The sequence below is a fragment of the Phyllobates terribilis genome, unplaced genomic scaffold (genome assembly GCF_046119375.1).
Source record: "Phyllobates terribilis strain yellow unplaced genomic scaffold, ASM4611937v1 Scaffold_11__3_contigs__length_659146591, whole genome shotgun sequence".
Lineage (NCBI taxonomy): Eukaryota > Metazoa > Chordata > Amphibia > Anura > Dendrobatidae > Phyllobates > Phyllobates terribilis.
In genome coordinates this window covers 382,693,936-382,982,293 of record NW_027362771.1, presented here as the reverse complement: position 1 = coordinate 382,982,293, position 288,358 = coordinate 382,693,936, and the positions used below count along the sequence as shown (strand labels likewise).

General features: G+C 46.9%; 1 protein-coding gene across 3 annotated transcripts; it reads left to right on the top strand.

The window, feature by feature from the left end:
- The first annotated feature begins 125,735 nt into the window (after positions 1-125,735).
- On the top strand, positions 125,736-285,643 carry AQP9 (aquaporin 9). 3 transcript variants are annotated; one of them, XM_073652975.1, is made up of 10 exons: positions 125,833-125,973; positions 189,205-189,331; positions 210,163-210,196; positions 216,863-216,962; positions 217,622-217,754; positions 218,244-218,277; positions 274,554-274,691; positions 280,419-280,537; positions 282,421-282,638; positions 283,506-285,643. In XM_073652975.1, the coding sequence occupies exons 2-10, from the start codon at positions 189,245-189,247 to the stop codon at positions 283,678-283,680; spliced, it is 1,038 nt and encodes a 345-aa protein (XP_073509076.1). In that variant the 5' UTR covers positions 125,833-125,973; positions 189,205-189,244; the 3' UTR covers positions 283,681-285,643. The 3 variants fall into 3 exon arrangements, with proteins under 3 accessions (XP_073509074.1, XP_073509077.1, XP_073509076.1); XM_073652973.1 differs by lacking the exon at positions 216,863-216,962 and having other exon boundaries at positions 125,736-125,973; positions 283,506-285,641; XM_073652976.1 differs by lacking the exons at positions 210,163-210,196; positions 216,863-216,962; positions 217,622-217,754; positions 218,244-218,277 and having other exon boundaries at positions 125,743-125,973; positions 283,506-285,638.
- The last annotated feature ends 2,715 nt before the right edge of the window (positions 285,644-288,358 follow it).

The following is a 288,358-nucleotide window of genomic DNA, read 5'->3' as shown; positions in this document are numbered from 1 at the left end:
AGCAACCACGTGTGTAATGTGAGCCACGCTTGTGCAATGTGTATGCCAGTATCCGCGCTTGTGCAATGTGTATTTTGAAGCTGTGCTTGTGAATTGTTCATCGGCGATCTGAGTCTTGACAAGCGGCTACCTGCATGTGTGCAGTGAAGCTGTGTTTAGTTCCCAGCTTCACTGACTGTGTGCGCATGCACTCCCAATTGTGTGCACTGCTCGTAGACTGTGGTGCGCAGTGCCACCAGCGTTGGCATACACACTGTGCAAGCATGGTCCACAATACAGAGTGCGCAAGCGCGGAATTTGAATGCGAATATTCATGTGACGTTGCCACAAACCCGGGGGCATATTTCAAATTGAGTGGGCGGCGACAAGTGTGACTGAATGCAGTGAAGAACACCCTTATGACTCTATGAGCAAGTAAGATTTAAGTATATAAAGTGTTTTTTGCAAATGATTATAGCGCCAATCTTTATGAAAAAAGCATGTTAGTGATGCAGATTACATCACTAACAATAACCTGGAGACAGTTTACATGCTCCAAATGCCATCCCTTTAAGGGATGGCAAACTTTGCAATGACCAGGACCAGGGCCGTATTTGCTACTTGGCCCTGGAGAGCCAGTGCCTAGGTCCAGCACCCTGCAAGTGCTCCTGAGAGCGAGAAAATTATTTTTGTTTACATCCCCCGACCCTGTTTCTTGGCCCACATGTGTGACACATCTCCTGTATTACAAGTAAATTCAGAGCATGTTTATGTCCCAATTTAACTTTTCATACAGAATGTGGTCATGATAAGGGATGAGCGGACCTGTGCATGTTCGAGTTCGTCAAGTTCGACCAAACTTTAGTTCAAAGTTCGATTTTGGTATCAGAACTCTACCCAAACTTGAAACCGAATCCGAACCCCATAGAAGTCAATGGGTACCCAAACTTTGGTGCTATAAAAGTGCTGTAAAATGGTCGTAGTAAGGGCTAGGGGGCTGCCAAAGGGAGCAGAGTACCCAGACAGAGGCTGTTTTCGGAGCTCTCGCTCTCTCTAAAATGGACTTCCGTGAGAAGTCCATGTTCAGAGTTCAGGTACGAACCCCGAACTTACAGTTCGGGGTTCGCTCATCCCTAGTCATGATTCATTTTTTGGTCACGAGTATATTAAAAAACATGTTTTGTTTTTTTAAATTGCGGCAAAGTGATTTATTTTTATCAGGATCATGGTAGCACTGTGTGAACACGCCATTAGGCATTTATCTAGGTTTTCTTGGCCAGATGCCTACAGTGTTTTATCCTTTCAGTCCCAAAGGAGCTGCAGAGTGTAGAAAACCAATGTACTGCAGGATTATTACTCCCAATGTTAACTTTCTTTGGGAAGAGGTCATAGACAGAGAGGTCAGAGTGGGAATTATAGTTCTACATTCTTATACTTATATTACTTAAATTACATTAACTTGTGGCTCTGCAAGCACTAATGTCAGTTGCACCCGCCAATATTGTTTTGGACATTAATTCCATTTGTCTCCTCAAAACTGAAGAGAGAACGGAAATGTCAAAGTGCTGGAGTGAATGTAGCCTTACTGGTAAAGACTAGTGACAAACAATGCTGCAGCACTAATGGGTGAGGAATATTTGTCGTCATCTTGCTTTTCCACAAACAAATGACTAATGTTGCTCCTGATTTTTGACTATTTGACAGTAAAGAATATATTAAGGATTTACACTATGTTTCAGTAAAATAACAGGAAGAATATCACTGCATGCAAACCTATGAATACTATTTTTCCTATCAAAATTATGGAATCTGAGAGTCCTCATTATAACTCAGTGAGGTCAATTGGATTCTGATGGAATTTGTAGTACAAATGATTTGCATTGCTATCCAGGAACTGATACCTTGCTGCAAGTGTGAATGTGCTATACTTAGCTATACATCATGGCCGAACATGTTGGCACCCTTGAAATTGTTCCAGAAAATAAAGTATTTCTCCCAGAAAATACTTGCAGTTACACATGTTTTGTTATAAACATGTTTATTTCCTTTGTGTGTATTGGAACAGCACAAAAAATACAGAAAGAAATGCAAATTGGACATAATTTCACACAAAATCCCCAAAATGGGCCAGACAAATTGTTGGCACCCTCAGCTTAATATTTGGTTGCACACCCTTTGGAATAAATAACTGCAATCAATCGCTTTCTATAACCATCAACAAGCTTCTAATACCCCTCAACTGGAATTTTGGACCACTCTTGTTTTGCAAACTGCTCCAGGTCTCATATTTGAATGGTGCCTTTACCCAACAGCAATTTTAAGATGTCTCCACAGGTGTTCAATGGGATTTACATCTGAACTCATTGCTGGTCAGTGCACTTCAGAACTCTCCAGTGCTTTGTTTCCATCCATTTCTGGGTGCTTCTTGAAGTATGTTTGGGGTTAGTGTCCTGCTGGAAGACCCATGACCTAGGATGCAAACCCAGCTTTCTGGAATTGGGCACTGCATTTCGACCCAAAATCCTTTGGCAATCTTCAGATTTTAATAATGCCTTACACACAGACAAGGCACCCAATGCCAAAGGCAAAAAAAAAACCAAAACATATTTGAACCTCTACCATATTTGAGTATAGGTACTGTGTTCTTTTCTTTGTAGGCCTCATTCTGTTTTTAGTAAACAGTAGAATATTATGCATTACCAAAAAGCTATATCTTGGTTTCATCTGTCCACAAGATCCTTTCCCAGAAGGATTTTGGCTTCCTCCCATACATTTTGGCAAACTGAAGCCTAGCTGTTTTATGTCTGTTTCAGCAGTGAGGTCCTTCTGGATCTCCTACCATAGCGTTTCATTTCATTCAAATGTCGATGGATAGTTTGTGCTGACACTGATGCACCCTGAGTCTGCTGGACAGCTTGAATTTCTTTGGAATTTTTCTCGGATGTCCACATCCATGGAGATTATCTACAATGCCATTCATTGTAAACTTCCTGATTATGTTGCGTACCGTGGACAAAGGAACATCAAGATCTCTGAAGATGGACTTGTAACCTTGAGGTTGTTGATATTTCTCATCAATTTTGGTTCTCAAGTCCTCAGACAGTTTTCCTTTCCTCTTTTTGTTCTCCATGCTTAGTGTGGCACACACAGACACAAAATGCAAAGATTGAGTAAACTTCTACCCTTTTTATCTGGTTTCAGGTGTGGTTTTCCTATTACCCATAACTGTTATTTGTCACAGGTGAGTTTGAACGAATATCACATCTTTGATACAAAAGTTTTTTACCCACAATTTTGGAAAGGTGCCAACAATTTTGGACGGCCCATTTTGGGAGTTTTGTGTGAAATTATGTCTAATTTGTATTTTTTTTAAATCAATTTTTTGTGTTGTTCCAATGCACACAAACGAAATAAACATGTGTATAACAAAATGTGTGTAATTGCAATAATTTTCTGTTAGAAATACTTCATTTCCTGGAACAATTTCAAAGGAGCTGTGAAGATCTGGGGTTGTGGGTTGTATTAATCACCTAGGCAGGTTAACGATACAATTCATTTTATTTCTTCCATCCACGGTATTACAGCAACTCCAGGTAGATGGCCACAATGAGATACTCCCAGTCCACAAGATCCCAACCCGGGATCAGTAACACCACTGCCCCCATACCAGGCCAACTTTTGGTTGAGCCACAGCTTTTGTATCTCACGCTGGTAAAGTCTTCAGTCACAGCCTATGCTCTTCCAGACAACTGGTGCCAAAACCGTAGCATGTGTATCCAGCTCCAGCTGGCAACAACACCCCCATTACCTCGTCAGTGTCCTAAATACTATGAGTATGATGAGCAAGGGGGACGAGTTTGATGAGGGGAGGGGCTGGGGAGAGCTCAGAGAAGCAGCGTGCTTGCAATCTTTTTTTTTTCATCCTAACTTTATGTGTGCAAATTGCGGCTAGCCAATCAGGGAGCAGGAACCATCCACAATATCCAGACACAAGGGCTTGTGCCATTGGCATCTAAAATCACATGTACCTCTCTACAAAAAGAGCAGGCATGTTGTTTTAGCGCCATTTTGTCAGTATAACATCACAGAGAGGATTCTCCTGATGCTGCTCCTGGATACATTAGAGATTTTAGCTAGTTAGCTAGGCGGTTGCTTCTAAGTCAGATAGTTTAGGTAGCTAGTGTCCTGTGTGGCTGTAAAATCAACCTTCAAGCAGATTTTTTTTCTTGTGCCACTAGTGAGGTCCAGACAAAGACAGCAGGGCACATTTCATAAAAGTCTGGGGCACATTTCATAAAAGTCTGTTGTACAGTGCTTCTATTGTACTCATGCATGAGTACACCTTTAAAAATCTATTTTTTTCAGTTGCTAACATGATACAGCAAGCCATAGGCCACCTTGTCATTTTGTGGTGGTGAAGGCTCATGCAGAGTAAACAAAAATATTTTTTTCTGTGACTAACGTGATGCAGCACGCCATAGCCTACCTTGTCATTTTGTGGCGGTGAAATTCAGCTGTATGCAGAGCTCATACAGAGTAAATAAATAGATTTTTTTCTGTGACTAACGTGATACAGCAGGCTAGATCTAAGTTTAAAATTTCTTGGAGCATATATTCCATTGTATACAGGCCTCATCCACAGTAAAAAAAACAAAAAACTTTCTTCTGTTACTAATGTGATACAGTAGGGGAGATCTCAGTTTGAAATAGTTAGGAACATATCTTCTATGTTAAACAGGCCTCATCCACACTAAAAAAATACTTTCTTCTCTTACTAATGTGATACAGTAAGGTAGATCTCAGTTTGAAATTGTTTGGAGCATATATTCTATGTTATACAGGCCTCATCCACAATAAAAAAAAATATTTCTTCTGTAAGTAACGTCGAACAGCAGGCCAGATGTTATTTTAAAATTTTTGGGTGCTGATATTGTTCTCCACACAGCGATACACATGACAAAATCAAAATAGTTTTTCTTACTACCGTGGTATATGAAGGGGTCTACATTTCATCTTTTACTTCTTTGGGGCTGATAGTGTTCTCCATACAGGGGTACACATTAGTGATGAGAGAGCACTAAATATGCTTAAGTGGTTCAGCAGTTTCTCAAAACCTACCCAGATCTGATAGAGTTGCTTGTGAAAGCATGCCGCGTGTATGCCCATTTCAGAAAGACAGCTTCCATCACCCTGGCAGTGCTTTAGCAGCGTTTGCAGCTTCCAGCTCACCGACTGGTTTGCGATGTCACCACACGTTGGAAATCATTGTTGCTCATGTTGGGAAGGATTTGTGAGCAGCAGAAGGCAGTTGTTGGGTACCAGCTTCAACACGCCAGTTGGAATTCAAGTCAGCCTCTGCACATAAGAGCTGATGAGTGGGCATGGATGTCAGACATCTGTGCCATCCTCCAAAACTTTGAGCACTCCATCAAGATGGTGAGCGGTGATGAAGCCATAATTAGCGTCACCATCCCGCTTCTCTGTCTGCTGACATGCTCGCTGCTCACAATTAAAGAGGAGGCATTGCAGGCAGAGCAAGGAGCTATACAGGGTGATGGTTCATAGTCCAGCCTCATCTCATCTCAAGGCAGATTGGGTGTTAATGAGGAGGAGGAGGATGAGGAGAACATGGACAGTCATCCTCTTGGTGAGAACAGGGAAGTCTTGGCTGTCTTGGAAGTCTTAATACCCCTCTTTCAGTCTGTGTGAAATCTGTATGAGTTTCACTTAATGATGACCTTCAGTGGCCTAAACCATGGTTTGCTTATGCACGTTATTTGTCAAAATGCATTGCAGATCAGGCCATTGTCCAACTCTAATAGTACACTTAGGAACATCCACATCCAAATGGGAATATGTCATAAAGACACATGAGTCAATATGAACAACCCAACAGTAATTAATAAATTGTAAAATAAATAACAGTGGCGCTGGTAGGTGGTCAATTAGGCCTGCAGCAAATTAGAACAAGAGCCACTACTTGTCCAAAGGAGCCAAAATGGTACCAATAGTAAAGTATTATAGAAATTAATTTGCGCTCCACTAAAGGACAATAGTCAAGGGGATTAAGAAAAAGGCAGTTTATTAAAATCAGTATAAATATAATAAAACATAGATTAGGTCAATAGTCAAAAACAGGGTCAGTGTGGATTTAGGGTCCTAGTAGAGGTCCAAGAATACCAGTGGTGGATGGCTGCCACTAAGGAAGGGAAGGAGAAAAGATGTTTTAGTGAGGAAATATCTAAAACAAGGTATCCTTATTAGAGATGAGCGGTGTTCGACTAGAACTGTTCGCCAATCTCAAATTCGAGCTGTTTTGGGCGGTGTTCGAGTTGTTCGACGAACCCGAACGATTTGCAAAAAATTCGGCTGTTCGAGGTTATGTTCGATAACTGTTCGTGCGCCAAAAGCGTGTCCTGCATGTCTGGCGCTATTTAGAGCACCAATCATGCAGGGATTGTCTGCCACTCACTGTAATGCCACAGCCATGGTGGTTGTGGCATTACAGTGATTGCCCAAATCGATGGGAACAGTGCCAACAGTGAAACATGAAAAGCCGGCAATTCATCAGCGGCATACACCGGTACCCGACAATTTAGAACCGAAAGAATAGAGCTTCACACATAGATTAGATAGATAGAAACATGTCAGTCACACATATAAGAAGCACAGTGACAGTGTTGCTTACTGTACTTGTCATTTAGTGTAAAGGATTTATCAAAAAAAATAATAGTGTTTTCATGCACCGTCTCTTTAAAAAAGCCGGCCGGCAATTCAGCAGCGGTACCCGACAATTTATAACAGACAGAATAGAGCTTCACACATAGATTAGATAGATAGAAACATGTCAGTCACATATATATGAAGTACAGTGACAGTGTTGATTACTGTACTTGTCATTTAGTGTAAAGGATTTATTAAAAAAAATAATAGTGTTTTCATGCACCGTCTCTTTAAAAAAGCCAGCCGGCAATTCAGCATCTGTACCCAACAATTTAGAATAGAAGGAATAGAGAATCACACATAGATTAGGTAGATAGAAACATGTCAGTTACATATATATGAAGTACAGTGACAGTGTTGCTTACTGTACTTGTCATTTAGTATAAAGGATTTATTAAAAAAAATAATAGTGTTTTCATGCACTGTCTCTTTAAAAAAGCCGGCCGGCAATTCAGCATCTGTACCCGACAATTTAGAATAGAAGGAATAGAGAATCACACATAGATTAGATAGATAGAAACAGGTCAGTCACATATATATGAAGTACAGTGACAGTGTTGCTTACTGTACTTGTCATTTAGTGTAAAGGATTTATTAAAAAAAAATAATAGTGTTTTCATGCACCGTCTCTTTAAAAAAGCCGGCCGGCAATTCAGCATCTGTACCCGACAATTTAGAATAGAAGGAATAGAGAATCACACATAGATTAGATAGATAGAAACATGTCAGTCACATATATATGAAGTACAGTGACAGTGTTGCTTACTGTACTTGTCATTTAGTGTAAAGGATTTATTTAAAAAAATAATAGTGTTTTCATGCACCGTCTCTTTAAAAAAGCCGGCCGGCAATTCAGCATCTGTACCCGACAATTTAGAATAGAAGGAATAGAGAATCACACATAGATTAGATAGATAGAAACATGTCAGTCACATATATATGAAGTACAGTGACAGTGTTGATTACTGTACTTGTCATTTAGTGTTAAAATAAAGGATTTATTTAAAAAAAAATTGGCATGGGGATCCCCATAATTTTAGGCTCTAGCGGAGGTTAACCAGACGGCTGGGGCAGATGTTTGAAGCCTGGGAAGGGGGTAATACCCACGGAGCTTCCCAGGCTACTAATATCAGCCCCCAGCGGAATACCTAGCCTTTGCTAGCTATTAAAATGGGGGACCCCCCAAAAAAATGACGTGGGGACCCCCCTATTTTAATAGCTAGCAAAGGCTAGGCAGACAGCTGGGGGCTGATATTAATAGCCCAGGAAGGGTTCCATGAATATTGGCCCCCTCCCAGGCTAGAAACACCAGCCGTCAGCCGCCCCAGAAATGGCGCATCCTTAGGATGCGCCAATTCTGGCACTTAGCCTCGCTCTTCCCACTGCCCTGTAGCGGTGGCAGCGGGGTAATAGGGTTGGGGTTGATGTCAGCTTATAATGCCAGCTGACATCAAGCCCAGGTTAGTAATGGAGAGGCGTCTATAAGACACCCCCATTACTAACCCCATAGTCAAAGTTAAAAGAAAACACAAACACTCAGAATAAAGTCCTTTAATTGAAATAAAGACACATTCCTTTATTGTTCTAAATTAAACCATACTTACCGTCACGCCCATTCCAGCTGAAGCCAACGATCTCCTGCAATAAAAGAAAAATAATAAAGCAACCTCATCCTTACCTTTCCATGGTTCCCACGACAGCTTCAGCTCTGCTACATCGAGATGACGTGCATGAGGTGAGCTGAGATCATTGGACATGAATGAGCTCACCTCATGCACGTCACTGACAGCGTGGGAAAATTCTCCTGCACTCAGCGCTTCAGCGTGAGAATTTTCCCACGCTGTCAGTGACGTGCATGAGGTGAGCTCATTCATGTCCAATGAACTCAGCTGACCTCATGTACGTCACTGACAGCGTGGGAGAATTTTCACGCTGAAGTGCTCAGTGCAGGAGAATTCTCCCACGCTGTCAGTGACGTGCATGAGGTGCGTCGAGTTCATTGGACATGAACTTGTCTCATCTTTATGCCGTCACAGCGAGACACTGAGGAGCGCAAGCATGCCTGCGCTTCTCAGTGTCCGCGGGATGACAGGCTGGATGGCAGCGTTCTGCAGGTCCAGCCTGTCATCTCGATGTAGCAGAGCTGAAGCTGTCGTGGGAACCATGGAAAGGTAAGGATGAGGTTGCTTAATTATTTTACTTTTATTGCAGAAGACATTGGCTTCAGCTGGAATGGGCGTGACGGTAAGTATGGTTTAATTTAGAACAATAAAGAATTGTGTGTTTATTTCAATTAAAGGACTTTATTCTTGGTGTTGTGTTTTTTTAAATACTTTACTAGAAATTCATGGTGGTCATGTCTAATATTGGCGTGACCCCATGAATTTCGGGCTTAGGGCCAGCTGATAATGCCAAGCTGGCCTTAACCCCTTTATTACCCAGTGAGCCACCGCACCAGGGCCCTGGATGAGTTGGGTACAGCGCCAGAAGATGGCGCTTCTATGAACGCGCCATTTTCTGGGGCGGCTGCGGACTGCAATTTGCAGCGGGTGGGGCCCAGAAAGCTTGGGCCTCCCTGCGCTGCGGATTCCAGCTCCCAGCTGCCTAGTTGTACCTGGCTGGGCACAAAAATAGGGCGAAGCCCCACGCATTTTTTTTTTAAATTATTTCATGAAATTCATGGAATAATTAAGAAAAAAAGTGCTTCCCTATATTGTTGTGTCCAACCAGGTACAAATAGGCAGCTGGTGGTTGGGGGCAGCCCGTCCCTGCCTGCTGTACCTGGCTGGACACAAATATAGTGCGAAGCCCCACATCAATTTTTTTTTAATTATTTCATGAAATAATTTTTTTAAAAAAGGGCTTCCCTATGTTGTTGTGTCTGGCCAGGTACAAATAGGCAGCTGGTGGTTGGGGGCAGCCCGTTCCTGCCTGCTGTACCTGACTGGACACAAATATAGGGCGAAGCCCCACGTCAATTTTTTTTAAATTATTTCAGGAAATTCATGAAATAATGAAAAAAAAATTGATGTGGGGCTTCGCCCTATATTTGTGTCCAGTCAGGTACAGCAGGCAGGAACGGGCTGCTCCCAACCACCAGCTGCCTATTTGTACCTAGCCGGACACAACAATATAGGGAAGCCCTTTTTTTCTTAATTATTCCATGAATTTCATGAATTTAAAAAAAAAATACGTGGAGCTTCGCCCTATTTTTGTGTCCAGCCAGGTACAACTAGGCAGCTGGGGGCTGGAATCTGCAGCGCAGGGAGGCCCAAGCTTTCTGGGCCCCACCCGCTGCAAATTGCAGTCCGAAGCCGCCCCGGAAAATGGCGCGTTCATAGAAGCGCCATCTTCTGGCGCTGTACCCAACTCATCCAGGGCCCTGGTGCGGTGGCTCACTGGGTAATAAAGGGGTTAAGGCCAGCTTGGCATTATCAGCTGGCCCTAAGCCCGAAATTCATGGGGTCACGCCAATATTAGACATGACCACCATGAATTTCTAGTAAAGTATTTAAAAAAAACACAACACCCAGAAAAAAGTCCTTTAATTGAAATAAACACACAATTCTTTATTGTTCTAAATTAAACCATACTTACCATCACGCCCATTCCAGCTGAAGCCAATGATCTCCTGCAATAAAAGTAAAATAATAAAGCAACATCATTCTTACCTTTCCATGGCTCCCACGACAGCTTCAGCTCTGCTACATCGAGATGACAGGCTGGACCGCAGCAGAACGCTGCCATCCAGCCTGTCATCCCGCAGACACTGAGAAGCGCAGGCTTGCTTGCGCTACTCAGTGTCTGGCTGTGACGGCATCCAGATGAGCCGAGGTCATGTCCAATGAACTCGGCGCACCTCATGCACGTCACTGACAGCGTGGGAAAATTCTCACGCTGAAGCGCTGAGTGCAGGAGAATTTTCCCACGCTGTCAGTGACCTACATGAGGTGAGCCGAGTTCATTGTCGGCTCATCTGGATGCCGTCACAGTCAGACACTGAGGAGCGCAAGCATGCCTGCGCTTCTCAGTGTCTGCGGGATGACAGGCTGGATGGCAGCGTTCTGCAGGTCCAGCCTGTCATCTCGATGTAGCAGAGCTGAAGCTGTCCTGGGAACCATGGAAAGGTAAGGATGAGGTTGCTTTATTATTTTTCTTTTATTGCAGGAGATCATTGGCTTCAGCTGGAATGAGCGTGATGGTAAGTATGGTTTAATTTAGAACAATAAAGAATTGTGTCTTTATTTCAATTAAAGGACTTTATTCTGGGTGTTTGTGTTTTTTTTTTAACTTTGACTATGGGGTTATTAATGGGCGTGTCTTATAGACGCCTCTCCATTACTAACCTGGGCTTGATGTCAGCTGGCTTTATAAGCTGACATCAACCCCAACCCTATTACCCCCTGCCACCGCACCAGGGCAGCGTGGAAGAGCGAGGCTAAGTGCCAGAATTGGCGCATCCTATGGATGCGCCATTTCTGGGGCGGCTGACGGCTGGTGTTTCTAGCCTGGGAGGGGGCCAATATTCATGGCTCCCTTCCTGGGCTATTAATATCAGCCCCCAGCTGTCTGCCTAGCCTTTGCTAGCTATTAAATTAGGGGGGACCCCACGTCATTTTTTTGGGGGGGGTCCTCCATTTTAATAGCTAGTAAAGGCTAGGTATTCAGCTGGGGGCTGATATTAGTAGCCTCCGTGGGTATTACCCCCTTCCCAGGCTTCAAACATCTGCCCCAGCTGTCTGCTTAACCTCCGCTAGAGACTAAAATTACGGGGAACCCCACGCCAATTTCTTTTAATAATAAATCCTTTATTTTAATACTAAATGACAAGTACAGTAACCAACACTATCACTGTACTTATTATATATGTGACTGACATGTTTCTATCTATCTAATCTATGTGTGAAGCTCTATTCTGTCTGTTATAAATTGTCGGGTACAGATGCTGAATTGCCGGCCGGCTTTTTTAAAGAGACGGTGCATGAAAACACTATTATTTTTTTTGATAAATCCTTTACACTAAATGACAATTACAGTAAGCAACACTGTCACTGTACTTCATATATATGTGGCTGACATGTTTCTATCTATCTAATCTATGTGTGATTCTCTATTCCTTCTATTCTAAATTGTCGGGTACAGATGCTGAATTGCCAGCCGGCTTTTTTAAAGAGACGGTGCATGAAAACACTATTATTTTTTTTAATAAATCCTTTGCAGTAAATGACAAGTACAGTAAGCAACACTGTCACAGTACTTCATATATATGTGACTGACATGTTTCTATCTATCTAATCTATGTGTGAAGCTCTATTCTGTCTGTTATAAATTGTCGGGTACCGCTGCTGAATTGCCGGCCGGCTTTTTTAAAGAGACGGTGCATGAAAACACTATTATATTTTTTAATAAATCCTTTACACTAAATGACAAGTACAGTAAGCAACACTGTCACTGTACTTCATATATATGTGACTGACATGTTTCTATCTATCTAATCTATGTGTAATGCTCTATTCCTTCATGTCTAAATTGTCGGGTACCGGTGTATGCCGCTGCTGAATTGCCGGCCGGCTTTTTTAAAGAAAGCGTCTTCTGAGCAGTTTGTGAGCTTTTGGACACCTTTGAAGGTGTTTTCTATGTGTTCCTATGTGTTTTTGTTTGCCTGCCATTGGTTTTAACGGTGTTCGACGGTGTTCTAAGGTGTTCGACGAACAGTTCGACGAACAGTTCCTTGAACATCCCGGTGTTCGACGAACCGAACCGAACCTGAACACTACGGGGGTGGCTCAACACTAATCCTTATAGGTTAACTTATAGGTTTGAGGACCAGCAGTGATTACCTGGAGGTTGGATAGTTCAATAGAGGCACACATGTAGCTGGGTCCACTGAGGCTTGTGGAGAGGGGCTAATAAAAAAAGGGGGTAATAGATATAAGAATTAGATATTAGTTATTAATAAAAAAGTAATTAAAAGTGTTTAAAAATATTTACCAATATCCTGAATATGCTTGTTGTGGCCAGCAGGTGGAACAAGTTAGTAGTGGTTCCTGCTGAGAACCTGGGTGATTATGAATGACAAATTAATGCAAGGGTGAAGTTGGAGAGCGGTGACCTAATCCAGCTTATGGTTATTGGGGCCAGGAGGGGGGTTACCTGTTGGAGAGAGGTCGGAGTCAATTTGCACTGGAGGGCTAGGCTGTGGAGAGTTGTGTTGGAATTACACCCAGGTAATTTAGGGAGAAGAGGATAACGCTCCTGGGATGGAGCTGAATAGTAAAGGGCTGCGGAATGCTGTGCCCAGCGGTCACCACGGTGATCCTATCTGGGTAAAAAGAGGACAGTTTAATAAAATAGTAATGCCTGGTAAAACAAATAGTGAGGGACAAGTAGGGATTACCTTTATATAGTAGGGTGATGTGTCAGATTCAGCGCAGTAAGACTGTGTAATAGGGCACCCAGAGGGGGGCGCAGCTGGTCTGATTAGACTGTGCTGCGGCTGTGCTGCGGGAGGCTTGTGTCTTGAGGCCACTGGCAGAGGTCCAGAAGGTGCGGCTTACCTCTTTGACGTTGAACTGGATGTGCCGAGTAGTTAGAGCAGGCGATGAATATGGAGGATAGAGCACGGAGGAGCAGAGTCCTGGCCGGTGACTCGTGCTCTATACCTTGCGTAGCGGTATTAGGCAGGGAAACATGAGGCTGACATACCTGTTTATGGAGGGTAATGGAGGGTTCCTCCTGTGATCCCTCCATTACCCTCCATAAACAGGTATGTCAGTCTCATGATTCCCTGCCTAATACCGTGTATATTAACTGTCTAATTATATACCAATATAATTGACACTCGGTACCCACTCAATATTTACAACAGCAGCAATTGTACCTTTACTATAGTTATGTAGATATATGAATCATTTTTTCTCTTCATATAAAAAATGGATTTTCTATGCTGGGGTACCTTTGGGCTTTAACATACCTACGTATCTCTTTTGGGTTTGTAATATACTCTTTTTTGCAACTGTTATATCCACTGTGATATTATCTTTTATAATGTTGTATTTACATTTTTGATATGGTGGGCTCTCACGTGTTTGTAGCACCACTTTGACCATTTTTCAATAAAGGTCCTCTTATATTTATGTTGGTTTATGTCTCTTACATTTTGGACTGGACATTCGGTGGTTCTCCTATCTCCATTGTCCGACTCTGTAGTCATGGTGTAAAGATGTTTGTGTGTCGAAGCACCGTCGAGAAGTGTGACCTGATGTTGAACAGGCTGCCATTGCTTATGGAACAAGATGCAATAGAGGACTTCCTGGGAGAAATGACAGCCGGAGTAGATACGGTTTCCCTCTATGCCAGTCCTTTCACCGACGTAAAGAATATGGGTGAGGTGAAATACAACTCTCACCAAAAAGCAGTGTCAGAATGAAGAACATTGGGTCCACCAGAGGAATTGATTATGAGGGCTCACCTTTTTCACTCACTCAAGAGTCCCAGAGCAGCTGCAAGGTTTGCACTATGAACTCTCCTGAAGGAGAAGCCATTGTCTACCGGATGATTCTCCTGTTCTCTGGTGGGCCCGTCCAACCCTGCTGAGAAGCAGCCCTGGCTAAGAAAAGTCTGTGTGAAGGTTCCCGGACACTCTGCTGGAGCTAGTCCACAGTTAAAAATCAGCCATAATCTATAAGACTTAAGATCTGCAATCTGGCACCTTGGCAAAGCCCCGTGTGAGATCACGTGCCTAAGCCCTCGCTGGCCCTGGACTAAACCTGGCTAGTGCGCAGGTCAGCGACACTAGTCTCACTACTACAATAGGACAATATAAGGAAGGTAAGACAAACAATGGGAAGATAACAACATAAAATACAAATCTCTCCAACAGAAAACTTCACTGCTGCAATAGAAATGAACACCAAAGCTTCTCCAGAAACTGTGCTCCTTCAAAGAGATCAGCATAGAATGAACTATAACTGGCGGTCAGCTGATTGATCATGTGGCTATTTAAAGGGAGGTGGGAGTGGCACCATCCAACATCAGCTGACCATTAACAAAAGGCTGCCAGCAAGAGACTAACATTAACCCTCGCTGGACCAAAAGGAAAAAACTAAATTTATATTACAGCATAACCAGTACTGCCACAAATCTCCAATTTATTTGTGACAACCAGCAAGCTGAGAAGATGGTGGCCTCTATCATCATGAAGGAGTTTGCTCATTGTCTAAGAGACCAGCCACTGCTGCTGTCTACCTTGTGAACATTGTGTTGAAGCTTGCAAGGATTAAGAGGTTACATAATTAGCGAGTCTGGTTTTTATACTAAAGATCCTGTTGTGTTTTTATAGTTTTAAGTGAGCACACAGAGACCATGGTTTCTGCAGCAGCTCATCCAAGCCGGGATAGTGGCTGAGAAATTGCTGTACCATCAGATTGAGAATGCGAGCCATGCAAGGCACGTGTGAGGTTGCCCCAGCATAGGGCCGCCTCCAGGTTTGCACCATTATCGTACATGACCTTCCCTTGCTCCAGGTTCAGTGGAGACATCCATTGCTCAAACTCGGCATTGATAGATGTCCACAACTCTTGATCAGTTTGACTGCGATATCCAAGGCAAATTAATTGAAACACTGCCTGACTGTAGTGAGCCCTGGCTGCGCAGTACAGAGGTGGGTGGGATTCTATCTGCACTGTTGGAACATGTGTCTTATTAAGGCAGAGGTTGAGGGCGCAGGTGGAGGCCCTAGAGGAGGTGGAGGAGGCAGAAGCACTGGAGGAAGTGTTAGATACAGAGGTTTTCCCTGCAAGCTTTGGGGATGCCAAGACTTGGTGTCTAGTGGTTTTAGTTTTCCATCCCCTGGTGTATAGTAGTAGTCTATTAGTTTAGTTTTCCATGTTCTGGTGTGTATTTGTTTCATTCTCCAACCCTAGCTGTTCAGTAGTTTAGTTCTCCAACCCCTGTTGTCTAGTAGTTTTGTTCTCCATCTTCTGGTGGTTAGTGGTTTAGTTCTCCATCCCCAAGCACCCAGCAAGCCTTGGGGGTTCCAAGACTTGTGGAGCAGCCCATTCCCTGCCTGCCACCACATCCACCAGAGTCACCCATTGCCCAGTCAACGAAATGCAATGCCCCTGACCTTGCTTGCTTGTCCAGGTGTCAGTGGTGAAATGCTTAGAGAAGTAATGGCGACTGGGCAACTGGTACTGGGGGACTGCGACAGCCATCAGCTGTCAGAAAAACGTCTGTATCCACCAGGCGGAAAGGCAGCATTTCCGTGTCCGACAGATTGCAGATGGTGAAGTTCAAGCTCTTTGCTTTGGCATGTGTAAGAGGAAACAATCTTTTACGTGACCACAACTTTGGGATTGAGGGCTAGCTGCTGTGCTGAGAGAGAGTGGAGTAGGGTGAACACGACAAGTTGCTGGACTGTGAGAGAGGTGCAGATGGAGATGTTACGGTGGATTGAGAAAGATGAGGTGTGCTCAGTGTCTGAGATTATAGATGAGCAAATGTTTCAATATTCGATTCGGATTACGATCGACGAAATTGCAATATTCGCCGATTTATTCGTCGAATGATCGTTGAATGTTACCGAATGCCATAGGACTCAATGGGGGGACAAAAAAAATGCATACACAACATCTTAAAACAGGCCCAAAAACTGCCAAAACACATCAAATTAGGGGTAGACACCTGGAAAGTGCCATCAATTGCCCCAGAGTACAAATACTATAATTATTATTACTATTTCAGCGACATTTATTCCGTGGTGCTTTACAGTGGAAAAAGAGTCACCGCAGGTGACTCCTCGACTGGTACAAGAGGAGAGAGGACCCTGCCCACGAGGGCGCACAAACAATCTACAAGGGATGGGTGAGGATACAGTAGGTCAGGGTACAGCTAGTCGTGCAGAGGTATGCTGGAGCAAGGGTTACCACAGATTGTACGCTTGTCACAAGAAGTGGGTCTTCAGCTTCCTTTTCAAGGTTTGCATGGTAAGTGAGAGTCTGATGTGTTGGGGTACAGAGTTACACAGTAGCGGAGATGCACGGGACAAATCTTGAATGCGATCGTGACAAGAAGAGATAAGAGGGAAGTAGAGAAGGAGATCTTGGAAGGATGGGAAGTTGTGTGCAGGTAACTAGTACAGGGAGACTAGGTCACACATGTATGGAGGAGACAAGTTTTCGATGGCTTTGTTTGCCAAAGTTAGGCTTTTCAACTGGAGTCTCTGGGCAATGGGGAGCCAGCACAGAGATTGACAGAGGGGAGAAGCCTGGGAATAGCGGGGTGACAGGTGGATTAATCGGCCAGCACAGTTTAGGATAGATTGGAGGGGTGTGAGAGTGATAGAAGGGTGGCCACAGGGCATGAGCTTGTAGTGGTCGAGGTGGGAGATGATGAGGGTGTGCACTGGTGTTTTTCTACATTCATGGTTGAGGAATGTGCGGATCTCTGAGATACTTTGGAGTTGGAATCAGCAGCAAGTGCAAAGGGCTTGGATCTGACGTTTGAAGGACAGATCAGAGTCAAGCTTGCGGGACTGGGGAAAGTGGGCAGCCATTCACTTTGATAGATAGGTCAGTTGGGGGGGGGTGGAAGAGATGGTGGAAAGATGATGCATTCTATTTTATCCATGTTAATTTTTACAAATCTAGCAGAGAAGAAAGATGAAATTGCGGACACACATTTTGGGATTCTGGTTAGTAAGGAGGTAATATCAGGTCCAGAGAGGTAGATCTGTGTGTCTCATCAGCATAGAGGTGATACTGAAAGTCGTGAGACCGTGAGTTGTCCCAGGCCAAAGGTATAGATGGAGAAGAGCCTGGGCCCTACAACTGAACCTTAGCGGATACCGACACATAGGGGGTGAGATGAGGAGGTAGTGTGTGAGTGGGAGACACTGAATGTCCTGTCAGTTAGGTATGAAAAGATCCAAGACAGGGCCAAGTCTGTGATGCCGAGAGATGAGAGTCTGTAGTAAGAGGGTATGGTCTACTGTGTTGAAGGCAGATGACAGGTCTAAGAGGAGGAAGACAGAGTAGTCTGGCTTGGATATAGCAGTTAATAGGTCATTGGTGACTTTAGTCGGGCAGTTTCAGTGGAATGGTGAGGTCGGAAGCCTGATTTGTAAGCGGCCAAAGAGGGAGCAAGAGGAGAGGTGGGAGGACAGTTCAAAATAGACATATTGATCCAGTAGTTTGAAGGCATAGGGGAGAAGTGAGATGGGGCAATAGCTAAACATAGGATGGGTCAAAGGAGGGATTTTGGAGGATGGGTGTGATCGAGGTATGTTTGAATCTTGATGGGAAGATGCCAGTTGTTAGTGACAGGTAGAAGAGGAGGGTTAGGCTTGGGATGAAGACTGTGGTACGGTTTTGAATGAGGTGGGATGGTATTAATTCAAGTTCACAGGTGGTGAGATGTGATTTGGAGAGTAAAGATGATCTTCCGTGATGGCAGAGAAGCTGGTTTTGGAGGAGGAGAGTTGAGTCATTATGAGAAGGGGCTGTTGCCCTATATTGTCAATCTTCTGCTTGAAGAATGAGGCTAAGTCTTCAGCTGAGATGAGAGGAGAGGAGAGGGAGGGGGAGCCGGTGGACAGAGGAGGGACTTGAAAGTACTGAGTAGCTGTTTAGGGTTGGGAGACATGTATGATATGAGAAATGAGTAGGTTTGTTTTGCTGCAGTGAGCAATTGTGCAGCATTTTGAAAACTTCTGTTACTGGACTCCACTCCCTTTCTTTGGCAGTTGCACAGTGGTACGCTTTGTAGATGAGGGGCAAGAAGAATAGTGCTCCAGTAGATGACAAGCACTGCATCAAGTGGCCTCTGCTCCTCTTCCTCCACCTTAACATCACATACAGTACAGTCCTCAGAGGTGCCACCCCAATTACCCTTGTTTTCACCCATGTCACAACTCTCCAACCAGCCAACTGATTATGGGGAAGCACAGATGGGTGAGTCTGCAGAGCTGTTCACACATTCTATTCTGGGGCATCAGAGGTCTGATCCAAAGCTTCACAGACTCAAAAGGGGGAAAACGTGTAGCGATGCCCAGATTTTTTTTCAGGTGATCCGGGCCCAGACGAAGTAGGGTCCGAGAAGAATCCAAACCCTCGTCTCCAGACATTAACCCCTGGGGGTGGGCGTGGATGGGTTGGAGAAATAAATAAATAAATAACTACACACCAGAACATAAGAACTAAACTAATATACAACAGGGGTTGGAGAACTAAACTTCTAAACAGCTAAGGTTGGAGAATGAAACAAATACACACCAGAACATGGAGAACTAAACTAATAGAAAACAGGGGTTGAAGAACTAAACTGCTAAACAGCTAAGGTTGGAGAATGAAACAAATACACACCAGAACATGGAGAACTAAACTAATAGAAAACGGGGGTTGGAGAATTAAACTACTGAACAGCTAAGGTTGGAGAATGAAACAAATACACACCAGAACATGGAGAACTAAACTAATTAAAAGCAGGGGTTGTAGAATTAACTACTAAACAGCTAAGGTTGTAAAATGAAACAAATACAAACCAGAACTTGGAGAACTAAACTAATAGACAACAGGAGTTGGAAAACTAAACTACTGAACAGTTAGGGTTGGAGAACTAAACTACTATACACCAGGGGATGGAGAACTAAACCACTAGTTGGAATCCCCAAGGCTTGCAGGACAAACCTCTGTATCTAATACTTCCTCCAGTGCTTCTGCATCTTCCACCTCCCCTAGGGCCTCCACCTGCACCCTCAGCCTCTGCCTTACTGAGACACACGTTCCAACAGTGCAGAGAGAATCCCCCCCACCTCCGTACTGCGCAGCCAGGTCTCACCGCAATCAGGTAGTGTTAAAATTAATATGCCTTGGAGATCGCAGACATACAGCTGAAGATTTGTGGACAGCTCTCCAGGCCGAGTTTGAGCAATGACTGTCTCCACTGAACCTGAAGCAAGGGAAGGCCGTGTGAGATAACGGTGCAAACCTGGTGGCGGCCCTACGCTGGGGCAACCTCAGACACGTACCTTGCATGGCTCGCATTCTCAACCTGATGGTACAGCAATTTCTCCGCCACTATCCCGGCTTGGATGCGCTGCTGCAGAAACCACGGTCTCTGCATGCTCACTTAAAACTATAAAAATGAGCAGGATCTTTAGTATAAAAGCCAGACTACTAGAGCAAACTCCTTCATGATTATAGAGGCCACTATCTCCTTAGCTTGCTGGTACTTTTCTGTGGGAATGAGCTTGTCTCCAACCAGCCAGGATGAGCAAACATTAGTTTCTCACAAAGAAGCTGAAGACGCTGAGTGGCAGTAGGTGCAAGTTTCTCCAGCATGACCTGTTTGTTATTGTTAGATATCAGAGGCAGAACATAACTGGGCTTTGCCAAGGTGCCATATTGCGTCTTAAGTCTTATAGACCCTGCACTTACATTCTACAGGATGGTGGGGATGGAGACAGTAGGTCGTGGAGTTGCATTAGCTTCGGTGGTGTTGAGGTGAGCTGGCAGCGAGGCAATGACAGGCTGTAGGCTGTCTTGAAGAGATGGGTTTTCAGGTTGTGTCTGAAGGATCCGAATGTGGTGGCTAATCGGATGTGTTGAGGCACAGAATTCCAGAGGATGGGGGATATTTGGTAGAAGTATTGGAGGTGATTGGGTGAGGAACTAATAAGTGTGAAAAGAAGGAGGTCTTGGGAGGACCGGAATTATGGAAGGAATATATCGGGAAATTAGTTCAGAGATGTACGGAGAAGAAAGGTTATGGATGGCTTTGTACGTCAGTGTTAGTTGTTTGAACTGGATACACTGGGCAATTGGGATCCAGCGAAGGGATCTTATAGATTGCAATCTTATGGACTGCTGTAGCCAGTCCACAGTAAAAAAGCAGCCATATAGTGTCCGGGAACCTTTCCACACACTTTTCTTAGCCAGGGATGCTTCTCAGCAGGGTTGGACTGGCCCACCAGAGTACCGGAGAATCCGCCGCTGAGCCCTGACTTCTCCATCAGGAGACTTCGTGGTGCAAACCTTTCAGGTTGTGATGATGATGAGGCCATCCATCTCCTTAGTTTTCTGTTACTTGGAATGAAAGCGCAAGTATGCAGCCAGCCACCCACCCACCTACAGGCTGCAATACTAAACTGCCACATTTCTGGACAGCTGCTTGCACTTGAAATGTTACCTTTTAGGCTCATGGAGGCAGAAGCTTTTCACAACCTCATGCTGGCGGCAGCCGTGTCTCCATTCTCGGTTCCCAGCCACCACTATTTCTCCCGGTGTCGTCCCCGCCGCCCACAAGCACGGGTCCCAGAACATTACCCATGCCCTCCCCAGTGCACTTAGTGGGGACCACCTGACCACAAACACGTGGACCAGTGAATGTGGCCAGGGACAGTACATCTCACTGGAGCCAGGCCTCAGCAAAAATGAAGCCATAGAGTGTCCTGGAACCTTCCCACAGAATTTTCTTCACCAGGCCTGCTTCTCAGCAGGGTTGGATTGGCCCAGCAGAGAACTGGAGACTCCTCCACTGGGCCCTGGCTTCTCCTTCAGGAGAGTTCATAGTGCTGAGGTCGTGATGATGATAGAGGTTGTGATGATGAAAGAGGCCACCATCTCTTTAGGTTGCTGCTGGTACTTTTCTATGGGGATCAGCTTGGCTCCAACCAGCCTGGCATATTTCCAGTGAACTATGGCACAACGCCATGGTATTGGCAGTGCCCCCAGTAACAGTAGCAAAGCCATCCACAATTTCCTTCTCAGGAATTTTATTTGGTAGACTGAGTGGCTGCCCAAATACATTAGTTTCTCAGAAAGAAGCTGAAGATAATGAGTGGCAGTAGGTGCAAGTTACTCCAGCATGTTTGATATCAGAGGGAGAACAGAGAGGGCTGCACAGTGGCTCAGTGGTTAGCACTGGAGTCTTGCAGCGCTGGGGTCCAGGGTTCAAATCCCACCAACGAGAACATCTGCATGGATTTTGTATGCTCTCCTCGTGTTTGCATGGGTTTCCTCCTAAGTAAAAAAGCAGCCATAGAGTGTCCAGAAACCTTCCCACACACTTTTCTTAGCCAGGGCTGCTTCTCAGCAGAGTTGAACAAGCCCATCAGAGAACCAGAGAACGGATCAGAGTTGGACAAGCCCATCAGAGAACCGGAGAACAGAGAATCCTCCGGTGGGCCCTGGCTTCTCCATCAGGAGAGTTTATAGAGCAAACATTTCAGGTTGTAATGATGATGAGGCCATCTCCTTTCTGTTACTTGGAATGCAAGCGCAAGTATGCAGCCAACCACCCACCCACAAGACGCAATACTAAACTGCCAAATTTCTGGACAGCTGCTTGCACTTGAAATGTTGCCTTTTAGGCTCGTGGAGGCAGAAGCTTTTCACAACCTCATGGAGGCCGGGTGTCCATACTTGGTCCCCAGCCGCCACTATTTCTCCCGGTGTCGTCCCCGCCTTCTACAAGCACGGGTCCCAGAACATTACCCGTGCCCTCCCCAGTGCACTTAGTGGGAAGGACCACCTAACCACAAACACATGGACAAGTGAATGTGGCCAGGGATGGTACAGAGCCAATCCACAGTTAAAAAAAAACAGCCAATGAGTGTCCGGGAACCTTTCCACACACTTTTCTTAGCCAGGGATGCTTCTCGGCAGGGTTGGACGGGCCCCACAGGGAACCGGAGAATCCTCAGGTGGGCCCTGGCTTCTCCTTCAGGAGAGTTCAAACCTTGTAGCTGCTATGGGCCTCTTTAGTGGGGGAGAAAGGTGGTCCCTCAGAATCAAATTCTCTGGTGGGCCCAATTCTTCAGTCTGACACTGCTTCTCGGTGAGAGTTGTATTTCACAATCCAGCATATTCTTTAGCTCAGTGAAAGGACTGTCATAGAGGGAAACCGTATCTACTCCGGCTGTCATTTCTCCCAGGAAGTCCTCTAATGCAGCTTGTAGCATAAGCAATGGCAGCCCGTCCAACATCAGCTCACACTTCTCGGTGGTGCTTAGTCACTGACAAAGATCTTTCTTTACGCCTTGAATTTTATGACTACAGAGTTGGACAATGGCCTGATCTGCAATGAGTTTTGAGAAATAACGTGCATAAGCAAAGTCACGGTTTAGGCCACTGAAGGTCATTAAGCGAAACTCATGCAGCTTTCCCACATACTGAAAGAGGGGTATTAAGACTTCCAAGACAGCCAAGACTTCCCTGTCCTCCCCAACAGGACGACTGTCCATGTTCTCTTCCTCATCCTCCTCCTCTTCACTATCACCCAATCCGCATTGAGATTACATGAGGCTGGACTGCATAGTTCCTTGCTCCGCCTGCAATGCCTCCTCTTTAAGTGTGAGCACCGAGCGTTTTTAGAAGACAGAGAAGTGGGATTGTGACGCTAATTATGGCGTCATCGCTGTTCACCATCATGGTGGAGTCCTCAAAGTTTTAGAGGAAGGCACAGATGTCTGACATTCATGCCCACTCATCAGTTCTTATGTGCGGAAGCTGACCTGAATGCCGATGGGCATGTTGAAGCTGGTATTCAACAACTGCCTTCTGCTGCTCACAAATCTTTCCCAACATCTGCAACGTTGATTTACAACATGTGGTGACATCCCACAACAGTCGGTGAGCAGGATGCTGCATATGCTGCTGAAGCACTGCCAGGGTGGTGGAAGCTATAGCTGACTTTCTGAAATGGGCACACACATGTTGTACTTTCACAAGAAGCACTGGCAGATCTGGGTAGCTTTTGAGAAACCGCTGAACCACTAAGTTGAGCACATTTAGTGCTCTCTCATTACTAATGTGAACCCCTGTATGGAGAAAAATATCGCACCGAAAAATTAAAAGATGAAATATAGCGCCATTTACAGTTAGGTCCATATATATTTGGACAGAGACAACATTTTTCTAATTTTGGTTATAGACATTACCACAATGAATTTTAAACTAAACAATTCAGATGCAGTTGAAGTTCAGACTTTCAGCTTTCATTTGTGGGTATCCACATTAAAATTGGATGAAGGGTTTAGGAGTTTCAGCTCCTTAACATGTGGCACCCTGTTTTTAAAGGGACCAAAAGTAATTGGACAATTGACTCCAAGGTTATTTCATGGACAGGTGTGGGCAATCCCTTCGTTATGTTATTCTCAATTAAGCAGATAAAAGGCCTGGAGTTGATTTGAGGTGTGGTGCTTGCATTTGGAAGGTTTTGCTGTGAAGTAAACATGCGGTCAAAGGAGCTCTCCATGCAGGTGAAACAAGCCATCCTTAAGCTGCAAAAACAGAAAAAACCCATCCGAGAAATTGCTACAATATTAGGAGTGGCAAAATCTACAGTTTGGTACATCATGAGAAAGAAAGAAAGCACTGGTGAACTCATCAATGCAAAAAGACCTGGGCGCCCACAGAAGACAACAGTCGTGGATGATCGCAGAATAATCTCCATGGTGAAGAGAAACCCCTTCACAACAGCCAACCAAGTGAACAACACTCTCCAGGAGGTAGGCGTATCAATATCCAAATCTACCATAAAGAGAAGACTGCATGAAAGTAAATACAGAGGGTTGAATGCACGGTGCAAGCCACTCATAAGCATCAAGAATAAAAAGGCTAGACTGGACTTTGCTAAAAAAAACATCTAAAAAAGCCAGCACAGTTCTGGATGAACATTCTTTGGACAGATGAAACCAAGATCAACCTCTACCAGAATAATGGAAAGAGAAAAGTATGGCGAAGGCGTGGTACAGCTCATGATCCAAAGCATACCACATCATCTGTAAAACACGGAGGAGGCAGTGTGATGGCTTGGGTATGCATGGCTGCCAGTGGCACTGGGTCACTAGTGTTTATTGATGATGTGACACAGGACAAAAGCAGCCGAATTAATTCTGATGTATTCAGAGTCATACTGTGTGCTCAGATCCAGCCAAATGCAGCCAAACTGATTGGTCATTGTTTCATACTACAGATGGACAATGACCCAAAACATAAAGCCAAAGCAACCCAGGAGTTTATTAAAGCAAAGAAGTGGAATATTCTTGAATGGCCAAGTCAGTCACCTGATCTCAAGCCAATTGACCATGCATTTCACTTGTTAAAGACTAAACTTCAGACAGAAAGGCCCACAAACAAACAGCAACTGAAAACCACCACAGTGAAGGCCTGGCAGAGCAACAAAAAGGAGGAAACACAGCGTCTGGTGATGTCCATGAGTTCAAGACTTCAGGCAGTTATTGCCAACAAAGGGTTTTCAACCAAGTACTAGAAATGAACATTTTATTTACAATTATTTAATCTGTCCAATTACTTTTGGTCCCTTTAAAAACAGGGTGGCACATGTTAAGGAGCTGAAACTCCTAAACCCTTCATCCAATTTTAATGTGGATACCCACAAATGAAAGCTGAAAGTCTGAACTTCAACTGCATCTGAATTGTTTTGTTTAAAATTCACTGTGGTAATGTCTAGAACCAAAATTAGAAAAATGTTGTCTCTGTCCAAATATATATGGACCTAACTGTATATACCACGGTACTAAGAAAAACAATTTTGATTAGATCTTGTGTACCCCTGTGACCAAAATATCTGCATTAAAGAATTAATTTCACTAGAGAAGAACTAGTATAATGGTGACCGACAACTCTTCCACTACAGCCAAACCCAATAGACGGAGACCCAATCAGGATTCTCCAAATTTCCAAAAATTAGTGGCAGACACCAGCAAAGTGGCATCAATTTCAACAGAGTAGAAGTTGTTTAATGGAGACAGAAACCTCTTCCAGTACAGCCAGCCAAACCCAATAGATGGAAACCCAATCAGGATTCCCCACATTTCTAAAAATTTGTGGCAGACACCAGCAAAGTGGCATCAATTTCAGTACAGTAGAAATTGTAGAATTAGGAACGACACGTCTTCCCCTAAAGCCAACCCAGTACATGGAGACTCAATCAGAAGTGTTTACATTTCCCTGAAATAGGGCCTAACACCACCAAAGTGGCATCAATTTCACTAGAATTTAAGTAGCATAATGGGGATCAACACCGCTTCCACTACAGCCAACCCAGCAGATGGAGACACAATCAGAAATGTTCACATTTAAAAAAATTAGGGCCTAAGACCACCATTTCCGTGGCCTACAGATTGGAGATGGTGGGGTTCAACCTCTTAGCTTTGTCATGTATAGGAGTAAACAATCTTTTACGTGCCCACAACTGCGGGACATAGGGCTAACTGCAGTGCTGAGGGAGGGTGGACTATGGTGAAACGAACAAACTGCTAGACCGTGAGTGAGGTTCAGGCGGAGATGTTACGGTGGATTGAGAAACATGTGGTGTACTCAGTGAAACAAACACAACAGTCATGTCAGCTTCTGTTACAGCTGACGGACTCTCACTCAGCCTGACTGGAGCGAGTATACAACCGTAGATTCTGCAGTCGGAGACCTGCGTGTCAATACTTTGCACGGTAACAGAGGAGGAGAAAGAAGCAGCAGATGCGTTTGAATGGGTGTGTGATGGTTGTTTATTGAAAACCAATTTTGAGTTAATCATGTTTGCGTACCCCTTTGTGGAGAACAATATCTGCACCAAATAATTAATTTCACTACAGTATAACTATACAAATAGATGGAGAACAAAACCTCTTCCGCTACGAAAAACCCAGGAGATGGAGACCTAACCAGGAGTGTTCATATTTTCCTAAATTATGGCCTAACACCAACAAAGTGGCATCAATTTAACTAGAGTAGAAGTAGTTTAATGGAGACAGAAACCTCTTCCACTACAGCCAAACCCAATAGATGGAGACCCAGTCAGGATTCTCCCATTTCCAAAAATTAGTGGCAGACACCAGCAAAGTGGCATCAATTTCACCAGAGTAGAAGTAGTTTAATGGAGACAGAAACCTGATCCACTATAGCCAAACCCAATAGATGGAGACCCAATCAGGATTCTTCACATTTCCAAAAATTCGTGGCAGACATCAGCAAAGTGGCATCAATTTCAGTACAGTAGAAATTGTAGAATTAGGAAGCAAAACCTCTTCCACTACAGCCAACCCAGCAGATGGAGACTCAATCAGGAGTGCACCATCCTCTCCAGTCGTTCACCATGTGTCAGTCTTGTACTCTGTTGTGTAGGTACATGAGCTGGTCTAAAAAATGTGTGAAAGGACTCACAGAAATTGCTTCTGCCACTTACACTACTGCTGCTGCTAATATTTTGGCGTTGATGAATTGAAGTGCCGGAGGCTGGAAGTGTAGAGCTGCGATGAACTCTGTGTGCCACACTGCTGGCTTGGGGAAAACCTATGTTAAGGTTGTGCAAAAGCGTGTTTCGATACTCCGGCATTTGCGGGTCCATTTCCAGGGCGGAAGCATCTGGCAAAATTTACTCTTATAACGTGGATCAAACAGAGTGGCAACCCAGTAGTCAGCACTATTTTGAATCATAACTATACGGGGATCATGTTGCAGATAGTGCAGCAAGAACGCACTCATATGTCGGCCTCTTTCCTGAGGTTCAAGCCCACGCTGTGTTGGTGGCTGGGTAATTCTTATGCTTGTTTCCTCCATCCCCTCCCGCCAAACACGAACAGAGAGGGGGTGATTATCCTCTTCATGTTCTGACTGCTGCTCGCCCATCACCTCTTCCTCTTCCATTTGTTCCTCACCTTCACTGACACCTTCACTAACAGTTTTTCTGGTATCGCCAGGGAACATGGCCGGTTTTTATATAGGGAGGACATGTGATTTTGGCAGCCAATTGCAGAAGCCCTTGTGTCTGGGACACTGTGGATGCTTCCTGCGCTCTGTTTGGCTAGCCGCGGTTTCCTGACTTAAAGTTACTGCCTACAGGAAAAAAAAAGGGCGCCGCTGATCTGACCTGTTCTGAGCTATCACTAGCCCCCCACTCATCTGCCACGTCTCACCACTCATCATACACAAGCACTATGCTATCAAAACTGCAAAAAACGCTATAGTTGCCCCACAATCACATAACCACGGAAATTCACCAAACGGTACAGATTTTCACAAATGTAATAAATTTTGCTCGTCTTTCCGATCACGAATCCGAATGTGCCACATTCGTGTCGAACTTAAGTTTGGAGATCGGATTTCGAACATATTCGCTCATCACTATCTGAGATCAGTCAAAAACAGCAGGCATGTCCACTTCTGTAACAGCTGATGGGCTCTCACTCCCCCCGACTGTAGCGGGTAAACAAGTGGAGGTTCTGTGGCCGGAGACCTATGTGACAACATTTGTCATGGTGACGGAGGAGGAAGAAGCAGAAGATGCGGTTGATGGGGCAGCCAGTGGATGGTGAGGCCTGCTAGTCTGCATTTTAGGACAGTGAGATTCCCAGATTAATGCAAATCTATCACGCATGTGCCAATTCATGCCATGTAGTAGTCAAATTATTGCATTTTTTTACTCTGTCCTTTTTAACAAAGGGGCTGAGGATGCAGTCCTTGTCATGGTTGCATAACTTTGTGTCTGTGCAGGAAGCTGCAACATAGCCTCCTCCTGTTCCTCCACCTCCTCTGCTTATCTACTCAGCTGCATGCCTCTGGGCTCACACCAAGTGGGATCTACAACCTCATCATCATCATCTCTATTCTCCTACTCCTTGCCCTGAGAGTCACCCTCTTCCTCTTCTTGCTCTGACCGCACAAGTACAGTCTGCATGCGCCTCAAGTATCTGAGTCTCACAAGGATCACCTCCACCCCCAGGGCTTAACGTCTGGTGACGAGGATTTGGATTCTGCTCGGACCCTATTTCATCTGGTCCAGGATCAACTGAAAAAATTTTTGGACATTGCTGCACATGCCGTCCCCCTCTTGAGTCTGTGAAGCTTTTGATCAGACCCCTGATGCCCCGCAATAGAATGTATGAACAGCTCTGCAGACTCTCCCATCTGTGGTTCCCCACAGTCAGTTGGGAGGTTGGAGAGTTGTGACGCGAGGGAAAACAAGGGTAATTTTGGTGCCACCTCTTAGGACTGTACTGTATGTGATGTTAACATGGAGGAAGAGGAGCACTTGATGCAGCGCTTGTGATCTACTGGAGCACATGTTCTTTCTGGCTCTCATCTACAAAGTGTACCACTGTCTCAGCGTCACAGACTTGGCCCTATCTTGGATCTCTTCATATCTGACCGATTGGACATTCAGTGTCTCTCACTCACACACTACCTCCTCATCTCGCCCCCTATGTGTCGGTGTCCCTGCTGCTCTTCTCTATCTACACCTCAGGCCTGGGACAACTCATAGAGTCTCACGGCTTTCAGTATCACCTCCATGCTGATGACACATAGATCTACCGCTCTGGACCTGATATTACCTCCTTACTAACCAGAATCCCACAATGTGTGTCCCCAATTTCATCTTTCTTCTCTGCTAGATTTGTAAAACTTAACATGCATAAAACAGAATGCATCATCTTTCCACCATCTCATTCATCCCCCCAACTGACCTATCCATTAAAGTCAATGGCTGCCCACTCTCCCCAGTCCAGCAAGCTTGACTCTGATATGTCCTTCAAACGTCAGATCCAAACCCTTTGCACTTGCTGCTGACTCCAACTCCAAAATATCTCCGAGATCCGCACATTCCTCAACCATAAATGTACAAAAACACCAGTGTACACTCTCATAATCTCCCGCCTCGACTGCTGCAAGCTTCGGCTCTGTGGCCACCCTTCTACCACTCTTTTACCCTTCCAATCTATCCTAAACTGTGCTGGCTGACTAATCCACCTGTAACCGCGTTATTCACTAGCTTCTCTCCTCTGTCTGCCTCCCTGTGCTGACTCCCCATTGCCCAGAGACTCCAGTTGAAAAGATTAACTTTGGCATACCAAGCCATCCGAAACCTGTCTCCTCCATCCATCTGTGACCTAGTCTCCCTGTTCTTACCTGCGTGCAATCTCCCATCCTTACAAGATCTCCTGCTCTGCTTCCCTTTTATCTGTTCTTGCCACAATCGCATACAAGATTTGTCCCGTGCATTTCCCTTACTGTGGAACTCTCTACCCCAACACATCAGACTCTCGCTTACAATGGAAACCGTCAAAAGGAAGCTGAAGACCCACTTCTTCTGACAAGCATAAAATGTGAAGTAACCCTCGCTCCACCATACTGCTGTACGACCAGCTGTACCCTCATCTACTGTATCCTCACCCATCCCCACTCTGCCCTTAACATTTTTAAATTTGAACACTCCTGGTTGAGTCTCCATATGCTGGGTTGGCTGTAGTGGTAGAGCTGTCGGTCCCCATTATAATATTTATACTCTAGTGAAATCATTGCCACTTTGGTGGTGTCAGCCTCTAATTTTTGGAAATGTGGAGACTCCTAGTCGGGTCTCCATCTGCTGGGTTGGATTTAGTGGAAGAGGTGTCAGTCCCCATTATACTAGTTCTACTCTACTGAAATGAATGCCACTTCGGTGGTGTCAGCCCCTAATTTAGGGAAATGAGAACACTCATGATTTCTCGATTGGGTCTCCCATCTGCTGGGTTGGCTGTAGTAGAAGAGGTGTCGGTCCTAATTATACTATTTCTACTCTGGTGAAATTGATGCCACTTTGGTGGTGTCATCCTTTAATTTTTGGAAATGTGAACACTCCTGATTGGGTCTCCTTCTGCTGGGCTGGCTACAGTGGAAGAGGTGTCGGTCCTCATTCTAACATTTCTACTCTGGTGAAATTGATGCCACTGTGGTGGTGTCATCCTTTAATTTTTGGAAATGTGGAGACTCCTGGTTGGGTCGCCTTCATGTGTGTTGCCTGTAGCAGTAAGCCTCTGAGATTGGCAGGCCTCCACTTACTTTCAGTCAACTGTGTTACTATCCTTAAATTTTTGTACCAATACTAATCTATGAAACTGATTTTTCTGCCATCTGAGTGTGGCAGGTGGAGCTTTTGCATGTAGTAGGGTGTAGACCGAGTACCGAGGGGGTCTCTCACAGAGCACAGCGGACCAAGGACAAAGAATACTAGAGTCAATTTGTTGGGGTAACACCTTTTTACTAAAGACTGGAACTGGGTTGCCCCGGCAATGCAAATAAGGAACAACAATAAGCAGCTCCACCATCTCTCTCCTCTCTAGCTCCTCTTTTTGCTGACTCACACCAACAAGTTCACCAAAAAGTTCCTGTCTTTTGCAGGCAACAGGGACCTCTGGTGGCCGGAGGCTGATAAAGCAGCAATGTCCACACATCTCACTCTTACATGCCACCCCACTAGAGGTTGGCGTCCTCTACACAACCTCCCAGATGAAGTCGTCTTGCGCATAGCGTTGTGAGGGAATACCCGCGGTAGTCCGAGTGGTCCTTCACAGGACTGGGGCTGCCGACTCCCCTGATGCACTAATGCTGGGGGCAGTCACAGGTTGAGCAGGGGTAGTCATCTTTTCTTGCATGTTGTCTCTGGGGGGAACCACAGGCTGAGAAACAGTCTCTCTGGAGGACATTATTACAACAGCAGGGACCCCCATTTGCAAGTGAGCGGAAGCGACCCACCCATCAGCATCCATGAGCGGGCCCACCTCCCTTGGCTCATGTTCAGGAGTCACAACCTCCCCAAACTAACACCATCGTAACATGTTGCAATAGAGATTTCTCGTAGGCCCTCCAGTTCCCACCGGTTCCACCTCATACACAGGGATATCGACGCCTACTCTCCTTTTTACCACATATGGCACCACCTCCCACCGATCATCCAACTTTTCAGACTGTTGTTTTACTGGAACCAGCACTCTTTCCCCTGGGGCAAACACTTCCTGCTGTACCGGTCTCGGGTCATGATGGGTCACCTGTCTCAACCGCTCACCCACCACCCTGTGTACCGTTCTCAGGAGCTGTCGATGCTCCTGGGCCCAGGCGGTAGTAGACCGATGAGGGTCCGCCATGAGATCAGGCATGTGTATGACACGCCCCTGGGGCAATGGGGTACTCGGCAGCCGGGCCTATGGATGCTGGGGAGGGGTATGTCACAGTGGCTGGCCCGGTCCGTGGTCCAGGGCGGTCAACCAAAAAGGGGATTGTAACTTGGACAGAAAATAGAAATAAAATAAATAGCTCGTGACGCCACCTGCGGTACCTGGTAAGGATTACCAGCGCAGCTGCAGACCTCCGGGGGGATGATGGGATGGCAGCTGAGGTGTTTCTGCTCCCCACAGAAGGAGCGGACCCCCGGAGAAATGTGGAGTTTGATGGTGGTGATGCTGGGACTTGTAGTGCAGGCGGATGGCGCAGCAGGAGTAACTAACAGAGACAGGGGATTTGCTTCAATACCTTTACTGGTGGGGATGTCAGGTATGGTCCAGGGTACTCAGTAGGATGGGTGCACTTCAGGACTTCTCCCCAGTGAGCGGGTATAAGGTCTCCTGGTCCGTGGCCAGCCTGCAACTGGGCCTAGCTTATGTGTCGTGTAGAGATGAGCGTTGTTCGACTCGAACTGTTCGCCAATCTCAAATTCGAGCTGTTTTGGGCGGTGTTCGAGCCGTTCGGCGAACACGAACGATTTGAAAAAAATTCAGCTGTTCGAGGTTATGTTCGATAACTGTTCGTGCACCAAAATCATCACTGGATTTTTTCTCAGTAATGATGAAAACTAATGTTAATACGCATTTTGAGTGTACAGCGGGGCGGGGGGAGGGGCAGGGGTTGAATCTCTGCAGGAATAATGAAGCTCTCCATTTTTTTTTCTCTTTCCCGCATTTACAGTGGGGAGGTGCAATCTGTCAGCCTATCAGCAGCGCACACACGGAGCGAAGTGCTTTTTTTCACACAAGCAAGGGCATGTGTCATTGGCAGTGTATGTCACATGTCATTGCCCTATAAGACCCAGCCATTTTCCCCGTCGCCACCATTTTCTCACTGCTGCAGCTGCGTGTTAGACGGCACCGCTGTTGCTGTGTGCGCTATACCTTGTTAATTTCAAGCCAATTTTCACACAAATCTACAGATAGCTTGGGAGTAGGGAATAGTTGTGATTGCAGTCCTTTTAAGGACTAGGTTACAGCATTTCCTACGACTTTTATCAGGCAGGTCTGTGCTCTTAAATAGATAGGTTGGGAGTAAAGACTAATTGAAATTGCAGTCCTTTTCAGGACTAAGTTACATCAGTTCCTATCAGTTTTTGCCAGGCAGGTCTGTGCCAGTGCTGTGCAAGTTGTTTTCACAGCATTTGGCTAAATCTAGCAAAGCTAATCCTTTTTGGCCTATTGCAGAGTGTGTTAGTCAGTGGAGTAGCCTATCTGTGTTGCAAGCTACACCACTTGTGTATAGAATACCAATTTTTTTACTGCACCTAGTGAAGTAAAACCTTTTGGGCATAGCATCATTCTATTAGTCCATCTATACTGACCTCCATCAGGTTGCAAATTGAATAGAATTTTTTTCTGCATCTAGCTCTGAAAAAATATTTGGGCTTCTAGCAGTGTGTGGGACTTGTTCTATTAGTCCATCTATACTGACCTCCATCAGGTTGCAAATTGAATAGAATTTTTTTCTGCATCTAGCTCTGAAAAAATATTTGGGCTTCTAGCAGTGTGTGGGACTTGGTCTATTAGTCCATCTATACTGACCTCCATCAGGTTGCAAATTGAATATAATTTTTTTCTGCATCTAGCTCTGAAAAAATATTTGGGCTTCTACCAGTGTGTGGGACTTGTTCTAATAGTCCATCTATACTGACCTCCATCAGGTTGCAAATTGAATATAATTTTTTTCTGCATCTAGCTCTGAAAAAATATTTGGGCTTCTAGCAGTGTGTGGGACTTGGTCTATTAGTCCATCTATACTGACCTCCATCAGGTTGCAAATAGTTTTGGCCTAATACCACAGTTTGGCCACTCAGCTCTGCTCTGTTCCCATCCATTGTTTTTTTGTGCAAACAACTCCAGAGTTGTGAATTAGTTAACCACCAAAATGAGTGGAAAAAGGCCTGCTGCTGGTGGAAAGGGGAATAGGCGTGTTGGGAAGGGGAAAAAAGGTTGTGTCCGTGGGGTAGGTGTTAAAGCAACAGTAACATCTGCAGAAGAAGGACCATCTTCCAGCCAAACTAAAATGTCTACTTCTTTTAGTGGACAATGTGATAAGATCCCTTTCTTACGGCCACACCAATCGCTACAAATTCCAGATGAGGCACAAAAACAGCAGGTGCTTCAACGGATATCAAGTGCTCCTTTAAGTGGGCTCTTCTCCACATCAACTTCAACATCACAAATAGTCCAGTCCTCAGAGGTGTCACCCCAATCGCACTTGCTTCCTCACAGCTCCCAAATCTCCAGCTGCCCGTCTGAGTATGAGGTAGAACAGATGGTTGAGTCTGCAGAGCTGTTTACTCATACTATAGCCTGGGAATCAGAGGTCGGCTCCAGCGCTTCTGTGAATCCAGACGAGGAAATGATCTGCACTGATGCCCAGAATCTTTATGAGTCGGAACCAGGACCAGACGCAGAAGGTTCTGACCATAATGTAGACCCTCATTCCCAAACTGTAACTCCTGTTGGTGGAGACAATGAGGAAGACGATGATGAGACTCAAATACCTGATTGGAGCGACAACTTTAGTTTTTTGTCAGGGCAGGAACAGGTTGGCTCTGAGGACGACAGGTGTGATAACACACAGGGTGATGATGATGAGGTTTGAGATCCCACTTACTGTCAACCCACAGTCAGCCAAGCGATGAGGTCAGAAGAGGAGGTGGAGGAGAATGCTAGTGACGACGTGGTCAGGTTGCGCCTTACTGGACAGAGACGTAGTACTGGAAGCACGTCAACAACTGCATCCTCAAACACAACTCTGCCTCTCACCACAAGTCGTGGTAGCTCTTCAGGTCGCATGGGTGCTAAGCCTTGCATAGCCTGGGCATTTTTTCAGATCGATAAAGATGACCCAACTCGTGTTATCTGTAACATTTGTCAGCAAAAGCTAAGTAGAGGCCAAAAAATACATAGTTTGAGTACTTCATGCATGAACCGGCACATGGACATGAAGCATAAGTTGCAGTGGGAAGCTCACTGTGCTACAATGCGGCCTAGCCGGCCGGGCCAACCACCGTCTGCCACATCTTGTGCTTCTGCGGCCTCTTCATCCTCTGTGACTGGGGGGACAGCAGTCACACCTGTTTTGGGACGCAGACCTGCCACCTCTTTATCCGCAACAGCCAGCGTGATTGGCAGGTCATCATTTTCTTTGGAGGTGGTAACATCAGCTGGTCTTGAGCGCTGTCCGACATCGATAGCACCACCTTTGGATCAAGGCAACCTAACATGTCCGCCTGCATCTTCCTCACTGACCGGCAGTTTGCCGGGGACACCCTTATCAACCCCGTCTAAGCACAACAGCCAGCCCTTGGTCCCTCAGATGTGGACAAGTAAAAGACCATTTCCTCCTAGCCATGAGAAAGCTAAGAGGTTGAATTTCATCATCTGCAAGCTCTTGGCTACAGAAATGCTGCCTTTCCGCCTGGTGGACACAGAGGATTTTCGAGACCTTATGTCCATCGCAGTGCCCCAGTACCAGATGCCCAGTAGGCACTACTTCTCAAAGAAAGGTGTGCCTGCGCTCCACCAGCATGTCGCACACAACATCACTGCTTCTTTGAGAAACTCTGTGTGTGACAGGGTGCATTTCACCACAGACACTTGGACGAGTAGGCATGGACAGGGGCGTTACATGTCGCTGACTGGGCACTGGGTAACTATGGTGACAGCAGGACAAGGGGCTGCTGTCCAAGTCTTGCCATCCCCACGAGTTGTGCGTCAATCCTCTTTATCTCAAAGTTCCTCCACTGCTTCTGCCTCCTCAACCTCCTCTCGGTCCTCCACCTGCACCCAAAGCCTGTCTGGTCATGCCACAAGCTTTCTAACTGCGCAGAAGGGATCCTGCACACCTCCTTACTATGCTGGCAGTAGGGCTCAACGTCATCAGGCGGTTTTTACTTTGAAATGTCTGGGAAATGTGAGTCACACAGCTGAGGAGTTGTTGTCAGCTCTGGAGAACCAATTTCATGAATGGTTGTCTCCGCTGGACCTGAAACCAGGGAAGGCCGTGTGCGACAATGCTGCAAACCTGGGTGCGGCCCTTCGCCGGGGAAATGTCACACACGTGCCTTGTATGGCTCACGTGTTGAACCTGGTTGTCCAGCAATTTTTAGCCCACTATCCCAGACTAGATGGCCTTCTGCAGAGGGCACGGTCACTGTGTGCTCACTTCCGCCGTTCACATCCCGCAGCTCAGCGACTTAGATCTCTACAGAAGTCATTGGGCCTGCCACTTCACCGGCTAAAATGCGATGTGCCTACCCGGTGGAATTCAACTCTGCACATGTTGCAGCGACTGTGGCAGCACCGACAAGCCCTGGTGCAATACGTTCTGACGTATAGCCTGGGCCAACGAGATCCAGAGGTGGGGCAAATCACGCTGGAGGAGTGGTCTCAGATCAGGGACCTATGCACCCTTCTGCACAGTTTTGAAATGGCGACGAAGATGTTTAGTGCTGACGATGCCATTATCAGCATGACTTTTCCGGTGATTTACATGCTGGAGCACATGTTAAACAGAATTCGGAGTCAGGTGGTGGCACAAGAGGAGGTGGAGGAAGTAGAGGAGGAGGAGTTGTATGCGGAAGGGCTAACATCTGCAAGGTCCAGACGGTCGGCAGCACCAAGGCGGCAGGCATGTGAGGGTGGGGGAGATGGTTTTACCAGGGCGCATGGTAGCAGCCAAACTAGTGAGGAAGGTGCAGGAGCCCAGGAAGAAGTGGAGGACGAACTGATGGAAGACTCATCAGATGAGGGAGACCTTGATCACATTTCTGTTGTGCGAGGTTGGGGGGAGAGGACAGAGGAAGGAAGCATGATTGTTACCTCGCCACCAACACAACAGGGACTTGGTGCTCCTGGATGCGCAAGACACATGAGTGCCTTCTTGCTGCACTACCTGCAACATGACCCTGAAATTGTGAGAATTAGAAATAATCCTGACTACTGGGTTGCCACACTGTTAGATCCCCGGTACAAAAGTAAATTTGCAGAAATTATTCCTGCCATAGAAAGGGATGCACGCATGCAGGAGTATCAGCAGAGACTGTTGCAGAATCTTACATGTGCTTTTCCACAAAACACCAGTGGTGCACGTAGTGAATCTCACAGTTCCAACTTGCCAACCGTGGGACCGTCGAGTGTTCAGCACTCAAACCGTAACAGAAACACAGTATCTGCTGGTAACATCAATTTTGCGGAATCATTTCACCACTTTTTTAGCTCATCCTTTGCAAGGCCACAGGAGACAAGAAGTCTGGCACATAGTCAACGCCTAGAGACGATGGTACAGGAGTATCTCCAAGTAAACATTGAAGCCATGACTGTGTCACTGGACCCTTGCTCTTTTTGGGCTTCCAATCTGGATAAATGGCCGGAGCTAGCCACTTACGCCTTGGAGATCTTGTCATGACCCGCAGCCAGCGTTCTGTCTGAACGTGTGTTCAGCACTGCTGGTGGTGTGCTGACAGATAAGCGCACGCGGCTCTCCACTGATAATGTAGACAGACTCACGTTCATAAAGATGAACAAATCATGGATCCGAAATTACTTTTCTACCCCTGTGTCATCCTGGGGAGAGTAAAAGCTTGATGATTGGTTAAAATCACCTCACCAACCGTTTTAAGCTTTCAAATTACTAATCATGTTTATCTGTATCTTGGCTGGAAAATAATTTGGGCTTTGTAGCAGTGTGCAGTACTGATTCTATTAGGCCATCTATACTAAGCTCCACCAGATTTAAAATTACTAATCATGTTTATCTGTATATTGGCTGGAAAATAATTTGGGCTTTGTAGCAGTGTGCAGTACTGATTCTATTAGGCCATCTATACTAAGCTCCACCAGATTTAAAATTAATAATAATTTTTAGCTGCATCTAGCCCGGAAAATAATTTTGGGGCTCCGAGATGCGCAAGACACATAAGTGCCTTCTTGCTGCACTACCTGCAGCATGACCCTCAGATTGTCAGAATTCGAAGTAATCCTGACTACTGGGTTGCCACACTCTTAGATCCCCCACACTCTTCGATCAACCTTTTCATTTTAATAAAGACCAAAAAAATGGTCATTTTTGAAATTGTAAGCATTAGCAGGTTATTAGAAACTGAAATCAAACAGTTTTCAGCTCAAAACTTTATTTTAGGTGATGTTACATTTGCACATAGGACCCCTTGTGCGAAAGGAGCTTCTGAACTCTCTCGTCCATTGAATTTGTCAGATTTTGGATGGTTTCTGCTTCAATTGTTTTGCATGAGGACAGAATACCCTCCCAGAACTGTTGCTTAGATGTGAACTGCCTCCCGCCATCATAGACACTCCTTTTGATGATGCTCCAGAGGTTGTGAATGGGGTAGAGGTCAGGGGAGCATGGGGGTCACACCATAAGTTTGTCCCCTTTTATGCCCATATCAGCCAGAGATGCAGATGTGTTATGTGCAGCATGAGACGGTGCATTATCATGCATGAAAATGATCTTGCTGTGGAATACACAGTTCTTCTTCTTGAACCATGGCAGGAAGTGCTGTTTGAGAAACTCCACATACATTATGGAGTTCATCTTTACCCCTTCAGGGATACTAAAGGGGCCGACAATCTTTCTCCGCATGATTCCAGCCCAAAACATTACTCCACCTCCTCCTTGTTGGCGCTGTAGCCGTGTTTGCGTGGGGTGTCCATCAACCAGCCATCTGTTAGAACCTTGCTCTTAGGTTTTTTCCTTTGCTGGTCACATGACCTTGTTGGCCTATTTAATCCTGCTCCGCCCTTCTGGCTTTGCTGGACTTCATTGTATAACTACTTTCTAGCTAGCCTGTGTTCTGTATCTAACTCTGTTAGTTTGCTTGGTCTACGAACCTCTGTGTTCTTTATATTTTGTTTGTTCGTCTGTCTGCTACTATTTCTGTTAGGAGGTGTCCCATTTTCCTCCCAGTCCTTAGTACTTGTAGGGATTCCTTCCCCACATCTATAGGTCTCCGTACAGACTAGCTTAGGACTTTAGCAGGTCTGATCGCAGGATCAGGTCCCCTGTTACATCGTAGGGATTAAGCTGAGTTCTATCGTAGGGACAGATCTCCTCTCTTTCCTTACCTCTGGTAGCAGAACATAACAGTAAGTCCAGCCTGCAAATTCTCTAAGGAAAGATTTTTCTGTTCCATCATGGTGTCGGTTCAGGATTTGGCTCATCGCCTGCAGGGACTCTCTCTGGAGGTGGCCGAGCTCCGTCAGCACGTGAGTAACTGTCCTGGAGCACATTTCTTGGAGCCTAAGGTATGTTTGCCGGATTTATCTTTTGGTGAACACCGAGAATTTTTTTCATTTAAAAATGCTTGCTTATTGTATTTTCGTTTGAGACCCAAGTCCTCTGGGGATGAATCCCAGCGCATAGAGTTCATTTGTCGTTCTCGTCCGGATATCATCCTGAATCTAATGGCCAGACAGAAAGGAAAAACCAGGATGTTGAGCAGTTCTTGCGTTGTTTTGTGGCAGACAATCAAGAGGGGTGGTCTGAGTTTCTGCCACTTGCTGAATTTGCTCTGAACAATCATACATCTTCTTCTGCTGGTTGTTCGCCTTTTTTTTGTTGTTCTGGGAGACATCTGTCGTTTGGGTCGTTCTCCAAGTTGGGATCTGCCGTGCCTGAGGAGGAGAATTTTTCCGGTGATTTGGAGAGAGTTTGGACGGATGTGCGTGGTAATCTTCAGGAGGCCAACAGAAAATCTAAAGACTACTTTGATAGGAAACGACAGGAGGTTTTGTTCGCTGTTGGTGACATGGTTTGGTTGTCCTCTAGGAATCTGCGGTTGAGGATTCCTTCTAAGAAATTGGGTTCCAAGTTTGTAGGGCCCTTTAAGGTGCTTCAGGTTGTCAACCAATCTGCTGTTAGGTTGGAGGTTCCTACCTCCTGGAGAATTAATCCGGTATTTCATGTCTCTCTGTTGAAAAAAGCTGTTGTATCGGATTGTGACGCCTCTGCCTCTGTTCCTCCGGTGGTGGAGGACGGGGAATATGAAATTTCTCACATCCTTAACTCTAGACGGTATAGAGGTAGTTTGCAGTATCTTGTGGCCTGGAAAGGTTTCGGACCCGAGGATAACTCTTGGGTGAGGTTGGATGATGTTTCCGCGTCCAGACTTATCAGAGCGTTTCACAGGAGATTTCCTGATAAGCCTGGTCCTAGGGGATCCGGAGGATCCTCTTAGAAGGGGGGGTACTGTTAGAACCTTGCTCTTAGGTTTTTTCCTTTGCTGGTCACATGACCTTGTTGGCCTATTTAATCCTGCTCCGCCCTTCTGGCTTTGCTGGACTTCATTGTATAACTACTTTCTAGCTAGCCTGTGTTCTGTATCTAACTCTGTTAGTTTGCTTGGTCTACGGACCTCTGTGTTCTTTATATTTTGTTTGTTCGTCTGTCTGCTACTATTTCTGTTAGGAGGTGTCCCATTTTCCTCCCAGTCCTTAGTACTTGTAGGGATTCCTTCCCCACATCTATAGGTCTCCGTACAGACTAGCTTAGGACTTTAGCAGGTCTGATCGCAGGATCAGGTCCCCTGTTACATCGTAGGGATTAAGCTGAGTTCTATCGTAGGGACAGATCTCCTCTCTTTCCTTAGCTCTGGTAGCAGAACATAACACCATCCTCCACTCCATCCATCTGGACCATCAAGCGTTGCACGGCACTCATCCGTGAACAAAACAGTTTTGAAATCAGTCTTCATGTAATGTTTGGCCCACTGGAGCAATTTCTGTTTGTGTGCAGTGGATAGAGGAGGTCGACAGGATGGCGTACGCACAGCTGCAAACCTCTGAAGGACCCTGCATCTTGTTGTTCGGGGGACGTTGGAGGCACCAGCAGCTTCAAAACCTTGTCTGCTGCTATGACAAGGCTTTTTTGCCGCTGCTCTTTTAACCTGACGTAATTGCCTGTAGGAAAGAGTCCTCAATTTGCCATTATCAGCACGTACACGTGTGTACTGTGAATCAGCTACATACTTCTTGATTGCCAAGACACTTCATCCTGATCATCGCACAATGTTGATTGTAGTCATGCCTTGACCTAAACACTCCACAATTTGTTGCTTCTCAGCAGCCGACACATCCTTTTTCTTTCCCATTTTGGCAGAAAATGTAGGCTGCTTAATAATGTGGGACAGCCTTCTTAAGTAGTCTTGCCTTTCATTGGACACACCTGCCAAACTAATTAGCACAGGTGTCTGCAATTGCTTACAGTGATATAAAGAGCCCTGACACACATCACCATCAATGAGTTTTACTGACAAACAAAAAAATTCTTCCCTTATCACTCCTAAACACTTTTTGCATAATAATTTGGAACCCAGTGTACATGTGCTTTTCCACAAAACACCAGTGGTTCACGTAGTGAATCTTACAGTTCTAACTTGCCAACCGTGGTCTGTATGGAGTTGTTCAATAAAGGGCCCAAAATTAAGATAACATAGACGGGAGAGGTCTCTATGAATAGGAATTCCTAAGTATTTGATACCCTGTGAGGGCCAGGCAAAGGGAAAGTTGGACTGGATGGAATCCTGTATGGATTTGGGGAGGGAGACATGGAGGGCCTCAGACTTCTCTGCATTGATTTTAAAATTTGACCATGTAACAAAGTGATCTATTTCAGCCATAACAGCAGGGATGGATATATGTGATTGAGTGATATATACTAGGACATCATCAGCAAATAGAGAGCACTTGTACTCGGTGCCTCCCACCTCAATCCACCTAATATTGGAGTTATGGCGAATTGATGAGAGCAGGTGCTCCGTCACAAGGATGTATAAGAGAGGGGACAGAGGACATCCCTGCCTTGTCCCATTGGTGATTATGAAAGGTGATGAAAATGATCTGACGCTCCCCCTGGGCCTTGGGACACCCGGAGCCGGACCCTTTTTGGTGGATGCTGGTGGTTGTAGTCTCCGTGGTGCGACCCGGTACCGTGGCTCAGGGCGGTCAAACCAGTGGCGGAACTATTTATGTGGTTTTGATGTTTAAATGTCCAACTACGCCACCCGTGGATTGCGGTCAGAGTGAACCGCCGCTGCAGGGCAGACCGCTGAGGCTGGTGTTGTGGGTGCAGCAGAGCGTAGCATAACTCCCCACGGGAGGAGTATAGCCTCAGGGCAGTGTATGCGGAGGATGGGGGTGATGGTGCAGGGCAGCAGCAGTAACGACACGGAGTCAGTGATGCAGTCCATGGCCTTTACTCACAGTTCTTATTATCCAGACCACTTCTGCAGGTAACGGCTGCCCACTTCGTACTGTGCTCACCAGGTGAGGGGCTCAGACAACTCCCAGATAACTTTGGAGCGCTTCACAGGACCCCCTTTGTGTGTCCTTTGTCTGGCCTTTCTTACCAACCCTTCTGTCCGGCTGCCTCGGACCTCCTCTTGGTAAACTTGGCGCCAGTTTCCCTGACCCTATGTGGTGCCTTCCTAGCGGGTGTAGCGAGGGGCTGCGCCACATAAAATGTCACAGCCTCCGGTTTCTAGCTGAGGGTCATTTCCCGCCTCCACTAGTTTCGGGGACCGGTCTCCCCCTTTGGCCTGACCCCTCCACGCAGGTGGATTCGGGCGTGCGGTGGCGACTCGCCCGTCCACACCCCTGGGATCCCTTCGTTCCTCGTTCCTGGAGCCTTCTCCACTCCTCTTCCTTCCTTCTCCCTCTTCCAGGCCTGGGCCTCTGTTACTAGGCCCGCCTCCGGAGCAGAGCTCATGCAGAGCCCCTGCTCCCTGTCACTTCTGCTCAGACTTCTCTGCACTGAACTAAGATGGTGCCCACCTTTTATACTCCCTTCTCAATGCACCCAGGAACTGCTTCCTCCCTGCTCCTGCACTACAGGGTTCCCCTTCCTCAGTGTTCCCTCCCCCCACTCCAGCCAGGGACAGGGACTGTCGTGCCCATCTCAGGGGCATATTGGTTGCGCTGCCCCACGGCAATGTGGTGTAATGCATGCAGGTGTCGGATACTGATCCACACTCCATCCTTACCTGAGAGTGAGATATCACACCTCTGGGTGAGGTGCAATACCTCTGTAGCAACCGAGCCCTCAGGGTGCTACAGTTCCATTTATCTTCAGCCTAGGTGACGTATTGCGATACAGGGCCGTGATTTTGGCTATAAAAGGGTCCCCTAGACCCCTACCCAAAGCTTTTTAAGAGAATAATATATGGCGTGCCAGGAGACTCTATGGAATGCTTTCTCAGCATCCAACGAGAGTATCTAATTACAAATTTTTAACTGCATCTAGCCCAGGAAATACTTTGTGCCTAGTAGCAGTGTCTGCTAGTCAGCCGATTATCCCGGCTGTTAAGCAAGCTTCGCCACCTGTAGTTTGGACACTTAATTTTTTCAAAGGAAATGCTTCGGGACCACGGGATACTCAGTGAAGAGCATCAGGAGGCACCCCAAGGCATAGGGGCTGGGACTGGCGGTAGGATGCCTTGCGGTGGACAGCCGAGCTCGATCCTTATAAAAGCTATTTAACTGCAGCAGCTTTAGTGGACGCTACTGGAGCTGGAATTACGCGGCTGCTGGCATGAGACTTGCCCTTCAATAGATCTTTGTAAAAGGATTTAAAGTGTATTCATTCAAATTAGAGAGACAATTTAAATTATAAAGCTTAGAGCTGCCTCCACCACAGGGGGGCTCGCTCGACCCACCAGCGAACAGGCACCAGTATTGGGAGAGGGGAGCTGGCCGTCAGGGTCCAACGTGGCTCTGGCACAAACCCGGCGACATGGAGGTGGCACGGGCAGGAACGGACTAGCCATGTCGGCTTCTCACTTTTTGGATTTTAGAAGGGCATGACATGCCTATATCTGTGTCTCCCCCTCCTTTTACTCCTCCACCTCTTTTCTTTTCGCATGACTATATGTACTTGTCACTTTTCCATGTGTTAGTTATGTCTTCTGAGCAGTTTGTCAGCTTTTGGACATCTTTGAAGGTGTTTTCTATGTGTTTCTATGTGTTTTTGTTTGCCTGCCATTGGTTTTAACGGTGTTCGACGAACAGTTCGACGAACAGTTCGGCGAACACACGGGTGTTCGAGAACCGAACCGAACTCGAACACTACGGGGGTGGCTCAACACTAGTGTAGTGCTGTTCCTTCACCTGTCGCTCGGTAGTAGGACCTTCTGCTGGCAACCACTCTCCCTGGTAACGCTGGGGCCTTCGTGGTTCCTGGTCCTGTAATGGGTCTAGCTTCAGGTCAGTCAGGGACTTGTAGTCCTCCTGGGATGCCGGTGATCCCTACTGGGTATAAAGGAACCATGTAGGCGCGGACCCGGTGTCCAGTTTGTATATCGGGGTGAGCCTATGATGCTCCTCCCCCTCAACTCCTCTCTCCTTTCTCCTCTTGCCTTTGGCCACACTTGGGGCCGTCAGTACTCAACTCGTGCTGTAGGTCTTGGCTCGCCTAAGCACAGCAGCCAGCGTGCTGCGTCTTCGCTGCTCTCAGCGTCAGCACGCTCTCAGACTCTCTCTGTCTGACTACTCACAACTAACTGACTAACCCCCACCCTAAGATCGCTTCCCATTATATACTTCCTACAATGGTGCTCCCCTACTCTACATCCTCCACCCACACCCTCTGGTTCCCCCTCTCTTTGGTTCCCCCCACTCCAGCCAGGGACAGGGCTCAGCAGGAAACACAGTGCATCTTGCCCTTCCAGCCGGCCTGAAGTAGTGTAGTGTTGAATACGGGTGTTGGGGTTCCGGGCAGCACTCCCTCCTTACCTGAGAGAAGGAGACATCACACCTCTGGGTGAGGTGCAGTACCTCTGTGGCGACTGAACCCTCAGGGGCACCACACTCCCCCCTGGTAAAACAGCACGTCCGCGGGCTGGAACTGAGCAAAAACACGGTATTTTAGACATGCAAAATTTTTAGAATGCATTCACTTAGAAGATTATAAAACTGTTTCTTCCCTTTATGGGAGGCACATTTCTTGAACGTTACAGATTAACATTATTACAAACAGTATAAAACTTTTCATATGAATATACATTTTGTCAAGCATCCTGCAGTAAGGTCTGGTTTGCCATTATACTGGGGAAGCCATTTCGCTCCAGGGATATACGGCAGGGCCATGGGTATCAAGGGAGTCACGACCTCTGCTGGTGGGGCGGCCGCTCTGGCCTGTGCAGCGCCGGGCGCAAGTTGGGCATCAGGAGCGTTAACCGGTGCTCCGGCGGCTTGCTGGTCGTCGGCCATGGTTGCGCCCCCCTAGTAAACCGTAGCCTACCTTCTTTACTTGGATTGGGTAGGCCGCAGCTCTGCAGGCGACGGTCTCCTTCCAAGACCCTGCATCTCCCTCGCGGCTGACGTCAGAGCGTGCGCTTGACAACAGTCTCCTTCTAGGACCTGACGCTTCCTGGTTCAGCGTCAAGGCGCGAGGTGGGGCTTGGGCTTCGCGCGCTTCCAGTGGTTACGCCTCTCCGATTCCCACGGTTACGCCCCTCTTCTTCCCGCGCGGCGACAGGAAAATGGCAGATAATGGCGGGAAACCTTGGAAATGACGGGAAATCTTCACCACAGTAAGTGTTACAATCTTTTAAGGCGCACAGTAACCGGTGGCAATGGGCACGGAATCCTGTTTTTTGCAACGGGCACGAAATCCTGTTCGTGACGCCAGAAGTTGACGCGCCCCCGGGGCAATGGGGTACTCGGCAGCCGGGCCTATGGATGCTGGGGAGGTATGTCACAGTGGCTGGCCCGGTCCGTGGCCCAGGGCGGTCAACCAAAAAGGGGATTGTAACTTGGACAGAAAATAGAAATAAAATAAATAGTTTGTGACGCCACCTGTGGTACCTGGTAAGGATTACCAGCACTGCTGCAGACCTCCGGGGGGATGATGGGATGGCAGCTGAGGTGTTTCTGCTTCCCACAGGTGGAGCGGGCCCCTGGGGCAGTGTGGATTTTGATGGTGGTGATGCTGGGTCTTGTAGTGCAGGCGGATGGCGCAGCAGGAGTAACTGACAGAGACAGGGGATTCGCTTCAATACCTTTACTGGTGCGGATGTCAGGTACGGTCCAGGGTACTCAGTAGGATGGGTGCACTTCAGGACTAGTGTTGAGCCACCCCCGTAGTGTTCGAGTTCGGTTCGGTTCGTCGAACACCCGTGTGTTCGCCGAACTGTTCGTCGAACTGTTCGTCGAACACCTTCGAACACCGTTAAAACCAATGGCAGGCAAACAAAAACACATAGAAACACATAGAAAACACCTTCAAAGGTGTCCAAAAGCTGACAAACTGCTCAGAAGACACAACTAACACATGGAAAAGTGACAAGTACATATAGTCATGCGAAAAGAAAAGAGGCGGAGGAGTAAAAGGAGGGGGAGACACAGATATAGGCATGTCATGCCCTTCTAAAATCCAAAAAGTGAGAAGCCGACACGTTCAGTCCGCTCCTGCCCGTGCCACCTCCGTGTCGCTGGGTTTGTGCCAGAGCCGCGGTGAACCCTGACGGCCAGCCCCCCTCTCCCAATACTGGTGCCTGTCCGCTGGTGGATCGAGCGAGCCCCCCTGTGGTGGAGGCAGCTCTAAGCTTTTTAATTTAAATTGTCTCTCTAATTTGAATAAATACACTTTAAATCCATTTACAAGGATCTATTGGAGGGCAAGTCTCATGCCAGCAGCCGCGTAATTCCAGCTCCAGTAGCGTCCACTAAAGCTGCTGCAGTTAAAAAGCTTTTATAAGGATCGAGCTCAGCTGTCCACCGCAAGGCATCCTACTGCCAGTCCGAGCCCCTATGCCTTGGGGTGCCTCCTGATGCTCTTCACTGAGTATCCCGTGGTCCCGAAGCATTTCCTTTGAAAAAATGAAGTGTCCAAACTACAGGTGGTGTAGCTTGCTTAACAGCCGGGATAATCCGCTGACTAGCAGACCCTGCTACTAGGCACAAAGTATTTCCTGGGCTAGATGCAGTTAAAAATTTGTAATTAGATACTCTCGTTGGATGCTGAGAAAGCATTCCATAGAGTCTCCTGGCACGCCATATATGATTCTCTTAAAAAGCTTGGGGTAGGGGTCTAGGGGACCCTTTTATAGGCAAAATCACGGCCCTGTATCGCAATACGTCACCTAGGCTGAAGATAAATGGAACTGTAGCACCCTGAGGGCTCGGTTGCTACAGAGGTATTGCACCTCACCCAGAGGTGTGATATCTCTCTCTCAGGTAAGGATGTAGTGTGGATCAGGACCCGACACCTGCATGCATTACACCACATTGCCGTGGGGCAGGGCGACCAATATGCCCCTGAGATGGGCACGACAGTCCCTGTCCCTGGCTGGAGTGGGGGGAGGGAACACTGAGGAAGGGGAACCCTGTAGTGCAGGAGCAGGGAGGAAGCAGTTCCTGGGTGCATTGAGAAGGGAGTATAAAAGGTGGGCACCATCTTAGTTCAGTGCAGAGAAGTCTGAGCAGAAGTGGCAGGGAGCAGGGGCTCTGCATGAGCTCTGCTCCGGAGGCGGGCCTAGTAACAGAGGCCCAGGCCTGGAAGAGGGAGAAGGAAGGAAGCGGAGCGGAGAAGGCTCCAGGAATGAGGAACGAAGGGATCTCAGGGGTGCGGACGGGCGAGTCGCCACCGCACGCCCGAATCCACCTGCGTGGAGGGGTCAGGCCAAAGGGGGAGACCGGTCCCCGAAACTAGTGGAGGCAGGAAACGACCCTCAGCTAGAAACAGGAGGCTGTGACATTTTATGTGGCGCAGCCCCTCGCTACACCCGCTAGGAAGGCACCACATAGGGTCAGGGAAACTGGCGCCAAGTTTACCAAGAGGAGGCCCGAGGCAGCCGGACAGAAGGGTTGGTAAGAAAGGCCAGACAAAGGACACACAAAGGGGGTCCTGTGAAGCACTCCAAAGTTATCTGGGAGTTGTCTGAGCCCCTCACCTGGTGAGCACAGTATGACGTGGGCAGCCGTTACCTGCAGACGTGGTCTGGATAATAAGAACTGTGAGTAAAGGCCCTGGACTGCATCACTGACTCCGTGTCATTACTGCTGCTGCCCTGCACCATCACCCCCATCCTCCGCATACACTGCCCTGAGGCTATACTCCTTCCGTGGGGAGTTATGCTACGCTGTGCTGCACCCACAACACCAGCCTCAGCGGTCTGCCCTGGAACGGCGGTTCACTCTGACCGCAATCCACGGGTGGCGTAGTCGGACATTTAAACATCAAAACCACATAAATAGTTCCGCCACTGGTTTGACCGCCCTGAGCCACGGAATCGGGTTGCCGCCACGGAGACTACAACCACCAGCATCCACCAAAAACGGTCCGGCTCTGGATGTCCCAAGGCCCAGGGGGCGCGTCAGAACATTTTCATCACCTTTCACAATCACCAATGGGACAAGGCAGGGATGTTCTCTGTCCCCTCTCTTATACATCCTAGTGACGGAGCACCTGCTCTCATCAATTCGCCATAACCCCAATATTAGGTGGATTGAGGTGGGAGGCACCGAGTACAAGTGCTCTCTATTTGCTGATGATGTCCTAGTATATATCACTCAATCACATATATCCATCCATGCTGTTATGGCTGAAATAGATCACTTTGTTACATGGTCAAATTTTAAAATCAATGCAGCGAAGTCTGAGGCCCTCGATGTCTCCCTCCCCAAATCCATATAGGATTCCATCCAGTCCAACTTTCCCTTTGCCTGGCCCTCACAGGGTATCAAATACTTAGGAATTCCTATTCATAGAGACCTCTCCCATCTATGTTATCTTAATTTTGGGCCCTTTATTGAACAACTCCATACAGACCACGGTTGGCAAGTTAGAACTGTAAGATTCACTACGTGAACCACTGGTGTTTTGTGGAAAAGCACATGTACACTGTGTTCCAAATTATTATGCAAAAAGTGTTTAGGAGTGATAAGGGAAGAATTTGTTTGTTTGTCAGTTAAACTCATTGATGGTGATGTGTGTCAGGGCTCTTTATATCACTGTAAGCAATTGCAGACACCTGTGCTAATTAGTTTGGCAGGTGTGTCCAATGAAAGGCAAGACTACTTAAGAAGGCTGTCTCACATTATTAAGCAGCCTACATTTTCTGCCAAAATGGGAAAGAAAAAGGATGTGTCGGCTGCTGAGAAGCAACAAATTGTGGAGTGTTTAGGTCAAGGCATGACTACAATCAACATTGTGCGATGATCAGGATGAAGTGTCTTGGCAATCAAGAAGTTTATAGCTGATTCACAGTACACACGTGTGCGTGCTGATAAGGGCAAATTGAGGACTCTTTCCTACAGGCAATTACGTCAGGTTGAAAGAGCAGCGGCAAAAAAGCCTTGTCATAGCAGCAGACAAGTTTTTGAAGCTGCTTGTGCCTCCAACGTCCCCCGAACAACAAGATGCAGGGTCCTTCAGAGGTTTGCAGCTGTGCATACGCCATCCTGTCGACCTCCTCTATCCACTTCACACAAGCAGAAACGGCTCCAGTGGGCCAAACATTACATGAAGACTGATTTCAAAACTGTTTTGTTCACGGATGAGTGCCGTGCAGCGCTCGATGGTCCAGATGGATGGAGTGGAGGATGGCTGGTTGATGGACACCCCACGCAAACACGGCTACAGCGCCAACAAGGAGGAGGTGGAGTAATGTTTTGGGCTGGAATCATGGGGAGAGAGATTGTCGGCCCCTTTAGGATCCCTGAAGGCGCTAAAGATGAACTCCATAATGTATGTGGATTTTCTCAAACAGCACTTCCTGCCATGGTTCAAGAAGAAGAACAGTGTATTTCACAGCAAGATCATTTTTCTGCATGATAATGCACCATCTCATGCTGCACATAAAACATCTGCATCTCTGGCTGATATGGGCATAAAAGGGGACAAACTTATAGTGTGACCCCCATGCTCCCCTGACCTCTACCCCATTCAGAACCTTTGGAGCATCATTAAAAGGAGTGTCTATGATGGCGGGAGGCAGTTCACATCTAAGCAACAGCTCTGGGAGGGTATTCTGTCCTCATGCAAAACAATTGAAGCAGAAACCATCCAAAACCTGACAAATTCAATGGACGAGAGACTTCAGAAGCTCCTTTCGAACAAGGGGTCCTATGTGAAAATGTAACATCACCTAGAATAAAGTTTTGAGTTGAAAACTGTTTGATTTCAGTTTCTAACAACCTGCTAATGCTTATAATTTCAAAAATGACCATTTTTTTGGTCTTTATTAAAATGAAAAGGTTGATCGAAAAGTTTGGGGGATCTAAGAGTGTGGCAACCCAGTAGTCATGATTACTTCGAATTCTGACAATATGAGGGTCATGCTGCAGGTAGTGCAGCAAGAAGGCACTTATGTGTCTTGCGCATCTCGGAGCCCCAAAATTATTTTCCGGGCTAGATGCAGCTAAAAATTATTATTAATTTTAAATCTGGTGAAGCTTTAGTATAGATGGCCTAATAGGATCAGTGCTGCACACTGCTACAAAGCCCAAATTATTTTCCAGTCAAGATACAGATAAACATGATTAGTAATTTTAAATCTGGTGGAGCTTATTATAGATGGCCTAATAGAATCAGTGCTGCACACTGCTACAAAGCCCAAATTATTTTCCAGCCAAGATACAGATAAACATGATTAGTAATTTGAAAGCTTAAAACGGTTGGTAGGGTGATTTTAACCAATCATCAAGCTTTTACTCTCCCCAGGATGACACAGGGGTAGAAAAGTCGTTTCGGATCCATGATTTGTTCATCTTTATGAACGTGAGTCTGTCTACATTATCAGTGGAGAGCCGCGTGCGCTTATCTGTCAGCACACCACCAGCAGCGCTGAACACACGTTCAGACAGAACGCTGGCTGCGGGGCATGACAAGATCTCCAAGGCGTAAGTGGCTAGCTCCGGCCATTTATCCAGATTGGAAGCCCAAAAAGAGCAAGGGTCCAGTGACACAGTCGTGGCTTCAATGTTTACTTGGAGATACTCCTGTACCATCGTCTCTAGGCGTTGACTATGTGTCAGACTTCTTGTCTCCTGTGGCCTTGCAAAGGATGGGCTAAAAAAGTGGTGAAATGATTCCGCAAAATTGATGTTACCAGCAGATACTGTGGTTCTGTTACGGTTTGAGTGCTGAACACTTGACGGTCCCACGGTTGGCTCGTTGGAACTGTGAGATTCACTACGTGCACTACTGGTATTTTGTGGAAAAGCACATGTAAGATTCTGCAACAGTCTCTGCTGATACTCCTGCATGCGTGCATCCCTTTCTATGGCAGGAATAATTTCTGCAAATTTACTTTTGTACCGGGGATCTAACAGTGTGGCAACCCAGTAGTCAGGATTATTTCTAATTCTCACAATTCGAGGGCCATGTTGCAGGTAGTGCAGCAAGAAGGCACTCATGTGTGTTGCGCATCCAGGAGCACCAAGTCCCTGTTGTGTTGGTGGCGAGGTAACAATCATGCTTCCTTCCTCTGTCCTCTCCCCCCAACCTCGCACAACAGAAATGTGATCAAGGTCTCCCTCATCTGATGAGTCTTCCATCAGTGCGTCCTCCACTTCTTCCTGGGCTCCTGCACCTTCCTCACTAGTTTGGCTGCTACCATGCGCCCTGGTAAAACCATCTCCCCCACCCTCACATGCCTGCCGCCTTGGTGCTGCCGACCGTCTGGACCTTGCAGATGTTAGCCCTTCCGCATACAACTCCTCCTCCTCTACTTCCTCCACCTCCTCTTGTGCCACCACCTGACTCCGAATTCTGTTTAACATGTGCTCCAGCATGTAAATCACCGGAATAGTCATGCTGATAATGGCATCGTCAGCACTAAACATATTCGTCGCCATTTCAAAACTGTGCAGAAGGGTGCATAGGTCCCTGATCTGAGACCACTCCTCCAGCGTGATTTGCCCCACCTCTGGATCTCATTGGCCCAGGCTATACGTCAGAACGTATTGCACCAGGGCTTGTCGGTGCTGCCACAGTCGCTGCAACATGTGCAGAGTTGAATTCCACCGGGTAGGCACATCGCATTTTAGCCGGTGAAGTGGCAGGCCCAACGACTTCTGTAGAGATGTAAGTCGCTGAGCTGCGGGATGCGAACGGCGAAAGTGAGCACACAGCGACCGTGCCCTCTGCAGAAGGCCATCTAGTCTGGGATAGTGGGCTAAAAATTGCTGGACAACCAGGTTCAACACGTGAGCCATACAAGGCACGTGTGTGACATTGCCCCGGCGAAGGGCCGCACCCAGGTTTGCAGCATTGTCGCACACGGCCTTCCCTGGTTTCAGGTCCAGTGGAGACAACCATTCATGAAATTGGTTCTCCAGAGCTGACCACAACTCCTCAGCTGTGTGACTCACATTTCCCAGACATTTCAATGTAAAAACCGCCTGATGACGTTGAGCCCTACTGCCAGCATAGTAAGGAGGTGTGCAGGATCCCTTCTGCGCAGTTAGAAAGCTTGTGGCATGACCAGACAGGCTTTGGGTGCAGGTGGAAGACCGAGAGGAGGTTGAGGAGGCAGAAGCAGTGGAGGAACTTTGACATAAAGAGGATTGACGCACAACTCGTGGGGACGGCAAGACTTGGACAGCAGCCCCTTGTCCTGCTGTCACCATAGTTACCCAGTGCCCAGTCAGCGACATGTAACGCCCCTGTCCATGCCTACTCGTCCAAGTGTCTGTGGTGAAATGCACCCTGTCACACACAGAGTTTCTCAAAGAAGCGGTGATGTTGTGTGCGACATGCTGGTGGAGCGCAGGCACACCTTTCTTTGAGAAGTAGTGCCGACTGGGCATCTGGTACTGGGGCACTGCGACGGACATAAGGTCTCGAAAATCATCTGTGTCCACCAGGCGGAAAGGCAGCATTTCTGTAGCCAAGAACTTGCAGATGGTGAAATTCAACCTCTTAGCTTTCTCATGGCTAGGAGGAAATGGTCTTTTACTTGTCCACATCTGAGGGACCGAGGGCTGGCTATTGTGCTTAGACGGGGTTGATAAGGGTGTCCCCGGCAAACTGCCGGTCTGTGAGGAAGATGCAGGCGGACATGTTAGGTTGCCTTGATCCAAAGGTGGTGCTATCGATGTCGGACAGCGCTCAACACCAGCTGGTGTTACCACCTCCAAAGAAAATGATGACCTGCCAATCACGCTGGCTGTTGCGGGTAAAGAGGTGGCAGGTCTGCGCCCCAAAGCAGGTGTGACTGCTGTCCCCCCCAGTCACAGAGGATGAAGAGGCCGCGGATGCACAAGATATGGCAGACGGTGGTTGGCCCGGCCGGCTAGGCCGCATTGTAGCACACTGAGCTTCCCACTGCAACTTATGCTTCATGTCCATGTGCCGGTTCATGCATGAAGTACTCAAACTATGTATTTTTTGGCCTCTACTTAGCTTTTGCTGACAAATGTTACAGATAACACGAGTTGGGTCATCTTTATCGATCTGAAAAAATGCCCAGGCTATGCAAGGCTTAGCACCCATGCGACCTGAAGAGCCACCACGACTTGTGGTGAGAGGCAGAGTTGTGTTTGAGGATGCAGTTGTTGACGTGCTTCCAGTACTACGTCTCTGTCCAGGAAGGCGCAACGTGACCTCGTCGTCACTAGCATCTTCCTCCACCTCCTCTGCTGACCTCATCTCTTGGCTGACTGTGGGTTGACAGTAAGTGGGATCTCCAACCTCATCATCATCACCCTGTGCGTTATCACACCCGTCTCCCTCAGAGCCAACCTGTTCCTGCCCTGACAAAAAACTAAAGTTGTCGCTCCAATCAGGTATTTGAGTCTTATCATCGTCTTCCTCATTGTCTCCACCAACAGGAGTTACAGTTTGGGAATGAGGGTCTACATTATGGTCAGAACCTTCTGCGTCTGGTCCTGGATCCGACTCATAAAGATTCTGGGCATCAGTGCAGATCATTTCCTCGTCTGGATTCACAGAAGCGCTGGAGTCGACCTCTGATTCCCAGGCTATAGTATGAGTAAACAGCTCTGCAGACTCAACCATCTGTTCTACCTCATACTCAGACGGGCAGCTGGAGATTTGGGAGCTGTGAGGAAGCAAGTGCGATTGGGGTGACACCTTTGAGGACTGGAGTATTTGTGATGTTGAAGTTGATGTGGAGGAGAGCCCACTTAAAGGAGCACTTGATATCCGTTGAAGCACCTGCTGTTTTTGTGCCTCATCTGGAATTTGTAGCGATTGGCGTGGCCGTAAGAAAGGGATCTTATCACATTGTCCGCTAAAAGAAGTAGACATTTTAGTTTGGCTGGAAGATGGTCTTTCTTCTGCAGATGTTACTGTTGCTTTAATACCTACCCCACGGACACAACCTTTTTTCCCCTTCCCAACACGCCTATTCCCCTTTCCACCAGCAGCAGGCCTTTTTCCACTCATTTTGGTGGTTAACTAATTAACAACTCTGGAGTTGTTTGCACAAAAAAACAATGGATGGGAACCGAGCAGAGCTGAGTGGCCAAACTGTGGTATTAGGCCAAAACTATTGGCTGGGTTAGATGCAGAAAAAAATTATATTCAATTTGCAACCTGATGGAGGTCAGTATAGATGGACTAATAGAGAAAGTCCCACACACTGCTAGAAGGCCAAATATTTTTTCAGAGCTAGATGCAGAAAAAAATATATTCAGTTTGCAACCTGATGGAGGTCTGTATAGATGGATTAATAGAACAAGTCCCACACACAGCTAGAAGCCCAAAATTTTTTCAGAGGTAGATGCAGAAAAAAATATATTCAGTTTGCAACCTGATGGAGGTCTGTATAGATGGATTAATAGAACAAGTCCCACACACAGCTAGAAGCCCAATATTTTTTCAGAGGTAGATGCAGAAAAAAATATATTCAGTTTGCAACCTGATGGAGGTCTGTATAGATGGATTAACAGAACAAGTCCCACACACAGCTAGAAGCCCAATATTTTTTAAGAGGTAGATGCAGAAAAAAATATATTCAGTTTGCAACCTGATGGAGGTCAGTATAGATGGACTAATACAACAAGTCCCACACACAGCTAGAAGCCCAATATTTTTTCAGAGGTAGATGCAGAAAAAAATATATTCAGTTTGCAACCAGATGGAGGTCTGTATAGATGGATTAATAGAACAAGTCCCACACACAGCTAGAAGCCCAATATTTTTTCAGAGGTAGATGAAGAAAAAAATATATGCAGTTTGCAACCTGATGGAGGTCAATATAGATGGACTAATACAACAAGTCCCACACACAGCTAGAAGCCCAATATTTTTTCAGAGCTAGATGCAGAAAAAAATTATATTCAATTTGCAACCTGATGGAGGTCAGTATAGATGGACTAATAGAATGATGCTATGCCCAAAAGATTTTACTTCACTAGGTGCAGTAAAAAAATTGGTATTCTATACACAGGTGGTATATCTTGCAACACAGATAGGCTACTCCACTGACTAACACACTCTGCAATAGGCCAAAAAGTATTAGCTTTGCTAGATTCAGCCAAATGCTGTGAAAAAAACTTGCACAGCACTGGCACAGACCTGCCTGGCAAAAACTGATAGGAACTGATGTAACCTAGTCCTGAAAAGGACTCCAATTACAATTAGTCTTTACTCCCACAATCTATCTATTTAAGAGCACAAACCTGCCTGATAAAAGTCGTAGGAAATGCTGTAACCTAGTCCTTAAAAGGACTGCAATCACAACTATTCCCTACTCCCAAGCTATCTGTAGATTTGTGCGAAAATTGGCTTGAAATTAACAAGGTATAGCGCACACAGCAACAGCGGTGCCGTCTAACACGCAGCTGCAGCAGTGAGAAAATGGTGGCGACGGGGAAAATGGCTTGGTCTTATAGGGCAAGGACATGTGACATACACTGCCAATGACACATGCCCTTGCTTGTGTGAAAAAAAGCACTTCGCTCCGTGTGTGCGCTGCTGATAGGCTGACAGATTGCACCTCCCCACTGTAAATGCGGGAAAGAGAAAAAAAAAATGGAGATCTTCATTGTTCCTGCAGAGATCCATCCCCTGCCCCTCCCCCCACCCCACTGTACACTCAAACTGCGTATTAACATTAATTTTCATCATTACTGAGAAAAAATCCAGTTATGATTTTGGTGCACGAACAGTTATCGAACATAACCTCGAACAGCCGAATTTTTCTCAAATTGTTCGTGTTCGCCGAACGGCTCGAACACCGCCCAAAACAGCTCGAATTTGAGATTGGCGAACAGTTCGAGTAGAACAACGCTCATCTCTATTCAGGACTTCTCCCCAGTGAGCGGGTATAAGGCCTCCTGGTCGATGTCTGCCTCTCTGTATGCTCCTGGCCGGCCTGCAACTGGGCCTAGCTTATGTGTCATGCTGTTCCTTCACCTGTCGCTCGGTAGTACGACCTTCTGCTGGCAACCACTCTCCCTGGTAATGCTGGGGCTTTCATGGTTCCTGGTCCTGTAATGGGTCTAGCTTCAGGTCGGCCAGGGACTTGTAGTCCTCCTGGGTTGCCGGTGATCCCTACTGGGTATAAAGGAAGCCTGTAGGCGCGGACCTGGTGTCCGGTTTGTATATCGGGGTGAGCCTATGATGCTCCTCTGCCCCCTCAACTCCTCTCTCCTTTCTCCTCTTGCCTTCGGCCACACTCGGGGCCCTCAGAACTCAACTCGTGCTGTAGGCCTTGGCTCGCCTAAGCACAGCAGTCAGCGTGCGGCGTCTTCGCTGCTCTCAGCGTCAACACGCTCTCAGACTCTCTCTGTCTGACTACTCACAACTAACTGACTAACCCCCACCCTAAGATGGCTTCCCTTTATATACTTCCTACAATGGTGCTCCCCTACTCTACATCCTCCACCCACACCCTCTACTGGTTCCCCCTCTCTTTGGTTCCCCCCACTCCAGCCAGGGACAGGGCTCAGCAGTTAACACAGTGCATCTTGCCCTTCCAGCTGGCCTGGAGTAGTGTAGTGTTGAATGCGGGTGTTGGGGTTCCGGGCAGCACTCCCTCCTTACCTGAGAGAAGGAGACACCACACCTCTGGGTGAGGTGCGGTACCTCTGTGGTGACTGAACCCTCAGGGGCGCCACATGTAGATCTTCAATCTTCCTGCCTGCCCTCCCGAACATCAGCATGTGGGACGAGTACCCTGTTGTGTTGTGGACCCGATTGTTATAGACCCACATCAGTTCTGATAAGTACTCAGGCCAGCGCGCTTTTTTATAATACTCCAGGATCCGCAGCATTTGCAGCAGGGTGCGGTTAAAACGTTCACATGCTCCGTTGCCTTGCAGATTATAGGAAGTCGTCCTTGATTGTTCAATACCATAAAGGCGATAAAGTTCTTTCATTAAGGCGCCCTGGAAGCACGCTCCCTGATCGGAATGAATCCGCTGGGGACACCCGAACACCTGGATGAAGTGGCGACATGCTGCCTCAGCGGCTGATTGTGCGGTCTGGTCTCTGGTAGGTACCGCCACTGCATATTTAGTGAAATGATCCGTCATCACTAAACAATACGAGTGTCCGGAACTGGAGTACCCTATTTGTACATAGTCTATCACGAGTAACTCCAACGGAGCGGACGTACAGATGGTCTGGACGGGAGCTTGCTCTTCCAGACTTTTGCTCAGCCGACTCGCACGGCATTTTCGACACGCCTCAACTACCATCTTCTCTAGTTCTGGGCAATATACCATTCTCTGTAGCCACTTGTACGTCTTCTCGCTCCCGAAATGAGCCCCTCTCTCATGGGCCTCTTGAGCGGCAACTGAACCCAACGCCATGGGAATCACCACCTGTTGACGGTGCTACAACTCTGAGAGTAGGTAAATCTGACGACATAAGAGACCTAGCACCATCTTCAGCTTATCCCATTGACGCAGCAGTTTTTCACCTTCCGGGAACAATCTCTCCCACTCCTCTGGCCTGGGTCATATATTCCCTTTGACCCAGAGTTTCACGCATGTTATATCTCTGTTCTCATCTTGGGCATGCTCCCAATCTGCAGTAGTTTTCCAGAGCACTGTAGGAATTCCGGAGGCCACCCCACTTGAATGTACCACGTTCCGGAAGGGGGGCATTCGGCCCAGGTCAGGCGTCTCGGTGTCCTCCAGTTCATCATCGATATTCCCCGCTGGTGGCTCCATCGGAACATGATATAGTGCGTCTGCGTTTCCATTTTCCCTTCCTGATCGGAACTTTATTAGGTAATTGAACTTAGTCAGCCGTGCCATCCACCTCTGCTCCTGTGCCCCCAGTTTGCCATTCTTCAGGTGGGCCAGTGGATTATTATCCGTCATGACCATCACTTCAGCCCCCGTCAAGTACTCCGCAAATCGTTCGGTCATCGCCCAAACCAAAGGCAGCAGTTCTAGCCTGAAAGAACTATAATTCGCGGGGTTACGCTCCGTCTCTCTTAGGGAACGGCTTCCATATGCGATCACTCTCTCCCGGCCATCTTGTAGCTGCGACAACACTTCTCCCTAACCATGCAGGCTCCCTTCCGTGTAAAGCAGGAACACAGCATCAAATTGGGCGTAGGCCAAGATCGGTGCACTGGTTAGAGCTTCTTTCACCTCCTCAAATGCCTTCTGTTGCTGAGAAATCCACTGAATGGGGCGATTCTTGGGTTCTCGCGTTGGGCCTCTCAGGAGTTCATTCAAGGGCCCAACTATGTGAGCGAACTTGGGGACGAACTGTCGGTAGTATCCCGCTAGTCCCAAAAAGGCTCTCACCTCTCGCAATGTCCTCGGCTGAGGCCACTTCTGGACAGCCTCAACCTTACTGACAGCTGGTCGTACTCCTTCGGGAGCCACCACATGACCCTGGTATTCGATACGGTCTTGAAACATTTTTGAGGCTTTATCTTCAACCCATGGTCACGAAGTCGCTGAAGGACTTGCCAAAGCTTCTGAACATGATCGTCAAACGATGTCCCAAACACCACCACATCGTCCAAGTAGACCAACATTGACTGAAAGTTGAGGTAGCTCAAGAAATGTTCCATTAGTTGCTGAAAGGTACCCAGCCCATTGGAGACACCAAACGGCATCCTGTTAAATTCATAGAGTCCCATGGGTAGGATGAACGCCGTCTTCGCCTTGTCTTTCACAGCCATTAGGACTTGCCAGTATCCGCTGGCCAAGTCGAGGGTCGAGAAGTACTTAGCTCGACTCATAGCGATTCTTCAATCCGGGGAAGAGGGTAGGCATCCCGTACAGTGTGAGCATTCAATTTTCTATAGTCAACACAGAATCGAAGGAACCCATCCTTTTTACGTACTAAGACCACGGGCGCTACCCATGGATTTTGGCTCTCTCATATAACCTCATTGTCCAGCATGTTGGCTACCATGTTCTTTACTTCTTGATATTTCTTCGGAGGGATCTGCCGATAACATTGCTGAATTGGGGCATGTCCCCGGTTGAAATCTCATGCACAATGGTAGAGGAACACCAAAAATCTTTGCCATGGCGGGAATTCCCATAGGGTCTCTTCCAGGAGCCTCTTTTGAGCAAGAGTCAGGGTCCTCCTATCCACTCCCATCCGATCCATCATGATTAGGCCGTTTCACTCAGCAGTCGGGTCTTCCTTCCTGGTTAACTTAACAGCATAAGTCCAGACAGACCTCCTATCAGGCCAGAGTTAAAACCCTGTTCTTTGGAGTATCTCTCCATCAGGCACATAGACTTCAGCCAGTAAAGTACCGCCAGGTATAGTAACTTCGCTGTCCAGCACGTTAATGAAACGGAAAGGCACGCAGCCATCTCTCACCGTCGCTAGTGCACGGGCCACCAAAGTCTTCGCCTGGGATGACTCATCAAACATTGGGTCAATCAGTACTTCCAGACCTTTCAGCCTAAGCGAGGTTCCTACAGGCAACATCAGAAGTTGTTCTCTGTTCGGTGCGATCACCACCGGTGCACGGAAGGGAACCCTGATGAGACCTACTGGTTGGCCAGACGGGGCACTTCTCTGAAAGCCACAACTTCTCACCATCTGCTGAAGGACCCTCTGGGTTGGTCAGTAAGCTGTAGCGCGTTTCCAGTATCGCAGTCCTTCCTTAGCGAACAGACGGTGATCCAGATCTCATAATACGTTCATCCCCAAGGTTAAGTCCATTCCTCACCTAGGGGGATGATTGACCAGGACCACTCCTTTTGTACCGATGTCTTGGCCGCATAGCATCACTCTCATCCACACAATTCCCTTCACAAGCAATTGTCCATTGTTGGCTGCTGTAAGTCAAATAATGCTGCCGTCTTCAAGCTCCATCATATGACCAAAATGATTCTCAAAGACCTCAAAGGGCATGATGGTGCATTCAGACCCGGTGTCCACCAGACACCTTACTTTCCGTCCTTCAAAATCAGCCTCTAACACTGGACTGCAGGAATACAAGTCACATTCCCCACATGAAGGACTTGGTTGATTGGGGGCCGCTGCAAGACACCCAGCTACTGCTGCGGTTGGTAGATTAACGCTGGAGCCACCACATCTGAGTCGGTCCCGGCATCGCAGTCTCTGGCAAGATGACCATATTGTTGACAACTCCAAAAGAGGGACCCCCTGGATCCTCAAGCACCAGGAGCACTCTCTTGGTTCCGCCTCCACGGCCAAGTCGGGACAGACGGAGGAGCTAGGGAGGGTGGGGTCATCCGTTGGGGTCACACAGATCTTGCCCTCATCTGGGACACCTCTAGTCGAGGATCCTTTAATTCTGTGCACAGAGCCTGCACCACGCTCTTCAAGGTATCCGGGTCTTCGGATCCTGTTCGGCCTTGCATTACCTGCGCGCTATTTACGACTTTCTCGGTCACGGGCATGGACTCTTCTTCTCTTTCTATTGCGGCGAGGTGGATCTGGTAGAAGGTCATATTGGCCGTTGTCCCGTAAGAATTTATTGGCTAACCCAGAAACGAACTGATCCCGCAACGGCCTGTCCACTTCCTGGAAAGCTCCCATGGCTTCAGGGTCCCGCTGTTGAATTTCATTCAGCGTTTCTTGCAAAGCATTGGGGTATTGTATTAGAGCCTCATCCTCACGCTGCGGCCGATTAAAATAAGAACTTCACAGATGTCTCACTGTGACACCCCTGTACCTGTGGGATCCCTCCAGCAGTGCAAGTATCTTATCTAAGGTGTCTCGTTCAGACTCTGGCCTGACCATTACTGTCCCCCTGGCGTCACCCTCTAGTGCATTCAATGCTATCTCTGCTCGCAACCCCGGGATCAAATTGCACATTTTAATCACACTCCGCACCCTTTCTGTCCAATCTTGCAACAACATATTTTGTAATAGCCGGGGATATCCCGCCGAAGCTAAAACAGCGGGTGGTGGATTCAGTACCTCGGCCGGGGCCACCGCTGCTACGGTGTCGTCTCCCTCCATGTCCTTGTCCAAGGCAACGCTGTGTCCTGCCTGCCGACTACGCCAAGTTGAAGACCGAGTACCGAGGGGGTCTCTCACAGAGCACAGTGGACCAAGGACAAAGGATACTAGAGTCAATTTGTTGGAGTAACACCTTTTTACTAAAGATTGGAACTGGGTTCCCCCGGCAATGCAAATAAGGAACAACAATAAATCTCACACACACCTAGCTCAATATAGCTAGGACCCTTGCGCTACACAACCGGCAGGCCCAGGATGTACTAAGAACAGAACTATAATTTGCCTACCCAGTGGTTCTGCCTAATGCAGTAACCGAGCGTTACCCAGAGGAATGATGTAAACAGATGGGTGCACAAGGCGGCCCGTATAGTGGTGTAGCGCAAGAGATAACAAACTTAACCAATCTCTATGTTTACAATACAGTTATACTAACTATACACCATCTCACCACAGGGGGGGAGTCTCTCACTAAGGTTTGCCCAAGACCTGCCTACAACCAATGTCTTTGAGAACTGGTGTTTGGCGCCAAACTATTCCTGCTATTTACATGTACCAATAGGATCCTATGGTGATATCTGAGCTCAGATCTTATCGGCCGGTAACTGCTCTCTGATGTAGCTGGAGTCTGAGGAGAGGGTCCTGCACTTGTCACAGGAGCGCGTTTTCAGTCTGTAAGGCTAGCAGAGGGTCCTTCATATCTCTCAGATGCCCGGGGGAGGAATCCAGCATCCAATAACAGTTGTCTCTTCAAGGTAGCTCCTTCTCTCTGTCCAGTCACAGGAAAAGCTTCTCCTTCAGGCAAAGTTCTATCATGATCTCTGCATGCTGCACACACCATCTCTCTCCTCTCTAGCTCCTCTTTTTGCTGACTTACACCAACAAGTTCACCAAAAAATTCCATTCTTTTAGAGGCAGCAGGGACCTTTGGTGGCCGGAGGCTGATAAAGTGGCAATGTCCACACAGCTCACTCTTACAAGGGCTCCCAGCACAGCAGACCTACACTGATCTCTCACCCACCTCGTCTTAATTTGAAGTTCAATTCAAAGCTGTAAATGCTGGTCCAGACCCTGATACCTCATGCATGGCCCATGGCTGATTGCTGCTGTGCCATTATAAAATTTGTGCTGTCGGTAAATTGAGGCCATTTTCATGGTGTCTGCCCCTAATTTGATCTGTATTTACAGCTTTTGGGCCTGTTTGAAGGTGTTGTGTATGCGTTTGGTTTTGTCTCCCATTGAATCCAATGACGTTCGTCTATGTTCGGCGAATATTTGACAAATAAATCATCGTATGTTGCAAAATCGACAATCGTAATCCGAACCGAATATTGAAATATTTGCTCATCTCTACTAAATACCCCAAGCCACCGCCCAGAATTGAGTCCAGCCCTGGGGAAACAACCCCCCCCAAAAGCTAAATGTGCATTGGTGTAGGCATTTTCCTCAGGCCGAGTCCCTCACCTGGGACTGCATGTGAGACCCCGTGTGGTGACAGCTCCACTGGGTCTTCTATCCTTATCCACATAATGGGACTAATAACTGGGAGAACAATGGCTTAATTGAGGCCCCTGAAACACTAACGAAAGTAATGAAATGATTGCTTTACCTGACTGCCAATCTCGTGTCTGGTTGTCTGGCCTTATGTATACATAAGATTCAGCCCACACGACTTCCTCTGCTTACTTTCACTAAATGGAAACATCGATTCCTGAGGCTGAACACTTTCCAGGAGATTTGTGCATCTTAAACTGACGAGCAAGCAAATCTCTAATAAAACACAATAATAAGATTGACGTAGCCGGTGCTTCATGGCAGCAAAAGTCCGGATCCCTTAGAGCATCGGACTCCGCTCTAAGTTTATTGGTTCAATAACCTCACAGGTGCTAACTAGTGTTGAGCGAGCACTAAAATGCTCGGGTGCTCGACCCGAGCAACGAGCCCAATGTTAGTCTATGGGAGACTAGAGCATTTTTGCGGTGGCACCCCCGGCAGTCTTTTAAAGCCTAACAAGTGCCCAAAACGATAGTGACAGTGCTCAAATGACATAAGGACAGCATGGGGATCGCCCCAGGAAGCATTTCTGACCCCCAGATCACTGCTGTCAACAACGTGGTCAGAGGTATTAAGCCACTTTTACGGGCTCACAATAAAACGTTCAAAAACGAAAGTGAAACTTTTTTCCTGTGAAATATGTTAAGGAACACCCTTTCCAGGGAAAAGACTTGTGCATAAGTAAAAATAAATGACCAAAAACAAAAATACTCCTCCACACCTTGGGCTATGTTCACAAGTAGCATTTTTTATGCGTTTTTGCACTTTTGTATTGCTTTCAACTATGACAAATGCATTTACCGGGAAATGTCATTTTAACATTTTACAACCTTATCTGGCCATGTGCTGTGTGACACATGCATAAAGTGCTGAAAAGACATGGGAACAGCATGGGGAAGACCCCTGGAAGCATCTCTGACTCCCAGGTCACTGTCTAAAAGTGTGCCCATCATAAGTGATCCTTGCCGCATCAGAAGATGCAGACTTGCAACTATCCCCATGCAAGTTCTAGTCCCAGGGCAGTGTTCAATTGTACCTCCCCATTCCTTGCAATACAAGCGCAAGTATGCAGCCTGCCACCCACCCACCCCCAGGCTGCAATACCATACTGCTTGCTTGCTTGAACTTGAAATTGGGCCTTTTAGGCATGTGGAGGCGGAATCTGGCCACCACGTCATGGCTGTGTTGGCGGCCTGGAATCCATACTCAGTCCCCAGCCGCTCGGCGGCCGGGTGTCCATACTCGGTCCCCAGCCGCCCTGCGGTCGGGTGTCCACACACGGTCCCCAGCCGCCTGGGGGCAGCCGGGTATCCATAAACGGTCCCCAGCCGCCCCTATTTCTCCTTGGAACATCCCCCCACACACTTTTCTTAGCCCGGCCTGCTTTAGGCAGCATTGGACGAGCCCACCAGAGAACCAGACTCCTCCGGTGGGCCCTGACTTCTTCATCGGTGGAGTTGAGAGTGCCAAGGTGAGGAGCATGATGATGATGACAGAAGTTATCATCTGCTATGTTTTCTTTTAATGCAAGTGTAAGTGTGCAGCCTGCCACCCACCCACCCCCAGACAGCAATTCCATACTGCTAGCTTGCACTTGAAATGGGGCATTTTAGTTTGGAAGAGGCCGAAGCTGGCCACTACCTCATGGCTGCTTCGGCAGCGAGGTATCCATACTCAGTCCCCAGCCGCCCCTATTTGTCCTGGTGTGCCTTATACATAAGATTAAGCATGCATACCAAAACATTACCTGTGCCCTCCCCAGTACATTTAGTGGGAAGGAGAGCCTATTCCGCTGTAGCGTGTGCATGCCAAACCCCTGTTCATGGTACATGCGAAGATGCCTCCCACCTTGCACCTGTCGTTGCAGACTTGCAACTATCCCCATTCAAGTCCTTGTCCCAGGGCAGTGTTCAATTGTACCTCTCCCATTCCTTGCAATGCAAGCGCAAGTATGCAGCCTGCCACCCACCCACCCCCAGGCTGCAATACCATACTGCTTGCTTGCTTGCACTTTAAATTGGGCCTTTTAGGCATGTGGAGGCGGAATCTGGCCACCACGCCATGGCTGTGTCGGCGGCCTGGTATCCATACTCAGTCCCCAGCCGCCTGGTGGCCGGGTGTCCCCGCTTGCTCCCCAGCCTCCAGGGGGTGGCCGGGTGGCCATACTCGGTCCCCAGCCACCCCTATTTGTCCCCGTAACCTTTCCCACACTTTTCTTAGCCTGGCCTGCTTTAGGGCAGCATTGGCCGAGCCCACCGGACTATCAGACTCCTCCTGTGGGCCCTGGCTTCTCCATCAGGGGAGTTGAGAGTGCCAAGGTGAGGAGCATGATGAGGATGATAGAAGTTAGCATCTGTTTTGTTTTGTTGTAATGCAAGCGCATGTATGTAGTAGTGGCTAGGCCTGAGGTGGTCAGCGTTTTGGCGCATATCCTACCTCCTCCAAGGATTGCTGGATGTTTTCCTGCTACTATCCAAGTTCTATGACTCCCGTTAAAACAAAGCTTCAGGTGATAAATGATGGATGAGGTAGTGGCAAAGGAGAAAGAGCAGGAGGAACAGGGACCATTCACATCAATATCAGGCCAGTCAACCAGATATGTCTTGTAGGATATGTTTCTGTAACAAAAGGAGTGGTTCGGCTACACAGTTATAGGGCATACAGTGAGTGCAATGCCTACCAAAAATTTTGAGGCACTCCAATGCCCCTTGGAAATGACATGGAGGTCAGAGGGCGTTAACTAAACCTTTTTTTCCATTTATAGCAACTGGGTCTCCTGTGCACTGTTGGCCTAAGCAGTGAATGGAAGGCTTTCCAAAAATTATGAGGAACTGCAATGCCCCTTACAAGAGCCATGTGTGGCACCCCAGGGGTCTGGTCACCACAGTAATAGAGATATTACGTCGGAGAGCAAGTGGGAAGTTTACTAGTCAGGATCCCTTAAACATGCAACATCCTCCTGCCCCAGTCCTGGGAGGGGAGAATTCTGCCCTTATAAACTGGATCTGGGGTGGGGTTGAGTGAGTCAGAGAACAGAGAACAGTCAGAGTCAGAGTGAGAGCAAGGGAAAGTAACAGCAAGGAGCTCTGTAGGAGCTAGGAGCTAAAGACCAGGGGCTGGAAGCTGAGCAGAGCTCGCCCTGGCAGAAGACAATAGGAAACGGACACAGGAGTCCGAGGCTGTGAGGACTTATATATCCAGCAGCAGAAACCAGCCGGCAGGGGATTTCAGGTCCTCTGGCCATAGAAGCCCGGAGGCTCAGTCACAAGCAAGGGACCAGCACCGCCGTCGTGGAGCGGAGGCTAACAGAAGGCCCCAAGTCACCAGCTATACGGGTGAGCACTACACGGTACACTCAGGGACGTGGGCTACTTCTACCCGCTTACAGCAAGGTAGCCAGGAAGAGTGCAGACAGACGGGGAGGCCTACAACTCCACCTGGCCAGGAGAACTCCTGCTTGCTCACAGACTGACCAGGCCTCTTATGCTAGCCAGTACTCCCGGGAGGGTCTACCTTATAATCATCAGTAAAGACCCTGAACTGCACTGCAAAGACTCTGAGTCGTTCCTGCTGCGCTCGTGCACCATCACCCCCATCATCCACACTCACTGCCCTGAGGCTATACTCCTCCCGTGGGGAGTTATCCCATTCTCTGCTGCGCACACAACACCAGCCTCAGCGGTCTGCCTCGCAGCGGTGGTACTCCCTGACCGCAATCCACGGGTGGCGCAGTCGGACAATTAACCTCAAAACCTAAGAAAGACTGCCACTGGTTTGACCAGCCTGAGCCACGGGACCGGGTCACCGCCACGGAGACAACAGACCCCAGAGACCCGTCACCGGGTATCCCACACACGTGTACACTCGGCCCAGGGGGCGCGTCACATGCAGTACAGCATATTACAAACATAAGTCCCATTATTGGGGAGTGGGTCTCCCATAGTATTTGCTTATGCCTTGCAAGCAAAAGCTGCCAAAAATTAGGACGGAGCAACTTGTAATGCCCCTTACAAGAGCCATGCAGTACAGCATATTACAAACATAAGTCCCATTATTGGGGAGTGGGTCTCCCATAGTATTTGCTTATGCCTTGCAAGCAAAAGCTGCCAAAAATTAGGACGGAGCAACTTGCAGTGCCCCTTACAAGAGCCATGCAGTACAGCATATTACAAACATAAGTCCCATTATTGGGGAGTGGGTCTCCCATAGTATTTGCTTATGCTTTCCAAGCAAAAGCTGCCAAAAATTAGGACAGAGCAACTTGCAATGCCCCTTACAAGAGCCATGCAGTACAGCATATTACAAACATAAATCCCATTATTGGGGAGTGGGTGTCCCATAGTATTAGCTTATGCCTTGCAAGAAAAAGCTGCCAAAAATTAGGACGGAGCAACTTGCAATGCCCCTTACAAGAGCCATGCAGTACAGCATATTACAAACATAAGTCCCATTATTGGGGAGTGGGTGTCCCATAGTATTTGCTTATGCCTTGCAAGCAAAAGCTGCCAAAAATTAGGATGGAGCAACTTGCAATGCCCCTTACAAGAGCCATGCAGTACAGCATATTACAAACATAAGTCCCATTATTGGGGAGTGGGTCTCCCATAGTATTTGCTTATGCTTTCCAAGCAAAAGCTGCCAAAAATAAGGACGGAGGAACTTTCAATGCTGGCACCCTTGTGGTATAGTGGTGGTGGAGGCTGAGGATAAGGAGAAGAAGATAAAACAGCCGAAACGAAGAAGCGTATACCCATGTGTGGGTGTGAAGCGGTGCATGTGAATACACATCCCGAAATAACACAGTGGATTTGACTTTATGTTACTCTGCTGTCATTTGGTGGTGATGAGAAGTCTGGCCCAATCCAGCCCTTGTTCATTTTGATAAGGGTCAGCTTGTCAGCATTGTCAGTTGACAGGCGAGTGCGCTTATCAGTTATAATTCCCCCAGTGGCACTAAAAACACGCTCCGATAACACGCTAGCGGCAGGGCAGGCCAGGACTTCCAAGGCATACAGAGCAAGTTCATTCCAAGTGTCCAGCTTGGATACCCAATAATTAAAAGTCACAGAGGAATCACGGAGGAACCTGGTACGGTCGGCAAGGTACTCCCTCACCATCTTTTGAAACTTTCCACTCCTTATGAGAGTACCCCGCGCCTCAGGACCTGTAAGATGGGCGGGTGTCTGAAAACTGTCCCAGAATGTTGACAGTGTTCCCCTGCCTCTGCTGGATTGGAGTTGCATCTCTCTCGCCTGTACGCCTTGGTTGGGCAACGAACTGTGACCTCTGCCGCTAGCGTATTCAGATGGGAATTTTTTTAAGAGCTCTGCAGCAAGGGCCTTCTGGTACTGCCCCATTTTTGTAGACCTCTCCACCTCAGGATTAAGAGAGTGAAAGTTCTCCTTGTAGCGGGAGTCTACAAGTGTCACCAACCAGTAATGACTGTCACCCAACATTTTGACAACGCGAGGGTCACGGTTAAGGCAGCGTAACATAAAGTCAGCCATGCGTGCCAGACTGGTAACGGGCAAGATTTCCGTGTCCTCACCAAGATGACGACTGACCATGCTCTCCTCCTCCTCCTCCTCTTCCTCCTCCCCCCTGTCCTCAGGCCACCCACGCTGAACCGACGGTATGACACTTGTACAGGTACTACCGTCTACAACGCATGACAGCAGCTCCTGTTCTTCCTCCTCCTCCTCCTCCTCCTCTCCCTCATTGTCCCCCAATGCACGTTGGGATGAGATGAGGCTGGGCTGTGTGTAATCGCCCGCTACGGCTTCTTGATCCATCTCATCATACTCTGGCTGCAATGCCTCCTCTTTAATTCTCTGCAGAGAGCGTTGCAAAAGACTGACAAGTGGGATGCTGACACTAATGATGGCGTCATCGCCACTCACCATCTTGGTGGCCTCCTCAAAGTTTGTCAGGATGGTACATATGTCAGACATCCAGGTCCACTCCTGAGGTCTTATGTGTGGAGTCTGACCTGAATATCGACGGCCTGGTTGCAGCTGGTACTCCACAACTGCTCTCTTCTGCTCACAAATCCTTTGCAACATGTGGAGGGTAGAGTTCCAACGTGTGGGGACATCACACACCAGTCAGTGTGCCGGAAGCTGCAAACGCTGCTGCAACACAGCAAGGGCGGCGCAAGCTGTAGCCGACTTGCGAAAATGAGCTGACAGGCGGCGTACTTTGACGAGCAGATCTGGCAACTCGGGGTACGATTTAAGAAACCGCTGAACCACGAGGTTAAGCACATGAGCCAGGCATGGTACGTGTGTGATCTCACCTCGCCTCAGAGCCGCCACCAGGTTACGGCCATTGTCACACACAACAATGCCGGGATGTAGGTTCAGCGGTCTCAGCCACAGATCTGCCTGCTCTTTCACAGCTGTCCACAACTCACAAGCAGTGTGAGGTTTATCACCTAAGCTTATGAGTTTCAGCACAGCCTGTTGCCGCTTGGCGGAGGCAGTACTGCAATGCATCCAGCTTGTAACTGATGTGGTAATATCTGAGATGGAGGCTGAACATGAGGAGGAGGAGGAGGATGCGCAGGAGCTGTACACTGTGGGGGCAACTCTGACTGACATAGGGCCCGCAATCCTCGGTGTGGGAAGGATGTGTTCCGTCCCAAGGTCCGACTGGGTCCCGGCTTCCACTATGTTTACCCAGTGTGCCGTCAGAGAGATGTACCGTCCCTGGCCACAAGCACTTGTCCACGTGTCCGTTGTCAGGTGGACTCTCCCAGTAACTGCGTTGTTGAGGGCACAGCAGATGCTTTGGGACACGTGCTTGTGTAGTGCGGGGATGGCACACCGGGCAAAATAGTGTCGGCTGGGGACCGAGTACCGAGGGACGGCCACCGCCATAAGATTGCGGAAGGATTCCGTCTCCACCAGCCTAAAAGGCAGCATTTTCAACGCAAGCAGTCGTGAAATGTGCGAATTTAGGACTGTGGCCTGTGGGGCGTTAGCTGCGAATTTCCGCTTTCGTTCAAAGGTCTGGGATATGGACAATTGAAAGCTGCGGTGGGACGTGGACGTGGACGTTGATGCTGTTTCTTGAGAAACTGCCATAACAAGTGAAGACTGAGAGGAGGGGGCATCTTTACATGCAGTATGGACAGGAGATTGCCTTGCACACACCACAGGGGGTTCTATTGCACGCACAACAGTGGAAGAAGCAGTGGTGACACCCGCTGACACTGGTCGTGGACCCTGGGTTTCGCCCCACAAAGTCGGGTGCTTTGCTGCCATGTGCCTGATCATGCTGGTGGTGGTCAGGCTGGTAGTTTTGTCACCCCTGCTGATGCTGGCATGGCAGGTGGAACATATGGCCTTTTTGGGGTTATCAGCAGAGTCTATAAAAAAAATTCCAGACTCTGGAAGACCTACCGCTTGTACTGGCAACGTCCCTCGTGTTGGTGTTACGGGGAACGGTTGCCTGCCTTCTGTCTGCGGCCACCACACTGCTTCTTCCTGCCTGTTGGGGTACTCTGCCTCCCCCCCCTCCCCCCGTGTGCTGCTGGCCTCATTCTGCATGTCCTCCTTCCACGTTGGGTCAGTTACTAGATCATCCACCACCTCCTCCTCTTCCACTTGCGCACCACGATCCTCCTCCTCACTTCCTGGCAATTGTGTCTCGTCATCGTCCACCTCTTGTGCCAATACTTTTGGCCACCACTGTATATCATTTGGGCAGTATTTGGTGGTGTGATATGGCAGTGTTATTTAGCATTATATGACACTGGTTAAAATTAGAAGAAAGGATGTCTAAAGTATACTGTAATATTAAAATGTTTAAAAAATCAGCATTACATCTACAAATTTTTATTTAAATACTTTAGTATCAAATATTTAAAAATATATCGAATATGTGACACCTTTACTATTTTCAATGGACCGTGTCATGTTGATCTACTGTCCTTTTTTCTTTATGAAGTTTTCTCAGTTACATGCTTTTTGACCTTTTCTTTAATATCCATGTGCTAAAGAAGCAGTCATTAGAAAAGATTTATTCTGTGCGTCTAGAGTCCCATTTATCACTTCTGCATTCTATGAACTGGTCTTCCATTTTACATATTGCATCATTGCCCTTTGCAACAAAAGAAATACGTCTTTTATCTAATTAACCCAACCTGAACCTCCCATTATCACTTTCATTATTTGTTAATGGATATATAACAAATGTGATGATTTTTTATACTATATAGAAACTAAGGATAGGGTTGCACATTGACTTTTTGTAAGTACATTTTTGCATTTTAACTGTTAAGTGTAGTGATCAGTAGAGATGAGCGAATGTTTCAATATTCGATTCAGATTACGATCGCCGAATTTGCAATATTCGCCGATTTATTCGCGAATGTTCTTCTAACGTTACCGAACGTCATAGGATTCAATGGGGGACATAAAAAAAACGGGCCCAAAAGCTGCTAAAACACATCAAATTAGGGGTAGACACCTGGTAAGTGCCATCAATTGACCCAGAGTATAAGTATTATAATTATTATTACTATTACAGCGACATTTATTCCGTGGCGCTTTACATGTGAAAAGGAGACACTGTCGGTGACTCACCGACTGGTACAAGAGGAGAGAGGACCCTGCCCGCGAGGGCGCACAAACAATCTACAAGGGATGGGTGAGGATACAGTAGGTCAGTGTACAGCTAGTCGTGGAGCAGTATGCTGGAGCGAGGGTTACCGCAGATTGGTACACTTGTCACAAGAAGTGGGTCTTCAGCTTCCTTTTCAAGGTTTGCACGGTAGGTGACAGTCTGATGTGTTGGGGTACAGTTACACAGTAGTGGAGATGCACGGGACAAATCTTGTATGCGATCATGACAAGAAGAGATAAAAGGGAAGTAGAGAAGGAGATCTTGTAAGGATGGGAGGTTGCATGCAGGTAACTAGTGCAGGGAGACTAGGTCACATATGTATGGAGGAGACAGGTTTACTATAGCATCTCTGCTTCCTGCCCGCCGATCCCCTTACCGCTGTGGCCCCGGTTCACCATCTTCCGCTCCTCCTCCTGGCTCCAATGCTACACCTGCCCAGGGTGCACGCACCGCGCGCAGACCCCCTGGCACTGTGCTTAGGGCGCGCACGTGCTCCCTGCTTCTTGAAGGGGCTGCGCGCGCCGTCCTAATATATCCCTGGCCAATGGCCAGAGGACATCTGCTATTAAGGCACCTCCCTCAAAATGTGCCTGTGCAAAGTTGTTTGTGTGCTGACACTCTCTCCTGCCCCCATTTCCCAGTGCTGCCCGCCAGCCTGTCCATCAGCCGTGCCCGCCAGCCTATCAGCCGTGCCCGCCAGTCAGCCTGCCAGCCAAGCCTGCTTTTCTACCACCTCCGCCTGCCTGCCTACCTGCCGTACTCATCTGCTGTGCCTGTCTGCTTCAGCTGTCAGTCCCATAGGAGTCGCCTGCTCTCACAAGAGGTCGGTCCCAGAGTGGCACCTGGACCCCCTTGACGGTCCCTCCTTGGTTCACGGAGTCGACTAAGCCACCGTGTAGCCAGGGTTGGTCCGGGTAGGCTCTTAGTTATGCCCCTCTGGTCCCTCCTTGTACCACGGCACAGTGGTTACACCATCTGGATCCCATAACAGTTTGCACAGGTCATGGAATCCGGTGGCTCCCAGACTCCCTCGCTCTCAGACCTGTGCCAAGAGGTCTCCCGCCAGAGATCTCAACAGGTTACAATCCTGTCCTATCTGTGGTCTGTTAACTCCCCCTTGGATGCACTGTCCCCCCCGGCTGTCTCCGCCTCTAACCAAGCGGCATTCGCTTCGGCGGCACCTCAACCCAGTGGCGGTGTGACACCCAGGTTAGGACCCCGGCTATCTGCTCCACCACGCTTTGACGGTGATCCCGTTCTATGTCGGGGTTTCATCAACCAGTGCACGCTGTACTTTGAGCTCCTGGCTCATCAGTTCGCTTCTGACCGGGCTAAAGTGGCATTCATCATGTTTCATCTCACCGGAGAGGCATTGGCGTGGCTCAATCCCCTATGGGAGAGAGGGAATCCTCTGATGTCCAACCTCCAGGCTTTCCTTGTGGACTTCCAGAGGGTTTTTGATGAGCCCTGCTACACATCCTCGACTGCTTCCTCTCTTCTTTGTCTACGCCAAGGGAACCTCACAGTGGGCCAGTACTCTGTGCGTTTCTGCAACCTCACGTCTGAACTTGCCTGGATCAATGAGGCTCTGGTGTCTACCTTTTGGGAGGGCCTTTCTGGGCGGATCAAGGATGAACTAGCCAGTCGTGACATACCCACCTCTCTGGATGACCTGGTGTCTTTGGCCACATGGATCGACATCAGGTTCCAGGAGCTTTCTAAGGAGCTGATGGACCAACCTTCCAAAGGCCAGTCTCTCAACAAGCCTCTGCCTCAGCATCCACCCCAGAAGCTATGCAGGTAGACCAGTTAAAGATGGTCAAGTCTCGCCAGGATGCCCGCCGTGCCGAGGGAAGATGTTTTTACTGTGGCAGTTCGGAGCATCTAATCCACTCCTGTCTAGAGAGACTGGGAAACTACAGTGCCTAGGATCGCTTGGATAGGTCATCCTGGGCAAAAATTCTTCCTCTTCATCCCTGACTCTGTCTGTATCGATAACCTGTGGTAAGATACATTTTTTCGAGACTGCCTATCTGGATTCTGGTGCCGCTGGGAATCTTATCCAACAGGCCATGGTAGAGCAGTTTCAGATCCCTATTCAACGTCTTTCGGATCCATTAACGGTTTCTTTGGTGGATGGGAGGCTCCTTTCAGAGTCCATCTTGTTTGTAATCAAGCCTGTAATTCTCCAGATAGGAATGCTACACTCAAAGAAAATCTCCTTTTATGTGCTGTCCAAGTCTCTCCCACTCCTTGCTGCTTGGACTACCCTGGTTTCAGACACACAAGCCGGTTTTGAATTGGAGGTACTCCGCTGGGGCCAGGAGTGTCACAAGATCTGCTTGGTTCCTGTCCGTCCTGCTTGACCTCCGTCCACTCCAGCTAATCTGCCCGGCTTGCCGGCACCCTACTGATCATATGCTGATGTCTTTGACAAGAAGGAGGCTGAGACACTACCTCCTTAAAGGCCGTATGACTGTCCTATCGACCTCATTCCTGGTGCCTCACCACCCCGAGGTCGTATTTACCCCCCGTCTTTGGCCGAAACCCATGCCATGTCCGAATACATCGAAGAGAATCTTGCTAGGGGATTTATCTAGAAATCCACCTCTCTGGCTGGAGTAGGATTCTTCTTCGTCAAGAAGGATGGCTCCCTTCGCCCTTGTATCGATTGTAGGGGTCTAAATCAGATCACTATCAAAAACAAGTATCCTTTGCCTCTCATCTCCGAGTTGTTTGATCGCCTAAAGGGCACCAAGGTCTTTACTAAGCTCGACCTCTGTGGCGCATACAATCTTATCCAGATTCGACAGGGTGACGAGTGGCAAATTTAACACTCAGGATGGCCACTACGAGTACTGCATGATGCCTTTTGGACTCTGCAATGCACCAGCAGTCTTCCAAGAACTGGTGAATGATATCTTCTGAGATCTTCTATACTAATGCATGGTAGTGTATCTGGACGATATCCTGGTGTTCTCTTCTGATCTACCCTCACATCGAAGAGACGTTCGACAGGTATTGCAGAGGCTCAGGAAGAATCGTCTGTATGTCAAATTCGAGAAATGCGTCTTTGAACAGATTTCTCTTCCCTTCCTGGGATACATAATCTCAGAGACTGGGCTTAAGATGGCCCCCAAAAAAGTGTCTGCCATTCTAAGTGGCCCTGACCTGAGGGGTTGAAGGCTATTCAGCAATTTCTGGGGTTCGCTAATTATTACCGCCTGTTCATTCCTCATTTTTCCTACCGGACTGCTCCCATCTCTGCTCTGACCTGCAAAGGGGCTAATCCCAAGGAATGGGATTCCTGAGGCAGAAAAGGCCTTCGTATCCTTGAAACAAGCCTTCTCTTCTGCCCCGGTTCTTTATCGTCCTGACTGTAACAAGCAGTACTTTCTGGAGGTTGACACCTCTCGGGTCGAAGCAGTTCTTACCCAGAAATCCTCATCCGGGCGAATGGTAACCTGCGGTTTCTTTTCCAAGCTCTTCACTCCTTCGGAGCGCAATTATTCCTTTGGGAATCGGGAAATGCTTGCCTTCAAACTGGCGCTGAAGGAGTGGTGGTTCTTGCTAGAGGGGCCCTTGCATCCGGTGTTCATCTACACGGACCACAAGAATCTCGCCAACTAGCAATCTGCTCAACGACTTAATCCTCGTCAAGCCAGATGGTCTCTGTTCTTTGCCCGCTTCAATTTCACTCTCCACTTCCGCCCAGCAAACAAGAATATAAAGGCAGATGCACTGTCCCAATCATTCCTGTGGACCGATCGAGAGGAGGAGCCTCAATATATCATTAAGCCCTCCAGAATAATGACTGCCGCCCCGTTTGACCTGTCTCATCTTCCTCCTAGTAAGACCTTTGTGGCAGCTCCGGATAGGAAGAGGGTCTTACTCTGGGGTCATTCATCTAAACTGGCAAGTCATGCCAGTTAGAGGAAGACGCTTCTGCTAATTTCCCGACATTATTGGTGGCCGACCCTGCTCAAGGACGTTGTGGATTTTGTCTCTGCTTGCTCTTCCTGTGCCCGAAATAAGATGCCTAGGCAACTTCCGACTGGTCGACTTCTTCTTCTACCCGTGCCTTTCGCTCCATGGCAACATATTGCCATTTCATCATGGATCTTCCTGTATCGGCCGGTTGTACTGTCATTTGGGTGGTCGCTGATCGCTTCTCCAAGATGGCTCACTTCATTCCCTTGCCGGGTCTTCCCTCTGCGCCAGTGCTGGCTAAAGATTTCATCCTTCACATCTTCGGTCTTCACGGCCTACCTCTCCATATTTATCTTGGATAGAGGAGTTCAGGTTACTTCACGCTTCTGGAGAGCCACGTACAAGCTGCTGAATGTCGCATTGGATTTCTCTTTGGCTTATCACCCTCAGTCTAATGGCCAGGTTGAGCGTATCAATCAGATCCTCACTAGCTTCCTTCGGCACTTCGTCAACGCTCACCATAGCGACTGGGTGGAGCTTCTGCCTTGGGCCGAATTTTACTTCAATAACCATGTGAGTGAATCCTCAGCCAAATCTCCGTTCTTTGTGTTGTGCGGACAGCATCCCAATATTCCGTTTCCTGTTTCTACTTCTGTTGACAATCCTGCTGCGGAGTCTCTCGTCAAAGACTTTTCTGTGATTTGGGAGGACACTAAATCTGCGCTGCTGCAGTCATCTGAGCGGATGAAGAGACACGCCGAAAAGAAACGTCTGGACCTGCCTGTATTCCGTCCGGGGGACAAGGTCTGGCTATCCTCCAAGTATGTTTCTCTCAAGATACCTTCATACAAGTTGGATCCGTCAACATCTCTGCCTCCTGCCCGGCAGAGACACTGACCCCCTAACCACTGCGGCGTCGGTCCAGCGTCTTCCACTCCTCCTCCTGGCTCCCACTCTGCAATTGCCTGGGGTGCGCGCACCGCGTGCAGATCCCCGGGCACTGTGCTTAGGGAACGCGCGCTCTCTCTGCCTTTTAAAGGGGTCACACGCGCCATCCTAAGATGTCCCCGGCCAATGGCACCTCCCCCACTATACAAGTGCCTGTGCAAAATTTTGTTTGTGTGCTAACACGCTGTCCAGCTCCCAGGTCCCAGCCGTGCCTGCCAGTCAGCCTGTCAGCTGAGCCTGCCTGTCTACCAGTGCCGCCTGCCTGCCTACCAGCCATTGTCATCTTCCGTGCCTCTCTGCTTTGGCTGTCAGTCCCATTGGAGTCACCTGCTCTCACACAAGGTCGGTCCCAGAGTGACACCTGGACCTACTTCCCGGTCCCTCCTTGGTTCACGGAGTCTACTAAGCCGCCGTGTAGCCAGGGTTGGTCCAGGTAGGATCTTAGTTACACCCCTCTGGTCCCTCCTTGTTCCATGGCACAGTGGTTCCACCATCCGGACCCGTAATATTTTCGATGACTTGGTATGCCAGTTTGGCTTTTCAACTGGAGTCTCTTGGCATCAGGGAACCAGCGCAGGGATTAACAGAGGGGAGAAACCTGGGAATAGTGGGGTGACGAGTGGATTAATCGTCCAGCACATTTCAGGATAGATTGGAGGGGTTCGAGAGTGGTAGAAGGGAGGCCACAGAGCAGGAGCTTGTAGTAGTCGTGGTGAGAGATGAGGGAGTGCACTGGTGTTTTTCTACATTCATGTTTGAGGAATGTGCGGATCCCCGAGATACTTTGGAGTTGGAGTCAGCAGCAAGTGGAAAGGGCTTGGATCTGACATTTGAAGGACAGATCAGAGTCAAGCTTACCGGACTGGGGAGAGTGGGCAGCCATTCACTTTGATGGATAGGTCAGTTGGGGGGGTGAATGAGATGGTGGAAAGATGATGCATTCTGTTTTATCCATAATAATTTTTGCAAATCTAGCAGAGAATAAAGATGAAATAGCGGACACACATTGTGGGATTTTGATTAGTAAGGAGGTGATATCAGGCCCAGATAGGTAGATCTGTTTGTCATCAGCATAGAGGTGATACTGAAACCCATGAGCCCATGAGCTGTCCCAGGCTAAAGGTGTAGATAGAGAAAAGCATGGGTCCTGCAACTGAACCTTAGGGGACACCGACACATAGGGGGTGAGATGAGGAGGTGGTGTGTGAGTGGGAGACACTGAATGTCCTGTTGGTTATGTATGAAAAGATCCAAGACAGGGCCAAGTCTGTGATGCAGAGAAATGAGAGTCTGTAGTAAGAGGGTAAGACAGAGTAGTCTGGCTTGGATTTGGCAGTTAGTAGGTCGTTGGTGACTTTAGTCAGGGCAATTTCAATGGAATGGTGAGGTCAGAAGCCTGACTGTAAGCGGTCAAAGAAGGAGCAGGAGGAGAGGTGGCAGGACAGTTCAAAATAGACGTGTTGATCTAGTAGTTTGGAGGCATAGAGGAGAAGTGATATGGGGAGATAGCTAAACATAGGATGGGTCAAGGGAGGGTTTTTGGAGGATGGCTGTGATCGAGGTATGTTTGAATCATGAGGGGAAGACGCCAGTTGTTAGTGACAGGTAGAAGAGGAGGGTTAGGCTTGGGATGAACACTGTAGTATGGTTTGGAATGAGGTGGGATGGTATTAGATCAAGTTCACAGGTGGTGAAATGTGATTTGGAGAGTAAAGATGATCTTCCGTGATGGCGGAGAAGCTGATTTTGGAGGAGGAGAGTTGAGTCATTATGAGAACGGGCTGTTGGGACTTTCAGCAAAAGCTTTACCTTATGTTGTCAATCTTCTGATTGAAGAAAGAGGCTAAATCTTCAGCTGAGATGAGAGGAGAGGAGAGGAGAGGGAGGGGGAGCTGGTGGACAGAGGAGGGACTTGAAAGTACTGAATAGCTGTTTAGGGTTGTGAGACAAGTATGCTATGAGAGACGAGAAGTAGGTTTGTTTTGCTGCAGTAAGCAATTGCGCAGCATTTTGAAAACTTCTGTTACTAGATTCCACTCCCTTTCTTTGGCAGTCGCACAGCGGTATGCCTTGTAGATGAGGGGCAGGAAGAACATGTGCTCCAGTAGATGACAAGCGCTACATCAAGAGGCCTCTGCTCCTCTTCTTCCACCTTAACATCATACACAGTACAGTCCTCAAAGGTGCAACCCCAATTACCCTTCTTTTCACCCACGTCACAACTCTCCAACCGGCCAACTGAGTATGGGGAAGCACAGATGGTGAGTCTGCAGAGCTGTTTACACATTCTATTCCGGGGCATCAGAGGTCTGATGAAAAGTTTCACAGACTCAAGAGGGGGAAAGCATGTGTAGCGATGCCCAACATTTTTTTCAGTTGATCCGGGCCCGGACGAAGTAGGGTCCGAGAAGAATCCAAACCCTAGTCACCAGACGTTAACCCCTGGGGGTGGGCATTGATGGGTTGGAGAAAGAAGTATATACACACCAGAACATGGAGAACTAAACTAATATACAACAGGGGTTGGAGAACTAAACTAATAAGACAACAGGGGTTGGAAAACTAACCTACTAAACAGCTAAGGTTGGAGAATGAAACAAATGCACACCAGAACATGGAGAACTAAACTAATAGAAAATAGCGGTTGGAGAAACAACTAATAAGACAACAGGGGTTGGAAAACTAACCTACTAAACAGCTAAGGTTGGAGAATGAAACACATACACACCAGAACAGGGAGAACTAAACTAATAGAAAATAGGGGTTGGAGAACTAAACTAGTAAGACAACAGGGGTTGGAAAACTAACCTACTAAACAGCTAGGGTTGGAGAACTAAACCACTACACACCAGGGGATGGAGAACTAAACCACTAGATACCAAGGTATCACTAGACAGCAAGTGTTGGAATCCCCAAGGCTTGTGGGACAAATCTCTGTATCTAACACTTTCTCTAACACTTTCTCCAGTGCTTCTGCATCCTCCACCTCTGCCTTTCTGAGACACATGTTCCAACAGTGCAGAGAGAATCCCTCCTCACCTCTGTACTGTGCAGCCAGGTTTCACCGCAATCAGGCAGTGTTAAAATTAATATGCCTTGGAGATCGCAGTCATGCAGCTGAAGAGTTGTGGACAGATCTCCAGGCTGAGTTTGAGCAATGGTTGTCTCCACTGAACCTGGAGCAAGGGAAGGCCGTGTGCAATAACGGTGCAAACCCAGTGGTGGCACTACGCCGGGGCAAGCAACAAGCAAACTCCTTCATGATTATAGAGGCCACCATCTCCTAGCTTGCTGGTACTTTTCTGTGGGAATGAGCTTGTCTCCAACCAGCCAGGTGGAGCAAACATTAGTTTCTCACAAAGGAGCTGAAGACATTGAGTCGCAGTAGGTGCAAGTTTCACCAGCATGACCTGTTTGTTATTGTTAGATATCAGAGGGAAAACATAACTGGGCTTTGCCAAGGTGCCATATTGCATCTTAAGTCTTATAGACCCTGCACCAGGGGATGGGGACGACTCAGCGCCCGGGTCTTGTTGATGGTGCTGGGGGATGCCGCGGTGGCCGGCTCCTGGGGCCGTACACTGGGGTCACTCTTAAAAGTAAGGAATAATGGGGGAAAGGTGTATGGGATAGGGGAAAGTTCGTGATGCCACCCGTGGTGTCTGGTGAGGATCACCAGCGCTGCTACAGTCCTCTGAGGCCGATGGTCAGGCAGCTTAGTTGGTGCGGCTCCCCACAGGTGGAGCGGGGCCTCAGGGCAGCGTAGGAGAAAGGATGCAGGACAGATGGGACCCAGCCGGGTCAGAAGAAGAATAGGCACACACCCGACAGTTCACTTCAGTACCTTTACTGGTGGTGTTTCAGGCACGATCCAGGGCACTGTAGGGTGAAGGGTGCATTTCGGGACTCTCCCCAGTGAGCGGGTATGGGGCCTCCTGTTTCTTGCCTTCTCCTGTTAAGTTTATGACCTGCCTGAAGCTAGGCCTAACTTGGTCTCTGTCTTGCACCGGCTGACCTGGTGTTAGGGCCTTCTGTTGGAGATCACACTCCCTGCTTTTTTGGGCCTCAGTGACTCCTGACCCTGGTATGACGGTCAGCTTTTGGTACTCCTGGGACATATATATGTCCGGTATATGGTCTTGGGGTGAGCTGGCTAAGCTCCTCTGCCCCCTATGTAGTTTGCTTACTCCACTTGACTTCGGCCGCGCTCGGGGCCCTCCCTGGGCTTCACACTGGCCTCGCTACTCTTCACCGCTCTTATGGCGTCGGCACGCCTTAGGCTCACTAACCTGAGCTCCTTGAGTCTGGGCTGTCTCTAGAGGGACTGGAACTACCTCTGTCCCCTGAGAAAACTGTTCCCTAGACTGAGCTCCACTGCAGGCTGATTACTCAGGCTCCACAAGCATGGGTCCCAGAACATTACCCGTGCCCTCCCCAGTGCACTTAGTGGGAAGGACCGCCTAACCACAAACATGTTGACAAGTGAATGTGGCCAGGGATGGTACATCTCACAGGAGCCAGGCCACAGTAAAAAAGCAGCCATACAGTGTCCGGGAACCTTCCCACAGACCTTTCTTAGCCAGGGCTGCTTCTCAGCAGGGTTGGACAGGCCCACCAGAGAACCGGAGACTCCTCTGGTGGGCCCTGGCTTCTCCTTCATGAGAGTTCATAGTGCTGAGGTCATGATGTTGATAGAGGCCACCATCTCCTTAGCTTGCTGCTGGTACTTTTCTATGGGAATCAGCTTGACTCCAACCAGCCTGGAATATTTCCAGTGAACTATGGCATGACGCCATGGTATTAGTAGTGCCCCCAGTACCGGTAGTGAAGCCATTCACAATTTCCCTCTCAGGAATTTTATTTGGTAGACTGAGTGGCTACCCAAATACATTAGTTTCTCACAAAGGAGCTGAAGATACTGAGTGGCAGTAGGTGAAAGTTTCTCCAGCATGTTAGATATCAGAGGGAGAACAGAGAGGGCAGCACAGTGGCTCAGTGGTTAGCACTGAAGCCTTGCTGTCCTGGGTTCAAATCCTACCAAGGACAATATATGCAAGGATTTTGTATGTCCTCCCCGTGTTTGCATGTGTTTCCCCCTCAGTGAAAAATCTGCCATAGAGTGTCCAGGAACCTTCACACACACTTTTCTTAGACAGGGCTGCTTCTCGCCAGGGTTGGACAGGCCCACCGGAGAATCGTCCACCGGAGAATACTCCGGTGGGCCCTGGCTTCTCTTCAGGAGAGTTCATAGAGCAAGCCTTGCAGCTACTATGTGGCTCTTTAGCGAGGGAGAAAGATGGCCCCTCAGAATTAAATCCTGTGGTGGGCCCAATGTTCTTCAGTCTGACACTGCTTCTCTGTGAGAGTTGTATTCCACCACAGCCATATTCTTTAGCTCGGTGAAATGACTGGCATAGAGGGAAACCGTATCTACTTCTCTTCTCCTCACTGCTGTCGATATGTCCCCAAATCCTGGCCCTCCTCACCACATCCCCACCGTCACTTCCACCTCCTATCCACGATCTATCACAAACTCTCACAACCCTTCTAACCTCATACCCATCCGCCCAGCACCCGCTTTCAAAGTCCCACTAACAGGAGCTCTCTGGAAGATTTGCTCCATCTGCAACAAACTTTCCTACATCCATGATCTCTTCATAACTAAGAAATTTTCCTTCCTCGGCATCACCGAAACCTGGCTCACCCCCCTCTGACACAGCCTCTCCAGCTGCACTTTCATATGGTGGATTCCATCTTTCCCACACCTCTTTGCTGATGACATACAGATCTACCTCTCCGGACCGCTATTTCATCCTTCTCTGCTAGATTTCTAAAACTTAACATGGACAAAACAGAATTCATCATTCATCATTTCCACCATCTCATTCATCCCCCCCACCCGACCTATCTATCAATGTCAATGGCTGTTCACTCTCCCCAGTCCAGCAAGCTTGCTGCCTTGGGGTAACCCTGGACTTTAATCTCTCCTTCAAACCACATATCCAATCCCTTTCCATGTCCTGCTGACTCCAACTCAAAAATATCTCCTGGATCCGCACATTCCACAACCACGAATCTGCAAAAACACTAGTGCACGCCCTCATCAACTACTGCAACCTCCTGCTTTGTGGCCTCCCTTCCAACACTCTTGCACTCCTCCAATCTATCCTAAACTGTGTTGACCGACTAATCCACCTGTCCCCCCGTGATTCCCCGGCCTCTCCTCTCTGTCAATCCCTTCACTGGCTCCCCATTGCCCAGAGACTCCAGTTCAAAACCCTAACCATGGCATACAAAGCCATCCACAACCTGTTTCCTCCCTACATCTGTGACCTAGTCTCCCAATACATACCTGCACGCAACCTCCGATCCTCCCAAGATCTCCTGCTCTATTCCCCTCTTATCTCCTCTTCCCACAATCGCATACAAGATTTCTCCCATGCTTCCCCCCTACTCTGGAACTCTCTACCCCAACATATCAGCCTCGTGCCTACCGTGGAAACCTTCAAAAAGAACCTGAAGACCCATCTCTTCCGACAAGCATACAACCTGCAGTAATCCTCGCTCTACCGTACCGCTGCACGACCAGCTCTGTCCTCACCTACTGCATCCTCACCCATTCCTTGTAGACTGTGAGCCCTCGCGGGCAGGGTCCTCGCAGCTCCTGTACCAGTTGCCGTCATGTTTTATTCAAGATTATTGTAATTGTTCTTGTATGTATACCCCTTTTTCACATGTAAAGCGCCATGGAATAAATGGCGCTATGATAATAAATAATAATAATACTCCGGCTGTCATTTCTCCCAGGAAGCCCTCTAATGCAGCTTGCTGCATAAGCAATGGCAGCCCGTCCAACATCAGCTCACACTTCTCGGTGGTGCTTATTCTTAGACAAAGATCTTTCTTTATGCCTTGAATTTAAACACTACAGAGTGGGACAATGGCCTGATCTGCAATGCGTTTTGAGAAGTAACGTGCATAAGCAAAGCCACGATTTAGACTTCCAAGAGAGCCAAGACTTCCCTGTCCTCCCCAAGAGGATGACTGTCCATGTTCCCCTCCTCATCCTCCTCCTCTTCGTTATCACCAAATCTGCATTGAGATGAGATGAGGCTGGGCTGCATAGTTCCTTGCTCCACCTGCAATGCCTCCTCTTTAACTGTGAGCACCGAGCGTTTCAGTAGACAGAGAAGCGGGATGGCGCCACTAATTATGGTGTCATCGCTGCTCACCATTTTGTGGAGTCCTCAAAGTTTTGGAGGATGGCACAGATATCAGACATCCATGCCCACTCATCAGCTCTTATGTATGGAGGCTGACCTGATTGCAAATGGGCTTGTTGAAGCTGGTACTCAATAACTGCCCTCTTCCACTATAGCCAAACCCAATAGATGGAGACTCAATCAGGATTCCCCACATTTTCAAAAATTAGTGGCAGACACCATCAAAGTGGCATCAATTTCATCAGAGTAAAAGTAGTTTAATGGAGACAGAAACCTCTTCCACTACAGCCAACCCAATAGATGGAGACACAATCAGGATTTTTCACATTTTATAAAATGAGGTTCTAAAACCACCAAAGTGGCATCAATTTCACTAGAGTTTAAGTAGTATAATGGGAACCAACACCGCTTCCACTGCAGCCAACCCAATAGATGGAAACCCAATCAGGATTCCCCACATTTCCAAAAATTTGTAGCAGACACCAGCAAAGTGGCATCAATTTCACTAGAGTAGAAATAGTATAATGGGGACCAACACCGCATACACTACAGCCAACCCAACAGATGGAGACCCAATTAGGATTCCCCACATTTCCAAAGATTATTGGCAGACACCAGCAAAGTGGCATCAATTTCAGTGCAGTAGAAATTGTAGAATTAGGAACGACACCACTTCCCCTACAGCCAACCCAGTAGATGGAGACCCAATCAGGATTCCCCACTTTTCCAAAGATTATTGGCAGACACTAGCAAAGTGGCATCAATTTCAGTGCAGTAGAAATTGTAGAATTAGGAACGACACCACTTCCCCTACAGCCAACCCAGTAGATGGAGACCCAATCAGGATTCCCCACATTTCCAAAAATTATTGGCAAACACCAGAAAAGTGGCATCAATTTCAGTACAGTAGAAATTGTAGAATTAGGAATGACACCTCTTCCTCTACAGCCAACCCAGTAGATGGAGACCCAATCAGGAGTGTTCACATTTTAATAAATTAGGGCCTAAAACCACCAAAATGGCATCAATTGAACTAGAGTAGAAGTAGTATAATGGAGACCAAAACCTCTTCCACTACTGCCAATCCAGCAGATGGAGACTTAATCAGGAGTGCACCATCCTCTCCAGTCGTTCACCACGTGTCAGACTTGTACTCTGTTGTGCAGGTGCACGATCTGGTCTGAAAAATGTGTGAAAGGACTGACAGAAATTGCTTCTGCCACTTACACTACTGCTGCTAATATTTTGGCGTTGACAAATTGAAGTGCTGGAGGTTGGAGCTGCGATGAACTCTGTGTGCCTCACTGCTGGCTTGGGGAAAACCTTTCTTAAGGTTGTGTAAGAGCGTGTTTCGATACTCCAGCATTCGCGGGTCCCTTTCCAGGGCGAGAAGCATCTGGAAAAATTTACTGTTATAATGTGGATCTAACAGAGTGACAACCCAGTAGTCAGCACTATTTTGAATCATAACTATACTGGGATCATGTTGCAGCAAGAACACATTCATATGTCGGGCTACTTCATGAGGTTCAAGCCCATGTGGTGTTGGTGGCTGGGTAATTCTGATTCTTGTTTCCTCCGTCCCCTCCCGCCAAACACAAACAGAGAGGGGATGATTATTCTCTTCATGTTCTGACTGCTACTCGCCCATCAAATCTTCCTCTTTCATTTATTCCTCACCTTCACTAACACCTTCACTAACAGTTTTTCTGGTATCGCCAACCCCCCTCGATCACAGTGAACCACCCTTCCTTGGCACCCTGAGATGTCCCCTAGTGTATGACGTAGGTAACAGAAGAAAGTATTTTTTTTACTGTGTATGAGGCCTGTATAACATAGGAGATATTCTCCAAACTATTTCAAACTGAGATGTCCCCTGCTGTATAACTTCAACAACCGAACAAAGTATTTTTTTACTGTGGATGACGCCTGAATAACATAGGAGATATTCTCCAAACTATTTCAAACTGAGATGTCCCTGCTGTATAACGTTAGGAACCGAACAAAGTATTTTTTTTACTGTGGATGATGCCTGTATAACATAAGAGATATTCTCCAAACTATTTAAAACTGAGATGTCTCTGCTGTAAGTGCATTGGAGCTGTAGGTTGAATTGCTGCTAAAACGGGGAAAAAAAAAAACCTCTTTAAATCTTCTTCCCTAGCGACTGTGAACGAGCTGAGTGTGACCGGAGCGTAAGGCAAACGGAAGTAAATGTGTGACTTGTGATTCAGTGACTTTGGATTCAGGGAGTTTGGAAGGGAGGAATTTGGACTGAATTGCTGTCTGTATTTTATTAATTCTTTACATTTCTTTTAACTTAACATTTCTGTCTAGTGCAATCCCCATTAGGATATGAGCACCATTATTGACAATGCTATCCAGTGTACATCTTGCCACATGTATGCAATTCTTGAACAGCCGGTCGTGGGTGCATACTGCTGTGTGAGATGTGTGCATGTTGTACGTTTGGAAGCCCAGGCACTGGATCTAAATGTGCAGTTGGCAACACTGAGATCCATAGACAATATGGAAGGGGGTCCGCTGCTCACTAAGCAGCTGCTCACTGGGGTAGATGTGGGAGAGGGTGGTAGTAGGGAGCTGCAGGACAGTGAGGCAGCTAGCTGGGTGACAGTTAGAAGGAGGGTAGAAGGAAGAGTGCCAGGGAAGCTAGTCCTGGTCTGGCACACCAAAATAAGTTTGCAAAGTTGGCAGATGAGGGGGGTGTCAGTACAGGGGTAGCACTGCTGCAGCAAGGCATGTCCTCTGAAAGCTGGAGGAGTGTCAGCTCCAGTAAGGGGGGAAATAGGAGAGCAGGGCAGGCCAGGCAGGTGCTGGCAGTGGGGGACTCAATTATTAGGGGAATAGATAGGGCAATCTGTCACAAAGACAGTGTGCTGCCTACCTGGCGTTCGAGTCTGGCACATCGCTGATCGGGTTGACAGATTACTGGGAGGGGTTGATAAGAACCCAGCGGTCATGGTGCACATTGGCACAAATGACAAAGTTAGAGGTAGGTGGAAGGACCTTAAAGATGATTTCAGGGAATTAGGCTGCAAGCTTAAAGCAAGGACCTCCAAGGTGGTATTCTCTGAAATACTTCCTGTACCATGTGCCACGCCAGAGAAGCAACAGGAGATTAGGGAGACAAATAAGTGGCTCAGGAATTGGTGTAGGAAGGAGGGGTTTGGGTTCCTGGAGAACTGGGCCGGCTTCTCAATTGGCTACAGGTTCTACAGGGACGGGCTACACCTGTACAGGGACGGGCTACACAATGGCGAGGGTGAAGGTGTGCTGCGGGTGAAAATGGCTAGAAGGTTGAAGGAGCATTTAAACTAGGGATTGGGGGGGTATTCATTTTATAGGTGGGGAAGATAGTGCAGATAGTGACCTGGGCACAAATAAAGAAATTGGGGGTGGGGATAGTAAAGTCAATATAGTAAGAAGGAATAGAGGTACAGAGAGATACATAAATGCATGTACACTAATGCCAGAAGCCTCACCAACAAAATGGAGTAATTAGAATTAATTTTGTTGGAAAATAATTATGACATGGTGGGGATATCTGAGACATGGCTGGACGAGAGCCATGACTGGGTTGTTAATTTACAGGGCTATAGTCTGTTCAGAAATGACTGTACAAACAAGCGAGGGGGGAGGGTGTTTATATGAAAAATCATCCTTAAAACCCATCTTGCGTGAGAACAGATGTGAATATAATGAAAATGTAGAGTCCCTGTGGGTGGAGATAAGGGGAGGGGGAAAAAATAATAAATTACTGATAGGGGTTTATTTTAAGTCTCCAAAAATAATGGAAGCAGTGGGGAATATCCTCATAAAGCAAATAGATGAAGCAGCGACTCAAGGAGAAGTCATTATTACGGGGGGACTTTAATTACCCTGAAATACATTGGGGGAACAGAAACCTGTAGTTCCGGCAAAGGTAATAGGTTTTTGACAACTATGAGAGACAATCACCTTTCACAACTAGTTCAGGACCCAACAAGAAGGGGGGCACTGCTAGACCTAATATTAACCAACAGGCCAGACCACATATCAAATATACGAGTTGGGGGTCACTTGGGTAATAGTGATCACAAAATAATACGTTTACATGTATCCTTTAATAAAATGTGTAGTAGAGGGGTTACAAGGATACTAAACTTCAGGAAGGCAAATTTCCAACGGTTGAGAGATGATCTTAGTGCAATAAACTGGAACGATATCCTGATTCACAAAGCAAATGGGAGACATTTATTAGCATCCTGAATAGGACCTGTGCACAATATATACCCTACTGGAATAAACATGCAAGAAATAGGAGGAAACCACTATGGCTAAATAGAGCTGTAAGGGGCTCAATAAGTGACGAAAAGAAAGCATTCAGAGAACTAGAGCAAGTAGGTAGTGATGAGGCATTAAATAAATACAAAAAAATTAAATAAATTCTGTAAAAACCAAATCAAGGCAGCAAAGATTAAGACAGAGAGACTCATTGCCAGAGAAAGTAAGAAACAAAAAAATCATAGTGTTGGCCCCCTTAAAAATAGCATGGGTGAAATGGTGGATGAGGATGAGGAAAAACCCAATATGCTAAATGATTTTTTTTCAACAGTATTTACACACGAAAATTGCATGACAGAAAACATGATCAGTGATGACAAAAATTCTCCATTAAATGTCACTTGCTTAACACAACAGGAAGTAAGGCGGTTTCTAAAAATCACTAATGTTGACAAATCCCCGGGCCCGGATGGGATACACCCGCGAGTACTGCAGGAATTAAGTAACGTTATAGATAGAAAATTATTTCTACTCTTTAAAGATTCCATAATAACAGGGTCTGTACCACAGGACTGGCATATAGCAAATGTGGTGCGAATATTCAAAAAGGGGACAAAAACCGAACTTGGAAATTATAGGCCAGTAAGCTAAACCTCTACTGTGGGTAAAATCCTGGAGGGTTTCCTAAGAGATGCTATACTAGAGTATCTGAAGAAGAAAAGAAGAATAACCTCATGACCCAATATCAACATGGGTTTGCGAGGAACCGTTCCTCGGGTTAGCTTTTATGAAGAGTTAAGTTCCGGACTGGACCAAGGAAATGCAGTGGATGTTTTGTATATGGACTTTTCAAAAGCTTTCGATACGGTTCCATAGAAAAGGTTGATACATAAAATGAGAACAATGGGGATAGGTGAAAATATATGTAAGTGGGTTAAGAACTGGCTCAGCGATAGGAAACAAAGGGTGGTTATTAATGGAACACACTCAGACTGGGTCACAGTTAACAGTGGGGTACCACAGGGGTCAGTATTGTGCCCGCTTCTTTTTAACATATTTATTAATGACCTTGTAGGTACAGAGTAGTATTTTAATATTTGCAGATGACACTAAACTCTGCAGGGTAATCAATACAAAGGAGGACAATTTTATATTACAGGAGGATCTATGTAAACTAAAAGCTTGGGCTTATAAATGGCAAATGAGCTTTAATGGGGATAAATGTAAGGTAATGCACTTGGGCAGAGGAAATAAAATGTATAATTATATGCTTAATTGTAAACACTGGGCAAAACTGTCACTGAAAAACACCTGGGTGTATTGGTGGATGACAAGCTCACGTTTGGTGGCCAGTGTCAGGCAGCTGCTGCAAAGGCAAATAAAATAATGGGGTGCATTAAAAGAGGCATAGATGCTCATGAGGAGAACATAATTTTACCTCTATACAAGTCACTAGTGCGACCACACTTAGAATACTGTTCTGGTCTCCGGTGTATAAGAAAGACATAGCTGAACTAGAGCGGGTGCAGAGAAGAGTGACCAAGGTTATTAGAGGACTGGGGGTCTGCAATACCAAGACAGCAATACCAAGACAGGTTATTACACTTGGGGTTATTTAGTTTGGAAAAACGAAGGCTTAGGGGTGATCTTATTACTATGTACAAGTATATGAGGGAACAGTATAAAGACCTTTCTACTGATCTTTTTACTCTGAGGCCTGAGATGGGGACAAGGGGGCATCTTCTACGTCTGGAGGAAAGAAGGTTTAATCATAATCACAGACGCGGATTCTTTACTGTAAGAGCAGTGAGACTATGGAACTCTCAGTCGCATGATATTGTAATGAGTTATTCACTACTAAAATTTAAGAAGGGCATGGATGCCTTTCTTGAAAAGTATAATATTACAGGTTATATATACTAGATTCCTTGATAGGGCGTTGATCCAGGGAACTAGTCTGATTGCCATATGGAGTCAAGAAGGATTTTTTTTACCCAATGTGGAGCTTAGTGTTTGCCACATGTTTTTTTTTTTGCCTTCCTCTGAATCAACATGTTAGGCTATGGGTTGAACTAGATGGACTTAGTCTTCCTTCAACCTTAAAAACTATGTAAACTATGTATAACGTTAGGAACCGAACAACGTATTTTTTTTACTGTGGATGACGCCTGTATAACATAAGAGATATTCTCCAAACTATTTCAAACTCAGATTTAGCCTGCTGTATAATGTTAGGAACAGCAAAAAATTGATTTTTTGACTTTGCACAAGCTCTGAATATGGATGAATTTCACCGCCACTAAAAGGACTAGATGGCTTATAGCAAAGTGTAACACGTTTGCGACAGAAGAAAATATTTTTTGGACTTTGCCTAGCAACAGAAAAAATCTTTTTTTTTACTCTGAAAACAGCTGAAGTACACCGCCAGTAACGTAGTAGCTGACGTATAGCAGAGTGTATGACGTTTGCCACACAAAAAAATCTTTTGTGGACTCTGCCTGCCAACAGAAAAAATATATTTGTTTTACTGTGCATACAGCTGAAGTTCACCCATCAAAAAAATGACAAACTGGGCTAACACAGCTTGCACTATCACATTAGCAAATGAGAAAAAAAGTTTTTTGTGCTCTGCACTCAGAAGCTCTGCACTGACAAGCTCTGCAGATAGCTGAATTTCAACCCCACAAAATCAAAAAGTGGTCTACAAGGTCTTGCTTGCTTTATTACATTAGCAAGTGCAAGAGTAGATTGAAGGTATACCCCTGCATGGAGCAGCACACAGCACAAGACTTATCCACACTATCTGAAAAAAAAAAAAGCGTGCCGCTGATCTGACCTGTTCTGAGCTATCAACAGCCCCCCCACTCATCTACCACGTCTCCCCACTCATCATACACAAGCAAAACTGTTAAAAACACTGTAGTTGCCCCGCAATCACGTAACCATGTAACAACGTAAATTCGCCAAATGTTACCGATTTTCCAGAATTTAAAAAATTTTGCTCGCCTTTCCGATCACGAATCCAAATGTGCCACATTCATGTCGAACTTAAGTTTTGAGATCGGATTTCGAACATATTCGCTCATCACTAGTGATGAGCGAGCATGCTCGCCACTGCTCGGTACTCAAGATGTTTGGCTCTAGGCAAGAACTTCCAGGATGCTCGGGTGGGAACTCGAGTCCCCACCCCGCATGTTTGCTGCTCTTTAGGCAGCCAATTAACATGCAGGGATTGCCTGCCACTCAATGTAATGCCGTAGCCATGTTCAGGGCCGGCTCCAGGTTTTTCTGGGCCCCGAGTGAAAGAGTCTCAGTGGGCCCCTTTAACACATACCACGATTCATGATGCACAGATACCGCAGAGAAATATATATATAGTACAATGCAAAGATTTCACTTCTTACATTACATGAGTGATAGCTATTGTAAATTCCACAATAGTTCAGAAACCGGCGAATCGCTCCACACAGTATACTGGCCCCCATAAAATGCTCCATACAGAATACTGGCCCTTACATAACGCTCCATACAGAATACTGGCCCTCATATAACGCTTCATACAGAATACAGGCCCCCATAAAACGCTCCGTACAGGATACTGGCCCCCATATAATGCTCCATACATGATACTGGTCCAGTTATAATGCTCCATACATGATACTGGCCCCCATATAAGGCTGTTTCCTCCACATAATGCCCAATGCAGGCTGTTCCCCCCTTATAATGCCCCATGCAGGCTGTTTCCCCCTTATAATGCCCCATGCAAGATGTCACCCCCCATATAAAGCCCCATGCAGGATGTCACCTCTCCCCCACATATAATGCCCCATGCAGGATATAATGCCCCATGCCTCCATGCATTAAAAAAAAATCAAATACTCACCTCACTTCTCACCTGCTGCCTCTGCTCAGGTCCGGACTCCAGCGTCGCCGACGTCTTCCCGCTCTGCGCTGCCTGTGATGGCTCAGGGGAGGGTGTGGTGGAAAGACGTCACCGCGCCCTCTGACCAGAGATGTCACAGGGAGCGCACAGTAGGAAGACAACGGATCTGCGGAGGCACGGGGAGAGGTAAGTATCCGGCTGCCGGGGCCCTGAGCAAGTGGGGAAGGGCGGGTGCTGGCACCGCTCTCCTCCGCCCATAGCCCGGCGGGGTGCCCGACCACGAGTGGGCCCCCCGCCTTCTCAGGGCCCTGGCACTTGCCCGGGTGTGCTGGGTGCTGACGCTGTCCCTGGCCATGTTGGTTGTGGCATTACAGTGATTGGCTGACCGCATAGCGTCATCGGGTCTATATAAGACCTGGTGACCCTATGCTCATCACAGTCTACCCCAGAAACAGATAGAGTAGGGAGAGGTGCTGCTGTGTGAGGGACAGAATTGGCGGTTTAATAGTTAGGTATAGGTATTCCACAGCAAGATATATATCCATCTGAACTAACGGTCCTTCTGAGGACTAATCCAGCTGCATATATTACTGGTGATAGCAGGAGTTAGGCAGGCAGATTTTGTGAACATTGTATACAGCACAATAGGGTCCATTGCACGTTTTGTCTGCTGCTGTTACTGATATCCATAGCCCTAGATATCAGGGCCAATTTTTTTTTTGCTCTTTATCCTGATTATCTGCTTAAAAAGCAGTACAGTACACCATTTTACTGTTCCATTTGCTTATTAGCAGAATACAGCCAGAAAACTTTTTGAAACTTTTCCATCATCAGACGTGATCCCATATTACTGTGGTAATAATACAGACATTTTATGGAGTGTGAAAAATATTATACTCCATTTAAAGTCAGCCAGCTGGGTTTTGTTGAACCTATTTAGAGTTGGTCACTGACCAATACTATTCTACAAGGTGTAAGGCGGCAGTGTTCACACCATGCAGTAACTGAGGCAGTGACCCAAGCAAGTCCAATATAAGCAGCTTTTATTCAGCACTCACGGGTAAAACAGAAAGTCCTCCGGTTCGCAGCCGGGTTAACAAGTCCATAACAACGGTTGCCGTGGACAATGGCCGCGCCGGGCCAGTCAGAGCCTGACGGGTGCAGAGAGTTCCCAGGCGGCTTAGGTTCAGCTACACACAGGCCTGCCAAGCTTTCCTGCTATGTTCCTAGCAGGTCCCAACACTGAACAACACTAATCCTTAATGCAGGGTTTTTAAAGGACCTGTGGCAAAAGCCGCTGGAAAACCCGGGTTTGCGGGAGGAGGCCGCCCCACTGCCTTCCTGTAGCCTCCCCCAAGAAATGAAGGCCCTGCCGGGTTTTACTTAATCTGCCTTAGCCAGATAGTCTCACCAGGTCAATGCTCACCTTCATTCCTGCATTGCATCCGCAGCTGTGTCTGTGACTGCAATGCACTGCAATGGATTTAATAGGTCTCTGTACACATTTTGGGGCATATATAATGTCCCTCGTATACGATCCTGGTCACTGCCTCACATATCCCCCCCCTCTGTTCAAACTTGTGGGGTTGAACATTTGTCGCCATACAGGGTGCCCAGGACAGGGCATCCGCGTTTGCCTGCAACTTCCCAGGGCGATGTTCTACAGAGAAACTGAAATTTTGTAGTGACAGGAACCACCTGGTGACTTGTGCATTCCTCTCTTTGGCGTTCCTCATCCATACCCAGGGTGAGTGGTCTGTTACCAAGCGGAACTGACGCCCGAGTAAATAATAACGTAACGATTCCAAGGCCCACTTAATAGCCAAACATTCCTTCTCTACCACGCTATAGTTTTTCTCTGCCGGGATAAGCTTTCTACTCAATAAGGTGACCGGGTGCTCTTGACCATTCACTTTTTGTGACAATACCGCCCCGAGGCCTACCTCCGAGGCATCTGTCTGTACAATGAAGGTTTCCTTGAAGTTGGGGCTGATGAGGACTGGCTGTCCACACAGGGCCAATTTCATGGACTGAAAAACTTCTTCTGCCTGAGGGTTCCACTGAGCCATTACCGATTTTTTTCATTTCAAGAGATCGGTCAGGGCCGCCGTTCTCCCAGAAAAATTAGTTATAAACTGGCGGTACTACCCGAGGATGCCATGGAATGCCGTCATCTGTTTTGTACTTATTGGTTTAGGCCAGTTTTTAATGGCCTCAACTTTATTGATTTGGGGCTTGATAACTCCTCGGCCAATCACATACCCCAAATATCCGGCTTCCTCTAGCCCTATTGCACATTTTTTGGGGTTTGCTATTAACCCCGTGGCTCTGAGAGAATCCAGCACCACTTGTACCTGGGACAGTTGGGGTTCACTGTCCGGGGGGGTCGGCGCTCACAGTGCAGACGGTCTGGGCGTACATTGAGACCCGGCGGTTATACCCGCAGTCCATGGGCTCTGTAGTCAGGGGACAGTTAGCAACCACAAGTCCCAGCCCCTGACACCGCCAGCACCTAATGGTGGAGGCACTGTTAATACTTGTGACAGTTTGGGAGGGAACCGGTCTCCCGCCACTCTCACTCCGGGGTACCCCTTCAGCACGGGTACGGTGCTGACTGTCCTTAGCAGAGGGACGCGACCCCTTTCCCGGTTCCTGGGTTGGCAGGGATGGGCGTGACAGCCGCAAGGGGTCAGAGTCCCGGATAAAGTCCTGAGTGGCCAAGTAGCGCTCAATCAGGCTGACCACCTGGTCGAGTGTGCCGGGGTCCCCTTGCCCCACCCAAAGTTGGATAGCAGCTGGCAGAGTCCTCACCAGCCGGTCAACCACCACCCTCTCCACCATCTAGGCTGGAGCCAAAGTCTCAGGCTGGAACCACCTCTTTATCAGCTGCAGAAGGTTATAAGCCTGAGACCGGGTGGGTTGGGTCTCCATATAGGTCCATAAAAATACGCGCTGAGCCCTCACGTATGTATTGACCCCCAGTCGGGCAAGGATCTCACCTTTGAGCCTCTGGTAGTCCTGGGCGTCCTCCCGACTGAGGTCAAAGTAGGCCTTCTTGGCATCGCCAACCAAAAACGGAGCCACCACTTCCGCCCACTGGCCGGCTGGTAGGTTTTCCCGCTCTGCTGTACGTTCGTAGATGGACAGGAAGGCTTCCACGTCAACCTCCAGTCCCATCTTCCTCAATGCTGAGCGAACCTTGTCCCGGGACTCTCGTCGTTCTGGGACTGATGCCATCTGCGTCTCCTGCAGGGCTGTGAGCTGCTGCATAATCAGCTCATTGGTGTGCTGCTGCTTGAAATGCTCCTGCTGCTGCTTAAACTGCTCCTGCTGCTGCCACTGCGTGAGGACCAATTGCCTTAACAGCTCCTCCATTTTGTCCACGGGGTTGGGCTGAAAGGTGGCCGGCCGGATTGTAGTCATGCAGCTGCCGGTGGGGTATGCCTCAGTCACAATGCCCGCATTTTCCACCAATCTGTAAGGCGGCGGTGTTCACACCGTGCAGTAACTGAGGCAGTGACCCAAGCAAGTCCAACATAAGCAGCTTTTATTCAGCACTCACGAGTAAAACAGAAAGTCCTCCGGAACAACGGTTGCCGTGGGCAATGGCCGTGCCGGGCCGCGCAGAGCCTGACGGGTGCAGAGCCTTCCCAGGCGGCATAGGTTCAGCTACACACAGGCCCGCCAAGCTTTCCTGCTATGTTCCTAGCAGGTCCCAACACTGAACAACACTAATCCTTAATGCAAGGTTTTTAAAGGACCCGTGGAAAGAGCCACTGGAAAACCAGGGTTGGAGGGAGGAGGCCACCCCACTGCCTTCCTGTAGCCTCCCCCAAGAAATGAAGGCCCTGCCGGGTTTTACTTAATCTGCCTTAGCCAGATAGCCTGACCACTTCAATGCTCACTTTCATTCCTGCATTGCAGCTGCAGCTGTGTCTGTGACTGCAATGCACTCCAATGGATTTAATAGGTCTCTGTACACATTCTGGGGGATATATAACGTCCCTCGTATACGATCCCGGTCACTGCCTCGCAAAGGCCACTGGCTAAAACCATAGTCGTCACACGTGATCCCATATGACTGCGGTAATAATACAGACATTTTGTGGAGCGTTCCAAATATTCTCCATTTAAAGTCAGCCAGCTCTATGTTGTTGAATTTATTCACACTTGGTCACTGACGAATACTACATCTATAAGGCCACTTCCTAAAACCATGGTCATCAGATGTCATCCCATATTATTGTGGTAATAATCGTGACATTTTTTGGAGTGGGACAAATATTAAACTCCATTTCAAATGGTGCGTGGCAAGGGACGGGCAAGTGGACGTGATGGTGATGGTTCACACAGAGGTCGAGGCCGTGGGCAAGATGAAACTGTGCCTGCTGAGGGAGCACAACAAACACCCATATCAGGTCGAACTACCTTCCTTTCCCAATTACTAGGGGGCTGTGGAACAACACTCTCGAAGAAAGCAGTGTGAAAAGGTTGTTGGTTGGATAGCAGATAATGCTTCTAGTCACTTTGCCACCACCACCACATTGTTTTCCATACAGTCCACTCTCAGTAGCCGTGAGTCTGGACCACATATTCCTCACCCTGATCCTCCTTCCTCCCACCATGCCGAGAGTCCGGAGACAACTAATCCCACACTTGGACACTCCGAAGAGCTGTTCACTTTTCCATTTATAGATTTGGGCCACTCTCCCTGCCCTCTTCAAGCAAGGCTAGAGGAGATCACATGTAGCAGCCACGGTCACACAAAGGTGATGTTTGGAAACTGTCGCAAGAGGTGGATGATGATGATGAAACACAATTGCCATCAAGTGAGGAGGAGGCCCAGGGTGCGTACGTGGAAGACGAAGTGGTGGACGATGAAGTCAATGAGCCAACCTGGCATGGTGACTTGCATAGTGAGGACAGCAGCACAGAGGGGAGGGAGGCGTAGCACCACAACAGGCAGGAACAAGCAGTGGGGTGGCCACAGACACAAGGCGGGCATCTATTCCCCGAAACACCAACACGAGGGAAGTTGCCAGTCCAACTGTTAGGTCTTCCACAGTCTGGCTCTTTTTTAAAGACTGTCTAGATAACCCCAAAAAGGCCATTTGCACCCTCTACCATGCCAGCATCAGCAGGAGCAGCAAACCTAGCAACCTGACCACCACCACCATGCTCAGGCACATGACAGCAAAGCACCTGACTAGTTGGGCCGAATGCCAGGGTCCAGAAACAGTGTCTGCGGGTTATACCACTGCCTGTTCCACTGTTGAGCGTGCACACCAATCCACTTTCCATGGCACAGGCGAAAATGCCTCCCACCCTACATCTGTTGTTGCACACTTGCAACCATCACCATCAGCGTCCACTTCCCAGCGCAGAGTTCAGTTGTCCCTACCCCAGTCTATTGAACGCAAGCGCAAATACGCAGCCAACATCCCACAGGCCACACTACTAAACTCATTTCTCGAATGCTTGCACTTAAAATGTTGCCTTCCATGCTCGTGGAGACGGAATCTTTCCGCAACCTAATGGAGACGGCCATCCCTCGGTACTCAGTCCCCAGCCGTCACTATTTCTCCCGGTGTGCAGTCCCCGCATTACGCAAGCACGTGTCCCAGAACATTAGCCGTGCCCTCAACAATGCAATTACTGGGAAGGTCCACTTAACCACAGACACGTGGACAAGTGCTTGTGGCCAGGAACTGTACATCTCGTACATCTCGCTGATGGCACACTGGGTTAATATAGTGGAAGCCCGGACCCAGTCGGACCTTGGGACAGAACACGTCCTATCGAACGCCGAGGATTGCGGGTCCTGGGTCAATCAGGGTTGCCCCCACATTCTACAGCTCCTGTACCTCCTCCTCCTCAGCTTCCTCAGCCTCCATCTCCGAAATTACCACATCAGTAGCAAGCTGGATGCACCAAGCGACCAAGCGGCAACAGGCACTGCTGAAGGTATTATGCTTAGGGGACAAACCATACACGTCTGAGGAGTTGTTGATAGATGTAACAGAGCAGGTAGATCTGTGACTGTCACCGCTGAACCTACAGCCAGGCATGGTCATGTCTGACAATGGCCGGAACCTAGTGGTGGCTCTGAAGCTAGGTAACCTCACACACGTACAATACCTGGCCCATGTGCTTAACCTAATGGTTCAGCGATTTCGCAAAACATACCCAGATCTGCCTGAGCTGCTTGTCAAAGTACGCCACATTTGTGCCCATTTCAGAAAGTCACCTACAGCTTCCGCCGTGCTTCAGCAGCATTTGCAGCTTCCAGTTCACCAACTGGTGTGCAATGTCTCCACATGTTGGAACTCAACCTTGCAGATGTTGGAAAGGATTTGTGAGCAGCAGAGGGAAGTTGTTGAGTACCAGCTTCAACATGCCCTTCTGCATTCAGGTCAGCCTCAGCACATAAGAACTGAGGAGTGGGCATGAATATCAGACATCTGTGTCATTCTCCAAAACTTTGAGGACTCCACCAAGATGGTAAACGGCGATGACGCCATTATAGACACCATCCGGCTTCTCTGTCTACTGAAATGCTTGCTGCTCACAATTAAAGAGGAGGCATTGCAGACGGAGCACATTAAAATGGAGCAAGGAACCATACAGGTTGATGCCACACAGCCCAGCTTTATCTCAGCCCAGCCTTATCTCATCACAACGCTTATTGGGTGCTAATGAGGAGGAGGAGGATGAGGAGGAGGAACAGGAGCTGGTTTCTTGCACTACAGACGGTACTACCCACAACACATTCATACTGTCTGTTCAGTGTGGATGGCCCAAGGAAAGGGAGAATGCGGAGGAGGAGGATGAGGAGGAGAGCATGGACAGTCAACCTCTTGTTCAGGACAGAGAAGACTTGGCTGGTGGCAGTCTGGCACACATGGCTGACTTTATGTTCCTCTGCCTTTCCCGTGACCCTCGCGTTGTACGCATTTTGGCCAACAGTAATGACTGGTTAGCCTCACTTCTAGACCCACACTACAAGGAGAATTTTCTATCTCTCCTTCCTGTGGCGGAGAAGTCTAGTAAAATGTTGCAGTTACAGAAGGTCCTTGTTGCGGAAATATTAAAAAAATTCCCATCTGAAAACGTTGGCGACAGAGGTCACAGTTCCTTGGACAACTAAGGAGTACAGGCAAGAGAGACACAAATACGACGCAGCAGAAGCAGGGGAACACTGTCAAAGGTGTGGGGCAGTTTTCTCAGACCCTACCAGCGCCAAGGCCCTGATGCGCGGGTTAGTCTCACAAGGAGGAATAATTTTACGAAGATGATGAAGGAGTACCTTGCCGACCATACCAACATTCTCTGTGATTCCTCTGTGTCTTATAATTATTGGGTATCCAAGCTGGACATGTGGCATGAACTGGCTCTCTATGCCTTGGAGGTCCTGGCCTGCCCTGCTGCTAGCGTTTTGTCAGAGCGGGTTTTTAGTGCCGCCAGGGGCATTATAAATGATAGACGCATTCGCTTGTCAACTGAAAATGCTGACAGGCTGACTCATATAAAAATGATCAAGGGCTGGACTTCTCAACACCACTGGATGATAGCAGTGGAACATAAAGTAAAATCCAGTGGCTTTTTTTTGGGGGGGGGGGGGGGGGGTTATTCTCATGCACCTCTTCACACCCAGACATGGGTATACGATTCCTGATTTTTTTTCTATTTTCTGTTGTCTTTCTCCTTCTCCTCAACCTCCACCACCATATCACCAGAGTGACCATGATGCAACACCCACATAATTGTTTTGTAAGGGTGTTTACGATGCCCATAGGAAATTTTTTTTGAGGCCTACCTCTAACATTCTATATGTTATACAGTATGTTCTGTTCATGTATACCAACCAGGGGTAAATGTTTTTCAGCCCTTGCACTTAGTTCATGGGCATTACCAGTGTAGGAGACCCATTCCTTAACAACGGTAACAATTTTTTTAAAGAATACCTCCTCTACGTCTCTTCAAAGGGGTATTGGAGTGTGTCCATTTTTTGGCCAGCCCTTGCAGTCACTGCAGGTGTATTACCAGTATAGGAGACCCACTCCTTTATAATGGGAACATTTTTTTTTACGGAGGCCCTCCTCTATGTCTCTTCAAAGGGGTATTGGAGTGCGTCCTAATTTTTGGCAGCCCTTGCAGTCACTACATATGCAATAACAGTATAGGAGACCCGCTCCTTTAAAATTGGAACATTTTTTTTACTGAGGCCCTCCTCTATGTCTCTTCAAAGGGGTATTGGAGTGCGTCCTAATTTTTGGCAGCCCTTGCAGTTGCTGCATATGCAATAACAGTATAGGAGACCCGCTCGTTTATAATGAGAACATTTTTTTTACTGAGGCCCTCCTCTATGTCTCTTGAAAGGGGAATTGTAGTGCATCCAATTTTTGGCCAGCTTTCGCAGTCACTGCATGGGCATTGCATTACCAGTATAGGAGACCCACTCCTTTATAATGGGAACATTTTTTTTACTGAGGCCCTCCTCTATGTCTCTTCAAAGGGGTACTGAAGTGCGTCCTAATTTTTGGCAGCCTTTGCAGTCACTGGAGACCTATTACCAGTATAGGAGACTCATTAATTTATAATGGGAACATTTTTTTTTACTGATGCCCTCCTCTATATCTCTTCAAATGGGTACTGGCGTGCGTCCTAATTTTTGGCAGCACTTGCAGTTACTGTATATGCAATAACTGTATAGGAAACCCGCTCCTTTATTATGGGAACATTTTTTTTACTGAGGCTCTGGTCTATGTCTCTTCAAAGGGGTATTTTAGTGCGTCCTAATTTTTGGCAGCCCTTGCAGTTACTGCATATGCAATAACAGTATAGGAGATCCGCTCCTTTATAATGAATACATTTTTTTTACTTAGGCCCTCCACTATGTCTCTTCAAAGGGTTATTGGAGTGCGTCCTAATTTTTGGCAGCCCTTGCATTCACTGCATACACAATAATAGTATAGGCGACCCGCTCCTTTATAATGGGAACATTTTTTTACTGAGGCCCTCCTCTATGTCTCTTCAAAGGGGTATTGGAGTGCATCCTATTTTTTGGCAGCCCTTACAGTTACTACATACGCTATAATAGTATTGGTGACCTGCTCTTTAATAATGGGAAATTATTTTTTAAATCAGGCTCTCTTTGTTCCCTCAAAGGTGTATTGGGGTTTTTCCAAAATTTGGCCACGCCTTACAGTCACAGCATATGCTATACCAGTATAGGAGACCCGCTCCTTAATAATGAGAAATTATTTTTTTAAATCAGGCCCTCTATGTCTCTTGAAAGGTGTATTTTTTTTTTTATTTTGTGCAGGAATTACAGTCACTGCATGGGCATTACCACTACAGGAAACCAGCTCCTTAATAGGAAATTATTTTTTTAAAATGAGGCCCTCCTATGTCTCTTCAAAGGTGTATTGGGGTTTTATGAAATTTTGGGCAGGCCTTACAGTCACTGCATATGCTATACCAGTATAGGAGATCCACTTCTTAAGCTCGTGGCCCTATAACAATAGTGAGGGCCGACTGCTGACCCTTTAACAATAGTAAGGGCCACCTGATGGCCCTATAAAAATAGGCTTTGTGACTTTCAGAGTCCCTCCTTCATAAATGAAAACAGAAGACATGCAGATAGGGAATTTAGATTGTGAGCCCCGATGGGGACAGTGCCCATAATGTCTGTGAAGCGCTGTGCAATTAATGGCGCTATATAAGTGAGTGAAATAAAAAAAAAAATGTGTCTGATCATGTCTCACATACCACATGGGCAGATAAGGTTGTAAAATGTTAAAATTATATTTATCGGTGAAGGTATTTTTCACCGTTGAAAGCAATGCCAAAGTGCAAAAACGCATCAAAAACACTATGTGTGAACATAGGCCAAGGTGTGGAGAAGTATTTTTTGAGGGGTTATTTATTTTGCCTTATATGCAAGTCATTACTCTGGAAAGAATGTTCCTTAACGTTTTTCCCAGGAAAATCCATTTTGGTTTAGTTTTTGTATGTTTTATTATGAGTCCATAAAAGTGGCATAATACTCTGACAACATGGGTCTTCCCCATGATGTTCCCATGTCATTTGAGCACTGTTCCCATCAATTAGGGCAATTTATAGGCCCCCTGGAGACCTCCGGGGGGCTGCCGGAAAAATGCTAGAGTTTCCCATAGACTTACATTAGGCTCGTTGCTTGGGTCGAGCACCGGAGCATTACAGTTTGCTCACAGCGAGCAACGATAACCCGAACATTTTAGTGCTCGCTTATCACTAATCAGCAGGATTAATATTTTCTTCAGAAATAGTTCTTACAAGGACTATTAGAGTAGATTTCTGATAGTGATAGATGGTGTGGAATCTCTGTTTCAAATAACTGCCAAATCTCTCCCTCACTCAGCAGCAGCTCTCCCTACTCTGTGTCTTTGACTGGAAGACTGTGATGCAATCCCTGCATAATAATTGGATTGGCTACCTAAAATACGCACAACATGCAGCACAGGGACTTGAGCTCCCGCTTGAGCATTTCAAAATGACTCGCCGAGCATTGAGCATCTCAAGCACTGTGATGCTCGGGCTAGTAACGAATAGTGGCGAGCATGCTCACTCATCACTTGTAAGAATGTTTCCTAAATTTTTTTCCTGTAAAATCCATTTTATCTTCAGTATTCTATGTTTTATTGTCAGTCCGTAAAAATTGTTCCCAGCAGCAACCTGGGAGTCAGAGATGCATCCAGGCTTCCCCATGCCGTTCCCATTCGATTTGAGCACGATTCACATCCATTTCTGCAATTTCCCAGCCTCCCCAGTACTCCTGTTAGGGTCTTCCAGGAAAAATGTTTGAGTCTCCCATTGACTTCCATTATACTCGATTCGAGCTCATCCGAACGTCCAATCTGCTTGATTTGAGTACCGAGCACGCAAGCATTTTAGTGCTCAATCATCACTCATGTTTAGCCTTGTTTTACTTATTGTAATGCAGCGGCTTGCTGCATTGCTATAATGTCCAGGGGGTGTGCTCTAGCTGACCATTTACCTCCCGCTCAGGTGACTTATCACGTGACTGTGACATCATCACAGGTCCTGTGTGCACAAAAGGATATATAAACCCTGGTAGTTTTGAAACAGGGAGAGAAAGAGTGGCCTGGTGAGGCCTAGAGAGAGAGGCCTGTTGAAGTCTGGAAGGCAGAGGCTGGATCCCCCTGTGTTTGAGATACTAGTAGCCTTTGAAAGTACGTGGCCCGGAGGCCCCATCTGGGAAGACTTAAAGCCACAGCTGTGGCAGAACCGAGCTGACTGAAGCAGCTACAACCCGGCAAAGGTAAAAACACTGCTTGATATGGACATTGATATTGTTACCTTGCTGAAGGCTGTGTTTGGAGCCAAGTGGGCATATCTGTCACTGGAAAGGCTCTTGGATGTTATATGTGTAACATGTCGGCGAGCCACTGAGATGGACTATGTTATGAGCAGTTTATAATGTGTAATAAACTGCTGGACTGTGAATTACCGAAAAAACATTGCATGTGTGATTTAATTGACCTGGTGAAGTGGGTGCCCCCAGCGTGATGAATAGCGCTACCTTACATGTGGTGGAGAATGCGGGCAACTGCAGCCTGGTTGCTAGGGGTAACGGCACAGGACGACGATTGTGGATGCGAGGCGGGGTTACGAAGATTAAAGCATCTGGCTGTAACTCGGTGGGGTTACGAAAATTGTCGTCGCACTCAAACTTGGTTTGCTGTTGCTTGGTGGGGCCTCGAAAATTTTCCGGGGAGAGCGGTGTGAAGTGTCTAGTGTGAACAGCGTACCGCGATGGCTATGAATGGAGCAGTATCCCCAGATGGAATGGAGAAGTGGTGGGATGACCCACTACAAAACGTTCAGCAGCAAAATGGAGTGTCCTGAAGAAATGCAGGAGCTGATAAAGATGGCTCTGAAGGGAGCAGAAAATGAGACGGAAGCTATTGAGCGATTAAAGTGCCTGTTGCAGCAGCAGCAGGACATGCTACAGGAATGGCGGGAGCTGATGGCACATTACAGAATGGCAGCAGCAGACCATTCTGTGAGTTCTCCTGTGGCGCCGGTACTATCCCAGAGTGCCCAGGGAGGTAGTAAGAGATGTTGTGAACTGGGTCCTAAGACGATTGTAGCGCCCCGAGGGTTCGGCCGCTACAGGGGTATTGCACCTCAGCCCAGAGGTGTGATATTCCACTCCCAGGTAAGGATGGAGTATGGACCAGGGCTCAGTTAGCTGCATACAGCACACACACCCCATTTCCGAGGGACAGCTCAACGGTGCTCCCACTAGACAGAAGTGCAGGCACGACCGACTATGTCCCTGCCTGGAGTGGGGAGGGGGGTGGAACACCCAGTGCTGTAGGGGCAGATAGGGGTTGGTTCCTGAGCGTAGGTAGGAGCCCATTGGTTGCTGGTCACCTGGGCTCATGGTCAGAGGGAAGTATAAAAGGTGGGCACCATCTTAGCTCTAGGAGAGAAGATAAGTTCAGTTCTGTCCAGAGAGGAGAAGACGGAGTAGAGGCTCTGTAGGAGCTCTACTCCAGGAGGGCCTAGTGAGAGGCCGAGGAAGAGAGAGAGAGGAGGTGAAAGGGAGCTGTGATTTAGTCTCATCCCAGCTCCACGAGAAAGGAGCAGAAAGGAACAGAGAAAGAGAAGAAGAGACAGAGAAACAGAGGGGTTCAGGAACAAGAAGGTGGAAGGGACCCTAAGAACCCACGAGAATCCAGGGTGAAGGGTCAGGCAGGTTAAGGGTACCGGATCCCAAGTTGGTGGAGGAGAAACTACCCTCAGCCAAAGACCGGTCGTCGTGATCATCTATTGGTGCGACACCTCATCAAACCTGCTAGGAAGGCGCCATATAGGACAGCGGAGGACGGGGCCCACGTTTAACCGCACAAGTCCGCGGCAGCTGGACTAAAGTGGGTCACTGGTGAGGCAGGCCAGAGAAAGGATTAAAGGGGGTCCTGTGCCATGCTCCTGAACTGCCTGGGAGTTGACCGAGCCCCACACCTGGTGGACGCAGCACGGCTCGGGCGGTCACTGCTGACAGAAGTGACCCGGAACAAATGAACTGTGAGTAAAGACCCTGGACTGTAACTTGTTGTCTGTGTGCTCCTTCGCGCCTCCAGCACTACCGGTACTGGGACTCTCATCACCATCACTCCCACCATCCACTACACTGCCCTGGGGCCGCACTCTTCCCGTGGGGAGTCACACCATCCCAGCTGCACACATCATCAGCCCCAGCGGACTGCCTTGCAGCGGCGGTTCCTAATAACCGCAATCCACGGGTGGCGTAGTCGGACATTATCTGAAGCACGTAGCAGACTACCATTGGTCTGACCACCCTGAGCCGCTGGACCGGGCCGCCACTACTACCCCCATCGTTCCCCTATCGCCCGGATCCGCGTGCCCCATGGCCCAGGGGGCGAGTCACTATTGCTGGTTTTTGTTGTAAAAATCCCCCTACAGGTGTGGGTGTCCAAAAGGGGGTAGAGTCTCAAAAGGGGGTGGAGTCTCAAAAGGGGCGGAGTTTCAAAAGCGCGTGGAATATTGAAAACCAAAATTGGTTACTGGTTGTGGGTTGGTACTGCCTAAAAATGACAATTTGACCGTTGATAACGGGGTAGCTCCAGTAGAAGGGGTTGACGTCAAAGTGGGAGGTGACTTGTTGGTCCACAACACCATGGGGAGTGACACAGACCCCACAACTGACGGTGACACTAAGAAAGTAGAAAGAGAGTTCAGTCAGGAGGAGCTAGACGAGGTGAGAAAGTCCCCCTCTCGTCGTCGATGGCGCAAGGGCCACAAAAAAGTTGCTCCTGTAGACTTTGCTGAAAGGGCAAATAAATAAAATGCAATGTTGTGTGCCTTTATTCCGAGTGCGGATTCTCCTTTAGAAGCAGAAGAAGAGGTGACTTTGCCAGTAGCAACCTCCGGTACAGTACTGAGACAGAAGGATCAGGATCCGACAGCCCTGAAAGAGGAGGCGGCCAGTCATGACCAAGAGCTGGAGCCTATCAGGCAGCAGTATAAGAGTGACGTGCAGCAACTAAGGAAAAACCTGGAGAACGTGTCCTCAAACCAGCTGAGCCTGGAGTCTGAGGCTGTGTGCCCACGTAGCGTTTTTCAAGCGTTTATGCTGCGGAATTTCCGCAGCATAAACGCTTGTGAAACGCTAGGTAATCCGCACCCCATGGTCCCCAAGGGGATTCCGCATGTTCTATGCACATGCTGCGGATTTTTCCGCAGCGTTTATGCTGCGTACAAAAATCCGCAGCATGTCATTTAATTTTGCGGTAGCGCAGCGGAACTCCCGCCATTGACTTGCATTGAAACGCATAGAAACCGCGACTGTACATTTCTACAAGCGGCTTCTATGCGTTTCTATGTGCGGATGGTACCCAGTTCTGGAGGAGAGGAGACTCTCCACCAGACCTGGGTACCATTGTACCTGTAAAAAAAGAATAAAATAACAAATAAAGTTTATATTCACCTGTCCGGCGGCTTCTCTCTGAATGCCAGCATCGCTTGAGGACCTGCGGTGATGTCACAGTCATGTGACCGCAGGCCCTACACCGCTCTGTCTCGCGATATGCCGGCAGCCGGGAACCAGACAGGAATGAGCGCTGCAGCCACGCCGGGGCCTCGGGGGTGAGTATAGCTTTATTTGTTTTAATTTTTACGGTTCACACTGTATAAATCCATGCTGTTTGCATGGATTTATATAGTGTGACCTAGTTGTCAAGCACTTTCCAAGTGATGCTATCGCCTGGAAAGCGCTTGTCAATCTGCATGCGGAAACGCATGTGAATCCGCATGTGGATCCGCATGTATTCTGCAGGAAAAATGCATGCACAATCTGCATGCGTTTTTTCTGCCAGGGAGATGCAGAAATGCTGCAGAAATTTTCTGCTTCATTTCTGCATCGTGGGCACATAGCCTGAACGGCAGAAAATAAACCAGGTTGTGAGGAACTTGCAGCGAGAACTGGAGGAAAGCAGCAAGGAAATCAACATATGGAAGGAAATGTTCCAGAAAAATAAAGAGGACCTCTGCAAAACCTAAAGAGGAGGTTTTTCAGTTGAAGCTTGACAAAGTGGAGTTTGAAGATGAGCTGTACGAGATGAAAGATCATTTCTCCCTGGTACAGTCAGAGCTGAACCAAGTGAAGAAAGGCTCTGTGGATGCGAAGGAAGTGCAGAGATTTCAAGACCAATTAAAGTCTCTAATGCAGGAGAAGGAGCGGCTGGAGGACTCTGTACCAGCGAAACCGGGAGCTATCCGCCATGAAAGAGGCAATAAAAGATGAAGTGTCTGGTCACGACCATGAGGCAGAAAAGAGGCATGAAAAGTTCAATAGGGAACTGCAACAAATCAAGAGAGACTATGAGGATCTGCTCAAGGTTAAGGAAAAACTAGAGGATGATAAAACTGATGCAGAGCACATGCGCCAAGTGATTGAGACTACTTTACAGGACACCTGTGCTGAGAATGATGATCTCCGCAGAAAGATCCCAGGTCTGGAAGCTCAGGTGAAGGAGATGCAGACGTTCTGTGGTAATCTCCAGAGGGCAGAGACGTGCCTTAAGGATAAAATCTGCAGGATGGAGGAGTCCATCGGAGAAGGGAGGTATGAAGCAAATGCCTCTTCGGATAATGCGAGATTGGATGATTCGGTGGATGTAAGAGCCGAGATCAAGGAGCTCAAGGAGATGCTACAAGCCCATTTGAAGCAAGAGAAGTTTGAGAGACTGGCTGTCGAGAGCCTAGTGGGCGCATTGGAGACAGAGAGGTCTGAGAAAATTCTGCTGATAAATGAGCAGTTGAAGCAGAAAGAGCTTCAGAGATGGGCTGCTCAGAGGCAAATAGCTGAGCTAGAGAAAGAAGTTGTCGAGCTCAAAGGTCGCCTGGCAAAGTACCAATCAGTGAACGATGCCTCCTTGGAGAACGGCAAACAAGTTGCGCTCAGTCCTTTGGGCCATGAGAGGGTCGATCTGAGGAGAGCTGAGAGAGTGTTAAAAGAAGATAAGTATGAAATGGAAGTGGTCAAGACGAGAATTCTTGAATTCATAGCTGTGAGTCAGCTCAGGGGAAGCATACAGGGTGAAGAAGCTGAAAGTCAGCTGTCCCTGAAACCTGAGCCAGATGATCATTTGGAGACCACTGATGAGACAGAAACATCTCGGTACAAGTGTCTTATAGATGTACCCGAAGATTTGAGAGAAGAATGCACCAGAGAGTAAGTGCATGAAGAGTTTAAGAAGGCTGTGGGAGCCTGTAAGGTGTACTCGACCTCAGAAGTTAAACAGCTGGTGATCCTGTCCCCAGCCAAAGTCACAGTGAAGAGGGTGGCTATCCTAAGTGACATGCACTGGCGATGTGTTCGCACGAAGCGGTTTGTCCGGTTGAAGACGGAACAAGCCATTAGACAACTGGAGCTTATGAGAAAAGCTCAAAGTCTGCGTGAAGAAGTCATTCGGGTGCCTCATGCTCTGGTAAGAAAGCTCATTAGGAGAAATAGCCAAGCCATGCAAATGATGGTAAAGAAGTCTGATGTGATGAAAGTAAGCAGTCCACGTGAATGTCAGGACTGGATACCAGATGAAGACGGCATGGTGTCATTCTCCGCTGTAGGAAAGGAAGAAAATCTTGCATATATACGCATGCTGATGGAGTACCGAGTGCTGATGGAGTACCGAGTGACCTACCTGTGAGAGGTAGAACAGTTGAATCTCGCCAGACTGTGAATGGAATGACAGCATCGTCTGAGCAGCAGAAGATGGCAGCCGTCTATAAATTGGGAGACGAGACAGAGAAAGGGCCCTTCAAATAATAGGACGGCTACAGTAGAAGTTAGAGACCTTTCAAGATGTCCTGAGGATAGTGGGCGTCGGTTTAGAGGTAGTGAGACCTCCAGTAACTCAGGTCTGAGAGGCCCATACAAACGACCCAATAGAGTACGGGACAGCACGAAGTCAGACCTGACCGTAGATACAAGGGCAAGTAGGTCACACTGCTGTATTGACCGCTGGGAGCGGGGGAGGTCTGACAAGGTTACGACTGACCACTGGGAGCGGGGGAGGTCTGACAAGGTTACTACTCGGAAATGTGACTTGACGAAGGTAGTGACTGTAACATCCCTGGCGGCGTGCTTGCATGGTGCACCACCTCCCACCATGCAAGATCGCAATCTTACCTGTCAGTCCAGGCTGCACACTTTGCTTCAGTACCTGCTGTGTCCATGTCTCTTGTCTGATTGCTTAGGGTGTCGGCGCGGTTTCTGCCTGTTTCTTATAGCTACTGTGTGCACAGTCCTAATGCGTCCCCAGCCTATTGCTCTGAGTCACTGGATACTTAAACCCCCTCCAACCAGTAGGAAGTGCCTGAGCAACACTTTCTTACAGTGTGTTCTGTGCAACTGTGAGTTGCCAGGTCCTGTCTGACTCTAGTCTGTTTCCGCCACCCTGGGGGCTGAGTTCCCAGGTTCATTCCTGTATCCTGTTCCTTGTTCATTTCCTGTCTGAACAGTATCCTAGCCCATTTCCTGTTTGTCTCTATGTCCGAACCTTCCCTTTTCCTGCAGTGTCTGAACCTGCACCTTACTCCAACTCGTTGTCTCTGTACTTCTGTTTGTGAGTTTTATGTCCACTCGCTACTTCATTGTAAGTACCTTGTGTGTACCTGGTTCTGCTCGTTCTGTTTCCCTGCCTCCGTATTTACCCCCTGTGTTCTAGCTAGCTTCCTGTATTTTCCAGTCTGTTCCATGTGAGCAGAGCCCTGTCCTGTCTGCCTTCACCTTCTGCTCTGTTCTGCTCTGCATGTGCACCACTCCGGCGGTTCCGCTCTGCTCCACATGTTTACCGCACCTGCAGTTTCACTCTGCTCTGCTTGTTCACCGCTCCGGCGGTTCCGCTCTGCTCTGCTTGTTTACCGCACCTGTGGTTCCGCTCTGCTCTGCTTATTTACCACACCTGCAGTTCCGCTCTGCTCTGCTTGTTCACCGCACCGGCGGTTCTGCTCTGCTCTGTTTGTTCACCGCACCGGCGGTTCCGCTCTGCTCTGCTTGTTCACCGCACCTGCGGTTTTGCTCCGCTCTGCTTGTTCACCGCACCAGCAGTTTTGCTTCACTCTGCTTGTTCACCGCACCTGCGGTTTTGCTCCACTCTGCTTGTTCACTGCACCTGCGGTTTTGCTCTGCTCTGCTTTTTCAGCGCACCTGCGGTTTTGCTCCGCTCTGCTTGTTCACCGCACCTGCGGTTTTGCTCCGCTCTGCTTGCTCACCGCACCTGCGGTTTTGCTCCGCTCTGCTTGTTCACCACGCTTGCGGTTTTGCTCTGCTCTGCTTGTTCATCGCACCTGCGGTTTTGCTCCGCTTTGCTTGTTCACCGCTCCTGCGGTTTTGCTCTGCTAGTCCACCGCACCTGCGGCTCTGTTCCTGTATCCCAGTCTGTACTGGTCCCTATCCAGCCTGCGTTCATACTTGCCAGTATCTGCCTGTCTGCATTTCAGCCGTGCCTGTCAGCACCCGCCTGTCAGCATACCAGATGTGCCTGCCAGTACCCACCTGCCTTCATACCAGCCGTGCCTGCTAGTACCCACCTGCCGTCATACCAGCCGTGCCTACCAGTACCCACCTGTCTGCATACCAGCTAACCTGCCTGTTCCTGCATTCCCCGGTGTGGGTCAACAGCTGTGACTGGGGTCTGACCTGGAGTAGCACCTGGTCCCTCTGCTCGGTTCCTCCGTGGTTCACGGAGTCGACTGAGCCACTGTGCGACCTTGGTCGGACCGGGTTGATACTTAGTTACGCCCCTCCAGGCACTCCTCGGTTCATGGTGCAGTGGGATCACTAATCACGCTCACGCCAGTCAGTCCGGGCGCTAGCGTAACAGTTTGCTCAGGCCATGGTTCCCGGTGAGCCCCACGGCCCTTCGCTCTCAGAGACATTTGAATCCTTGTCTGGCGAATACGTGCACCAAGAAAAAATTTTTTCTCAAGCTGAGGTCCAGGCGATTTGCGCACCAGCCCAAATGGAGCAATCAGCACTCGTTCCTGCGGATCCAGCACGGTACTATGGGGATCCAAAACAAAGCCGTGCGTTTGTGGAGCAATGTATGCTGCATTTCAAAACCTATGATCACTATTTTCCCACTGATCAGGTTAAAGTAGCATTTATGATGTCCTACCTAGCGGGTGATGACTTGAAATGGATCACCCCCCTATGGAAAGCATGGTATCCTATCGTCTCTTACCTGCAGGCCTTCCTGGTGGCCTTTCTAATGGTCTTCGATGACCCTAACCCTGAGGCTTCTGCTAAAGCTTCCCTTCCCATTATCCTGGAGCAGCCCCGATGGGAGATGTGTGTAGGTAGCCTACCAGTTCTCCAGCCTGAAAAGACTGCTGCCCACACAGAATCCGCACAGGATGACAATGCTCCACAGAATACTTCTCTTCCCAACCTCAAGAGGCAGTCCAGACGTGCAAGGCATAGAGGTAAACCGTCACGCCAGGTTCTGTCCTCCCACAGACCTCCTGTTCCCCAGCCTGTAGAGGCAGCTTTCCGCACAGAATCCATGAAGGATGACGATGTTCGTCAGGCAAAGCAGAGGCCAGAACTCAGTCACAAAATCGGATTGCGGTCCCGCTGCGGTTGTTTGGGACCCCCTGACGGTCTTTGTCCAGCGAAGGTTGGAGAATCCCAAGACATTAGGCCTGTAGGAGAGGCTGCCCTTGGTGTTAGTGTTTCCTCTCCACAGATGACCATGACTGTCTCCGTGGCAAGAGAAGGCCTCGGATTAACTGGAAGTTTCAGGCTTAAAGCCTTGAAGAGTCGGTGTCTGATTCCCGTCCAACAACTCCAGAAGCCGGTTTGGGCATTGTCAGCAGAAGGGCGAGCCCTACTCAGAAACTGTCAAAATATGTCTGTACAAATTAAGCTCCAGATTGGAGCATTACACATGAAGAAGTTCACATTCCAGGTGCTGTCTGTCTTACCCACAGGTCGTCCAGAGCAGAGAGATCTAGAGCCCGCTCAGGTCTGGAGATCCTGCATGGTGTTTCCTGGGGGACTGCTGAGGTGCAAGGGGTGTCCAGTCCCCATATCTTCAGGACAGTCAGCAGTTTCTTCTTCTTCTTCACCAGATCTGCTAGTCGCTGACTCTCTGTGCGATGAAGTCTCCGAAGGAAGGGAAGCGGAGGCATTGTCCCCACACAGTCTCGACGATTGTACCAATGATCTGGCTTTAGGCACCACCCCGCCTCGCAGACGTGTCATCTCAGAAACCAGACCGAAGTTGGTCCCTAAGCAAGGATCCTCCATCTCTAACAAATCTGGCAATAAGTCCATCAAGGTGGTGGCTACCTCCAAGTCTCTGCACCCCTCCAACCAGGTGGAGGACCTCCAGTTGCCTCCTGAATTCTCCGGGGTGCTATCTGATAACAAATGGAGAAAGACTTTTCTGCACCCTGCACCTGGTACTTCGCCCACTTCATCTAGTAAGCTTGTGTAATGCAGCGGCTTGCGGCATTACTGTAATGGTTCAGGGTGTGTTCTGGCTGACCATGTACCTCTCCCTCAGGTGACTGATCACATAACTGTGACATCAGCACAGGTCCTGTGCACACAGAAGGACTGATCACATGACTGTGACATCAGCACAGGTCCTGTGTGCACTGGAGGATATATAAATCTTGGTGCTTTTGAAACAGGGTGAAAAAGGCTTGAGGCCTGTTCCCGGTGTGTGGGACACCTTTGGCCTGGAGAGGCCTAGAAAGAGAGGCCTGGTGAAGCCTGGAAGGAAGAGGCTGGATCCCCCTGTGTTTAGGATGCCAGTAGCTTTGGAGGGCGAGAGGCCTGGTCCCTGTGTGGGACTCCACTAGCCTGGAAGGCAGAGGCTGGATCTCTCCTTTGTTTTGAGATACCAGTAGCCTTTGAAGGTACGAGGCCCGGAGGCCCATCTGGGAAGCAGTGAAGCCACAGTGGTGGCAGAACCGAGCTGAGAGAAGCAGCTAAAACCCGGCAAAGGTAAAAACGCTGCTTGATGTGGACATTTATATTGTTACCTTGCTGAAGGCTGTATCTGGAGCCAAGTGGACATATCTGTCACTGGAAAGACTCTTGGACATTATATGTGTAATATGTCGGCGAGCTACTGAGATGGACTCGGTTAGGAGAGGTTTATGATAAATAGTAAACTGCTGGATTGTGAAATACTGGAAAGACATTGCATGTGTGCTTTAATTGACCCGGTGAAGCGAGTGCCCCTCCGCATGATGAATAGCGCTGCCTTACATGTGGTTGGAGAATGCGGGCAACTGCAGCCTGGTTGCTAGGGGCAACTGCAGCCTGGTTGCTAGGGGCAACTGCAGGCTGGCTGCTAGGGGCAACTGCAGCCTGGTTGCTAAGGGTAACGGCACAGGACAACGTGTGTGGATACAAGCATCTTGCTGTAACTTGGCGGGGTTACGAAAATTGTCCTCGCACTCAAACCTGGTTTGCGATGGCTCGGCGGGGCCACGAAAATTTTCCGGGGAGAGCAGTGTGAAGTGTCTAGTGTGAATAGTGTACCGCGATGGCCATGAATGGTGCAGTATCTCCAGACGGAATGGAGAAGGGGTTAGATGACCGGCTGCAAACGTCCTGCAGAAAAATGGAGTGTCCTGAAGAAATGCAGGAGCAGATAAAGATGGCTGTGAAGGGAGCAGCAAATGAGACGGAAGCTATTGGGCGATTAAAGTGCCTGTTAAAATCGCAGCAGTAGGCATTTGAGAAACGACAACAGGTCGTGGTGCAGGAAGGGCAGGAGCTGTTGGCCCTTTACAGAAAGGCGGCAGCGGACCATTCTGTGAGTTCTCCTGGAGCGCCGGTAATATCCCAGAGTGCCCGGGGAGGTGGTAAGAGATGTTGTGAACTGGGTCCTAAGACTATTGCTGATTTTTTTGTAAAAATCCCCCTACAGGTGTGGGTGTCCAAAAGGGGGCGGAGTCTCAAAAGAGGGCGGATTTTCAAAAGAGCATGGAGTATAGAAAACTAAAATTTGTTACTGGTTGTGGGTTGGTGCCGCCTAAAAATGACAATTTGATCGTTGATAACAGGGTAGCTCCAGTAGAAGGGGTTTACGTCAAGGTGGGAGGTGACTTGTTGGTCCACGACACCATGGGGTGTGACACAGACCCCACAACTGACGGTGACACTATGAAAGTAGAAAGAGAGTTCAGTCAGGAGGGACTAGACAAGGGGAGAGAGTCCCCCTCTCGTCGTCGACGGCGCAAGGGCCACAAAAAAGTTGCTCCTATAGATTTTGCTGAAAGGGCAAATAAAGAAAATGCAAGGCTTTGTGCCTTTATTCCGAGTTTGGATCCTCTTTTAGAAGAAGAGGAGGTGACTTTGCCAGTAGCAACCTCCGGTACAGTACTGAGACAGAAGGATCAGGATCCGACAGCCCTGAAAGAGGAGGCGGCCAGTCATGACCAAGAGCTGGAGCCTATCAGGCAGCAGTATAAGAGTGACGTGCAGCAACGAAGGGAAAACCTGGAGAACGTGTCCTCAGACCAGCTGAGCCTGGAGTCTGAACGGCAGAAAATAAACCAGGTTGTAAGGAACTTGCAGCAAGAACTGGAAGAAAGCAGCGAGGAAATCAACAAATGGAAAGAAAGGCTCCAGAGAAATAAAGAGGAGGTTTCTCAATTGGAGCTTGACAAAGCGGAGTGTGAAAATGAGTTGTGCGAGGTGAAAGATCGCTTCTCCCTGGTATGGTTAGAGCTGAGGCAGGTGAAGCAAAAGCTGGATGAGGGTCTACACCATAGGGATAGGGAGCTGTCTGCCCTAAAAGAGGCGCTGCAGGATGAAGTTTCTGGACGTGATCAAAACCTAGAATGACTGCGTAAACAGTTCAACCAGGAGCTGTGTGAATCCAAGAAGAAGTGTGGTGAACTCAGTAAGGAACTGCAACAAATTAAGAGAGACTATGAGGATCTCCTCAAGGTTAAGGAAAAACTAGAGGAGGATAAGGCTGATGCAGAGCACATGCGCCAAGTGGTTGGGACCACTCTACAGGACACCCATGTTGAAAATGGTGATCTCCGCAGAAAGACCCTAGGTCTGGAAGCTCAGGTGAAGGAGCTGCAGACGTTCTGTGATAATCTCCAGAGGGCAGAGACGTGCCTTAAGGAAAGAATCAGCAAGATGGAAGCTGAGCGGAAAAAGATGGAGGAGTCTATCGGAGAAGCCACAGACCAGGGCCAGGAGTTGGCCACTGGAGATGGGAGGTATGAAACAAATACCTCCTCGAATAATACGAGCTTGGATGATTCGGTGGATGTAAGAGCCGAGATCAAGGAGCTCAAGGAGTCGCTACAAGCCCATTTGAAGCAAGAGAAGCTTGAGAGACTGGCTGTTGAGAGCCGAGTGGGCGCATTGGAGACAGAGAGGTCTGAGAGAACTCTACTGTTAAAGGAGCAGTTGAAGCAGGACGAGCTTCAGAGATGGGCTGCTGAGAGGCGAATAGCTGAGCTAGAGAAAGAAGTTTTCGAGCTCAAAGGTCGCCTAGCAAAGTATCACTTAGTGAACGAGGCCTCCTTGGAGAAGGAAAAGGGCAAACAAGTTGCACTTACTCCTTTATACCATGAGAAGGTGGATCTGAGGAGAGCTAAGAGAGTGTTAACAGAAGATAAATATGAAATGGAAGAGGTCAAGACGAAAATTCTTGAATTTGTAGCTGTGAGTCAGCTCAAGGGAAGCATACAGGGTGATGAAGCTGAAAGTCAGTTGCCCCTGAAACCTGAGCCGGTTGATCGTCTGGAAACAAGTGCCTTATAGATGTACCCAAGGATTTGAGAGAAGAATGCACCAGTGAGTCCATGCATGAAGAGTTTAAGACGGCAGTGGGAGCCTGTAAGGTGTACTCGACCTCAGAAGCTAAACAACTGGTGGTCCTGTCCTCAACCGAAGTCACAGTGAAGAGGGTGGCTATCCTAAGTGACATGCACTGGCGATGTATTCGCACGAAGCGGTTTGTCCGGTTGAAGACGGAACAAGCCATTAGACAACTGGAGCTTATGAGAAAAGCTCAAAGTCTGCGTGAAGAGGTCATCCGGGTGCGATGAAAGTAAGCAGTCCACGTGAACGTCAGGACTGGATACCAGATGAAGACGGCATGGTGTCATTCTCCGCTGTAGGAAAGGAAGTAAATCTTGCATATATACGCATGCTGATGGAGTACCGAGTGACCTACCTGCGAGAGGTAGAACAGTTGAATCTTGCTAGACTGCGAGTGGAAAGACAGAATCGCCTGAGCAGCAGAAGATGGCAGCTGTCTATAAATTGTGAGACCAGACAGAGAAAGAGCCCTTCAAATAATAGAACGGCTACAGTAGAAGTTAGAGACCTTTCAAGATATCCTGAGGATGGTGGGCGTGGGTTTAGAGGTAGTGAGACCTCCAGTAACTCAGGTCTGAGAGGCCCATACAAACGACCCAATAGAGTATGGGACAGTACGGACTTGAACCGGACCTTAGATACAAGGGCATGTGAGTCACACTGCTGTATTGACCGCTGGGAGCGGGGGAGGTCTGACAAGGTTATGACTGACCGCTGGGAGCGGGGGAGGTCTGAAAAGGTTGCGACTGACTGCTGGGAGCGAGGGGAGGTCTGACAAGGTTACGACCCGGAAATGTGACTTGACCAAGTCAGTGACAATGACGGATGGTAGGTCCCTAAGGAATGGGCTAATGTCGATGACTAATGTTCCAGGGGCAGAGAAGCGCAATTGTCAAGTACATGGTCTCTGTGTGAACTGTGGGTTATAATGTGATTGTGTATATTATGTGTTCAACCCCACAAGTTTGAACAGACGGGGGGATATGTAATGCCGCGGCTTGCGGCATTACTGTAATGGTCCAGGGTGTGTTCTGCCTGACCATGTACATCTCCCTCAGGTGACTGATCACATGACTGTGACATCAGCACAGCTCCTGTGTGCACTGGAGGATATATAAATCTTGGTGCTTTTGAAACAGGGTAAAAAAGGCGTGAGGCCTGTTCCTGGTGTGTGGGACACCGTTGGCCTGGTGAGGCCTAGAAAGAGAGGCCTGGTGAAGCCTGGAAGGCAGAGGCTGGATCCCCCTGTGTTTAGGATGCCAATAGCCTTGGAGGGCGAGAGGCCTGTTCCCTGTCTGGGACTCCACTAGCCTGGAAGGCAGAGGCTGGATCTCCCTTGTGTTTTGAGATACCAGTAGCCTTTGAAGGTACGAGGCCCGGAGGCCCATCTGGGAAGCAGTGAAGCAGCTAAAACCCGGCAAAGGTAAAAACGCTGCTTGATGTGGACATTTATATTGTTACCTTTGCTGAAGGCTGTATCTGGAGCCAAGTGGACATATCTGTCACTGGAAAGACTCTTGGACATTATATGTGTAATATGTCGGCGAGCCACTGAGATGGACTCGGTTATGAGCGGTTTATGATAAATAATAAACTGCTGGTTTGTTAAATACCGGAAAGACATTGCATGTGTGCTTTAATTGACCCGGTGAAGCGAGTGCCCCTCAGCATGATGGATAGCGCTGCCTTAACTTGGCAAAGTGCACGTCAAGGCGGTGGTTTCCCCCGAGTCTCTGCACCCCTCCAACCCGGTGGAGGATCTCCAGTTGTCCCGTGAATCCTTTGGGGTGCTACCCGATATTAATAAGTGGAGAGAGACTTTCCTGTGTCCTGTTCCTGGTACCTCGCCCACTTCATCTGTTGCTGAGGATGGCCCGATGGAAGGAAGCATCATAGTTACCAAGATGATGAGACCAGCTTTGTTCCCTCTAGTGGACAGAAGAGGAAATCTTTTTGAGGAGAAGGATTGGCCTCCAAATTCTCTGCTGAAAATCCTTGCTGGCTGGAGGAAGAGGGGGCGTAAAGGGGGGGGGGGTAATGTAACATCCCTGGCGGCGTGCTTGCATGGTGCACCACCTCCCACCATGCAAGACCGCAATCTTACCTGTCACTCCAGGCTGCACACTTTGCTTCTGTACCTGCTGTGTCCATGTCTCTTGTCTGATTGCTTAGGGCGTCGGTGCAGTTGTTGCCTGTTTCATATAGCTACTGTGTGCACAGTCCTAATGCGTCCCCAGCCTATTACTGTGAGTCACTGGATACTTAAACCCCCTCCACCCAGTAGGAGGTGCCTGAGCAACACTTTCTTACAGTGTGTTCTGTGCAACTGTGAGTTGCCAGGTCCTGTCCTGACTCTAGTCTGTTTCTGTCACCCTGGGGGCTGAGTACCCAGGGCCTCTACCTGTATCTCTGACTTCTAGTCTGTTTCCACCACCCTGGGGGATGAGTTCCCAGGCTCGTTCCTGTATCTTGTTCCCGATTCAATTCCAGTCTGAACAGTGTCCTAGCCCGCTTCCTGTTTGTCTCTATGTCCGAACCTTCCGTTTTCTTGCAGTGTCTGAACCTGCACCTTACTCCAACTCATTGTCTCTGTACTTCTGTTTGTGAGTCTTGTGTCCACTCGCTACTTCATTGTAAGTACCTTGTGTGTATCTGGTTCTGCTCGTTCTGTTTCTCTGACTCCGTATTTACCCCCTGTGTTCTAGCTAGCTTCCTGTATTTTCCAGTCTGTTCCATGTGAACAGAGCCCTGTCCTGTCTACCTTCACCTTCTGCTCTGTTCTGCTTGTGCACCGCTCCGGCGGTTCCGCTCTGCTCCGCTTGTTTACTGCACCTGCGGTTCCGCTCTGCTCTGCTTGTTCACCGCTCCGGCGGTTCCGCTCTGCTCCTCTTGTTTACCGCACCTGCGGTTCTGTTCTGCTCTGCTTGTTTACCGCACCTGCGGTTCCGCTCCGCTCTGCTTGTTCACTGCACCTGCGGTTTTGCTCCGCTTTGCTTGTTCACTGCTCCTGCGGTTTTGCTCCGCTCTGCTTGTTCACCGCACCTGCGGTTTTGCTCCACTCTGCTTGTTCACCGCACCTGCGGTTTTGCTCTGCTCTGCTTGTTCACCGCACCTGCGGTTTTGCTCCGCTCTGCTTGTTCACCGCTCCTGCGTTTTGCCCTGCTAGTCCACCGCACCTGCGGCTCTGTTCCTGTATCCCAGTCTGTACTGGTCCCTATCCAGCCTGCGTTCATACCTGCCAGTATCTGCCTGTCTGCATTTCAGCCGTGCCTGTCAGCACCTGCCTGTCTGCATACAAGCCGTGTCTGCCAGTACCCACCTGCCTTCATACCAGCTGGGCCTGCCAGTACCCACCTGCCTTCATATCAGCCGTGCCTGCTAGTACCCACCTGCCGTCATACCAACCGTGCCTGCCAGTATTCACCTGTCTGCATACCAGCTAACCTGCCTGTTCCTGCATTCCCCAGTGTCGGTCAACAGCTGTGACCGGGGTCTGACCTGGAGTAGCACCTGGTCCCTCTGCTCGGTTCCTCCCTGGTTCACAGAGTCGACTGAGCCGTCGTGCGACCTTGGTCGGACCGGGTTGATACTTAGTTACGCCCCTCCAGGCACTCCTCGGTTCAAGGTCCAGTGGGATCACTAATCACGCTCACGCCCGTCAGTCCGGGCGCGAGCGTAACAGTGACAATGACAGATGGTAGGTCCCTAAGGAATGGGATAATGTCGATGACTAATGTTCCAAGGGCTGAGCTGTGCAATTGTCAAGTACATGGTCTCTGTGTGAACCATGGGTTATAATGTGATTGTGTATGCTATGTGTTCAACCCCACAAGTTTGAACAGAGGGGGGGTTATGTAATGCAGCGGCTTGCTGCATTGCTAGAATGTCCAGGGGGTGTGCTCTAGCTGACCATTTACCTCCCCCCTCAGGTGACTGATCACGTGACTGTGACAACATCACAGGTCCTGTGTGCACAAAAGGATATATAAACCCTGGTAGTTTTGAAACAGGGAGAGAACGAGTGGCCTGTTGAGGCCTAGAGAGAGAGGCCTGGTGAAGCCTGGAAGGCAGAGGCTGGATCCCCCTGTGTTTGAGATACCAGTAGCCTTTGAAGGTACATGGCCCGGAGGCACCATCTGGGAAGCCTTAAATCCACAGCTGTGGCAGAACCGAGCTGACTGATGCAGCTACGACCTGGCAAAGGTAAAAACACTGCTTGATGTGGACATTGATATTGTTACCTTGCTTAAGGCTGTGTCTGGAGCCAAGTGGGCATGTCTGTCACTGGAAAGGCTCTTGGATGTTATATGTATAACATGTCGTCGGGCCACTGAGATGGACTATGTTATGAGCGGTTTATGATGTGTAATAAACTGCTGGACTGTGAATTACTGAAAAAAAGTTGCATGTGTGCTTTAATTGACCCGGTGAAGTGGGTGCCCCCAGCGTGATGAATAGAGCTACCTTACACTATTAAATAAATAATTTAAAAAAATGATGTGGGATCCCCGCTATATAGCTATGGGTTGATATTATCAAGCTGGGAAGGTCGCTGGATTTCGGGCCCTTCCCAGCCTAAAAATACCAGCCTGCAGCCACCCCAGAATTTGCGAATGACATTAGAGGTGTCAATTCTTGCCTTTACCTGGCTTTTCCCGATTGCCCTGGTGCGGTGGCAATCAGGGTAATGGTAGTTTGATCTCACAGACGGCAGCGTTACTCTGCGACTCTGATGAGTGGTATAGGTACTGATGTCACCGCTGTTCAGAGCTACTGGGTCTCACAGAGCCCAGTAGGAACTAGCAACTCTGATGAGCTTTGACGTCAGTACCCGGCGTCTGTGAATAGCAGTGACGTTACTTACTTCTATTCACAGTCGGATTCAGGGAATGTTGGCGTACATCGAAGCTGCGTGGTAACTTTTTTTCTAATAAATTGTTGAAAGAGAGTCAGTGCTTTAATTTTGCTTTATTTTTTTTAATGTTTTTCAGGTATCCATTGGTGTACTACTGTGGATTCGATGGACTACAGTGGATTCTCTGAAATATGGCGGACCTGCATGGTTTTATTTTTTAAATAAATTGGTGAACCAGGGAAACTGTGGGGAAGTGTTTTTCAATTAAAGGAGTTGTCCACTACTTTATATGAACCCCCCAATGTATCCCCCTGGGGCCCAGAAGTGTTTTTGTAAATACCTTGAGGTGCCTTTTCTGCCTCTGAGCGGCGCTATCGCTGGTCGCTCAGAGTCATCACGTGACCCATCAATGATCTCACGTCCAGTGAGGCATCTCATCAGTGATGCGCTCCCTCGGTGGATGCTGGGCTGTGGGCAGGGTTAACCAGCACGTCACACCCAGCATCCACCGCACGCTTTCCCAGTGAATGAGGAGAGGGAGAGAGCACGCTGGATGCTGGGTGTGACGTGCTGGGTAACCCGGTCCACAGCCCAGCGTCCACTGTGGAATGCAGAAGTGAGTACCCCCTGCTGCAGCCGGAACTTGACGTGACATTAGTGGATGTCAGAGCCGGCTGCAGACAGGGGACACGTGATGCCTGTGAGCGGCTACGGATAGTGCCGCTCACAGGCAGAAAAGGCACCACAAAGTATTTAGAGAAACCCTTATGGGCCCTGGGGGAATACATTGGGGGATCATATAAAGTAGTGGACAACCCCTTTAACCCTTTCACCTCCCAAGCCTGTTTTCACCTTCATGACCAGGCCAAATTATACAATTCTGACCAGTATCACTTTATGAGGTCATAGCTCTAAAACACTTCAACAGATCCCACTGATTCTGAGACTGTTTTTTTGTGTGACATATTGTACTTCACAATAGTGTTAAAATTTCTTCGATATGACTTGTGTTTATTTGTAGAAAAAAAAAAGAAAATTTGGCAAAAATATTTTTTTTACTCTGCACACAGTTGAATTTCAACAGCACTAAATGACAAGGTGATATACGGCGTGGTGAATCACGTTAGCAACTGAAAAAAATATGATTTTTTACTCTGCAACAGCTCTGCACACAGATGAATTTCAGCGGCACTATATGACAAGGTGGGATATGGCAAGGTGGGATATGGCGTGCTGAATCACGTTAGCAACTGAAAAAAATAGTTTTTTTTACTCTGCATACAGCTGGATTTCAGCGGCACTAAATGACAAGGGGAGATATGGCGTGCTGAATGACATTAGCATAGGAACTGAAAAAAAAATTTTTTTTACTCTGCACACAGCTGAATTTCACCGCGTACAAAATGACAAGGTGAGATATGGCTTACTGAATCACGTTAGCAACTGAAAAAAATTGTTTTGTTTACTCTGCACACAGCTGAATTTCAGCAGAACTAATTGACAAGGTGGGATATGGCTTACTGTATCACGTTAGCAACTGAAAAAAAAATTTTTTACTCTGCAACAGCTCTGCACACAGCTGAATTTCAGCAGCACTATATGACAAGGTGAGATATGGAGTGCTGTATCACGTTTGTCACAGAAAAAAATCTATTTTTTTTTACTCTGCATGAGCTCTGAATACAGCTGAATTTCATTACCACAAAATGACCAAGTGAGATATGGCTTGCTGCATCCCGTTAGCAGATGAAAAAAATAGATTTTTAACTATGTACTCGTACATGGAGCACAATAGAAGCAGTGCACAACAGACTTCTATGACATGTGCCCTGCTGTCTTTTTCTGGACCTCACTAATAGTATAAGAAAAAAAAATCTGCTGAAAGGTCGATTACACAGGACACTAGCTATCTAAACTATCTGACTTAGGAGCAACCGCCTAGCTAACTAGCTAAACTCTCTAATGAATCCAGGAGCAGACCAGGAGCATCCTCTCTGATCTCTTATAGTTACAAAATGGCACTAAAAGAACATGGCCGCTCTTTATATAGAGAGGGACATGTGATTTCAGCAGCCAATGGCACAAGCCCCTGTGTATGGACATTGTGGATGGTTCCTGCACCCTGATTGGCTAGCCGCAATTTGGACACATAAAGTTAGGAAAAAAAAAAGATTACAAGCATGCCGCTCCTCTGAGCTCTACCCACCCTCTCCCCTCATCAAATACACCCCCCCCCGCTCATCATACACCACCCCTATCCTTGCCAAAGTGATAAAAATACTTTAGTGGCAACGCAATAATTTCCCGCACTTTTACCAAATTTTACCGAATTTTGCTGATTTTAAGAAAAAATGCTTGTGTTTCCGATCACGAATCCCAATGTGCCATATATTTGCGCCGAATTTGAAATTGGAGATCGTTTTCCAAACATATTCATTTATCTCTAATGATAATGTATGTAAAGAGCTGCGGAATATGTTGGCGCTATATAAAAGTAAAGATTATTATTATCTAAGAGAGATTGACAAATATTATTTTTATTTTTAATTCATACAGAATATGACAGCAAAATCAACCTCTCTTAATATCTATATGTCAGTGTTGGCATGTGTACATAGGCGGATTATAATGAGGGCAATCTGGGCTACCGCTCAGGGCCCGAGGCTTCGAGGGGGGCCCATGACCAGATTGCCCTCATTACAATGTTTTATGCGCTGCTGCCATGCCGCTAACGTGGCACACATACCCCGGCAACTTCACACAGGGGCAGCAGACTGAGCCGGGGAAGCCCTTGGCCGCTCCCTCAGCAACTCCTTGGCCGCTCCCCCAGCCCGGGGAGCTCTTGGCCGCTCCCCCAGCAGCTCCTTGGCCGCTCCCCCAGCCCAGGGAGCTCTTGGCTGCTCCGCCAGCAGCTCCTTGGCCGCTCCCCCAGCATATAGCAGACACGGCCCTGTGCGCGGCCGTGTCTGCTGAAATGACGTCACGCAGTGTGCGCCCGGCCTGCACTGCTGCGTGCTTAATACTGGAGAGGACCTGGACCGGTGACATGTCAGGGGATGGGGACCGGAGACAAGCCGGGGGATGGTGAGTGACTGCTTCCCAATGTACCCCCTGTGTGTCTGTGTGCATGTATGATTGTGTTTATGAATGTGTGATATGGCTGTCTTCAAATATGTTTAGGCCTGTATGTGTCTTTGTATATGTCTGTATATGTGTCTGTGTGTGTCTGTACATTTCTACGACCCGTATATGTGCAATTCTACTTGTATACGTGTTTGACTGCATGTGCATGATTTTGTGTGCACGTGCCTGCTTGTGTCTGACTGCATGTGTGACTGCGTGTGTGTATTGTACCCCGGCAACTATGTGCGGTCCCATATTGTAACCCGGGAGCTCCGTGCGTACCCGTACTGTAGCCGGCCCCATACTGTAGCCCGGGAGCTCCGCGCCGCCCCGTACTGTAGCCCGGGAGCTCCGCGCCACCCCATACTGTAGCCCCGGAGCACCGTGCCGCCCCGTACTGTAGCCCGGGAGCTCCGTGCCGCACCGTGGTGTAGCCCGGGAGCTCTGTGCCGCCCCCCTAGTGTAGCCCGGGAGCTCTGTGCCGCCCCGTAGTGTAGCCCGGGAGCTCTGTGCCACCCCGGTACTGTAGCCCGGGAGCTCCGTGCCGCCCTGTACTGTAGCCCGGGAGCTCCATGCCGCCCCGTACTGTAGCCTGGGAGCTCCGTGCCACCCCGTACTGTAGCCCGGGAGCTCCGTGCCGCCCCGTAGTATAGCCCGGGAGCTCCGTGCTGCCCGTACTGTAGCCCGGGATCTATATGGGGCTTTGTACCATATCTAGGGATCTATGTGGGGCTTTGTACCGTATCTAGGGATCTATGTGGGGCTTTGTACCGTATCTAGGGAGCTATGTGGGGCTTTGTACCGTATCTAGGGAGTTATGTGGGGCTTTGTACCGTATCTAGGGAGCTATGTGGGGCTTTGTACTGTATCTAGGGAGCTATGTTGGGCTTTGTACCATATCTAGGGAGCTATGTGGGTCTTTGTCCCATATCTAGGGAGCTATGTCGGGCTTTGTACCGTATCTAGGGAGCTATGTGGGGCTTTGTACCGTATCTAGGGAGCTATGTGGGGCTTTGTACCGTATCTAGGGAGCTATGTGGGGCTTTGTATCGTATCTAGGGAGCTATGTGGGGCTTTGTACCGTATCTAGGGAGCTATGTGGGGCTTCGTACCGTATCTAGGGAGCTATGTGGAGCTTCGTACCGTATCTAGGGAGCTATGTGGGGCTTCGTACCGTATCTAGGGAGCTATGTGGATCTTCGTACCGTATCTAGGGAGATATGTGGGGCTTCGTACTGTATCTAGAGAGCTATGTGGGGCTTCGTACTGTATCTAGGGAGCTATGTGGGGACTCGTACCGTATCTAGGGAGCTATGTGGGGCTTCGTACCGTATCTAGGGAGCTATGTAGGGACTCGTACCTTATCTAGGGAGCTATGTGGGGACTCGTACCGTATCTAGGGAGCTATGTGGGGTTTATACTGTATATAGGGGGATTATGTGGGGGCTTATATTGTACCTAGGGGGCTCATACTGTATATATTGGGATGTCAGCATATTGAATTGTGGTCAAAATTAAGGCATACAATTAATTTATAATTTATATGTTAATATTAATATTGTGCAGAATTAATTTCAGCCTATTAGTGCGGCCTCCACAACAGTCACGGTCTCTCATGTGGCCCCTTGGGAAAATTGATCTCCCACTCCTGCTCAATTTTGTTTAGTGCTATGTTATGCACACAAGGGAAAAATTTGCGCGGCACGCATAGCGCGCCGCTTTCTATCTTTTTCCGTCTGCAGATATGCACCAAAGCACTTGTGTGTTGCTCACATGACCTATCACATGATTTATCAAAGGAGATCATGTGACATGTCATGTGATACATCAGGTACCGGGGGGGGGGGGGGGGGGGGGCGCGCCTTCTAAACTGCCTGGGGCCCTGGCTACTCTTAATCCACCCCTGCATGTGTATATTATGGCCCTATAGATTTTAGTGGGTCAGGTATCAAGACTCCGTACAACTTGGAGGATTCACCATGTGTACAAGGTATATATTTAACTAAATGTTCAATTAAAACTCTCCAATATACAATATCAAGAGAAACACTGCTTTCCACACGTAAATAAAAGTAAAGATATAATAGCTATAATAACATCTTCCAGTCTATGTTCAAATTATACCTTTCAATCAGAACATTTTCTTTATATGACATCATATTTTCTAAATGTAAATTAAAAAAATTATATGGAATGATTTTAACATGAGCTGTGCTTTTTTTTTTAATTTACGTACTTTAATCCAGCCAATGGCAGTACAGGAAATCCATTTTTCTGGCAATATATGAATCAGACCATTCAGTGGAGTTCATGCAAGCAGTGCACACATTCCCACGTGGGTTAATAGTTAAATAAGAACCCAAAATCTGCAGAAGAGGATGTCTGAAGCTGACACCACCAAGGGCGACAGGAGGAGCAAGTACAGCACTTTAGACATGAATGATAACAGGAGCTGTTTAGAAAAAATTGCTCTGAGCAACAGCCTAGCAAAGGAAACCCTTTCTGAATTTTTCGGAACATGTCTGTTAGTAGTAAGTGTCAGCTGTTTTCCTGTTTCTTTATGTATAACTCTGCTGATGTGTGCATGTCTCTGAGTTTAAGCCTTTTTGCCTTTTTGTCTGTTTGTTATATATAAAATAGTGTAATACTAGTACTCCGGCCGAACTTTGTAACTTAGCATATGTATGTATAACTGTTATTACAACAGTAACTTTTTTTAGTCCTCCTGTTTGTGAAATCTTTTTACATTTCTTCTATTTTTAAACTGTTCTTTTGTATAGACAACTGGCAATATGCTTTCTTCCCTTTAAATAAACTATACAGTGGTAATACTGCATAAATAATAATTAACCACTCTAGATAATCATGTAATGTCATCTTATGTAATACAATTAATTAGTTGGATGATAGTAATGCATAGGGTCACCTTTGTTAAATTGTTAAATCTGTGCAATATATATACATATATATATCTATATATGTGTGTGTGTATGTATATGTATGTATGTACTGTATGAGTATATATATATATATATATATATATATATATATATATATATACAGTATATATATGTATAATGACACTTTTGCAGTACTGTGGAAAAGCTTTAGACGGGTATAGAAAAAATGCTGCAAAGTTCGAATACTTTACAAAATAACTGTGTTAATAGTTTATTTTTAATAATTAGCAAAATGCAAACTAAGTGAACAAAAGAAAAACCTAAATCAAATCAAATCAATATTTGTTGTGACTGCCCTTTTGTCATTAAAACAGCATTAAAGCATCAATTCTTCTAGGTACACATGCATACAGTGTTTGAAAAAATTCTGCAGAGAGGTTTTTCCAAACATCATTGAGAACTAACCACAGATCTGTAGATGTACACATGCTCAATTCTACTGTCTCTTGATGTAATTCCAGACAGACTAGATGATGTTGAGATCAGGACTCTGTGAGGACCATATCATCACTTCTAGGACTCCTTGATCTTTTTTATGTTAAAGATAGTTCTTAATGACATAGGCTGTATGTTTGAGGTAGTTGTCCTGCTGCAGAACTACTTTGGAGCAAATCAGAACCTTCTTGATGGTATTGCATGATGGATAAGTATCTGCCTGTATTTCTCAGCATTGAGAACACAGTTAATCTTAACCAAGTTCCCAACTTCAGTGGCAGAAATGCATCCTCATTTTGGCAAGGAACTCTCCCCATGCTTCACTGTTGTCTGCAGATACTCATTATTGTACCACTCTCCAAGCATTTGGCGGACAAACTGCCTTCTGTCACAGCCAAATATTTCATTCTCATCAGCTTCTGCTGCCATGAAGCAATTAATGTGCCCTCCCCCTTCTTATAGATGCGTGGTAGCTCATATGGATGATTTGCTGTGCCTATGTAACTTTTTCATTCTGCTGATCAGCCAGACGCCCATTGAACCCAGATAGTTAAAACAGTGTTGGCCTATGCATATAGAGGCCTCTTTATTCTGCTGATCAGCTGCCTTCCCGCCCAGTGCAATCATTGATGACCTATTTTACAGACAGATAAAAAAATAAAGTCCAGAAAAACCCTTCAAATATGTACTCAAAATTTGTACAACCATTAATAAAATTAGTCAGTAAACAGCTGACTGTACAGTACAGCACAGATGATTGTATTTTATTGCTTAAAAAAGCAATGATATTGTCAAAGATATAAGGACATTTTCATTTGTGGCATGTATGTAATAGATTTTAACCCCTTTTCGACGTGGTGCATAATAGTACGCACCACGCCAGCACCCTCGGTTCAGCGCAGGCTCTGGCTCTGAACCTGCACTGAACCGGGGCACATGTCAGCTGATTTATACAGCTGACATGTGCCCGCAACAGCCGCGGGTGGAATAGCGATCCACCCGCGGCTGTTAACTAGTTAAATCCGCTGTCAATCTCTGACAGCAGCATTTAACTCGCGCTTCCAGGAAGCACGTTGTTAGCTCCGCCCATCGGTGACCCCGTCACATGATTGCGGGTCACTGATGGGTTGGCATGACAACCCGGGGTCTGTAGCAGACTCCAGTGGTTGTCATGTCCAGATTGCTATGAGCGCCGCCCAGTGGACGGCGCTCATAGCAAGTGAGCAAATCTGCTACATATAGGCAATCTGCTCATCGCCTGTATGTAGCAGAGGCGATCAAGTAATTGCTGCTTCTAGTCTCACATGGAAACTATTGAAGAAAGCAAAAAGTTTAAAATAAAATGTTTTTAAAAATATTAAAATTTTTTAAAAAATATAAAAGTTTAAGTCACCTCCATTTCACTCCATTCAAAATGAAACAAAAAAAATCCCACATACATATATTTGGTATCGCCGCATTCAGAATCGCCCAATATATCAATATAAAAAAAAGAATTAATACAATCGGTAAACGTTGTAACGAGAAAAAAATTCTAGACACCAGAATTATTATTTTTTGGTGGCCGCAACATTGCAATAAAAAGCAATAACGGGCGATCAAAACATCAGATCTACCCCAAAATGGTATAAATAAAAACATCAGCTCGGCGCACAAAAAATAAGCCCTCCCTCGGCCCCAGATCACGAAAAATGGAGACACTATGGGTCCCGGAAAATGTTACCTTTTTTTGTGGAATCGCACTTTTTTGCAAGTTCACCGCACTTGGAATTTTTTTCTCATTTTCCAGTACACAATATGTAAAACCAGTGATGTCATTCAAAGCACAACTCGTCCTGCAAACAATAAGCCCTCACATGTCCATATTGACCGAAAAATAAAAAGGTTATCGCTCTGGGAAGAAGGGGAGCAAAAAACGAAAGCGCAAAAACGGAAAATGCTTCGGTCATGAAGGGGTTAAATGTAAATTCTGCACTAAAATTTTCCAACAAAATATTTTTATGCATATCAACGGGGCATAGAAAACCTTGTACACATGCAATGAAACTATTAGGCGCGCATGTCACCTACACTTTTGTTAAATGCAAAATTAGAGGTTATTCCATTTTAAAATCCATTTTTAGAAGCTTTTATTGCACATTTTCAAGTGTTTTGCAGTGTGTAAAATCTTCCTAGCAGATGTTTGTTTATATATAGGGCAAAATTTGGGAATGAGCTGCCCTTCAGTGATGAAAATTAGGCATATAAATAGTTAGAAATTCCTTCTGAGTAATGACAGTATTAATATGAACTATATCGTTGCTATATATTGAAAAAAATAGAACTTTTAAAAGTGTCCCCTGTCCCAATATATCTATATCCAAGGGGACGTTACCTTAATGATTAACAAGTATGGATTTCTGTTCTGTCCTCACAGGACCATTATTTACTTTGAATCCTTGTGATCAACACTATGTATTTGTTGACTTGAACACTGCATATTTCTGCAGCTGACTTTTTTTCAATCATGTGAAAATTCTGTTTTGCAACTTCCTTTTTTAACAGTTTTATTTCTGCCAGATCAGCATTTACATAAACATAACACAGCTCACAGAGTTCGATGCAGCAATCTGCATATCACAGTAACCTATATAGATATAAACCTCATAATACATCTTTAATATTGGTTTCATAAAGAATTATGTGATTGAAAATATTCCAGATAAAAATATATAAATATATAGGGACTTCTGCAATGCTGAAACAAAAGAAAACCTTCTGCAGAAACATGTTGAAATGTGCCCTAAATACCCATCATCATGAATAAAATTAAACAAGTTGAGACAAATAAGTTAATTTACTCTTTTACTTCTCAGATGTGTGCAGAATGAAGCAGGCCAATAACTTTAATCCATAAAACATAGGTCCTATCCCTGAACTTTTGGCAGCTTTGTCCTAGGCTTGTTTACAGGTTCATAGCCACAGTTCACCCACCTTTGAATTAGGGTGCACTGAACTGAGTGCAATGCCAACAGGAACTTGTGTCCCAGTGCCTTGCAAGGTTTCCACCAATTGTTTATAAGTATTGCTTGAACTTGTCAAAGAGTTTCAAGGAATCATGATTGTATTTCTGGCTATTTTCTTCTGAAGATGTTTATTTACCAAAATTTCAGGATGATAAATACTGTATTTCCTTCCAGATAGTAGAGTGGTTCTATTCACTGAATTGTGTGAGTACAAGTAGAGTAATTTATCATATTAGGGGTATTTTGATGTTATAAACTGTTGATGTATCAATGGGACATGCGATCAGTTTATGGACACTGGGGTTCCAAACTCTGCCACTTCTGCTAATCCTGACAATGAAGGGGCATAACTAAGGCCACGGACCCACTATCAGTATTTGGTCAGTATTCGGTCAGTATTTTTTCTCAGGAGTGGGAGCCAAAACCAGGTGAAGAACAATCAGAGAAATGGTATAATAGAAATGACTCACCCCCTGGGCCGTGGGGCACCCGGAACTGAGCTTCAGTGCGATGATGGGGGTAGTAGTGGCAACCCGATCCCGTGGCTCAGGGTGGTCAGACCAAATGCTGTGGCAGTCTATTTGTAGGGTTTTGAATGTCCGACTACGCCACCCATGGATTGCGGACAGGGATGACCGCTGCTGCAAGGCAGACCGCTGAGGCTGATGTTGGTATGCAGCACAGGGATAGGATAACTCCCCACAGGAAGAGTGTAACCTCAGGGCAGTGTAATAGGATGCTGGGGGTGATGGTGCAAGCCGCAATAATAAGGGTTCAGAGTCTGCTTCAAACAGTCCAGGGTCTTTATTGTAGTTAGTACTAATGACCCAACAGGAGTACAGGGTAGGAATGGGCCTGGGTGTCTGAGAGCATTCGGGCGAGCCCCACTGGTCGGGGTGAGTGGGTAGGCCTACCGTTTTCTCTCTGCCCTTGCTGACTATCCTCCTTTTCGTGGTGTGATAGCCCACGTCCCTGAGCTGGCCGTGTACTACGCCTGTATGGCTTGCGACTTGGGCCTTAGGTACCTGTTGCTTCTCCGTGCTGTACCGGTCCCTCTGTGTGGCGGAGCCTCCAGGCTTCTTAGGCCAAGGAACCTGAAATCCCTTGCGGGTTGGTTCTCTGCTGCCGGGCTTGCAACCCTGACAGCCTCGGACTCCAGTGTCCGGTTGTGTAGTTCTCTCTCAGCCAGGACCGGCTCTCGTCGCCTCTGTCCCTGGCTTGCTGTTCCTCCTCTGCCTCCCGGACTCCTCAGCTGCTGCTGACCTGTCCCTTTCCTATGGGAACCCTTCTGGATGCTTCAGAAGTGGGTCCTGGTCTCGCTAACCCTGCCCTCAGTTCCAGCTTTTATAGGGGCAGCCTGCTCCCCCTACTGGCCTGGGACAGGAGGTGCTGCATGTTAATGGTCCCTGACCAGGGGACCTCCCTCCTGCTCTCAGACACAGCCTTTAATATTTGTGGCATCCAGGCCTGGGGTGACACATTCCCCCCTAGTAAATTTTAGTTCTCCGGGACTAAACAAGGAACACAAATACAGGGTATAAATGCACGACCATAAACACAACGGGGAAAGAAATAACAAACAACACCACATATTGAGTTCTTTAGGTCACAGTGTGGTCTGTGACCGGGTGTCCATATCACCAACAAAAGGAGAGGGTCACAGTATGATCCGTGACCGGGTGTCCATTTCACCCATAAGGCAAAGTTTTTGAGCGATGTGGGGACCTGTCCCTATAAACCCCAAGTTGCTGGCCTTGGGCGTGGCGGCAAGGCTGAGCTACCTACTTTGGACCACAAAAGGGCCACGCCGGACAGGTTTTTCTTCCGTGGTCGTCTTCAAAAGAGGGCACCAGGTGCAACTATCTACATGGTAGTTCCGGTTATTCACTGTTCATAACCTGTCAGTCCATTTGTCACTATGAAAAACTGGAGAAACATTATTAGTAACCAGGGTACAAACATAACACATTAAATATATACATTATACATATAGATCTTCCAGCGAGATGGTATTTGACCCCTAGTGCTCCGGGTTGACCTCCGTAGCCCACTGTCTGGTGGTGGTCTAACCTGGCTTTCCCCACTAGCATTTAGGGTACAGCTACTAGCTGGGTTTACAGGCAGGTCAGGCAGCTGTCTGTGAGTTCTTTGGCTTACCGCAGGCATAGCAGGCTCACTGTCAGCAGAGGGTTGACTCTCCTGGGCTGCTGGCATGGGTTCTTCTGCCTCTGGGGCTGCTTGTTCTTTTTGTTCTTTTGTAGGCTCCTGCTGGGTAGGCTGAAGGAAGTGTAGGACGGGAACCACTATCGCGTCATTTATCCGAGTCCAGGTCCGGGGGAACTCTCCGAGAACTGTGCTGATCATTTCTTCCTTGTCCTCTGCGGGTTCAAGGTCATCTTGATCTTCACTTGGAATCTGTAGTTGCTCGGGGCACCATTTTAGGTGGTCTCTGGAGACGGTGCTAGTGGTTTCTCCTCCTTTCTTGGTAATCACACATACCTTCGGGTTGTTGTGGTCGGACTGCAGTACTGTGTATGGGTCCCTCTCCCACTTGTCGTCCAGCTTGTAAAGCCTTCTCTTCCGCTTCAGTACCTGCTCTCCAGGCTCCAGGGGACCAGCAGGGGCGTGTTGGTTGAAGAGCCTCTCTTGCTTTTCTCTCGCTTGAGCCAGACTCCTCTCCACACTCTCCTGTACCTTCTTGTACTGTAGCCACCGTTCCGTATCCCAGTCCGCATCTGGGGAGGTGTCTTTGGGTGTCAGGACTCCCATCTAAAGGTCTATCGGCAGCTTACCTGGTCTTGCTCGCATCAGGTAAGCCGGGGTGCAATTTGTAGCATTCACCGGGATATGGTTGTACAAGTCAATCAGGTCTGGCAGCTTCTCCGGCCACAGGCTGCATTCTTCCAGGCGCAAGGTCTTGAGGAGATTGATGACGATATTGTTCATTTTCTCACACAGCCCGTTGGTTTGCGGGTGGTAAGTCGTTGTCCGAATCTTCCTACAGCTGTAGAGGTTGCAGAACTCCTGGAATACTTCAGCTGGACCTTGATCTGTCAAGACCTGTTCCGGATAGCCGTGTGGACGGCAGAAGTGTTGTAGGAAGGCTCTGGCCGCTGTTTGGACTGTCAAGTCTTTAACAGGAACCACCACCAGGAACCGGGAATAGTGGTCCACTATTGTCAGGGCATAGACGTAGCCCGACCGGCTTGGAGCCAGTTTCACGTGGTCTAGAGCTACCAGCTCAAGAGGCTGCTTGGTGACGATGGGCCTCAAGGGTGTCTTCTGGCTGGTACGGTCCTTCCTTCTGAGGTGGCATGGGCCGCAGTCCCTGCTCCACTTCTCTATGGCCCCTCTCATACCGATCCAGTAGAACCGCTTTCTCAGTAGGAACTCCAGTTTCTTCCACCCGAAGTGTCCCGCTCTGTCATAGTAGGCCTCCAGGACCATTGCTGCATCCCATCTCGGGACCACTACTTGCCAGGTCAGCTCGTGTGTCAGGTGGTTGACAAGCCTTCTGCACAGCTTACCTTCGTAGAGGAATAGCCTGCTTTTCTCCTTCCATAACTGCTTGGCTTCCTCTGGAGCGTCCGGGCCAGGGCTAGCGTCTGCCTGGGTTAACAGGTCTTTCACCAGGCGAACGGCAGGGTCACTATCTTGCATTTCAGCCCAGCCGTGGTGGGGTAAGGGGTTGAACATGACGGTGGTTAGGTCTTTGTCTCTTACCCGGTGAGAATACTGAGTGGCCCCATACCGGTGGAACGCAGGGAGCTCTACTTCCTCCATCTCTTCCGAGTCTTCTTTTCCTTCAGGTAGGTGAGGAATTCTTGATAGGGCATCTGCGTTGGCGTTGGCCCTGCCTGCCTGGTATTTGATGGTGAAGTCATAATTGGATAGCCGGGCCATCCAGCGCTGTTCTAGGGCACCTAGTCTTGCATTGTCCAGGTGTGTCAGCGGGTTGTTGTCCGTGTACACAGTGAACTTTGCGGAGGCCAGGTAATGCTTAAACCATTCTGTGATGGCCCACACCACTGCTAAGAATTCTAGCTTGAAGGAGATGTAATTCTCCGGTTTCTTTCAGTGGGCCTCAGCTTCCGGCTGGCATACGTGATCACCCTTTCTCTGCCCTGTTGGTTTTGTGACAGTACGGCTCCTGGCCCCACATTACTGGCGTCTGTGTGGAGGATAAAAGGCTGGCCATAATCGGGGTAGGCCAGGATTTCATCCCCCGTGAGGGCCATCTTCAACTGACGGAAGGACTCCTCTTCCGGCTTGTCCCACTTGAAGGGTGGCTTTTGACTTCTGGATTTGGATTGACCTATCAGGAGGTCCTGCATTGGAGCTGCCATCTTAGTGAACCCGGGGATGAACCTTCGGTAGTAGCCTACCAACCCGAGGAACTGCCTCACTTCTTTGATGTTTAAGGGGCTTGGGGAGCTCTTGATTACTGTGACCTTGTCGGGGTCAGGGGCTACTCCGTCTGCACTCACCATGTGTCCTAGGTACTGGACCTTCGGTTTCAACAGGTCACACTTTGATGGTTTCACCTTCAGGCCATAGCCTGCTAGGGCTTCGAACACCTCTGCCAGGTGTTTTAGATGGTCCTCGTAGGTCTTCGAATAGACGATCACGTCATCCAGGTAAAGTAGGACCGTCTTGAAGTTTCGGTGCCCTAGACAGCATTCCATCAGCCTCTGGAAGGTCCCTGGTGCGTTGCAGAGCCCGAAGGGCATACAGTTGAATTCGCTCAATCCCATCGGGGTGGTGAAGGCGGTCTTCTCCTTGTCAGCCTCTGCCACAGGAACCTGCCATTACCCGCTAGTAAGGTCCAAAGTAGAGAAGAAGTTAGCTGATTTTAGGGCTGCTAAAGACTCCTCTATCCTAGGTAACGGGTACGCGTCTTTATGGGTGATATGATTGATTTGTCTATAGTCCACGCACATTCTCATGGTACCGTCTTTCTTTTTTACCAGTACCAAGGGGGCTGCCCAGGGGCTACAGCTATCTCTAATGACCCCAGCTTCTTTCATTTCTCTCAGCATGCCCTTTGCGTTCTGATAATGTGCAGGGGGTACAGGTCTGTGTCTCTCTTTTATTGGTGGGTGGCTCCCCGTGGGGATGTGGTGTTCTACTCCCTTTACTCGGCCGAAGTCTAGCTGGTGCTTACTAAAAATTCTCTCGTACTCCTGAACCACCCGGTAGACTCCTTGTTTTTGGTGCGAGGGAGTGGAGTCAGCACCCCCATGGAGTTTCTGGCACCAGTCCTCCTTGTGTTTCTGGGAGCCATTACCCTCCACCAGGGAAGATGGAGGCAAGGGTTCCACGACCCTGATGGCATTGTGTTCGACGGCAAACAATTTGGCTAGTGTAGCGTACCGGGGCAAGTGTACTTCCCTTTCCCCGATGTTTAAGATCCGGACGGGCACCCTCCCATGGCGGACATCAACCACCCCCCTGACTGTCAAAATGGTGGGCCTGCTGTCTGAGTACACGGGTTCTACCATGGCTTGGTAGTCTCTCCCTCTTAACCCGATTGAAGTCCGACACCAGATCATCATTTCACTTTTGGGAGGCATGGCAATGGGGAACGGGTCGCTCATCCTCACCCTACCGATCTCACCACCAGACAGTTCTACCTGTTGCCGTCTCATCAGGGCTCTTATCTCTTTCTGGAGGACCCTCTGTTGGCTGGAGCTCGCATTCATTGCCACCTGCTGCAAAATCACAATTACTTCTGAAAGACAGTTTTCAATCACATTAGTACCCAAGGTTATTTTAGGGTGACTTTCACGACGGTCAATGTCCACAATGATCACTCCCTGTGCCGGCAGTTCCACCTTACCAATCTTGATGGTCATCTCTCTGAACCCCACCTGCGGCACGGGTTGGCCATTGCTGGCGATGATGCTTAAGTCATCGTCTGGATAGCGGGTTATGTCGGCGTCACTCCAGTACCGCTTGAAAAGTACGTAGGGGATGGTAGTCACTTGAGACCCGGTGTCCAGCAGTGCACTCATGGGGATACCGTCCAGCACTACAGGTAAGACCGGGTGTCCCCCCACGTACTTATCACGCCAATTAGACGGGCCTGATGACCTTATGCCTGGGGGTTGGCCCTCTGCCCCAGGTCGGACCCATTTAAAGTACAGTACCTTGCTATGTGTCCTGGCTGACTGCAACGGCGGCAAATCGGCTGTCCATCCTCAGTGTAACAGTCGGCGGGCCTCCCTCTGAATGACGGGATCTTCCTCTGTCGATGCCATGGGACATCCTCCGGACTGGAAGCCAGCTTGATTGGTCTTGACGGTTCCACCTGCAACGACTGTACGGTCTTGGTCAGTGCAGCCACACTCTTTGTTAGCTCCTGGACCTGATGGTGCAAGTTTGCAGGCTGGGATAGATTTAGGGCCTGTGCATCAGCCCCCACAAGGTCTGCGGGGTAGGGCGCCGCCTCCTGGTGGTAAGTGATGGCAGGGCGCCGGGAAGCTACAGCGCCACCTGGTGCGGGTTCTCGAAGCACCCGGATGGCCCTATCCTTGAACTGCGCAAGAGTCAGATCGGGGTTCTGTAGGGCCATAAGGCGCAGCTGGGTTCTATGGGCGCTGGTCAGCAGACCTTCTATGAACTGGTCAGTCAACAGTTTATCAGTGTCCTGCACGCTGCCAGGGTCAGCTTGCTTTATTGCTCACAGAGCTTCTTGCAGGTTCAAGGCATAGTCTCTGATACTATCTTGGGCTCGCTGCTTACAGCCATAGAACCGCATTTTGATTTCAGCTGAGGTGCGGGTGTCAAAGGTACCCCGCAGCCGGGTCAGAATGTCCTTTACAGTCCATTTCTCCTCATCTGACCATGATTTCACTTCCCGCTGGGCTGCACCGGTTAGCTGCCCCGTCAGAATGCTCACTTTCTGTTCTTCTGTCAGGGGATAAACTTTAAATAAACTGTGCAGTCTTTCTTTAAAGTCAGCTAAGGTATGGGATTCCCCTGAGTATTGGGGCAGCCAGGCCGCTCCGGGGATGTAGGGCATGGAGAACGGCTTCACCGCTGCTGCAGCCACGCTGGTGGTAGATGGTCCCTCCGCGTCCGTCATCTTCCTCCCCCCTAGTTAACCGTGGCCTACCTTCCGACGATCCTCTTCTGTAGGCCGCTTCTCTGCTGGTGCTGCTCCGGGCGAGGACCTTGCGTCTCGTCCTGGTGACGTCAGCGTCGCTCTCTCTCCTTCCAGGAAATTGCGCAGTGTCAGTGCGTAGGGCGGGGCTTCAGATCTCGCGCGGTTTGGACGTCCACGCACCTCTTCTTCCCGCGCGGCTTCCCGAAGATGGCGCCCGATGGCGGGAAAACGGCTGAGGATGGCGGGAGACGGCTGAAGATGGCGGGAAACTGCTCCGGATGGCGGGAAACCTCTTTTTAAGGTACGTACAAAGTCTTTTTCAGGCACGCAATACCCGTTTGTGGCGGGTTGGTCACAATCCTGCCGACTACGCCAAAGCTGACTCGCCCCCTGGGCCGTGGGGCACCCGGAACCGGGCTTCAGTGCAATGATGGGGGTAGTAGTGGCAACCCGATCCCGTGGCTCAGGGTGGTCAGACCAAATGCTGTGGCAGTCTATTTGTAGGGTTTTGAATGTCCGAGTACGCCACCCTTGGATTGCGGTCAGGGATGACCGCCGCTGCAAGGCAGAACGCTGAGGCTGATGTTGGTATGATGTTGGTATGCAGCACATGGATATGATAACTCCCCATGGGAAGAGTGTAACCTCAGGGCAGTGTAATAGGATGCTGGGGGTGATGGTGCAAGCCGCAATAATAAGGGTTCAGAGTCTGCTTCAAACAGTCCAGGGTCTTTATTGTAGTTAGTACTAATGACCCAACAGGAGTACAGGGTAGGAATGGGCCTGGGTGTCTGAGAGCATTCGGGCGAGCCCCACTGGTCGGGGTGAGTGGGTAGGCCTACCGTTCTTTCTCTGCCCTTGCTGACTATCCCCCTTTTCGTCCCTGAGCTGGCCGTGTACTACGCCTGTATGGCTTGCGACTCGGGCCTTAGGTACCTGTTGCTTCTCCGTGCTGTACCGGTCCCTCTGTGTGGCGGAGCCTCCAGGCTTCTTAGGCCAAGGAACCTGAAATCCCTTGCGGGTTGGTTCTCTGCTGCCGGGCTTGCAACCCTGACAGCCTCGGACTCCAGTGTCCGGTTGTGTAGTTCTCTCTCAGCCAGGATCGGCTCTCGTCGCCTCTGTCCCTGGCTTGCTTTTCCTCCTCTGCCTCCCGGACTCCTCAGCTGCTGCTGACCTGTCCCTTTCCTCTGGGAACCCTTCTGGATGTTTCAGAAGTGGGTCCTGGTCTCTCTAACCCTGCCCTCAGTTCCAGCTTTTATAGGGGCAGCCTGCTCCCCCTACTGGCCTGGGACAGGAGGTGCTGCATGCTAATAGTCCCTGACCAGGGGACCTCCCTCCTGCTCTTAGACACAGCCTTTAATATTTGTGGCATCCAGGCCTGGGGTGACACAGAAACAGGGTGCATCAATTCTGCTTTTACCACCCACTCCTGGTTTTGACTCCCACTCCTGAGAAAAAATACTGACCAAATACTGATAGTGGGGCCGTGGCCTAATAGATAGCTGTCAGTCAAAAAATTTTTCCATCTCCCAGTGGTGTACCAATTGCGACAGACCACGCAGTCGTGATGGGGTTCCTGAGATGGGAAGACTGGTGCCAGCGCCAGCATTGTACTTTCAACTTTTATTGGCATACAATTGAAAGCAATGATGGTACAAGGAGCAATGAGCTCGCACCTCCATCATTTTCCCTCTGCATCTAAGCTCTGACGTATCAGTGCAGTGGGCATGATAACATCACTATATCACACCCGCTGGGCAGAGCAGTGCACGGCTTAAGAACACTCACCGTTGAACCCGAGCAGTGAGGGAACGAGGAAAGGTGAATATTTTTTAATCAATTGAGTAATACATTGTGAGGCCCATTATACTATGGGAAGGCTATGTGGGCCCCATTATACTATGGGGTTAATTATACTATTTGGAGGGTTATTTGGTGGCCATTATAATGTTTGGAGGGCTACATGGGGGTCATTTTACTGTTTGCAGGGATATTGTGGGCCATTATACAGTTTGCAGGGTTATATTGGGCCATTTTACTGTTTGCAGGGCTATGTGGGGGCCATTATTCTGTTTGCAGGGCTATATGGGGGCCATTTTTTTATTTACAGGGCTATATGGGGGCCATTATACTGTATGGAGGGCTATGTGGGGGACCGTCATACTGTTTTGGTGGCCATTATACTGTTTGGAGGGCAACATGGGGGTCATGCTACTGTTTGCAAGGCTATGGGGGCCATTATACAGTTTGCAGGGTTATATGAGGCCATTTTACTGTTTTCAGGGCTATGTGGGGGCCATTATTCTGTTTTCAGGGCTATATGGGGGCCATTTTTTATTTGCAGGGCTATATGGGGGTCATTATACTGTTTGGAGGGCTAGTGGGGGCCAATTGTCATGGGTGTGCAGGTGGCAGCAGAAGATCTCTTTGATTGACATTGCAGAGACCCTCTTAAATCTTTCTTACTTTAGGACCCAGCGGCTAACTCCCTCCTGCTCTGATTGACACCCTGGCCTGAGTGTTTAAATACTTTCAGCTTGCTACAGGGAGGCGCTGGTGATATTCCCATGTTACCTTGTGAGGGCTTGGAGCTATTGCAGTCTTCTTGTTTCCTCTCTGGTGCTTGAAGGATGTTTGGTGTAATCTCTCTGAAGTCAGCTAAAACTAAGTTGCTTCCCCCTGTGTTGTCTCCTTTGTTGTCTTTAGTTGTTAGTGGGGACTGACCAGTGCTCACCCCTCACTTCCCTATACAGGGCCAAGCTCTAAGGAGATACAGGGCTTAGGTTTCCTGTTTGGTGATTGGTGAGGAACCAATATAGGGACGGTAGGGAAGACAGGGTGATATTAGATCAGCCTAGTAGGTCTCCACTCCCCTTTTCACTAGTGTCTGAGCTCCCTTCTCCTCATCCCTTCGTGTTGCACTTTGTCTTTCCTACACTGTGCATGACACCAATATACTGTATGCAAGCAATTATACAATGTGGAGGTTTGTGTGGGGTCCATCATATTGTGTAGAGCGTTGTGTGGGGGGCCATTATACTGTTTGGAGGGATAGTTGGGTCTATTATACAGTGTTGAGGTTTGTGTTGGGGCCATCATACTGTGTGGAGTTTTATGTTGTGGCCATCATACTATGTGGAGGGTTGTGTAGGGCCATCATAGAAGTTGGAGGATCGTGTTGGGGTCATCATACTGTGTGGAGGGTTGTGCTGGGGCCATCATACTGTGTGGAGGGATGTGGGGGCCATTATGCAGTATGGAGAACCATTATACTGTACGGAGAGCTGTGTGATGGACATCATATTATTTGGAGGGCTGTGATGGGGTCACAGTTAGGACATCATACTGTGTTGGAGTCATCATTCTTTGGCAAGAGGGAGGGGGGGTACATTAGGGTCATCATACTGTGTATATAGAGGGTACTGTGGAGGAATTCACTGTGGGGGCATCATACTGTGCTTTGGGGACACTTTTGTTGGCATCGTACTTTATGGAGGCAATGAAAGGGGAATCTAGGGGCTTCAATAGAAGGAACATTTCTTTGGAAGGTCTGCAAAGTTGTAAAATATAAATATGCGACCCTTCTGTGACCCTCCTACAGAATATTATTTTTTTTTTGGGGGGGGGGGGGATGTGCCCAATTGGAACTTCTGCTATAAGGCCCCATGATTTCTATGTATGCCCATGCATCTCCCACATACATAGGAACGTTAGGATTGGGTGATTGTTTAAAGTGTATGGCATTTTGACTGTGTAGCCAAGTGATTAGAGGTACCTTATATCCTTAAATAGGTAAAAAAAAACAATTAAGAGGATGCAGCATTAAATCATTCTAAGGATTGGGGTTCAAGAGTTTGGAACCTCATCAATAATAAAGTGTTGGTGTATCCCAGTGATATGCTGCCACTTTAAAAGATGGCAATAATATTTTAATATAGAGAATCCGTCACCAGTTTCTTGGTGCTAGTTTTCATTGTTTCAATGGACAGATTTTTGCTGAATGATGTTTGATCACATAGTGATGATATATTTTCCCTGACTGCACACCACTTCTTATCTATAAAAACTATTCTAATCTGATATTTTTCAGGTTTTCATTGTACACTGGAGTCCTTTATAATCAGAATATGTATAATTCTTACTGCTTTTAAACAAGTAACTTTTGTAATAGCTAAATTGGCTGGACAATGTCATTACAGTGGCCATTATACCTGAAGACGAGTAGATCATTGAATATCCTGCTGATGAGACCCACAATGATCAGTTGCTATTGTGGCGCCCTGCTGTGCATTGGTGCCACAGATCCTAGAGGGGTGCATGGATGGATTCCTCCACAAGAGGCCCTCACAGCATACACACACCTCCACCTTCCACCTCAGACCACCAGAGGGAGCCCGATAGGGATATAAAAAGGGAAGGTGGAGCTAGGCAGTTCAGTCTAAGTCTGGAGTCCACAGAGAGTAAAGTCTGTGAGAGAGTTAGTCCAGCTCAGGCTCAGGGAGCTCAGGTTAGTGAGCCCAAGGCGTGCCGACGCCATAAGAGCGGTGAAGAGTAGCGAGGCTTACTGCCAGTGTGAAGCATAGCGAGGGCCCCGAGCGCGGCCGAAGGCAAGTGGACTAAGCGAGCTACATAGGGGGCAGAGGAGCTTAGCCAGCTCACCCCAAGACCATATACCGGACACCGGGTCCGTGTCTGCAAGGATTTCTAGGACCAGCAGAAACAACCAGAACCCCCAGCGAACTACATGTCCCAGGAACACCAGAAGCTGACCATTATCCCAGGGTCAGGAATCACTGAGGCCCAAGAGACCAGGGAGTGTGATCTCCAACAGAAGGCCCTACCACCAGGTCAGCAGGTGCAAGACAGAGACCAAGTTAGGCCTAGCTTCAGGCAGGTCACAAACTTATCAGGAAAGGCAAGAAACAGGAGGCCCCACACCCGCTCACTGGGGAGAGTCCTGAAATGCACCCTTCACCCTACAGTGCCCTGGATCGTGCCTGAAACACCACCAGTAAAGGTACTGAAGTGAACTGTTGTGAGTGTGCCTATTCTTCTTCCGACCCGGCTGGGTCCCCTCTGTCCTGCATCCCTTCTCCTACGCTGCCCTGAGGCCCCGCTCCACCTGTGGGGAGCCGCACCAACTAAGCTGCCTGACCACCGGCCTCAGAGGACTGTAGCAGCGCTGGTGATCCTCACCAGACACCACGGGTGGCGTCACGAACTTTCCCCTTTCCCATACACCTTTTCCCCCATTATTCCTTGCTTTTAAGAGTGACCCCAAGGTACGGCCCCGGGAGCCGGCCACCGCGGCATCCCCCAAAACCAAACAGCAAGGCCTGGGCACCGAGTCCCCATCCCTTGGGCATGTCATCTCTTCCTGGCATCACGAACAGGATTCCGTGCCCGCTGCAACGACGGAGAGTTGTGCCCGTTGCCACCGGGTACTGTGCGCCTTTAATCAGAACTGTGTATTTAACTGTGGCGAAGATCGCCGCCATTGTTGTGCCGCCGAGCGGGAAGAAGGGCGTAACCGCGGGAAACTGAGAGGCGTACCTGCTGAAGCGACCGAAGCCCCAGACACGCCCCACGCCTCGTCGTCAAACCAGGAAGCGCCAGGTCCTGGAAGGAGCGCCGGTGAACGCTCTGACGCAGGACGCTGGCGACGCAAGGTCCTGAAGGAAGACCATCACCTGCGGAGCTGTGGCCTACCGGAAGAAAAGAAAAGAAGGTAGGCCACGGTTCGCTAGGGGGGCGCCATAATGTCCGAAGAACAGCACAACGCCGGAATACCTGTTAACCGCCCTGACGTTCAACCCGCGCTCGGCGCCGAGCAGGCCGAAGCAGCTGCTCCACCAGCAGGGCTTGTAAACCCTGTCATACCCATGGCCCTACCGTACATCCCTGGAGCGAAGTGGCTCCTCCAGTACTGTGGCAAAGCAGATACACTGTCTGGATTTAAAAGGAAAATATGCGGTATACTGGACATGTACTCTATGACAGGCAAGCAAAGAGCCGCTGTTGTGTTGGGACAATTGACTGGTGCTGCGGAGTGAGAAGTAGAAACCTGGTCTGCTGTAGACCAGGAGTCAGTGTCCGCAATCTTTAAAAAGTTACAGACTGTCTTTGAGAATCGCACTGAGACAGACCTCCGGATGAGGTTCTACAGCTGCTCTCAGCAACCGGAGGACAGTGTTCGGGACTATGCCTGGCTTTTACAAGGGGCCCTGCGAGCTCTGAAACAGGTTAGTCCAACCAGCATCAATGATGAAAATAAAATGCTGAAGGAACAGTTTATCCGGGGACTGAGGTCTCAAGAGGAGAGCAGGACGGTGCGTTGGTGGTCCCTGGATCATCCAGATGCCACCTTTGACACCCTTAAGGACATGGCTATAAAAGGACTGCAGCCTCTGGAAACAACTGCTATCCAATGTTACCAGGGTGGGGCCACCCCAGTGCCTGCAGCGTCCACCTTTTCCCCGGTGGCTGCTGAAGCCAAGGTTCCAGCAACGTCCTCTAGTGAGCTGGACAGCCTGCGCTCTGAAGTGAGTCAGTTGAGCAAAATCCTGACTACTGTACTGAGGGCCATGCAGATGCAGATGGAGCCCGAGGAGGAAGGATGGATCCTGCTAGCCGACAGCCCTGAGGATGTCCCCTGGATGAGAAGGAGGAGGAGGACAACGCCACCCTCTGGGAGGACCAGCGACCAACGCCGCCCGCCGAGGGACCCTGTCTGCCACCACTGCCACAAGACAGGTCACGCCGTCCAGAGCTGTCCTTTAAACGAGAAAACTCTGGGGCCGAGGGCCGACACCCAGGAGTAGACCCCCCAGGCCTATAAAACTGGTACTGCAGGTTCGTGGGAGGAAGACCTTTCCTGTCCATTGTGCTGGACGGCATCGCGACACCCACTCTGCTGGACACAGGATCTCACGTAACCATCATGCCTGATGTCCTCTACAAAAGGTTCTGGTCCATAGACGAACTTCACCCGCCAGATCCCAATCTTTCCGTGTATGACTCAAACGGCCTCCCCCTTAACTTAGTCAGGGTTAAGGATGTGGCAGTAAAGTTGGGAAGAGTGGAACTGAAGGACCAGGGACTAATTGTAGTAGAAACTAATCCTGATGATACAGACTTGTATATGGTACTTGGCATGAATATTGTTAGTAACTGTTTGGGAGAAGTGTTGTTCTTGCTCCAACAGATAGCTGACACTGCCAGACCAGGGCAGAGAAGGGTGCTCCAGAAAGAGATCCGAGCCCTTATGTACCAGCGATAGGTAAAGCTAACAGGTGGTGAAATTGGTAATGTACGGGTGACAGACCCGGTACCCATTGCGATTCCCCTGATGAGTGAAATGCTGATTTGGTGTAGAGCAGCAATAGGTCTCAAAGGACGGAGCTACAAGGTGGTAGTATGGTAGTAGAGCCCCTTAGCTCGGAACATAGGCCTACACTCTTGACTGCCAGAGGGGTAGTGGGTGTACGCAATGGGAGGGTGCCAGTACGCCTCCTAAACTATGGGGAGGACGAGGTTAGATTACCACGCTACACCACTGTTGCCAAACTGTACACAGTAAATAACAACTCCATACACACGGCGGATTCCTTAACTTCACCAGACGAAGTAGAGGATAATGACCCGGCAACCCAGGTGGAGGATTGGTGTCAACAGCTAAATGTTGGGACAGACACCACTCCTGCCCATCAGAAGCAGGGTGTACATTGGGTGGTTCAGGAATATGCACAGGTATTCAGTAAGCACCCACTTGACTTTGGGAGGATTAAGGGGGTACAACACCATATACCCACAGGTGACCATCCACCCATCAAAGAACGTTACAGGCCTATACCACCAGCACACTACAAGAAGGCGAAGGAGATGTTGCACGACATGAAGAAGGCAGGGGTAGTAAGGGATAGTTGTAGTCCCTGGGCAGCTCCCCTAGTTCTAGTCAGGAAAAAGAACGGAAGCATGAGAATGTGTGTAGATTACAGACAAGTAAATCGCATTACACATAAAGATGCATACCCTTTACCACGTATAGAGGAATCCCTGGCTGCCTTAAAGTCTGCAAATTACTTCTCCACCGTTGACCTCACTAGTGGGTACTGGCAAGTAGCTGTTGCTGAGGAGGATCGGGAGAAGACGGCCTTCACCACCCCGATGGGACTCTGCGAGTTCAATAGTATGCCGTTTGGACTCTGCAACGCCCCCGGAACGTTCCAGAGATTGATGGAGTGCTGCCTGGGACTCCGCAACTTCGAGACTGTACTACTATACCTGGACGACGTGATAGTGTACTCCAAAATGTATGAGGACCACTTGAAGCACCTGGCGGAGGTATTTGAGTCGCTGTCCCGGTATGGGATGAAGCTGAAGCCCTCAAAGTGCCACCTGCTCAAGCGAAAGGTACAGTACCTGGGGCACATCGTTAGTCCAGAGGGAGTAGCACCAGACCCGGAGAAGGTCACTGCCATCCAGAAATGGCCAGAGCCGAAGAGCCTCAAGGAGGTACGTCAGTTCCTGGGACTAGTCGGGTATTACCGGAGGTTTGTGAAGGACTATACCAAGAAAGCAGCGCCTTTGCAAGATCTCCTGGTAGGACAGTCCAGGAGAGGCAGAAACCCCTGGTTCCAGTGGGGTAAGGAGCAAGCTGAATCCTTTAAGGTGATGAATGAGATCCTGACCGACGAAGAGATCCTAGCCTACCCTGACTACAGCCAACCATTCCTGCTGTACACTGATGCCAGCAACGAAGGATTAGGAGCTGTACTGAGTCAGATGCAGAATGGCCGAGAGAAGGTGATCGCCTATGCAAGCAGGAAGCTCCGCCCGACAGAGAGGAACCCAGAGAACTATAGCAGCTTCAAGTTGGAGTTCCTGGCCTTGGTCTGGGTCATCACCGAGCGGTTCAAGCACTACCTAGCCTCTAGTAAATTCACTGCCTTCACTGATAACAACCCCTTGACTCATCTAGAAACAGCCAAGTTAGGAGCCATGGAGCAACGATGGATGGCTCGGCTGTCAAACTACCAATTCACTATTAAGTACCGCGCGGGCCGCAAGAACACCAACGCCGATGCCCTGTCCAGGATGCCTCACCAGTCAGACACTGAAGAAAAAGTGGATGACCTGGAGGAGATTGAACTACCTGCCTTTCATCGGAATGGAATGGTCCATGAGCAACGAACCTCCAGGAGGCCTCGCGGTAAGACGTTAAACCCCTTGCCTCACCACAGCTGGAAGGAGACCCAGGATAGCGACCCGGTTGTCAGCCGTATCAAAGATCTGATAAACCAGGAAGGTTCTTCCCTGGAGAAGGAAGCGTCTCTACAAGCCAAGCAGCTGTGGAATGAGAAGAGCCGGTTGTTCATCTATAGAGAGAAACTGTGCCGGAGGTACGTCAACCCTAAAACCCATGAGATGGTATGGCAGATAGTGGTGCCCAAGACAGACATCCAGATGGTGTTGGAAGCCTACCACGATCAGGTGGGGCACTTTGGCTGGAAGAAGCTAGAAACCCTGCTGAAGTGTCGGTTTTATTGGGTAGGAATGCGCAGTTCCATTGAGAGGTGGTGCCGGAACTGTGGACCCTGTAGCTTCAGAAGAAAAGACTACAGCAGCCAGAAGGCACCCCTGCAACCCATCAAGACAACTCGACCTTTGGAGATCGTGGCCCTGGATCATGTCAAGCTGTCACCCAGCAGGTCAGGATATTCCTATGCCCTGACCATGGTGGATCACTACTCTTGGTTCCTGGTGGTCGTCCCGTCAAGGACCTAACCGAAGAAACTGCGGCGAAGATGTTTCAGGCGTACTTCTGCAGGCCCCATGGATACCCAGAGCAGGTGCTGACGGATCAAGGCCCAGCCTTTGAAGCCGAACTGTTGAAGGAGTTCTGCAATCTGTACGGGTGTAAAACGATCCGGACTACACTGTACCACCCCCAAACCAACGGTCTGTGTGAAAAGATGAATAACATCGTCATCGACCTGCTGAAGACCTTACCCCTAGAGGAGGGAAATCAGTGGCCAGACCTACTACCTGACCTGGTAGATCTGTACAACCACATACCTGTGAGTTCCACCAATTGTACTCCAGCATATCTCATGCGAGCCAGACCCGAGAAGTTGCCCATGGACCTGGAGCTTGGTGTAGTAGAACCGGAAACAGATATGTCCACTGAGGACTGGGACATGACCAGACAGGAGCAGTACAGAAGAGTACAGGCCTGTGTCGAAGACAGTCTCACTCGGGTAAGGGACAAGCAGGAAGCCCACTACAATAGAAGTGCGCCCGCAGAACCCTTCACACCAGGAGAAGTGGTGTTAAAGAGGAAAAGGAGAAACCACAAACTTGATGACCAGTGGGAGAGAGAACCCTACACTGTGTTAAACTCAAGATTTGATAACAAAAACACCTGTTTGATCAGCAAAGATGGAGGTAGAAAGACTGAAGCGGTATCTAGAGACCATCTGAAGTTGTGTCCAGACCTGCTAAAGCCCAAAGAAGAAGTGCCTCTCACCGTACCAGAGGAGCCTAAAGAAGCAGTACTCCATACTGACTTAGGAGATTTCCCAGCAGATTGGCCTCAACTAGGAGGAGTAGTAATAATCCCTGTGATCCACTTCTTTCAACAGCCAGAAGACCCTCCACAGCAAGTAGAGCCTGTTAGTGCTTCAGAAGAGCCTGCTCAAGAAGAATCCCCGGAAGAAGGATCCCCGGTTGGAGCAGAGCAAGAAGGCCCAGCCAATGGTACACTTGCCAGTCCAATAGAGAGGTTAAGGCAGTTTTACAATCTACCCACACGTAGAACTGACAGGGTAGCAGACGGTGCAGACACAGATACCATCCACACTCCCGTACTACGCAGATCGACACGTAGCACACAAGGTCAGACCACTGTCAGATACAGAGAATAGAGAAGGAAACTCTGACAGTGTAGATAGTTGCCCCTGGGGTATTATATTGTGCATTTTCATGTATATGTATTTATTAACTTGTGTTTTGCTTTATAATGGACAATTTAAGTATTTGGACACTTTCCTTGTTACCTTTAGTTACACACCAGGGTACATAAAAAAAAAACAACTTTGTGGCTGAGGACTATGTGCTGCCCAAAAACTGCATATTGTAAATAATTGCACTCCCGGGAGTGCCCCTTTTAGGTGACCTCAGAAGCAAAACCTGTCTGGTGTGGCACTAACGGAGGTCCAACTCAGGATTGCCATGCCCTGCAGCCACCCCAGGGCCTACGTGGAGGGTTTAGGACAGGTCCCTCAAGCTACCAAGTACTCTACCTTGTGAGATGGACATCCTGTCGGGGAACCTCACCGCAAGAGACTTAAATTCTGAGGTTGCTTATCAAATTGTACATATAGTTATTATTTATTATGTTTTATATGTAACGTTCAAGCAAGTGCCTCCCATAAAGGGAAGAGTTATTATTGTTGTTATAAAAAGTACTTCAGTCCGGAAGTACTGAGCTTTGCTAGGGGGGAATGTGGCGCCCTGCTGTGCATTGATGCCACAGATCCTACAGGGGTGCATGGACGGATTCCTCCACAAGAGGCCCTCACAGCATACACACACCTCCACCATCCACCTCAAACCACCAGAGGGAGCCCGATAGGGATATAAAAAGGGAAGGTGGAGCTAGGCAGTTCAGTCTAAGTCTGGAGTCCACAGAGAGTGAAGTCTGTGAGAGAGTCAGTCCAGCTCAGGCTCAGGGAGCTCAGGTTAGTGTGCCCAAGGAGCGCCGACGCCATAAGAGCGGTGAAGAGTAGTGAGGCTTACTGACAGTGTAAAGCCTAGCGAGGGCCCCGAGCGCGGCCGAAGGCAAGTGGAGTAAGCGAGCTACATAGGGGGCAGAGGAGCTTAGCCAGCTCACCCCAAGACCATATACCGGACACCGGGTCCGTGTCTGCAAGGATCTCTAGGGCCAGCAGAAACAACCGGAACCCCCAGCGAACTACATCTCCCAGGAACACCAGAAGCTGACCGTTATCCCAGGGTCAGGAATCACTGAGCCCCAAGAGACCAGGGAGTGTGAACTCCTACAGAAGGCCCTACCACCAGGTCAACAGGTGCAAGACAGAGACCAAGTTAGGCCTAGCTTCAGGCAGGTCACAAATTTATCAGGAAAAGGCAAGAAACAGGAGGCCCCACACCCGCTCACTGGGGAGAGTCCTGAAATGCACCCTTCACCCTACAGTGCCCTGGATCGTGCCTGAAACACCACCAGTAAAGGTACTGAAGTGAACTGTTGTGAGTGTGCCTATTCTTCTTCCAACCCGGCTGGGTCCCCTCTGTCCTGCATCCCTTCTCCTACGCTGCCCTGAGGCCCCGCTCCACCTGTGGGGAGCCGCACCAACTAAGCTGCCTGACCACCGGCCTCAGAGGACTGTAGCAGCGCTGGTGATCCTCACCAGACACCACGGGTGGCGTCACGAACTTTCCCCTTTCCCATACACCTTTTCCCCCATTATTCCTTGCTTTTAAGAATGACCCCAGGGTACGGCCCCGGGAGCCGGCCACCGCGGCATCCCCCAAAACCAAACAGCAAGGCCCGGGTGCCGAGTCCCCATCCCTTGGGCGCGTCACTATCTGATGAGAAGAGACCACTAAACATTAACTTCGTGCAGGGGTAATGAGACATTACACAACAGCGTCAATTAAAATAAATGTATAATGCACTAATGAGCCAGTTCAGAGGGAGAGAGAAGTAGAAGATCCCTTAATTATTTCTAAACATTTTAATAACTCTCCAGGCAGCTCTCATGGCAAAAACCTTATTTGCTGTGGTCGAGCATGTGCTCTGCCATTACAGTTGATATTTTTGGGGATAAAGGAACTGTGCACTGTACTGGACTGTTAGCATCATTGACTTTGAATGAAGCAGCACCTCTCATGCTAGACCACCGCTCTAATTAGAGTTCTTCTCACTGCAGTTTTATGGTGGGTAAAAAAAGGGAAGGGGAGCTTAAGATCCCTATTGTATTAATTTATCATATTCCAGGAATCAATCATTTGCTTTCTATCAATAGGAAGAACCCTCTTATGTAAGATTTCACAAACAGACATTTACTATTGCGGTCTTATTACTAGAGATGAGCGATGTTCGACTAGAACTGTTCGCCAATCTCAAATTCGAGCTGTTTTGGGCGGTGTTCGAGCCGTTCGGCGAACACGAACGATTTGAAAAAAATTAGGCTGTTCGAGGTTATGTTCGATAACTGTTCGTGCACCAAAATCATAACTGGATTTTTTCTCAGTAATGATGAAAATTAATGTTAATACGCAGTTTGAGTGTACAGCGGGGTGGGGGGAGGGGCAGGGGATGGATCTCTGCAGGAATAATGAAGATCTCCATTTTTTTTTCTCTTTCCCGCATTTACAGTGGGGAGGTGCAATCTGTCAGCCTATCAGCAGCGCACACACGGAGCGAAGTGCTTTTTTTCACACAAGCAAGGGCATGTGTCATTGGCAGTGTATGTCACATGTCCTTGCCCTATAAGACCCAGCCATTTTCCCCGTCGCCACCATTTTCTCACTGCTGCAGCTGTGTGTTAGACGGCACCGCTGTTGCTGTGTGCGCTATACCTTGTTAATTTCAAGCCAATTTTCGCAAAAATCTACAGATAGCTTGGGAGTAGGGAATAGTTGTGATTGCAGTCCTTTTAAAGACTAGGTTACAGCATTTCCTACAACTTTTATCAGGCAGGTCTGTGCTCTTAAATAGATAGGTTGGGAGTAAAGACTAATTGTAATTGCAGTCCTTTTCAGGACTAAGTTAGATCAGCTCCTATCAGTTTTTGCCAGGCAGGTCTGTGCCAGTGCTGTGCAAGTTTTTTTCACAGCATTTGGCTAAATCTAGCAAAGCTAATCCTTTTTGGCCTATTGCAGAGTGTGTTAGTCAGTGGAGTAGCCTATCTGTGTTGCAAGCTACACCACCTGTGTATAGAATACCATTTTTTTTACTGCAGCTAGTGAAGTAAAACCTTTTGGGCATAGCATCATTCTATTAGTCCATCTATACTGACCTCCATAAGGTTGCAAATTGAATATAATTTTTTTCTGCATCTACCTCTGAAAAAATATTTGGGCTTCTAGCAGTGTGTGGGACTTGTTCTATTAGTCCATCTATACCGACCTCCATCAGGTTGCAAATTGAATATAATTTTTTTCTGCATCTTGCTCTGAAAAAATATTTGGCCTTCTAGCTGTGGGTGGGACTTGTTCTATTAGTCCATCTATACTGACCTCCATCAGGTTGCAAACTGAATATAATTTTTTTCTGCATCTACCTCTGAAAAAATATTTGGGCTTCTAGCTGTGTGTGGGACTTGTTCTATTAGTCCATCTATACTGACCTCCATCAGGTTGCAAACTGAATATAATATTTTTCTGCATCTAGCTCTGAAAAAATATTTGGCCTTCTAGCAGTGTGTGGGACTTGTTCTATTAGTCCATCTATACTGACCTCCATCAGGTTGCAGATTGAATATAATATTTTTCTGCATCTAGCTCTGAAAAAATATTTGGCCTTCTAGCAGTGTGTGGGACTTGTTCTATTAGTCCATCTATACTGACCTCCATCAGGTTGCAAATTGCATATAATTTTTTTCTGCATCTACCTCTGAAAAAATATTTGGGCTTCTAGCTGTGTGTGGGACTTGTTCTATTAGTCCATCTATACTGACCTCCACCAGGTTGCAAATTGAACATAATATTTTTCTGCATCTAGCTCTGAAAAAATATTTGGCCTTCTAGCAGTGTGTGGGACTTGTTCTATTAGTCCATCTATACTGACCTCCATCAGGTTGCAAATTGAATATAATATTTTTCTGCATCTAGCTCTGAAAAAATTTTTGGGCTTCTAGCAGTGTGTGGGACTTGTTCTATTAGTCCATCTATACTGACCTCCATCAGGTTGCAAATTGAATATAATATTTTTCTGCATCTAGCTCTGAAAAAATATTTGGCCTTCTAGCAGTGTGTGGGACTTGTTCTATTAGTCCATCTATACTGACCTCCATCAGGTTGCAAATTGAATATAATTTTTTTCTGCATCTACCTCTGAAAAAATATTTGGGCTTCTAGCTGTGTGTGGGACTTGTTCTTTTAGTCCATCTATACTGACCTCCACCAGGTTGCAAATTGAACATAATATTTTTCTGCATCTAGCTCTGAAAAAATATTTGGCCTTCTAGCAGTGTGTGGGACTTGTTCTATTAGTCCATCTATACTGACCTCCATCAGGTTGCAAATTGAATATAATATTTTTCTGCATCTAGCTCTGAAAAAATATTTGGGCTTCTAGCAGTGTGTGGGACTTGTTCTATTAGTCCATCTATACTGACCTCCATCAGGTTGGAAATTGAATATAATATTTTTCTGCATCGAGCTCTGAAAAAATATTTGGCCTTCTAGCAGTGTGTGGGACTTGTTCTATTAGCCCATCTATACTGACCTCCATCAGGTTGCAAATTGAATATATTTTTTTTTTGCATCTACCTCTGAAAAAATATTTGGGCTTCTAGCTGTGTGTGGGACTTGTTCTATTAGTCCATCTATACTGACCTCCATAAGGTTGCAAATTGAATATAATTTTTTTCTGCATCTAGCTCTGAAAAAATATTTGGCCTTCTAGCAGTGTGTGGGACTTGTTCTATTAGTCCATCTATACTGACCTCCATCAGGTTGCAAATTGAATATAATATTTTTCTGCTTCTAGCTCTGAAAAAATATTTGGCCTTCTAGCAGTGTGTGGGACTTGTTCTATTAGTCCATCTATACTGACCTCCATCAGGTTGCAGATTGAATATAATATTTTTCTGCATCTAGCTCTGAAAAAATATTTGGCCTTCTAGCAGTGTGTGGGACTTGTTCTATTAGTCCATCTATACTGACCTCCATCAGGTTGCAAATTGCATATAATTTTTTTCTGCATCTACCTCTGAAAAAATATTTGGGCTTCTAGCTGTGTGTGGGACTTGTTCTATTAGTCCATCTATACTGACCTCCACCAGGTTGCAAATTGAACATAATATTTTTCTGCATCTAGCTCTGAAAAAATATTTGGCCTTCTAGCAGTGTGTGGGACTTTTTCTATTAGTCCATCTATACTGACCTCCATCAGGTTGCAAATTGAATATAATATTTTTCTGCATCTAGCTCTGAAAAAATTTTTGGGCTTCTAGCAGTGTGTGGGACTTGTTCTATCAGTCCATCTATACTGACCTCCATCAGGTTGCAAATTGAATATAATATTTTTCTGCATCTAGCTCTGAAAAAATATTTGGCCTTCTAGCAGTGTGTGGGACTTGTTCTATTAGTCCATCTATACTGACCTCCATCAGGTTGCAAATTGAATATAATTTTTTTCTGCATCTACCTCTGAAAAAATATTTGGGCTTCTAGCTGTGTGTGGGACTTGTTCTTTTAGTCCATCTATACTGACCTCCACCAGGTTGCAAATTGAACATAATATTTTTCTGCATCTAGCTCTGAAAAAATATTTGGCCTTCTAGCAGTGTGTGGGACTTGTTCTATTAGTCCATCTATACTGACCTCCATCAGGTTGCAAATTGAATATAATATTTTTCTGCATCTAGCTCTGAAAAAATATTTGGGCTTCTAGCAGTGTGTGGGACTTGTTCTATTAGTCCATCTATACTGACCTCCATCAGGTTGGAAATTGAATATAAAATTTTTCTGCATCGAGCTCTGAAAAAATATTTGGCCTTCTAGCAGTGTGTGGGACTTGTTCTATTAGCCCATCTATACTGACCTCCATCAGGTTGCAAATTGAATATATTTTTTTTCTGCATCTACCTCTGAAAAAATATTTGGGCTTCTAGCTGTGTGTGGGACTTGTTCTATTAGTCCATCTATACTGACCTCCATAAGGTTGCAAATTGAATATAATTTTTTTCTGCATCTAGCTCTGAAAAAATATTTGGCCTTCTAGCAGTGTGTGGGACTTGTTCTATTAGTCCATCTATACTGACCTCCATCAGGTTGCAAATTGAATATAATATTTTTCTGCTTCTAGCTCTGAAAAAATATTTGGCCTTCTAGCAGTGTGTGGGACTTGTTCTATTAGTCCATCTATGCTGACCTCCATCAGGTTGCAAATTGAATATAATTTTTTTCTGCATCTAGCTCTGAAAAAATATTTGGCCTTCTAGCAGTGTGTGGGACTTGCTCTATTAGTCCATCTATACTGACCTCCATCAGGTTGCAAATTGAATATAATATTTTTCTGCATCTAGCTCTGAAAAAATATTTGGCCTTCTAGCAGTGTGTGGGACTTGTTCTATTAGCCCATCTATACTGACCTCCATCAGGTTGCAAATTGAATATATTTTTTTTCTGCATCTAGCTCTGAAAAAATATTTGGCCTTCTAGCAGTGTGTGGGACTTGTTCTATTAGCCCATCTATACTGACTTCCATCAGGTTGCAAATTGAATATATTTTTTTTCTGCATCTACCTCTGAAAAAATATTTGGCCTTCTAGCTGTGTGTGGGACTTGTTCTATTAGTCCATCTATACTGACCTCCATCAGGTTGCAAACTGAATATAATTTTTTTCTGCATCTAGCTCTGAAAAAATATTTGGCCTTCTAGCAGTGTGTGGGACTTGTTCTATTAGTCCATCTATGCTGACCTCCATCAGGTTGCAAATTGAATATAATTTTTTTCTCCATCTAGCTCTGAAAAAATATTTGGCCTTCTAGCAGTGTGTGGGACTTGCTCTATTAGTCCATCTATACTGACCTCCATCAGGTTGCAAATTGAATATAATATTTTTCTGCATCTAGCTCTGAAAAAATATTTGGGCTTCTAGCAGTGTGTGGGACTTGTTCTATTAGTCCATCTATACTGACCTTCATCAGGTTGCAAATTGAATATAATATTTTTCTGCATCTAGCTCTGAAAAAATATTTGGCCTTCTAGCAGTGTGTGGGACTTGTTCTATTAGCCCACCTATACTGACCTCCATCAGGTTGCAAATTGAATATATTTTTTTTCTGCATCTACCTCTGAAAAAATATTTGGGCTTCTAGCTGTGTGTGGGACTTGTTCTATTAGTCCATCTATACTGACCTCCATCAGGTTGCAAATTGAATATAATATTTTTCTGCATCTAGCTCTGAAAAAATATTTGGGCTTCTAGCAGTGTGTGGGACTTGTTCTAATAGTCCATCTATACTGACCTCCATCAGGTTGCAAATTGAATATAATATTTTTCTGCATCTAGCTCTGAAAAAATATTTGGCCTTCTAGCAGTGTGTGGGACTTGTTCTATTAGCCCATCTATACTGACCTCCATCAGGTTGCAAATTGAATATATTTTTTTTCTGCATCTAGCTCTGAAAAAATATTTGGCCTTCTAGCAGTGTGTGGGACTTGTTCTATTAGTCCATCTATACTGACCTCCATCAGGTTGCAAATTGAATATAATATTTTTCTGCATCTAGCTCTGAAAAAATATTTGGCCTTCTAGCAGTGTGTGGGACTTGTTCTATTAGTCCATCTATGCTGACCTCCATCAGGTTGCAAATTGAATATAATTTTTTTCTCCATCTAGCTCTGAAAAAATATTTGGCCTTCTAGCAGTGTGTGGGACTTGCTCTATTAGTCCATCTATACTGACCTCCATCAGGTTGCAAATTGAATATAATATTTTTCTGCATCTAGCTCTGAAAAAATATTTGGGCTTCTAGCAGTGTGTGGGACTTGTTCTATTAGTCCATCTATACTGACCTTCATCAGGTTGCAAATTGAATATAATATTTTTCTGCATCTAGCTCTGAAAAAATATTTGGCCTTCTAGCAGTGTGTGGGACTTGTTCTATTAGCCCACCTATACTGACCTCCATCAGGTTGCAAATTGAATATATTTTTTTTCTGCATCTACCTCTGAAAAAATATTTGGGCTTCTAGCTGTGTGTGGGACTTGTTCTATTAGTCCATCTATACTGACCTCCATCAGGTTGCAAATTGAATATAATTTTTTTCTGCATCTAGCTCTGAAAAAATATTTGGCCTTCTAGCAGTGTGTGGGACTTGTTCTATTAGTCCATCTATACTGACCTCCATCAGGTTGCAAATTGAATATAATATTTTTCTGCATCTAGCTCTGAAAAAATATTTGGCCTTCTAGCAGTGTGTGGGACTTGTTCTATTAGTCCATCTATGCTGACCTCCATCAGGTTGAAAATTGAATATAATTTTTTTCTGCATCTAGCTCTGAAAAAATATTTGGCCTTCTAGCAGTGTGTGGGACTTGCTCTATTAGTCCATCTATACTGACCTCCATCACGTTGCAAATTGAATATAATTTTTTTCTGCATCTTGCTCTGAAAAAATATTTGGGCTTCTAGCTGTGTGTGGGACTTGTTCTATTAGTCCATCTATACTGACTTCCATCAGGTTGCAAACTGAATATAATTTTTTTCTGCATCTACCTCTGAAAAAATATTTGGCCTTCTAGCAGTGTGTGGGACTTGCTCTATTAGTCCATCTATACTGACCTCCATCAGGTTGCAAATTGAATATAATATTTTTCTGCATCTAGCTCTGAAAAAATATTTGGGCTTCTAGCAGTGTGTGGGACTTGTTCTATTAGTCCATCTATACTGACCTTCATCAGGTTGCAAATTGAATATAATATTTTTCTGCATCTAGCACTGAAAAAATATTTGGCCTTCTAGCAGTGTGTGGGACTTGTTCTATTAGCCCATCTATACTGACCTCCATCAGGATGCAAGTTGAATATATATTTTTTCTGCATCTACCTCTGAAAAAATATTTGGGCTTCTAGCTGTGTGTGGGACTTGTTCTATTAGTCCATCTATACTGAACTCCATCAGGTTGCAAATTGAATATATTTTTTTTCTGCATCTACCTCTGAAAAAATATTTGGGCTTCTAGCTGTGTGTGGGACTTGTTCTATTAGTCCATCTATACTGACCTCCACCAGGTTGCAAATTGAACATAATATTTTTCTGCATCTACCTCTGAAAAAATATTTGGGCTTCTAGCTGTGTGTGGGACTTGTTCTATTAGTCCATCTATACTGACCTCCACCAGGTTGCAAATTGAACATAATATTTTTCTGCATCTAGCTCTGAAAAAATATTTGGCCTTCTAGCAGTGTGTGGGACTTGTTCTATTAGCCCATCTATACTGACTTCCATCAGGTTGCAAATTGAATATATTTTTTTTCTGCATCTACCTCTGAAAAAATATTTGGCCTTCTAGCTGTGTGTGGGACTTGTTCTATTAGTCCATCTATACTGACCTCCATCAGGTTGCAAATTGAATATAATTTTTTTCTGCATCTAGCTCTGAAAAAATATTTGGCCTTCTAGCAGTGTGTGGGACTTGTTCTATTAGTCCATCTATACTGACCTCCATCAGGTTGCAAATTGAATATAATATTTTTCTGCATCTAGCTCTAAAAAATATTTGGCCTTCTAGCAGTGTGTGGGACTTGTTCTATTAGTCCATCTATGCTGACCTCCATCAGGTTGCAAATTGAATATAATTTTTTTCTCCATCTAGCTCTGAAAAAATATTTGGCCTTCTTGCAGTGTGTGGGACTTGCTCTATTAGTCCATCTATACTGACCTCCATCAGGTTGCAAATTGAATATAATATTTTTCTGCATCTAGCTCTGAAAAAATATTTGGGCTTCTAGCAGTGTGTGGGACTTGTTCTATTAGTCCATCTATACTGACCTTCATCAGGTTGCAAATTGAATATAATATTTTTCTGCATCTAGCTCTGAAAAAATATTTGGCCTTCTAGCAGTGTGTGGGACTTGTTCTATTAGCCCACCTATACTGACCTCCATCAGGTTGCAAATTGAATATATTTTTTTTCTGCATCTACCTCTGAAAAAATATTTGGGCTTCTAGCTGTGTGTGGGACTTGTTCTATTAGTCCATCTATACTGACCTCCATCAGGTTGCAAATTGAATATAATTTTTTTCTGCATCTAGCTCTGAAAAAATATTTGGCCTTCTAGCAGTGTGTGGGACTTGTTCTATTAGTCCATCTATACTGACCTCCATCAGGTTGCAAATTGAATATAATATTTTTCTGCATCTAGCTCTGAAAAAATATTTGGCCTTCTAGCAGTGTGTGGGACTTGTTCTATTAGTCCATCTATGCTGACCTCCATCAGGTTGAAAATTGAATATAATTTTTTTCTGCATCTAGCTCTGAAAAAATATTTGGCCTTCTAGCAGTGTGTGGGACTTGCTCTATTAGTCCATCTATACTGACCTCCATCACGTTGCAAATTGAATATAATTTTTTTCTGCATCTTGCTCTGAAAAAATATTTGGGCTTCTAGCTGTGTGTGGGACTTGTTCTATTAGTCCATCTATACTGACCTCCATCAGGTTGCAAACTGAATATAATTTTTTTATGCATCTACCTCAGAAAAAATATTTGGTCTTCTAGCAGTGTGTGGGACTTGCTCTATTAGTCCATCTATACTGACCTCCATCAGGTTGCAAATGGAATATAATATTTTTCTGCATCTAGCTCTGAAAAAATATTTGGGCTTCTAGCAGTGTGTGGGACTTGTTCTATTAGTCCATCTATACTGACCTTCATCAGGTTGCAAATTGAATATAATATTTTTCTGCATCTAGCACTGAAAAAATATTTGGCCTTCTAGCAGTGTGTGGGACTTGTTCTATTAGCCCATCTATACTGACCTCCATCAGGATGCAAGTTGAATATATATTTTTTCTGCATCTACCTCTGAAAAAATATTTGGGCTTCTAGCTGTGTGTGGGACTTGTTCTATTAGTCCATATATACTGAACTCCATCAGGTTGCAAATTGAATATATTTTTTTCCTGCATCTACCTCTGAAAAAATATTTGGGCTTCTAGCTGTGTGTGGGACTTGTTCTATTAGTCCATCTATACTGACCTCCACCAGGTTGCAAATTGAACATAATATTTTTCTGCATCTACCTCTGAAAAAATATTTGGGCTTCTAGCTGTGTGTGGGACTTGTTCTATTAGTCCATCTATACTGACCTCCACCAGGTTGCAAATTGAACATAATATTTTTCTGCATCTAGCTCTGAAAAAATATTTGGCCTTCTAGCAGTGTGTGGGACTTGTTCTATTAGCCCATCTATACTGACTTCCATCAGGTTGCAAATTGAATATATTTTTTTTCTGCATCTACCTCTGAAAAAATATTTGGCCTTCTAGCTGTGTGTGGGACTTGTTCTATTAGTCCATCTATACTGACCTCCATCAGGTTGCAAATTGAATTTAATTTTTTTCTGCATCTAGCTCTGAAAAAATATTTGGCCTTCTAGCAGTGTGTGGGACTTGTTCTATTAGTCCATCTATACTGACCTCCATCAGGTTGCAAATTGAATATAATATTTTTCTGCATCTAGCTCTAAAAAATATTTGGCCTTCTAGCAGTGTGTGGGACTTGTTCTATTAGTCCATCTATGCTGACCTCCATCAGGTTGCAAATTGAATATAATTTTTTTCTCCATCTAGCTCTGAAAAAATATTTGGCCTTCTAGCAGTGTGTGGGACTTGCTCTATTAGTCCATCTATACTGACCTCCATCAGGTTGCAAATTGAATATAATATTTTTCTGCATCTAGCTCTGAAAAAATATTTGGGCTTCTAGCAGTGTGTGGGACTTGTTCTATTAGTCCATCTATACTGACCTTCATCAGGTTGCAAATTGAATATAATATTTTTCTGCATCTAGCTCTGAAAAAATATTTGGCCTTCTAGCAGTGTGTGGGACTTGTTCTATTAGCCCACCTATACTGACCTCCATCAGGTTGCAAATTGAATTTATTTTTTTTCTGCATCTACCTCTGAAAAAATATTTGGGCTTCTAGCTGTGTGTGGGACTTGTTCTATTAGTCCATCTATACTGACCTCCATCAGGTTGCAAATTGAATATAATTTTTTTCTGCATCTAGCTCTGAAAAAATATTTGGCCTTCTAGCAGTGTGTGGGACTTGTTCTATTAGTCCATCTATACTGACCTCCATCAGGTTGCAAATTGAATATAATATTTTTCTGCATCTAGCTCTGAAAAAATATTTGGCCTTCTAGCAGTGTGTGGGACTTGTTCTATTAGTCCATCTATGCTGACCTCCATCAGGTTGAAATTTGAATATAATTTTTTTCTGCATCTAGCTCTGAAAAAATATTTGGCCTTCTAGCAGTGTGTGGGACTTGCTCTATTAGTCCATCTATACTGACCTCCATCACGTTGCAAATTGAATATAATTTTTTTCTGCATCTTGCTCTGAAAAAATATTTGGGCTTCTAGCTGTGTGTGGGACTTGTTCTATTAGTCCATCTATACTGACCTCCATCAGGTTGCAAACTGAATATAATTTTTTTCTGCATCTACCTCTGAAAAAATATTTGGCCTTCTAGCAGTGTGTGGGACTTGCTCTATTAGTCCATCTATACTGACCTCCATCAGGTTGCAAATTGAATATAATATTTTTCTGCATCTAGCTCTGAAAAAATATTTGGGCTTCTAGCAGTGTGTGGGACTTGTTCTATTAGTCCATCTATACTGACCTTCATCAGGTTGCAAATTGAATATAATATTTTTCTGCATCTAGCACTGAAAAAATATTTGGCCTTCTAGCAGTGTGTGGGACTTGTTCTATTAGCCCATCTATACTGACCTCCATCAGGATGCAAGTTGAATATATATTTTTTCTGCATCTACCTCTGAAAAAATATTTGGGCTTCTAGCTGTGTGTGGGACTTGTTCTATTAGTCCATCTATACTGAACTCCATCAGGTTGCAAATTGAATATATTTTTTTTCTGCATCTACCTCTGAAAAAATATTTGGGCTTCTAGCTGTGTGTGGGACTTGTTCTATTAGTCCATCTATACTGACCTCCACCAGGTTGCAAATTGAACATAATATTTTTCTGCATCTACCTCTGAAAAAATATTTGGGCTTCTAGCTGTGTGTGGGACTTGTTCTATTAGTCCATCTATACTGACCTCCACCAGGTTGCAAATTGAACATAATATTTTTCTGCATCTAGCTCTGAAAAAATATTTGGCCTTCTAGCAGTGTGTGGGACTTGTTCTATTAGTCCATCTATACTGACCTCCATCAGGTTGCAAATTGAATATAATATTTTTCTGCATCTAGCTCTGAAAAAATATTTGGGCTTCTAGCAGTGTGTGGGACTTGTTCTAATAGTCCATCTATACTGACCTCCATCAGGTTGCAAATTGAATATAATATTTTTCTGCATCTAGCTCTGAAAAAATATTTGGCCTTCTAGCAGTGTGTGGGACTTGTTCTATTAGCCCATCTATACTAACCTCCATCACGTTGCAAATTGAATATATTTTTTTTCTGCATCTAGCTCTGAAAAAATATTTGGCCTTCTAGCAGTGTGTGGGACTTGTTCTATTAGCCCATCTATACTGACTTCCATCAGGTTGAAAATTGAACATATTTTTTTTCTGTATCTACCTCTGAAAAAATATTTGGCCTTCTAGCTGTGTGTGGGACTTGTTCTATTAGTCCATCTATACTGACCTCCATCAGGTTGCAAATTGAATATAATTTTTTTCTGCATCTAGCTCTGAAAAAATATTTGGCCTTCTAGCAGTGTGTGGGACTTGTTCTATTAGTCCATCTATACTGACCTCCATCAGGTTGCAAATTGAATATAATATTTTTCTGCATCTAGCTCTGAAAAAATATTTGGCCTTCTAGCAGTGTGTGGGACTTGTTCTATTAGTCCATCTATGCTGACCTACATCAGGTTGCAAATTGAATATAATTTTTTTCTGCATCTAGCTCTGAAAAAATATTTGGCCTTCTAGCAGTGTGTGGGACTTGCTCTATTAGTCCATCTATACTGACCTCCATCAGGTTGCAAATTGAATATAATATTTTTCTGCATCTAGCTCTGAAAAAATATTTGGGCTTCTAGCAGTGTGTGGGACTTGTTCTATTAGTCCATCTATACTGACCTCCATCAGGTTGCAAATTGAATATAATATTTTTCTGCATCTAGCTGTGAAAAAATATTTGGCCTTCTAGCAGTGTGTGGGACTTGTTCTATTAGCCCATCTATACTGACCTCCATCAGGTTGCAAATTGAATATATTTTTTTTCTGCATCTACCTCTGAAAAAATATTTGGGCTTCTAGCTGTGTGTGGGACTTGTTCTATTAGTCCATCTATACTGACCTCCATCAGGTTGCAAATTGAATATAATTTTTTTCTGCATCTAGCTCTGAAAAAATATTTGGCCTTCTAGCAGTGTGTGGGACTTGTTCTATTAGTCCATCTATACTGACCTCCATCAGGTTGCAAATTGAATATAATATTTTTCTGCATCTAGCTCTGAAAAAATATTTGGGCTTCTAGCAGTGTGTGGGACTTGTTCTATTAGTCCATCTATACTGACCTCCATCAGGTTGCAAATTGAATATAATATTTTTCTGCATCTAGCTCTGAAAAAATATTTGGCCTTCTAGCAGTGTGTGGGACTTGTTCTATTAGCCCATCTATACTGACCTCCATCAGGTTGCAAATTGAATATATTTTTTTTCTGCATCTACCTCTGAAAAAATATTTGGGCTTCTAGCAGTGTGTGGGACTTGTTCTATTAGTCCATCTATACTGACCTCCATCAGGTTGCAAATTTAATATAATTTTTTTCTGCATCTAGCTCTGAAAAAATATTTGGCCTTCTAGCAGTGTGTGTGACTTGCTCTATTAGTCCATCTATACTGACCTCCATCACGTTGCAAATTGAATATAATTTTTTTCTGCATCTTGCTCTGAAAAAATATTTGGGCTTCTAGCTGTGTGTGGGACTTGTTCTATTAGTCCATCTATACTGACCTCCATCAGGTTGCAAACTGAATATAATTTTTTTCTGCATCTAGCTCTGACAAAATATTTGGCCTTCTAGCAGTGTGTGGGACTAGTTCTATTAGTCCATCTATACTGACCTCCATCAGGTTGCAAATTGAATATAATTTTTTTCTGCGTCTACCTCTGAAAAAATATTTGGGCTTCTAGCTGTGTGTGGGATTTGTTCTATTAGTCCATCTATACTGACCTCTACCAGGTTGCAAATTGAATATAATATTTTTCTGCATCTAGCTCTGAAAAAATATTTGGCCTTCTAGCAGTGTGTGGGACTTGTTCTATTAGTCCATCTATACTGACCTCCATCAGGTTGCAAATTGAATATAATATTTTTCTGCATCTAGCTCTGAAAAAACATTTGGCCTTCTAGCAGTGTGTGGGACTTGTTCTATTAGTCCATCTATGCTGACCTCCATCAGGTTGCAAATTGAATATAATTTTTTTCTGCATCTAGCTCTGAAAAAATATTTGGCCTTCTAGCAGTGTGTGGGACTTGCTCTATTAGTCCATCTATACTGACCTCCATCAGGTTGCAAATTGAATATAATATTTTTCTGCATCTAGCTCTGAAAAAATATTTGGGCTTCTAGCAGTGTGTAGGACTTGTTCTATTAGTCCATCTATACTGACCTCCATCAGGTTGCAAATTGAATATAATATTTTTCTGCATCTAGCTCTGAAAAAATATTTGGCCTTCTAGCAGTGTGTGGGACTTGTTCTATTAGCCCATCTATACTGACCTCCATCAGGTTGCAAATTGAATATATTTTTTTTCTGCATCTTGCTCTGAAAAAATATTTGGCCTTCTAGCAGTGTGTGGGACTTGCTCTATTAGTCCATCTATACTGACCTCCATCACGTTGCAAATTGAATATAATTTTTTTCTGCATCTTGCTCTGAAAAAATATTTGGGCTTCTAGCTGTGTGTGGGACTTGTTCTATTAGTCCATCTATACTGACCTCCATCAGGTTGCAAACTGAATATAATTTTTTTCTGCATCTACCTCTGAAAAAATATTTGGCCTTCTAGCTGTGTGTGGGACTTGTTCTATTAGTCCACCTATACTGACCTCCATCAGGTTGCAAATTGAATATAATATTTTTCTGCATCTAGCTCTGAAAAAATATTTGGCCTTCTAGCAGTGTGTGGGACTTGTTCTATTAGTCCATCTATACTGACCTCCATCAGGTTGCAAATTGAATATAATATTTTTCTGCATCTAGCTCTGAAAAAATATTTGGCCTTCTAGCAGTGTGTGGGACTTGATCTATTAGTCCATCTATACTGACCTCCATCAGGTTGCAAATTGAATATAATATTTTTCTGCATCTAGCTCTGAAAAAATATTTGGCCTTCTAGCAGTGTGTGGGACTTGTTCTATTAACCCATCTATACTGACCTCCATCAGGTTGCAAATTGAATATATTTTTTTTCTGCATCTACCTCTGAAAAAATATTTGGGCTTCTAGCTGTGTGTGGGACTTGTTCTATTAGTCCATCTATACTGACCTCCATGAGGTTGCATATTGAATATAATTTTTTCTGCATCTAGCTCTGAAAAAATATTTGGCCTTCTAGCAGTGTGTGGGACTTGTTCTATTAGTCCATCTATACTGACCTCCATCAGGTTGCAAATTGAATATAATATTTTTCTACATCTAGCTCTGAAAAAATATTTGGCCTTCTAGCAGTGTGTGGGACTTGTTCTATTAGTCCATCTATGCTGACCTCCATCAGGTTGCAAATTGAATATAATTTTTTTCTGCATCTAGCTCTGAAAAAATATTTGGCCTTCTAGCAGTGTGTGGGACTTGCTCTATTAGTCCATCTATACTGACCTCCATCACGTTGCAAATTGAATATAATTTTTTTCTGCATCTTGCTCTGAAAAAATATTTGGGCTTCTAGCTGTGTGTGGGACTTGTTCTATTAGTCCATCTATACTGACCTCCATCAGGTTGCAAACTGAATATAATTTTTTTCTGCATCTACCTCTATAAAAATATTTGGCCTTCTAGCTGTGTGTGGGACTTGTTCTATTAGTCCATCTATACTGACCCCCATCACGTTGCAAACTGAATATAATTTTTTTCTGCATCTACCTCTGAAAAAATATTTGTGCTTCTAGCTGTGTGTGGGACTTGTTCTAATAGTCCATCTATACTGACCTCCATCAGGATGCAAATTGAATATAATTTTTTTCTGCATCTAGCTCTGAAAAAATATTTGGCCTTCTAGCAGTGTGTGGGACTTGTTCTATTTGTCCATCTATACTGACCTCCATCAGGTTGCAAATTGAATATAATATTTTTCTGCATCTAGCTCTGAAAAAATATTTGGGCTTCTAGCAGTGTGTGGGACTTGTTCTATTAGTCCATCTATACTGACCCCCATCACGTTGCAAACTGAATATAATTTTTTTGTGCATCTAGCTCTGAAAAAATATTTGGCCTTCTAGCAGTGTGTTGGACTTGTTCTATTAGTCCATCTATGCTGACCTCCATCAGGTTGCAAATTGAATATAATTTTTTTCTGCATCTAGCTCTGAAAAAATATTTGACCTTCTAGCAGTGTGTGGGACTTGCTCTATTAGTCCATCTATACTGACCTCCATCACGTTGCAAATTGAATATAATTTTTTTCTGCATCTTGCTCTGAAAAAATATTTGGGCTTCTAGCTGTGTGTGGGACTTGTTCTATTAGCCCATCTATACTGACCTCCATCAGGTTGCAAACTGAATATAATTTTTTTCTGCATCTACCTCTGAAAAAATATTTGGCCTTCTAGCTGTGTGTGGGACTTGTTCTATTAGTCCACCTATACTGACCTCCATCAGGTTGCAAATTGAATATAATATTTTTCTGCATCTAGCTCTGAAAAAATATTTGGCCTTCTAGCAGTGTGTGGGACTTGTTCTATTAGTCCATCTATACTGACCTCCATGAGGTTGCAAATTAAATATAATATTTTTCTGCATCTAGCTCTGAAAAATATTTGGCCTTCTAGCAGTGTGTGGCACTTGTTCTATTAGTCCATCTATACTGACCTCCATCAGGTTGCAAATTGAATATAATTTTTTTCTGCATCCAGCTCTGAAAAAATATTTGGCCTTCTAGCAGTGTGTGGGACTTGTTCTATTAGTCCATCTATACTGACCTCCATGAGGTTGCAAATTGAATATAAAATTTTTCTGCATCTAGCTCTGAAAAAATATTTGGCCTTCTAGCAGTGTGTGGCACTTGTTGTATTAGTCCATCTATACTGACCTCCATCAGGTTGCAAATTGAATATAATTTTTTTCTGCATGTACCTCTGAAAAAATATTTGGGCTTCTAGCTGTGTGTGGGACTTGTTCTATTAGTCCATCTATACTGACCTCCATCAGGTTGCAAATTGAATATAATTTTTTTCTGCATCCAGCTCTGAAAAAATATTTGGCCTTCTAGCAGTGTGTGGGACTTGTTCTATTAGTCCATCTATACTGACCTCCATGAGGTTGCAAATTGAATATAATATTTTTCTGCATCTAGCTCTGAAAAAATATTTGGCCTTCTAGCAGTGTTTGGCACTTGTTGTATTAGTCCATCTATACTGACCTCCATCAGGTTGCAAATTGAATATAATTTTTTTCTGCATGTACCTCTGAAAAAATATTTGGGCTTCTAGCTGTGTGTGGGACTTGTTCTATTAGTCCATCTATACTGACCTCCATCAGGTTGCAAATTGAATATAATTTTTTTCTGCATCTAGCTCTGAAAAAATATTTGGCCTTCTAGCAGTGTGTGGGACTTGTTCTATTAGTCCATCTATACTGACCTCCATCAGGATGCAAATTGAATATAATATTTTTCTGCATCTAGCTCTGAAAAAATATTTGGCCTTCTAGCAGTGTGTGGTACTTGTTCTATTAGTCCATCTATACTGACCTCCATCAATTTTCAAATTGAATATAATTTTTTCTGCATCTAGCTCTGAAAAAATATTTGAGCTTCTAGCTGTTTGTGGGACTTGTTCTATTAGTCCATCTATACTGACCTCCATCAGGTTGCAAATTGAATATAATTTTTTTCTGCATCTACCTCTGAAAAAATATTTGGGCTTCTAGCTGTGTGTGGGACTTGTTCTATTAGTCCATCTATACTGACCTCCATCAGGTTGCAAATTGAATATAATTTTTTTCTGCATCTAGCTCTGAAAAAATATTTGGCCTTCTAGCAGTGTGTGGGACTTGTTCTATTAGTCCATCTATACTGACCTCCATCAGGTTCAAATTGAATATAATATTTTTCTGCATCTAGCTCTGAAAAAATATTTGGCCTTCTAGCAGTGTGTGTGACTTGTTCTATTAGTCCATCTATACTGACCTCCATCACGTTGCAAATTGAATATAATTTTTTTCTGCTTCTAGCTCTGAAAAAATATTTGGGCTTCTAGCTGTGTGTGGGACTTGTTCTATTAGTCCATCTATATTGACCTCCATCAGGTTGCAAACTGAATATAATTTTTTTCTCCATCTAACCCAGACAATAGTTTTGGCCTAATACCACAGTTTGGCCACTCAGCTCTGCTCGGTTCCCATCCATTGTTTTTTTGTGCACACAACTCCAGAGTTGTGAATTAGTTAATCACCAAAATGAGTGGAAAATGGCCTGCTGCTGGTGGAAAGGGGAATAGGCGTGTTGGGAAGGGGAAAAAAGGTTGTGAACGTGGAGTAGGTGTTAAAGCAACAGTAACATCTGCAGAAGAAAGACCATCTTCCAGCAAAACTAAAATGTCTACTTCTTTTAGCGGACAATGTGATAAGATCCCTTTCTTACGGCCACACCAATCGCTACAAATTCCAGATGAGGCACAAAAACAGCAGGTGCTTCAACGGATATCAAGTGCTCCTTTAAGTGGGCTCTCCTCCACATCAACTTCAACATCACAAATACTCCAGTCCTCAGAGGTGTCACCCCAATCGCACTTGCTTCCTCACAGCTCCCAAATCTCCAGCTGCCCGCCTGAGTATGAGGTAGAACAGATGGTTGAGTCTGCAGAGCTGTTTACTCATACTATAGCCTGGAAATCAGAGGTCGGCTCCAGCGCTTCTGTGAATCCAGACGAGGAAATGATCTGCACTGATGCCCAGAATCTTTATGAGTCGGATCCAGGACCAGACGCAGAAGGTTCTGACCATAATGTAGACCCTCATTCCCAAACTGTAACTCCTGCTGGTGGAGACAATGAGGAAGACTATGAGACTCAAATACCTGATTGGAGCGACAACTTTAGTTTTTTGTCAGGGCAGGAACAGGTTGGCTCTGAGGACGACGGGTGTGGTAACACACAGGGTGATGATGATGAGGTTGGAGATCCCACTTACTGTCAACCCACAGTCAGCCAAGAGATGAGGTCAGCAGAGGAGGTGGAGGAGGATGCTAGTGACGACGAGGTCAGGTTGCGCCTTCCTGGACAGAGACGTAGTACTGGAAGCACGTCAACAACTGCATCTGACGCACCCCTGGGCCTGTGTCGCACAGCGTTGCGCATGCAGGAGCTTACCCGGAGCCGGATCTGTTGAGGGTTGTAGTCTCGTGGCGGTGACCCGGTCCGTGCCCAGGGAGTCAGACTAAGTGGCGTTGTATTAGCGGTAGATGTTGGACGACTACGCCACCCGTTGAATGCAGCGAAGGAGCTGCCGCTGCAGGGCAGACCGCTGAGGCCGGTGGTAGGATTCTGCAGCGTGGTAGTATCACCCCCAACGGGAGGGGTATGGCCTCAGGGCAGCCGACGTGGATGATGGGGGTATCAGGAATCACTCAGAGACGATGCGGTGTAGTTCAGGGTCTTTACTGGTGATAAAGATAGACCCTCCCGGAGTACTGGCTTGCGATCGGGGCCTGGTCAGTCCTTGAGCAGATGGGATCTCCCCTGGCCAGGCGGAGTTGTAGGCCTCCCAAACTGACTGTACTCTTCTGGCTACCTTGCTAGAGGCGGGTATAAGTAGCCCACGTCCCTGAGTGTACCGTGTGGTGCTCACCCGTATGGCCGGTGACTCGGGGCCTTCTAGTGGCGTCCGCTCCACGACGGCGGTGCTGGTCCCACGCGTGTGACCGTGCCTTCGGGTTTCTTGGCCAGAGGACCTGAAATCCCCTGCCGGGCGGTTTCTGCTGCTGGGTAAAGATTAGTCCCCACAGCCTCGGACTCCGGGTCCGGTGATAGCTTCTCAGTCAGGGCGAGCTCTGCAGCTGCCAGCCCCTGACTCCTTATAGCACTGCTCCCACAGAGCTCCTGATGTTCTTCTCCTATATCTGCTGCTCTTCTCTGTCTCTACTTCTTCTCTACTCACTAACCCTGCCTCAGCCCTAGGTTTATATAGGGGAAGTTCTTCCCCTCCCAGGACTGGGCAGGAGGTGTGGCATGCAAAGGATCCCTGACCAAGAGACCTCCCACCTGCTCTCAGACATAACATTGCTGTTACTGTGGAAACCAGACCCCTGGGGTGCCACATTCCCCCCTAGTGAAATTTAGTACTCCGGGACTAAACATATTTTTAGAAAAACATAACAAGGTATAAACAATAATAATACAATAAGAAAAACACATAAAGATGGTTACGGCGTGTCCGCAACCGGGTGCAGTTTTGAAGAAAAGCAAGGTGTCCATTTCACCAAAACAGGGAGACGTAACCAGGTAGGGGTCTGTCCTGCCCCGAGTCCTTAACAGTCTTTTAGTCCATCCTGGGTTACGCTCCAACTAATTGTACAAGGATTCCCGGTAAATCCACCAAGGACTCCTAAAAATAACTAGAAACACATAATTATTTACAAGTAACAGACAGGTGACCACAAATAAAACAATTTAAACACTTCAAATCCTCCAACGTGCGGGTAACTGGCCTCTAGTGGCCCTAGTGGACCTACGGAGCTGACTGTCTGGCCCTGAACTACAGGGTGTAGGAGCTGTCAAGGGTAAACTGGGCAGCTGTCTACGGGCTCTTTGGCTCACTAGGGGTACGGCAGGCTCACTATGAGCAGAGGGTTGATCCTCCTGTTCTGCTTGTGTGGAGTCTGCTGCCTCCTGGACCGGCTGCTCTTCCAGCTCTACCTGTTGCTCCGTAGGCACTTGGGATGCTGGTTGGAGGAACGTGAGGACGGGTACCACAACTGCACCATTGACTTGAGTCCAGGACCGAGGGAAGTCTCCGAGCACAGTACTAACCATATCTTCCCTTTCCTCTACGGGTCGAGGGTCTTCTTGCTCTCCTTCTGGGTTCCGTAGCTGTTCGGGACACTTCTTCAGGTGATCCAGGGATACAATGGCTGTGGTTTCCCCTCCGTCTTTACTGATGGTACAGACCTTTGGGTTGTCGTGGCTTGAGGGCAGTACGGTGTACGGGTCCTTCTCCCACTGGTCGTCCAACTTGTGGAGCCGTCTCTTCCTCTTCAAGACCTGCTCTCCGGGTACCAGGGGAACAGCGGGAGCATACTGGTTGTAAGTTTTCTCTTGTCTTTCCCTAGCTTGACAGAGACTTCGCTCCACGCTCTCCTGTACTTTCCGGTACTGCTGCTGCCTCTCTGTGTCCCAGTCTGCTTCTGGTGAAGTGTCCTCGGGTGTCAGGACTCCCATATCCAGGTCAACAGGTAGCTTACCAGGCCTTTCCCTCATTAGGTAAGCCGGGGTACAGTTAGTGGAACCTACAGGGATGTAGTTGTATAGGTCCACCAGGTCGGGCAGCTTCTCAGGCCACAGACTGCGTTCTTCCAGGGGCAACGTTTTCAGAAGATCCATTACCACCTGGTTCATTTTCTCACAAAGTCCATTAGTTTGCGGATGATAGGGTGTCGTCCTTATCTTCCGGCAGCCATACAGATTACAGAATTCCTGGAAGACCTCCGCTTCAAAGGCAGGTCCCTGGTCCGTCAGCACTTGGTCCGGGTACCCGTGTGGACGGCAGAAGTGCTGCTGGAAGGCTCTAGCTGCTGTTTGAGCTGTTAAGTCCTTAACGGGGACGACAACCAAGAACCGGGAGTAATGATCCACAATGGTTAACGCGTAGACGTAGCCACTTCTGCTTGGGGTCAGTTTTACATGATCCAAGGCTACCAGTTCCAACGGCTGCTTGGTGACGATGGACTGAAGGGGGGTCTTCTGGCTGGCACGGTCCTTCCTTCTCAGGTTGCACGGGCCACAGTCTCTGCACCACCTCTCGATGGTTCCCCTCATGCCTACCCAGTGGAACCGCCCGCGCAGCAGGAACTCCAGCTTTTTCCATCCGAAGTGTCCTGCCCCGTCGTGGTATGCCTCCATCACCATGGCTGCGTCTCTTCGTGGCACCACTACTTGCCAGATTAGTTCATGCGTCCGGGAGTTAACCATTCTGCGGCACAACTTCCCCTTGTAAAGGAACAGTCGACTCTTCTCAGCCCACAGTTGTTTGGCTTCCTCCGGAGCGTCTGGGTCAAGGCGAGCCTCTGGCCGAGTCAGCATCTCCTTCACCAGTCGGACAGCAGGGTCACTGTCTTGCGTTTCCTCCCAGTTGTAGTGAGGCAAGGGGTTAAACGTAGCGGCTTGCTTACTCCTTACCCGATGGGAATACTGGATAGTCCCATGACGGTGGAACGCGGGGAGTTCGACTTCTTCCAGTCCCTCTGGATCTTCTCCTACGTCCGGTAGGTTTGGCATCCTGGACAGGGCGTCCGCGTTGGTATTGGAGCGTCCTGCCCGGTATTTGATTGTGAACTCGTAGTTGGACAGACGGGCCATCCATCTCTGCTCTAGGGCACCGAGTCTTGCCGTGTCCAGGTGTGTCAACGGGTTGTTATCCGTGTACACGGTGAACCGGGAAGAAGCGAGGTAGTGCTTAAAGCGTTCGGTGACTGCCCACACCACTGCCAGGAACTCTAGCTTAAATGAGTTGTAATTCTCAGGGTTTCTTTCGGTGGGTCGCAGTTTTCGACTGGCGTAAGCGATTACTCGTTCTTTCCCCTGCTGGATCTGGGACAGTACGGCTCCTAGCCCGATGTTACTTGCGTCGGTGTAGAGGATAAAGGGCTGGCTGTAATCAGGGTACGCCAGGATTTCATCCCCCGTGAGGGCCATCTTCAGCTGGCGGAAGGACTCTTCTTCTAACTTCTCCCATTTGAAGGGCGGCTTCTGGTTCTTGGCCTTCCGGGACTGGCCTATCAGGAGGTCCTGCATAGGAGCTGCCTTTTTGGTGAAACCGGGGATGAATCTGCGGTAATAGCCTACCAACCCGAGGAACTGCCGCACTTCCTTTACACTGGAGGGACTTGGCCATTCCTTAATTGCGGTGATCTTATCAGGGTCGGGAGCCACTCCGTCAGCGCTCACCACGTGTCCCAGGTACTGCACCTTTGGTTTTAGGAGGTGACACTTGGAGGGTTTTACCTTTAGGCCGTAGTTTGCCAGAGCTTCGAACACTTCCGCCAGGTGTTTCAGGTGGTCCTCATAAGTCTTGGAATATACGATGACATCGTCCAGGTACAACAGGACCGTCTCGAAGTTTCTGTGGCCCAGACAGCACTCCATTAATCGTTGAAAGGTTCCTGGTGCGTTACAGAGTCCGAACGGCATGCAGGTAAACTCGCTAAGTCCCATCGGGGTGGTGAATGCGGTCTTCTCCCGGTCCGCCTCTGCTACAGGAACCTGCCAGTACCCGCTAGTGAGATCCAAGGTAGAGAAGAAGCAGATCTTAAAGCAGCCAAAGACTCCTCTATCCTTGGTAAGGGGTACGCATCCTTGTGTGTGATACGGTTGATTTTCCGGTAATCTACACACATCCTCATGGTGTTGTCTTTCTTTTTGACTAAGACTAGTGGAGCTGCCCAGGGGCTACAGCTATCCCTGATCACCCCAGCCTCCTTCATGTCCCTAAGCATCCCCTTGGCGTGTTGGTAGTGTGCAGGGGGTACGGGTCGATACCTCTCTTTTATGGGAAGATGGTCTCCCGTGGGGATGTGGTGTTCTACCCCCTTGACTCGCCCGAAGTCTAACGGGTGTTTACTAAACACTCTCTCGTACTCTTGAACCACCCGATAGACTCCCTGTCTCTGGTGTGAGGGAGTGGAGTCAGTACCCAAATGTAGTTGCTGACACCAGTCCTCCATTATTTCCTTAGAGCCGTTACTTTCCTCCGGGGAAGATGGAGGCAAGGGTTCTACGGACTGTATGGAATTTTGATTGATGGTATACAATTTGGCTAGCGTGGCATACCGGGGCAGGTACACTTCCCTCTTCCCGATATTTATTATGCGAACGGGCACCCTCCCATGGCGTAAATTGACCACCCCCTGTGCTGTCAAAATGGTGGGCCTACTGTCTGAGTAAACTGGTTCTACCACTGCCTGGTAATCTCTACCTCTCAGACCAATAGCTGCCCGGCACCAAATCATCATTTCACTTTTTGGGGGCATGGCAATAGGGAAAGGGTCACACATTCTTACGCTACCAATCTCACCACCGGAGAGTTCTATCTGTTGCCGTCGCATCAGTGCCCGGATCTCTTTCTGGAGCACTCGCTGCTGGCCGGAGCTGGCGTTCTTGGCAACCTGTTGTAAAAGGAAAATCACCTCTGCAAGACAATTTTCAATAACATTAGTTCCTAGAGTTATCTTTGGGTGACTCTCGTGCTTGTCAATGTCTACAATGATCAGTCCCTGTGCCGCCAGTTCAACTCTACCGATTTTAATGGTCACCTCTTTAAATCCAATCTGTGGCACGGGCTGACCATTGCTGGCGATGATACTCAAATCGTCGTCAGGGTAGCGGGTGATATCCGAGTCATTCCAGTACTGCTTGAAGAGCACGTACGGGATAGTGGTAACCTGTGACCCGGTGTCCAGTAGGGCACTCATAGGGATGCCATCCAGTACCACAGGCAAGACTGGACGTCCTCCCACATATTTGTCGCGCCAGTTCGATGGGCCTGATGATCTTTTTCCTGGGGTTTGGCCCTCTACCCCAGGTTGTGCCAGTTTAAAGGACAGTACCTTGCCATATGTCCGGGTTGATTGCAGCGGCGGCAGATGGGTTGTCCGTCCTCGTTGTATCGGTCGCTGGGTCTTCCTCTGGCCGGTGGGGTCCTCCTTGGTCGACGCCACGGGATGTCCTCCGGTCCGGATGCCAGCTGGATCTTCCCTGGAGTGGAAACCTGTAAAGACTGCACAGTTCGGGTTAGCGCGGCAACGCTTTTAGCTAGCTCTTGGACCTGATGGTGCAGGTCTGGAGCCGGGTCATTGTTCAAAGCCTGCGCATCAGCTCCCACAGGCCCCGCCGACAAGGGCGCCGCCTCCTGGTGGTAAGTGGTAGTGGGGCGTCTGTGGGTCACAACGCCACCTGGTGCTGGTTCTCGGTGCACCCGGATGGCTCTGTCCTTGAACTGTGCAAATCCCAGATGAGGGTCCTGTAAGGCCATTGCCCGCAACTGGGTTCGGTGGGCATTGCAATATAAACCCTCTATAAATTGTTCAGTCAACAGCCTGTCCTCGTCTCCCACGCCGTCAGGGTCGGTCTGCTTAATAGCTCTCAGGGCCTCTTGTAGGTTCAGGGCATAGTCCCTTATACTCTCGTGTGCTCGCTGCTTGCACCCGTAGAATCTAAGCTTGATCTCGGCTGAGGTGCGGGTATCAAAGGTGTCCCTCAGCCGAGTTAGTATCCCTGCAACAGTCCTCCCCCCAGGTGGCCAGGACTTTACCTCCCTTTGGGCTGCCCCGGTTAATTGGGCCACCAGGATGCTCACTTTTTGCTCTTCTGTGAGGGGATACACCTGGAAGAGGCTATCCAGCTTTTCTCTAAAGTCATGCAGGGTATGTGACTCCCCTGAGTACTGGGGTAGCCAGGCCGCTCCCGGGATATAGGGCATGGTGAAAGGCATGACTGCAGCAGCGGTGGCGCTGGCGGGGGTTGAGGCAGTGAAGCTCTCCTCCGTATCCGACATCTTCCTCCCCCCTAGTGGACCGTGGCCTACCTTGCGATGATCCTCTTCCGTAGGCCGCGGCTCCGCAGTGGATCGTCAGGGTTGAGGACCTTCCGTCGCGCTCCTGTGACGTCGGCGTCTGCTGGGCTCCTTCCAGGACCTTACGCAACGTCCGGACGTGAGGCGGGGCTTCAGTTCTCGCGCGCTTTCGGAGTTCACGCCCCTCTTCTTCCCGCGCGGCGTCTTCAAGATGGCGTCCAACGGCGGGAAAACTTCACGGATGGCGGGAAGAAGGCAGAAGATGGCGCCGGATGGCGGGAAAACTTCGCGGATGGAGGGAAGAAGGTAGAAGATGGCGCCGGATGGCGGGAAACCTCCACGGATGGTGGGAATCTTCACCACTGGTAAGTTTGAACAGTCTTTTTCAGGCACGCAGTACCCGGTGGTTGCGGGCACGAGATCCTGCCGACTACGCCAAAAGTTGACGCACCCCTGGGCCTGTGTCGCACAGCGTTGCGCATGCAGGAGCTTACCCGGAGCTGGATCTGTTGAGGGTTGTAGTCTCGTGGCGGTGACCCGGTCCGTGCCCAGGGAGTCAGACTAAGTGGCGTTGTATTAGCGGTAGATGTTGGACGACTACGCCACCCGTTGAATGCAGCGAAGGAGCTGCCGCTGCAGGGCAGACCGCTGAGGCCGGTGGTAGGATTGTGCGGCGTGGTAGTATCACCCCCAACGGGAGGGGTATGGCCTCAGGGCAGCCGACGTGGATGATGGGGGTATCAGGAATCACTCAGAGACGATGCGGTGTAGTTCAGGGTCTTTACTGGTGATAAAGATAGACCCTCCCGGAGTACTGGCTAGCGATCGGGGCCTGGTCAGTCCTTGAGCAGATGGGATCTCCCCTGGCCAGGCGGAGTTGTAGGCCTCCCAAACTGACTGTACTCTTCTGGCTACCTTGCTAGAGGCGGGTATAAGTAGCCCACGTCCCTGAGTGTACCGTGTGGTGCTCACCCGTATGGCCGGTGACTCGGGGCCTTCTAGTGGCGTCCGCTCCACGATGGCGGTGCTGGTCCCACGCGTGTGACCGTGCCTTCGGGTTTCTTGGCCAGAGGACCTGAAATCCCCTGCCGGGCGGTTTCTGCTGCTGGGTAAAGATTAGTCCCCACAGCCTCGGACTCCGGGTCCGGTGATAGCTTCTCAGTCAGGGCGAGCTCTGCAGCTGCCAGCCCCTGACTCCTTATAGCACTGCTCCCACAGAGCTCCTGATGTTCTTCTCCTATATCTGCTGCTCTTCTCTGTCTCTACTACTTCTCTACTCACTAACCCTGCCTCAGCCCTAGGTTTATATAGGGGAAGTTCTTCCCCTCCCAGGACTGGGCAGGAGGTGTGGCATGCAAAGGATCCCTGACCAAGAGACCTCCCACCTGCTCTCAGACATAACATTGCTGTTACTGTGGAAACCAGACCCCTGGGGTGCCACACATCCTCAAACACAACTCTGCCTCTGACCACAAGTCGTGGTGGCTCTTCAGGTCGCATTGGTGCTAAGCCTTGCATAGCCTGGGCATTTTTTCAGATCGATAAAGATGACCCAACTCGTGTTATCTGTGACATTTGTCAACAAAAGCTATGTAGAGGCCAAAAAATACATAGTTTGAGTACTTCATGCATGAACCGGCACATGGACATGAAGCATAAGTTGCAGTGGGAAGCTCACTGTGCTACAATGCGGCCTAGCCGGCCGGGCCAACCACTGTCTGCCCCATCTTGTGCATCTGCGGCCTCTTCATCCTCTGTGACTGGGGGGACAGCAGTCACACCTGTTTTGGAAAGCAGACCTGCCACCTCTTTACCCGCAACAGCCAACGTGATTGGCAGGTCATCATTTTCTTTGGAGGTGGTAACACCAGCTGGTGTTGAGCGCTGTCCGACATCGATAGCACCACCTTTGGATCAAGGCAACCTAACATGTCCGCCTGCATCTTCCTCACAGACCGGCAGTTTGCCAGGGACACCCTTATCAACCCCATCTAAGCACAATAGCCAGCCCTCAGTCCCTCAAATGTGGACAAGTAAAAGACCATTTCCTCCTAGCCATGAGAAAGCTAAGAGGTTGAATTTCACCATCTGCAAGCTCTTGGCTACAGAAATGCTGCCTTTCCGCCTGGTGGACACAGAGGATTTTTGAGACCTTATGTCCGTCGCAGTGCCCCAGTACCAGATGCCCAGTCGGCACTACTTCTCAAAGAAAGGTGTGCCTGCGCTCCACCAGCATGTCGCACACAACATCACCGCTTCTTTGAGAAACTCTGTGTGTGACAGGGTGCATTTCACCACAGACACTTGGACGAGTAGGCATGGACAGGGGCGTTACATGTCGCTGACTGGGCACTAGGTAAGTATGGTGAGAGCAGGACAAGGGGCTGCTGTCCAAGTCTTGCCGTCCCCACGAGTTGTGCGTCAATCCTCTTTATGTCCAAGTTCCTCCACTGCTTCTGCCTCCTCAACCTCCTCTCGGTCCTCCACCTGCACCCAAAGCCTGTTTGGTCATGCCACAAGCTTTCTAACTATGCAGAAGGGATCCTGCACACCTCCTTACTATGCTGGCAGTAGGGCTCAACGTCATCAGGCCGGTTTTTACTTTGAAATGTCTGGGAAATGTGAGTCACACAGCTGAGGAGTTGTGGTCAGCTCTGGAGAACCAATTTGTCACGATACTAGTGGATACAACTGGACACCAGTAGCTAGGTCAAAGAGACTGCAGACACAAGGGTTAAACAAGTGATATTGTTTTGATGATTTGAATGCAATACAGCATAGAAGTTCAGACGAGTCTTTGGTCAATCCAACAGACAATAGCTGCAGAGCTTACACTCGGCAATATAGCATGCAAAGTCACTGAGCAATAAGAGCACTAAGATGTCCGGCACTGACAGACTCTCTTGCAGAGCAGAGGAACACAAGCTGGCGGGAGTTCTTACTTAGCCGCAGGTGTAGTCAGGTTGGAGATTTCAGAAGTCGGGTGTTTAGCAATCACTCGGTCACCAGGCGGGGTTCCAGACGTGCAGGTTGGCAGAGGACTCCGCCGTTAGGAAAGGACCAACAGGGATCGTAAGTCCAGGCTTAAGACTGCAGAGGAGCAAGGTCCAAAACATAATACACAAGCAAGGAAACAGAAACAGGTGCTGACTTTATATATATCTTTGGCAGGAAGCAAGATGGCCGATGTGAAACATAAAGATCCATGTTAACTAAGGGCAAAAGAAACAACAGGTTCCAGACCTAGATCCTGACATTACTCCCACCTCAAGAACGGCCTCAGGACGATCCCAGACCAGGCTTGCCAGGGTACCTTTGATGGAACTGCTCAATCAATCGGGATGCATTAATATTATCCACGGGTTCCCAGGAATTCTCCTCTGAAGAATAGCCTTGCCATTTAATCAAGTACTGCAATCGATTTCTGTAGATTCTCGAGTCCAGAATCCTCTCAACGATAAACTGTTCTTGACCATCCACGAGAATGGGATCGGGAGGAGGAGATGAACGTCCTGGAAAAGGATTTGGTACTACAGCCTTAAGTAAGGAAGTATGAAAGACGGGATGTATCCTCATAGTTCTTGGGAGTTTTAAGCGACATGCAACAGCACCTACCAACCCACTGATCCTATAGGGACCGATATACTTCTGTCCCAACTTAGGGGAAGGGATCTTCAGCTTTAAATTTTTTGTAGACAACCAGACTAAATCTCCTACCTTGAATGTTGGTGTTGGTTTGCGAAATCTGTCAGCTGCCTTCTTGTACCTATCTTGTGCGGAAACCAAAGTCTCTTTCAGAAGTTCAAGGTTCTGCTGAAGTGAAGAGATCCTGTCGGCAACTGCTGGTAATGATGTATCTACCGGTAAAATGGGAAGAATGCTAGGATGATATCCCAAAGTTAGCGTAAAATGGTGACTGCTTGGTGGAAGCACTCTGGGCATTATTATACGAAAATTCGGCCAATGGGAGTAGTCTTACCCAATCATCTTGTAAATGGCCAACGTAACAGCGAAGGTATTGCTCCAATGTTTGATTGGTACGTTCTGTCTGCCCGTTGGACTGTGGGTGGAAAGCAGAAGATAAATTAACCTCAATACCTAATGCCGAACAAAAGTTTCGCCAGAACTTTGAAGTAAATTGAACTCCACGGTCAGAAACAACTTCATCCGGAGCCCCATGCAAACGAAAGACGTTCTGGATGATTAGGTCAGCAGTGTCCTTCGCAGAGGGTAAGCCGGAGCAAGGGATGAAATGGGCAGCCTTGGTCAGGCGATCGACCACCACCAAAATTGTACTCTTTCCCTCGGAAGTGGGCAGTTCCACAATAAAGTCCATGGAAATGGACCCCCATGGGCGAGACGGCACCGGCAAAGGCTGTAGCAGACCTGTAGGGGAGGCACGTGGGATCTTGAATTTAGCACATACCTCACAAGATGAAACGTACTTCTAAACATCCTTCCGAAAACCTGGCCACCAGAAGAAGCGAGATAAGAATTCTTGAGTCTTCTGAATTCCTCTGTGCCCCGCAACCTTAGAGTCATGAACCAATCTCAACACTCTTAGCCTCACGGTCTCAGGAATGTAGAGGCGCCGTTCTCTGGTCCAAACTCCATTCCTAAAAAGAAGGCTTACCTCATCAGATGGCTGAGACAGGAAAGAGTCCGAGTTGTAAGCCTCTTTGATGACCTGCAATAAATCTTGATTATGAATGACTCCTACAAAATTGCGATCAGAAAGTATGGTCTTAGGTGGAGCATCTGGAACAGCATCAGTGGAGTACATCCGAGATAAAGCATCTGCTTTTCCATTGCGAGAACCTGGTCTATAAGATATTGTAAAATTGAATTGGTTAAGGAAAAGACTCCAGCGGGCCTGTCGTGGGGTCAGACATCTTGCTGATCTGATAAACTCGAGGTTGCGATGATCCGTGAGGACAATGATCGGCTGTGAAGCTCCTTGGAGAAGATGTCTCCACTCCTTGAAGGCGGTGATGATAGCCAGTAATTCTTTATTTCCTACATCATAGTTCTTTTCGGCTGGAGACAGTCGCTTGGAAAGGAAAGCACAAGGATGAAGTAAGTTCTTCTCACCTGTTCTTTGGGACAGTATAGCCCCGACAGCACAGTTTGAGGCATCTACTTCAATAATGAAGGCGAGTTCCGGGTCAGGGTGGATCAGTACTGGTGCCGATGTGAACTTGATCTTGAGCCGAGAGAATGCCTCTTGAGCTTGAGGGGACCAATTAAACGCTGTCTTCTTCTGTGTTAGCCGGGTGATGGGAGAGATGATGTCAGAGAAGTTCTTAATAAAGCGTCTGTAAAAGTTAGCAAACCCGATGAAACGTTGGACCTCTTTGACGTTCTTAGGGATCGGCCACTCCTGAATCGCCTTGATCTTACTGTTATCCATACTCAGACCCCGCAGAGAAATTACATATCCTAAGAACTGGACCTCAGTCTTGTGAAATTCACATTTCCCCAACTTGATGTATAGATGGTGTTCCTTCAAACGCTGCAGGACAGTCTTGACATGTTGCTGATGTTCCTCCATGGAGCTAGAAAAAATCAGAATGTCATCCAGATAGATTACGACAAAAAGGTCCAGAATATCTCTAAAGATATCGTTTACTAGATGTTGGAAGGTCGCTGGGGCATTACAAAGTCCAAATGGCATGACCAGATACTCAAAGTGTCCATATCGAGACCTAAATGCTGTCTTCCATTCGTCTCCAGGTCTTATACGGACTAGATTATATGCCCCGCGTAGGTCCAATTTTGAAAAGACCTTGGCCTGACGGACTCTCTCGAGAAGCTCCGGAATTAATGGCAGGGGGTAGCGGTTCTTGATGGTCACTTTGTTAATTTCCCGGTAGTCAACACAGGGTCTGAGGGATCCATCCTTCTTTTTAACGAAAAAATGGGTGCGCCGGCTGGAGAGGATGAGGGGCGTATGAAACCTTTGGACAGATTCTCATCAATGTATTCTTTGAGGGTCTTGAGCTCAGGACCGGACAAAGGATAAATATTTCCAAAGGGAATGGCAGCAGCAGGTAGGAGCTCGATTGGACAATCATAAGGGCGATGTGGTGGTAACTTGTCTGCATTCTTTTTATCGCACACATCCGAAAATTCTTTATAAACTGCCGGTAACTTTAAATCCGAAGATGGGTCGCCTGAAGATGGTCCACTCAAATTCCCAGAAATTACCTCCCTAGCTGGGAAGCGCAATCTCTTGGTCTCCCAGTCAATAATGGGATTCTGAGCCTGCAACCAGGGTAAACCCAAGATAATAGGGAAGTGTGGGGAGGAAATCAGAAGGAAGGGCAATTTCTCCTGGTGGTCATCTCCCATGAGAATCTTCAGGGGCTCAGTCTGCAGGTCCACTGGCCCCGAGGCCAAAGGAGACCCATCCACAGTCTCCATCAGAATAGAAGATGCTCTTTTCTGTGATCGGATTCCATTTTCATTAGCAAAAGAGGTGTCCATGAAGTTACCGCTGGCCCCCGAATCTATCATGGCGGAACTGTTCACCCAATGTGAGTCAATCCAGATCTTGATAGGGAGATAGCAATGTGAGTCTTTTTTCTTACTGTAGAGGTCTGAAACTGCAGAAGACAAAATAACAGCATTGATAGGTAGCACCGTTTCGGATGTAACTGAGTTCATGTCTGAAAAGTCATAGTCCGGAATGGCTGCTGCAATTCCGGGTAGCCCTGGTTCGGAAACCACGGAGCGTGAGTCTGAGAAGTCGTGTTCTACCACGGCTGCGGTTATTCTGCGAGAACGGCTGGGACAATTGATAATAAAATGTCCTGATTTTCCGCAGTAGAAACATAAATTCTCCTTTAAACGAAATTCCTTCCGTTCGTCACTTGCTCGACTACGTAGGGAATTTACCTGCATCGGTTCGGGTGCGGACTCCTGTGGACCTGGATCCAGAATCTCCTTGGGAAGGAAAGGTAGAAGCGATTTATTGCTGCGGTTCAGCTCAGACCACCTCTCTAGTCTTCGTTCGGAGATGCGAGCATCTAGGCGAATACAATGATTGATGAAGTCGCCTAGAGCGGTGGGGGCCTCCGCACGTGCAAGCTCATCCTTGATAGAACTGGACAACCCCTTCTTGAATATTGAGTACTTTGCTGTACTATTCCAGGTGGTATCCTGGGCCCACCTTCTAAAATCCATAGCATACTCAGTCACTGGGCGTTTACCTTGACGCAAGTTCAGCAGGGCCGTTTCCGCTGTAAGGCTACGGTTCGGATCGTCAAACATCTGCCCCATGGCGGTGATAAACATATTGAAGTCATTCAGACATGCATCCTGCGATTCTATCAAGGGGTTTGCCCAGGCAAGAGCCTTGTTAGTCAGCAACATGATGATAGTCAATACTTTGGATCGATCCGTAGGAAACTGTGTGGCATGTGCAGCAAAAAATAGACGACACTGGTTCAGAAATCCACGGTACTTATCTCGGTCGCCACCGAACCTGAATGGCGGTAGTTTGGGGATGGCAGGGACTGAAGTCTGGGGCTGTGCTTCCAGGGCCGCAACCCGGGCACGCAATTCCTGAATGGTCTGACTAAGTACCTGCACATCATATTTTGTTTGACCCTCTAGGCCTTCTATTCTGCTCTTCCATGTCTGCATCTCAGCGTGTACAGCGGCAGTGACATTATTAAGCTTCTTAACACGCAAGTCCAAAGTCTCTGACCCAGCGGCATCCATTTTAGTTGGCTTGTGTATCCTGTCACGATACTAGTGGATACAACTGGACACCAGTAGCTAGGTCAAAGAGACTGCAGACACAAGGGTTAAACAAGTGATATTGTATTGATGATTTGAATGCAATACAGCATAGAAGTTCAGACGAGTCTTTAGTCAATCCAACAGACAATAGCTGCAGAGCTTACACTCGGCAATATAGCATGCAAAGTCACTGAGCAATAAGAGCACTAAGATGTCCGGCACTGACAGACTCTCTTGCAGAGCAGAGGAACACAAGCTGGCGGGAGTTCTTACTTAGCCGCAGGTGTAGTCAGGTTGGAGATTTCAGAAGTCGGGTGTTTAGCAATCACTCGGTCACCAGGCGGGGTTCCAGACGTGCAGGTTGGCAGAGGACTCCGCCGTTAGGAAAGGACCAACAGGGATCGTAAGTCCAGGCTTAAGACTGCAGAGGAGCAAGGTCCAAAACATAATACACAAGCAAGGAAACAGAAACAGGTGCTGACTTTATATATATCTTTGGCAGGAAGCAAGATGGCCGATGTGAAACATAAAGATCCATGTTAACTAAGGGCAAAAGAAACAACAGGTTCCAGACCTAGATCCTGACACAATTTCATGAATGGTTGTCTCCACTGGACCTGAAACCAGGGAAGGCCGTGTGCGACAATGCTGCAATCCTGGGTGCGGCCCTTCGCCGGGGCAATGTCACACACGTGCCTTGTATGGCTCACGTGTTGAACCTGGTTGTCCAGCAATTTTTAGCCCACTATCCCGGACTAGATGGTCTTCTGCAGAGGGCATGGTCGCTGTGTGCTCACTTCTGCCGTTCGCATCCCGCAGCTCAGCGACTTACATCTCTACAGAAGTCGTTGGGCCTGCCACTTCACCGGCTAAAATGCGATGTGCCTACCCGGTGGAATTCAACTCTGCACATGTTGCAGCGACTGTGGCAGCACAGACATGCCCTGGTGCAATACGTTCTGACGTATAGCCTGGGCCAACGGGATCCAGAGGTGGGGCAAATCACTCTGGAGGAGTGGTCTCAGATCAGGGACCTATGCACCCTTCTGCACAGTTTTGAAATGGCGACGAAGATGTTTAGTGGTGACGATGCCATTATCAGCATGACTATTCCGGTGATTTACATGCTGGAGCACATGTTAAACAGAATTCGGAGTCAGGTGGTGGCACAAGAGGAGGTGGAGGAAGTAGAGGAGGAGGAGTTGTATGCGGAAGGGCTAACATCTGCAAGGTCCAGACGGTCGGCAGCACCAAGGCGGCAGGCATGTGAGGGTGGGGGAGATGGTTTTACCAGGGCGCATGGTAGCAGCCAAACTAGTGAGGAAGGTGCAGGAGCCCAGGAAGAAGTGGAGGACGAACTGATGGAAGACTCATCAGATGAGGGAGACCTTGATCACATTTCTGTTGTGCGAGGTTGGGGGGAGAGGACAGAGGAAGGAAGCATGATTGTTACCTCGCCACCAACACAACAGGGACTTGGTGCTCCTGGATGCGCAAGACTCATGAGTGCCTTCTTGCTGCACTACCTGCAACATGACCCTCGAATTGGGAGAATTAGAAATAATCCTGACTACTGGGTTGCCACACTGTTAGATCCCCGATACAAAAGTAAATTTGCAGAAATAATTCCTGCCATAGAAAGGGATGCACGCATGCAGGAGTATCAGCAGAGACTGTTGCAGAATCTTACATGTGCTTTTCCACAAAACACCAGTGGTGCACGTAGTGAATCTCACAGTTCCAACTTGCCAACCGTGGGACCGTCGAGTGTTCAGCACTCAAACCATAACAGAAACACAGTATCTGCTGGTAACATCAATTTTGCGGAATCATTTCACCACTTTTTTAGCTCATCCTTTGCAAGGCCACAGGAGACAAGAAGTCTGACACATAGTCAACGCCTAGAGACGATGGTACAGGAGTATCTCCAAGTAAACATTGAAGCCATGACTGTGTCACTGGACCCTTGCTCTTTTTGGGCTTCCAATCTGGATAAAAGTCCGGAGCTCGCCACTTACGCCTTGGAGATCTTGTCATGCCCCGCAGCCAGCGTTCTGTCTGAACGTGTGTTCAGCGCTGCTGGTGGTGTGCTGACAGATAAGCGCACGCGGCTCTCCACTGATAATGTAGACAGACTCACGTTCATAAAGATGAACAAATCATGGATCCGAAACGACTTTTCTACCCCTGTGTCATCCTGGGGAGAGTAAATGCTTGATGATTGGTTAAAATCACCTCCTTGGGGAGGGAGACATCGAGGGCCTCAGACTTCGCTGTATTGATTTTAAAATTTGACCATGTAACAAAGTGATCTATTTCAGCAATAACAGCAGGGATGGATATATGTGACTGAGTGATATATACTAGGACATCATCAGCAAATAGAGAGCACTTGTACTCGGTGCCTCCCACCTCAATCCACCTAACATTGGGGTTATGGCGAATTGATGAGAGCAGGTGCTCCGTCACTAGGATGTATAAGAGAGGGGACAGAGGACATCCCTGCCTTGTCCCATTGGTGATTATGAAAGGTGATGAAAATGTTCAGACGCGCCCCCTGGGCCTTGGGACATCCGGAGCCGGACCCTTTTTGGTGGATGCTGGTGGTTGTAGTCTCCGTGGCGGCGACCCGGATCCGTGGCTCAGGGCGGTCAAACCAGTGGCGGAACTATTTATGTGGTTTTGATGTTTAAATGTCTGACTACGCCACCCGTGGATTGCGGTCAGAGTGAACCGCCGCTGCAGGGCAGACCGCTGAGGCTGGTGTTGTGGGTGCAGCAGAGCGTAGCATAACTCCCCACGGGTGGAGTATAGCCTCAGGACAGTGTATGCGGAGTATGGGGGTGGTGGTGCAGGGCAGCAGCAGTAACGACACGGAGTCAGTGATGCAGTCCAGGGCCTTTACTCACAGTTCTTATTATCCAGACCACTTCTGCAGGTAACGGCTGCCCATGTCGTACTGTGCTCACCAGGTGAGGGGCTCAGACAACTCCCAGATAACTTTGGAGCGCTTCACAGGACCCCCTTTGTGTGTCCTTTGTCTGGCCTTTCTTACCAACCCTTCTGTCCGGCTGCCTCGGGCCTCCTCTTGGTAAACTTGGCGCCAGTTTCCCTGACCCTATGTGGTGCCCTCCTAGCGGGTGTAGCGAGGGGCTGCGTCACATAAAATGTCACAGCCTCCGGTTTCTAGCTGAGGGTCGTTTCCCACCTCCACTGGTTTCGGGGACCGGTCTCCCCCTTTGGCCTGACCCCTCCACGCAGGTGGATTCTGGCGTGCGGTGGTGACTCGCCCGTCCACACCCCTGGGATCCCTTCGTTCCTCGTTCCTGGAGCCTTCTCCGCTCCTCTTCCTTCCTTCTCCCTCTTCCAGGCCTGGGCCTCTGTTACTAGGCCCGCCTCTGGAGCAGAGCTCATGCAGAGCCCCTGCTCCCTTTCACTTCTGCTCAGACTTCTCTGCACTGAACTAAGATGGTGCCCACGTTTTATACTCCCTTCTCAATGCACCCAGGAACTGCTTCCTCCCTGCTCCTGCACTACAGGGTTCCCCTTCCTCAGTGTTCCCTCCCCCCACTCCAGCCAGGGACAGGGACTGTCGTGCCCATCTCAGGGGCATATTGGTCGCCCTGCCCCACGGCAATGTGGTGTAATGCATGCAGGTGTCGGGGTCCTGATCCACACTCCATCCTTACCTGACAGTGAGATATCACACCTCTGGGTGAGGTGCAATACCTCTGCAGCAACCGAGCCCTCGGAGTGCTACAGTTCCATTTATCTTCAGCCTAGGTAACGTATTGTGATACAGGGCCGTGATTTTGGCTATAAAAGGGTCCCCTAGACCCCTACCCCAAGCTTTTTAAGAGAATAATATATGGCGTGCCAGGAGACTCTATGGAATGCTTTCTCAGCATCCAACGAGAGTATCTAATTACAAATTTTTAACTGCATCTAGCCCAGGAAATACTTTGTGCCTAGTAGCAGTGTCTGCTAGTCAGCGGATTATCCGGCTGTTAAGCAAGCCACACCACCTGTAGTTTGGACACTTAATTTTTTCAAAGAAAATGCTTCGGACCACGGGATGCTCAGTGAAGAGCATCAGGAGGCACTCCAAGGCATAGGGGCTGGGACTGGCGGTAGGACGCCTTGCGGTGGACAGCCGAGCTCGATCCTTATAAAAGCTTTTTAACTGCAGCAGCTTTAGTGAACGCTACTGGAGCTGGAATTACGCGACTGCTGGCATGAGACTTGCCCTTCAATAGATCCTTGTAAAAGGATTTAAAGTGTATTCATTCAAATTAGAGAGACAATTTAAATTAAAAAGCTTAGAGCTGCCTCCACCACAGGGGGGCTCGCTCGACCCACCAGCGGACAGGCACCAGTATTGGGAGAGGGGGGCTGGCCGTCAGGGTCCACCGCGGCTCTGGCACAAACGGAGGTGGCACGGGCAGGAACGGACTGGCCGTGTCGGCTTCTCACTTTTTGGATTTTATAAGGGCATGACATGCCTATATCTGTGTCTCCCCCTCCTTTTACTCCTCCACCTCTTTTCTTTTCGCATGACTATATGTACTTGTCACTTTTCCATGTGTTAATTATGTCTTCTGAGCAGTTTGTCAGCTTTTGGACACCTTTGAAGGTGTTTTCTCTGTGTTTCTATGTGTTTTTGTTTGCCTGCCATTGGTTTTAACGGTGTTCGAAGGTGTTCGACGAACAGTTCGACGAACAGTTCGGCGAACACAAGGGTGTTCGACGAACCGAACCGAACTCTAACACTACGGGGGTGGCTCAACACTACTTATTACCAGAATGACTTGGCAGCTTATTGTAAAATATCTTGATCGAAGGTGACAAAGTAAAGTTTCCACAAGAAAACAGACCAGCATGTTGATGGTAGAACATCTACTATATAATCGGCTTATCCCATCTGTCTGTCCGTCCAGGAAATCCCGCATCGCTGATTGGTCCGGCCGCGGGCAATCAGATATGCAGGATTTCAGAACAAGATGGGGGCCATTAGCGGATCATCTGCCGCACGGAGGTCAGCGGCGATGCAGTTGGGAGATGACCGGCGCTAGCCGGTCATCTCCTGGCTACTCGCAGAAGAAGTACCCCAACTGACGGCCTAGGCGGCGCCGCTCCCCGGTCCTCCCTTCACACTTGGCGTCGGGAGATCAGCGGCCCTAGCCGCTGATCTCCCGAAGGTAGCCGCATGGAGGTAAGCGGCGATGCAGCCGGGAGATGACCGGCGCTAGCCGGTCATCTCTCGGCTGCTCCCAGCGGAAGTACCCGCACAGGCAGCGCCGCTCCCCGGTCCTCACTAACACGGTCAGCCGCCGGCTGCGACCAATCAGCGATATTGGCGTGAAATTTAAAACACCGCTGTGCTGATTGGTCGCGGCCGGCGGCCGCCACCAATCAGCAACGAGCACAGTCTGGCCGCGAATTGGCGCCGGATTTGAAACACGCTTCGCTGATTGGTCGCACCCACCCGGCCGCGACCAATCAGCGATATTGGTGCGAAATTTAAAACACTGCTTCCCTGATTGGTTGCGGCCAGCCAGCCGCGACCAATCAGCGACTGGCGCAGCCCGGCCGCAAATTGGCACCGGATTTGAAACACGCAGGCCACTGTCGGGAGATCAGCGGCGACGCAGCCGGGAGATGACCGGTGCTAGCCGGTCATCTCCCGGCTGCTCGCAGCAGAAATACCCCGACCAGCGGCCTCGCTCCCCGGTCCTCCCTTCACACTTGCCGCGTGGTCAGCGATGTTGTCACAAGCAGTATTGACAACATGACGTAATTACAAAATTCATTAGGGGCCCCGGGGGATACATTGGGGGGTTAATTTAAAGTAGTGCACAACCCATTTAAACACTGCTTCGCTGATTAGTCGCGCCCGGTCGGCCGCATACATATTCTAGAATACCCGATGTGTTAGAATCGGGCCACCATCTAGTTAATGTTTATAAACTTTTTGAGTTGAATGTCATAAATTTGTATAATTTTCATTGAGTTTTTTGTTTGTTGACCTTTCAAACACTTTACTTTTTATACTACATAAAAGGTAAACACTTTAAAAAAAGGACATACAGCAATGTTCAATTGATTTGTTAATTGAAACTTTAGAGTGCTCGTACACTAGCCGATGGAGGCCGTTAATTGCCCGCCGATCGGCTAAATGGAAGCTGATTGGTGATTATTTAATAGCCTGTTTAGATAGGCTGACCGCACTTCCCATGCACACACATTTATAATAGATTGTTCTGTGCGCATAGACAGTCATTGTTCTCGGCAGCACAAATCCTGGCTACACCGGATGTGTTTGGCTCATTGATTGGCAATGAGTTTACACTTGGAGCAAGCATTCTTAGGAACACTCATTACCGATAATTGAGCAGTGGAAATTCAGCCTTAGTATTCTGATATTTATTTTATGTTCATTTAGGATTTATATAGTAGACATTGGTGAAAAATATTTTAGCTGTTGGTAAACATTTGGTTTGGATCCCACCTTTATTGCTCTGTTGAAATGACATTATTATTTTTGATAATAATATAAAGATTTATTTTGACTTGTAATTCTTCTGTTTTATTTAGACCTTCACATGTTGTAGTGTTGCTACATCTGTTCTCAACTATGGATCATCTGGAGGCATCTTGGGTACCACTATTGGCTGTTCATTGGGAGTCACTATGGCAGTCTACGCAACTGGGGGAGTGTCAGGTACCTAAATATATTATTTTAACAATCTTTAACAAATGTTAAAAAAAAATCAATCCAAGAACATATACCATATATGATTTCATGACATTAAAGAGATTAGCTCTTGTCATCATGTTTAAGCCATGAATATTTGCTTTCAAATGATTCCAGGTGCAATATTTGGAATAGGGACAAGGAGTATGAAAAGTTTTAATTTCTTGCCTGTGTATGGTTAAGAAAGGGGAAAAGCTGCTGGTGACATCAGAAAGAAAGATTAGCCTTTCTGTGATTTCGCACAATGTAAGGGGGAGATAGAGGATATGTGCCCAGCAATTGTCACATGGGTTCTTTTTCCACTTATACTAAAAGAATTGAATAGTCCTATTACCACCTGCACCCGGACATTTGCCGCTTTTTGGGCTTGGATGTTTACCTGTATCCCACAGATATTTTTAGTCTACTTAGTTCTGGTGGATATGTGATGATGTGAGTATGTCGACATTGGCATTTGAGGAATGTATGAACTATGCAGATTCTGAATTTTTTTTTAGGATGTAATATGTATCTCAGGGTCTGGGTTGGTCAGAAGTCTAGCTGCAAACACACATTTTATACATTTTCAACAAAACATTTTACTTTGTTGCCAAATTAAATGACTGTGTCCATAACAAAAAAAATGCTGGATAGTAGTTTCATAGTGTAACAGGTATCCATTTTTCAGAAAATATATACAGTTGTGCTCAAAGGTTTACATACCCCGGCAGAATTTTTGCTTCCTTGGCCTTGTTTCAAAGAATATGAATGATAACAAAAAACATTTTCTCCACTCATGGTTATTGGTTGGGTGAAGCCATTTATTGTCAAACTACTGTGTTTTCTCTTTTTAAATCTTTTCTTGTTTCTTAAGCATTCCTCACATGTATTTAAGCTGTCAAACAGTCGCAAATCATGCACACAGGAGTGATTCAAACATATCACCGAGTACGCTGAAGATTCTCGGTACTCGCCCGAGCATACTCGCCGAAAGGTTAACCGAACATACTCGCTCATCACTAGATCTGAGCACTCGAGCACCATGCAATACTGGGCACTGCTCACTACTCGATCAAGCACCCTGATGCTCACCCATCACTGAAATATTGCAATTTTCACACTGGCCAGTGGGGCTTTGTTTAGACTCATACTTATTGTCTTTTTAAGAAAGGTTTACTGCAAAAATACATATACAACTGATACCACAGAATTCACCAATTACAATAGGTACTGTCACAGCCGACCCTGCTCTTACTCCCTTCACAATGACCTTTTTACATGCTCTGACCATTGTGGCTAATGTATATGTGTATTTCCAGAAACAAAAGGAAGTTAGAGTCTAAAAATGTCCCAGTAGCCATTGTAACAATTGCAGAGTTTCATTTGTAATACAGATTGTGAAAAGTAAAAAAAAAGTTGCCAAAAATAAAATAAAAAATACACGTGGCTTAAAAACCTTATTTAAATAATAGGTAATTTTCTGATGAGATCTTCCCTTTAACAAGTTGTGCTAGTTAAAGTATATACAACCGTTGCAGGCTTATGGTGGAAGGGCTATCTTCTGTGGACAGAGGAGGACACTGTGTGAACTATTAGTGTTTATTTAGTCTGCATTATGACCTTTCAGTTGTTTTTGTTATATCATTTCTTCCCTGTTATTCTCCACGTGGAAGGTCTCTTTCTATGTGTGTGTATTTGGAAAGATTTGGCAGTTAAAAAAATATTATGAAAGCTGACCTCTATCTCCTTAACAGCTAGTATTTTTTGTTAAATGTTTCAGCATTTCAGAGTAAAATATGCTGTACATGGTTGTAATAATGCAGCCTGTGTCTGATCATACTGCCCATGGTTCCCTAGAATTCTGAAATAGTGCTAACTGAACCTGCCTCCCTGCTATTTAGAGGCTTTCTATTTGTCTCCTCATAGAAATGCTCATGTGAGAGAATATGACATGAAAGTATGAAAGCTGTCATATATTCTAAGGGCTCTTCAAAAGAGGTTTAGATGTACATATTTATGCAACCACAATATTTTATTTCTTTATTTTTATTATTCTACCCGAAAAGATTTTAGTTTGTATTTCAATTGAATTGTACAGATTATGGGTGACAATGAAGGCGGAAAAAATTCTGAAAAGATTCTTCGTGGTAGGATTTTTTTTACATGACGAAAGTCTGTCATTTTATCATGGCAAAGGTGGTATGCGTGCGGTCCACGGTGCGCGGACGGAAGTATCCTTGTACAAGGGGAGGTGCACCTACGCATGCGCCATCAATGATGAGACTAAGGAACACATGATCAGGGAGCAGACTATTATTGGATCCCCACACATATATACAGGCACACCGAACCCCATTAGGATACGCCCCCTGACGAAGATATGGGTGAAACGCGCATTGGGGCAGCGAGACCATACAGCATTTACTAGAGATTTCATCCAATAGCAGATAATGCTTTAATGCTTTAATCTGATGACTGGATCCCACTACCAGTACACTGAGCACACCTTAAGAGCTGTACTATATTGGGAGAAAAGTTTCTTTGCCACCCAGTGGAAGTAGTGGGTACCTTGAGAGAATTTTTTGCACAAAAGCACTTTTTACTGCACTGCACTTTGGATGATGTTATTATTGTAGTTGGATGATCCTAAGTGACATCATTCAGTTGGGACCTAAATTATGGGACTGTAATTTTTTGATCTATGGCTGTATTTATGTCTCGCCTTTATGGAATGCACTTTTTTTGTATGTGTTATTATTTTAATTTTATTTAATAAAGATTATATTTTTGGGCAAAATACTCTGACTTCCTCTAAACTTAATGGTTGGTGGAACTGGATAGTATATTTTATCAGGGGTGTGCAGACTAAATGCACAGTAAATGGCAAAAATAGTCTCTGGTAAGGATAACTTATTAAAGAATTTGAATGGTGAAGACCAGAAGATTGCCTGAAGCAATCTACCGGAAGCTGAGATAAATGCACAGCCTACCCCAATTCACTCTGTTAAATTTGATTAACAGAGTGATCTACTCTTGAAATTTTGCAGCATGTGATGCTGAAGTAATAGCAGGACCTGATGGAGCATAAACTAATTTGGTTTTTACTACTGGAATTATTTGGTTTTGTTAACAGTTTAAAAATTGCCCTGAAAGCAAAGATGATAAACATCTAATCGCCGAGAAACCCATTAAGCCGTAGAATGGGAGTCCTGATACATTTATTTTCAGCGGTAGACAGTTTTTATTTTACATCTGTTTTTTTTCCTTAATTTTCTTTTGTATTTTTAAAAACACAATTATTCATTCCCTCCTTATCAAAAGCTTTTGCACAAGAAATGCAAAAACTCAGCACAGTTATTTGTGACAGGCACGCTTTTATGACTGACACTAGGTCCAATTTTTTTTCTTTAAAAAATATTGTATTGGCTTGCTTCTTTCCAGTGCTGATAGAATTAAAGGGAATCTGTCAATGGGATCAACCCTCTTAAGCCATCAATATGGGCATCTAGGTTACAGGAAGCTAGGATATCATTCCTCAGATATCCATATTTTTATTTCAATTAAATGAGCTGTTCAGGACTTTGGGCCAGACACTGATCTGCATGGAAAATGGCATTATTATAAATGAAAGGGGAGTTAGAAGTGTGATGTGTAATGGCTGCTCTCTGCTTTTCGGTTTTAACTGCAGAGCTTTGTGTGATTATAACTGACACATCTGCATGTTCCCCTCAGTGCTTTAGCTTCCATCTCACAGGCAGCCAGTGTTACAATACAGCAGAGTTGTGAGAGCTGCAGCAATTGTGTTTGCCATGAGACAAAGTTCAGGTTTATTGTTCTGTGTTGGTTACATGTCTCACACTGGTTACACCTCCTTTTATTAAAAGGCTCCAGTTATCTTTAATTAAAGCATAGCTCAGATTTGTGATATGATATTTTTAAGGAATGTTAAAATCATATTTTGAATGGATTTCCTGATTACACAAAGATGCACAAGCGATATCCAAAGCAAAATTTTTATCAATTTCCAGTTGTGGGGATTAATGGTAAAGACTAATGATGAGCGAACGTGCTCGCCACTGCTCAGTACTCGCCCGAGCATCACGGTGCTCGACAAGCTCGGCGCTTGGCGAGTATTTCCGAGTTGCACGGGTGGGAACTCAGGTCCCCTCCCTGCATGTTTGGCGCTCTTTAGAGCGCCAATGAACATGCAGGGATTGCCTGCCAAGCACTGTAATGCCGTAGCCATGTTGGTTGTACGCTTTACAATGATCGGCTGTGCGGTCTCCTCCCCGTCTGGGAGGGGGACATGTTCAATCACCTGGAATTTTAGCTGTGACACTAGATGACCGGATGACACAAAATGTGAGGGAACTGGTAAGAGTAAGTTTTCGCAGCGTATTGTGGATTTGTGCTTAGAGATCCTATCTTTGATGCACTGGGTTGTCTCCCCAACATATTGATTATGTCTGTTTTCATAAATTTTTGTTGTATTATTTACACACTAGATGGTGGCCCGATTCTAACGCATCGGGTATTCTAGAATAGGTATGCGGCCGACCGGGCGCAATCAGCAGAGCGGTATTTAAATTTGGCGCCAAAATCGCTGATTGGTCGAGGCCGGCAACCGCGACCAATTAGCAAAGCGGTGTTAAAATTTGGCGCCTATATCGCAGATTGGTCACGGCCGGCGGTTGCGACCAATCAACAGAGCGGGGTTTAAATTTGGCGCCAATAATGCTGATTGGTTGCGGCCGGCAGTCGCGACCAATCAGCAGAACGTTGTTTAAATTTGGCACCAAAATTGCTGATTGGTTGCGGCTGGCAACCGCGAACAATCAGCAGAGCGCTGTTTAAATTATGGCACCAATCTCACTGATTGGTCGCGGCTGGAGTCCGCGACCAATCAGCATAGCGTTGTTTAAATTTGGCGCCAATCTCACTGATTGGTCGCGTCTGGCGTCCGCGACCAATCAGCAGAGCGTTGTTTAAATTTGGCGCCAATCTCGCTGATTGATCGCGGGCAGCGTCTACGACCAATCAGCACAGCAGTGTTTAAATGTGGCGCCAAGATCGGTGATTGGTCGCGGCTGGCATCCGCGACCAATCAGCAGAAAGTTGTTTAAATTTGGCGCTAATCTCACTGATTGGTCGCGGGCAGCGTCCGCGACCAATCAGCATAGCGTTGTTTAAATTTGCCGCCAATCTGGCTGATTGGTCGTGGCTGGCGACCGCGACCAATCAGCAGAGCGCTGTTTAAATTTGGCGCCAATCTCGCTGATTGGTCGCGTCTGGAGACCGCGACCAATCAGCATAGCGTTGTTTAAATTTGGCGCCAATCTCGCTGATTGGTCGCAGCTGGCAGCCGCGACCAATCAGCAGAGCGTTGTTTAAATTTGGCGCCAATTTCGCTGATCGGTCGCGGCTGGCGTACGCGACCAATCAGCACAGCAGTGTTTAAATGTGGCTCCCAAATCGGTGATTGGTCGCGGCCGCTATTTAAATGTGGCGCCAAGATCGGTGATTGGTCGCGGCTGGCATCCACGACCAATCAGCATAGCGTTGTTTAAATTTGGTGCCAATCTCGCTGATTGGTCGCGGCTGGCGACCGCGACCAATCAGCAGAGCGCTGTTTAAATTTGGCGCCAATCTCGCTGATTGGTCGCGTCTGGAGACCGCGACCAATCAGCATAGCGTTGTTTAAATTTGGCGCCAATCTCACTGATTGGTCGCGTCTGGCGTCCGCGATCAATCAGCAGAGCGTTGTTTAAATTTGGCGCCAATCTCGCTGATTGATCGCGGGCAGCGTCTACGACCAATCAGCACAGCAGTGTTTAAATGTGGCGCCAAGATCGGTGATTGGTCGCGGCTGGCATCCGCGACCAATCAGCAGAAAGTTGTTTAAATTTGGCGCCAATCTCACTGATTGGTCGCGGGCAGCGTCCGCGACCAATCAGCATAGCGTTGTTTAAATTTGCCGCCAATCTGGCTGATTGGTCGTGGCTGGCGACCGCGACCAATCAGCAGAGCGCTGTTTAAATTTGGTGCCAATCTCGCTGATTGGTCGCGGTCTCCAGACGCGACCAATCAGCATAGCGTTGTTTAAATTTGGCGCCAATCTCGCTGATTGGTCGCAGCTGGCAGCGGCGACCAATCAGCAGAGCGTTGTTTAAATTTGGCGCCAATTTCGCTGATCGGTCGCGGCTGGCGTACGCGACCAATCAGCACAGCAGTGTTTAAATGTGGCTCCCAAATCGGTGATTGGTCGCGGCCGCTATTTAAATGTGGCGCCAGGATCGGTGATTGGTCGCGGCTGGCATCCACGACCAATCAGCATAGCGTTGTTTAAATTTGGTGCCAATCTCGCTGATTGGTCGCGGCTGGCGACCGCGACCAATCAGCAGAGCGCTGTTTAAATTTGGTGCCAATCTCGCTGATTGGTCGCGTCTGGAGACCGCGACCAATCAGCATAGCGTTGTTTAAATTTGGCGCCAATCTCGCTGATTGGTCGCAGCTGGCAGCCGCGACCGATCAGCAGAGCGTTGTTTAAATTTTGCGCCAATTTCGCTGATTGGTCGCGGCTGGCGTACGCGACCAATCAGCACAGCAGTGTTTAAATGTGGCGCCCAAATCGGTGATTGGTCGCGGCCGCTATTTAAATGTGGCGCCAAGATCGGTGATTGGTCGCAGCTGGCATCCGCGACCAATCAGCAGAGCATTGTTTAAATTTGGCGCCAATCTCACTGATTGGTCGCGTCTGGCGTCCGTGACCAATCAGCACAGCAGTGTTTAAATGTGGCGCCAAAATCTCTGATTGGTCGCGGGCAGCGTCTGCGACCAATCAGCAGAGAGCTGTTTAAATTTGGCGCCAATCTCGCTGATTGGTCGCGTCTGGCGTCCACGACCAATCAGCAGAGCGTTGTTTAAATTTGGCGCAAATCTCGCTGATTGGTCGCGGATGCCAGCCGCGACCAATCAGCATAGCGTTGTTTAAATTTGTCACCAAAATTGCTGATTGGTCACGCCCGGCCACCGCGACCAATCAGAAGAGCGGAGTTTACATTTGGTGCCAAAATCGCTGATTGGTCGCGCCCGGCGGTCGCGACCAATCAGCAGAGCGGGGTTTAAATTTGGCGCCAATACTGCTCATTGGTCGCGGCCGGCGACCGCAACCAATCAGCAGAGCGGTGTTTCAAATTGGCACAAAAATTGCTGATTGGTCGCGTCTGCCGTCCGCGACCAATCAGCAGAGCGTTGTTTAAATTTGGCGCCAATCTCGCTGATTGGTCGCGGGCAGCGTCTACGACCAATCAGCACAGCAGTGTTTAAATGGGGCGCCAAGATTGGTGATTGGTCGCGGCTGGCATCCGCGACCAATCAGCAGAGCGTTGTTTAAATTTGGCGCCAATCTCACTGATTGGTCTCGGGCAGCGTCTGCGACCAATCAGCATAGCGTTGTTTAAATTTGGAGCCAATCTCGCTGATTGGTCGCGGCTGGCGACCGCGACCAATCAGCAGAGTGCTGTTTAAATTTGGCGCCAATCTCGCTGATTGGTCGCGTCTGGAGACCGCGACCAATCAGCATAGCGTTGTTTAAATTTGCCTCCAAATTCGCTGATTGGTCGCAGCTGGCGTACGCGACCAATCAGCACAGCAGTGTTTAAATGTGGCTCCCAAATCGGTGATTGGTCGCGGCCGCTATTTAAATGTGGCGCCAAGATCGGTAGTTGGTCGCGGCTGGCATCCGCGACCAATCAGCAGAGCGTTGTTTAAATTTGGCGCCAATCTCGCTGATTGGTCGCGGCTGGAGACCGCGACCAATCAGCATAGCGTTGTTTAAATTTGTCATCAAAATTGCTGATTGGTCGCGCCCGGCCACCGCGACGTATCAGCAGAGCGGAGTTTACATTTGGTGCCAAAATCGCTGATTGGTGGCGCCTGGCGGTCGCCACCAATCAGCAGAGTGGGGTTTAAATTTTGCGCCAATACTGCTCATTGGTCGCGGCCGGCGACCGCGACCAATCAGCAGAGCGTTGTTTAAATTTGGCACCAAAATCGCTGATTGGTCGCGGCCGGCGGTCGCGACCAAGCAGCAGAACGGGGTTTAAATTTGGCGCCAATACTGCCCATTGGTCGCGGCCGGCGACCGCGACCAATCAGCAGAGCGGTGTTTCAAATTGGCACCAAAATCGCTGATTGGTCGCGGCCGGCCACCGCAACCAATCAGCAGAGCGTTTTTTAAATTTGGCGCCAATCTTGCTGATTGGTCGCGTCTGCCGTCCGCGACCAATCAGCAGAGGGTTGTTTAAATTTGGCGCCAATCTCGCTGATTGGTCGCGTCTGGCGTCAGCGAGATTGGCGTCTGGCATCCGCGACCAATCAGCAGAGCGTTGTTTAAATTTGGCGCCAATCTCGCTGATTGGTCGCGGGCAGCATCTACGACCAATCAGCACAGCAGTGTTTAAATGTAGTGCCAAGATCGGTGATTGGTCGCGGCTGGCATCCGCGACCAATCAGCAGAGCGTTGTTTAAATTTGGCGCCAATCTCACTGATTGGTCGCGGGCAGCGTCCGCGACCAATCAGCATAGCGTTGTTTAAATTTGCCGCCAATCTGGCTGATTGATCGTGGCTGGCGACTGCGACCAATCAGCAGAGCGCTGTTTAAATTTGGCGCCAATCTCGCTGATTGGTCACGTCTGGAGACCGCGACCAATCAGCATAGCGTTGTTTAAATTTGGCGCCAATCTCGCTAATTGGTCGCAGCTGGCAGCCGCGACCAATCAGCAGAGCGTTGTTTAAATTTGGCGCCAATTTCGCTGATCGGTCGCGGCTGGCGTACGCGACCAATCAGCACAGCAGTGTTTAAATGTGGCTCCCAAATCGGTGATTGGTCGCGGCCGCTATTTAAATGTGGCGCCAAGATCGGTGATTGGTCACGGCTGGCATCCACGACCAATCAGCAGAGCGTTGTTTAAATTTGGCGCCAATCTCACTGATTGGTCGCGTCTGGTGTCCGTGACCAATCAGCACAGCAGTGTTTAAATGTGGCGACAAAATCTCTGATTGGTCGCGGGCAGCGTTTGCGACCAATCAGTATAGCGCTGTTTAAATTTGGCGCCAATCTCGCTGATTGGTCGCGTCTGGCGTCCACGACCAATCAGCAGAGCGTTGTTTAAATTTGGCGCCAATCTCGCTGATTGGTCGCGGCTGGAGACCGCGACCAATCAGCATAGCGTTGTTTAAATTTGTCACCAAAATTGCTGATTGGTCGCGCCCGGCCACCGCGACCAATCAGCAGAGCGGAGTTTACATTTGGTGCCAAAATCGCTGATTGGTCGCGCCCGGCGGTCGCGACCAATCAGCAGAGCGGGGTTTAAATTTTGCTCCAATACTGCTCATTGGTCGCGGCTGGCGACCGCGACCAATCAGCAGAGCGTTGTTTAAATTTGGCACCAAAATCGCTGATTGGTCGCGGCCGGCCACCGCAACCAATCAGCAGAGCGTTGTTTAAATTTGGCGCCAATCTCGCTGATTGGTCGCGTCTGCCGTCCGCGACCAATCAGCAGAGCGTTGTTTAAATTTGGCGCCAATCTCGCTGATTGGTCGCGTCTGGCGTCAGCGACCAATCGGCAGAGCGGCGTTTAAATGTGCCGCCCATCTCGCTGATTGGTCGTGGCCGGCCACCGCGACCAATCAGCAGAGCGGCGTTAAAATTTGCAGTCTATATCGCTGATTGGTCGCGGCCGCGACCAATCAGCAGAGCGGCGTTTAAATTTGCCACCCATCTCGCTGATTAATCGCGGCCGGCCACCGCGACCAGTCAGCAGAGCGGCGTTTAAATTTGCCGCCGATATCGCTGATTGGTCGCGGTGGCCGGCCGCAACCAATCAGCAGAGCGGCGTTTAAATTTGCCACCCATCTCGCTGATTAATCGCGGCCGGCCACCGCGACCAATCAGCAGAGCGGCGTTTAAATTTGCCGGACATCTCGCTGATTGGTCGCGGCCGGCCACCGCGACCAATCAGCAGAGCGGCGTTTAAATTTGCCGGCCATCTCGCTGATTGGTCGCGGCCGGCCACCGCGACCAATCAGCACAGCGGCGTTTTAATTTGCCGCCATCTCGCTGATTGGTCGCGGTGGCCGGCCGCGACCAATCAGCAGAGCGGCGTTTAAATTTGCCGGCCATCTCGCTGATTGGTCACGGCTGGCCACCGCGACCAATCAGCACAGCGGCGTTTAAATTTGCCACCCATCTCGCTGATTGGTCGCGGCCGGCCACCGCGACCAATCAGCACAGCGGCGTTTTAATTTGCCGCCCATCTCGCTGATTGGTCGCGGTGGCCGGCCGCGACCAATCAGCAGAGCGGCGTTTAAATTTGCCGGCCATCTCGCTGATTGGTCACGGCCGGCCACCGCGACCAATCAGCACAGCGGCGTTTAAATTTGCCGCCCATCTCGCTGATTGGTCGCGGGCGGTCGGCCGGCCACCGCGACCAATCAGCAGAGCGACATTTAAATCTGCCGCTCATCTCGCTCATTGGTCGCGGTGGCCACCGCGACCAATCAGCACAGCGGCGTTTAAATTTGCCGCCCATCTCGCTGATTGGTCACGGCCGGCCACCGCGACCAATCAGCACAGCGGCGTTTAAATTTGCCACCCATCTCGCTGATTGGTCGCGGCCGGCCACCGCGACCAATCAGCACAGCGGCGTTTTAATTTGCCGCCCATCTCGCTGATTGGTCGCGGTGGCTGGCCGCGACCAATCAGCAGAGCGGCGTTTAAATTTGCCGGCCATCTCGCTGATTGGTCACGGCCGGCCACCGCGACCAATCAGCACAGCGGCGTTTAAATTTGCCGCCCATCTCGGCCGGCCACCGCGACCAATCAGCAGAGCGACATTTAAATCTGCCGCTCATCTCGCTCATTGGTCGCGGTGGCCACCGCGACCAATCAGCACAGCGGCGTTTAAATTTGCCGCCCATCTCGCTGATTGGTCACGGCCGGCCACCGCGACCAATCAGCACAGCGACGTTTAAATTTGCAGCCCATCTCGCTGATTGGTCGCGGCCGGCCACCGCGACCAATCAGCGTCGTATTAGTGTGGGGCCGGGAGCGGCGCTGCTTGTGCGGCTCCGTATTAGCGAGGACCGGGGAGCGGCGCTGCCTGTGCGGCTCCTTCTGCTGCGAGAAGCCGGGAGATGAGCGGCTGCTCGCAGCAGAAGCATCCCGACCGGCGGTGCCGCTCCCCGGTCCTCCGTTCACACTTGCTGTCGGGAGATCAGCGGGCCAAGCCGCTGATCTTCCGACGTTAGTCGCATGGAGGTCAGCGGCGCCGGTCGGGGTAGTTGTGCTGCTAGCGCCGCTCATCTCCCCGCTGCATCGCCGCTGACCTCCGTCCGCCAGATGAGCCGTTAACGGCCGCCATCTTTTTAAAGAAATCCCTCGGCTCTGATTGGCCGCTGCCGGACCAATGAGCGACACGGGATTTCCAGGACAGACAGACAGAAAGACAGAAAGACAGACAGATAGACAGACAGACAGACAGACGGGATAAGACAATTATATAGTAGATTTCTATATGATACTTACTACCATTTTTACTTTTGTAGTACACCAATGAAGGTCTAATGTGACCGAAACGTCTGTTGTTTATTTTTTGCACTACTTTTTTAAAAATTACAAAAAGAACCCAAGAGTCTTCTGAGTGCCAGGTTACTTTTCAATATGATTATGGGCTTGTAACCCTACCTGGGCACCACCACTACTCCAGGAGTGCGGTAGTTTTTTTTATTGTTATTTTTTTAAAGACTCTGCAGATAACCCCAAAAATGCCATTTGCACCACCTACCAGGCCAGCATCAGCAGGGGTAGCAAAACTAGCAGCCTGACCACACCAGCATGATCAGGCACAAGGCAGCAAAGCACGCAACTAAGTGGGCCGAACCCCAGGGTCCAGCAACAGTGTCTGCGGGTGACACCACTGCTTGTTCCGCTGTTGTGCATTCACGCCAGTCCCCTGTCCATGGCGCATGCCAAGATGCCTCCCGCCCTGCACCTGTCATTGCACACTGTCAAGTATCACCATCAGGAAGCATGTCCATGTCCTTGTCTCAGCGCAGCGTTCAATTGTCCCTACGCCAATCCTTGGAACGCAAGCACAAATACACAGCCAACGCCCCACAGGCCACACTACTAAATTCACACATTTTGCGGATCCTTGCGCTTGAAATATTGCCTTTTAGGCTTGTGGAGATGGAAGCTTTCTGCAACCTGATGGCGGTAGCCGTCCCTCGGTACTCGGTCACCAGCTGCCACTATTTCTCCCGGTGTGCCGTCTCCACAATACACAAGCACGAGTCCCACAACATTAGCCGTGCCCTCAACAACGCAGCTAATGAGAAAGTCCACCTAACTACAGACACGTGGACAGTGGACAGGTGCTTGTGGGCAGGGATGGTACATCTCGCTGATGGCACACTGGGTAAATATAGTGGAAGCCGGGACCCAGTCGGACTTTGGGATGGAACACGTCCTCCTGACGCCGATTATTGCGGGCCCTGGGTCAATCAGGGTTGTCCCCACATTCTACAGCTTCTGCACCTCCTCCTCCTCTTCAGCCTCCATCTCCGAAATGACCACATCAGTCACAAGCACTGCCTCGGTCAAGCGGCAACAGGCTATGCTGAAGCTAATATGCTTAGGTGACAAACCGCACAATGCTGAAGCGTTGTGGACAGCTCTGAAAGAGCAGGCAGATCTGTGGCTGACACCGCTGACACTACAGCTAGGCATGGTCATGTGTGACAATGGCCTGAACCTGGTGGTTTCTGTGAGGCGAGGTGAGCTAACACACACACCATGCCTGGTCCACGTGCTTAACCTCGTGGTTCAGCAGTTTCTCAAAACCTACCAGGTCTGTCAGATCTGCTTCTCAAAGTACGCTGCCTGTGTGCCCATTTTAAAAATTCAGCTACAGTTTCCGCAGCCCTTGCCATGCTTCAGCAGCGTTTGCAGCTTCCATCTCACCGACTGATCTGCGATGTCCCCACGTGTTGGAACTCTACATTGCAGATGTTGGGAAGGATTTGTGAGCAGAAGAGAGCAGTTGTTGACTACCAGCATCAACAAGGCCATCGGTGTTCAGTTCAGACTCCACACATAAGACCTCAGGAATGGACATAGATGTCAGACATATGTACCATCCTCCAAAACTTTGAGGACTCCACCAAGATGGTGAGTGGCGATGACGTCATAATTAGTGTCACAGTCCCGCTTCTCTGTCTTCTGAAATGCTCTCTGCTTACAATTAAAGAGGATGCATTGCAGGTGGAGCACGATGAGATGGAGCAAGGAACCATACAGGGTGATTACACACAGCCCAGCCTCATCTCATCCCAACGTGGATTGGGTGACAGTGAGGAAAAGGAGGAGTAGGAGGAGGAAGGAAGAACAGGAGCTAGTTTCCTGCGCTATAGACGGTACTACCTGCACAACTGTCATACCGTCTGTTCAGCGTGGATGGCCTGAGGACAGGGAGGAGGAGGATGAGGAGGAGAGCATGGTCAGTCATCCTTCTGTGTCCATGAGGACACGGAAGTCTTTCCTCTTTGCAGTCTGGCACACATGGCTGAGTTTATGTTACGCTGCCTTTCCCGTGACCCTCACGTTGTCCAAATTTTGGGTGACAGTCATTATTGGTTGGTGACTCTTCTAGATCCCCGCTACATGGAGAACTTTCTGTCTATTATTCCTGCGCAGGACAGACCTAATAAAATGGGGCAGTATGAGAAGGCCCTTGTTGCGGAATTATTTAAAAACTTTCCATCTGAAAATGCTGGCGGCAGAGGTCACAGTTCGTTGGACAACCAAGGAGTACAGGTGAGAGAGACACAAATGCAATCCAGCAGAGGCTGGGGAACACTGTCAAAGTTCTGGGACAGTTTTCTCAGACCCTCCCATTGCACAGGCCGAGTCACAGGGTACTCTCCCATGGAGGGAAAAGTTTCGGAAGATGGTGAAGTTGCCGACTGTACCAGCATACTCCGTGATTCCTCTGTACCTTATAATTATTGGGTATCCAAGCTCGACACGTGGCATGATTTGGCTCTCTATGCCTTGGAGGTCTTGGCCTGCCCTGCCACTAGCATTTTGTCAGAGCGGGATTTTAGTGCCGCTGGTGGAATTATAACCAATAGGCGCATCCGCCTGTCAACTGAAAATGCTGACAGGCTGACTCATAAAAATGAACAAGGGCTGGACTGGACCAGACTTCTCAGCACCACCGAATGATAGCAGCATAACATAAACTCAAATACAGTGTCTTTTTTTTGGGAGGTCTAACTCTACTCCCATGCACCTCTGTTTTCTCACCCAGACATGGGTATACGCTTCCTGATTTTGTCTATTTGCTCTTGTCCTCCTCCTTCTCCGCATCCTTATCCTCCACCACCATATCACCACCATACGTACCATATCAACATATCTACGTCTCTTGCAAGGGGCATTGGAGTTCCTCCAAATTTTTAGTAGCCATTGCTTCACTGTATAGGCAAACAGTATGGGAGACCCACTTCCTAATAATGGGAACATTGTTTTCAGGAGTCCTCTGACCTCTACACCTCTTGCAAGGCGCATTGGAGTTCCTCCAAATTTTTGACAGCCATTGCAGTCACTGCATAGGCAAACAGTATGGGAGACCTGCTGTTATGTTCTGCAACAAGTACTAAGGAAAGAAAGGGGAAAGCTATCCCTACAGTAAGACTAAGCTGAATCCCTACGATGTAGCGGGCTGCTTGTTTCTTGCGAACAGACCCGCCTTAGTCCTCGGCTAGTCTGAACGAAGACCTATAGCATAAAGGAAGGGGTCCCTAAAAGAACTAAGGACTGGAACAAAAATGGCACACCTCCTGAACAGAAAAGGTTGTTGCAGAACACAAAAAGATAAACTTACAAAAAGGTACCAGAGGTCCCAGAAGGACCAAGTGAACTGACAGAGATAGGCACAGAAGCACCTGGCTAGCAAAACAGTCAAACAACACTGAAGTCCAGCACAGCCAAAAGGGCGGAGCTGGAATATAATGGTCACGTGACTGCAAAACATAAGATGGAAAAAACAAACAGGAGGGTTCTAACAGTACCCCCTCTTTTATGAGGATCCTCCGGATCCTCCAGGCCCAGGCCTATCTGGAAACCTCTTGTGGAAAGCTCTAACAAGCCTAGGAGCAGAGACATCATTTGCCCTTACCTAGGAGTTGTCTTCGGGACCGAAACCCTTCCAGGAGACGAGATACTGTAATCTCCCTCTATGCCATCTAGAATTCAAGATACGAGAAATTTCATATTCGCCGTCTTCCACCACAGGAGGAACTGTGACAGTGGCATCCCTATCTGATACATCAGCCTTTTTCAACAAGGAAACATGAAACACAGGATTAATCTTCCAGGAAGTAGGGACATCCAACCTAACCGCAGACGGGTTAACAACCTGAAGCACTTTAAATGGACCCACAAACTTAGGACCCAGTTTTTTAGAGGGAATCCTGAACCACAAGTTGCTTGAGGACAACCAAACCATGTCACCCACAGTAAACAAAACCGCCTTACGTTTCCTGTCAAAATACTTCTTGGACTTCTTGTTAGCCTCTTGAAGGTTGCAGCGTACATTAGTCCAAACTCTCTCCAAATCACTGGAAAAATTCTCCTCCTCCGGCACCGCCGACCCCAATTTGGAGAACGAACCAAAAGACGGATGTCTCCCAGTACAACAAAAAAAAGGAGAACACCCAGCCGAGGAGGATGTATGATTGTTTAGAGTAAATTCTGCGAGAGGCAGAAACTCAGACCACACCTCTTGATTGTCCGCCACAAAACAACGGAAAAACTGTTCTACATCCTGGTTCTTTCTTTCAGTCTGACCATTAGACTCATGATGATACCCAGACAAAAATGACAAATAGACTCCCAACCTGTCACAAAAAGCACACCAAAAGTGAGCCACAAATTGAGGTCCTCTATCAGAAGCAATATCCGTGGGAACGCCATGAAGCTTGACAATCCCCTTAACAAACACCTTAGCGAGTGTCTTGGCGCAGGGCAACTTAATGAATGGAACCAAATGACACATCTTACTAAAATGGTCCATGACCACCCAGATGACAGTAAAACCCTCGGACACAGGCAGATCAGTAGTAAAATCCATTGTGAGATGCGTCCAAGGCGCACTAGGAACCTCCAGGGGACAAAGCAACAGGAGTATGTGAAGCCTTTGACCTAGCACACACAGTACATTGACGCACCCACTTGATGACTTCTTTCTGCCATCCAGGCCACCAAAAACTGCGACTGATAAGTCTCTTAGTCTCTGAAATTCCTGGATGACCTGCCAACCGAGACTCATGACAATCCACAAACAAATCTCTCCTAAAGTTTCTAGGCACGAACAACCTCCCATGGGGAGTGTTAGATGGAGCATCATCTTGAGCTTTCAGAATCCCATTCTCCAAAACGGAGTCCAATGCCGCCACCACAACTCCTTTCTGTAAAATGCTCTCCTCCTCCTCGGCACCGACCGTAGGAGAGAAGCTGTGAGATAAAGCATCGGCTTTAACATTCTCAGTACCAGGAATATAGGTAACAGAAAAATGAAACCAAGAAAAAAAAAGTGCCCACCTAGCTTGACGGGCATTCAAGCGTTTGGCAGCATCCAGATAGCTCAAATTCTTATGATCTGTGAAAACTTGAATAGGAAATCTAGCGCCTTCCAAAAAATGACGCCAATGTTCAAACGCGAGTTTAATAGCCAGCAACTCCTGATTTCCAACATCATAATTCAGTTCAGTTTCCGAATTTTTTTTTCGAAAAGAAGGCACAAGGATGTACTCCATCCTTGTTCTCCTGAGACAAAACTGCTCCGACCCCCACCGATGAAGCATCGACCTTGACCAAAAAAGGCTAGGTCTCATCAGGCTGCATAAGGATAGGGGCAGAACTGAACCTCTCCTTGAGATACTTAAACGCTTCAATGGCCTCGGTAGTCCACTGGACCGTATTCGCACCTTTCCTGGTGAGATCGGTTAGAGGCTTAACAATTACAGAAAAATTCTTAATGAATTTCCTGTAATAATTGGCAAAACCCAAAAATCTCTGCATAGATTTCAAACCAATAGGCCTAGGCCATTCCTGCACAGCCAGAACTTTCACCGGGTCCATCTCAAAGCCCTCGCTGGAGACAATGTAGCCCAAAAAACTAATTTTCTGCACAGCAAACTCACATTTCTCCAGCTTAGCAAAGAGTGAATTATCACTTAATAACTGCAAAACTTCACGTACACTCTGCCAATGGGACTCCAGATCTGGCGAATAAATCAAAATGTCATCCAAATACACAACCACATTCTTACCAATCAAAGGTCTCAGGATGTCATTAATAAGGTTCCGAAAAAATGCAGGTGCATTGGTGAGACCAAAAGGCATCACCAGATTCTCAAAATGACCTACCGGAGTGTTAAAAGCAGTTTTCCATTCATCACCCTCCTTCACTCGTAACAAATTGTATGCCCCCCGGAGATCAATCTTAGAGAACCACTTGGCCCCCACTAACTGGTTAAACAAGTCAGGAATTAACGTCAATGGGTAGGAATTGTGTACGGTAATCTTATTAATTTCACGAAAATCCAGACATGGACATAAACCCCCATCCTTTTTTTTAACAAAGAAAAATCCAACTGTCACAGGCGACTTAGAAGGTCTAATGTGACCAGCAGCCAGGCTAGTCTGTATGTAATTCTCCAAGGCCTTTCTTTCAGGGATAGTCAGATTAAACAAGCGACTCTTGGGAAGAGTAGCTCCCGGAACAAACTCAATGACGCAATCATAATCCCTATGAGGAGGTAAAACTTGCGACTCCTCCTCCGAAAAAACCCTCCATTACTCTTGAATTGGTACAGGTAATTCCCCTGTTTCCACAGCCGCAATGCGACCATTACAACATTTATCATAGCACTTCTGACTCCAAGACTTTATCACATTAGTAGACCAGTCCAGCAAAGGATTGTGCAGTTTTAACCAAGGCAATCCTAGAACGACCGGAGAGGGTAAATTATTTAATACAACCAAGTCCATAATTTCTTGGTGAAGTCCATTGATAGTGAGGGGAAATGCAGCAACCTTGTAAGTAATACATTTCAAGGGAGTGTTATCAATTGCAATCACAGAAATAGGTGATGACAAAGGTTTGGATTTCAATTTAAGTTTTTCCAAAGAACCATTTATCAATCACATTAAGTGTTGAACCACAATCCACAAATACCTGAAATTCAATCAAATTTTCCTGCAAAGTAGTACTCCCTGAAAGAAATACTCCTGCAGAGCGTAAACAAGCTATACGGGCGTACCTGACCTTTTTTTTTTCTTTACTTAAATGAAGCTCACAATACTTAATCAAATGGTCAGCTTTACCACAATAAAAACACAATCCCTCGGCGAACCTCCGGTCTCTTTCCTGAGAGCGGAGCGACATCACCCCAACCTCCATCGGTTCTCCGCCATCTGAGCAGATTTTCTGGGGACTAGGACCTGGCATTACAGGAGTCTTTACCTCATTCTTCCTGGATCTCAGCCTCCTATTCACACGAACAGCTAATTGAATGGCATAAGAAATCCTTAACCCTTTCACTCAGACCAGCAAGAAATAGACATTTTAGAGCAGGATCATCCCATCTTCTAAAGTGTGTGCAATAATTTTCAACATCACCTGACCCCTGATTCAAACTCCTGAGTTCTGCCTCAGCAGATGAGATTCGATCAGGATCGTCATATAATAGACCCATAGCAGAAAAAAATTCTTCTACTGACCTTAAGCATGGATCATTAGGTTGGAGAGAAAAGGCCCACCCTTGTGGTTCATTGCGCAAAAGTGACATAATAAAACCAATGCGCTGTGATTCATTCCCCGAGGACCTTGGTCTCAAACGAAAATATAACAAACAAGCATTTTTAAAGGAAAAAAAATCTTGCTGTTTACCATAAAAAACATCAGGCAGTCCTACCTTGGGCTCCACAAAATGCGCTCCAGAACAGCTACTCACATGTTGCTGGAGCTCAGCCACCTCCAGAGACAATCCCTGCAAGCGTCGAGCCAAATCCTGGACGGAAGACATACTGATCCCCGAATTTCTTTCCTTTTAGTTTTTTTTGGGCTGGACTTACTGTTATGATCTGCAACAAGTACTAAGGAAAGAAAGGGGAAAGATATCCCTACAGTAAGACTAAGCTGAATCCCTACGATGTAGCGGGCTGCCTGTTCCTTGCGAACAGACCCGCCTAAGTCCTCGGCTAGTCTGAACGAAGACCTTTAGCATAAAGGAAGGGGTCCCTAAAAGAACTAAGGACTGGAACAAAAATGGGACACCTCCGGAACAGAGAAGGTTGTTGCAGAACACAAAAAGATAAACTGACAAAAAGGTACTAGAGGTCCCAGAAGGACCAAGCGAACTGACAGAGATAGGCACAGAAGCACCTGGCTAGCAAAACAGTCAAACAACACGGAAGTCCAGCAAAGCCAAAAGGGCGGAGCTGGAATATAAAGGCAGATGGTCACGTGACCGCAAAACACAAGATGAAAAAAACAAACAGGAGGGTTCTAACACCTGCTCCTTTCTAATGGGAATATGTCATTACTGAGGCCCACCTCTATGTGTCTTTAAATTGTTATTGGGGTTTTTCCTAAATTTTGGCAGCCGTTGGACTCACTGCATACCCTTTTACTGAATAGCAGACCCTCTCCTTTCTAATGGGAACATGTCGTACTCATTATTATGGCCAAGCTCTATGTGTCTTTAAATTGTTAGTGGGGTTTTTCCTAAATTTTGGCAGCCGATGAACTCACTGCATACCCTATAACTGTATAGCAGACCCTCTCCTTTCTAATGGGAACATGTAGTTACTGTGGCCCAGCTCTATGTGTGCTTAAATTGTTAGTGGGGTTTTTCCTAAATTTTGGCAGCCGTTGGACTCACTGCATACCCTATAACTGTACAGCAGACTCTCTCCTGTCTAATGGGAACATGTCGTTACTGTAGCCCAGCTCTATATGTGTTTAAATTGTTAGTGGGGTTTTTCCCAAATTTTGGCAGCCGTTGGACTCACTGCATACCCTATAACTGTATAGAAGACCCTCTCCTTTCTAATGGGAACATGTCGTTACTTTGGCCCAGCTCTATGTGTGTTTAAATTGTTGGTGGGGTTTTTCCTAAATTTTGGCAGCCGTTGGACTCACTGCATACCCTATTACTGAATAGCAGACCCTCACCTTTCTAATGGAAGCATGTTGTTTCTTTGTCCCAGCTCAATGTATGTTTAAATTGTTAGTGGGGGTTTTCCTAAATTTTGGCAGCCGTTGGACTAACTGTGACGCGCCCCCTGGGCCTGTGCGGTGCAGGGGATACCCGGAGCCGGGCCTTCTGTAAGATGCTGGGGGTTGTAGTCTCCGTGTGGCGGCGACCCGGTCCGTGCCCAGGGTGGTCAATTCAATGGCAGTCTTAATGTTGTAACAAATGTCCGACTACGCCACCCGTGGATTGCGGTCAGTGGGGGCCGTCGCTGCGCTGCAGACCGCTGAGGCTGATGTAGTTTGCGCAGCCGAGTATGGAATAACTCCCCACGGGAGAAGTATTGCCTCAGGGCAGCTAGTGTAGAAGATGGTGGGAGTGATGGTTTGAGCGTCCCAGTACTAATGGTGCTGGTGCGGCGATGAAACTCAGAGACGTGCGGTTGCAGTTTCCAATGCTTTACTCACAGTTGTTATTCGTGTCAATCCTGCAGGCGATGACTGCCCAAGCCGTGCTGCGTCCACCAGGTAAGGGACTCGACCAACTCCCAGGCAATTCCAGAGCGTGGCACAGGGCTCCCTTCCTTTCCTTTCTCTGGCTGTCCCCACCAGTGACCCACCTTTGTTCAGCTCCCTCGGGCCTTCTGTTGGCGAAACCTATCTCCGGTTTCCCTGACCCTATGCGGTATGCTTTCCTGGTGGATGTAGTGGGGGGTCGCACCAAGATGTGGTGACGACCTCCGGTCTTTGGCTGAGGAATCTGTTGCCTCCAACAATTTGGGTTCCGGTACCCTGCTCTGCCAACCCTTCACCCTGTATCTCCTGGGCATATGGGGTTCCTTCTTTACTCGCATCTCTGGGCCTTTCTCTGTGTTCCTTGCTTCCTTTCTCCTCTGTTCCAGTTCCTTTCTTCCTTTCCTTTCCGTTCCTTCTCCTCTCTCTTTCTGCTGTTTCTGGCCTCCACTCCAGGCCTGCCTCTGGAGCTGGGCCCAGACTGAGCCACAGCTCCCTGTCAGCCCTCTCTGGCTGAACTCCTGACTGAACTGAACCGAACTGAACACTGTCCTAAGATGGTGCCCACCTTATATACCTCCCTATATGTGTGAGCCCAGGTGACTAGCAACCAATGGGCTCCTACCTATGCCCAAAAACCCACCCCTATCTGCTCCTACACCACTGGGTTTTCCTTCCCCTCCCCACTCCAGACAGGGACAGATGCTGTCGTGCCTGCACTCCTGTCTCGTGGGAGCACTGTTGACTAGAGATGAGCGGTGTTCGACTAGAACTGTTCGCCAATCTCAAATTCAAGCTGTTTTGGGCGGTGTTCGAGTTGTTCGACGAACCCGAACGATTTGCAAAAAATTCGGCTGTTCGAGGTTATGTTCGATAACTGTTCGTGCACCAAAAGCGTGTCCTGCATGTCTGGCGCTATTTAGAGCACCAATCATGCAGGGATTGTCTGCCACTCACTGTAATGTCACAGCCATGGTGGTTGTGGCATTACAGTGATTGCCCAAATCGATGGGAACAGTGCCAACAGTGAAACATGAAAAGCCGGCAATTCAGCAGCGGCATACACCTGTACCCGACAATTTAGAACCGAAAGAATAGAGCTTCACACATAGATTAGATAGATATAAACATGTCAGCCACATATATACGAAGTACAGTGAAAGTGCTGCTTACTGTACTTGTCATTTAGCGTAAAGGATTTATCAAAAAAAATAATAGTGTTTTCATGCACCGTCTCTTTAAAAAAGCCGGCCGGCAATTCAGCAGCGGTACCCGACAATTTATAACAGACAGAATAGAGCTTCACACATAGATTAGATAGATAGAAACATGTCAGCCACATATATACGAAGTACAGTGACAGTGTTGCTTACTGTACTTGTCATTTAGCGTAAAGGATTTATCAAAAAAAATAATAGTGTTTTCATGCACCGTCTCTTTAAAAAAGCCGGCCGGCAATTCAGCAGCGGTACCCGACAATTTATAACAGACAGAATAGAGCTTCACACATAGATTAGATAGATAGAAACATGTCAGTCACATATATATGAAGTGCAGTGATAGTTTTGGTTACTGTACTTGTCATTTAGTATTAAAATAAAGGATTTATTATTAAAAAAATTGGCGTGGGGTTCCCCTTAATTTTAGGCTCTAGCGGAGGTTAAGCAGACGGCTGGGGCAGATGTTTGAAGCCTGGGAAGGGGGTAATACCCACGGAGCTTCCCAGGCTACTAATATCAGCCCCCAGCTGAATACATAGCCTTTACTCCTATTAAAATGGGGGACACCCCAAAAAAAATGACGTGGGGTCCCCCCTAATTTAATAGCTAGCAAAGGCTAGGCAGACAGCTGGGGGCTGATATTAATAGCCCAGGAAGGGAGCCATGAATATTGGCCCCCTCCCAGGCTAGAAACACCAGCCGTCAGCCGCCCCAGAAATGGCGCATTCATAGGATGCGCCAATTCTGGCACTTAGCCTCGCTCTTCCACGCTGCCCTGGTGCGGTGGCAGGGGGTAATAGGGTTGGGGTTGATGTCAGCTTATAATGCCAGCTGACATCAAGCCCAGGTTAGTAATGGAGAGGCGTCTATAAGACACCCCCATTACTAACCCCATAGTCAAAGTTAAAAAAAACACAAACACCCAGAATAAAGTCCTTTAATTGAAATAAAGACACAATCCTTTATTGTTCTAAATTAAACCATACTTACCGTCACGCCCATTCCAGCTGAAGCCAACGATCTCCTGCAATAAAAGAAAAATAATAAAGCAACCTCATCCTTACCTTTCCATGGTTCCCACGACAGCTTCAGCTCTGCTACATCGAGATGACAGGCTGGACCGCAGCAGAACGCTGCCATCCAGCCTCTCATCCCGCAGACACTGAGAAGCGCAGGCTTGCTTGCGCTGCTCAGCGTCTCTCTGTGACGACATCCAGATGAGCCGAGTTCATGTCCAATGAACTCAGCTCACCTCATGCACGTCACTGACAGCGTGGGAAAATTCTCACGCTGAAGCGGTGAGTGCAGGAGAATTCTCCCACGCTGTCAGTGACGTGCATAAGGTGAGCTCATGTCCAATGAACTCAGCTCACCTCCTGCACGTCACTGACAGCGTGGGAGAATTCTCCTGCAATCAGCGCTTCAGCGTGAGAATTCTCCCACGCTGAAGCGCTGAGTGCAGGAGAATTTTCCCACGCTGTCAGTGATGTGCATAAGGTGAGCTCATGTCCAATGAACTCAGCTCACCTCCTGCACGTCACTGACAGCGTGGGAGAATTCTCCTGCAATCAGCGCTTCAGCGTGAGAATTCTCCCACGCTGAAGCGCTGAGTGCAGGAGAATTTTCCCACGCTGTCAGTGACGTGCATAAGGTGAGCTCATGTCCAATGAACTCAGCTCACCTCCTGCACGTCACTGACAGCGTGGGAGAATTCTCCTGCACTCAGCGCTTCAGTGTGAGAATTCTCCCACGCTGAAGCGCTGAGTGCAGGAGAATTTTCCCACACTGTCAGTGACGTGCATGAGGTGAGCCGAGTTCATTGGACATTAACTCGGCTCATCTGGATGCCCTCACAGAGAGACACTGTGGAGCGCAAGCAAGCCTGCGCTTCTCAGTGTCTGCGGGATGAGAGGCTGGATGGCAGCGTTCTGCTGCGGTCCAGCCTGTCATCTCGATGTAGCAGAGCTGAAGCTGTCATGGGAACCATGGAAAGGTAAGGATGATGTTGCTTTATTATTTTTCTTTTATTTCAGGAGATCGTTGGCTTCAGCTGGAATGGGCGTGATGGTAAGTATGGTTTAATTTAGAACAATAAAGAATTGTGTGTTTATTTCAATTAAAGGACTTTTTTCTGGGTGTTGTGTTTTTTTTAAATACTTTACTAGAAATTCATGGTGGTCATGTCTAATATTGGCGTGACCCCATGAATTTCGGGCTTAGGGCCAGCTGATAATGCCAAGCTGGCCCTAACCCCTTTATTACCCAGTGAGCCACCGCATCAGGGCCCTGGATGAGTTGGGTACAGCGCCAGAAGATGGCGCTTCTATGAACGCGCCATTTTCCTGGGTGGCTGCGGACTGCAATTTGCAGCGGGGGTGGCCCAGAAAGCTTGGGCCTCCCTGCGCTGCGGATTCCAGCCCCCAGCTGCCTAGTTGTACCTGGCTGGACACAAAAACAGGGCGAAGCCCCACGTCAATTTTCTTTAAATTATTTCATGAAATAATTAAGAAAAAAAGGGCTTCCCTATATTGTTGTGTCCGGCCAGGTACAAATAGGCAGCTGGTGGTTGGGGGCAGCCCGTTCCTGCCTGCTGTACCTGGCTGGACACAAATATAGTGCGAAGCCCCACGTCAATTTTTTTTAAATTATTTCATGAATTTCCTGAAATAATTTAAAAAAATTGAAGTGGGGCTTCGCACTATATTTGTGTCCAGCCAGGTACAGCAGGCAGGAACGGGCTGCCCCCATCCACCAGCTGCCTATTTGTACCTGGCCGGACACAACAATATAGGGAAGCCCTTTTTTTCTTAATTATTTCATGAATTTCATGAAATAATTAAAAAAAATTGAAGTGGGGCTTCGCACTATATTTGTGTCCAGCCAGGTACAGCAGGCAGGAACGGGCTGCCCCCAACCACCAGCTGCCTATTTGTACCTGGCCGGACACAACAATATAGGGAAGGCCTTTTTTTCTTAATTATTTCATGAATTTCATGAAATAATTAAAAAAAAAGTACGTGGGGCTTCGCCCTATTTTTGTGTCCAGCCAGGTACAACTAGGCAGCTGGGGGCTGGAATCTGCAGCGCAGGGAGGCCCAAGCTTTCTGGGCCCCCCCCCGCTACAAATTGCAGTCCGCAGCCACCCCGGAAAATGGCGCGTTCATAGAAGCGCCATCTTCTGGCGCTGTACCCAACTCATCCAGGGCCCTGGTGCGGTGGCTCACTGGGTAATAAAGGGGTTAGGGCCAGCTTGGTATTATCAGCTGGCCCCAAGCCCAAAATTCATGGGGTCACGCCAGTATTAGACATGACCGCCATGAATTTCTAGTAAAGTATTTAAAAAAAACACAACACCCAGAATAAAGTCCTTTAATTGAAATAAAGACACAATTCTTTATTGTTCTAAATTAAACCATACTTACCATCACACCCATTCCAGCTGAAGCCAACGATCTCCTGCAATAAAAGAAAAATAATAAACCAACCTCATCCTTACCTTTCCATGGTTCCCACGACAGCTTCAGCTCTGCTACATCGAGATGACTGGCTGGACCGCAGCAGAACGCTGCCATCCAGTCTGTCATCCCGCAGACACTGAGAAGCGCAGGCATGCTTGCGCTCCTCACTGTCTCGCTGTGACGGCATCCAGATGAGCCGAGGTCATGTCCAATGAACTCGGCTCACCTCATGCACGTCACTGACAGCGTGGGAAAATTCTCACGCTGAAGTGCTGAGTGCAGGAGAATTCTCCCACGCTGTCAGTGATGTGCATGAGGTGAGCTCATGTCCAATGAACTCAGCTCACCTCCTGCACGTCACTGACAGCGTGGGAAAATTCTCCTGCAATCAGCGCTTCAGCGTGAGAATTTTCCCACGCTGTCAGTGACGTGCATGAGGTAAGCCGAGTTCATTGGACATGAACTCGGCTCATCTGGATGTCGTCACAGAGAGACGCTGAGCAGCGCAAGTAAGCCTGCGCTTCTCAGTGTCTGCGGGATGACAGGCTGGATGGCAGCGTTCTGCTGCGGTCCAGCCTGTCATCTCGATGTAGCAGAGCTGAAGCTGTCGTGGGAACCATGGAAAGGTAAGGATGAGGTTGCTTTATTATTTTTCTTTTATTGCAGGAGATCGTTGGCTTCAGCTGGAATGGGCGTGATGGTAAGTATGGTTTAATTTAGAACAATAAAGGATTGTGTCTTTATTTCAATTAAAGGACTTTATTCTGGGTGTTTGTGTTTTTTTTAACTTTGACTATGGGGTTAGTAATGGGGGTGTCTTATAGACGCCTCTCCATTACTAACCTGGGCTTGATGTCAGCTGGCATTATAAGCTGACATCAACCCCAACCCTATTACCCCCTGCCACCGCACCAGGGCAGCGTGGAAGAGCGAGGCTAAGTGCCAGAATTGGCGCATCCTATGAATGCGCCATTTCTGGGGCGGCTGACGGCTGGTGTTTCTAGCCTGGGAGGGGGCCAATATTCATGGCTCCCTTCCTGGGCTATTAATATCAGCCCCCAGCTGTCTGCCTAGCCTTTGCTAGCTATTAAATTAGGGGGGACCCCACGTCATTTTTTTGGGGGGGTCCCCCATTTTAATAGCTAGTAAAGGCTATGTATTCAGCTGGGGGCTGATATTAGTAGCCTGGGAAGCTCCGTGGGTATTACCCCCTTCCCAGGCTTCAAACATCTGCCCCAGCTGTCTGCTTAACCTCCGCTAGAGCCTAAAATTAAGGGCAACCCCACGCCAATTTTTTTAATAATAAATCCTTTATTTTAATACTAAATGACAAGTACAGTAACCAACACTATCACTGTACTTCATATATATGTGACTGACATGTTTCTATCTATCTAATCTATGTGTGATGCTCTATCTTTCTGTTCTAAATTGTCGGGTACCGCTGCTGAATTGCCGGCCGGCTTTTTTAAAGAGACAGTGCATGAAAACACTATTATTTTTTTAAATAAATCCTTTACACTAAATGACAAGTACAGTAAGCAACACTATCACTGTACTTATTATATATGTGACTGACATGTTTCTATCTATCTAATCTATGTGTGAAGCTCTATTCTTTCTGTTCTAAATTGTCGGGTACAGATGCTGAATTGCCGGCCGGCTTTTTTAAAGAGACAGTGCATGAAAACACTAATATTTTTTTTAATAAATCCTTTACACTAAATGACAAGTGCAGTAACCAACACTGTCACTGTGCTTCTTATATGTGTGACTGACATGTTTCTATCTATCTAATCTATGTGTGATGCTCTATTCCTTCTTGTCTAAATTGTCGGGTACCGGTGTATGCCGCTGCTGAATTTGCCGGCCGGCTTTTTTAAAGAGAGTGTCTTCTGAGCAGTTTGTCAGCTTTTGGACACCTTTGCAGGTGTTTTCTATGTGTTTCTATGTGTTTTTGTTTGCCTGCCATTGGTTTTAACGGTGTTCGACGGTGTTCTAAGGTGTTCGACGAACAGTTCAGAGGGCACAGCGCGGGGCGGGGCGTGACAGTGACGTTTGCAGCCTGAGGCCTAGCTGGCAGCGGTGGAGGCATGATGTCAGGTACGGTCCCCGGGGCTTCGGGTCCCGCAGCGGAGGGTGAGGGCAGGCTGGTGTTCCCAGGGCTTGGGGTGGTGGCGTCTCCGTGGCCTCCTCCGCGGCGTCGTCCGCAGCTGCCGGTCCCTCTTCTCCGCGCCCAGCGGTAAGCGCACTGCCCGGTCCCGGCGGGGTCCTCCGCTGGCTGCCTTCGTGCTGCCGGGCCATCTCCTCTCTCCACCCGGCAAACACATCCCGCGGCGCCCGGACCATCCGTCTGTTCAAATCTTCCAGCGCTGCGCGCGCACTGTCCGGGTCCCTGGGCAGCTGGGCTAGCAACTCTGTCAGGCTGCAGGGTGGCTCAGCTTGCAGCAGGCAGCGGGCCAGGGTGCTGGTGGAGTTCTCTGCTCCCTTCATCTCCGGGTGCAGTAGGTCCAGACTGATCCAGGCCGCGCCCGGCCCCACAGTTTTCTTTCCTATCCGCCCCCATGGGGGGTGGTCTTGGGGGCATCTGCTGACAATCACCTTTAGGGGCAGCCCCCCCACGTTGATGGACATCTCCACTGCTGCATTCATGGCTGGTGGGGGCGGGCTCCTTCTTTGGCGCCATTCTGGGACCTGGCCCACGATGGGAGGTGGCTTCCTGCTGTCTTTTGGTGCGCACATAATGGCGTCTGCTCTGCCAGGGCGGGAAAAACGGATGAAGATGGCGGGAAGCGGTCCAAGATGGCGTCTGATGGCGGGAATCGGCTCCGAATGGCGGGAAACGACTCCGGAAGGCGGGAAACTTCTGGAAATGGCGCTAGACTTCTTTTCAAGGTACATGCACAATCTTCTTCAGGCACGCAATACCCGTTTGTGGCGGGTTGGTAAAGATCCTGCCGACTACGCCAAAAGTTGACGCGCCACCTGGGCCTGTGCGGTGCAGGGGATACCCGGAGCCGGGCCTTCTGTAAGATGCTGGGGGTTGTAGTCTCCGTGTGGCGGCGACCCGGTCCGTGCCCAGGGTGGTCAATTCAATAGCAGTCTTAATGTTGTAACAAATGTCCGACTACGCCACCCGTGGATTGCGGTCAGTGGGGACCGCCGCTGCGCTGCAGACCGCTGAGGCTGATGTAGTTTGCGCAGCCGAGTATGGAATAACTCCCCACGGGAGAAGTATTGCCTCAGGGCAGCTAGTGTAGATGGTGGGAGTGATGGTGTGAGTGTCCCAGTACTAATGGTGCTGGTGCGGCGATGAAACACAGAGACGTGCGGTTGCAGTTTCCAATGCTTTACTCACAGTTGTTATTCATGTCAATCCTGCAGGCGATGACTGCCCAAGCCGTGCTGCATCCACCAGGTAAGAGACTCGACCAACTCCCAGGCAATTCCAAAGCGTGGCACAGGGCTCCCTTCCTTTCCTTTCTCTGGCCGTCCCCACCAGTGACCCACCTTTGTCCAGCTCCCTCGGGCCTTCTGTTGGCGAAACCTATCTCCGGTTTCCCTGACCCTATGCAGTATGCTTTCCAGGTGGATGTAGTGGGGGGTCGCACCAAGATGTGGTGACGACCTCCGGTCTTTGGCTGAGGAATCTGTTGCCTCCACCAATTTGGGTTCCGGTACCCTGCTCTGCCAACCCTTCACCCTGTATCTCCTGGGCATATGGGGTTCCTTCTTTACTCGCGTCTCTGGGCCTTTCTCTGTGTTCCTTGCTTCCTTTCTCCTCTGCTCCATTTCCTTTCCTACTTTCCTTTCCGTTCCTTCTCCTCTCTCTTTCTGCTGTTTTTGGCCTCCACTCCAGGCCTGCCTCTGGAGCTGGGCCCAGACAGAGCCACAGCTCCCTGTCAGCCCTCTCTGGCTGAACTCCTAACTGAACTGAACCGAACTGAACACTGTCCTAAGATGGTGCCCACCATATATACCTCCCTCTATGTGTGAGCCCAGGTGACTAGCAACCAATGGGCTCCTACCTATGCCCAAAGACCCACCCCTATCTGCTCCTACACCACTGGGTTTTCCTTCCCCTCCCCACTCCAGACAGGGACAGATGCTGTCGGGCCTGCACTCCTGTCTCGTGGGAGCACCGTTGACCTGTCCCTCGGAAATGGGGTGTGTGTGGTGCATGCAGCCTAACGAGTCCTGGTCCACACTCCATCCTTACCCGGGAGTGGAATATCACACCTCTGGTTTGAGGTGCAATACCCCTGTAGCAGCCGAGCCCTCGGGGTGCTACAACTGCACTACCCTATAACTGTATAGCAGACCATCTCCTTTCTAATGGAAACATGTCATTACTGTGGCCAAGCTCTATGTGTGTTTAAATTGTTGGTGGGGTTTTTCCTAAATTTTGGCAACCGTTGGACTCACTGCTTACCCTATTACTGAGTAGCAGACCCTCTCCTTTTTAACGGGAACATGTCGTACTCATTACTGTGGCCCTGCTCAATGTGTGTTTAATTTGTTAGTTGGGGGTTTTCCTAAATTTTGGCAGCCGTTGGACTCACTGCATACCCTATAACTGTATAGCAGACCCTCTACTTTCTAATGGGAACATGTCGTTACTTTGGCCCAGCTCTATGTGTGTTTAAATTGTTAGTGGGCTTTTTCCTAAATTTTGTCAGCCGTTGGACTCACTGCATACCCTATAACTGTATAGCAGACTCTCTACTTTCTAATGGGAACATGTCGTTCCTTTGGCCCAGCTCTATGTGTGTTTAAATTGTTAGTGGGGTTTTTCCCAAATTTTGGCAGCCCTTGCAGTCACACCATGGGCATTACCACTATAGGAGACCCGCTCCTTTATAATGGGAACATTTTTTTTTACTGAGACCCTCCTCTATGTCTCTTCAAAGGGGTATTGGGTTGCGTCCAAATTTTTGGTAGCCCTTGCAGTAACTGCATACGCAATAACAGTATAGGAGACCCACTCATCAATAATGGGAACAACAAAGCATAGCCAGCTGATGGCTCTCTAACAATAGCGAGAGCCGACTGCTGGCCCTTTAAGAATAGTAAGGGCCGCCTGATGGCCCTATAAAAATAAGCTTTGTGACTTTCAGAGTCATTCCATCATAAATTAAACAGGATGTGTCTGATGATGTGTCACACACCACATGGCCAGATAAGGTTGTAAAATGTTAAAATGACATTTCCCTGTGAATGCATTTGTCACGATTGAAAGCAATGCAAAAGTGCAAAATCGCATCAAAAACGCTACATGTGAACATAGCCCAATGTGTGTAGGACAATTTTTGTTTTTGGTTATTTATTTTGCCTTATATACAAGTCATTAACCGGGAAAGGATGTTCCTTAACATATTTCACAGGAAAATCCATTTTGGTTTTGTTTTTGTATGTTTTACTGTGAGTCCATAAAAGTGGCGTAATACCTCTGACAACATTGTTGACAGCAGTGATCTGGAAGTTAGAAATGCTTCCAGGGGTCTTCCCCATGCTGTTCCCATGCCATTTGAGCACTGTTTGCATAGATTTGGGCAATTTTTAGGCCCTCTGCAGACCCCCGGGAGGAGCCACCAGAAAAATGCTTGAGTTTCCCATAGACTCACATTGGGCTCATTACTTGGACCAAGCACTTGAACAACGAGTACCCGAGCATTTTAGTTTTCGCTCATCACTAGTAAAGACATTTCTAGTGAAGATAACCTGAACATACTGTATAACGTAATAATACAATTGTTTTTGCTTCCCATGCACTGCTTTTGTATTGTCCTACATGGAAAGCTTTCATGCAAATGCTCATAAGTTATTTTTACTTTTAAAGCTAAGGGAGATATTTCTACTACTCAGATAGATAAGTAAAATCAGAAGAGATAATTTCTCTTAAAAAGAGTACAGTTTTTCATCTGATTTCTTTAATGTAAACTTTTCAGCTTTTTTTTGTTGATAATAACATGATTTTTATGTCACAAAAACCATAGGTAGTCAGCCATTCCAGCACTGCTGGAACAAATCTTTAAGCACTGTGTCTGCTATGTGGTAACAGGAAAGGAAACAACTGATTCATCTTGGTGACATTTATTATAGTTCAATGGCTCATCTACTAGAATGTAAATTTTCATGTACAGATATTTCACGTATCATATAGGTGACAGAGTAATGCAAGTCAAGTATACACTAACCCCAGCAGCTGGTGTTCAATAATAAAGATCAGAGATCAATAGCGGTCAAGAATTCTAATTGTATTTGTGAATGGAGATGGTCTCATTTTAAAGCCCCTGTATCACTTAGATGCATATAAATTGGATTTGCAATAATGTGAAAGCACTTGGTTATACAACAGGCAGTTAAGCAGCAGTAATTCACACTTGAAAGACAATCTTACCATAAATCTATGGCAATAAAATGGAAAATACTACCTGAAAGGCTGGTTGCTTCAATGATTGCTTAATACTGTTAATGTGTGGATACAAACATAGACATGTTATTAAGGCCTGGGTCCTAGCCATAAGGAAATGAAAATACATTCATGTGTGTTTTGCCCATGTTTTATACTAAAACTTAGGGTATGTCCACACTAGTAGTATGGCTTCAATGTGGTCTTTGTATATATTGGAAGTGATAAATGTGTGCTGGATCCCTGTTTTGAGAGCTAAGAGCACTGCAATGATTGAGATTCTGAGTCAGCACTTCCTCAATGGGGTTTGATCTCTCCACTTTTGACCATGACAAACGAGACATGTCCTGACAGTCTTGACAGTGTGCCATACCATTACAGACAGTCATCCAAATTCACCACTAATATTTTATGCAAACTTTAATACAGTTAAAGGGAACCTTTCTAAAAAAAATAACGCTATTAACCTGCAGATATTTGGTTAATCTGCAGGTTAATAGCGTTCTGAACCTGCCAGGCTCAAGCACTTTGAGCCCTCTGCTGGGAGGAAATTAACTTTATTTCCCCCTTGGCAGCATTCGGTGTTCCGTTATGGGGGAGGCACCGGCGCAGGTTCATGCGCCCACCTCCATATATGAAACCTAAATGCTGTCGATGGGAATAAAGGTAATTTCCTCTCAACAACGGGGGGCTAAGTGCTGGCACCAGGCAGGTTCAGATCTCTATTAACCTGCAGATTAACCACATATGTGCAAATTAATAGCATTTTTTTCAAGTGACAGGTTTACTTTAATTTAGGAATATATACTGTATGTACGAATTTTAAAGTTGTTATACAAATACTATGATAAATATTATCTATAGATTCAAGTGTTTGCATGAAAGGGATTGAACTGTGGAAAAATTATTTAAGTATGGTATGGGTGTGGGATAAGAATTGCGCAGTAAAGTATTTGCATAGTAAATTCCAAAATATGTTCAATTAAATTTGCAAAGTCTTCTAAATGTGCCAATTTTTACTTCCTATTTACACTTTAGAAACTTTGTAATAAACATATTTGTTTTTCTATTTTATTCATACCAAAAAAATGTTCATGCTGGGCCTCCCATTGGACCTCTTTTCATTGCAAAATATAAAAAAAATCCACTCTGATTTTTTTATCACAAAACCTTCTTCAGTATAGAAAGGGCCACCTATGGTTTCCACAAAAACAACGACTTTGCTAGTAGAGTTGAGAAAAGGAGGTGCTGGTCAGTTTTTGTACTTGCTAGTAGAGTTGTCCTGACAATAGCCTGGATATCTTTTGATCACTGCTTTCAAAATATCACTTAGAAAATTCTGACGACTGGACGGTTCAAATTCGGCCTATTGAATAAATATAACAGTAATTTCTGTTTCTCTAGCTCTTCATTACACCAACCATCGAAAAATCTAAACATAACATTGTTTGTATTCTATATTCTCATAGTATTTTACGTTTACAATCTTCTAAATTTAAGTGTTAAAATTACATTTGTGCATAAATCAGTATAAATTATTATATTTAAAAAAAAAGATTCTATGTTGAAGGACAAAGACCTTCAACATGATGCGTAATATCTCCCCCTCCAGTATGTTTATGTGTTCAATGGAATTGTGACCTTTAAAGCAAACAGAAGCTCCAAGGATCAAGGCCGCCATAAGCAGCTGAAAGGCTACTTCAGTATTCTGTAATGTCTGTATGATAAGAAATATAACTGGAATCAGCAGTTACCCTGCACATAAAACTTTAAATTTATATGAACACATTAAAGGTAGTTCCATAATGAATAAACAATGTATAAATGATGGTAAACAGGGCCAAGACTGAAAACACAGATTACAATGATTTTGCTCTGTATATTACACTCCTCAACATTGAAACTGTAACACCAAGAAAGAAAAGTTGTGGAGTTATGAAAATCGCAGGTTCGATAGAAGTGTTAAAGGGAATCTATCAGCAGGTTTTGCTATGTAATCCGAAGACAGCATGAGACACAGATTTCAGCGATGTGTCACTTATTAAAGGGGTTGTCTTGTCTAGAATGACAAGTCTGCAGTCACTCTGTGTGACTGCAGACTTGTGAATCCTCCCAGCGCACGCACTGTGCACTGGGAGGATTCGCCGGTGTCTGTGCCTGGAATGGTGGTCAGGTGTGCGATATGCATACTCCTGGGCAGAACCTATCTAGTGGGCATGGCATCAATCAATATACAGAGTGACTGCAGACTAGTCGTTCTAGACTGGATAACCCTTTTAAGCTGTTTGCTGTTGTTTCCATACAATGAATATTTTATCACCAGGAGATTATCACTGCCCAGACTAGCTCCCTCGTGCCAAGTGATCCGACCACAATGCCTCCTTTGATAACCAGCTTACTGTCAATAAACAGTGTACAGATAAAGCTGTAGTGTGGACACATTTAGCTTTCTGAGCTCTGCTTCATGCTACATCTAAAAGCTCTGATTGTGTCAGTAATGCTGCACTCAGTAAACTAAGTGATATATCTTTGGAATCATGGTCTCTTTTCCTACATCATATTGCACTCTGATGAGACACAAAAAACCTGGTGAAGGATTCCCTTTAATGATATGCAAAGCCAGTGTAAGGAGACTTATAGGTCATGCAATGCTCCTCTGGGAATTTAAATACACAAATACTATTTTCAGAGATATCCTTTTTGTGAATATTTTTGCATAAGGAGAAACATTCTTCATTAAAGCCCATGTCAGAGGCCTCTTATCTAGCCAAATCATCTTTACTGTTTCCACTGATGAGGGGCAAACATCCTGAAATACTTCCTCTCTGAAGATGATATTTGCACAATGATATGCACACAATGCGAAAATGGAAACAAGATTTTCAAAACATCTTGATTTATGCAGTATTGAGTATGAGCCCCATGTTCAGAGATACACACACTTACACACCTTGGCTGCTATTTATGAGGTTATTAATTATTGTCTGAAAAGTATTCTCTTGCTCTGAGTGTACTTGGGCAAATTATTAAGATCCACTGTTGGCAGATCCCTTTGTAATTGCAAACCAATGACGTTCCAGATGTGCCCAATAACAGACAAGTCTGGAGATGCTGCATGCCATGATAGTATGTGGAGCCCACACAGGTCTTCAAAGTAGTATGAACAACATGAGGCCTGGCATTGGTGGGTTGAAAAATGGCCTGGATCCACAATCCATTTCAAAGTAATGTGAAGCTATTACCATACCTGAAATGAAGACTAGAAGGGTCTAGCTAATGTACATTATCCCCCCACACACACCATCACCAGTGTGATGTTCCCTCATGAAGATCTCTTCATAGAGTTTCCCATGTGGTCTCATCAGATTTGACGAATGGTGCATAGGATTTCACTTAACAAGCCTAAGGCATCAAAAAGAGTCTATATAAACAATCAGAAGGCTTTTATAGGACATTGGGCTACGTCCAGCTACAAGTGTTCATTGACCTCATGCCACCATTCTTAAAGACTATCATGGTGCAGAGCAAGATGGCAATGAAGGTTGGAATGTGGGTCTATTCTCTTCATTGATTTGTCCCTCTTTTGTTTTGGATGCAATCATTGCCGGAGATTGGTCTGGAGACCACATGGGCAATGCCATGAAGAAGTCTTCACTAGGGAACATAAAAAGTGCTTCAAACCCACAATGCTAGGCCACATTTTGTTCTTTCTAGTATGAACAACTTGCATAGCCTAAACATACCACCATGGCATGCATCATCTCTGGACTTGTTTTCCATCGAATACATCTGGGACATCATTGGTTGGCAATTGCAATTGCAGTGGATCTTGATGATTTGCATACCCAAATGCATTTAGTGTGGTAGAACAGTACTCAGACAACCATTGATAACCTCATTGAAAGCATGCCAAGGTGTGTAAATGGGTGTATTAATTCATGCAGCACTCATACTCGATACTGAATAAAGCGAGATGCTTTGAAAATGTTGTTTCAATTTTTACATTATTGCATATCATCAACACATCTATCCATCCTGTAATTATCGTAATTACACAACTTTTCTTTCTTGGTGTTGATATTTCAATTTTGAGGAGTGACTGTACATAGACACTGAGTTACAACCACAATTAAACCAACAACCAAGTGCACAAATGGATTGTAATTATCATGGTAACATTTAAGCATTTTGCAATATTAATGATGACAAGTTTTACCTATAATTGAGAGTTTGAATGATATAATTGCACATTGTACTGCTGCTAGCCAAATATCTGATGACAAGTCTTTACAACACAAACTGGCAATACTATAAACCATAGCAACTGTATTTTTCTACAATATTGTGATACCAATGATTTAACTAACTGTAAGTCTAGTAAATCAATGGAGGGCTAACTTAAATATCTCTCAGTGAAACATATAAGTCAAAATACATTTTATTAATTGAGAAAATAAAAAGTTGTGTGAAGCCCTTTTATTATATTACAATTAGTGATGAGCCAACGTGTTCGCCACTGCTCGGTACTCGCCCAAGCATCACGGTGCTCGACAAGCTCGGCGAGTATTTCCGGGTTGCTTGGGCAGGAACTCGGGTCCCCTCCCTGCGTATTTGGTGCTCTTTAAAGAACTAATGAACATGCAAGGATTGCCTGCCACGCACTGTATTGTCATAGCCATGTTGGTTGTGGGCATTACAGTGATTGGCTGGCCGAACAGCGTCATCATGTCTATATAAGACCTGGCACCGCTATGCTCATCACAGTCTGCCCCGGAAACAGGCTGAGTAGGGAGAGGTGCTACTGAGTCAGTGAGAAATTTGCTTGTTTATAGTTAGTATAGGTATTCCACAACATATATATATATCCATCTGAACTAACAGTCCTTCTGAGGACTAATCCAGCTGCATATATTCAGTGGTGATAGCAGGAGTTAGGCAGGCAGGCAGGATATGTTGCAGACTGCAGTGCATGTAGTGCAAGAGGGTCCATTGAACGTCGTGTTAGTATAGGTATTCCACATTCCACATATATACATATATCCATCTGAACTAAAGAGCTAATGAACATGCAAGGATTGCCTGCCACGCACTGTAATGTCATAACCATGTTGGTTGTGGGCATTACAGTGATTGGCTGGCCGCACAGCGTCATCAGGTCTATGTAAGACCTGGCACCGCTATGCTCGTCACAGTCTGCCCCGGAAACAGGCAGAGTAGGGAGAGGTGCTACTGGGTCAGTGAGAAATTTGCTTGTTTATAGTTAGTATAGGTATTCCGCAACATATATATACAGTATATATATATATATATATATATATATATATATCCATCTGAACTAACAGTCCTTCTGAGGACTAATCCAGCTGCATATATTCAGTGGTGATAGCAGGAGTTAGGCAGATAGGCAGGGTATGTGGCAGACTGCAGTGCATGTAGTGCAAGAGGGTCCATTGAACGTCCTGTTAGTATAGGTATTCCACATTCCATATATACGTATATATATATATATATATATATATATATATAAATATATATCCATCTGAACTAACAGTCCGTCTGAGGACTAATCCAGCTGCATATTTTCAGTGTTAGGCAGGCAGGCAGTCTATGTGGCAGACTGCAGTGCATAGAGCGCAAGAGGGTCCATTGAACGCCCTATCTGCTGCTGCTGTAATAATTACAGATATTTGTAGACAGAGCCCCAGATATCAGGGGCCAGGGCTAATTTTTTTTTTGTCTTAATCCTGATTATTTGCTTAAAAAGCAATCCATAGTACACCGTTTTTCTGCTCCATTTGCTTGTTAGCACTGCAGAATACAGCCAGATCGGTTCCATATCTCAGCGATAAAAATCCAGAAATTTGAACTGAACGTGGAAAATATTGGCCTCCTTTTCCATTCTGTTGCAGTGTGTTGGTCAAGCTATTCACACTAGGTGTCTGTGAAGAATAGGATTAGTAAATTACAGGCCTGCTATTTAAAACCGTGGTTCTCTGTCAGACATATCACTTATAACAGTGTTCCAATATCAGCCATTTCTGCCTTCCATTTTGTTGCAGTGTGTCGGTCTAGCTATTCACACTAAGCCTCTGTGAAGAATAGTATTGGTAAATTACAGGTCTGCTATTTAAAACCATTGTTCTCTGTTAGACATATCACCTATACCAGTGTTCCAAAATCAGTCATTTCTGCCTTCCATTTCGTTGCAGTGTGTTGGTCAAGCTATTTACACTAGGTCTCTGTGTAGAATAATATTAGTAAATTACAGGCCTGCTATTTTAAACCGTGGTTCTCTGTCAGATGTATCACCTATAACAATGTTCCAAAACCAGCCATTTCTTCCATTTTCTTTTTGTTGCAGTGTGTGGTCAAGCTATTCACACTAAGTCTCTGTGTGTGAATAATATTAGTAAATTACAGGCCTGCTATTTAAAACCGTGGTTCTCTGTCAGACATATCACTTACAACAGTGTTCAAAAATCAGCCATTTCTGCCTTCCTTTTTGTTGAAGTGTGTTGGTCAAACTATTCACACTAGGTCTCTGTGTAGAATAATATTAGCAAATTACAGGCTTGCTATTTATAACCGTGATTCTTTGTCAGACGTATCACATGTAACTCCGGTTCAAATCCATCCATTTATAATGAACGTGGAAAATATTGAGCAGCACCAGCAGCACATAGTATAAGGCAATAATAACTGGCTGGATCGATGTTGTTATGTTCTGCAACTTAGAACTAAGGAATATGAGGGAAAAGCTGTGCCTGCACTGAGACTCAGCTTAACCCTATGCTGGGGTGGGTGCCCTATTCCTTGTGAATAGCCCCACCGACACTCCTGCACTGAACTCAAACAAAGACCTGAAGGAAAGGGAAAGGGTGTCCCTAAAAGATCTAAGGACTGGGAACAAAAACATGATACCTCCTAAAGAAAAGTAAGTTGCAGAAATGAAGATAAAAGGAAACAAAACTGGTGGAACAAGAAGTCCCAGGATATCAATTGTCCTAAGCACAAATAACTAACAAGGCAACTTAGCCAGAGCACAAGCGAAACAACACTGATGTCCAGCGGGGAATGGGAGACAGGTGTTGCGTAATAAAGAGTGTAGAGATCACGTGACCAAGACACCCAGCACCAGAGGAAAAGACTAGAAGCCAGCAAAAGATGGCCGATAGTAAAACAACATAGAATCTAACAGTACCTCCCCTTTTACGAGGATCCTCCGGATCCTCTAGGCCGAGCCTTAGCAGGAAATCTCCTGTGAAAAGCCTTAATTAGCCTTGTGGCTGAGACGTCCTCGGCCTTCACCCAGGAATTATCCTCGGGGCCGAAACCTCTCCAGGACACAAGATACTGTAATCTCCCTCTTTGCCACCTGGAATCCAAAATGCGAGAAATCTCAAATTCACCGTCTTCATCAACAGGAGGAACAGTAGGCTTCGCCTGCTTATCAGGCGTGTCCGCCTTCTTAAGTAACGACACATGAAACACAGAATTAATCCTCCAGGATGAGGGAATGCCCAACTTCACCGCTGCTGAGTTGACAATCTGAAGCACTTTGAAAGGACCCACAAATTTAGGCCCCAGTATTTTAGAAGGAATTTTCAAACGAAGATTCCTAGAGACAACCAAACCATGTCCCCAACAGCAAACAAGGACTCCTTTCTTCTTTTGTCAAAATACCTTTTTGATCTCCTGTTAGCCTCTAAGATTCAGGCGTACACTGGTCCAAACCCTCTCCAAATCACCAGAAAAATTGTCCTCCTCCGGTACAGCAGCCCCAACTTTGGAAAATGGACCAAATAATGGATGCTGTGAGTACAGCAAAAAAAAGGAGAGCACCCAGCTGAGGAAGAAGTATGATTATTAAGGGCAAACTCCACAAGTGGTAGAAATTCTGACCACATTTCCTGATTGTCTTCCACAAAACATCTCAAAAACTGCTCGACCTCCTGGTTCTTTTTTTCAGTCTGTCCATTGGACTCTGGATGATACCCCGACGAGAATGACAAATAAATTTTCAATCTGTCACAAAAAGCACGCCAAAAGCGAGCCACAAACTGTGGTCCTCTATCGGAAACAATGTCTGTGGGAACACCATGGAGCCTGACAATCTCCTTCACAAAAGCCTTAGCAAGAGTCTTGGCACAAGGTAACTTGTTGAACGGAACCAGATGACACATTTTACTAAACCGGTCCACAACAACCCAGATGACAGAAAAACCCTCCGATACATGCAGATCAGTGATAAAATCCATTGCAAGGTGTGTCCATGGCGAACTAGGAACTTCCAAGGGGCACAGCAACCCCGCAGCCTGAGCGTGAGAGGCCTTAAACCTAGCGCACACAGAACACTGACGCACACACTTGATGACTTCCCTTTGCCACCCTGGCCACCAGAAACTCCGACCAATAGGCTTCCTAGTTTTCGAAATCCCTGGGTGACCCGCCAACCGAGACTCTTGACATTCAACAAACAACGCTCTCCTCAAGGCTCTAGGCACAAACAATTTAACACACGGAGTGTTAGTTGGTGCTGCACTCTGAGCTCCTAGGATGCTTTTCTCCAACTCAGAATCCAATGCGGCCACCACCACCCCTCTCGGCAAAATACACTCCTCCCTCTCAGCATTCACCGCTGGAGAGAAACTACGAGACAAAGCGTCAGCCTTAACTTAACATTCTTTGTCCCTGGACAAAGGTGCCCACCTAGCCTGACGGGCATTCAAAAGTTTAGCTGCGTCCAGATAAATAAAATTCTTATGATCAGTGTAAACCTGTATAGGATGTCGAGCCCCCTCCAAAAAATGTTGCCAATGCTCGAACGCGAGTTTAATAGCCAACAACTCACGATTCCCAACATCATAGTTGAGCTCTGTCTCAGAAATTTTTTTTGAAAAGAAACCACAGGGATGTACCCCATCCTCTCCCTCCTGGGACAGAACAGCCCCTACGCCTATATATGAGGCATCCACCTCAACCAGAAATGGCTTGGTCTCATCCATCTGAATAAGTACAGGAGCAGAGCTGAACCTCTCCTTGAAATGCTCAAAAGCTTCAATAGCCTCAGTGGACCATTGGACTGTATTAGCACTAGTGTTGAGCGAGCACTAAAATGCTCGGGTGCTCGAAGCTCGAGCCGAGCTCACTGTGATACTCGGGTGCTCGACCCGAGCAACGAGCCCAATGTTAGTCTATGGGAGACCCGAACATTTTTGCGGCGGCTCCCCCGGCAGTCTGTAGAAAGCCTAAAAAGTGCCCAAAACGATAGTGACAGTGCTCAAATGACATGGGGACAGCATGGGGATCGCCCCTGGAAGCATTTCTGACCCCCAGGTCACTGCTGTCAACAACATGGTCAGAGGTATTAAGCCACTTTTACAGGCTCACAATAAAACGTTCAAAAACGAAAGTGAAAGTGCTTTCCTGTGAAATATGTTAACCCCTTAACGACCAGGGGTCTTTCTGTTTTTGTGTTTTCCTTTTTGCTCCCCTTCTTCCCAGAGCCAGAACTTTTTTAATTTTCGTTCAATATGGCCATGTGAGGGCTTATTTTTTGAGGGACGAGTTGTACTTTTAAACATCATCACTGGTTTTACCATATCGTGTGCTGGAAAATGGGAAAAAAATTCCAAGTGCAGTGAAACTGCAAAAAAAATGCAATTCCACAGTTGTTTTTTGGGTCCTTTTTTTACCACGTTCACAGATTTTTAAAACTGACCTGCCATCATTATTTTCCAGGTCGTTACGAGTTCATAGACAGCAAACATGTATAGGTTTTTTTTTTTTTAAGTGGTGAAAAAAAAATCCAAAGCTTGCTAAAAAAAACAAAAAAAATGACGCCATTTTCCGAGACCCTTAGCTTCTCCATTTTTCGGGATCTGAGGCCAGGTGAGGGCTTATTTTTTGCGTGCCGGGCTGACGTTTTTATTGATACCATTTTGGGGTAGATCCGATGTTTTGATCGCCCGTTATTGCATTTTATTGCAAAGTTGTAGCGACCAAAAAAACTTAATTCTGGCGTTTAAAATTTTTTTCTCGTTACGCCGTTTACTGATTGTATTAATTCTTCTTTTATATTGATCGGGCGATTCTGAACGCGGCGATACCAAATATGTGTATGTGTTTTTTTTTTTATATATATATATTTTATTTTGAATGGGGCGAAAGGGGGGTGACTTAAACTTTTATATATTTTTTATTTTTTTAAAAACTTTTTTTTTACACTTTCTGCTTGCTTCTATAGTCTCCAGAGGAGACTAGAAGCAGCAGTTGTCTGATTGCTTCTACTGCATACAAGCGATGAGCAGATCGCTTGTATGCAGGAGAAATGCTCACTTGCTATGAGCGCTGACCACTAGGTGGCGCTCATAGCAATTGAGACATGACAACCACAGGCGTCTGCTGCAGACCCTGAGTTGTCATGCCCACCCATTGGTGACCCGCGATCACGTGATGGGGTCACTGATGGGCGGGGCTTAGGACTCCCGGAAGCGCGCGTTAAATGCCACTGTCAGAGATTTAACATGTTAACAGCCGCGGGTGGATTGCGATTCCAATAATCAGCTGACATGTGCTCGCTTCAGTGCGGGCTCACCGCCGGAGCCCCCGCTGAACCGGCCTTCCCGGCCTATTACTGACCAGGTCGGAAAGGGGTTAAGGAACATCCTTTCCAGGGTAAAGACTTGTGTATAAGGTAAAATAAATAACCAAAAACAAAAATACTCCTCCACACCTTGGGCTATGTTCACAAGTAGCATTTTTTATGCGTTTTTGCACGTTTGTATTGCTTTCAACCGTGACAAATGCATTCACCGGGAAATGTCATTTTAACATTTTACAACCTTATCTGGCCATGTGCTGTGTGACACATGCATACAGTGCTAAAAAGACATGGGAACAGCGTGGGGAAGACCCCTGGAAGCATCTCTGACACCCAGGTCACTGCCTAAAAGTGTGCCCATCAGAAGTGATCCTTGCCGCATCAGAAGATGCAGACTTGCAACTATCCCCGTGCAAGTCCTTGTCCCAGGGCAGTGTTCAGTTGTACCTCCCCCATAACTTGCAATACAAGCGCAAGTATGCAGCCTGCCACCCACCCACCCCCAGGCTGCAATACCATACTGCTAGCTTGCTTGCACTTGAAATTGGGCCTTTTAGGCATGTGGAGGTGGAATCTGGCCACCACGTCATGGCTGCGTCGGTAGCCTGGTATTCATACTCAATCCCCAGCCGCCCGGCGGCCGGGTGTCCACGCTTGGTCCCCAGCCGCCAGGGGGCGGCCAGGTGTCCATACTCAGTCCCCAGCCGCCCCACGGCCGGGTGCCCACACACAGTCCCCAGCCGCGTGTGGGTGGCCGGGTGTCCATAAACGGTCCCCAGCTGCCCCTATTTGTCCCGGTGCGCCTTATACACAAGCGCGCATACCAAAACATTACCTGTGCCCTCCCCAGTGCATTTAGTGGGAAGGACAGCCTAACCACAAACACGTGGACAAGTGAATGTGGCCAGGAATGGTCCATCTCACTGACGCCTTCACACTGGGTTAATATTGTGGAAGCCGGGACAGAGTTGGACACTGGGATGCAACACGTCCTCCAGACATAGAGGATTGCGGGTCCTGGGTCAATCAGGCTTCAACACAAAGTTCAGAAGGTAGACAGCAGCAGTGGTCAGCCTCCTACACAACGAGTAAATTATTCATGATCATGAGGCCATCCACCTCCTTAGTTTTCCGTTCCTTGGAATGCAAGCGCATGTATGTAGTAGCAGCTAGGCCTGAGGTGGTCAGCGTTTTGGCGCATATTCTACCTCCTTCGAGGATTGCTGGATGTTTTCCTGCTACTATCCCAGTTCTATGACTCCCGTTAAAACAAAGCTTCAGGTGATGAATGATGGATGAGGTGGTGGCAAAGGAGAAAGAACAGGAGGAACAGGGACCATTCACATCAATTTCAGGCCAGCCAACCACACATGTCTTGTAGGATATGTTTCTGTACCAAAAGGAGCGGTTCAGCTACACAGTTATAAGGCATACAGTGAATGCAATGCCTACCGAAAATTTCGAGGCACTCCAATGCCCCTTGGAAGTGACATGGAGGTCAGAGGGCCTTAACTAAACCGTTTTTTCCATTTATAGCAACTGGGTCTCCTGTACACTGTTGGCCTAAGCAGGGAATGGAATTCTTTCCAAAAATTATTAGGCACTGCAATGCCCCTTGAAACAGACGTGGATTACAGCATATTAAAAACCTTCTACCCATTATTGGGGAGTGGGTCTCCCTTAGTGTTCGGCTATGCATTGAAAAGCAAAAGCTGACAAAAATTAGGAGGAAATGCAATGCCCGTTGCAAGAGTCATGGAGGTTAGAGGTAATTAAAAACAACATGTCAATGCCCCTTGGAAGAGCTGTGGAGTTCAGAGTGGTTTAACAAGACGGCTTTAATGCCCCTTAGAAGAGACGTGGAGTTCAGAGTGGTTTAACAAGACAATTTTAATGCCCCTTGGAAGAGATGTGGAGGTCACAGTAGCTTAACAAGATGGTTTTAATGCCCCTTGGAAGAGACGTGGAGTTCAGAGTGGTTTAACAAGACAGTTTTAATGCCCCTTGGAAGAGTGGTGGAGGTTACAGTGGAATAAAAAGACAATATCAATGCCCCGTGGAAGAGACGTGGAGGTCACAGTAGCTTAACAAGACGGTTTTAATGCCCCTTGGAAGAGTGGTGGAGGTCGCAGTGGAATAAAAAGACAATATCAATGCCCCTTGGAAGAGTGGTGGAGGTTACAGTGGAATAAAAAGACAATATCAACGCCCTGTGGAAGAGACGTGGAGGTCACAGTAGCTTAACAAGACGCTTTTAATGCCCCTTGGGAGAGTGGTGGAGGTCGCAGTGGAATAAAAAGACAATATTAATGACCCTTGGAAGAGACGTGGAGGTCACAGTAGCTTAACAAGACGATTTTAATGCCCCTTACAAGAGCCATGCAGTACAGCATATTAAAAACATTATTCCCATTATTGGGGAGTGGGTCTCCCATAGTCTTTGCCTCTGCCTTCCAAGCAAAAGCTGCCAAAAAATTAGGAAGGGGGAACTTGCAATGTCCCTTACAAGAGCCATGCAGTACAGCATATTAAAAACATTATTCCCATTATTGGGGAGTGGGTCTCCCATAGTCTTTGCCTATGCCTTCCAAGCAAAAGCTGCCAAAAATTAGGACAGATGAACTTGCAATGCTGACAACATGGACCACGGTCACCCTGGTGGTATAGTGGTCGTGGAGGCTGAGGATAAGGAGAAGAGCAAAAAACAGCCGAAATGAGGAAGCGTATACCCATGTGTGGGTGTGAAGCGATGCATGGGAATACACCTCCCGAAATAACACAGTGGATTTGACTTTATGTTACTCTGCTGTCATTTGGTGGTGATGAGAAGTCTGGCCCAATCCAGCCCTTGTTTATTTTGATAAGGGTCAGCTTGTCAGCATTGTCAGTTGACAGGCAAGTGCGCTTATCAGTTATAATTCCCCCAGCGGCACTAAAAACACGCTCCGATAACACGCTAGCAGCAGGGAAGGCCAGGACCTCCAAGGCATACAGAGTGAGTTCATTACAAGTGTCCAGCTTGGATACCCAATAATTAAAAGGCAAAGAGGAATTACGGAGGACGCTGGTACTCCCTCACCATCTTTTGAAACTTTCCACTCCTTGTGAGAGTACCCTGCGCCTCAGGGCCTGTAAGCTGGGCAGGTCTCAGAAAACTGTCCTAGAACATTGACAGTGTTCCCCTGCCTCTGATGGATTGGAGTTGCGTCTCTCTCGCCTGTATGCCTTAGTTGGGCAGCGAACTGTGACCTCTGCCGCTACCGTGTTCAGATGGGAATTTTTTTAATAGTTCTGCAGCAAGGGCCTTCTGGTACTGCCCCATTTTTGTAGACCTCTCCAACTCAGGAATAAGAGAGTGAAAGTTCTCCTTGTAGAGGGGGTCTAAAAGTGTCATCAACCAGTAATGACTGTCACCCAACATTTTGACAATGCGAGGGTCACGGTTAAGGCAGCGTAACATAAAGTCAGCCATGGGTGCCAGACTGGTAACGGGCAAGACTTCCGTGTCCTCACCAAGATGACGACTGATAGTGTTGAGCGATCACTAAAATGCTCGGGTGCTCGAAGCTCGGGCCGAGCTTACAGTGATACTTGGGTGCTCGACCCGAGCAACGAGCCCAATGTTAGTCTATGAGAGACCCGAGCATTTTTGCGGCAGCACCCCCGGCAGTCTGTAGAAAGCCTAAAAAGTGCCCAAAACGATAGTGACAGTGCTCAAAAGACATGGGGGCAGCATCGGGATCGCCCCTGGAAGCATTTCTGACCCCCAGGTCACTGCTGTCAACAACGTGGTCAGAGGTATTAAGCCACTTTTGCGGGCTCACAATAAAACGTTCAAAAACGAAACTGAAACGGTTTTCCTGTGAAATATGTTAAGGAATTTCCTTTCCAGGGTAAAAACTTGTGTATAAGGTAAAATAAATAACCAAAAACAAAAATACTCCTCCACACCTTGGGCTATGTTCATAAGTAGCATTTTTCATGCGTTTTTGCACTTTTGTATTGCTTTCAACCGTGACAAATGCGTTCACCGGGAAATGTCATTTTAACATTTTACAACCTTATCTGGCCATGTGCTGTGTGACACATGCATACAGTGCTGAAAAGACAAGGGATCAGCATGGGGAAGACCCCTGGAAACATCTCTGACCCCCAGGTCACTGTCTAAAAGTGTGCCCATCAGAAGTGATCCTTGCCGCATCAGAAGATGCAGACTTGCAACTATCCCCGTGCAAGTCCTTGTCCCAGGGCAGTGTTCAGTTGTACCTCCCCCATAACTTGCATTACAAGCGCAAGTATGCAGCCTGCCACCCACCCACCCCCAGGCTGCAATACCATACTGCTAGCTTGCTTGCACTTGAAATTGGGCCTTTTAGGCATGTGGAGGTGGAATCTGGCCACCACGTCATGGCTGCGTCGGTAGCCTGGTATTCATACTCAATCCCCAGCCGCCCGGCGGCCGGGTGTCCACGCTTGGTCCCCAGCCGCCAGGGGGCGGCCGGGTGTCCATACTCAGTCCCCAGCCGCCCCGCGGCCGGGTGCCCACACACAGTCCCCAGCCGCGTGTGGGTGGCCGGGTGTCCATAAACGGTCCCCAGCTGCCCCTATTTGTCCCGGTGCGCCTTATACACAAGCGCGCATACCAAAACATTACCTGTGCCCTCCCCAGTGCATTTAGTGGGAAGGACAGCCTAACCACAAACACGTGGACAAGTGAATGTGGCCAGGAATGGTCCATCTCACTGACGCCTTCACACTGGGTTAATATTGTGGAAGCCGGGACAGAGTTGGACACTGGGATGCAACACGTCCTCCAGACATAGAGGATTGCGGGTCCTGGGTCAATCAGGCTTCAACACAAAGTTCAGAAGGTAGACAGCAGCAGTGGTCAGCCTCCTACACAACGAGTAAATTATTCATGATCATGAGGCCATCCACCTCCTTAGTTTTCCGTTCCTTGGAATGCAAGCGCATGTATGTAGTAGCAGCTAGGCCTGAGGTGGTCAGCGTTTTGGCGCATATTCTACCTCCTGCGAGGATTGCTGGATGTTTTCCTGCTACTATCCCAGTTCTATGACTCCCGTTAAAACAAAGCTTCAGGTGATGAATGATGGATGAGGTGGTGGCAAAGGAGAAAGAACAGGAGGAACAGGGACCATTCACATCAATTTCAGGCCAGCCAACCACAAATGTCTTGTAGGATATGTTTCTGTACCAAAAGGAGCGGTTCAGCTACACAGTTATAAGTAGTGTTGAGCCACCCCCGTAGTGTTCGAGTTCGGTTCGGTTCGTCGAACACCCGTGTGTTCGCCGAACTGTTCGTCGAACTGTTCGTCGAACACCTTCGAACACCGTTAAAACCAATGGCAGGCAAACAAAAACACATAGAAACACATAGAAAACACCTTCAAAGGTGTCCAAAAGCTGACAAACTGCTCAGAAGACATAACTAACACATGGAAAAGTGACAAGTACATATAGTCATGCGAAAATAAAAGAGGTGGAGGAGTAAAAGGAGGGGGAGACACAGATATAGGCATGTCATGCCCTTCTAAAATCCAAAAAGTGAGAAGCCGACACGGCCAGTCCGCTCCTGCCCGTGCCACCTCCGTGTCGCCGGGTTTGTGCCAGAGCCGCGGTGAACCCTGACGGCCAGCCCCCCTCTCCCAATACTGGTGCCTGTCCGCTGGTGGGTCGAGCGAGCCCCCCTGTGGTGGAGGCAGCTCTAAGCTTTTTAATTTAAATTGTCTCTCTAATTTGAATGAATACACTTTAAATCCATTTACAAGGATCTATTGGAGGGCAAGTCTCATGCCAGCAGCCGCGGTAATTCCAGCTCCAGTAGCGTCCACTAAAGCTGCTGCAGTTAAAAAGCTTTTATAAGGATCAAGCTCGGCTGTCCACCGCAAGGCATCCTACTGCCAGTCCCAGCCCCTATGCCTTGGGGTGCCTCCTGATGCTCTTCACTAAGTATCCCATGGTCCCGAAGCATTTCCTTTGAAAAAATTAAGTGTCTAAACTACAGGTGGTGCAGCTTGCTTAACAGCCGGGATAATCCGCTGACTAGCAGACACTGCTACTAGGCACAAAGTATTTCCTGGGCTAGATGCAGTTAAAAATTTGTAATTAGATACTCTCGTTGGATGTTGAGAAAGCATTCCATAGAGTCTCCTGGCACGCCATATATGATTCTCTTAAAAAGCTTGGGGTAGGGGTCTAGGGGACCCTTTTATAGCCAAAATCACGGCCCTGTATCGCAATACGTCACCTAGGCTGAAGATAAATGGAACTGTAGCACCCTGAGGGCTCGGTTGCTACAGACGTATTGCACCTCACCCAGAGGTGTGATATCTCACTCTCAGGTAAGGATGGAGCGTGGATCAGGACCCGACACCTGCATGCATTACACCACATTGCCGTGGGGCAGGGCGACCAATATGCCCCTGAGATGGGCACGACAGTCCCTGTCCCTGGCTGGAGTGGGGGGAGGGAACACTGAGGAAGGGGAACCCTGTAGTGCAGGAGCAGGGAGGAAGCAGTTCCTGGGTGCATTGAGAAGGGAGTATAAAAGGTGGGCACCATCTTAGTTCAGTGCAGAGAAGTCTGAGCAGAAGTGGCAGGGAGCAGGGGCTCTGCATGAGCTCTGCTCCGGAGGCGGGCCTAGTAACAGAGGCCCAGGCCTGGAAGAGGGAGAAGGAAGGAAGAGGAGCGGAGAAGGCTCCAGGAACGAGGAATGAAGGGATCCCAGGGGTGCGGACGGGCGAGTCGCCACCGCACGCCCGAATCCACCTGCGTGGAGGGGTCAGGCCAAAGGGGGAGACCGGTCCCCGAACTAGTGGAGGCAGGAAACGACCCTCAGCTAGAAACCGGAGGCTCTGACATTTTATGTGGCGCAGCCCCTCGCTACACCCGCTAGGAAGGCACCACATAGGGTCAGGGAAACTGGCGCCAAGTTTACCAATAGGAGGCCCGAGGCAGCCGGACAGAAGTGTTGGTAAGAAAGGCCAGACAAAGGACACACAAAGGGAGTCCTGTGAAGTGCTCCAAAGTTATCTGGGAGTTGTCTGAGCCCCTCACCTGGTGAGCACAGTACGACGTGGGCAGCCGTTACCTGCAGACGTGGTCTGGATAATAAGAACTGTGAGTAAAGGCCCTGAACTGCATCACTGACTCCGTGTCGTTACTGCTGCTGCCCTGCACCATCACCCCCATCCTCCGCATACACTGCCCTGAGGCTATACTCCTCCCGTGGGGAGTTATGCTACGCTCTGCTGCACCCACAACACCAGCCTCAGCGGTCTGCCCTGTAGCGGCGGTTCACTCTGACCGCAATCCACGGGTGGCGTAGTCGGACATTTAAACATCAAAACCACATAAATAGTTCCGCCACTGGTTTGACCGCCCTGAGCCACGGAACCGGGTCGCCGCCACGAAGACTACAACCACCAGCATCCACCAAAAAGGGTCCGGCTCCGGGTGTCCCAAGGCCCAGGGGGTGCGTCAGAACATTTTCATCACCTTTCACAATCACCAATGGGACAAGGCAGTGATGTCCTCTGTCCCCTCTCTTATACATCCTAGTGACGGAGCACCTGCTCTCATCAATTCGCCATAACCCCAATATTAGGTGGATTGAGGTGGGAGGCACCGAGTACAAGTGCTCTCTATTTGCTGATGATGTCCTAGTATATATCACTCAATCACATATATCCATCCATGCTGTTATGGCTGAAATAGATCACTTTGTTACATGGTAAAATTTTAAAATCAATGCAGCGAAGTCTGAGGCCGTCGATGTCTCCCTCCCCAAATCCATATAGGATTCCATCCAGTCCAACTTTCCCTTTGCCTGGCCCTCACAGGGTATCAAATACTTAGGAATTCCTATTCATAGAGACCTCTCCCATCTATGTTATCTTAATTTTGGGCCCTTTATTGAACAACTCCATACAGACCACGGTTGGCAAGTTAGAACTGTAAGATTCACTACGTGAACCACTGGTGTTTTGTGGAAAAGCACATGTACACTGCGTTCCAAATTATTATGCAAAAAGTGTTTAGGAGTGATAAGGGAAGAATTTGTTTGTTTGTCAGTTAAACTCATTGATGGTGATGTGTGTCAGGGCTCTTTATATCACTGTAAGCAATTGCAGACACCTGTGCTAATTAGTTTGGCAGGTGTGTCCAATGAAAGGCAAGACTACTTAAGAAGGCTCTCTCACATTATTAAGCAGCCTACATTTTCTGCCAAAATGGGAAAGAAAAAGGATGTGTCGGCTGCTGATAAGCAACAAATTGTGGAGTGTTTAGGTCAAGGCATGACTACAATCAACATTGTGCGATGATCAGGATGAAGTGTCTTGGCAATCAAGAAGTATGTAGCTGATTCACAGTACACACGTGTGTGTGCTGATAAGGGCAAATTGAGGACTCTTTCCTACAGGCAATTACGTCAGGTTGAAAGAGCAGCGGCAAAAAAGCCTTGTCATAGCAGCAGACAAGTTTTTGAAGCTGCTTGTGCCTCCAACGTCCCCCGAACAACAAGATGCAGGGTCCTTCAGAGGTTTGCAGCTGTGCATGCGCCATCCTGTCGACCTCCTCTATCCACTTCACACAAGCAGAAACGGCTCCAGTGGGCCAAACATTACATGAAGACTGATTTCAAAACTGTTTTGTTCACGGATGAGTGCCGTGCAGCGCTCGATGGTCCAGATGGATGGAGTGGAGGATGGCTGGTTGATGGACACCCCACGCAAACACGGCTACAGCGCCAACAAGGAGGAGGTGGAGTAATGTTTTGGGCTGGAATCATGGGGAGAGAGATTGTCGGCCCCTTTAGGATCCCTGAAGGCGCTAAAGATGAACTCCATAATGTATGTGGATTTTCTCAAACAGCACTTCCTGCCATGGTTCAAGAAGAAGAACCGTGTATTTCACAGCAAGATCATTTTTCTGCATGATAATGCACCATCTCATGCTGCACATAAAACATCTGCATCTCTGGCTGATATGGGCATAAAAGGGGACAAACTTATGGTGTGACCCCCATGCTCCCCTGACCTCTACCCCATTCAGAACCTTTGGAGCATCATTAAAAGGAGTGTCTATGATGGCGGGAGGCAGTTCACATCTAAGCAACAGCTCTGGGAGGGTATTCTGTCCTCATGCAAAACAATTGAAGCAGAAACCATCCAAAACCTGACAAATTCAATGGACGAGAGAGTTCAGAAGCTCCTTTCGAACAAGGGGTCCTATGTGAAAATGTAACATCACCTAGAATAAAGTTTTGAGTTGAAAACTGTTTGATTTCAGTTTCTAACAACCTGCTAATGCTTATAATTTCAAAAATGACCATTTTTTTGGTCTTTATTAAAATGAAAAGGTTGATCGAAAAGTTTGGGGGATCTAAGAGTGTGGCAACCCAGTAGTCATGATTACTTCGAATTCTGACAATATGAGGGTCATGCTGCAGGTAGTGCAGCAAGAAGGCACTTATGTGCCTTGCGCATCTCGGAGCCCCAAAATTATTTTCCGGGCTAGATGCAGCTAAAAATTATTTTTAATTTTAAATCTGGTGAAGCTTTAGTATAGATGGCCTAATAGGATCAGTGCTGCACACTGCTACAAAGCCCAAATTATTTTCCAGTCAAGATACAGATAAACATGATTAGTAATTTGAAAGCTTAAAACGGTTGGCAGGGTGATTTTAACCAATCATCAAGCTTTTACTCTCCCCAGGATGACACAGGGGTAGAAAAGTCGTTTCGGATCCATGATTTGTTCATCTTTATGAACGTGAGTCTGTCTACATTATCAGTGGAGAGCCGCGTGCGCTTATCTGTCAGCACACCACCAGCAGCGCTGAACACACGTTCAGACAGAACGCTGGCTGCGGGGCATGACAAGATCTCCAAGGCGTAAGTGGCTAGCTCTGGCCATTTATCCAGATTGGAAGCCCAAAAAGAGCAAGGGTCCAGTGACACAGTCGTGGCTTCAATGTTTACTTGGAGATACTCCTGTACCATCGTCTCTAGGCGTTGACTATGTGTCAGACTTCTTGTCTCCTGTGGCCTTGCAAAGGATGGGCTAAAAAAGTGGTGAAATGATTCCGCAAAATTGATGTTACCAGCAGATACTGTGGTTCTGTTACGGTTTGAGTGCTGAACACTTGACGGTCCCACGGTTGGCAAGTTGGAACTGTGAGATTCACTACGTGCACCACTGGTATTTTGTGGAAAAGCACATGTAAGATTCTGCAACAGTCTCTGCTGATACTCCTGCATGCGTGCATCCCTTTCTATGGCAGGAATAATTTCTGCAAATTTACTTTTGTACCGGGGATCTAACAGTGTGGCAACCCAGTAGTCAGGATTATTTCTAATTCTCACAATTCGAGGGTCATGTTGCAGGTAGTGCAGCAAGAAGGCACTCATGTGTGTTGCGCATCCAGGAGCACCAAGTCCCTGTTGTGTTGGTGGCGAGGTAACAATCATGCTTCCTTCCTCTGTCCTCTCCCCCCAACCTCGCACAACAGAAATGTGATCAAGGTCTCCCTCATCTGATGAGTCTTCCATCAGTTCGTCCTCCACTTCTTCCTGGGCTCCTGCACCTTCCTCACTAGTTTGGCTGCTACCATGCGCCCTGGTAAAACCATCTCCCCCACCCTCACATGCCTGCCGCCTTGGTGCTGCCGACCGTCTGGACCTTGCAGATGTTAGCCCTTCCGCATACAACTCCTCCTCCTCTACTTCCTCCACCTCCTCTTGTGCCACCACCTGACTCCGAATTCTGTTTAACATGTGCTCCAGCATGTAAATCACCGGAATAGTCATGCTGATAATGGCATCGTCAGCACTAAACATCTTCGTCGCCATTTCAAAACTGTGCAGAAGGGTGCATAGGTCCCTGATCTGAGACCACTCCTCCAGCGTGATTTGCCCCACCTCTGAATCTCGTTGGCCCAGGCTATACGTCAGAACGTATTGCACCAGGGCTTGTCGGTGCTGCCACAGTCGCTGCAACATGTGCAGAGTTGAATTCCACCGGGTAGGCACATCGCATTTTAGCCGGTGAAGTGGCAGGCCCAACGACTTCTGTAGAGATGTAAGTCGCTGAGCTGCGGGATGCGAACGGCGGAAGTGAGCACACAGCGACCGTGCCCTCTGCAGAAGGCCATCGAGTCTGGGATAGTGGGCTAAAAATTGCTGGACAACCAGGTTCAACACGTGAGCCATACAAGGCACGTGTGTGACATTGCCCCGGCGAAGGGCCGCACCCAGGTTTGCAGCATTGTCGCACACGGCCTTCCCTGGTTTCAGGTCCAGTGGAGACAACCATTCATGAAATTGGTTCTCCAGAGCTGACCACAACTCCTCAGCTGTGTGACTCACATTTCCCAGACATTTCAATGTAAAAACCGCCTGATGACGTTGAGCCCTACTGCCAGCATAGTAAGGAGGTGTGCAGGATTCCTTCTGCGCAGTTAGAAAGCTTGTGGCATGACCAGACAGGCTTTGGGTGCAGGTGGAAGACCGAGAGGAGGTTGAGGAGGCAGAAGCAGTGGAGGAACTTTGACATAAAGAGGATTGACGCACAACTCGTGGGGACGGCAAGACTTGGACAGCAGCCCCTTGTCCTGCTGTCACCATAGTTACCCAGTGCCCAGTCAGCGACATGTAACGCCCCTGTCCATGCCTACTCGTCCAAGTGTCTGTGGTGAAATGCACCCTGTCACACACAGAGTATCTCAAAGAAGCGGTGATGTTATGTGCGACATGCTGGTGGAGCGCAGGCACACCTTTCTTTGAGAAGTAGTGCCGACTGGGCATCTGGTACTGGGGCACTGCGACGGACATAAGGTCTCGAAAATCCTCTGTGTCCACCAGGCGGAAAGGCAGCATTTCTGTAGCCAAGAGCTTGCAGATGGTGAAATTCAACCTCTTAGCTTTCTCATGGCTAGGAGGAAATGGTCTTTTACTTGTCCACATCTGAGGGACCGAGGGCTGGCTATTGTGCTTAGACGGGGTTGATAAGGTTGTCCCCGGCAAACTGCCGGTCTGTGAGGAAGATGCAGGCGGACATGTTAGGTTGCCTTGATCCAAAGGTGGTGCTATCGATGTCGGACAGCGCTCAACACCAGCTGGTGTTACCACCTGGAGTCGACCTCTGATTCCCAGGCTATAGTATGAGTAAACAGCTCTGCAGACTCAACCATCTGTTCTACCTCATACTCAGACGGGCAGCTGGAGATTTGGGAGCTGTGAGGAAGCAAGTGCGATTTGGGTGACACCTTTGAGGACTGGAGTATTTGTGATGTTGAAGTTGATGTGGAGGAGAGCCCACTTAAAGGAGCACTTGATATCCGTTGAAGCACCTGCTGTTTTTGTGCCTCATCTGGAATTTGTAGCGATTGGCGTGGCCGTAAGAAAGGGATCTTATCACATTGTCCGCTAAAAGAAGTAGACATTTTAGTTTGGCTGGAAGATGGTCTTTCTTCTGCAGATGTTACTGTTGCTTTAACACCTACCCCACGGACACAACCTTTTTTCCCCTTCCCAACATGCCTATTCCCCTTTCCACCAGCAGCAGGCCTTTTTCCACTCATTTTGGTGGTTAACTAATTCACAACTCTGGAGTTGTTTGCACAAAAAAACAATGGATGGTAACCGAGCAGAGCTGAGTGGCCAAACTGTGGTATTAGGCCAAAACTATTGGCTGGGTTAGATGCAGAAAAAAATTATTTTGAATTTGCAACCTGATGGAGGTCAGTATAGATGGATTAATAGAACAAGACCCACACACAGCTAGAAGCCCAATATTTTTCAGAGGTAGATGCAGGAAAAAAATATATTCAGTTTGCAACCTGATGGAGGTCAGTATAGATGGACTAATACAACAAGTCCCACACACAGCTAGAAGCCCAAATATTTTTTCAGAGGTACTGTAGATGCAGATAAAAATTAGTTTTAATTTGCAACCTGATGGAGGTCAGTATAGATGGACTAATAGAGAAAGTCCGACACACTACTAGAAGGCCAAATATTTTTTTAGAGGTAGATGCAGAAAAAAATATATTCAGTTTGCAACCTGATGGAGGTCAGTATAGATGGACTAATAGAGAAAGTCCGACACACTACTAGAAGGCCAAATATTTTTTCAGAGCTAGATGCAGAAAAAAATTATATTCAGTTTGCAACCTGATGGAGGTCAGTATAGATGGATTAATAGAACAAGACCCACACACAGCTAGAAGCCCAATATTTTTTCAGAGGTAGATGCAGAAAAAAATATATTCAGTTTGCAACCTGATGGAGTTCAGTATAGATGGACTAATACAACAAGTCCCACACACAGCTAGAAGCCCAAATATTTTTTCAGAGGTACTGTAGATGCAGATAAAAATTAGTTTTAATTTGCAACCTGATGGAGGTCAGTAAAGATGGACTAATAGAGAAAGTCCGACACACTACTAGAAGGCCAAATATTTTTTCAGAGCTAGATGCAGAAAAAAATTATATTCAGTTTGCAACCTGATGGAGGTCAGTATAGATGGACTAATAGAGAAAGTCCGACACACTACTAGAAGGCCAAATATTTTTTCAGAGCTAGATGCAGAAAAAAATTATATTTAGTTTGCAACCTGATGGAGGTCAGTATAGATGGATTAATAGAACAAGACCCACAGATAGCTAGAAGCCCAATATTTTTTCAGAGGTAGATGCAGAAAAAAATATATTCAGTTTGCAACCTGATGGAGGTCAGTATAGATGGACTAATACAACAAGTCCCACACACAGCTAGAAGCCCAATATTTTTTCAGAGGTAGATGCAGAAAAAAATATATTCAGTTTGCAACCTGATGGAGGTCAGTATAGATGGACTAATACAACAAGTCCCACACACAGCTAGAAGCCCAAATATTTTTTCAGAGGTACTGTAGATGCAGATAAAAATTAGTTTTAATTTGCAACCTGATGGAGGTCAGTATAGATGGACTAATAGAGAAAGTCCGACACACTACTAGAAGGCCAAATATTTTTTCAGAGCTAGATGCAGAAAAAAATTATATTCAGTTTGCAACCTGATGGAGGTCAGTATAGATGGATTAATAGAACAAGACCCACACACAGCTAGAAGCCCAATATTTTTTCAGAGGTAGATGCAGAAAAAAATATATTCAGTTTGCAACCTGATGGAGGTCAGTATAGATGGACTAATACAACAAGTCCCACAAACAGCTAGAAGCCCAATATTTTTTCAGAGGTAGATGCAGAAAAAAATATATTCAGTTTGCAACCTGATGGAGGTCAGTATAGATGGATTAATAGAACAAGACCCACACACAGCTAGAAGCCCAATATTTTTTCAGAGCTAGATGCAGAAAAAAATATATTCAGTTTGCAACCTGATGGAGGTCAGTATAGATGGACTAATACAACAAGTCCCACAAACAGCTAGAAGCCCAATATTTTTTCAGAGGTAGATGCAGAAAAAAATATATTCAGTTTGCAACCTGATGGAGGTCAGTATAGATGGACTAATACAACAAGTCCCACACACAGCTAGAAGCCCAAATATTTTTTCAGAGGTACTGTAGATGCAGATAAAAATTAGTTTTAATTTGCAACCTGATGGAGGTCAGTATAGATGGACTAATAGAGAAAGTCCGACACACTACTAGAAGGCCAAATATTTTTTCAGAGCTAGATGCAGAAAAAAATTATATTCAGTTTGCAACCTGATGGAGGTCAGTATAGATGGACTAATAGAGAAAGTCCGACACACTACTAGAAGGCCAAATATTTTTTCAGAGCTAGATGCAGAAAAAAATTATATTCAGTTTGCAACCTGATGGAGGTCAGTATAGATGGATTAATAGAACAAGACCCACACACAGCTAGAAGCCCAATATTTTTTCAGAGGTAGATGCAGAAAAAAATATATTCAGTTTGCAACCTGATGGAGGTCAGTATAGATGGACTAATACAACAAGTCCCACACACAGCTAGAAGCCCAATATTTTTTCAGAGGTAGATGCAGAAAAAAATATATTCAGTTTGCAACCTGATGGAGGTCAGTATAGATGGACTAATACAACAAGTCCCACACACAGCTAGAAGCCCAAATATTTTTTCAGAGGTACTGTAGATGCAGATAAAAATTAGTTTTAATTTGCAACCTGATGGAGGTCAGTATAGATGGACTAATAGAGAAAGTCTGACACACTACTAGAAGGCCAAATATTTTTTCAGAGCTAGATGCAGAAAAAAATTATATTCAGTTTGCAACCTGATGGAGGTCAGTATAGATGGATTAATAGAACAAGACTCACACACAGCTAGAAGCCCAATATTTTTTCAGAGGTAGATGCAGAAAAAAATATATTCAGTTTGCAACCTGATGGAGGTCAGTATAGATGGACTAATACAACAAGTCCCACAAACAGCTAGAAGCCCAATATTTTTTCAGAGGTAGATGCAGAAAAAAATATATTCAGTTTGCAACCTGATGGAGGTCAGTATAGATGGACTAATACAACAAGTCCCACACACAGCTAGAAGCCCAAATATTTTTTCAGAGGTACTGTAGATGCAGATAAAAATTAGTTTTAATTTGCAACCTGATGGAGGTCAGTATAGATGGACTAATAGAGAAAGTCCGACACACTACTAGAAGGCCAAATATTTTTTCAGAGCTAGATGCAGAAAAAAATTATATTCAGTTTGCAACCTGATGGAGGTCAGTATAGATGGACTAATAGAGAAAGTCCGACACACTACTAGAAGGCCAAATATTTTTTCAGAGCTAGATGCAGAAAAAAATTATATTTAGTTTGCAACCTGATGGAGGTCAGTATAGATGGATTAATAGAACAAGACCCACACACAGCTAGAAGCCCAATATTTTTTCAGAGGTAGATACAGAAAAAAATATATTCAGTTTGCAACCTGATGGAGGTCAGTATAGATGGACTAATACAACAAGTCCCACACACAGCTAGAAGCCCAATATTTTTTCAGAGGTAGATGCAGAAAAAAATATATTCAGTTTGCAACCTGATGGAGGTCAGTACAGATGGACTAATACAACAAGTCCCACACACAGCTAGAAGCCCAAATATTTTTTCAGAGGTACTGTAGATGCAGATAAAAATTAGTTTTAATTTGCAACCTGATGGAGGTCAGTATAGATGGACTAATAGAGAAAGTCCGACACACTACTAGAAGGCCAAATATTTTTTCAGAGCTAGATGCAGAAAAAAATTATATTCAGTTTGCAACCTGATGGAGGTCAGTATAGATGGACTAATAGAGAAAGTCCGACACACTACTAGAAGGCCAAATATTTTTTCAGAGCTAGATGCAGAAAAAAATTATATTCAGTTTGCAACCTGATGGAGGTCAGTATAGATGGATTAATAGAACAAGACCCACACACAGCTAGAAGCCCAATATTTTTTCAGAGGTAGATGCAGAAAAAAATATATTCAGTTTGCAACCTGATGGAGGTCAGTATAGATGGACTAATACAACAAGTCCCACACACAGCTAGAAGCCCAATATTTTTTCAGAGGTAGATGCAGAAAAAAATATATTCAGTTTGCAACCTGATGGAGGTCAGTATAGATGGACTAATACAACAAGTCCCACACACAGCTAGAAGCCCAAATATTTTTTCAGAGGTACTGTAGATGCAGATAAAAATTAGTTTTAATTTGCAACCTGATGGAGGTCAGTATAGATGGACTAATAGAGAAAGTCTGACACACTACTAGAAGGCCAAATATTTTTTCAGAGCTAGATGCAGAAAAAAATTATATTCAGTTTGCAACCTGATGGAGGTCAGTATAGATGGATTAATAGAACAAGACTCACACACAGCTAGAAGCCCAATATTTTTTCAGAGGTAGATGCAGAAAAAAATATATTCAGTTTGCAACCTGATGGAGGTCAGTATAGATGGACTAATACAACAAGTCCCACAAACAGCTAGAAGCCCAATATTTTTTCAGAGGTAGATGCAGAAAAAAATATATTCAGTTTGCAACCTGATGGAGGTCAGTATAGATGGACTAATACAACAAGTCCCACACACAGCTAGAAGCCCAAATATTTTTTCAGAGGTACTGTAGATGCAGATAAAAATTAGTTTTAATTTGCAACCTGATGGAGGTCAGTATAGATGGACTAATAGAGAAAGTCCGACACACTACTAGAAGGCCAAATATTTTTTCAGAGCTAGATGCAGAAAAAAATTATATTCAGTTTGCAACCTGATGGAGGTCAGTATAGATGGACTAATAGAGAAAGTCCGACACACTACTAGAAGGCCAAATATTTTTTCAGAGCTAGATGCAGAAAAAAATTATATTTAGTTTGCAACCTGATGGAGGTCAGTATAGATGGATTAATAGAACAAGACCCACACACAGCTAGAAGCCCAATATTTTTTCAGAGGTAGATACAGAAAAAAATATATTCAGTTTGCAACCTGATGGAGGTCAGTATAGATGGACTAATACAACAAGTCCCACACACAGCTAGAAGCCCAATATTTTTTCAGAGGTAGATGCAGAAAAAAATATATTCAGTTTGCAACCTGATGGAGGTCAGTACAGATGGACTAATACAACAAGTCCCACACACAGCTAGAAGCCCAAATATTTTTTCAGAGGTACTGTAGATGCAGATAAAAATTAGTTTTAATTTGCAACCTGATGGAGGTCAGTATAGATGGACTAATAGAGAAAGTCCGACACACTACTAGAAGGCCAAATATTTTTTCAGAGCTAGATGCAGAAAAAAATTATATTCAGTTTGCAACCTGATGGAGGTCAGTATAGATGGACTAATAGAGAAAGTCCGACACACTACTAGAAGGCCAAATATTTTTTCAGAGCTAGATGCAGAAAAAAATTGTATTCAGTTTGCAACCTGATGGAGGTCAGTATAGATGGATTAATAGAACAAGACCCACACACAGCTAGAAGCCCAATATTTTTTCAGAGGTAGATGCAGGAAAAAAATATATTCAGTTTGCAACCTGATGGAGGTCAGTATAGATGGACTAATACAACAAGTCCCACACACAGGTAGAAGCCCAAATATTTTTTCAGAGGTACTGTAGATGCAGATAAAAATTAGTTTTAATTTGCAACCTGATGGAGGTCAGTATAGATGGACTAATAGAATGATGCTATGCCCAAAAGATTTTACTTCACTAGGTGCAGTAAAAAAATTGGTATTCTATACACAGGTGGTATATCTTGCAACACAGATAGGCTACTCCACTGACTAACACACTCTGCAATAGGCCAAAAAGGATTAGCTTTGCTAGATTCAGCCAAATGCTGTGAAAAAACCTTGCACAGCACTGGCACAGACCTGCCTGGCAAAAACTGATAGGAACTGATGTAACCTAGTCTTGAAAAGGACTCCAATTACAATTAGTCTTTACTCCCACAACCTATCTATTTAAGAGCACAGACCTCCCTGATAAAAGTCGTAGGAAATGCTGTAACCTAGTCCTTAAAAGGCCTGCAATCACAACTATTCCCTACTCCCAAGCTATCTGTATATTTGTGCGAAAATTGGCTTGAAATTAACAAGGTATAGCGCACACAGCAACAGCGGTGCCGTCTAACACGCAGCTGCAGCAGTGAGAAAATGGTGGCGACGGGGAAAATGGCTTGGTCTTATAGGGCAAGGACATGTGACATACACTGCCAATGACACATGCCCTTGCTTGTGTGAAAAAAAGCACTTCGCTCCGTGTGTGCGCTGCTGATAGGCTGACAGATTGCACCTCCCCACTGCAAATGCGGGAAAGAGAAAAAAAAATGGAGATCTTCATTGTTCCTGCAGAGATCCATCCCCTGCCCCTCCCCCCACCCCGCTGTACACTCAAACTGCGTATTAACATTAATTTTCATCATTACTGAGAAAAAATCCAGTTATGATTTTGGTGCACGAACAGTTATCGAACATAACCTCGAACAGCCGAATTTTTCTCAAATTGTTCGTGTTCGCCGAACGGCTCGAACACCGCCCAAAACAGCTCGAATTTGAGATTGGCGAACAGTTCGAGTAGAACAACGCTCATCACTAGTTATAAGGCATACAGTGAATGCAATGCCTACCGAAAATTTCGAGGCACTCCAATGCCCCTTGGAAGTGACATGGAGGTCAGAGGGCCTTAACTAAACCGTTTTTTCCATTTATAGCAACTGGGTCTCCTGTACACTGTTGGCCTAAGCAGGGAATGGAATTCTTTCCAAAAATTATTAGGCTCTGCAATGCCCCTTGAAACAGACGTGGATTACAGCATATTAAAAACCTTCTACCCATTATTGGGGAGTGGGTCTCCCTTAGTGTTCGCCTATGCATTGAAAAGCAAAAGCTGACAAAAATTAGGAGGAAATGCAATGCTCGTTGCAAGAGTCGTGGAGGTTAGAGGTAATTAAAAACAACATGTCAATGCCCCTTGGAAGAGCTGTGGAGTTCAGAGTGGTTTAACAAGACGGCTTTAATGCCCCTTAGAAGAGACGTGGAGTTCAGAGTGGTTTAACAAGACAGTTTTAATGCCCCTTGGAAGAGATGTGCAGGTCACAGTAGCTTAACAAGATGGTTTTAATGCCCCTTGGAAGAGACGTGGAGTTCAGAGTGGTTTAACAAGACAGTTTTAATGCCCCTTGGAAGAGTGGTGGAGGTTACAGTGGAATAAAAAGACAATATCAATGCCCCGTGGAAGAGACGTGGAGGTCACAGTAGCTTAACAAGACGGTTTTAATGCCCCTTGGAAGAGTGGTGGAGGTCGCAGTGGAATAAAAAGACAATATCAATGCCCCTTGGAAGAGTGGTGGAGGTTACAGTGGAATAAAAAGACAATATCAACGCCCTGTGGAAGAGACGTGGAGGTCACAGTAGCTTAACAAGACGCTTTTAATGCCCCTTGGGAGAGTGGTGGAGGTCGCAGTGGAATAAAAAGACAATATTAATGACCCTTGGAAGAGACGTGGATGTCACAGTAGCTTAACAAGACGATTTTAATGCCCCTTACAAGAGCCATGCAGTACAGCATATTAAAAACATTATTCCCATTATTGGGGAGTGGGTCTCCCATAGTCTTTGCCTCTGCCTTCCAAGCAAAAGCTGCCAAAAATTAGGAAGGGGGAACTTGCAATGTCCCTTACAAGAGCCATGCAGTACAGCATATTAAAAACATTATTCCCATTATTGGGGAGTGGGTCTCCCATAGTCTTTGCCTATGCCTTCCAAGCAAAAGCTGCCAAAAATTAGGACAGATGAACTTGCAATGCTGACAACATGGACCACGGTCACCCTGGTGGTATAGTGGTCGTGGAGGCTGAGGATAAGGAGAAGAGCAAAAAACAGCCGAAATGAGGAAGCGTATACCCATGTGTGGGTGTGAAGCGATGCATGGGAATACACCTCCCGAAATAACACAGTGGATTTGACTTTATGTTACTCTGCTGTCATTTGGTGGTGATGAGAAGTCTGGCCCAATCCAGCCCTTGTTTATTTTGATAAGGGTCAGCTTGTCAGCATTGTCAGTTGACAGGCGAGTGCGCTTATCAGTTATAATTCCCCCAGCGGCACTAAAAACACGCTCCGATAACACGCTAGCGGCAGGGCAGGCCAGGACCTCCAAGGCATACAGAGTGAGTTAATTCCAAGTGTCCAGCTTGGATACCCAATAATTAAAAGGCACAGAGGAATTACGGAGGACGCTGGTACTCCCTCACCATCTTTTGAAACTTTCCACTCCTTGTGAGAGTACCCTGCGCCTCAGGGCCTGTAAGCTGGGCAGGTCTCAGAAAACTGTCCTAGAACATTGACAGTGTTCCCCTGCCTCTGATGGATTGGAGTTGCGTCTCTCTCGCCTGTATGCCTTAGTTGGGCAGCGAACTGTGACCTCTGCCGCTACCGTGTTCAGATGGGAATTTTTTTAATAGTTCTGCAGCAAGGGCCTTCTGGTACTGCCCCATTTTTGTAGACCTCTCCAACTCAGGAATAAGAGAGTGAAAGTTCTCCTTGTAGAGGGGGTCTAAAAGTGTCATCAACCAGTAATGACTGTCACCCAACATTTTGACAATGCGAGGGTCACGGTTAAGGCAGCGTAACATAAAGTCAGCCATGGGTGCCAGACTGGTAACGGGCAAGACTTCCGTGTCCTCACCAAGATGACGACTGATAGTGTTGAGCGATCACTAAAATGCTCGGGTGCTCGAAGCTCGGGCCGAGCTTACAGTGATACTTGGGTGCTCGACCCGAGCAACGAGCCCAATGTTAGTCTATGAGAGACCCGAGCATTTTTGCGGCAGCACCCCCGGCAGTCTGTAGAAAGCCTAAAAAGTGCCCAAAACGATAGTGACAGTGCTCAAAAGACATGGGGGCAGCATGGGGATCGCCCCTGGAAGCATTTCTGACCCCCAGGTCACTGCTGTCAACAACGTGGTCAGAGGTATTAAGCCACTTTTGCGGGCTCACAATAAAACGTTCAAAAACGAAACTGAAACGGTTTTCCTGTGAAATATGTTAAGGAATTTCCTTTCCAGGGTAAAAACTTGTGTATAAGGTAAAATAAATAACCAAAAACAAAAATACTCCTCCACACCTTGGGCTATGTTCATAAGTAGCATTTTTCATGCGTTTTTGCACTTTTGTATTGCTTTCAACCGTGACAAATGCGTTCACCGGGAAATGTCATTTTAACATTTTACAACCTTATCTGGCCATGTGCTGTGTGACACATGCATACAGTGCTGAAAAGACAAGGGATCAGCATGGGGAAGACCCCTGGAAACATCTCTGACCCCCAGGTCACTGTCTAAAAGTGTGCCCATCAGAAGTGATCCTTGCCGCATCAGAAGATGCAGACTTGCAACTATCCCCGTGCAAGTCCTTGTCCCAGGGCAGTGTTCAATTGTACCTCCCCCATTCCTTGCAATGCAAGCCAAAATATGCAGCCAACCACCCACCCACCCGCAGGCTGCAATACCATACTGCTAGCTTTCACTTGAAATGGGGCCTTTTAGTTTGGAGGAGGCCGAAGCTGGCCACTACCTCATGGCCGCTTCGGCAGCGAGGTATCCATACTCTGTCCCCAGCCGCCCGGCGGCCGGGTGTCCACGCTCGGTCCCCAGCCGCTAGGTGGCGGCCAGGTGTCCATGCTCGGTCCCCAGCCGCCCTGATTTCTCCTGTCACCTTCCCCCACACTTTTCTTAGCCTGGCCTGCTTTAGGGCAGCATTGGATGAGCCCACCAGAGAACCAGACTCCTCCGGTGGGCCCTGGCTTCTCCATCAGGGGAGTTGAGAGTGCCTAGGTGAGGAGCATGATGATGATGATAGAAGTTAGCATCTGCTTTGTTTTCTTGGAATGCAAGTGCATGTATGTAGTAGCGGCTAGGCCTGAGGTGGTCCGCGTTTTGGCGCATATCCTACCTCCTCCGAGGATTGCTGGATGTTTTCCTGCTACTATCCCAGTTCTATGACTCCCGTTAAAACAAAGCTTCAGGTGATAAATGATGGATGAGGTGGTGGCAAAGGAGAAAGAGCAGGAGGAACAGGGACCATTCACATCAATATCAGGCCAGTCAACCAGATATGTCTTGTAGGATATGTTTCTGTAACAAAAGGAGCGGTTCGGCTACACAGTTATAAGGCATACAGTGAGTGCAATGCCTACCAAAAATTTCGAGCCACTCCAATGCCCCTTGGAAATGACATGGAGGTCAGAGAGCGTTAACTAAACCTTTTTTTCGATTTATAGCAACTGGGTCTCCCGTGCACTGTTGGCCTAAGCAGTGAATGGAAGGCTTTCCAAAAATTATGAGGAACTGCAATGCCCCTTACAAGAGCCATGTGTGGCACCCCAGGGGTCTGGTCACCACAGTAATAGAGATATTACGTCGGAGAGCAAGTGGGAGGTTTCCTGGTCAGGATCCCTTAAACTTGCAACATCCTCCTGCCCCAGTCCTGGGAGGGGAGAATTCTTCCCTTATAAACTGGATCTGGGGCGGGGTTGAATGAGTCAGAGAACAGTCAGAGTCAGAGTGAGAGCAAGGGAAAGTAACAGCAAGGAGCTCTGTAGGAGCTAGGAGCTAAAGACCAGGGGCTGGAAGCTGAGCAGAGCTCGCCCTGGCAGAAGACAATAGGAACCGGACACAGGAGTCCGAAGCTGTGAGGACTTATATATCCAGCAGCAGAAACCAGCCGGCAGGGGATTTCAGGTCCTCTGGCCATAGAAGCCCGGAGGCTCAGTCACAAGCAAGGGACCAGCACCGCCATCGTGGAGCGGAGGCTAACAGAAGGCCCCAAGTCACCAGCCACACGGGTGAGCACTACACGGTACACTCAGGGACGTGGGCTACTTCTACCCGCTTACAGCAAGGTAGCCAGGAAGAGTGCAGACAGACGGGAAGGCCTACAACTCCACCTGGCCAGGGGAACTCCTGCTTGCTTACAGACTGACCAGGCCTCTTATGCTAGCCAGTACTCCCAGGAGGGTCTACCTTATAATCATCAGTAAAGACCCTGAACTGCACTGCAAAGACTCTGAGTCGTTCCTGCTGCGCTCGTGCACCATCACCCCCATCATCCACACTCACTGCCCTGAGGCTATACTCCTCCCGAGGGGAGTTATCCCATTCTATGCTGCGCACACAACACCAACCTCAGCGGTCTGCCTCGCAGCGGTGGTACTCCCTGACCGCAATCCACGGGTGGCGCAGTCGGACAATTAACCTCAAAACCTAAGAAAGACTGCCACTGGTTTGACCAGCCTGAGCCACGGGACCGGGTCACCGCCACGGAGACTACAGACCCCAGAGACCCGGCACCGGGTATCCCACACACGTGTACACACGGCCCAGGGGGCGCGTCACATGCAGTACAGCATATTACAAACATAAGTCCCATTATTGGGGAGTTGGTGTCCCATAGTATTTGCTTATGCCTTGCAAGCAAAAGCTGCCAAAAATTAGGACGGAGCAACTTGCAATGCCCCTTACAAGAGCCATGCAGTACAGCATATTACAAACATAAGTCCCATTATTGGGGAGTGGGTGTCCCATAGTATTTGCTTATGCCTTGCAAGCAAAAGCTGCCAAAAATTAGGACGGAGCAACTTGCAATGCCCCTTACAAGAGCCATGCAGTACAGCATATTACAAACATAAGTCCCATTATTGGGGAGTGGGTGTCCCATGGTATTTGCTTATGCTTTCCCAGCAAAAGCTGCCAAAAATTAGGACGGAGCAACTTGCAATGCCCCTTACAAGAGCCATGCAGTACAGCATATTACAAACATAAGTCCCATTATTGGGGAGTGGGTCTCCCATAGTATTTGCTTATGCTTTCCCAGCAAAAGCTGCCAAAAATTAGGACGGAGCAACTTGCAATGCCCCTTACAAGAGCCATGCAGTACAGCATATTACAAACATAAGTCCCATTATTGGGCAGTGGGTGTCCCATGGTATTTGCTTATGCTTTCCCAGCAAAAGCTGCCAAAAATTAGGACGGAGGAACTTGCAATGCTGGCACCCTGGTGGTATAGTGGTGGTGGAGGCTGAGGATAAGGAGAAGAAGATTAAACAGCCGAAACGAGGAAGCGTATACCCATGTGTGGGTGTGAAGCGGTGCATGTGAATACACCTCCCAAAATAGCACAGTGGATTTGACTTTATGTTACTCTGCTGTCATTTGGTGGTGATGAGAAGTCTGGCCCAATCCAGCCCTTGTTCATTTTGATAAGGGTCAGCTTGTCAGCATTGTCAGTTGACAGGCGAGTGCGCTTATCAGTTATAATTCCCCCAGCGGCACTAAAAACACGCTCCGATAACACGCTAGCGGCAGGGCAGGCCAGGACCTCCAAGGCGTACAGAGCGAGTTCATTCCAAGTGTCCAGCTTGGATACCCAATAATTAAAAGGCACAGAGGAATCACGGAGGACGCTGGTACGATCGGCAAGGTACTCCCTCACCATCTTTTGAAACTTTCCACTCTTTGTGAGATTACCCCGCGCCTCAGGGCCTGTAAGCTGGGCGGGTGTCAGAAAACTGTCCCAGAACGTTGACAGTGTTCCTCTGCCTCTGCTGGATTGGAGTTGCATCTCTCTCGCCTGTACGCCTTGGTTGGGCAACGAACTGTGACCTCTGCCGCTAGCGTGTTCAGATGGGAATTTTTTTAAGAGTTCTGCAGCAAGGGCCTTCTGGTATTGCCCTATTTTTGTAGACCTCTCCACCTCAGGAATAAGAGAGTGAAAGTTCTCCTTGCAGCGGGGGTCTACAAGTGTCACCAACCAGTAATGACTGTCACCCAACATTTTGACAACGCGAGGGTCACGTTTAAGGCAGCGTAACATAAAGTCAGCCATGCGTGCCAGACTGGTAACGGGCAAGATTTCCGTGTCCTCACCAAGATGACGACTGACCATGATCTCCTCCTCCTCTTCCTCCTCCCCCCTGTCCTCAGGCCACCCACGCTGAACCGACGGTATGACACTTGTACAGGTACTACCGTCTACAACGCATGATAGCAGCTCCTGTTCTTCCTCCTCCTCCTCCTCCTCCTCTCCCTCATTGTCCCCCAATGCACGTTGGGATGAGATGAGGCTGGGCTGTGTGTAATCGCCCGCTACGGCTTCTTGATCCATCTCATCATACTCTGGCTGCAATGCCTCCTCTTTAATTCTCTGCAGAGAGCGTTGCAAAAGACAGACAAGTGGGATGCTGACACTAATGATGGCGTCATCGCCACTCACCTTTGTGGTGGCCTCCTCAAAGTTTGTCAGGATGGTACATATGTCAGACATCCAGGTCCACTCCTGAGGTCTTATGTGTGGAGTCTGACCTGAATATCGACGGCCTTGTTGCAGCTGGTACTCCACAACTGCTCTCTTCTGCTCACAAATCCTTTGCAACATGTGGAGGGTAGAGTTCCAACGTGTGGGGACATCACACACCAGTCGGTGTGCCGGAAGCTGCAAACGCTGCTGCAACACAGCAAGGGCGGCGGAAGCTGTAGCCGACTTGCGAAAATGAGCTGACAGGCGGCGTACTTTCACGAGCAGATCTGGCAACTCGGGGTACGATTTAAGAAACCGCTGAACCACGAGGTTAAGCACATGAGCCAGGCATGGTACGTGTGTGATCTCACCTCGCCTCAGAGCCGCCACCAGGTTACGGCCATTGTCACACACGACCATGCCGGGATGTAGGTTCAGCGGTCTCAGCCACAGATCTGCCTGCTCTTTCACAGCTGTCCACAACTCACAAGCAGTGTGAGGTTTATCACCTAAGCTTATGAGTTTCAGCACAGCCTTTTGCCGCTTGGCGGAGGCAGTACTGCAATGCTTCCAGCTTGTAACTGATGTAGTGATATCTGATATGGAGGCTGAACATGAGGAGGAGGAGGAGGAGGATGCGCAGGAGCTGTACACTGTGGAGGCAACTCTGACTGACATAGGGCCCACAATCCTCGGTGTGGGGAGGATGTGTTCCGTCCCAAGGTCCGACTGGGTCCCGGCTTCCACTATGTTTACCCAGTATGCCGTCAGAGAGATGTACCGTCCCTGGCCACAAGCACTTGTCCACGTGTCCGTTGTCAGGTGGACTCTCACAGTAACTGCGTTGTTGAGGGCACGGCAGATGCTTTGGGACACGTGCTTGTGTAGTGCGGGGATGGCACACCGGGCAAAATAGTGTCGGCTGGGGACCGAGTACCAAGAGACAGCCACCGCCATAAGATTGCGGAAGGATTCCGTCTCCACCAGCCTAAAAGGCAGCATCTCCAATGCAAGCAGTCGTGAAATGTGCGAATTTAGGACTGTGGCCTGTGGGGCGTTAGCTGCAAATTTCCGCTTTCGTTCAAAGGTCTGGGATATGGACAATTGAACGCTGCGGTGGGACGTGGACGTTGATGCTGTTTCTTGAGAAACTGCCATAACAAGTGAAGACTGAGAGGAGGGGGCATCTTTACATGCAGTATGGACAGGGGATTGCCTTGCACACACAACAGGGGGTGCTATTGCACGCACAACAGTGGAAGAAGCAGTGGTGGCACCCGCTGACACTGGTCGTGGACCCTGGGTTTCGCCCCACAAAGTCGGGTGCTTTGCTGCCATGTGCCTGATCATGCTGGTGGTGGTCAGGCTGGTAGTTTTGTCACCCCTGCTGATGCTGGCATGGCAGGTGGAACATATGGCCTTTTTGGGGTTATCAGCAGAGTCTTTAAAAAAATTCCAGACTCTGGAAGACCTACCGCTTGTACTGGCAACGTCCCTCGTGTTGGTGTTACGGGGAACGGTTGCCTGCCTTCTGTCTGCGGCCACCACACTGCTTCTTCCTGCCTGTTGGGGTACTCTGCCTCCCTCTCCCTGTGTGCTGCTGGCCTCACTCAGCATGTCCTCCTTCCACGTTGGGTCAGTTACTAGATCATCCACCACCTCCTCCTCTTCCACTTGCGCAACACGATCCTCCTCCTCACTTCCTGGCAATTGTGTCTCGTCATCGTCCACCTCTTGTGACAGATTGCCAACGTCGACTTCCTGTGGCCGTGTCTGTTCAAATATTTGGGCATCGCAACATGGGATCTCCTCTTCCACCACTTCAAGCGTATCAGGCGAGGGGCCCAAATATGGAAATGGACCAGTGAACAGCTCTTCAGAGTGTCCAAGTGTGGGATCACTTGCTGTCTGACGACTCTCGGCATGGTGGGAGGAAGGAGCATCAGGGTGAAGAGGAGTATGCGGTCGAGACTCACGGCTACTAAGAGTTGACCGTGTGGAAGACAGACCGGAGGTGGTGGTGCCCAGGTAACTGGAAGTATTGTCTGCTGTCCAATTAATAACCTGTTCACACTGATCAGTTCTCAATACTGGTGTTGTTCTGTGCTTCCCTAGTAATTCGGTCAAGAAGTGGGAGCGAGAAGATGTGGCTGTTGGTTGTGGCACATTTTCACCTTGGCCACGGCCCCGTCCTCTGCACGAACCATCACCAGAACGTCCACTTCCACGTCCCTTGCCACGCGCCTTGCCCATTGTAAATGAAGTAAAATAGCTTACACTTCCACTATCAATGGAAAAAGGGTAATAAAGAGTAGATTAGAACCGTGGAAGAGGAAAACCACAGTTATTGTTTACTGGGGTATACCACACTTTTTTAAATAGAGATATTTGCAGCTGAACAGTGAGTGACACACTCAAACTGCTTTTTTTTTAGATACCAAAGGCCCAAAACTGGATAGTACAGCGATTTGACCCGTGGAACTGCGAATCCACACTGGGATGTCGGGCCTACACAAGACTATTTTCAACAGATATATTTTTGTGTCACAACAGTCAGGAGACACTACTGTTTTTCTTTACGGAAAAAATTACCAAAACCGGAATAATAGAGATTTTTTACCGTGGGATGGCAAAACCACAGTTATTGTTTACTGGAGTATACCACACTTTTTTAAATAGAGATATTTGCGGCTGAACAGTGAGCGACACACTCAAACTGCTTTTTTTTTAGATACCAAAGGCCCAAAACTGGATAGTACAGCGATTTGACCCGTGGAACTGCGAAACCACACTGGGATGTCGGGCCTACACCAGACTATTTTCAACAGATATATTTGTGTCTGAACAATCAGGAGACACTATTTATTTTTTACGGCAAAAAATGCCAAAAGCAGGATAATAGAGATTTTTTACTGTGGAACAGCAAAACCACAGTTATAATTTACTGGTGTATACCAGGCTTTTTAAAATATATATATATTTGCGGCTGAACAGTGAGCGACACACTCAAACGTTTTTGTTTAGATACAAATGGCCCAAAAGTGGATAATACAGAGGTTTGTACCGTCGAACTGCAAAACCACACTTGTATTTCTCGGGCCTACACCAGACTATTTTCAACAGATATATTTGTGTCTGAAAAATCAGGGAGACACTACTATTTTTTTTTTTTACAGCAAAAAATGCAAAAAGCAGGATAATAGAGATTTTTTACCGTGGAACAGCAAAAGCACACTTCTGTCTCTCTGGCCTACACCAGACTATTTTCAACAGATATATTTGTGTCTGAAAAATCAGGGAGACACTATTATTATTTTTATACAGCAAAAAATGCCAAAAACAGGATAATAGAGATGTTTTACCGTGGAACAGCAAAACCACAGTAATAATTTACTGGTGTATACCAGACTTTTTTAAATATGTATATTTGCGGCTGAACAGTGAGCGACACACTCAAACTGTTTTTTTTAGATACAAATGGCCCATAGAACTGCAAAACCACACTTCTATTTCTCTGGCCTACACCAGACTATTTTCAACAGATATATTTGTGTCTGAAAAATCAGAGGCACACTTTTTTTTTTGGGGGGGGGGGACACCAAAAGGTTAATAAGATGGGTATTTGTACATTGTGAAGGAGGAAAAAAAAAAGAGGATTTAGATAAAAAAAAAGGATTTTTCCTGGCCCCCGGGACCTGGAGCTAAGTCCAGCAATTTCAGCAACAGGAGCAGCACACACGACTGTAATGCAGCGTTTGCTGGTATAACCACTGCATCTCCTATACAGCCAAACCTGCCTGCCTGATATACCTGGGATGGATATTAGTCCTGAGAAGGACTGTTTGTTTGATCTGGCAGCCTTTACAGACCCTACACTAACTATTTTGCAGGATATATCTCTCCCTAAATTAGCAGCGCTGTCCCTACACTGTCTGATCCGGAGCGACTGTGTCCAAGATGGCGGCGCCTGGTTTTAAATACTCGAGGTGACGCTGTGCGGCCAGCCAATCACTGTAATGCCCACAAACAACATGGCTGCGGCATTACAGTGACTGGCTGGCAATCCCTGCATGTTCATTGGCTCTGTAAAGAGCGCCAAACATGCAGGGCGGAGACCCGAGCTCCCGCCCGAGTAACCCGGAAATGCTCGGTGCTCGCCGAACATCCCGAGTAGCGTGATGCTCGGGCGAGTACCAAGCAGTGTCGAGCATGTTCGCGCAACACTAATTAGCACCCTTCTTGGTCAGATCAATAATGGGTTTAGCGATAACAGAGAAATTCTTTATGAATTTCCTGTAATAATTGTCAAACCCAAAAAGCCTCTGTATGGACTTCAAACCCTCAGGCCCCAGCCACTCCAGCACAGCCTGAACTTTCACCAAGTCCATCTCAAAACCATCACAAGAGATAAAGTAACCCAAAAAACTAATTTTCTGGACAGCAAACGGACACTTCTCCAATTTAGCAAAGAGTGTTTTATCTCTCAGCATCTGAAGAACTTTGCGGACTCTCTGCCAATGAGACTTAAGAGCCGATGAATAAATCAAAATGTCATCCAGATAAACAATAAAACTCCTACCGATCAAGGGTCTCAGAATGACATTGATGAAATTTTGAAAAAAAGCAGGAGCGTTAGTAAGCCCAAAAGGCATCACCAAACACTCAAAATGACCTTCCGGGGTGTTAAAAGCTGTCTTCCATTCATCTCCGTCCTTCACCCGCAACAAATCATATGCCCCACGAAGGTCAATCTTAGAAAACCATTTAGCTCCGGTCAATTGGTTAAACAAATCCGGAATAAGTGGTAACTAGTGATGAGCGAGCATGCTCACTACTGCTCAGTGCTCGCCGAGCATTTCCGGGGCTGCTCGGCGGGAGCTCGGGTCCTCTCCGTGCATGTTTGGCGCTCTTTAGAGCGCCAATCAACATGCAGGGATTGCCTGCCACTCATTGTAATGCTGCAGCCATGGTGGTTGTGGCATTACAGTGATTGGATGGCCGCACAGCGTCATCAGGTCTATATCAGACCTGGCGCCGCTGAGCTCGTCACAGTCACTCCGGAATCAGGCAGAGTAGGGAGAGGTGCTGCTGCATCAGGGAGAAATTTGCTTGTGTATTAGGTAGTGTAGGGAGAAAAACCGTACATTACACATATCCATCTTAACAAACAGTCCTTTTGAGGACTAACTAATCCATCTGCAGAGATATCAGGCAGGCAACATATATAGGCAGGCTGTGTATATAGCAGACTGCAGTGCATATAGCACAAGAGGCTCCATTCCAATTCTGCCTTCTGCTGCTGTAAGATATTTCTATACAAAGGCCCAGGTCTCAGGGGCTAGGAACACTTTTATTTTGGATCTTAATCCTTATTATTTGCTTAAAAAGCAATCCAGAGAACACCGTTTTTCTGCGCCATTTGCTTGTTGGCACTGCAGAATACAGCCAGGTCCTTTCCATATTACAGCGCTAGAAATCCAGCTACTTAAAACTGTGTTTTCACCGTCACACGGATCACATATACGTTTTCAGAAAATACTGCCATATTTGGCCTCCATTCCAATTTTTTTTAATTGTGTCATCGAAGTTTTTGACACCGGTTTGCTGTTCAAAGTAGTTACCTACAGGCCAGGTATTTAAAACCCTGCTTTCTCCGTCAAACGGATCACATATACGTTGTCAGAAAATACTGCCATTTCTGGCCTCCATTAAAAATTTCTTTCAGTGTGTCAGTGAAGCAATTCACACCAGTTTGCTGTTCAAACTAGTTAACTACAGGCCAGGTATTTAAAACTCTGTTTTCTCCGTCACACGGATCACATATACGTTGTCAGAAATACTGCCATTCCTGGCCTCCATTAAAAATTTCCTTCAGTGTGTCAGTGAAGCAATTCACACCAGTTTGCTGTTCAAACTAGTTACCTACAGGCCAGGTATTTAAAACTCTTTTTTCTCCGTCACACGGATCACATATAAGTTCGCTCCAAACTCAGTCATTTGTAGTGAGCATGGAAGATACTGTCCTCCATTTAAAATGGGCAAGGCACGTGGCAAGGGACGGGGAACTGGACGTGATGGTGATGGTGCATGCAGAGGCCGAGGACACGGCCGTGGGCAAGCTGAAATGGTGCCACAACAAACACCCACATCTTCTTGCCCTTCCTTCCTGTCCCAATTCCTAGGGGACCGCAGCACACCACTATTGAACCCAGAGCAGTGTCAAAAGGTTGTTGGTTGGATAGCGGATAATGCTTCCAGTCACTTAGCCACCACCACCACCACCACCCTGTCTTCCATACGGTCAAGTCTCAGTAGCCATGAGTCTGGACCGCATATTCCTCACCCAAATGCTCCTTCCTCCCACCATGCCGAGTGCCCGTAGACAACTGATCCCACACTTGGACACTCTGAAGAGCTGTTCACTTTTCCATTTATAGATTCGGGCCTCTCGCCCGGTCCACTAGAAGCTGGGCAAGAGGAGATCGGGTGTAGCGATGCCCAAATATTTGAGCATCCACGGTCACATGAAGGCGACGGTGGGAAAGTGTGACAAGAGGTGGATGATGATGAGACACAATTGCCAGAAAGTCAGGAGTAGGACCAGGGTGCGGAAGTGGAAGACGAGGTGGTGGATGATATAGTAACTCACCCATCCTGGCAGGAGGACATGCAGAGCGAGGACAGCAGCACACAGGGGGAGGGAGGCAGAGCACCCCAACAGGCAGGAAGAAGCAGTGTGGTGGCCGCAGACAGAGGGCAGGCAACCATTCCCCGTAACACCAACGCGAAGGATGTTGCCAGTACAACTGTTAGGTCTTCCCGAGTCTGGTTGTTTTTTAAAGACTCTGCCGATGACCCCAAAAAGGCCATTTGCACCAGTTGCGAGGCCAGCATCAGCAGGGGTGGCAAAACGACCAGCCTGACCACCACCAGCATGATCAGGCACATGGCAGCAAAGCACCCGACTTTGTGGGCCGAACCCCAGGGTCCAGGAACAGTGTCTGCAGGTGGCACCATTGCTTCTTCGCTGTTGTGCATGCAAGCCAATCCCTTGTCCATGGTGCATGTGAAGATGCCTCCTGCCCTGCACCTGTCGTTGCGCACTCTCAGGTGGCAGCATCAGGAAGCACGTCCATGTCCTTGTCCCAGCGCAGCGTTCAGTTGTCCATACCCCAGTCCTTGGAACGCAAGCGCAAATATGCAGCCAATGCCCCACAGGCCACACTACTAAATTCTCACATTTTACGAATGCTTGCGCTCGAAATGTTGCCTTTTAGGCTTGTGGAGATGGAAGCATTCCACAACCTGATGGCGGCGGCCATCCCTCAGTACTCGGTCACCAGCGACCAATATTTCTCCTGGTGTGCCATCCCCGCATTACACAAGCACATATCCCAAAACATTAGCCGTGCCCTCAAAAACGCAGTTACCGGGAAAGTCCACCTAAGCACGGACACGTGGGCAAGTGCTTGTGGGCAGGGACGGTACATCTCGCTGATGGCACATTGGGTTAACATAGTGGATGCCGGGACCCAGTCGGACCTTGGGACGGAACACATCCTCCCGACGCCAAGGATTGCGGGCCCTAGGTCAATCAGGGTTGCCCCCACGTTCTACAGCTCCTTAACCTCATCCTCCTCAGCCTCCTCCTCCTCTTCAGCCTCCATCTCTGAAATGACCACATCAGTCACAAGCTGGAAGCGCTGCAGTACTGCCTCAGCCAAGCGGCAACAGGCTGTGCTGAAGCTAATATGCTTTGGTGACAAACCGCACAATGCTGAAGAGTTGTGGACAGCTCTGAAAGAGCAGGCAGATCTGTAGCTCACACCGCTGAACCTACAGCCAGGCATGGTCGTTTGTGACAATGGCCGGAAACTGGTGGCGGCTCTGAGACAAGGCAAGCTTACACACGTACCATGCCTGGCCCATGTGCTTAACCTCGTGGTCCAGCGGTTTCTCAAATCCTACCCGGAGCTGCCGAATGTGCTTCTTAAATTACGCCACCTGTGTGCCCATTTTAGAAAGTCAGCTACAGCTTCCGCCGCCCTTGCCGTGTTTCAGCAGCGTTTGCAGTTTCCGGCTCACAGACTGGTGTGTGATGTCCCCACATGTTGGAACTCTACACTGCAGATGTTGGGAAGGATTTGTGAGCAGAAGAGGGCAGTTGTTGAGTACCAGCATCAACAAGCCGTCGGTATTCAGTATAGACTCCACACATAAGACCTCAGGAGTGGACATGAATGTCAGACATATGTACCATCCTCCAAAACTTTGAGGACTCCACCAAGATGGTGAGCGTCGATGACGCCATAATTAGCGTCACTATCCCGCTATTCTCTCTCCTGAAATGCTCTCTGCTCACAAGCAAAGAGGATGCATTGCAGGCGGAGCACGATGAGATGGAGCAAGGAACCATACAGGGTGATTACACACAGCCCAGCCTCATCTCATCCCAACGTGGATTGGGTGACAATGAGGAAGAGGAGGAGGATGAGGAAGGACAGGAGCAAGTTTCATGTGCTATAGATGGTACAACCTGCACAGCTATCATACTGTCTGTTCAGCGTGGATGGCCAGAGGACTGAGTGGAGGAGGAGGAGGAGAGCATGGTCAGTCATCCTCTTGGTGAGGACACGGAAGTCTTGCCTGTTAGTAGTCTGGCACGCATGGCAGAGTTTATGTTACACTGCCTTTCCCATGACCCCCACGTTCTCAAAATTTTGGGTGACAGTCATTACTGGTTGGTGACACTTCTAGACCCACGCTACAAGGAGAACTTTATATCTCTTATTCCTGAGGCGGACAGGTCTACAAAAATGGGGCTGTACCAGAAGGCCCTTGTTGCGGAACTATTAAAAAAATTCCTATCGGAAAACGCTGGCGGTAGAGGGCACACTTCGTTGGACAACCAAGGAGTACAGGCGAGAGAGACACAACTTCAATCCAGCAGAGGCAGGGGAACACTGTCAAAGTTCTGGGGGAGACCCTCCCATCGCACAGGCCCTGAGTGGCGGGGTACTCTCACAAGGAGTCCAAAGTTTGGGAAGATGCTGAGGGAGTACCTTGCCGACCATACCAATGTCCTCCGTGATTCCTCTGTGCCTTATAATTATTTGGTATCCAAGCTGGATACGTGGAATGAACTGGCTCTCTATACCTTGGAGGTCCTGACCTGCCCTGCCACCAGCGTTTTTTCTGAGCGGGTTGTTAGTGCCGCTGGTGGAATTATAACTGATAAGCGCATCCACCTGTCAACTGAAAATGCTGACAGACTGACTCATATAAAAATCAACAAGGGCTGGATTGGGCCAGACTTCTCAACACCACCGAATGATAGCAGCGTAACATAAACTCAAATCCAGTGTCTTTTCTTGGGAGGTGTATTCCCATGCACCTTTTCACACCCAGACATGGGTATACGCTTCCTGATTTTGGCTATTTGATCTTGTCCTCCTCCTTCTCCTCATCCTCCACCGCTATATCACCAGGGTGACCGTGGTCCGTGATGCAGCACCCAACTAATTTTTTTAAAGGGTGTTTATGATGCCCGTAAAAAAAATTTTTTATACAGTATGTTCATGTATACCCCCCAGGGGTAAATGTTTGTCAGCCCATACACTTTGTGCATGGGCATTACAAGTATAGGAGGCCTGCTCCTTTCTAATGGGAACATTTTTTTATGAGGTCCTCCTCCACTTCTCTTTCAAGGGGCATTAGAGTGCCTCCAAATTTTTGGCATCCCTTGCATTCACTGCATAGGCCAACACTGTGGGAGACTCTCTTCTATCTAATGAGAATTTGTCGTTACTGTGGCCCTGCTCTATGTCTCTTTAAATTGTTAGTGGGGTTTTTTCTAAATTTGGTCAGCCGTTGGACTCACTGCATACCCTATAACTGTATGGCAGACCCTCTCTTTTCTAATGGGAACATGTCATACTTGTTACTGTGGCCCTGCTCTATGTGTCTTTAAATTCTTAGTGGGGTTTTTCCTAAATTTGGTCAGCCGTTGGACTCACTGCATCCCCTATAACTGTATAGCAGACTCTCTCCTTTCTAATGGGAATTTGTCTTTACTGTGGCCCTGCTCTATGTGTCTTTAATTTCTTAGTGGGGTTTTTCCTAAATTTGGTCAGCCGTTAGACTCACTGCATACCCTATAACTGTATAGCAGACCCTCTCCTTTCTAATGGGAACATGTCGTACTTGTTACTGTGGCCCTGCTCTATGTGTCTTTAAATTCTTTGTGGGTTTTTTCCTAAATTTGGTCAGCCGTTAGACTCACTGCATACCCTATAATTGTATAACAGACTCTCTCCTTTCTAATGAGAACATGTCGTACTTGTTACTGTGGCCCTGGTCTATGTGTCTTTCAGATTCCCTCCATCATCAATGAAACAGGATGTGTCTGATGATGTGTCACAAACCACATTGCCAGATAAGGTTGTAAAATGTTAAAATGACATTTCCCAGTGAATGCATTTGCCTTAAAAAATAACGTAAAAAACAAAAAACAGTAGGCTCTTTCTTTTGTATAAAAACAGAGTCGCCAATGTAACCTCAATGTAATCACATTGTTCAGCTCCTGCACCTCCTCCTCGATCTCTGAAATGACCACATCAATCACAAGCTGAAAGCACTGCAGCACTGCCTTGGCCAAGCGGCAACAGGCTATGCTGAAGATAACATGTTTAAAGCTTAGGTGACAAACCGCACAGCGCTCCAGAGTTGTTGAAAGCTATAACGCAGCAGCTTGATCTGTGGCTCTCACCGCTGAACATACAGCCAGGCATGGTTGTTTTGTGACAATGGGTGGAACCTGGTGATGGATAAATGACAGCCAGAGTAGATACGGTTTCCCTCTATGCCAGTCCTTTCACCGAGCTAAAGAATATGGCTGTTGTGAAATACAACTCCCACTGAGAAGCTGTTTCAGATTGAAAAACATTGTGCCCACCAGAGGATTTGATTCTGAGGGCTCTCCTTTCTCACCTGCTCAAGAGCCCCATAGCAGCTGCAAAGTTTGCGCTATCATGAACTCTCTTGATGTAGAAGCCAGGGCACACCTGAGGATTCTCTGGTGGGCCCATAAAACCCTGCCGAGAAGCAGCCCTGGCTAAGAAAAGTGTGTGGGAAGGTTCCTAGACACTCTATGGCTGCTTTTTTACTGAGGGGGAAACCCATGCAAACACGGGGAGAACATACAAAATCCTTGCAGATGTTGTTCTTGGTGGGATTTGAACTCAGGACCCCAGCGCTGCAAGGGTTCAGTGTTAACCACTGAGCCACTGCTGTGTTGCCCTCTCTGTTCTCCCTCTGATATCTAACATGCTGGAGAAACTTGCACCTACTGCCACTCAGTATCTTCAGCTCCCTTTTGAGAAACTAATGTATTTGGGCAGAAGAAAAGGAAATTGTGGATGGCTTCGCTACTGGTACTGGGGGCACTGCTGGTTGAAGCCAAGCTGATTCCCATAGAAAAGTACCAGCAGCAAGCTAAGGAGATGGTAGCCTCAATCATCATCACAACCACACCTTGGCACTATGAACTCTCCTGAAGGAGAAGCCTGGGCCCATGGGAGGAGTGTCTGGTTTTCTGGTGGGCCCGTCTCACCCTGAAGAGAAGCAGCCCTAGCTAAGAAAAGTTTGTGGGAAGGTTCCTGGACACTCTATGGCTGCTTTTTACTGTGGACTGGCTCCAGCAATCTATGATCCCTTCACTGGCTCCCCATTGGCCAGAGACTTCAGTTCAAAACCGTAACCATGACATGCAAAGCCATCCACAACCTATCTGCTCCATATATCTGTGACCTAGTCTCCCAGTACATACTTGCATGCAACCTCTGATCCTCACAAGATCTATTTCTCTACTCCCGTCTTCTCTCCTCTTCCCACAATCGCATACAATATTTTTCCTGTGCATCCCTTCTACTCTTGAACTGTGTACCCCAACATATCAGACTCTCGCCTACTGTTGAAACCTTTAAAAGGAAGCTGAAGACCCACCTCTTCCGACAAGCCTACAATCTGCACTAACCTTCGCTCTACCATACAGCTGCACGACCAGCTGTACCCTCACCTACTGTATCCTCATCCATCCCTTATAGACTGTTTGTGCACCCTTACTGGCAGGGTCCTCTCTGCTCTTGTACCAGTCAGTGACTTCTTTTCACATGTAAAGCGCAATGGAATAAATGGCGCTATAATAATAATAATCATACAAATTGTACTCTGGGTCAATTGATGGCACTTTCCTGGTGTCTACCCCTTAATTGATGTGTTTTGGCAGCTTTTGGTCCCGTTTGAAGGTGTTTTGTATACATTTGCTTTTGGCACCCATTGAATCCAATGACATTTGGCAGTGTTCGGTGAATATTCGCCAATTACATTGACGAATATTGCAAAAACGGCAATTGTAATCCGAAACGAATATTGAAATATTTGATCGTCTATTATCAGAAACACCCATAAAAAAATGATGTGGGTGTTGCATCACGGTCACCCTGGTGATATGGTGCTGGAGGATGAGGATGAGGAGAAGGAGGAGGACAAGAGCAAATAGCCAAAATCAGGAAGCGTATACCCATGTGTGAGTGTGAAAAGGTGCATGGGAATACACCTCCCAAAAAAAGACACTGTATTTGAGTTTATGTTATACTGCTATTATTTGATGGTGTTGAGAAGTCTGGCCCAATTCAGCACTTGCTCCACTTCCAATGCCTCTTCTTTAATTGTGAGCAGCGAGCGTTTCAGTAGAAAGAGAAGCGGGATGGTGATGCTAATTATGGCATCATCGCCGCTCATCATCTTGGTGGAGTCCTCAAAGTTTTGGAGGAGGGCACAGGTGTCAGACATCCATGCCCAATCATCAGCTCTTATGTGTGGAGGCTGACCTGAATGCTGACGGATATGTTGAAGCTGGTACTCAACAAATGCTCTCTGCTGCTCAAAATCATTCAAAACATCTGCAGCATTGATTTCCAACGCACACCAGTTGGTGAGCTGGAAGATGTAAACGCTGCTGAAGCCCTGCGAGGGCGGTAGAAGCTGTAGCTGACTTTCTCAAATGAGCACACACGCGGCGTACTTTCACCAGCAGCTCTGGCAGATTCGTGTAGATTTTGAGAAACTGCAGAACCACTAAGTTGAGCACATGGGCCAGGCATGGTACATGTACGAGCTTACCTAGCTTCAGAGCCGACACCAGGTTCTCTGATACAGCTTTCTACAACTCTGCAACGGTGTGCGGTTTGTCGCCTAAGCATACAATCCTGCTTATTGTTATTGGTACACACAAAGTTTAAGTAAATAATCTGGAATATGTCCTAAAAAAATAAATCAAGTGATGGAGATGGAGGCTAAAGAGGAGGAGGAGGAGGTGGTGCAGGAGCTATAGAATGTAGGGGTAACCCTGATTGACCCAGGACCTGCAATCCTCTGCTTTAGGAGCACGTGTTCCGTGCCAGGGTCCCACTGGGTTCCAGCTTCCACAATATTAACCCAGTGGAATGCGTCAGTAAGATGAACTGTCCCTGGCCACATTCAATTGTCCACGTGTTTGTGGTTAGGCAGTCCTTCCCACTTAAGTGCACTATGGAGGGCATGGGTAATGTTCTGAGACTCGCGCTTGTGGAAGGCAAAGAGGATACTAGGAGAAATAGTGGCGGCTGAGGACAGAGTATGGACACCCGGCCGCTGCCACCATGAGGTTTTGGAAAGCTTCCGCCTCCACGGGCCTAAAAGGCAACATTTCAAGTGCAACCACACTGTCCAGAAATGTAGCAGTTTAGTATTGCGGCCTGTGGGTGGGTGTTGATTGGCTGCATACTTGCGTTTGCATTCCAAGTAACACAAAGCTAAGGAGATAGATGATCCAACCATCATGAATAATTTGGTCGTTGTCTAGGAGACCGAGCACAATATTAACCCAGTGACATGCGTCCGTGAGATGTACCGTCCCTGGCCACATTCACTTGTCCACATGTTTGTGGTTAGGCGGTCCTTCCCACTTAAGTGCACTGGGGAGGGCACGGGTAATGTTCTGGGACTCACGCTTGTGGAAGGCGGAGACAATACAGGGAGAAATAGTGCATTCCAAGGACTATGGTAGGGACAACTGAACACTGCAAAGGGACAATGACGTGGACGGTGATAGTTGCAAGTCTGCAATGACAGGTGCAACTTCGCATGCACCATGGACAGCGGAAGAGGCAGTGGTGTCACCCGCAGACATTGTTTCTGGACCTTGGTGTTCGGCCCTGCTAGTCAGGTGCTTTGCTGTCATGTACCTGAGCATGCTGGTGGTGGTCAGGCTGGTAGATTTGGTGCTCTTGCTGATGCTGGACTGGCAGATGTTGCAAATGGCCTTTTTGGGGTTATATAAACAGTCTTTAAAAAAGAACTAGATTCGGGAAGACCTAACAGTTGTACTGGCAACTTCTGTCGTGTTGGTGTTCCAGGGAGCAGTTGCCCGCCTTGTGTCTTTGGCCACCACACTGCTTGTTCCTGCCTATTGTGGTGCTACGCCCCCCCCTGTGTGCTGCTGTCCTCACTCTGCATGTCCCATTGCCCGGTTGGGTCAGTGACTTCATCATCCACCGCTTCGTCTTCCACTTCCACACCCTAGTCCTCCTCCTGACTTTCTATCCATTGTGTCTCATCGTTATCCACCCTTTCGGGTGACCATGGCTGCTCAAATCGTTACATGCGATCTTCTGTTGCCATGCTCGAAGCTGGCCGGTCGAGAGGCCCGAATCTATCGATGGAAAAGTGAACAGCTCTTGGGGTAACCCTGGACTCTAATCTCTTCTTCAGACCACATATCCAAGCTCTTTCCACTTCCAAGAGGACCAAGCAAGAGGCCAAAAACTATAAATGGAAAGATGAACAAAACAGCTCTTTTGAGTGTCCAAGTGTGGGATCAGTTGTCTCAGGGCACTCAGAATGGTGGGAGGAATGAGGATCAGGGTGAGGAAGATGCCGACTCCAAGTGAAAAAAATCTCCCAAATCAGCACATTCCTCAACTACGAATCTACAAAAATACTAGTGCACGCACTCATCAGCTCCCTTCTTGACAACTGCAACCTACTGCTCTGTGGCCTCCTTTCTAACACTCTCGCATTCCTCCAATCTCTCCTGAACTCTTTTGCCCGACTAATCCACCTGTCCCCTCGCTATTCCCTGGCCTCTCCTTGCTGTAAATCCCTTCACTGGATCCCCATTACCCAGAGACTCCAGTTTAAAACCCTAACCTTGGAATGCAAAGCTATCCATAACCAGTCTCCTCCATACATCTGTGACCTAGTCTCCCGGTACTTACCTGCACGCAACCTCCGATCCTCACAAGATCTCCTTCTCTACTCCCCTCTTATCTCTTCTTCCCACAATCGCATACAAGATTTCTCCCGTGCATCCCCCTTCTCTGGAACGCTCTACCCCACCATTTATGTCTCTCGCCTACTGTTGAAACCTTCAAAAGTACCTGAAGATACACCTCTAGTGACATGCGTACAACCTGCAGAACACCAGCTCTATCCTCATCTACTGTATCCTCACCCATGCCTTGTAGACTGTGAGCCCTCTCCTCTCCTGTACCAGTCGCTGTCACATTTTTGTTAAAGATTATTGTAATTGTTTTTGCGATGTATACACCTTTTTCACATGTAAAGTGCCATGGAATAAATGGCGATAAAGTAATAATAATAATGTGATCCAGACTCACATCTACTGAGACTGGACCATGTGGAACACAGGGTGGTGGTGGTGGCAAACTGACTGGAAACGTTATCTGCTATCCAACCAGCAACCTTTTCACACTGCTCTGGCTTCAATAGTGGTGTTCCGCGGCCCCCTAGAAATTGGGACAGGAAGGTAGTTCAACATGACGTGGGTGTTTGCTGTGCTCCCTCAGCAGGCACAGTTTCATCTTGCCCATGGCCTCTGTGTGCACTATCACCATCACCATAACGTCCACTTCCCCATCCCTTGACACACACCTTACCCATTTTAAATAGAGTTTAAGATTTGTCACGTTGCCAAAAATGTCTATTATTACTGCAGTAATATAGGATCATGTCTGATGAAATGACGACAGTTTTAGGCAGTGCCCTGGGAGTCAGAGATGCTTCCAGAGGTCTTCCCCATGCTGTTCCCATGTCACACAACACATGGCCAGATTAGGTTGTAAAATGTTAAAATGACATTTCCCAGTGAATGCATTTGTCACGGTTGAAAGCAATGCAAAAGTGCAAAAACGCATCAAAAGAGCTATGTGTGAAGATAGCCCAAGGTGTGGAGGAGCATTTTTGTTTTTGGTTATTTATTTTGCCTTATATACAAGTCATTACCCTGAAAAGGATTTTCCTTAACATATTTCCAAGGAAAATCCATTTTGGTTTTGTTTTTGTATTTGTATGTTTTATTGTGAGTCCGTAAAAGTGGTGTAATACCTCTGACAACATTGTTGACAGCAGTGACCTGGGAGTCAGAAATGCTTCCAGGGGTCTTCCCCATGCTGTTCTCGTGTCATTTGAGCACTGTTCCCATCGATTTGGGCAATTTTCAGGCCCTCTGCAGACCACCAGAGGGAGCACCTTGAAAAATGCTTGAGTTTTCCATAGACTTACATTGGGCTCGTTACTCGGGCCGAGCACTTGAGCATTTCAATTTGCTCGACCCAAGCAACGAGTACCTGAGCATTTTAGTGCTCGCTCATCACTAATTACAATATATCAGATATTGCTATTTATTATGCTGTCTGCTGTTCTGTTTCCTACTCTGTTAATGTAGATGCCATTTGCATAAATAAAATATCCTCATAGAAAACAATAATGGTGGTTTACTAATGAGTAATATGTATTGTGTGCTATTCTTTCAGGTGGCCATGTCAATCCAGCAGTTTCTTTTGCCATGTGTATGACTGGAAAACTGTCGTGGGTTAAACTACCTTTCTACATTAGTGCACAGTTCTTGGGGGCCTTCACTGGATCTGCAGCTGCTTTTGGTGTTTATTATGGTACGTTCTGCACTGTATAATGTATATAACTCAAAAGTCCCAATTTGTTGATTTTAAAGGAAAGTGACAGTGCCTGGATATTAGACCAGTTCCAGTCCCTGTATACATAAGTCCAATGTAATGTTATGTGTTTAATTCAAAATGCTGATGCAGACCACACAAGGTATGCATCACCATCATAAAGATGAGTAAAGATGGCTATGCAAAGCCAAGTACAGACTTTATGCCATTACTGTGCAAGTGTGTTGGCAATAAAGTCCATCTACAAGAGAGCTTGTCTTTTTTTTATTTCTTTTTGTACTTTATTTACTTTGGTTCCCACAATATGAGGAGGAAATACATAAAAGCATAAGATGAATGATAAGTGAACTTGTTTTGTAAATCTAGACATACACAGTAGACTAAGGTCCCACAAGCCCTTCAATTTCAGTTTAATAACATATAGAATGCATATAAACTTTCAGATTCTATAGGTCATTGTTTTATGGGATATACCCACCACTGAATATTGTTTTTTGTTTTTAATTTAATCTCATTCATCAGCTGTGTGTTAACCCTTCTGAAATCTGCATTGTACTTCAATGTCATCTGTAATGCTCTGCTGCTATTCATTGGTATATATGTATCTCATTCAGCTACGTTATTTAATACATGATACCTTAAAGTCATCACACTTACTTTAAGGCTGCCCACGATGCAGAAATGCTCCGGATTTTCCCTGAGCGTTTCTGCATCTCCCTGGCAGAAAAAAATGCATGCGGATTTTACATACGTTTTTCCTGCCAGCGACAAGCGGAAGTGAAGCGTTTTTCACATGCGATTTCGCATGCGGGTTGTCAAGCGCTTTCTAAGCGATTTTAGCATCACTTGGAAAGTGTTTAACAACTTGGTCACACTATATATATCCATGCAATCGGCATGGATTTATATAGTGTGACCAAGTTACAGTAAAAGAAGGGTAAAAAATAAACATTATACTCACCTTCCGATGGCCCCCGGTCTCCTCCTGTGCGTCCGGTGCGTTAGGCGGCTCGCGGTGGTCTAAAAGAACCTTCCATGACGTCATTTAGTCATGTGACAGGTCACGCAACCGCCGGCGTCAGCGGTCGCGTGACCTGTCACATGACTAAATGACGTCATGGAAGGTCCTTTTAGACCATCGCGAGCCGCCGGGAAGCCAGGACGCATCGCTATGGAAACCGGTTGCCATCAGAAGGTAAGTATAATGTACTATGGCACCCGAGTCTGGAGGAGAGTCTCCTCTTCTCACAAATCACTCAACCATCTTCTCACTCTCTCTTTTTCTTTTTTTAGTCGCAGGTGATATTTCTCCTAATCCAGGACCTTCTTGTAATAATAAGACTAACTCTTTCCCTGCTACATTCAGAAGCCCTGCTAATCTCATTAATATTCCCTGCATGCCTTCTGTCTCTTTCAATTGTGCCCTTTGGAACGTGCGGTCAGCATTTAATAAACTCTCCTACATACATGACGTTTTCCTCTCAAATTCCCTCAACCTTCTGGCTCTCACTGAAATATGGATCTAGCAGTCGGACACCACCGCCGCTGCTGCTCTCTCATATAGTGGCCTACACTTCTCTCATACCCCAAGACCTGACAACAGATCAGGTGGAGGTGTTGGTCTGCTCCTTTCAACTAAGTGTACTTTTCATACTTTTCAGGTTATCCCCCCCCAGTATCCTCCCTTATCTTCCCTTCTTTTGAGGCCCACACAGTCAGACTCTACCGGCCCTTCTCCCTGTGAGTGGCGGTTGTTTATTGCCCTCTAGGCCCCTCCCGTCAGTCCCTGGATCACTTTGCTGCCTGGCTTCCAAATTTTCTATCCTGCGAAATCCCCACTATAAACATGGGGGACTTTAACATCCCAACTGGTGATCCCCTTTCCTCATCTGCTGCTCATGTTTTATCACTAACCTCCTCCTTCGGCCTTTCACAGCTTACTAATTCTACTACCACGAAGATGGGAACACTGGACGTGATCTTCTCCCGGCTCTGCTCAATACATGACTTTACTAACTCTCCTCTTCCGCTCTCTGACCTCATCCTTTTTTTCATTCTCTGTCAAGAACTGTAACACTACTTAAGACACCCCCACTTTCCACACTTATAGAAATATACACGCCAGTAACACCCAGAAATTTATGAAAACGATGCAAACATTATTGGCTCCAATCTCCTCCATCTCATGTCCTGACTCTGCACTGAAGCATTGTAATGAAAAATTGCAATGCGCCTTGGATGAAGCCACACCTCCTACATATAGAACAACTCGGCACAGACAGCGACAACCCTGGCACACGCCGTTTTCTCCAGCGGTGCTCCAGGTGCGCTGAACGGCTGTGGAGAAAATTTAATTTGACCGAAGATTTCATCCATTATAAATTTATGCTTAAAAGATATAACTCTGCCCTTCACCTCTCCAAACAAACCTACTTTAACAACCTTATCATCTCACTATCTAATAATCCTAAATGCCTCTTTGACACTTTTCACTCTCTCCTTAATCAAACAGCACAGGCCCCGATGACCGACTTCAGGGCTGACGATCTAGCCAATTATGTGAAAGAAAAAATTTAGCATATCCGACAGGAAATTTTCTTCCAATCCCAAAATGCTATGCAGGCTCCTCCCTCTCACATTGAATCTTGCTCACTTTCTGACTTCTAACCAGTCACGGAAGAAGAAGTGATCAGACTCCTTGCATCTTCTCGCCCTACCACCTGCACCAGTGACCCTATTCCCTCACATCTCCTTCAGTCCCTTTCTCCAACTGTCACCGCTGTCACCTAACTAAAATATTCAATCTCTCCCTCTCATCTGGTATTTTTCCATCCTCTTTTAAACACGCTAGCATACATCCATTACTTAAAAAACATCCCTTGACCAGATCTGTGCTGCTAACTACAAACCTGTTTCCAATCTTCACTTTATCTCTAAACTCTTGGAACGCTTGGTCCACTCCCATCTAACCCGCTATCTCTCAGATAACTCCCTTCTTGACCCTTTACAATCTGGTTTCCGCTCTTTACACTCTACTGAAAGTGCACTCACTAAAGTCTCTAATGATCTACTAACAGCTAAATCTAATGGTCAGTACTCCCTGCTGATTCTCCTGGATCTCTCTGCAGCATTCAACACCATGGATCACCAGCTCCTGCTCACTATGCTCTGCTCTATTGGCCTCAAGGACACTGTTCTCTCCTGGTTCTCCTCCTACCTCTCCAACCGCTCCTTTTCTGTGTCTTTTGCTGGCTCCTCTTTCTCTCCCCTTCCCCTTACTGTTGGGGTCCCTCAAGGATCAGTCCTATGCCCCCTTCTTTTCTCCTTATACACTGCTCCTATTGGACAAACAATCAGCAGATTCGTTTTTAAGTACCATCTCTATGCTGATGACACCCAATTATACACTTCTTCTCCGGACATCACCCCTGCATTATTACAAAATACCAGTGATTGTCTTTCTGCTGTCTCTAACATTATGTCCTCCCTCTATCTAAAACTGAATCTGTCTAAAACTGAGCTACTCTTATTTCCTCCCTCCACTAACCTACCTATGGCCAATATTGCCATTTCTGTTTGTGGCTCTACCATTACTCCCCAGCAACATGCCCGCTGTCTTGGGGTCATATTTGATTCCGATCTTCCCTTCACTCCTCACATCAAATCACTCGCTCATTCATGTCATCTATACCTCAAAAACATCTCTAGAATCAGAACTTTTCTTATCTTTGACTCTGCAAAAACTCTTACTGTAGCTCTTATTCATTCTCGTCTGGACTATTGCAATTCTTTACTAATCGGCCTCCCTCTTACTAAACTTTCCCCTATCCATTCCGTCCTGAATGCAACAGCCAGGATCATATTCCATTCCAACCGCTACACCGATGCCTCTTCCCTGTGCCAGTCTCTGCCCATCCAATACAGAGTTCAATATAAACTTATCATTCTTAACCACAAAGCGCTCCATGCTTCAGCACCCCCCGACATCTCCTCCCTCGTCTCAGTCTACCACCCTACCTGTGTCCTCCGTTCTGCCAATGACTTAAAACTAAAATCCTCCATAATCCGAACTTCCCACTCCCATCTCCAAGATTTCTCACTTGTTGCGCCAATTCTTTGGAATGCACTACCCAGGACAATTCGATTAATTCCCAATACCCACAGTTTTAAGTGTGCCCTAAAAACCCATTTCTTTAGACTGGCCTATCGCCTCAACATACTTATCTAACTGTCCTAGTTTGGCCCATATTAAAATTTTCTTCAAAATCATGTTCATACCATCCATGCACTTAATAGTCTCTTTCTGTACTATACACATACTGGCAGGCGACCAGTTCATGTAGTGTTATGTACATACCCTTTTAGTATATTATGGCTGTATTATACAACATATGTACATGTTACCTTTTGAGTCCCCCCTATTTCCTCATAGACTGTGAGCTTGCGAGCAGGGCCCTCACTCATTTTGATATTAGTAATGCTTATTCTGTAATGTCTGTATTGTCTGTATAAGTCCCCACTAAAATTGTAAAGTGCTGCGGAATATGTTGGCGCTATAAAAATAAAAAGTATTATTATTATTAATTCTGTGCTGATTATTTTCTTTGTAGTGGTGTGATATTAGTGATATTACTATTAAATTTGCTTAAATAGCACTATCACATTCTGCAACACTTTTCAGATATTGTCACTATTGGGGCCCGCAATCTAAATGACCTATCAGTAAGTCTTTAGAGTGTGGAAGAATACTCGAGTATCCAGATAAAACCAACGCAAACACTGGACTAACATACAAACGCCTTGCCTTGCAGATATCGTCCTGAGTGGTGTTTGAACTCAGGACCCCAGTGCTTTAATAATAATAATAATAATAATTTTTATTTATATAGCACCAACATATTTCGCAGCACTTTACAATTAAGTAGGGACATATACAGACAATATAAACAATGCAATGTATCATATTTCAACAGTTACAGGAGGATTGACAGCCCTGCTCACAAGCTTACAATCTATATGGAAAAGGGGGGGACACAATAGGTAAAACATGGTCAACAGCCAGTATCTGTCTGTCTAAGGGCAGTTACCGTGTAGTATTTGGTGCATGGAGGATGTGGAGACAGCTGAATATGCAGGGGCAGATTAAGATTAACATTTAGGATGGAAGAGTTAGGTTGGTGAGTTGAGGTGGTAGGCTTGTCTAAACAGATGGTTTTTTTTTAAGCATGTTTGAAGACATGGGGGCTAGATATCAGTCGGATCGTTTGGGGCAGTGCATTCCAGAAAACTGGCGCGGCACGAGAGAAGTCTTGAAGATGGAGGTGTGAGGTTCGGATTAAGGAGGATGTTAGTTTTAGATCAGTTGCAGAACGGAGTACACTGGAGGGGCGATAGACATCAATGAGGGATGAGATATAGAGCGGTGCAGAAATGTGGAGAGCTTTGTGGGTGAGAGAGATGAGTTTGTATTGTATTCTGTGGTAAATGGGTAACTAGTGCAATGACTGGCAGAGGGTAGAGGCGTCGGTGAAGCGGCCTGATAGAAATGGATTGGAGAGGAGACAGTTTGTTTAGAGGGAAACCGATTAGAAGACTACTAGTAAAGTGTAGCAGAACATTATTTGTTCAATTTAAAGCTTTGTCAATTTATTTTAATATTTTGTAGATTGTATTTTTTAAATGGCAAACCTCTGATTTGTTTTGCAGATGCATTAATGAAATATTCTGGAGGAGTGTTTACAGTAGTTGGTCCAAATGCCACAGCTCACATTTTTGCAACATATCCATCTCCATATCTTTCAACCTTGAATGGACTTGCAGATCAAGTAAGCTCAAATTAGTGATCAATGAAACCCCTTCACCTATTTGACTTAAAGTGGTTCTCCAGTAATGTAAAAAAAGGCCCCCATCACATAATTCAAATGGCAGCCCATCCTAGTCACATGTCAGGACAGATTGCAGCCTGAAGAAAAACTGCTCCAGAAATCGGTGTCGCAACTGACAGAGGAGCTGTACCGTAAGCATACATACTTTTGTGAGCCGAGGAGATGGGCTGTAATAGGAGAAGAAATAAAATTGGCTGGCTGCACATGGTGGACTGAGACCTTGATAAAAAAATCCTTTCTGCTCAGCCACCCAAGGATAAGATTCATTCTGATGTCACAGCCATTGTCCTCAGCTAACAAAGGTATGTGTGCTTAAGATACAGCTACTCTGTTATTTGAGACACAGATTTCGAGAGCAGGTTTTTTTCAGACTAGGAACACATGACTAGCATGACTAGGACAGGTTGCCATTTAAATGATGTAATGAGGGCTACGTTATTGCATTTTTGGGAACACATTTAATCATTAATTGTGGGAAAATAGGCACCTTTGGCTGCTGGGACCCACAGTACCTTCTACAACTGGTATGCTAGTAATTACAATTACAGTTAGGTGATAACCAAGATAGATACATTTATAATTACTGTGTAAGTATGTTGCCATACAGCTCCTTCTCTTGAATAAAATGGATTTGTAGGCAGATGTTCAGTTCAGAAATCTAGGTAAAATGGGTTATCCCTTTAATTTCCCAATTGATTTATTAAAATGTTAAAAACAGTCAAAGATGTTACAGATAAAATATTTTTTATTTAAATAGGTACTGTTTATTTTACACATAACCATACTACTCTCTTCCATACAAAATGAAAGGAGAGGCACTATGTTAACTGCAGTGGTTGCAGGTGTATCATGGGACTGGAGCCTAGGGTTTCCCAAATAACGTTTGGCATATATGACAAGAGAAGATCAATATAGTTAGAGATCCATGATTGTTTGAGAAAAAATTCCCTAACTTTTGTGATTTCATTGGCTGTAAGCCATAATCATCAACAGTAACATAAATAAACACTTGAAAAAGATCACTCTGTTTGTAATAACTCTATATAATATATGAGTTTCACTTTTTGTATTGAAGAACTGAAATAAATTAACTTTTTGATGATATTCTAATTTAGTAAGATGCACCTGTATGATAACAAAGTCTAAATAACTGTTGCATGCAAACCTGACTTTTATTGTGAATGTGAAAAAAATGTACATATTTATAGAAAAACAAAAAAAAGAAAATATAAAAAGGAAAAAAAGAAAAAAAATTGAAAACATTTTATTTAGTTCATTTTGCTTTGTGTTCTTTTTTCACAATGTAACCTTGATTCATCATTTGCGTTTTTTAAGTCGCTTTTCTTTTTTGTCTTGTGGTATTTCTTGTTGTCTTTTGTGCCTAATTTTTCAAAATGGCACATGTGGTTCATTAATCTTGTGCAGTCAAAAATTGGCTTTATTTTTCTCTCTAACTTTTTTTGCAACTTTTTAAGGCAAAAAAGTTCCACATTTCGCTAAATGTTGCAACAATTGTGCAAAAAATTCCAGTATACATAAAATCACTTCAGAAGGATCTTGAGTACATTTGTGCAAAAACTAACAAATTTTCAAAAAGTCGCAAATGGTGAATCAGGCGAAAAAAAATTTAATCCCCAGAACCCTGCCATCAATGGTGAGCTAAAAAAAGTACACAACTAAAAAGTAGTAAGTGTAAATTAAAAGCATAAACACAAAGGAAAAACAAGTGTAAAACATCAAAATTTAAACAAAAAATGTGCAAATTCAATAGTGAATCTACTGTAGCTCTACGACTTACAATTATGATTCCTCTCCTTGCACAGATGATGTCTACTGCTCTGCTTCTCATTCTGATTTTTGCCATATTTGATAAAAAGAACATGCCTGCTCCCAGTGGACTAGAGCCAATTGCTGTTGGGCTCCTCATTCTAACATTAGGACTATCTCTAGGATCTAACAGTGGATGTGCTATGAATCCAGCCAGAGATTTAGGTCCAAGAGTCTTTACCGCTCTGGCTGGCTGGGGCTCTGAAGTTTTCACGTAAGTAACCATAGTAACTAAAGTGATATTACTTAGGGAGGACATAATTGTTCATATAAGCAGGTTTGGTGCAACCACACAAAATAATCATAGGAAATTTAAGTCCAAGATTTTCACACTGAAAAACTTGTTCAAAGTTATCATAGGGGGGCATGCTCTTTTTTCACCTGCAGAATGACTCTTGTTTACAATTGGTCAAGGTCATGTAGGGGGAAAAGTACACACCCCAGAAAAGAATCTTTGTCAAAACCCTATTGGATTTATAAATTATAACCAAAACTTTATAAGCTAATATATTTGCAAAACAGCAATTTAAAAATAAAAACTATATTTTATTCAGCTCTGCATCAACTATTGTATTAAACTGATGTGGTCAGTTTAATGTGCTAAAACTGGTGAAAGATCTCAATCTGAAACAATTATGACATATTGATAAAATATGCGATACATTTCTGTTCTATCAAAAGGCCCAGAGAGGACAAATCCTTGAGAACTTGTCCCACAACAAATGTCAACCCTATTACCTTATTTAAATGCGATATTTTTTAGATGGAATATTTGCTAATCTCTAATCATCAGTAACATCTTCTGATAGAAGTGATTGATTGAACAGAGTGAATATTAACATTATTTAGGAACTCTAATAAAAACACTGACATAAAAAGATTTTCTTCCAAAGCGTCTCTATCATGATGACAGACTCCAACAGCTTGAAGCATATAGGAACAGGTCACTTGATATTTAGGAGCCCTAAATGTGAGTTTGAGGCCCATTCACATTACAGTCTAGAGAAACATTGCATCATGTGCTGCTATCTTTGTTGTCATCTCTTGTCAGTAATAATCCTCATTTTTTTCACATACACAGTGCTGGCAATAGCTTTTGGTGGATCCCTGTGGTTGGACCAATGTGCGGAGCTGTAATTGGCTCCTACATTTACATTCTATGTATTCAAGCTCATCACAAAAAGGAACCAGGCGTCTTGGATCTTAACCCTGATATTGATCACTTTGAAAAACATGAACTTGCCAGCATGGCTTGAGAGACTGCAAATCTTTGCTGAACTGTGCTCTGACTTCCGTGGTCTGCTTGCTCTTTTGTACATAAGCCAACTTTCCTTTCCCATTTGAACATGTACATTCTGTGATTGGTTTATGGTGATGTAACTGCAAGTCATGACTTAATTAATTACCTGCAAAATCCTCGGTTAAAATTCTAACAAAATATGAGAGTTTTTAAAGGGTCTCATTAGTATTTTATTCCTAGCTTTCAATCTCCAACATAAAAGTATCAGGGGATAATCATAATGTCCCTTAATTGCTCAGCCATAATTCATCCTTCTTAATGAAGCACTAATGGACCATAGACTGGGTCACAAAGGTATATGCAGGTAATTGGTCTTGTCATGCATTAATGTGTAATAACTGTGATCAATCATCAATACCATTAAAATTTGCTGTGTGTTAAAATGATTTTACTGTCAGAGGCCAAGAACTTCACTTCAGTAAGATGCTGTTTCCCATCTACAAGAAAATGTATGATGCGCTGCTATCAATTATGCTCCTAGTGAGGTCAATTTGTAAATCCATAAACATTTTGTGTCTCACAGCCACTCAAACAAACTAGGCTGAAAAATAGCTACTAGAAACATGCAAGATATTATTGTATTTCTTTTTATTAGCTTCCTAAATATTACTTCTAGTATAATGTCAAAAACTGTTTAGATACCCCTCAAAGTATAAATACTAAGTCAATCAATAGGAACTGACAATTACCCACTCGATTTTTAACCTCCTTATGACCTATGAGGCATAGGTGCATCATAGGTCACCTCCCCCTCTTTGGTGCGGGTTCCAGCACTGAGCCCGCACCTTTTCAGATCAGCTATCATGTGCCCCTAACAGCCGCGGGTGGAATTGCGATCCACCCACAGCTGTTAACATGTTAAATGCCGCTGTCAATCTCTGACTGCGGCATTTAACTTGCTCAAACCGGAATGCGTGTCATTGGCTCCGCCCACTCCCGTCACATGAGCCGAAGACCCATGTGGTTGTCATAGCCGACCTGCTATGAGCGCCGCCCAGCGGTCGGCGTTCATAGCGGATGAGCATTTTTGTTACACATAGCTCGGCTCGCAAAAAAATAAGCCCTTATCCAGCCCCAGATCTTGAAACATGGAGACGATACCGGTCTCAGAAAATGGCGCCATTTTTTGGGGGGGAAAAACTTTGGATTTTTTTTTTACCACTTAAATAAAAAAGAACTTGTACATGTTTGGTATCTATGAACTCGTAATGACCTGGAGAATCATAATGGCTGGTCAGTTTTAGCATTTAGAGAACATGGTAAAAAAAAAAAAACAATTGTACACCTTTTTTGCAATTTCACCACACTTGGAATTTTTTTGCCTGTTTTCCAGTACGCTATATGGTAAAATCAATGGTGTCCATCAAAAGTACAACTCGTCCAGCAAAAATCAAGCCCTCACATGGCCATATTGACAGACAAAGTTATGGCTCTGGGAAGAAGGGGAGCAAAAAATGAAAACACAAAAATAAAAAAAAAACAAGGTGGTAAAGGGGTTAAACTCACACTACATGTTTTACTACATCTTAATTTCTTATCTGTATCAATATGGATGATTCAGTGACCGTAATTGCTATCTGACCATTAGAATTGGTAGCCCCAACCCTACAACATATTGGGTAATATGATGGCAACAGAAAAGTATTTTTTTTTCACATAAATTATTTGATTACGCAAGGTCAGACTACCTCACTAAATGCCAGACATCTAAAGCATGATCTTTCTAATGTGTGCTCATATATGTGTTACACTGTATCATCATTATATGCCCTGCAACTGACATCATATGAAGTTTCAAACTTTACTAATGACTTTTCTGTTCCCCAGCAGGTAATGATGAATTTATTGTAGAGTAATCTAAACTGAATTTAGTATGAAACTGATATTGAAATAAAAAATATATGGATACAAAATCTTTATTACTTCACATCCCTATCCCCAGCCTGTTTTCACCTTCCTGACCAGGCCAATGTTTTCAATTCTAATCAGTGTAACTTTATGTGGTAATAACGATTGAATGCTTCAACAGGTCCCATTGATTCTGAGATTGTTTTTTCGTGACATATTGTACTTCATATTAGTGGTAAATTTAGGTCAATATGATTTGTGTTTATTTATGAAAATATCAAAAATTTTACAAACCATTTGAAAATGTAGCAATTTTCAAACTTTTAATTTTTTATGCTCTTAAAGCAGATAGTTATACCACACAAAATAGATAATAGCAAAAAACAAATACCACATGTCTATATCACATCAGCATCATTTTTGAAACATAATTTTTTAGGAAGTTAGAATGGTTAAAAGTTTATCAGCAATTTCTCATTTTTCTAAATTTACAAAGCAAATTTTTTTAGGGACCACATCCCTTTGAAGTGACTTTGAGAGCCCTATGTAACAGAAAATATCCAAAAGTGACACCATTTTAAAAAGTACACCCTTCAAAGTGCTCAAAAACACATTCAAGAAGTTTATCAACCCTTTAGGGGCTTCACGGAAATTAAAGGAATGTGGAAGGAAAGAAATGAAAATTTTATTTTCCCACCAAAATGTTGCTTTAGCCCCAAATTATTCATTTTAACAAGGCTAACAGGAGAAAATGGACCATACAATTTGTTGTGCAGTTTCTCCTGAGTATACTGGTAAGCCATATATGGTAGAAAACTACTGTTTAAGTCAGTGTTTCTCAATTCCAGTCTTCAGGACCCCACAACAGATCATGTTTTCAGAATCTCCTTAGTATTGAACAGGTGAGAGAACCTGGGACATTTTTTGATGCCTTGATAATAATTTTAGAACCTGTGCAATACTAAGGAAATCCTGAAAACATGGCCTGCTGGGGGGTCCTGAGGACTGAAGTTGAGAAACACTGGTTTAAGTACTTGTTGGGGCTCAGAAAAAAAAGGAGCACCCTTAAAGTATTGAAGCGCAAAATTGGCTGCAATAGATGGCTCACTGGCCGTGCACTGCAATGTGCTTTTGAGAGAAGTGGATGTGAATCTAGTTGCCACGTTACGCCACTATCCAAACTGCATAATGGTGGTCACATATAATCCACACAATCAATATTCCCATCAATCTGCAGTTACATAGAGTGACTAAAGAAAATTAGCTTAAGCTCAGAAAATCTTTAACATGTGTGTCCCCACTCAATATTGATCATTCTTTAGTTATGGACCTATGATGGACCTACGATCTTTACTGTATGTCCACATTCACTATCATAGCCATGTTGCATTTTGCATTATGTAAAGACTAGAGTGTGTCATGCACAGCACACTGAGGTAGTGCTACCATCTTTCTGCCATCTACCGATACAAAAAGATTAAAGTTCCTCACATAAATACAATTTTTTTCAAATGACAATTCTTAACTTGTGAGTAGAGATGAGCGTTGTTCGACTCGAACTGTTTGCCAATCTCAAATTCGAGCTGTTTTGGGCGGTGTTCGAGCCGTTCGGCGAACACGAACGATTTGAGAAAAATTCGGCTGTTCGAGGTTATGTTCGATAGCTGTTCGTGCACCAAAATCATAACTGGATTTTTTCTCAGTAATGATGAAAATTAATGTTAATAGCAGTTTGAGTGTACAGAGGGGTGGGGGGAGGGGCAGCGGATGGATCTCTGCAGGAATAATCAAGATCTCCATTTTTTTTTCTCTTTCCCGCATTTACAGTGGGGAGGTGCAATCTGTCAGCCTATCAGCAGCGCACACACGGAGCGAAGTGCTTTTTTTCACACAAGCAAGGGCATGTGTCATTGGCAGTGTATGTCACATGTCCTTGCCCTATAAGACCAAGCCATTTTCCCCGTCGTCACCATTTTCTCACTGCTGCAGTTGCGTGTTAGACGGCACCGCTGTTGCTGTGTGCGCTATACCTTGTTAATTTCAAGCCAATTTTCGCACAAATCTACAGATAGCTTGGGAGTAGGGAATAGTTGTGATTGCAGTCCTTTTAAGGACTAGGTTACAGCATTTCCTACGACTTTTATCAGGCAGGTCTGTGCTCTTAAATAGATAGATTGTGGGAGTAAAGACTAATTGTAATTGCAGTCCTTTTCAGGACTAGGTTACATCAGTTCCTATCAGTTTTTGCAAGGCAGGTCTGTGCCAGTGCTGTGCAAGTTTTTTTCACAGCATTTGGCTGAATCTAGCAAAGCTAATCCTTTTTGGCCTATTGCAGAGTGTGTTAGTCAGTGGAGTAGCCTATCTGTGTTGCAAGATATACCACCTGTGTATAGAATACCAATTTTTTTACTGCACCTAGTGAAGTAAAATCTTTTGGGCATAGCATCATTCTATTAGTCCATCTATACTGACCTCCATCAGGTTGCAAACTGAATATAATTTTTTTCTGCATCTAGCTCTGAAAAAATATTTGGCCTTCTAGCAGTGTGTGGGACATTCTCTATTAGTCCATCTATACTGACCTCCATCAGGTTGCAAATTAAAAATATTTTTTTGTCTGCATCTAGCTCTGAAAAAATATTTGGCCTTCTAGCAGTGTGTGGGACTTTCTCTATTAGTCCATCTATACTGACCTCCATCAGGTTGCAAATTCAAAATAATTTTTTGTCTGCATCTAGCTCTGAAAAAATATTTGACCTTCTTGCAGTGTGTGGGACTTTTTCTAT

Coding starts and splice junctions, on each gene's coding strand:
- AQP9 (XM_073652973.1), top strand. CDS start 125,821: ATGTCTGAAGCTGACACCACCAAGGGCGACAGGAGGAGCAAGTACAGC. Junction 218,278..274,553: donor AGCCGTGCTGCATCCACCAG/GTAAGAGACTCG, acceptor CTATTCTTTCAG/GTGGCCATGTCAATCCAGCA. Junction 282,639..283,505: donor TGGGGCTCTGAAGTTTTCAC/GTAAGTAACCAT, acceptor TCACATACACAG/TGCTGGCAATAGCTTTTGGT.